Source organism: Phascolarctos cinereus, unplaced genomic scaffold (genome assembly GCF_003287225.1).
Source record: "Phascolarctos cinereus isolate Bilbo 61053 unplaced genomic scaffold, phaCin_HiC Scaffold_2;HRSCAF=192, whole genome shotgun sequence".
Classification (NCBI taxonomy): domain Eukaryota; kingdom Metazoa; phylum Chordata; class Mammalia; order Diprotodontia; family Phascolarctidae; genus Phascolarctos; species Phascolarctos cinereus.
This window is the reverse complement of record NW_027555625.1, coordinates 183,035,912-183,324,269: the sequence shown is the minus strand read 5'-3', so window position 1 is coordinate 183,324,269 and position 288,358 is coordinate 183,035,912. Positions and strand designations below refer to the sequence as shown.

General features: G+C 35.1%; 1 pseudogene; it reads left to right on the top strand.

Annotated features, from left to right (window-relative positions):
• Positions 1-173,277: 173,277 nt before the first annotated feature.
• On the top strand, positions 173,278-177,114 carry LOC144455687 (E3 SUMO-protein ligase KIAA1586 pseudogene; annotated as a pseudogene).
• The last annotated feature ends 111,244 nt before the right edge of the window (positions 177,115-288,358 follow it).

The following is a 288,358-nucleotide window of genomic DNA, read 5'->3' as shown; positions in this document are numbered from 1 at the left end:
TCTGACAGGCTGCCAGGTCCCCTTACCATCTATGATTTGAGAACTCTGGAACCTGCTGCTGCTTCTGGTACCTTTACATGGTGTCACTACTGGTGTTTCATCTACGTGGGCTTCATATTAGCCTTCACCCCTGTGTCACAGATCTCTGTTTCAGACCTCCTATGTTATATTGAACTGTAAGATTGTCTCACTGTAACCTTTTTTTTTTAATTTTTGGCTCTGACACTCCAGAATTTGATTTGAGGTATTATTTTAAAGTTTTTTTTGGAAAGAAATGTTGGGAGAGCTTAGCTGAGCTCTTCTTTATTCCACCATGCTGTCTATAGCCCCTATAAGTTATCTTGAAAAAATTTTAAATCTTCCCTTTCTTGAATCAGACATCATTTTTGTGCAACCAAACTAAGGTATTATGACTCTGGTGACCTTTTCAATTGTGGCTGTGTTTGCAGATCATCTGAACTGTTCATAGTCAACCTGTCCATGGTTTTTGTGTATATGAGGCCATAAAGAAACAAAATAACTTGTTTATTAAGCTATTTTGTATCTGCAAGAACCCCAGAGGTATAGTGAGATCATGGAATGATTTTCCACCTTTGTTGATTAAGACTAAACCCAGAAATATTGCTCAGAAAAATACAATGTGGCCATATTTGTGACAAAGAAAAAATATGAAAACTTTTTGTATATTCTTGCCATAAGTAAAAGAGAGCAAGAGAGGCCAAAATAAATAATAAAATATCGTATTTAACTTAATCTTATGAGAAGTTTAGAACAGATGGCCCATTTGAATATAAATTATATTTCTTATGAAAATAAATTTTACCCCAGGCAAACATTGGGCCACTTGATATTCACTTACCATTCTGATTAACATTACACTCTTTGCATGAGGCATGTTAAAACACAGAGTTTAAATACAATAGACTATTGTAGCATATTTTTAAACATGTATTTTGTCATTAAAAAAGGATAAAAAGGATTCTGGACTGTACAATTATTTTAATAGAAAAGGACTATTTGGGAGCGATTTTAAAGTTTTGGAGAACTGTTTCAAATGTAAATTAAGGTTCACTCAAAAAATGTTCTACCTTCTTTGATGAGTGTTGTTATGACATGCAATTTTTCCTAGTAACTTATATCCTTGTCTTTATTTCTTTCAATTACTAAAATACATAGACAAAATGGAATATTTACAATATGAATTTAACCGTAAGAGAGAAAGAGACTGACAGAGAGAAATAGAGAAACAGGAAGAGATGGGGTAGGGGAGAGAGAGGGAGAGAGAGATAGTGACACAGGGAGAGGCAGAGATAAAGAGAGACACACAGAGAAGAGTACCATATAGCAAAGGATAATAATTAGCAAACTGAACTAAATTTTTATTTGAATTAAATAAGATACCTTTCCTTTATTATAGCTATTGGTGACTGCCAACAGAGCTATAACTTGGAATTCTTATATTTAAGGAAAATTCACTAAGGGGGGGGAGGTGCAGTTGAGAGGACAGTACATTATTGGGGCAGCTAGGTGGTGCAGTGGATAGAGCACTGGCCCTTGAAGTGAGGAGAATCTATTGCCTCAGAACAAATACCTATCACTAGCTGTGTCACACCGGGCAAGTCACTTAACCCCAGTTGCCTAAAAAGGAAAAAAAAAAAGAACAGAGAGGACAGTGTATTATGGGTATAGTCATTCACAAATTTGTAGCATTGTCAACTTTTTCTCAACTTTTAGTAATCAGGAGGAAATGGAAGGGTAAGTCATGGAGGAAGACAACTCTTGGTGATGCCTCTGCTCTAGATAGGAGGAAGGGGTGATTGTGCCTCACAGTACTGGCAGGGTGAATGAGGGTCTACACAGTGCACGGGACTATATAACTGAGTAGAGGATGGTATCTTCCGTGACAAAGATATATATCATTTCTCCCAATGTCATGGTCTGAGTAAAAGTCCCAAATATTCCCCCCTAGTTTTTGCTCTGCCTGTTAATGAATGATAATTATTTAGAGCTTCACCACTGTGATAAAGCTCCTTATTTTACAGGAGAGAATCTCAGCAGAGGAAGCTGAAGATATAGAGGTTAAACAACCTATCCAAAGTCAATAGTTAGTAAAGAAAGGCACCAAAGTGGGAACAAAACTCAAGATTCTCTCCATTATATCATAATTCATCTCTTGATATTTTCTGTGCCCCTCCATAAAACCCGCCATGTCTGCTTCCTGAATTTTCATCATTCTATACCAATAATCCAGGATGATTCTGACCTCCCATAAAGGTCTCCTAGCATTTTTCTTAGAGGATGGGGAGTGCCTCATGCTTATGATCTTTTCTTTCTCTACCTTCATATCAAAACTTACATGTCTTGTAAACCATTTCTTCACAAGCTTACATAGCAATCTTATATAGAATTGATTTTCTCCTCTATTTTACAGACACGATTTTAAACTACATGAATTTTGTGGATTAAAGTTGTGCCATTTCTCATAAATTAAAGAAAAATGGAAAGGATTGAAGAAACCCAACTTGCTCAATGTAATGTATTTTAGGAGACATTTATTAAGTACCTATTATAAAATATATTATGTATTATTAAAAGCTTTTTTGAAGTTTAAAAGAAAACTGTACATATCTACACAATTATTGACTTATTTTGAAATTTGGAATTTTTGGCTAAGAAAAGGAAGACTTGATGTTCAAACATATCCTTTTTTTTCTCATTTAAAATAATTGATGGAAATAGATATCCATGGTACCTTCCATGCCTTACATTCTGGGATTTCATGATAATACTTTATTGGTTCGTGCTCTAAAAGGAAGTTTCCTTGAAATGTTAATATACAACTATATTAAAATGTAATACTTATTATGGCCTATGCTTAGATTTTATCCAAGGCAGATTTTTTGGGGAAAGTGAGACATACTCAGACCAATAATATATTATAGTGACCAAAAGGTTAGACTAGATAAAAGTAAGGGTGGACCTACTAAAGTAGGTAGACTTTAGGAAAAACTACGTAACTATTAGGATATAAAAATATAAGGACATACAGCATAAAATGCTAGTTTGGGATAATCTTTGAACTCTGCTGTCTTCTCCAGTCTTTGCTTGGTATAGATCATGAAAACATAACCAAAATTAATTACTAGTTGTCTGGAACCAGAATTGACTTGTCTATAGAAGAAATGACAGAGAAATGAGGAAAAAATTAATGATGAAAATAGTATTTTAAGGGCAAAATATGTGCATACACTCATACAGGCACTGAGGGCATACAGACAAACATGTGAAGAGCTCATAGTTAAAGGGCTAATAGGACAACACATATACAGCTAAGTATATATTATATATAATACATACATGTGTGGGAGGCTAGGTGGTGCAGTAGACAATACAGCATTGGGCCTGGAGTCAGGAAGACCTGAGTTCAAATCTTACTAGTTGTGATCCTGAGCAAATCAATTTTTGCTTCAGTTTCTTCATCTGGAAAATTAGTTGGAGAAGGAAAAGACACAACACTTTAGTATCTTTACCAAGAAAACTCCAAATGAGGTTACTAAGAGTCAGACATGACTGAAAATGAATGAAAGAGAATACATACTGGTATGCATGTGTGTATGTAATTTTGTGGAATTATGAGTGCATTGAAGAGTGTTGAGCATCAACCACTAAGAATTATTGAAACTGCTATGAGTTAAAATAAAATTTGAAATTCAGTGGAATTGGACTGACTGCCCAAGGTACTATAGTAAGCTTAAGACTTAATGTAGAAGTATAGGAATATAGGTTTATCTTCACATTGTGGCAGAGATTTGCTAGCATGGAAATGTCAGGGACAGACAAAAAGTGTGGCCTTGGGAAAGGCTGGATGGGTGATGTCTGCTTTTATTGCATCTGTGGAGGATAAAAGAGGTCCTGTGTGACTGCTGGGAAATTGTGTGGAATTATGAGCATATGGTACTCTCTAACTACCGTGGCTAAGTTGAGATATGTGGGAAATAAAGCTTCTTAGGTGCATATCAGGATTATAATAGGAAAAATCAGCTGATGTTGAAGCATTCTTAGAACAGAGCTGTCCACATTTCACGACTACATTAGCCCTATTTGCCAATGAAAATAATATTTTCTGTAATATTGAATCACGTTTTCATTTATCTTTACCATTTATCCACAGTGTGTTTGCCAGGTTTTAGGAGATTTATTTATCACTGACAACCATTAGCTTATATTCACCCTTATTCAATCACATAGACCCAATTCAGGAGCAATCCCCTTCTCATTTTAATCACCCATTTATATGAATAGGTTGAGGCTTTGGTAATTGTAAACACCATTGCCTGCATAGACTATATTCCCACGAAAATCAAAGGGGAGAGAGAGGAAAGAAAAGAACACCAAAAATCTCCGTTGTTCTGCCATGCTAGGCTCAACAATGAAGTAATCAGCAAACAGTTATTAAATGCCTGTCTTATATTACTACACACCATGAGGTACTGAGATGTGTCAGGTTCTCTGCTCAAAGGGAGCCTGAAGTCTATTTCACAGACAAGGAGGATACAAATTAAATGGCAGAGAAGAGTACAAAATGGAATACACTTAAACACTAAAATGTGTAGCACAGACAGTTAAGGGTTGTAGAAGCTCAGAGAAAAAGGCTAGAAAAACCTATGATGCCTTTATATTTAAAAAAAAACTCATTCATTTGTTTGAATAATACTTATTGAATACCTGCTAGGTGTGAGACTGTACTGTTTTGCATGGGATACAACCACAAATAAAAGTCTATTTCTGTCAATAGTTTAATAGAGAAAAAAAAGATGTATGTAAAAAATCATTAGACTTATTATGGAGCACTGGATTTGAGTTTATCAAGACCATCTCAGCTCTGCTACTTCCTTCCTTCCTGTGTTACCTTGGGCAAACTGCTCATTATCTCTGGGTCTCAGAGTCTTCATCTATCTCTAAGATGAGGAGTTTGGACTACAGGACCTCTATCATCCCTGGCCAGTAATATGAAAGCCCCTCAAAGAGGAGGGGTTATTTTGATTTTGTCCTTTCATTTCTTGTCTATCTCAGTACTTTGCATATGTTATTGTTGAGTTCAGTCATTTCAGTCATGTCATTCTCTCATGACCCCATTTTTGAGTTTTCTTGGCAAAGAGATTAGAGTGATTTGCCATTTTCTTCTTCAGCTCATTTTGCAGATGAGAAAACTGAGTCATACAGGTTAAGTGAGTTATCCAGGGTCACACAACTGTGTCTGAGGCTGAATTTGAACTCAGGAAGATGAGCCTTCTGGAACCCAAGCTTAATGCTTTATCCACTGTGCCATCTAGCTTTCCCTACCTTGCATATAGTGGGCACCTAATAAACATTTTAAAATGAATTAAATTGGGCAACTATGAAATGATATATACAATTCTACGTTATACATCACAGAACATATATAAACAAGTTGCCCAAGAAGTTCAGAGGAGGGAGGGATCACTTTAGGCTAGTATGTGCCTCAATTCCAACATTTGTGAAATGAGGGAGTTCTCTTCAAGTTCTTGATTTATGCTCAGGGAAAGCTTTGTACATGAGGAAACGATTGATGCTCTGAACTGTGGGTGGGATTTCAGTCAGTAGAGAGTAGGAGGGAACCATTCCAAGTGGTGGAAATAGCACGAGTAAACAAATAGATATGGGAAAGCATAATCTACAGGAATGGAATGACAAATTATCAAGGTTGTTTGGGAGGTGGGGAGACAATATTCAACAACTTACTGATGCTCCAACATTTTCCCTCCTTAATTGTATACCAACCTAATATCTAAACCTTTGGGAAAAAAAAATGCTCTTTGATTATTACTTAATACCAGATATGATTTTTGTCAGATTCATACATTATATTAGTATTTTGGTTAGAATTCTTTAATAATTGAGAATTATGCAGTGCTTTAAGTTTTACAAATTGCTTTCCTTCTAAGAAGCCTGTGTGATTTGGATCACAAATACATTTATCTCCATTTTACAGATGAAGAGGTTGAGGTTCGAGGAGACTTGTGCTCAAGTGTCCCATTTGAGTGTTTGAATATGTAGTTTGTCAATTAGTTAACTATTTGGGAGACATCATTTCACTCAGGAGGGACAATGCAGTACATTGGGAAATTGGCAAATCTGAGCTCAAATTCTGCCTCTGATATTTAGTACTTGTGTGATGCTCACCAAGTCACTTAACTGACTGAGGTCTCAGTTTCCTTGTCTGTGAAAATTTGGGATTGGACTAAATGAACTCAAATGTCCCTTTCTGTTCTGGAATTATGATTTTTGACAGCTAGTTTTTAATTAAAACCACCTTTCTCTTTCACAGTGAGTATGCCAGAGATTTTTCCTTGGTCCCCTAATGTTTTCCATTACTTCCTTGATAGAATATTCACCACTGTGCAATTCATGACTGGGACAGCTAGGTGCCAAAGTGTATAGAATACTGATCTTGGACTCAGGTGTTCAAATTTGGGCTCAGATACTTACTAGCCATGTGACCCTGGACAAGTCACTTAACCTAGTCTGCCTCAGTTTCCTCATCTGTAAAATGAGCTGGAGAAAGAAATGGTGAGCCACCCCATTATCTTTGCAAAGAAAACCCCAAATGGGGTCATAGAGAATCAGACATAACTGGAACAATTGAACAACAAAGCGATTTATGGCAATGATTGTTCTACCTCTCAACTTGTGATCTCTTTGATTCAATCCCTTATTCTTAACTCTCTATAATATCTGAAATCCAACATAGAAATTTGTCTTCTGACTCCAAGTTTTGTCCTCTTTCCACTGAACCACATTAGGTTAAAATCCCTGCAATAATATCTCTCTGACACCAAAGTAATCAAGGACAGATTTTGTGCCCTGGATTTCAGTATGCAATGCCAAATCTCCCTACACCGTCTATTAGACCCAAGCATACATATCACCCTCTCACACACCTCAGATCCTTGACACAAATATTTTGGTACTCCTAGAGTAGTTTTTCCTTTTTCACATTTACCTCCTCCAGGCAACTTTCTTTGATTAGCTCAAATTTATCTACTCCCAGCATATCTGTCTTATTGTCTTCTAGCTTGTAATCTTTTTTTTTTTTCTGGCCAGGCAATCAGGATTAAGTGACTTGCCCAGGGTCACATAGCTAGTAAGTGTCAAGTGTCTGAGGCCATATTTGAACTCAGGTCCTCCTGACTGCAAAGCCAGAGCTCTATCCACTGGGCTGCCTAGCTGCCTCAGCTTGTAACCTTCTTAAAGGCTAGGGAAATTTCTTTCAAAATTTTCAAACCTTCAAAACTTAATGAATCTTCAAAAACCAGTTAGTGACAAGCTACACAATATATTTAGTCATTGCTCAGATTTGATAACTGCCCCCCCCATACAAATATTCAGTCATTTCAGGGGGAAAAAGTACTGAGGAAGGAAAAGAAATGAAAATATTTGTTCCCACCAATTCCCAGGGCCACTACAAATGTTATTCAGAATTATTTTTGTTTCATTTCCAGGGACTGTTTCAATCAATCCTGACAGAATTACACTAAAAATGTAGCAAAAGTGATCCAGACCAATACTTTAACACATGTAATATCTCATTAAAAATGATTTGCTTCCTGGAAATTGATTTAAGGAAACAGAAAAATCATATTTTGCAAAAGTTATACCATTTAACTTCATTCTCACTGGCTACAATTATTGATACAAGCAGACTAACAGCTTTCTGAGAGCAAGTGGCCACCAGGCCTTGGAGGAAAAAAAATGACATTTATTTTTCTAGGTAGATTCAATCATTTCTATAATTTCATAAATTACCTGATGAGCAGTGAAAAGGCCAACAAATTTATTTGCCTTTGCATGGCTTTTTGAAGCCATGGATTCAAGGAAATGCAATATACTGCAGTAGGTAAGATTATCTGTTCACTTGGGGGGGAAAAGGCAAGAACATGAATAGGAGACATCCCTGAACGCTAATGCAAAACTGTCTCTGAACATCCTTGGAAAGCAATTTTCTCTCCAACTTCAATAAAATCGAGAACAGTGGAATGCTGTGCAACGTTTGCATTCATGGGAATTTCCTAAATTGCTAGATTATACTAAACTGTTTGGGTGATTGCATAATTAGACTCTTTCTTCCTTGCTAATAACCATGATTTCTTTAATTAAATACTATTGATGTTGAATAAATGTTGAAATGCTGTCTGTACTTGTGATATTTCACTTTAAATTACCTATATGACTTTTCTTTTTGGTGCACCAACTACTAATATACTTAGTCTTTGGATTTTTTCATTAACATGTTTGTTTTTTAACAAACATTATGAGGAAGAATAAATTATGCTCCTCAGAAAAGTTAATCAGAAGAACACAAGCATGCCTTAAAGTTCATGCAACCACATATATTATGAATTTATTTTTTGTTAAAAGGGTGATTGTGAACTTTATAAGTTTTCACTTTAATAAAATAGTTTCAGTGTTCCATCATATTATATTTATACTGCTTTACTGCCAGTTAATGCCATTATCACTTATTTAGCACATAAATTATATCCCATTCTTTCCTATAAAACTCAATCATGGTATTCATGCATACAGCAAATATAGCTACTTGTAAATATACTTACGTTCAAGTACACGCATACATACATACATACATGGTACATTGGAGGTAATCTCAAAGAAAAGAAACTAGGTTGAAGGTGGGAAGAGCAGGAACTTATTAGTGAAATTTCTACTTCTAATTGTGTGAATAAATTTATTACCTTTCTTGACAAATTTCATACTGTTTTCCAAAATGGTTGGAACAACTCATAATTACACCAGTGGCAAATTAATATCTTTTTCCTATGGCTTCAGCAGTTTGGATTTTTCCATCTTTTTCTATTTTCATCAGTTTTGTGGTTTTATGTTGCTTGAATTTGCATTTCTCTGTTTATCACTTTGAATAGGTTTAGATTATTTGAGTTTCTTCCTTTGAATACTTCCATTTTATATTTATTGACCAAAGTTCTCTTAGGGGCAATCTTGTAGTCAGTCTTGTAGATTTGTGCAAATTATGTATTGATTTTGGATGTCAGATACTTATGAGAGATGTTTAATGCAAATTTTTTTCCAATAAGTAATTCATTTTCTTCTTGTTCAGGTGGTTTTATTTTTATTTGTATAAAGTTTTTATATGATAGAAATATGATATTTTGTAAAAAAAAATCCTTATCTTTCAGTTGGTTTAGAATTCTTCTTTTTCTACAATTCTGAAAGATATAATCTCCCATCCTTTGTATTTTCATAATATGAATGTTTATATTTTGATACTTGTTATCATTATGAGAATCAATTTTCATTTCTGTGGGTCTGAAAATTAAGCATGCCCTTTAATATTTTATTTAATACTCTCCATAAAGTTATTCCATTTAGTTTTAGTTATTTTACTGCACTTTTACTTATTTTTTGAAGTCATGCAAAACACTTACCACATTAGTCATGTTGCAAAAAAAAAGCAAGAAAAATAAAATGAGTGAAAAAAGTATGCTTCATTCTGCACTCATATTTCATCAGTTCTCTTTCTAAATGTGGATAGAACTTTTCATGGTGACTCCTTTGGAATTGTCTTGGATCCCTGTATTAATTAGAGCAGCTAAGTCTTTAATAGTTGTTCATCATTACAATGTTGCTGTTATTATGCAAAATGTTTTCTTATTTATGATTACTTCACTTTTCATCAATCAGTTCATATGTCTTCCCAGGTTTTTCTGAAAACATTCTCTTTATCATTTCTTGAAGCACAATAGTATTTCATCATTATCATATGCCACAACTTGTTTGGCTATTTTCCAATTGTAGATGACCCCTCAATTTCCACTTTGTTGCCACCACAAAAAGAGTTGTTATAAATATTTTTGTGTATATGGATCAAATTTACCTTTTTCTTTGATCCCTTTGGGATATAGATCTAAAACTAATATTGCTGTGTCAAAGAACATTCATGGTTTTGTATCCAATTTAGTTTTATAGCATTTTCCTCAGTTCTATAAGTAATTACTTATTTGCTTTTCAAAAAGTCTTTAAGCATTAATATGTAATTATATGGGCTTTTTAAAAATTTCAGTTAGTTTTTTCTTTGACATACTTTGTTCCTGTACCATTCAGTGCATTTATAAGAAATATTGATAATGTTCCATTGTATTTAGTGCCTTTTAACACAATGTATTTTCCCTTGTCTCTTTTAATTGTATTCCTTTTTATTTTTTCCTTATTTTATAGGATTATTACAGTTTAAGTTCTTTTTTTTGCATTTAAGTGAGATATGCTATAATAAATTACAGCCTGGTAAATATACATTTTCTTTTTTGCCATCATGTTAAATCATTTCCTATAACCACTTCCTTTCTAGCTCTCAAATTATAGTCCCACTGAAAGGAAAGGAGAGACAATTCCATAGCAAAGTTGTTATACTTAGAAATAGTGTCACAGTGATTTATCTTTAAACAAATTTCTAGTTTTTTTCTATGAGTCTACCAATCAATAGACATTCAGTTTCATGTGCTTATTGCTGTAGAAATAATAATGCTGCTACTGCTCCTGTTGTTGCTGCTGCTGGCTAGAATTATTTAGCTGCTTTTATTTTTTATTATTTAAAGCACTTTAAATGCTTTAAGATTTGCAAAGCACTTTACAAATATTACCTCATCTGATCTTCAAAACAATCCTGTGAAGTAGATGTTATTATCTTTATTTTGCAGATGAGAAAACTGAGGCAAAGAGTAGTTAAGTGAGGCGGAGGTTAAGTGACTTGTCCAGGATCACACAGCTAATTAATATTTGAGGGAGTATTTGAATTCAGTCCTCTTGACTCCAGGTCCAATATTCTATCTATCCACTGCCTCCTGGCTGCCGCATAAATGCACATGCAGTCAATCAGTTAATCAATCACCATTAAATGCCTCCTGCATGCCCAGCATGGGGCACATATATGTATTTTACTGATAAAAGTGAAAACAGTCTTTGCTACCAAGGAGCTTACAGTTTTGTTCATCTGATTATAGCATAAATATTTACTAAAAAAAAACCCCTTCTATAAAAATAGTAATAATGCTAATAATAGCTAAAAATTATATAATGCTTACTATATAGTAGGCACTGTGCTAAGTGCATTCTAATTATTATCACGTCTGATCCTCACAACAATCCTAAGAGGTAGGTGCTATGATTATCCCCATCTTATAAATGAGGAGACTGAGCCAAACAGAGGTTAAGTAGTTTGCCCAGGGTCATAGAGTAACTGTGTATTTGAGACTAGATTTAAATTCAAGTAGATGAAAGTCTCTGCTAAAGATAAAGGCATCATATAGTGAGTTCAAAATCTGAGTGTGTGGTGATTAAGCATATGGATTCATTATCAAAAGGGAAAGTCAAGGCTATTTCCTTGTTCTAGAATTCAGCCATATAAGTTTTAAGATTTGCTCAAAATTGTTTTAGGCTAACATAAACTACACATTTCTACTCATTAAACTCTCGACCTAGCTTTGGTCAACATTTAAGCAATTGAGGATCATGGACTTTAGGCTCTGTACAAAGAAAACTCTTTTCCTTTTAAATGTGGCTAAGCAATCCTAGAGTGCTTTGGCCACAAGGACAGTCTAGTGGGTTGGTGATGGTAGTGGTGTTAACAGTGGATTGCAAGCTTAATATGACCTTGGACTTAGGTGAATAGTGTCCAGTAGAAAGGAAGTTCTAGGACCACTTTACTCTGCCCTATTCAGGCCAGAACTAGAATACTGTATTTAGATCTGAACACCATATTGCAGGAAACACATAGAATAGATGGAAAGTTTAGGAATGTAAATTGAGTCAAAGTCACGTCAGGTAGGGATTAGTTGAAGGAATAAGGGTTGTTTGGTCAAGAAAGAAGATGAGAGTTAGTAGAGTGGGGAAAGAAAGTGACAGACACAATTGCTATCTTCAAGTGAAACTTATGTAGAAGAGAAATTAATAATATTGCATTTGGCTCTAGTTAGTAATTTCAGAAGTAGAATGGACTACCATCCCTCAATGCATGAGAACATGTGCACAAGCACACGTGCGCGCGCACACACACACACACAAACACACACACACACACACACACACACACACACACACATTCCAGGCTAGAGTTCTTCAAGTTGAGATTGGATGACCACTTTGAGCTAAGTTGTTTAAGGGATTCTTATGCAAGTACATATTGGACTAAATGGTCTCCAAGATTCTGTCCAAGACTGAAATTTGAATGAATATAGTTATAGTATGGAAAGAATTCCTTCTTAATACACACATTTGGGCTCTATTACTTGACTATTAAATTACAATTATTTTAATATTTATTGTTTGTATAAGGCTTTAAAGTTTGAAAAGTGTTTTATTTATTTTTTCACACATAAACACGTGACATCTCTGTGAGCAGGTGCTATTATTCTACTTTTACAGATGAGGAAACTGAGAAAAAGCAATGGCACAGGGTGATGAGAGATAGTAACTGCCTTAGGCAGAATTTCAACTCAGGGCTTCATGACTTGAAGTACAACATGCTGTCCACTCTATCTTTCAATTATCTAACTGAAAAGGAGGCATTTGTAACTATTTTCTCATTTAAGAAGTAGTATGGAGCAGAAAAATGAACTTGAACTTGGAAACAGAAAAAGCCTGGAAATAATCTTGCCTCTGACCCAACCAATTCTGTGACCAGGAACAAGTCACTTAACCTGTTGGAGACCAAGTTTTCCTATTTGTAAAGGAGGGATCATAATATTGATAATACTTATTTCACAAGACAGTTATGAAGAGGTGAGATACTGTATACAATGTATTATATAAATGTAAGCTATTATTGTTATTGTTGTTTTTAAATAAGTCTGTCTAATGAGGTCCTTTAATTTTCAAAAGAAGACTATAAGACTGAAGAATAAATTTTGTGTCATGAAAAAATAGTTATTACTGATTTAAATGCAAACCAAACCCCACAGGCATGTATTAACTGCTTATTGTGTACTAGGCACTGTGCCAAATACTGGGGCTACAAAGAAAGGTAAAAACACAAAAGTTCAGATAAATACTTTCCACCAAAAAGTTGAAAAATAGCAAGTCAACATTTTTTCCTCTCTAGCTTTGTAAATTATATTCAATACTGCTAATCACATAATCTGTTGATATATTTAAGCCTTTCTGTGGAGATTTATAATTAGACTTGCCTCTGGTTAAAGGATGCACCATTTGCTATGTGCTATTGGGATTCCAAATCGAGAGATATGTAGTATAAGGAACTAATTGCTGATAATGTTGACGTGGATTTAAAAATAAATCAGAGCCAAAGGTTTGTTAGAGGAAGCATAATCAGTTGCAAAAGGAAAGAAAGATACAAAATATTAACATTTTCTTATTACTTAAAACTATATCATTTAACACTTAGTTACTTAAAACTAATACACAGTCACAATTATAAAATACAATACAGAAATAATATAAAAACTATAATTGGAATAAAATTCAGTAATGTCAAAGTTAAAATGTTTCCTTCTTTGCAAATACATATAAAAAAGGCACCAAGAGGCAGCTAGATGGTGCAGTACTGGTATGTAGAGTACTGGCCCTGAAGTCAGGAGGACCTGAGTTCAAATTCACTCTCAGAGCAGACACTTGACACTTACTAGCTATGTGACCATGGGTAAGTCACTTAACCCTAATTGCCTCAAAACAAACAAACAAACAAGAAAAAAAACAAAAGAAGGCACCAATCTGATATTGCAGGTTTCAGTCATTATTTTTTCTTTTATTTTGGTGGTGGTGGAAGAGGATATCCCTTTTTGATTTTAGGATAACTCTTAAACAAGACTATTTACATAAAGCTATTAATACACATGTGATAATCTTGAACAAGTGCTTTTTAAATGGAAAATGGAAAGGACAAAAAACTCACAGGAATTAGTAAGTAGAAAGAAGAAAATGAGAAAAGCAAAAGAATGAATCTTTCCTATTTACAACTTTGGAAAACAGTCTGACACTAGGTGGCAATCTTGTTCTATGTCTGTGGTACCTCCCCTTGAGCCGGACTGGAATACAAGAACTTTTCAGCTGAGAGGATTTTGGTGTTACCTAGTCTGACCTTATTTTACAGATAAAGAAAATGAGGCTGAGGTCGTAAGCAGTTTCCAACAATGTATTGAATCTATGATCCTATATAATGTATAGAGCGTATAGTTAGGAGTCACTTGGATTCAAATCTAGTATCTGACACTTGCTAGATGTATGACTGTGGGGAAATCTTTAAATCTCTATGATATTTCGTTTCCCAATATGTTAGAAAAAGGAAGTCATGTCTATAGCCTTTACCTCATGGGGTTGCTATGGGGGGGAAATGAGCTAATTCACTAGTAACTTTATAAACTTTGAAACTATTTGCCTAGGGTTAGAGAGGTAGTGATAATTGAGTAATTAGTGACATAGCCAACACCAAATGCTCACTTTTCCAGGCAAATTCTATTTACATTACTCTACTTGTCAAACGGAAAATTTACGTCTCCTCTTCTAGGCTTAGAGATTTCATGGCCATCAAATTTTATGCGCGAATTATGTATAAATAACAACTGACATATATATATATATATATATATATATATATATATATATATATATATGTATATATATCTTATTTGTTTGCAAAGTACTTAGCTCAGTCTTAGAACAACCTTACCTCATGAGGTAAGTATTTATATCATATTAAATTATATTACATATTTATACTATTTTACAGATGAGGAAACAGAGATTCAGGGAGGAACTGTCAGAAGTATTCAAATGAATTTCAAATTCAGCATAGTATTCACTATACCACCCTTACAATCCCATATCATAGCAAAGAAATGGAAACACTTTTTTTCAATGATCCTGTGAGGCAGTTAGTGCAAATTTTGTTATTCTCATTTTATATATGAGAGAAATAGGATCCAAAGAAGTTAAGTGACTTGGCAAAGGTCACTTAACAAGCAAGTGTCTAAGGCAGGTCATGTACCTATTTCTGCCAACTCCAAGTCAAGTGCTATGACATGATATGTTTTTATTAAGTAAACCAATACCCATGGGGATCAAGGAATTGATGTCTCATTACTTTGCTTTTTATTTATTTTGGAGGTGGCTCTGAAAAGTTAAAATTGTCATCAAATGAACTTTTATTAAAGAAACTCAAGGCTAGGGCATGGAATGCATTCACCTAATTTAAAAATGGTTAGGTAGAAAGGGAGACAATAATGAAACTAGCTTCTTTTCCACAAAAATATTCATTTCCAAAGTCCTTTTTTTTCTTTATTAGCCTCTAATAAAGACACAACTCCTGTTTTGAAGAACAAAAATTAACAGATAATTCCCCAACCCAAGCAGCATTATATTTATATTATATGATATTATCTATGGTATATTATGCTACATCATATTATATTACACACACAGATGTTTTGCACATACTTAATCATGCTATTGCCCTAAAATATTATTGCACGTTTCAAAGAGTATAGAAGACTATTGTTAGATGATATAATAACAGTTTTATTTTATCTTCTTTTTTGGATGGAAAGATTAAAACATTTAGCTACTCAGTACTTTCTATTTTTTCTGTATAATGCCTTATACAATAAAAAAATTGTGTGTGTATGGAGGACTCTGATATATAATAGTAGTTCTCATTTGGCTGCTATTAAATATCAAAATGGCATATATAGAAGATAAAAGAAAATGGTGGCTGTTACTTAGGACAGTGATTATTTATACATATTCTAAGATAAATCTTGAGAAAAAAAGCAACTCTCTCAAGATCATTCTATCTGCTAAAATAGAAAAAAAATAATCATTGATTAATTCCTTGGATAAATTTATAGATTTTAGTACTGCTTTGAACTCCAGTTGGTGTTCTTGACACTATATGAACTGGCTTTTCTTAGAAAAATCATATGACTGTTTTACCTCTCTTCAATAAATTTTCAAGAGTTTTAAGATACCTATTACTTTTGTCAGAATTAGAATTCATCCTCTTATGCAAATCTCAATGCCACTAATCCTCAGCAGCCTGTGGTCCCCTAAATAATCACCAGGTGACCAATAGTGCCTCTCTACTGCATTGTAGTGTTATGGAAAATATTCTTTGCCCTGTTACAGGTGAAAACAAGGTCTGGTAGGTCCTACCAAAAGAAAAAAAAAGATTTTAAGCAGTACATTGTCAAAAGTTCCATGAGTTATCTGATGATGGTCTGTGTTGCTAAGTATAGAGAGAGTATAAATTCACAGATTTAGAGCTGGAAGAGTCATTTGGATTTTCAAGGTCAATGCCTTCATTTTATACAAGAGGAAAATAGAAAAATAAAGCCCAGAGAGCATAATGTGATTTGTCCAACATTAAACAGGCAAAGTCAGAATTCTAATCTAGGTCCCTAGTGACAACTACAGAGAGTGATTCTACTTCATTGCTAGGCTCACCAACAGATGGTTAGTCGTCAAGTGATAATTGGGTTTGTGTGTATGTGTATGTGTGTGTATGTGTGTGTGTGTGTGTGTGTGTGTGTGTGTGTGTGTGTGTGTGTGTGTTTTGCTATAGAAAGATAAGGTATGGAGAGAAAATGGGAATACCACATGGGAGAAATCTCTTGATATATTGAAATATTGAATAACCTATATTTACATGACACAGCATCTAATGATCTCATTTAATCCTCTCAAAGACCTTATGAAACAGGATATCTAAATATTAGCACCCTTAATTTACAAATAAGGAAACGGAGACCAAATAAATTTTTAAAATTTTTTAATTAACTAATTTTTTTAGTTTTCAACATTGACTTCCACAAGATTTTGAGTTCCTAATTTTCTCCCCATCTCTCCCCTCCTCCCACCCTAAGACAGCATCGATTCTGAATACTCCTTCTTCCAATCTGCCTTCCCTCCTATCACCCCCCTCTTCTTTTCTTATCTCCTTCCCCTTCTACTTTCCTGTAGGGCAGGATAGATTTCTATACCCCACTGCCTACATATCTTTTTTCCCAATTGCATGTAAAAACAATTTTTAACAGTTGTTTTTAAAACTGTGAGTTCCAAATCCTCTCCTTTCCTCCCCCCCACCTTATTGAGAAGGCAAATAATTTGATATAGGTTATACATGTGTAGTCATGCAAAACAATTCCATAATAGTCATGTTGTGAAATACTAACTATAATTCCCTCCATCTTATCCTGCTCTCCTGTTTATTCTATTCTCTCCTTTTTCCCTGTCCTTTCTCTCCTTTGACCCTGTTCATCCACAAATGTGTTTGCTTCTGATTACCCCCTCCCCCAATCTGCCCTCACTTCTATCATCCCCCCATCTGCTATCCCCTTTCCCTCGATTCTCCTATAGGTTAAGATAGATTTCCATACCCAGTTGAGTGTGTATGCTATTCCCTCCTTAAGCCAAATCCAATAAGAGTAAGATTCATTCATCATCTTCCCATGTAGGAATGTAAACAGTTTAATAAGTCCCTTATTATTTCTCTTTCCTGTTTATCTTTTCATGCTTCTCTTGAGTCTTGCATTTGAAAATCAAAGTTTCTATTCAGCTCTAGTCTTTTCATCAAAAATGTTTGAAAATCTTCTATTTCATTGAATATCCATTTTTTTCCCCAGAAAGATTGTACTCAGTTTTGCTGGGTAGGTGATTCATGGTTTTAATCTTAGATCCTTTGAGCTAGGATTAATATTATATTCTAAGCTCTCTGATTCCTTAATATATAAGCTGCCAAATCTTGTGTTATCCTGATTGTTTCCACAACAATTATTTGTTTCTTTCTGGCTGATTGCAATATTTTCTCCTTGACCTGGAAACTCTGGAATTTGGCTATAATATTCCTAGGACTTTTTCCTTTGGGAGGTGATAGGTGGATTCTAGAATATCTAGAATATCAGGGCAGTTTTCCTTGATAATTTCTTGAAAGGTGATGTCCAGGCTCTTTTTTTGATCATGCCTTTCAGGTAGTCCAATAATTTTTAAATTCTCTCTCCTGGATCTGTTTTCCAGGTCAGCTGATTTCCAAAGAGATGTTTTACATTGTCTTCTATTTTTTTCATTCTTTTGGTTTTGATTTATAATTTCTTGATTTCTTAAAGAATTGTTAGCTTCCATTTGCTCCATTCTAATTTTTAAGGAATTATTTCCTTTGATGAGCTTTTGGACCTCCTTTTCCATTTGGCCAAATCTGCTTTTTAAGGCATTTTTCTCCTCATTGGCTTTTTTGGATTTCTTTTGCCATTTGAGTTAGTCTATTTTTAAGGTATTATTTTCTTCAGTATTTTGGGGGTCTCCTTTAGCAAGCTATTGATTAACTCCTTTTTCATGCTTTTCTTGCATCATTCTTATTTCTCTTCCCAATTTTTCCTCTATTTCTCTTACTTGTTTTTCAAAATCCTTTCTGAGCTCTTCCATGGCCTAGGACTAATTCATATTTTTCTTGGAGGCTTTGAATATGGGAGCTCTGATTTTTTTGTCTTCTTCTGGTTGTATGTTTTGATCTTCTTTATCACCAAACTAAGATCTTATAGTCTGAGTTTTTTTTTTAATGCTGTTTACTCATGTTCCCAGCCAATTACTTGACTTTTAAACTCTTTGTTAAGGGAGGGCTCTGCTTCCAGCATGCAGGGTGTACTGTCTGAATCTTCTGTTGTTTTGTGCAGCTGTTTTCAGAGGTACTTCTAGGGACCTGTAAATTTTCAGTTCTTCCAGGGTGGTATGATCAAATGAGAGGTTTTTACTTATTTCCTGGCCTATGTTATGGTCTAGGGGTAACCACAAGCACTCTTTTCTGCCTTGGAACTGTGAGGAAGATTCTCTCTGCACCACCACTACAAGCACCACCATGCCAGCACTGCTCCTCACCCCAGGACCACCACCCAGGACTGCAACCCAGGTTTAAGCATGGTCAAAGCCAAGAAAATCCTGCCTTAGTACCAGCAAAGAGATCCCTACAAGCCCCCTCTGATCAGCTGTTTGATTCCCACACTCTCTGTGGGCCGAGAGCTCCAGATGCAGCCCCTGCTGCTGTGGCTGCCACCCCTGGGCTGCTCTAGGGCCAGCACTTCTCTCACCCAGGTCTGAAAGACTTTTCCCACTAACCTTCTGAGCTGTCTTTGGTGTTTGTGGGTTGAGAAGTCTGGAAACCACCACAGCTCTCCTTGATTCAGTCTTCTTTGGCCTGTTCTGAATTTGCTGGGTCCCATCTTTGCCTGGGCTGCCCATGCTGAACTGTGCTCCTCTACCAGGCTGGAGCAACAGACCTTTCCTGTTGACCTTCCAGGTTGTCTTGGGCTGGAAATTTGTTTCACTCTGTCTTTTTGTGGGCTGTACTGCTCTAGAATTTGTTTACATTCATCTGCCATCTTGGCTCTGTACCCAAGCAAATCAAATGTATTTTTAAAAATGTATTTGTGCCTTGCATAAGATAAACATTTAATAAATGTTTTCAAAAATTCATTTGGCCTCATTTCACCTAACTTACATATCTATATCCATATATACACACAGGTATATATCTATGTCAAGCACACACACACACATGTTATAATAGGCATATATACATATATGTGTATACAGATATAGATACACAGACATAAACATATACATATACACACATATATACATATACATACACACATACATGTTTATGTACATATATACACACATACACATATACATATACTCACATACATATACACATACACATACACACATATACATATAGACACACACATATATACATATGTGTATATACACACACACATACACACACACACACACACACACGGTTGTTGTCCTTCATTCTTGAAGAGGATCAAAATGACATTATCCTGTTGAGGTCAAATGTATACATATGTACATAGATAATAGTTATAATGAGGTAGTTATGGTAACTACATAATAGAGGGGGCGTGTATTAGCCATTGAGAATTTAGGAAAAGTTTCATGTAGAATAATGCTTCTTAAACTGTTGATCATGACCCCATATAGGTTTGTGAAAAATTTAGCAACAGTAAAAAGTTTCTCAATGCACAATGACCAAAATTTAATTCAAAATTAAACATATAATGAATCCAAGGTTCTTCTGGAAGTGCTTGTCTGTTTGCATTCTAAAACTTCACTGCAGCCTTGGTTCTGAACACAAAGCATGTGCACTTTGTACTGCTCATGCCCTCAGGCCATGCAACACCAAAGAACATTGCCAAAATGAGAAAAGGAGTTGTGAGTGGAAAAGTTTAAGAAACCCTGATGTAGAAGATGGTGATTGAGCTATATTTTGAAGGAAAGGAATGATTCTACAAGATGAAGTTTAGGAAGCAGTTAATTTCAGACATGAGATGGAGATGGAGTGGTATGATTGAGGAACAGCAAAACAGTCAGTTTGGCTGAATTGCAGATTATTGATTTTCCAAAATCTCTAAGCTGGAAAAGAATATAACTTTTGAATCCAAGTTTTCTGATTCCAAGACCAATGCTTCTTTCCATTGTACCATCTTTCCATTGTATCATTGTACCTTTTTTGTAATCTACAACAGTCACACATTCAAGATTTCTGAAATAATAAGTTTCTCCTTTTGTTTCCTTACTTTGTCATATTTAAAAGTGATACACAATATGACTAACCATGCTGGGAGCAAAAAAAAAGTCAGTTCTGTTCATTAACAAAATATAAAGTCATGTATTATTATTATTATTATTTTATATTATTATTATTAGTAGTAGTAGTAGTAGTAGTAGTAGTAGTAGTAGTAGTAGTAGTAGTAATACAGTGCTTCCAAAATGGAAATTAATAGGCTAACATGGTAGAATTACAGCCTGGCAATATCTTGAAAGTTTTTTTTTCCTCTTTCATTTCTAGATGCTTTGCAAAGTTCCCGTTGACAAGCATTGTTGGTGTTCATGCAAATGGAGCTTCAGACTGTTCACCTCTTTCCAAGTTAATAAATAAGGGGGGAAAATGAACTGTTTCATTACTCATCACTTGTTACTTATTGATTTTATTCAATTAAATTAAACTGAAAATAATGAGTATTAGCTCCATTATAGCATGCAATTCTAGGTCCTTTCCTTGAATACAAAAGAACTTTTAGAACTGACTCATTTGCTCCTTATCTTTTGTAAAAAGTATCTAGAGCAAAAACCTGGACTAGAGGATCTCTAAAGTCTCTTCCTTTTCTTAACTTTCTGATTCTATTTGATTTATTCTAATTTCTATAGCATCTGTATTGCTCAAGTACTCTGATATTGACTTCTAGCAGATTTTTTCTAATAAAGTGACTAAAGTGAGTGAGTATCTGGAACTTTAGGTGAATCAATATTCCACACTTTTATAGCACTTTCGGGTTTTGAAGCATATCCTTATTATTTCAGGTTTGATTCTGCAACAGCCCTGTGAAGTTGCAAGCCTAAACGTTATTTTTCAATATTATGGAAGAGGAAGTTCCTCAGAAGGTTAAGGGACTTGCACAGGATCACATTGGCTACTAAGCAGAAAATCAAGGACTGAAATAAAGATCTTTTGACTCCAAATTTCACTTTGTTTGTATTGCATCTTCAATATATGTTGTGGTCATTATAATTTCTCCACTCCCTGCACCACCAAAACCAACAATTTTTAGATTCAAGACTGCTATGATTTAACAGACTTCTTTAAACATTTTTTTTTGTCTTCTACATATCCAGCCACTCTGATTTGAATGGCAGATGGAAATTAGGCTGGCTTTTATCAATGATCCCAAAGTGTACCCCATTGCTGGATCCCTTTTTATGTTAATACTTACATTCTTTTAGAGTGTAGACTCATGACAGAGTAATGCAGAACAAATGTATTTATTCTGTAGTCTGTATTTTAGGTAAAAGTCTGCCAGTAAGAATTTTATTTAATTTAACATTATTCCATATCTATACATTTATAGGAGAGAGAGAGAGAGAGAGAGAGAGAGAGAGAGAGAGAGAGAGAGAGAGAGAGAGAGAGAGAGAGAGAGAGAGAGAGAGAGAATGTCCAAAACATTATAGTCCCCAATAGAGACTTTGGATATGTCCCTCTACCCCAAAATGATTTGAGGTGACATTTATAGGAATCTTGAATGAATAAAAGTTTATAATATGTTAAAACACAGTTTGGGATTAACATTCTAGAAAATATTAGCTTAATCTATTAAAACTTCTGTATTTCTCCCTTGATTAATCTCCTTAAAGACTAAATGGATTTCCTCCATGCAACCAATATTTTAACTTTGATACAAAAGAGTACTCTGACCTTACATGGGTCATAGTAACAATCCCTTAAGAAGGACGGGGAGGCAAGAGCTAAGTTCAACTTTTATCCATAATCTATTTCCTGGGACCTTATTGATTGCTCTAGCAACTTTCCACATGGGGAAAGTCTGGGGCAATATTTAGACTAGAGAATATATTTTTCCTTGATATTTCAGCTGAAATACATTGGAAGGTTTTAAAACTTTTTTTAAAAATATGCTTCCACAGAAGTTAAGTATACAGAGGTGCACCTCTGTATGAGGTTGTCTTCTAAATGACATATAAGTAAATAACACATATAGCACTTTCAGGCTTGCAGAACACTTCACATACATTATTTATCTTGATGTTTATAACAACCTTATGAAGTAGATGCCATTATTACTCTCATTTTGTAAATGAGGACATGGGGGAGGAGAGGTTAGATGACTTGCCCAAGGTCACAGAGCATTTAAGAGTCTGAAGCAAGATCTGGATTCAATTTTTCTTTCATCTGTGGTCAGCATTTTATTATCCATTACACCACCTAGCTCTCTCTATACAAGGATAGAGACTAGACTCGTAGATATATTTGTGTAGGGAGATGCAGATGAGAAACTTCCTCTGTCAGTGCAGGTCAGTACCTTCTCATTAATTCATGATCCTAGAGATTTAACTTAAGCATTGAAAGATAGATACCTTTCCAGGGCTCATATAGTTAATGTGTCAAAGGAAGTCCTTGAAACCAGGTACCCCTGGTTCTGAAGCTATTCTCTACGCACTGCAACACTTTACCTTTCATAAAATTATATAACAGTAGTGGTTAAAAATTATATAGTGCTTTAAGGTTTGCAAAGCTTTTTGCATATATTACCTCATTTCAAACTCACAGCCGTCCTGAGAGGTAGATGCTATTATTATCCTATTTTACAGATGAGAAAACTGTGGCTCAGAGTGATTCACCCAGAATAATAAGCATGTGTCTGAGGAAGAATTTAAACTCAGATCTTCCTGACTCTGAGTACAATATTCTATGCAATATGCCACCTAGTACCTGGTCACATAAGTTTCTGCATATTTGTGCATATGCATATATTACATATGCGAGATATATATATACACATATGTCTGTTTATCTATCTATGCCATAGCAGCTCATGAAGACTATTTATTAAAGAGAATAGTTCACTTTTGTACCTTAAAGATGCATGATTTCATCAATGGATGTACTTAACTCCTCTAAACTCAATGTAGAAGCATTGAGGAATCCTGATGTCCATCCCTTTATCAACCTAGTGAGGGAATTACTCTTTGTCCATATGAATGATGATCTGAGTAGCCAAATGGACTGAGTGACTTTGCTCAGGTAGGTTTGGTCATAAAAAAGACCTGTTATTTGTCTAGAAGCCAGTTAGTCCTTTGTCACCACTCTTACCACACTGAGAAACATAACTAAAGAATTTCTTGACCTCATACTCATCAAAAGACAGCTGCCAGATAATAGTTTGGGCTCCTCAAACCTGAGAATTTCTTCATTGTTTACAATGAGATTTTGAGACTGAATGTTCAAAGACACAGTCTGCTTTTGTTTTCTGAAGTAATATTGTACCTCTGCTGAATTTCTGCATGTTTTAATAGAAAATCCTGTATTCAGTATAAGAGATTGACAAACCATTAAATTTCTCACAGCCCAAAAAAGGTTTTGAATCCTGGTAATTCTGCAATATTCCCCTTAGAGAAAAGTAAAAATCATTTATTAAATACTTAGTATGTGGCAAGAATTTAAAAAAAAATTAATGTGGCAACTGGTCACAGAAAACTAACAATAGCCAAAAGGGCCAAAATTGAGGAAGGAATTGAGGGAGGCAACAGTAACTACCTGAAATTAACCCTATTTGAATCCATAGAATTATATCACCATATTAAAAAAATGACTAATTAAAAATGAAGTCTTCTGTCTCTAAAGTCATAAACATTCATTAAAGATTTACTAAGTTGTAGGTATTGTGCTAAATAAACGCTGAGAGTACAAAGGAAAAAGTTAAACCAGACACTATCTTCAAGGTGCTTATACCCTAGTGAGGAGGGAGTTTATTCACCTTTCATCACATAAAAGATAAATCTAGATTTGACTGAAAGTACCATTAAGGGTGCAACTGCACTAGCAGTTGTGGGAAGCGGCAGGGAAAGTCTTCATACAAGAGGTGGTAATAGATCTAAATCTTAAGGACAAACAAAGATTCTAAGGGTCAGAGGTCAGAAGACAGAGTACCCTTTGCAAGGGGGGCAGCCAGAGCAAAGACACTGAGATGTGAAAAGGAGCTATGTGAGGCATAGCAAGTAGGACGATATGGCTGGACAGCAGAGTGTGTGAAGAGAAGTGATGTGTTAAAAGACTGGGAAGAAAGGAAGGGGCAGGGTTACAAAGTGCTTTAAATGCCAAACTACAGAGTTCGTATTTTATCTTGGAAGTGATAGGGATCCATCAGAATTTATTAAATAAGATGGGGATATGATCAGACCTGTACTTTGGGAAAATAATTTTGGTGTCTGAATCATCATGTCAACAAATGCTTATTTAGCACTTAAGTATGTGCAAGGAACATACAGAGAAAGAAAAAAGAGACAATATGGAGGAGACAACATGTGAACAACTGTATACATACCAGATTTATATATACATATGTATATATGTATATGTACATAGATACACACATACATACACACACATACATACATACATACATACATACATATATACATACACACACACATACATCAGAGTGAAAGCCATAACATGATACAAACTGAGAAAGGATCCTTGAAGAAGGTAGGATTTGTCCTAAGGCTTGAATGAAGCAGCTGAATGAAGAATGAATTGGAATGGGAAGATACTTGAGACACTGGTATACCAATTAGAAGGCCCTTGCAATGGCCCAGGTCAGCATTGATGAAAGTCTTAACTAGGGTGCAGGTCTTGTGACTGGGTACAAAGAGATGAATGCAAGAGATATCATAGAGACGAATTATTGTATGTGGTAATTAATTGAATATATCAGGTGAAGGAAAGAGCATGGTCAAAGGTGACTGATATTGTGTATGTCTAGAAGAATAATGGTATGCTTAATAGTAAAAAGGGAAGTAAGAAAGAAGAGTGAGTTTGGGGAGAAAGATACTAATTTAGTTTTGAACATTATGAGTTTGAAAATCCCATGGGGCATCTGATTTTAAATGTCCAATAGGCAGTTTGTGCTGTGGGGCTGACAATCATAGATGAGAATAGGGCTAGATAAATATATCTGGGAATCATCTTTACAGAGACAGCTAACTGAACCTATGTGGGATGATGAGATCATGAAATGAGATCATATGGAGAAATGAGAAGAGGACCTAGGACAGAGACCTGGGGATTACCCAGAGTTAGTGAGACTGACATGGAGAAAGGTGTTATAAAGGGGACTGAAAAAGAGTAGTTACAGGGATAAAAGGTGAATGGCAAGACAGCAGAGTTATGAAAACCAAGAGAGAAGTTGTTATTCAGTAGGAAAAACTAATCAGTAGGGTCAAAATGGTGCACAAAGTTATAGTGTTGAATAATTGGATAAAGGTTGAGAAAAAGGACTTCAGATAATTAGGGGGTTATTATTAACTTGGAGAGAACAGCTTTAGTTGAATGACAAGGTTGTCCAACCAAGCCAGATTTCAGAGGGCTGAGAGGAAAGTTCAGTCACTTAGTGGAGATGGCTTTTTCAAAAAATTTGGCGTAGAGGAGTAGGAGAGATGTAGAAATAAAGCTAGAAGCCATGGGAAAAATTAGTTTATTATCTAAACTATCTGAAGGATGGGGAGACCCTGGCTTGTTTATATGTAGCACGGAGAGATTGGAAGACTAGAAGGTTTGGGGATGATCATGGGGTAATCAGCTGGGGAAGAAGAGAGGGAATGGGATTAAGGGAATATGTAGAGGTGTTAGTCTTAGCAAGTGAAAGAGCCATCTCATCAACAGAACTGGATTTAAGAAGGATATAGTAGAGGTTAATTTCAGAAGAATGTGTGAGATGAGGAAGAAGGAAAAAAGCAGTTCTTGGCAAATGGCCTCTTTTTCATTGAAATATGAGGCAAGGACTTTAGCTGACAAGGTGGGGGAAGGGTGTGATATAATAGACTTGAAGAGAAGAGAGAAGACTGGAAGACTCATTGCAGTGAGTCAAATAGGAAAATAATTAGGAAGAAGTAGAAGGATTATCCTGATGCACTCAGGGCCCAGTTGGGATTAGCTAGCAGACACTTGTAGTAGAACCAGTCAGCAAGGTTGTATGATTTCCTCTGGTTCTCTTCAGTAGCCCATGGACAGCATATCGTTCTGGAATGTTATCCTGTATTCTCCTGCCTGTATAAATTCACGCAGGCAATTCATCATGCCTGCAAAGCACTTTTTTTCTTACCTGGAACCATGGGAATCCTTTTCTCTTTAAGATCTATATTATGTGCTGCCTCTTTCATGATATACCTAGATTAAGTGACTTATCTCTCCTAAAATGTTTTCATAACATTTTGTCTGTGTTTCTTTCCCCCCTCTTATCACATTTGAATCTTGCCTTTTTATTTGTACATATGTCATATTTCTCCACCTTTCTATAATTTGGTTGGAAAATCACCAAGGACAAAGCCTATTCAATTTTTCATCTCTTCATCCTTAGTATAGAGTGCAGTGGTTTATACAAAGAAGGTAGCTTAATAAATATTTACCTTTGAATTTTTTTGATATCTTGATGTATAGTTTGGGAGGAAAGCTGATTATACTTTATCTGGAGTTTGAGGTAGCTTTATTTAGTACTTGATTTGGAGTTTAACTGGATTCTGATTTTCATTTACCCGTTAATTCTAGGAAAGGCAGAATGTTGGAGTGAAGATGTAACTGACCTTCAACCCAGAACACCTGGGTTTAAGTCCCATTTCAGCTACATGATGGTTATGTGGCTCAGTTCTCTAAACAACTTACTAAGACTATAAGTTGTATAGAAGGTGTCAACCTGCATTGGTAGAGTCAGTTCCTTTCTTGTGAATTACCTATCCTGATGAAATCATGGGTCAGGTCTCATAAACTAAAGGAACACCAACAATAGAGGTTTATGATGGGCCTGGAAGTTTTTGTGTGTTTTAATGTTTCAGGTGGGGTTTGTTAGATGAATGATTTGAAGGGTTTTTCTAAATCTGAGAATCTATGACTCTACCGTATTTTTATATAGTATTTTTCCAATTGTATGTAAAAACAAGTTTAGCATTAATTTTTTACAAAATTTTGAGTTTCAAATTTTTTCTTTCTCCTTCCCTCCCTTCCCCTCTTCCTAAAATGGTAAGCAATTTGATATAGGTTATATATGTGCAATCATGTAAGACATTTTTCCATATTAGCATGACTCTGTCATCTTAAAACACTGTTCTAGATTCTAACCATTTTTTATATATTGCTATTATTTCTTCATTTGTATTCTTATTGTTAATGGGTCTCTGCTTCCAATTTGTTCAGAGCAATTTCATATTGCTTTCACTATCTACCTCAATTGTTCCAATAAATAGAGGTATAATTTAATATTTGTACTTTAATACTGGGATGGCTATTTTTGAATGTAACATTTAAGCTACTTCTTTTTATAATCTGTTAAGAGTATTTGTTCATTTACCTTTCTGTAGGATGCTTTGATTTCCTTTTATAAAACTATGTGTGGCCCTGACAAATTGTAGCATTGTTTGGGCAATCTTTATTCTGTAGCTTGTTTTGTGGAGGAGGGAAGAAAACCAGACTTTTCACCACCTCATATTTCACAAGTTTCTTAGAATAGCACCTTTAGATTTAATCTTACTATAGATAGATAGATAGATAGATAGATAGATAGATAGATAGGTAGATAGATATGTAGATAGATATAGATATAGATATAGATATAGATAGATAGATATAGATCTATCTATCTATATATAGATATAGATATAGATATATATAGATAGATAGATATAGATCTATCTATCTATCTATCTATCTATCTATCTATCTATCTATCTATCTATCTATATGCTTGTTTTTCTCCTCTTCTCTTCTTCTTTCCTTTGGTTCAAGGGCTTTAGTTTGATCTCTATCTCCAGTTCTGTGTGGAATAGTAATTTGGCCAGAAAGGTAATAGGCTATTCTTGCCAGATTTTCAGAATTGCTGTCATTGGTTTCTTTGGACTATGGGGCTTTGCATCATATTGATGGAACACTTTTGAACAAATGCCATGCCACCTCTATCATGCTGAACTAGCTATGGGGAAAATTTCTGTTTCTAGGATATCTGCCTGTACTAGACCAGCCTGTGCCCTTCAGCCATTTTGTTACCAGTAAGATTGCCCATAGATAGATAAGTTTATTTCCTCTCTAATATCCTTTTGAGTCAGTATCAATAAAAGTCAATCCTTCAATATGACTGAACTTTATTACTGCAGAATTATGAAGAAAATGGAGGGGTGGAGTTAAGATGGCAGAGTGAAAGCAGTGACTTGCTTGAGCTCTCCCCCAAACCCCTCCAAATACTCATAAAAATGGCTCTAAACAAATTCTGAAGCAGCAGAACCCACAAAAAGACAGAGTGAAACAAATTTCCAGCCCAAGACAACCTGGATGATTGATCAGAAAGGTGTATCCTGCCAGACTGGGAGCACAGTGCAGCACAGCGTGGGCACGCAGGCTGCAGCAAACCTGGCGCAGGCCTCAGAGGACTGAATCCCAGGCAGCTGTGGAGGTTTCCAGGCTCCTCAATCCACGAATGCCAAAGACAACTTAGAAGGTCAGTGGGAAAAGTCTGTTTCTGTTGGTGCTCAGAGAGGAAGGTGGGGTTTCAGCTCCATTACCCAAGAGCATGGCCCTGGGGGAGGCAGCTGCTTCCTGAGCTTCCAGCCCACAGACTGAGTGGGAATCCAGTTGCTGATCAGAGAGGGATTGCAGGGATCTCTTTGCCAGTGCTGAGGCAGGAATCTCTTGCTTTGCCCATGTGTGGATCTGGGTCACAGTTCTGGACGGTGGTGCTGGGGTGAGGAGGAGCACTGGCGTGGTGGAGCTTGCAGTAGCTGTGAAGAGGAACCTCTCCTCACAGTTACAGGACAGAAAGGAGTACTTGTGGTCACAGGCCAGGAAAGGAGTAAACACCTCGCCCCTTATCACACCACCTGGGAAGAACTGAAAATTTACAGGTCCCTACAATCTCTGAAAACAGCTATACAAACCCCTGAAGCTTGGGACAGTACACTCTCCACACTGGAAGCAGACTCTTACCTTAACAAAGACTTTAAAACTCAAGTAATTGGCTGGGATCATGAGCAAGCAGTGCAAAAAGCGTCAGACTATATTATCTTACTTTGGTGAAAAAGAATATCAAAATATACAACCAGAACAAGACAACAAAGTCAAAGCTCCTACATCCAAAGCCTCCAAGAAAAATATGAATCAGTCCCAGCCCTTGGAAGAGCTCAAAAGGGATTTTGAGAAGCAAGTAAGGGAAGTAGAAGAAAAACTGGGAAGAGAAATGAGAGTGATGCAAGAAAATCATGAAAAACAAGTCAATAGCTTGCTAAAGGAGATACAAAAAAATACTGAACAAAATAACACCTTAAACAATAGCCTAACCCAAATGGCAAAAGAGATCCAAAAAGCCAATGAGGAGAAAAATGCCCTAAAAAGAAAAATTGGCCAAATGGAAAAGGAAGTCCAAAAGCTTAATGAAGAAAATACTTCTTTAAAAATTAGAATAGAGCAATTGGAAGACAGTGACTTTATGAGAAATCAAGACGCTGTAAAACAAATCCAAAAGAATGAAAAATTAGAAAACAATGTGAAATATCTCATTGGAAAAACAACTGACCTGGAAAATAGATCCAGGAGAGAGAATTTAAAAATTATTGGACTATCTGAAAGCCATGATCAAAAAAAGAGCCTAGACATCATCTTTCAAGAAATTATCAAGGAAAACTCCCTGATATATTAGAACCAGAGGGCAAAATAGAAATTGAAAGAATCCACAGATCTCCTCCTGAAAGAGATCCCCAAAGGAAAACTCCTAGGAATATTGTAGCCAAATTCCAGAGTTCCCAGGTCAAGGAGAAAATCTTACAAGCTGCCAGAAGAAAACAATTCAAGTACTGTGGAAACACAATCAGGATAACACAAGATTTAGCAGCTTCTACATTAAAGGACCACAGAATGGAATATAATATTCCAGAGGGCAAAGGAGATAGGATTACAACCAAGAATCACCTACCCAGCAAAACTGAGTATAATCCTTCAGGGGAAAAAATGGTCATTCAGTGAAATAGAGGACTTTCAAGCATTCCTGATGAAAAGACCAGAGCTAAACAGAAAATTTGACTTTCAAATACAGGACTCAAGTGGAACATGAAGAGGTAAACAGGAAAGAGAAATCATAAGAGACTTATTAAGGTTGAACTGTTTACATTCCTGCATGGAAAGATGATATTTGTAACTCATGAGAACTTTGTCAGTATTAGGGTAGTTGAAGGGGAAAAAAATTATATGTATGTATATATGGATAGATAGATAGCTAGAGGGCACAGGGTGAGTTGAAGATTAAGGGGTCATATCTGGAGAATAAAATTAAGGGATGAGAGAGGATGATATTGGGAGAAGAAAGGGAGAGGTAGAATGGGGTAAATTATCTCATTAAAAAAACAGAAAGAAAAGCTCTCACAGTGGAGGGGAAACAGGGGAAGGTGAGAGGGAATGAGGGAATCTTATTCTCATGATTTGGCTTAAGGAGAGAATAACATACACATTCAATTGGGTATGGAAATCTGTCTTACCCTACAGGAAAATAGGGGAGAGGGGACAAGAGAGCAGGGGGATGATAGAGAGGAGGGCAGATTGGGAAAGAGGGTAATCAGAAGCAAATACTTCTGAGGAACAGGGTCAAAAGAAAGAATAGAATAAATTGGAGGGCAGGATAGGATCAAGGGAAATAGAGTTAGTTTTTCACAACATGTCTGCTATGGAAGTGTTTTGCATAACTGCACATTTACAACCTATGTTGAGTTGCTTGCCTTTTCAATGAGGGTGGGTGGGGAGGGAGGAAGGGAGAAAATTAGGAACTCAAAGTTTTAAAAACACATGTTTAAAAAAATGTTTTCACATGCAACTGGGAAATAAGAAATGCAGGAAATGGGGTACAGAAGTCTATCCTGCTCTACAGGAAAATAGAAAGGGAAGGGGATAAGAGAAGGGAGGAGGGAGAGATAGAAGAGAAGGCAGACTAGGGGAAGGGTTATTAAGAATGCATGCCATCTTGGGGTGGGGGGAGGGGTGAGAAATTTGGAACTCAGAAACTTGTGGAAGTGAATGTTGAAAACTAAAAATAAATAAATTCATAAAAAAAAGAATTATGAAGAAATTGCTACTGCATCAAAAATGTTGATTTGAAAAGCACAGCATGCCAAAGAGGTCAAATGGGGATAATATTACAACAGTGCAATGCATTGATCCCAGCTCTAATTCCCCAATTCCTTCTCCTCACCTCATACATATATGTATATTATGTATCCTTGTTTGAGAATATGGGCCATCAATGAAACTTTTTCATTCATAAACCTAAAGTAGTTGTAGTAGTAGTAGTAGTAGTAGTAGTACTAGTTGAGAGAGAGAGAGAGAGAGAGAGAGAGAGAGAGAGAGAGAGAGAGAGAGAGAGAACAACAACTGGAGAATAGGGGGAGAGGGCATAATTTCTAAAAATCAAAGGCTGAATTGAAGACATGTCAGGTGGAAGTCTTCAACTTGATCTTCCCATGTCCTTCTCTCCTTTTGTTCTTCATCCCAGTATTCCACATGCCTTTAAAGATTCAGAATGCCAAATATTTCAAATGAAATATCATTATATTGCATGATCCTAAGTCCACCTTTCCTTCTCACTGCCCCACCTACCCCTGAGCAAACAACATAATCTCTTCCCTTACCCTTTTTCATACTTTGGGTCCAGCATTCATCACTGGAGAAAATTCTATTACCGGTGGAATATTGGCCACTCTTGGCAAATCTGCCTCATCAAGCGTGTATGCCAACTCTGTAGTGGGGTTTGTATAATGATTTACTGACTTGTTAAGAACATAAGAATGATCCATATGTGTATTATAATAATTTTTGGTGTTGCGGGTGTTGAATATGTGCAGGTAATGATGTTAGGTCAGATACAGGAAGAATAAGATCAGTCCTTGCCATCAAGAGGCTTGTAATCTATTTGGGGCAGCAGAAGTAAGGTAATAATTATCGATTAAAAATGACCCAAGGTACTGCCAAAGGATGTAAAGAAGATAGTGAAAAGAGTGCTTCTGTGTCACTAACTAAATCTGAGATAATGGACAAGTCATTTTTCCTCTCTGAGTCTCAATTTTTTCACATGTAAAATGAGAGGTTGGGATTGGATTATCTTTAAGGTCTCTAAGGGGCAATTAGGTGGTGCCATGGAGAGAGTGTTGAACTTCAGATCAGGAACACCTGAGTACAAATCCAGCCTTAGAAACTCATTATCTGTGTGACCTAGGGCAAATCACTTCACTTCTGTTTGTCACAGTTCCCTCATCTATAAAATGGGGGTAATAATAGTGCCTATTTCTCAATATGTATAAAATGCTTTGTAAACCTTAAAGTTCTGTATAAATATTAGTTATTATTATTATTGTTTTTATTATTGTGATTTAGAAATTTAGAGAAGTAATTGATTAATGTGGCCTAGAAGAGTTAGAGGAGGCTTTAAAGAAGAAGTGAAACATGACATTATCCTTAAAAGCAGGGTATAATTTACCATAGCTAAATGGAAAGGAGAGGGTAGGATATTCAGAGTGGAGAGAGAAATGGTATGAGCAAAGATATGGCATGAAATTGTTTGTGAAGAATTGTAAGGATGATAATGAGTCCATTTGGCTATAATTAAAAGTTGAGGTAGGTTGGGAGCAGTGTTGGATAAACAAGTTACCCGTACTGTGGCCAGGTAACTTTAAGATGGGTTTTTCTCTGATTTGTTCTCCAGTCTTGAATAGAATAGAAATGATTTAAAGACTCAAAGAAACACAGTTTCCTTGGAAGTGGTAGACATAGCACAAAGTCACAAAGAATAATACCAACTACTATGTAGACAACCTGAAAAAAATCTGTCAATGGATGGCAACTTACTGGAACCTACTGTATGAAGAAGGAGCTGCCATCAGCTGAATAATGTCCTTTAGTGGGGAAAGGCTTGGTCTATGATGCCTGCTGAAAACTGTGATAAATGACTGTACCTGAAGCAAGCCAATATTTACTTGGTAAAGCAAACCGTAGCTGTATTGCCTAGTGCAAGTACTTAAAATGTAATGTATTACTTTCAGAAATCACATGAGGGGAATTGGCAGCTACCGCTTTCTTTTCATTTCTTTTCTCTTCACTTCTTTTTTCCTCCTGTCCTCTTCACTTCTCTTATTTTCTTTTCTCCCCTCCCCTCCTTTTCCTTCCTATCTCCTGTTCCCTCCCTTTTTTCCTCCCATCCCCTTTCTTTTTCCTCTCCCCTTTCTTCTATCCACCCTTTCTCTTCTGTTTTCTTTTCTTTCCTTTCCTCCTCTTCACTTCCCTTTTTTTTCTTCTTTTCAGTAATCAAACTCTGACAGTAGCAATTTGACCACAGCCACAATAAAAGGAAACTTCAAGCTTCTAAAATTCCCCATGCCTGTGCCTGTGACCATCATATGAGCCAACCCAAGAAGTTTTTTCTGTTTCTTTCTAGGATCATGGGCTCATGGGCACCTGACAACAGAGAACACTAGACCCTGTCACAAACCTGGCTGTTCTTTATAAACACACTGCCGAATTTGGTAATTATTTTTGATGCGAGGAAATTTATCAGAAAGTGCAAGCTGCTCAGGGTACACTGAGTACTCCAAAGCAGGCAGGCATGAGATAACAGCTTATTTCAGCTAAGGAAAACAAGCCTGCCAAGTATTGCTTCAGAGTCACAGCACAGATCTCAAATGATAGCAGTTATTCTAAGTAGGGATGACTAATAATGATTAAGACAATTTACTTTTTCAGATTTCTCCCACTTGGAGCTGTGCAAGTTTTGGCTAAGGTGGCTGATATCAGGTTATAGAAGATATCACTACATTACCTTTCTTATTGCAAAGGGAAAATTCATTTAACAGAGAGTGTAAGTGTGCTGGCAATGGATAGGCTTTTTATCTGCTTATGTTAAAAAAAGAACAGGGAAGCTATCTGTCTCCAAATAAACCTCATCTATTTTCCTTGGAAATGAAACAGAATTTTAACAATAGCCTTGAATGATGTTGATAAATAAACTCTTGATTGCCAAATATTTTTTTTCCATAATACAGAGAGTAATACAGGCACCAGAAGAGTTTATTTTAAGTATACCTTAGATTTATCATGTCATTAATAGAAATATCCAAGTGTCTCCCTCTGTGAGGATAATAACAATTAAATAATTATGTGTTAAAAATCTATTACATGCACAGTTTTATGTGCACTATAGAAGATATGAAAGAAATAGAAGACATGAACTCTGGCCTTAAGGAGTTTATTACATAGTTTGTGGATCAAATTTGTCTCTTTTATTTTTTCAATTACTATTAATAGCTTGCATTTATATGATATTTCACAATTTGCAAAGTGTTTATATATATATATATATATATATATATATATATGTATAGTATCTCTTTTGATTTTTATAACAACACTGTGAGGTAGGGGCTATTATTATTTCCATTTTACAAATGAGAAAAGTAGTTAAGTGACTTGCCTGGGGTCATGTGGCTAGTAAATGTCTGAGGTTGGATTTGAATTCAGGTCTTTGATTAAAAGTACAACATTTTTTATCCACTGAACCACTGGGTAGCCACTTCTTTCGTAGAAATTAGTGGGCAGTGGTTTTGGAGTTTATTAGTTTAACATAAAGAACAAGAATTTCTTTCACATTCTTTCTAAACACTGGTCATTCAGACTGTCCTTGATTACTTCTAATGATGAGGAGGTCACTATTATATGAAATAATTCTAAAAATGTTATTACTGAAATAATTTTTAATGGCTTAAAAATTCTTAGGTTGTATTGAAGAATAATCCTAGGGACTTCTAGTTACTGATGATTTTGCCTTTTTTTTTTTTTAAAGATTCATTAATTGATTTATTTTTAATTTTTAACATTCATTTCCACAAGATTTTGAGTTCCAAATTTTCTCCCCATCTCATCCCTCCCCCAACCCCAAAATAGTGTGCATTCTGCATACCCTTTGGGTTCCAAATTTTCTCCCTTCTTCCCTCCCCACTCACCCTCATTGAGAGGGCAAGCTTATACGTGTGTAGTTGCTCAAAACACTTCCATAGTAGTTATGCTGTGGAAAATTAACTATCTTTCCCTTCATCCTATCCCACCCCTCATTTATTCTATTCTCTCTTTTGACCTTGTCCCTCCACAGAAGTGTTTGCTTCTGATTATCCCCTCCCCAAATCCTGCCTTCCCTCTATCATCTCCCTGCTCTCTTGTCCCCTTCCCTCCCCCCATTTTCCTTTAGAGTAATATCGATTTCTATACCCAAGTGAGTGTGTATGTTATTCCCTCCTTAAGCCAAATCCAATAAGAATAAGATTCACTCATTCCCTTTCACCTTCCCCCCCATTCCCTTTCGCTGTAAAAGCCTTTTCTTGTCTGTTTAATGTGAGATAATTTACCCCATTCTACCTCTCCCTTTCTCTTTCTCCAAGTATCTCTCTCATCCCTTAATTTTATTCCCCAAATATTACCTATTCATCTTCAATCCACCCCGTGCCCTCTATCTATCTATCTATCTATCTATCTATCTATCTATCTATCTATCTATCTATCTATCTGTCTGTCTGTCTGTCTGTCTGTCTGTCTGTCTGTCTGTCTGTCTGTCTATCTATCTATCTATCTATCTATCTATCCATCCATACATACATATAATTTTTTTCCCTCCGACTACCCTAACACTGACAAATGTCTCATGAGTTACAAATATCATCTTTCCAAGTAGGAATGTAAACAGTTCAACCTTAATAAGTCCCTTATGATTTCTTTTTACTGTTTACCTCTTCATGTTTCTCTTCAGTCTTGTATTTGAAAGTCAAATTGTCTATTCAGCTCTGGTTTTTTCATCAAGAATGCTTAAAAGTCCTCTGTATCACTGAATGTCCATTTTCCCCTGAAGGATTCTACTCAGTTTTTCTGGGCAGGTGATTCTTGGTTGTAATCTGTCTCCTTTGACCTCTATAATATTATATTCTAATCCCTGAAGTCCCTTAATGTAGAAGCTGCCAAATCTTGTGCTATCCTGATTGTGTTTCCACAATACTTGAATTGTTTCCTTCTGGCTGCTTGCAATATTTTCTCCTTGACCTGGGAACTCTGGAATTTGGCTACAATATTCCTAGGAATTTTCCTTTGGGGATCTCTTTCAGCAGGTGATTGGTGGATTCTTTCAATTTCCATTTTGCCCTCTGGTTCTAAAATATCAGGGCAGTTTTTCTAGATAATTTCTTGAAAGATGCTGTCTAGGCTCTTTTTTTTTGATCATGGCTTTCAGATAGTCCAATAATTTTTAAATTATCTCTCCTGTATCTATTTTCCAGGTCATTTGTTTTTCCAATGAGATATTTCACATTCTTTTCTATTTTTTCATTCTTTTGGATTTGTTTTACTAGGTCTTGATTTCTCATGAAGTCACTGGGTTCCAATTGCTCTATCCTAATTTTTAAAGAAGTATGTTTTTTCAGTAGGCTTTTGATCTTCCTTTTCCATTTGGCCAATTTTTCTTTTTAGGGCATTCTTCTCCTCATTGGCTTTTTGGACCTCTTTTGCCATTTGGGTGAGGCAATTTTTTAAGGTGTTATTTTGTTCAGTATTTTTTTGAGTCTCCTTTAGCAAGCTGCTGACTAGTTTTTCATGATTTTCTTGTATCACTCTCATTTCTTTTCCTAGTTTTTCCTCTACTTCTCTTACTTCTCAAAATCCTTTTTGAGCTCTTCCATGGCCTGGGAGTGATTCCTATTTTTCTTGGAGGCTTTGGATGCAGGAGCTTCAACCTTGTTGTCTTCCTCTGGTTGAACTTTGCCACCAAAGAAACATTCTGTGGTCTGAATTTTTTTGTGCAGTTTGCTAATGATCCCAGATAATTAGTTGAGTTATAAACTCTTGTCAAGGTGCAGGCCTGCTTCCAGTGTGGAGAATGTGCTGTGCCAAGCTTTGGGGGTTTTGTGCAGCTGTTTTCAGAGTTACTTCTAGGGACCTGTAAATTTTCAGTTCTTCCAATGTGGTAGGGTCAAGGGCAAGGTGTTTACTCCTTTCCTAGCCTGTAGTCTGGTCTATGAGAGACCACAAGCACTCTTTCCTGCCTTGGAACTATGAGGAGGATTCTCTCTTCACCACTATTACAAGCTCCACCAAGCCAGCACTCATCCTTGCCCCAGGACTGCCACCCAGAACTGAGACCCATATCTAAGCACAGGAAAAGCAAGAGAATCCTGCCTCAGCACCATCAAAGAGATCCCTGCAATCCCCCTCTGATCAGTTGCTAGATCACCCCTCTGTGCACTGAGATTTCTAGAAGCAGCCACCACCCCAGGGCTGCACTGTAACTGGAGCCTGATTGAGCTACTGTCTCACTGTGGTCTGACAGACCTTTCTTACTGACCTTCTAAGTTGTCTTTGGTGTTTGTGGGTTGAGAAGTCTGGAAACTGCCACAGCTGTCTGTGATTCAGTCCCCTGAGGACTGCTCCAGGTTTGCTGGGGCCTGGTCTTTGCCTGTGTAGCCTACACTGAACTGCATTCACAGCCTGACACAATAGACCTTTCCAATCAACCATCCAGGTGGTCTTGGGCTAGAAATTTGTTTCACTCTCTTTTTGTGGGTTCTGCTGCTCTAGAATCTGTTTTGAGCCATTTTTTACAGGTATTTGAAAGGTTTTGGGGGACAGCTCAAGCAAGTTACTGCTTTTACTCTGCCATCTTGGCTCTGCCCTCTATTTTGCCTTCTAAAAAAACACACAAATTCACCTCCTCTTCTATAAATAGTCCCTATACTATTTTAAGATTACTATATGTCAGATCCATTAGTCTTTAATTCTGAAGGTTAAACATCTTCAGCTGCAGGTACCATTTGGTTTCCATTGTACTCACAATTCTCACAGTTGGAATGGCTTTCTTCTGGGCATGCTCTATTTCCCAACGCATATGGAGAATTTAATATTTAAAGTCGGTGTAGTATTCAAAGTGTATGGTGGAAATATCACCTCCTATAATTTGAATGTACTACGTCTACTAAAACAATCTTCAATTATGTTGAGAGGAAGCATAACATAGATAAAGAACTGGCCTTGAGACCAGGAACACATGAGTTCAAGTCCCACCTCTGACATATCTTTTCTTAATCATTTTTTTCTTAAATATTTCCCAATTACATATAAAATTAACAATGTTTCTTTTAATTTTTCATTCCAAATACTTACTGTTTATTGTGTACCTGATATATTCTACTGATCCACCACTCTATTTTTGGCCAGTATGCAATTGTTTTGATGAGTACCATTTTGTAATACAGTTTGAAATCTGGAACTGCTAGACCAAATTCCTTCATTTTTTTTTCATTGATTCCCTTGATGTTCTCAACCTTTTGTTCTTCCAGATGAATTTTGCTACTATTTTATTAGCTCTATAGAGCAATTCTTTATAAGCTTGATTGATATGGTGCTGAAAAAGTAAATTAATTTAGCTATAATTATCCTTTTGATTATATTGGCTCAGTCTTCCACAAGCAATCAACATTTCTCTAATTGTTTAGATCTGTCTTCATATGTGTGAAAAGTGTTTTGTAATTCTGTTCACCTATTCATTGGATTTTCTTGGTGGGTAGACTCTCAAATATTTTTGTTGTCTGCAGTTATTTTAAGTGGAATTTATTGTTCTAACTTGCTGCTAAATTATATTGGTAGTATATAGAAATACAAATGATTTCTGTGTATTTTATATTCCGATACTTTGCTAAAATTGTTAATTGCTCCAATTAGTTTTTCAGTTGGTTCTCTAGGGTTCTCTATACCATCATGTAATCTGGAAGGAATAGTAGTTTTATTTCCTCATTGCCTATTTTTACCTCTTTACTTTCTTTTTCTTGTCATATGGCTAAAGCTAGCATTTCTAATAGTTGTTCAGTCATTTCAGTCATGTCTGATTCATCCTGAACCCATTTGGAGTTTTCTTGGTAAAGATGTAAGAGTGCCTTGCCATTTCCTCCTCCAGCTAATTTTTTATTTCTGGTACAATGTTGAATAACAGTGGTGATAGTGGACATCCTTGTTTCACTCCTCATCTTATTCTGAAGGCTTCAAGTTTATCTACATTACACTTTATGCTTGCTCTTGGTATTAGAGAGATATTCCTTATTTTTTTAAGGAAGGCTCCATTAATTCATGTGATTTCCAGTCTTTTTTAATATGGAGGGGTGTTGTATTTCATCAAAAGCTTTCCTTGTATCTATTATTATAATCATATATTTTTTTTTGGTTATTGATATGGTCAATTATGCTGATAGTTTTCCTAATATTGAATCAGGCCCATATTCCTGGTATAAATCCCACCTGGTCATAGTACATGATTTTTTGTGATATATTGCTATAATCTCCTTTTTTATTTAAAAAATTCATTTATATATTTATTTAAAACTTTTGCATTGATATTCATTAAGGAAATTATTCTCTAGTTTTCTTCTCTGATTTTCTTTTTTCACTCCCTCTGTTAAGGTATTAAAACCATATTTGCAAAATAAATTTGGTAGGACTCTATCTTTAACCTTTTTTTGGGGGGAGGTGGGAAGAATTTATATAACATTGGGATTAATTGTTACTTAAATGTTTGGCAGAATTTACTTGTAAATTTATCTGGTCCTGGGGATTTTTTTACCAGGGAGCTTATTAGTTGCTTATGGGTATTTAAGCATTCTTTTTTCAGTTCTGTTAATCTAAATAGTTTATATTTTAATAAATATGCATGCATTTCACTTAGATTGTCAGTTTTACTGGCATGTAATTGGGTAAAATAACTCCTAACAATTGCATCTTAATTGGTGGTTTACGCACCTTTTTCATTCTTGATAATAGTAACTTGGTTTTCTACTTTCTTTTAAAAAATTAAGTTAACTAATAGTTTATATATTTATTTTATTTTGTAAAACCAGTTCCTAGTTTTATTTATTAGTTCAGTTTTTTTTTTACTTTCAATTTTGTTAATCTTTCCTTTGATTTTCAGGATTTTCAATCTGGTGTTTAATTGAGGATTTGTAATTTGTCCTATTTCTATTTTTTAATTGCATGCCCAATTAATTAATCTGCTCTTTCTATATTTTATTGATGCAAGAGTTGAAAGATAGAAATTTTCTCCTAAATATTCCTTTGGATGCATCCAAAAATTTTGGGATGTAGCCTGATTGTTGTTATTCTCTTTAAAGAAATTATTGACTATTTCTGTGATTTGTTCTTTGGTATACCTATTCTTTAGGATTAGATTGTTTAGTTTCCAATATACTTTTAATCTATGCTTTCATAATCCTTTGTTAAATAGAAATTTTATGCTTTATTGTTTGAAGGGATTTATTTAATGTACCTACTTTTCTGCTGTGAATTCCCCCGCCCCCCAATACATGGTCAATATTTGTGAAGGTGCCATTATACCTGAGAACAAGGTTTGCTCCTTTTTTTCACATTCAATTTTCTCCAGAAATCTATCATATCTAACTTTTCTAAGATTCAATTAATTTCATTGACCTCACTCTCATTTGCTTTATGGTTAGCATTATCTAGCTCTGAGAGGGGAAAGTTGAGGTCATTCACTAGTAAAGTCTTACTGTCCATTTTCCCCTGTAATTCACTAAAATTTTCCTTTAAGGATTTGGATGCCACACCATTTCATGCATACATATTTGGTATTAATGTTACTTTGTTGTCTAGGTTCCATTTATCAAAATGTAATTTCCTGGGGCAGCTAGGTGGCACAGTAGATAGAGCACCGGCCCTGAAGTCAGGAGGACCTGAGTTCAAATCCAGCCTCAGACCAAACACTTGACACTTACTAGCTGTATGACCCTGGGCAAGTCACTCAACCCCAATTGCCTTAAAAAAAAGATGTAATTTTCTTGGTTATCCTTTTTAATTAGGTCCATTTTTGCTTTTGCTTTATCTAAAGTCATGATTGCTAACCTTGCCTTTTTTATTTCAGGTGAAACATAATATATTCTGCTCCAGCTCCTTATTTTAACTTTTCTGTTTTAAGTGTACTTCTTGTAAACAACAAGTTGGATTCTGGTTTCTAATGCATCCTTCTATCAGCTTCCATTTTATGGGTGAATTTCTCCCATTCACAATCACAGTTATGACTACTAACTACATTTACCTCAATCCTACTTTTTTCTGTTTATGCTTTTCTCCATTTTTACCCTATCCCAGCTCTAAAGTTTGTTTTGCTTTTGACCACTGTCTTATTTCATCTGCCTCCTCCTTTATGAATCCCTTTCTTTTATCTTCTTTCCCTCTCATTTCCCTATTGGGTGAGATAGATTTATATTACTAATTGAGTATGTGTTTATATTTTCCTTCTTTGAACCTATTTTAGATGGCCACTCCCTCTTACCATTTACCCCTCCACTGTAAAAACTTTTCCTTGTGCTCCTCGTTTATGTGAAATAAATTCTCCCTATTCTTCCTATCCCTTCCCACTTATCCCAGGGTACACTCTTTCTTAATTAATCATATTTTATATCATCCCAAAGTGATGAATGCACTCCTGCACTCTCTTTTGCTGTAGAATACTTCTAACTGCCCTAATAATCATAAGTTATTTGAAAATAGATATCTCACTTTCCCTCATTGAAAGGTAAAAAGTTTGCCTTTATTGAGTACCTTATGCTTTTTCATGGCTCCTTTTTTATAATTCTCTTGAGTCTTGTATTTGAAAATCTTATTTTCTATTCAGCTTTGCTGTTTTCATCAGAAATGCTTGAAAGTTCTATATTTCCTTAAACATCCATTTGTTTTCCTTAAAAGGTTATAATCATTTTTTTGGCAGATAGGTAATTCTTGGTTGTGATTTCAGATCTTTTGCTTTCCAGAATACAATATTCCAAGCTTTCTGCCCCTTTAATTGGATAGCTGCTAAATCTTGTGTGATGGTGACTGTGGCTCCACAGTATTTCAATGATTTCCTTTTGGCTGCTTGCAATATTTTCTCTTTTATCTGGAAGTTTTACAATTTGGCTATAATATTCCAGGGAGTTTTATTTTTGGGATTTCTTTCAGACGGTGATTGGTGGAGTCATTCAAGGTCTATTTTATGCTCTGCTTTTAAGATATCAGAGATGTTTTTTCTTCACAATTCCTTGATATATGATGTCTAGGCTCTTTATTTGATCATTGTTTTATGTTAATCCAGTAATTCTTAAATGATCTCCTCAATCTATCCTGCTTAATCTGTTTTTTTTCCTATGAGATATTTCATGTCTTTTTTTTTTTATTCTTTTGACTCTATTTTATTGTTTCTTGATATTTCATGGAGTCATTGGTTTCTACTTGTCCATATCTAATTTTTATGGAATGATTTTCTTCAGTGATCTTTTGTACCTCTATTTCCATTTGGCCGAGTCTGATTTTTAAGTAGTTATTTTCATCAGTGAAGTTTTGTATCTCTTTTTTCAATTTGGAAAATTTTGTTTTTTAGTATGTTGTTTTCTTCAGGATTTTCTGTACTTCTTTTACCAAGGTGTTAATTGTCTTTTCACAATTTTCTTTCTTTGCTTTCATTTCTTTACCTATTTTTCCCTCTATCATTCTGATTTTGAAATTTTTTTCTTTCTTCTAAGAATTCTTGTTGGGCCTGTGTACAATTAACCTTTTTCTTTGAGGCTTTGCTTTAAGCTGTTTTGGTTTCATTGTCTTCTGCATTTCTTTCTTTGTCTTCCATGTCGCCATTATAGATCAACACATAGTAGATCCACCATAATAGGTCCAATACTGTCTCAAGCATTAGACTTTTTTTCAGTGCTGTTTATTTAGAGCTAGTTCAGAAATTTCAAGTTTTCAATGCTTTCAAGGAATGTAATCTGGCGAAAGGTGTGATCTCTGATTCTTACCTTGGCGCAGCCACTGATCCCTTGGGAATGGAAGTGATAATGCCCCTCGAGGCCTCTCTAGCCTTTGAACCAAAAGTGTTTCTCTTTGCCCTTGAACTCTGACTTAGAAGTCATTATAGGCAATGGAGTTGCCAAACAGTTTCCCCTCAGAACTCCTACTCCTTTTTAACCAAAAATGCTCCTCTTGCCCTTTAACCAAGGCCCAGAATTGGGTACAGGCAATGAAGCTGTCAAACAGCATTTAGTCCTCCATCTAGTGCTAGCATGGTGGTATTCTGAAACTTCTTTCTGATCGGTTGCAATTCCTTTTACTTTTTCTGGCTTGAGACCTCACAAAGTTGCTGCTGCTTCTGTTACCACCACCTAGACTGATGTTTCATCCATATGGGTTCTGGGTCACCTTCTGCCCCTATGTCCCAAATTTCTCTTTCTTATCTTCTAAGTTGTATTGGGAAAGAATATCTCACCTTGAGCTTTTGTTAGTGCTATCACTCCAGAAATTGATTTGAGGTGTTATTTTAAAGTTGTTTAGAAGGAAATGGTGAGAAAGCTCCATTGAAAAATTCACCATCTTGGCTTAGGCCCCAGAGTGGCATGAGGCTGGGAACCAGTGAATCAATGAATGAATGTGATTGAGGAAAGGTAGATACTAATAAATGAAAAAGGAGCATCAGAAATTAAGTCAGGGAGGAGCTAGAAAGCAAACTTCCCTAGCACACCATTTGTCCTCAGACTGGTCCCCATTACCTCTTTGCATGCATACATTTCCAGTAAATCCAAATATCTAGGACTGATTTGAAATGGTAAAAATCCACTGAACCTATTGAATGACAAAGCATAAGTCAGAGACTGAAATAAACGATGAAAAAAATTCTAGTAAACAATTTGTTCATGAATCACTAAACAGACTCAAGAAAGCTTTGGGGGTTTCTTCATGAATAGCATTTTGATAATTCAAAAATTTCTGTATGTACCTATGTACCTATGTATCTATGAAGTCTGTGTCAACAACAAATATATTGGAGTTACTGTATCAGCAGAGCCTGGTATCAAGATACTGTGATTTATTAGTGGATTAATTTAATTGCCAGTCGTGATGGCACGTATTTGTTTTCAATAAACTATTTTCTATCATAACATAAATTCTGTGTCAATATGCCTATATTCAAATCAACATTTAAAATTCTGATCCACATATGTTAGATTTAACCAGGACATTCTCTGAGTAGAGGTCACACAAATTGTGTTTCTACAACTTTATCACCATTTTCTAAAGAGTTTCTGCTTTAGCTAACTTTAGCATTCAGTTGAATTGGTATTACTCACATAAAATATGCCATTACTGAGCCTACAGCCTAATGTTAATGAATTTTCATTGCAAATGCTAGACAGACCTCCTGCATTTTGACATTCATTACATAGAAAATAATAGGATCATTAGAGGTGACCTATTTCGACCTTCTCATTTTAACAAATAAAGAAACCAAGGAATAGAAAGCTTTAGTGACCTGCATATGGCCACAAAACTAGTATCAAAGTTGGTTTCTGAACCCAGGTTTTCCTGACCATAGGTCCCATGGCCTACCAACAAGACCATGTTGACTTTTGTTATGTCATGGTTTGGCTTTTTTTATAAAATTTGATTTTATCAAACTATATGCTCTTAATCACATCAAGATTTCAAACACTCTGGGCACATGGGTAAAGGCAGTAAAACAAGAAAAATAGAGAAAAGGTAATCAGAATGACATTCAGGGTGAAAGGGTCTATGGGTATATAAGAAGAGGAAAGATGGGCATTTCACAAATATGGATAAAAGATGACAATGGGGAAAAATAGGAAGGAAACAAGGATTTATTAAGTGCCTACTATGTGTTATGTACTGTGCTAAACATTTAACAAAAATTATTTCATTTGATCTTCACACAACTTTGTGAAGTAGGTCCTACCATTATCTCCATTTTATATCTGAGAAAACTGAGGCAGACAGAGGTTAAGTGACCTTCCCAGGATCACATAGCCAGTAAGAGTCTGAGACCAAGTTTGAACTCATGCCCAGTGCTCTATCTACTGCACCACCTAACTGCCTAAGACTCTTATAGTCTAAATAGCTGAGGTTGACTTTGATACGCAATTCTTGTTTGATTACTTATATATTTGTTAAAATATATTCAACCAATCTCATCTGAACACTCTCAGATGAGTAATCTCGCTGCTGACCAAACACTGTACTAATAAGAGGCTAATGAGAAATATTGTGATATAGACAAACAGAAGACTAAACTTGGAATCAGAGAGATCTGGTTTGGCTTAATTCGTCTCTAACACTGTGTAGCTTTGTGTGAATTATTTAATTTCTTCTAATCTCAATTTCCTCAATTGTAAAATTAGGTGATTGCTAATGCACTGTTGGTAGAGTTGTGAATTGATTCAAACATTCTGGAGAGCAATTTGGAACTATGCCCAAAGGGCTGTAAAATTGTCCATACCCTTTGGTTAAGCAATGCCACTACTAAGTCCTTATCCTAAAGAGATCATAAAAAACAGGAAAGGACCCACATACACAAGATATTTATAGCAACTTTTTTGTGGTGACAAAGAATTGGAAATTGAGTGGATGCCCATCAGTTGAGGAATGGTTGATCAAGTTGTGGTATATGAATGTAATGAAATACTATTGTTCTATAAGAAATGATGATCAGGTAGATTTCAGAAAATCCTGGAAAGACATATATGAACTGATATTGAGTGAACTTGGCAGAACCAGGAGAAGATTGTATAGAGTAACAGCAACATTGTGTGATGATCAACTATGATAGACAGCTCTTCTGAGCAATATGATGGTCCAAGACAATTCCAAAAGACTCATGATAGAAAATGCTATCCACATCCAGAGAAAGAACTATAGAGTCTGAATGGGAATTGAAGCTTACTATTTTCTCTAAGATTAAATTCTATATTTAATATCTGTGTGACCCTGCTTTAAAATATGTAACTTCTTTGAATATTTTCTTTCTTCTCTGTTTAGCATAATGTCATATTAATTATGTTTTCTTAGAATGCTTGTAAGGGAAGCATCATTCAAATCACTAAACAATAACAAAATGTGAATAATTGAGACCTCTAAGTGGAAGACAAGACATTTTCATCCTCATGACCTCTCATCTCTGTAAAACTAGAATTATATGTTTAAGAGATAAAAGTAGTTTTAGCTGATTCCATGGCCTTAGAAACCAAGACCCTTAATAATATTTGAAAAATGAATTAACAGTAGAGGTTACTACCCAACTCCTAAAACACTCACTCATCACCAATTCCAAGTTGTTCCCTCAGAAGCTGCTTGGGGCAGAGACTTTGGGTGGTGAAATATATATGCTTGATATATACATCCATCTTGGGAGGGGACTGAGGTAGCTTTAATATCTTACCACAAGACAGCCACAAAGAGTAATGAATCAGAAAGTGAGCAATAGGGGAATGCGGGAAGGGAGGGAGACCAAAATTAGCAAAAATCTCGGGAGGAATTAAAAAGAAAAAACAATTAAAGACCTTGAGCTTAAGCAGATATTAATAACAGAAGAGGATATAGCCTCCACATCAGCTAAATGAATTTGGATACACACACACACACACACACATACATACATATATGTATGTATGTATGCATGTATATGAATTAACATTTAAGACAAAGGAAAATGAATCGATACCTGCTGAGGCAAAGGATCTTGTGGCTTCCCAAGAAAGTATGGAATTACATTAATATATTCCTAGATAGATTAAAAGAAAAAATATGAATTATCAAAGCTGAATTGATGACCTACATAGCAGAAATAACTGGTATAATAGGAAAAAAAAACTTGAGTCAATAGTAACAAACATTACTAAAGAAATAAAACATAATATATGTGATTTTTTTTATGTAAGTACACAGAAGTGAAGGGCAGTCTGGAAGAAGAGAAGTTAAAAACAATTATGTTAGAAGAAGGCAAAATCTTCATACAAGAAAACATATTAATCTTGAAGATAGAATGCAGACAGAAAACTAAAGGCTTATAGGTGTCACAGAAGACCATGATAAGTCAAAAAACCAAAACACATTGTTATTCAAGGAATAATACAAGAAAACTAATGAACTTCTGAACACAGAAAACAACCTGCTAATAAACACACACACACACACACACACACACACACACACACACACAGACATAATCTACAGGAAACAAACAACAAAACTATACTCCAAACTCCAACACACCTAGTGATTAAATGTAATAATTCCCCTGACAAACAACTAATTATGTAAAAGTTAAAAAGAAAAACCTTAAATACAAAAGAAAAGACATTTGTATAATCAAAAAGAGTTTCACACACACAAGAAGCCACAAGAGAGAATGTAATAAGGTGTTGTGAAGAGCAAAGAAGCTTAAGATATACCCAAAGGTAAACTAACCTGAAAACATTACCCTGTCACTAAAAAATTATGAATGTTCTATAAAAAAGGCATATTAAGTATTCCTACAAGCAAAACTAGACCTGAAAAAAATTCTTTGCTTTTCAAATACCTCAGAAAAAGGAAATACAAGAAAGGTAAATAAATATACCAGCAAAATACAACAAAAGCAAAATAGCAATACAGACACTGCTGAGATTTTTTTTTTCTCAAAGTATAGAAAGAGACAAGAGTGAAAGTGGAAGTCAAATAGAAGTGATGAAGAAACTGGACTGAAATATCATAATGCCCCACCTACAAGTGATTCAATTATTGTTGTGGGACTAAATTATAATATGCAAGAGTCTTCTACCTCTCCATAGGAGAGAGGAAAAAGAAGATCTATTGAAAATTTGATGCACTCTAATCAAGTACGAGGTTAAAAATGAAGGGAAAATAATTGTGTGTATTGAAATCAAGTGTGTTCATCACTCTTGTACCATAGGTCTCTTTAAGCATTTTCTATTCAGGCTGTACTGCATTAATCAATTCCTATTGTTATATTGTGTACTATATCAGAGGGAAAGGAGATGGTGAATGTTCTCATGATTCTCTGAGATGTTATGAATACCATGTTTTATTTTTATTTATTTATTTATTTATTTAGGGCAGTTGGGGTTAAGTGAATTGCCTGGGGTTACACAGCTAGTCAGTGTCAAGTGTTTGGTCTGAGGCCAGATTTGAATTCAGGTCCTCCTGATTTCAGGGCCAGTGCTTTTTCCACTGTGCCACCTAGCTGCCTCCGGATACCATGTTTTAGAAAGGCTATTGGCAAACTCTAGTAGGCACCTGGAGGAACCCTACCAGTATTGGAAGGGACCTTGTCTGCTTCCTTTGCATGGCAATTGAAGGAATTGGAGATATTTAGCTTGGAGAAAGGAAGACTTGGACATGATAACTCATTTTAGTTATATGAAAAACTGCCATGTGGAGGTAAAGGTTTTATTGATTCTTACTCCAGAGGGAGATCTAGGAATAATACATAGAAGGTGGAGATTTTAATTCAATATAAGGAAGAATAATCTAACACTAAGCAATATATAAAAAAAGTTCCATTGTGAAAAATTTTACTATTGCTGAGGTATTGAAGGAGAAAATGGAAGATGACTTGTTATAGAGGAGAATCAAGAACTGGGTAGGATTTTGGACTAGAGCATCTCTAATGTACTCTGCAAATCAGATTGTGAGATTCTATGGTAAGAGAGAAAGGACCATGCATTTTATTTCTTTCCATTTTCTTCTCCTATTGTGCTCAAACACTGTAAACCAATCTAGATAAGCTGAAACTTTGAATTTATTTTTGATGCAAAAATAGTGGATCTACTACATGAAGAATACATGCTAAAGTACTTGTTGCTTGATATCAACCACCAATAGCACAAAGGAGAAACAGGATGTAAACTCCTTGAAGATAGGGTCTGTTTTTCATTTTATCTTTGTATTTCTAGTTCCCCTCATGGTGGTTTACATAAAGCAGGCACTTGACAAATACTCATTATCTTGTATTGTATATATGTGTATAATTATACATATACATATGTGTATACATATTCCATAAAATTAATGTTCTTTGCCTTTTAAAATGTATTTGTTGAACAGGTTTCCTGTAAGGAAGAGTTCACTGTTGAGGAAGGCAAATCCAGGACAGTGGAAAGAAATGAGGTGCCTGGGAACCAGGTTTTGTGGTGCTCACCTAACATCTTTTTGACACTGAATTTCAATTATCCAGGAACTGGAATGTCCCCCTTTTGTGGGTTATTCAGGCCTCTGTTTTGTTGAGACTACCCACCTTTATTTTTGAGGTCTTCCCTGCTTCTTCTCAGATACCCTTCCCTCTCCCCGAAAAAGTCTAACCTCTTGGGAGATGCTGATTTTCATGAATTTAAATAATTTTATTTAAATACGTTTCAGTTTCTTCATCTGTAACACAAGGGGTCTCTGATGTCCTTTCCAGACCCAAAATTGTAGGAGCTTATGATCCTAAGCAGCTTTAAGAAGCCTTTAACCAACTTTGCCCCAGTTATGTTTATACCACAGCATAAAGAGTTTAATACACTTAAAATATAAGATACAAAAAGTTGTTGGAAGTACTGAGTGACTAATTTCTTTATGAGGACTTTAAGCCTGAAAGTGAACTTTCTCACTACATTTTGTCTGAATCTCACATTTATCCTGCCATAGTCTACTTGGACTATTTATAAGTGCTATACTTCCTGCTAAGCTGCAGGCTCTTTGAAGGCATGGACTTGAATATAATAGGAGCTTATTAAGTGGGTGCTAAATTAGTGATAATGATAATTATCATAAATAACCCCATACATTTGTGTAGCAATTCAAGATTTTAAAAAAGTAGCTCTAGGTAGGCTAAAGTGAAGGCTACCCTTTGGGGGCAAGAATTGAAAATTTAGACATGGCCACTTACCAAATGGGGATTTGAGTAGGCTGTGATGCATCACTGATGAAGAATTTCACAGGTGAAGCCTCTTCAAGGATGTCGCCAGAATATGTATGACAAGAGAAGAAGGTAGTCAAATCATGTGCCAAGAAGGAATATTTGATGTCCAGCCCAGTTTTTCCATTGCTATTCAGAGTAACATAAAGAGATCAGAGAAAGGTCCTCATCCTGGTTGGTGATGACCCTGCAGAGAATTTATGGAGCACATGGTTAGAAAGATAAGAAGTCATGGAATGAATCTTTGTAAGTGGAGAGAACATTTAGATCAATGAAATTACATAGCCATGGAGGCATTCAAATGAGATCCCTGCTAATGGAGGTCCAGGGAGAGCACTAACAAATAAGGAAGGGGGAGGACTAGAAGTCAGGCTTCACAGAGGAGTCAGTAACTGAGGATTTTTTTCATTGCAAAGATGTCCTCTTTTAATAAATATATCAAATCCATAATTGAACCTCTGGGCAAATTTAATCCTGAAACTGACAGTCATGAGCATGTTCTAGAAGAGATGTCTGCCATCTTACGGATGCTCAATATTGATAAGATGAAATCTTCATTTTGGAAGTTCTCTCTGGATGTGTTGAATATACGAAGTTACTGGAAGTGGTGGTCACTGAATTTTATGTACATGCCAGGGAGAAGTATCTGTGGTCTGATTATAATCTCTTTATAGTTATTTGTTATCTACTTTTTGCCTGGATAAAGTTGGTCTCCATCCCTTAAGTAACATTATCAAGTCTCTGGATAGTGCCAAAATGCATACATTTCTTCAGTTTTTCTTCAACTTTGTGAACATGACCACGTGGATAAAGGATGAATGGAGTTTAATCTATGAAGTCTCTTACGTAAAGGAAACCTAGATTGAGCTATGTTGAAATGGGAACCAGAAATACAAACACTGGTAAAATACCTGAGTAATGTAATGAAGAACAGGTCAGTAAAGGAAACCTAGATTGAGCTATGTTGAAATGGGAACCAGAAATACAAACACTGGTAAAATACCTGAGTAATGTAATGAAGAACAGGTCAGTACTGCACATAAAGTTCACAAAGTTAACTAGGCCAAAGGAGTTTAATTTGACCATCCCAAAGCCTGAGACATTCTAGTTTCTGATGTACTTCCTGATCTGAAGAAAACAGAACTAGTACCTCAGAGCTCATATAACCATACAAAAATACAGAAAGAACTGGGAGTAATCAAGCAAAAGAATCACCAAAAGGTAAAGGCATTACTTCTGGAAGCAAACATGGACACATATAGTTGTGCAATCATCAGACCAGAAAAAAAGAGAGGAATGAGAATTGAATCAGCTACTTGGTTGTAATTTCAAGGTATCCAACAACACCAAATCCAAATTTCCATCGGTCTTCCACAAGCCTGACAACCTACCTATGAAACTCAGTGCTGTAGCACTGTGCAGAGAGGAGGCCCTGTACCAAAAGGATGCAGAGAAGGAGCTTTGCAGAATTATGAGCAGGGTCCTCTCAGAAAAACAAACAAACAACAAACATGGAAAGACTTACATGAACTGATGCAAAATGAAATGAACAGAACTAGAACATTGTACACAGTAACAGCAACATAATGTATTGATCTACAATGAATACCTTAGCTATTCTCATCAATACAATGATCCAAGATAATTCTGTAGAACTTATGATGAAAGGTGCTGTCATTTCCAGAGAAAGAACTGGTAGAGCTTGAATACAGATCAAAGATACTTTTTCTTTACATACACACACACACACACACACACACACACACACACACACACACACATATACATACATAAACCTATGTCAAATTGATTGTTTTCTCAATGAGGGTGGGAGGGGAAGGACTGAGAAAGTTTGGAACTCAAAATTTGAAAAAAAAAGGAATGTTAAAATTGTTTTTATACGTAATTGGAAAAAAATAAAGTATTAAATGAAATTGGAAAAAATTTTTGTTCACAACTCTGAATTACAAATCGAGTGCTTACCTATGAACTAGGCTGTACTGTGGTTACTCTTTTGTTATGAGTTCTTAACTGGAAATTTATGGACAGTTTAATTAAACTTGAAGAAATCTGAAAAAAATTAAGCCTTTTTTTTTTTGGAGGTAACCAAGTCATTCCTACCCCAAATTGTCTGATTTTGTAATAATAAAACAAACATTGTTTTTACAAGGGATAGTGTCAGAATCCATTAAATACTAAATATTTTCACAAACATTAAAATATTTTCACTTTGACCTCATTTTCAGCCATTTTTTAGCTTGTTGAAGAGGTCTAGAGGGACTAATTCACTGACGTTTGTATAAAAATGCAGTTACTTTGAGGGTTAAACATTTTGGTGGATTTGTAGAATTATAATTTAAAGGATGAGTACAGTCTGTTTTTCCTCAAGTCATAGTAGAAATGCATGATGTTTGGATGATTTAGGCATTCTCTGAGTGTTGACTGACAAGAAAGACTATCACATCTGGGCTTATGGGAGGGAAGGGAGTTGAAAAGGAGAACTGTAATTTGTTTTTGAATGATAAGCCTTACCTCGTAATGGCCTAATACCTGATTATGTAACCTGGTTGCCAGAAAATTACAGGATATTGAATTAGAAATGCAAGGCAGGCAGCAAGACTCTTTAAAGGTACTTTGGAAAATAGATTGCTTGAGAGCTGTCCTTAAGCTGCAAAGAGGGACGGTGTCCCTTTGTTGATATCTTGGCTGGCTCTTTCCTTTTTCCCTGGAAGCAGGAGTTGGGGAATAGATCAGCAGTCCTCCCAGACCTCAAGGCAAAGGCTTTTGGAATCCTGCCCAGCTAGGGGATATCTGAGGGGAAGAAAAGGAAGGAGAAAAGGACTAACAACACTTTGAAAGCAAGGCCTGATGGCTGCAAGTGAAGAAGATTGGGCCATCTTTTCTGAAGAAACCTAGAGAACAGGGATGGAGAGGTGGGTTCTAAACAACGGGAAAGGGGCAGAAAGATCTAGGACAAACCTGAAATAATTGTGTAGTTCAGCCTGTACTCCCTTAAGGTGTTAGATATGAAAACATAGAAATATCCCAAGGTATTTTCACATATGCTGACACAAATAATGTTATTCTATTCTTGGCATCATAGGCATGAAACTGCAATGAGACTTGTAAATCATCAAACCCAAATCTCTCATTTTAAAGATGAAGGAACTGAGATCTGGAAAAACAAATAAATAAGGCCTCAAATCATGTACACAATAAGTGACAATTTGAATTTGAATCGTTCACTCTAACTCAAGATCAAAAGCTCTCAATTTCACCAAACTCCTTTCTCTAAGTTCATCTCATAAGCATCATCTAAGATCTTTCATTTAATGTTTTTTTTTAACTAGTATCTTCTTAAAACCCATTAAACTATAATTCTAAAAGCATGAGGTAATACAAACTTTTTTATATACCAGGCTCCTACTTGCAATTAGCTTCAAACTATCTTTTGAGCACACTGACCTTTTTACAACTTTAGTATTTATTACTAAGTGACAAGGATAACCTTTGAGTATATGGTAATTTGTTGCCAGATATTTCCTATTTTCTCTGTATATTTTTCTATTAAAATTGCTCCGCATTTTCAATTTTCTGTTAAAAATCATTAAGCAGAAATTCATTCTCACTTTTTTCTTTGTCCTATTTTATTTCAAATTAGCATCTCATTAAACTTATTGCGCAAAGATTGCTTATTGTTTTTATCCCCTTCCCTTTCATATTTCACCATATCTCTGAGGAGCTCCAAGTGATCCCCAAAATTCCTCTTGCATACTGACAATAATCCTATGAGGCAGGTAAATGTTAGACAAACTCCTTTTTGGACTCCTCATCAGTACCAAGAAGAAAATATGGCATGCAGCTACATTTGCCACTGTATGAGATTTTTAAAATATCATTATTTGTTCTTGTTTTGGGGGGAGGGGAAGATCAATCAGTTTCCAAATATTTCATATGTTTATTTTTGTTGTTTAATGAAATTAAAATCTTTATTTCTGTCTTTACTGTTTTCCTGATTATCTTATTAAAAGTGATCATGTATAGGAACCTATTTGGGAAAAGACAATATATAGAAGCAAACAATATCAGAATAATTTTAGTCCATTTCAGAATATTAGTATCAAATAGAAAACAAAAATATAACATATAACAAAAGAATTTTGCGGAAAGGAAAGAATGATCTTATTCTCTTTTCTTTCCATAACAATGAAGATTAATAGTCATTATTATCATGTAATCATCTTAGTGTTTTTATTTTTTTGTGACACTGAAAAGATTTTAGGGGTACACCACCAAGTTTTCTTTTTTGGTTCTTTTATTTGCTATTTTTCTTTCCTTCTTTTTATTTCTCTACTCCCACCAAAATGCATTATTTGGCCTGGGTACAGCAATATGCCCTTCCAGTTTTGCCTGGAATAGATTTGAAAGATAGGAGCATCAGTGCATCTCTCCTGAGATAGTCTATAGTTCTGCCCCTTACATCCCATTCCCAAATCTTTTTTAAGTTCCAATCTCATTTCCCATCAGTCACTTGTATTGAAATTGGACATATAACCTGAGAAAGTACTATGAAAATGATTTTTTTGATGAAGGAATTAGGCATTACTTGAATGTAGAAGTTCATCAGATTTTTTAAATTCATGCAAAATGTATTTCCATATTAGCCACTTTGAAAAAATATCAAGGAAAAGCAAGAAATATAAAGAAAGTGAAAAAGTATGCTTCGATCTAAACTCAGAGTTCATCACTTCTCTTTCTAGGGTTGGATAGCATTTCACATTATGGTTCATTTTTAATTGACTTGGATTATTGTCTTAATCAGAGTAGCTAAGTCTTTCACAGTTGATTATCTTTATAATATTTCTGTCATTGTCTATAATGTTCTTCTGGTTCTACTAACTTCTGAAAAACTATGGTTTTTCTGAAACCATCCTGCTCGTCATTTTATTTACCATAATAGTGTTCCAACATAATCATATACCATGACTTGTTCAACTGTTCCCCACTTGATGGCCATCTTCTTAATTTCCAGTTCTTTGTTAGCACAAAAAGAGCTGCAATAAATATTTTTGTACAAATAAGTTCTTTTACTTTTTCTTTTATCTCTTTGGTGTATATGCCTAGTAGCGGCATTGCTGTGTCAAAGGCTATGGAGAGTTTTATATCCCCTTGGGTACAGTTCCAAATTGTTCTCCAGAATTGTTGGAGTTCACACCTCTACCAATAGTGTGCTAATGACCTTAATTTCCACCTTACCTCTATTAGTGATCATTTTACTTTTCTCTCATGTTACAGAATTTTATAGGTTCCCCTCAATTTCAAATGCTTTGCCAACAAAAAAAGAGCTGCCATATATATTCATTTTTTATCATCTCTTTGGGATACAGATGTAGTAGTGGTGTTCTAAATCAAAGCATATGTACAATTTTATAGTCCTTTGGGTATAGTTCCAAATTGCTCTCCAAAATGGTTGGATCAGCTTACAACTCCATCAACAATGCATTAGCCTTCCAATTTTCCCACATCTCCAACATTTATCATTTTCCTTTTTTCATATTAACCAATCTGATAGTTGTGATGTAGTACCTCAGAGTTGTTTTAATTTACATTTCTCTAATCAATAGAGAATTTGAGCATTTTTTTCTCCTGGTTATAGATAGCTTTGATTTCTTCTTATGAAAACTACCTATTCATATAATTTGACCATTTATGCCAGAATTGTTTTAATTTGCATTTCTTTAAGCAATAGGGATTTAGAGCCTTTTTTCATCTGGCTATATAGATAGCTTTAATTTCTTCTTCTGAAAACTGCCTGTTCACATCCTTTGACCATTTATCAATTGGAAAATGACTCATTTTTTAAAAATAAATTTGACTCAGTTCCCTTTATCAGAGAAACATAGTAAATCCCCCCCTTTCCAGGTTCCCCCCCCCCTAATTTTGGCTGCATGGTTTTGTTTGTACAAAACCTTTTTAATTTTATGTGATCAAAATTATCTCTTTTAATTTTTAAGATCTTCTCTCTCTGTTTTGGTCATAGATTATTTCTTTATCCATAGATTGAAAAGCACAATTTCCCATGTTCCCTTTATTTACTTACGGTACTAACTTTCATGTCTAAATCTTTTGCCCATTTTGACCTAAACATGGTATATAAGTGTGAGGTGTTGGCCTATGCCTAGTTTCTGCCAAATTGTTTTCTAGTTTCTCAGCATTTTTTTTGTCAAATCGTGACATTTGACTGAGTCTTTCAGTTATTCAAATGCCAGATTACATAGGCATTTGATAGTACTTATTGTGTACCTAATCTATTCCATTGACCCACCACTGCATTCCTACTGGATTGTTTTGATGATTACCATTTTGTGATGTAGTGTGAAATCTGGTACTGGGAGGCTTCCTTCACATTTTTTTTTCCAATGATTCTTTTGATATTCTTGACCTTTTGTTATTCAGATGAATTTTGTTTTTATTTTTTCTAGCTCTAAAAGTGATTATTTGATAATATTGATATGGCACTGAATCAGTAAATTAACTTAGCATTAATTGTCATTTTGATTATATTGGCTTAATTCACCCATGACAAATTAATATATCTCTAATTGTTTAGATCTGTCTTTATATGAACAATGTTATGTACTTGTGTTCATATAGTCCCTGGTTTTGTCTTGGCAGGTATATTCCCAATATTTTGTATCTGTACTTATTTTAAATAGAATTTTTCTTTCTGCTATGTTTTTGGTAATGTACCGAAAGTCTGAATTATAGTTTTATTTTGTATCCTGCAACTTTGCTAAAGTTGTTAATTGTTTCAACTAATTATTTCATTCTCTAGGGTTCTCTAAGTAAACTATCATATTATCTGCAGAGTAATAGTTTTATTTCCTTATTGTCTATTTTTATTCCTTCATTTTCATTTTCTTGTCATGTTGCTATAAATATCATTTCTAGTACAATAGTGAAAATAGTGGTGATAATAGACACCCTTGCTTCACCCCTGATCTTACTGTGAAGCTTCTAGTTAGTACCCATTGCAAAAAATGCTTCCTGTTGTTTTTTTCATAGATAATACTCATCATTTTAAGAAAGGCTCTGTTGATTCCTTTGATTCCTAATATTTTTAACAATAATGGATGTAGTATTTGACCAATGGCTTTTTCTGAATTTATTGAGATAATCATATGATTTTTGCTGCTTTTCTTATGATATGGTCAATTATGCTGATAGTTTTTCTAATATTGAACCAACCCTGAATTATTGGAATATATGTTAGTTCGTTAGCTTTGTGATATGTTCCTGCAATCTCCTTGCTAGGATTTTATTTTTAAAAAATTTTCATTAAAATTCATTAGACAAATTGGTCTATAGTTTTCTTTCTTGGTTTTTGCTCCTCCTGGTTTAGGTATCAAAAGCATATTTATACCATAAAAGAAATTGAGTAGTATTCTTTTGACTTTTTTTTCCAGATAATTTATATAGAATTGAAATTAATTGTCCCTTAACTGTTTGGTAGAATTCACTTGTAAATCTATCTTCTCCAATTTTTCATAAAGAGCTCATTTATGTCTTATTCAATTTGTCTTTTTTTCAATGATAGAGTTATTTATTATATCTATTCTTTTATTAATCTGAGCAACTTATATATTTTGTAAGTAAACATCCATTTCACTTAGATTGTCATATTTATTCACATATAACTGGGTAAAATAGGTTTAATTTGCTTTAATTTCATCTTCATTCATAATGCATTTACCTTTTTCACTTTGGTACTCATAATTTTGTTTTCCTCTTCATTAAATTTGAAATTAACCAATAATTTGTCTATTTTATTGCTTTTTCATAAAACCAACTCCTTATATATTAGTTAAATTTTTTTAAACTTTTAATTTTATTACTCTCTCCTTTTATTTTCAAGATTTCCATTTTGGGATTAAATTTTTCTTAACCCCCTCCCCTCCTATTTCCCTGTTGGGTAAGAGAAATTTCTATATTTAATTTTATCTATATGTATGTATGTATGTACATATATATGCATATATGTATGTACATATATTCTTCCCTTTTTAACTAGTTCAGATTTGGCTCAATAATTGCTCTTTCCCCCCACCACTTTCTCTTCCTTGTATACCTCTTTTATGTGAGATACTTTTCCAAGTTCTGCCTCTCCCTTCTCTCTTCTCCCTATGCATCCTTCTTGCTCACCCATCAATTTTTTTTTGAGATCGTATGAACATAATGGACTTATTCCTGTACCCTCTGTCTATATAGAATCCTTCTAAATGCTCTAAAAATGATAAAGTTCTTAAGAGCTGCATATATCATATTCCCATTTACAAATACAAAAGTTTAACCTCGTGTTTTTATTTCATGTTTACTACTTTCATGCTTCTCTTCAGTCTTTTATTTGAAAGTCAATTTCATATTCATCTCTGGTCTTTTCATCAGGAATGCTTCTAAGTCCTTTATTTCCTTAAAAATCCCTTTTCCCCTCAGGGATTATACTCAGTTTTTCTTGGTTGGAATCCTACTTCCTTTGCCTTGAAGAATATCATATTCCAAGCCTTCCATTTCTTTACTTTGGTAGCAGTTAAATCTTCCATTTTCCTAACTTTTTGGAAGCATTTTCTCTTTGATCAGAGAGCAGTGGAATTTGGGCATAATATCCTTGACAGTTTTCATTTTGAGATCTCTCTCAGAAGGTGGTTGGTTTCAATTTCTGTTTCACCCTCTGGTTCTAGGTTACTGGTGAGATTTTTCTTTATTAATTTCTTGAAATATGATGGCTAGATTCTATTTCTGATTGTGGCTTTTGGCAGCCAGGGAATTCTTAAATTATCTCTCCTTGATGTATTTTCCAGGTCAGTTGTTTTCTGATGAAATATTTCACATTTTTTTCTACTTTTTATTCTTTTGACTTTTTAAAAATTGTTTCTTAATGTCTCATGGAGTCATTAATTATCATTTGTCCAATTTTGATTTTTAAGGAATAATTTTCTTCAGTGAGCTTTTTTGTACCTTTCCTTTTCCCATTTTGCCAAGTCTAATTTTTAAGGAGTTATCTTCATCTGTGAAGTTTTGTATCTCTTTTTACCATTTAGTCAATTCTGTTTTTTAAACTGGTTTTATTTTCTTCAATATTTTTGGGTTTATTTTATCAAGCTATGAATTATCTTTTTGTAATTTGCTTCCATTGCTCTCATATCTGTCTTCCAGTTTTTCCTATTTCATCTTGAAAATTATTTTTTAGCTCTTCCGAAATTCCTGCCAGGCTTGTGTAAAATTTACATGTTTTGAGGTTTTGCTTATAGTTGTTTTGACGTCATTTTCTCCCCTGAATTTGTGCCTTGATTTTCCTGTCACTGCAGCAATTTTTTTATGATCAGATTTTGTTGTTGTTTGCTCACTTTTCCAGTCTATTTCTTGAGTTTGAAACTTATTTTAAGTTGGGTTCTCTTTCTGAGTAGGAGTTTGGGGGTCAATGACCCAAGCTTCAGGCTTGGTGCAAAAAAGCACTATTGTTTGCAAAACTAGTTCTGCTGCTGGTCTGGAAGTTTTTATTGCTTCCAAGGTGGTGTATTGTGGTTGTTGCTTATTTGGTCTGAACTCTGGTCTTCATCCAGGAAGATCTCTTGATCCATTACAGCTGCAAGCCAAACTGCTCCTCAGGGGTACTGCTCCTTTAGGACAGGAAGAGACACTATTCTTCAAGGCCCCTGCTACTGATTGCAAAGAATAGTTCTCTTCAAGGCATATTCTCCTTTATGAGTGAAAGTACTATTGCTTCTCAAGCCCACTAGTTCCTTCGGACTGCAAGCTGCCCCTGCTCCCTCAGAACAGTAAGTGTGTAGCACATGGAAGTGTTGTGGAAATTATGACATACAAATGGGTATAGGCAATGGAGTTTCCAAGCTTTGCCTTCTTCTGCTCTTGTTGCTAGCATAGGGGTCCCCTGCAATATCTTTCTCACTAGTAGCCAGATCCTCTTACCATCTCTGGTTTGAGAATTCTCAAAGCAGTTGCTGTTGTTGCTGTCTCCAAGGTCCACAATTGGTGTTACTGCCATGTATGCTCCAGGCCAATTCTCACCCTAATGTCACAAAACTCTCCTTCTTACCTCCTAAACTGTCTTTGTCCGAAAAAATGTCTCACCTCAATCCTTTGCTGGCTTTGCCATTGCAGAATTCAATTTAAAGTGTTATTTTTAAGTTGTTTGGAGGGGAACAATGAGAGAGCTTAGCTGCTTTCTTTATTCTGATGTCTTTGCTCTTTCTCCAGATGTTCACAGATTCTTTATGAAATGGTCTTTAAGTTCTTTCTTGTTTATTTTATTTTACATTTTTCTAGTTCTCAAAGGAGTACTTTTATGTTTCTTGCTATCGTAGATTTAGTAACCAGACCTGTGCTGAATGTCATTGAATATAAATACTTATGGAAAAGCTAAACAAGTCACAGGGAGACATAGACAGTACATCCCTACCTTGGACATTCAAAAGCAGGCCTTAGAACAGGCTTAGGGTGGATTGTCTACTTACTTCCAAGATCAATGCCACTCAGCTGCTATTTTCTTTTTTGTTCCTTCTCTAGTAACATAGCTTCAGGCCTAATTTGAGTTAGATCCTCTGGATGGGCAACTACTCCATATCCTAGAACACTGTCCCAGGTCCTCTGCATCCCCTGGCCATCTTGACCAGTCATGTAACAAGTTTTTGAAAGGAAAAAAAAAGTATTAGTAATAATGAGGCACATATGGGGAAGGAGAAAGTAATTCTGAATAAAATGATTATTTTGTTATACTTTATAGCAATCCTAAAACAAATACTGGAAGAATATGAGTTATTTGAGGTCATAGACTGTTTTACTTGTTCTTTTTAATCCCAGTGTTAGTACATTATTTTGCACAAAAACAACAACAACAACAACATTTATAGCCAGTGTAAATATTTTGTCTTTTGGCTTCAGTAAGGTGGAAACCATTGCTTATTGACAAAGTAAAACATTCCTGACTTGGCATTAATAACCTTCCACAATCTAGTCTAAACATGCCTTTCTAAACTTGCTTTTGTTCTAGAGCTTTGATTGTCTAAATATATCACACACATTTCTGCCTTTATTGATTCTGTTCGTCATATCTGCTTAATGTCAAGAAAAGGATTTGAACCCATGTCTCCTGATTACACAGACAGTGCTCTTTCTACTCTACCATATCATAGTCCACAAAAGAACTGGAGTAGATGTTAGAGCCATTCAAATTAACCAGTCATTTGTATTTATCATTTTGGACCAACTATACTGATTTTGTGATAAGATAATTGAATTGCCTAGATAGCTCTTGCATAAAAATGCTTTCTTTCTAATCTTTTTTTTTAAGTTGCATGATTCATGAGTCTTTGCCTTACCTTGTCCAGTTTCCAATTGCTTTCCAATTAGAACCGGGAAGCTCCTTGAGAACAGGGATTGTTTTTGCTTGCTAATATCTATGTTCCAGTACTTAGCATAATGACTGGCATTTAGTAAGTACTTAATAAATTATTTTTAAATTATTCACTCATCTTCATTAGCAATTTTTATTATGTCATCAGTGTATTTTTCCTGAGATCATGCTAAATCTTTTTAGCTAACTAATTTTTAAAAAGTTATGTCATGGAGTCCTACTTAACTTACCTCTGAATTCTTCAAAATCTACTCTACTAACCATTAAATTAAATGGCAGACTATGTACTGCTTTCTTTTTCCTTCATCTTTGACAAACTTGGAGATGTAAAGGTTTCTATTTTTCAAGGTTTCTACAATTTCTAACTCACTAATTAGTTATGGTCATGATCAAGTTCAAGATGATAGCTTCCCTTGTTGTTTTTAAGAAACCTTCTGCTCATTCCAATAAACCATATTTCCTCTTTGGGCCCTTTTTCATTTCTAAAAGGGAGTTGCAATAGATGAACTCGAAGGTCCCAACCAATTTGAATTCTATTGACTATCTGAATGTCTTCTGGAGATCTTTTTATGGAAAAGAAGAGCAGGCAATAAATTATTGACATGTCTTGCTGACAACACTTTCATGCATTATCAGTGATGAAAACACTAATTTTTTCAAGTTCTTCATCCTCCTGAATATACTTCACCCTTTTTCTTTCTCCCCCAAATTTACATTAATCCCTCCTTTAAAAAAAAAAGTTAAAAAAGCCCAGCAAAATAGTGACTTCACTTGTCAGTGCATATAACATTCTGTATCCATAAGCTTCCCCCTCTCTACTGAAAGGAGGGAGATGTATTTCATCTGCTGTCATTACAGACCAAAGATAATCATCAAAGTTCCTCAAATTGTGACTTCTTTTGGTGTTCTTGTAATTTATATCATTATGGAATGCATACACACATACACAGATAATTTTCCTGTTTCTGCATTCTTCACTTTGCATCAGTTCATACAAATCTTTTCTGTTTCTCTGAATTTCTCTTACTCAATATCCATCATTGCAAAATATTATTCCATTTTAGTCATATACCATAATTATTTCTGCCATTCCCTAACTGATGGATATCTGCATTGTTTACTTTTTTCCTTACTGCATTTTTTTGCTGTATAAATGTGACTCTATGACAATTTTGATACGGGTGATCCTTTCTTCGTCTCTTTTGACTTGTGAGAGACATATGTTAATTAGAGATAATACTATTTAATTTAATCTTGTTTAAAAAGTAGGAGAGTTTTAAAAGAAAATGAGTTGAAGGGGAAATTCAAGTAAGATTTTTTCAAGAAGTTGGTAAGACATGAATATTTATTTATGTTCATATGTGTATATGTAGACATTTCCATATATGCTGCCCACACATATATTTCCATGGTCTCAGAGTACATATAAACACATGTATGTGTATATGTAAATATCTATACATATATATATATAAGTGTGTATATATGTAGTGCACACAAATATATGCACATATATACATATTAATATATGTGTATATACATATATATAGATATAGCATACCCATATATTTCATTGTATCAGAACATATGTATGATTATATATGTATGCATGTGTTTGTGTGTATATATGCATGTGAACATAATACACATGCACATGTGTAAATATGCATGTGCATATCAGAATACATGCATGCATGAATTTGTATACATATATGTTTGTTTCTTAGACATTTTCAGTCATGTCCAACTCTTTCTGACCCCATTTGGCATTTTCTTGGCAAAGATACTAGAACAGTAAACTATTTCCTTCTCCAGCTCATTTTACAGATGAAGAAACTGGGGCACATAGAGTTAAGTGACTTGTCCAGGGTCACACAGCTACTAAGTTTCTGAGGCTAGATTTGAACGCAGGTCTTTCTGACTCTAGGCCTAAATGTGCAATCCACCAAGCCATGTTGCTGCCCTATATACATATATACAAGCATATTATGCACAAGCATATGTGTATTTGTGCATATGTGCATGTATGTACATACATGTTATGTCTATATATGTATACCTATACACACATACACATTTACATGCGCATATACATTTACATACACACATATACACACATATCTACACACACACGTGTTGCCTGGATATATAAAAGTATGCGTGTATATATAACTCAAATACATATACACATATACATGTTTATGTACATCTCATATAGACAGATCATTGTCAGACTGAATGGTCTGCTTCCCCTCTCACTATCCTTGCTTCAGCTTTTATTTTCCCTTTCCTACTGATGTATTTTTTCAGATAACTGACCACAATTCCATATTTCATGTATTTCAAACAAGAATACCTTTACCAAGTAAAATTTGTTTTCATGTAAGAGTTAATGTCAAGCAAATTTGAGGTCAGATTTAATACAAGGCAATAAAACAACAGATTTATTAAATAATTACAATGTGCCCAGAACTGTGCTGAGGCCTGAGGCAGATGCACTAACTCCTGGCTCTACAACTGTTTGCCACTAGTGTCACTTTGAGTAAATCATTTAACTTCTGAAGAGCTCATCAGTGCAGGGGTATATACAAAATGACTTTGAAAGTCCTGTCAATGATACAATTCTTACCTTAATTAGGATCATATAATATATTAGGTGAAAGAACTATACAGATCTAGTGCATACATTTTATTTTATAGAGGGGTCAGAGAGGGTAAATGACATTTTTTTTAAATCAATTTATTTTGATTTATCAACACTCACTTCCATATGCTTTTGAGTTGAAAATTTTTCTCCCCCTTTCCCCTCAACCACCTCCCCAAGACAGCACACAATCTGATATAGGCTTTGCATTTACATTCCTATTAAATATTTTCACATTAGTGAAGTTGTAAGTAAAAATTAAAACCAATAGGAGGAACCATCAGGAAGATGAAGCAAAACTCAACAGAAGGTAAAAATAAGTGATAATAATTTGACTTCCATAGTTCTTTCTTTGGATGTGGACAGCATTTTCCATCCCGAGGCCTCTGGAGATGTCTTAGATCCTCGTAATGCTAAGAAGTGATCAGTTTAACAATATTAGTCATTGTATAATGTGTCTGTTATTACGTACAAAGTCCTCTTGGTTCTGCTCACTTCAATCAGCATCAGAACATATAAGTTTTCCCAGGTTTTTCTGAAGTCAGCCTGTTCATCATTTCTTACAGGACAATAGTATTCCATTACATTCATATACCACAACTTGCTCAGCCATTTGCCAATTGATGGACATCCCCTCAATTTCCAATTCTTTGCCACCACAAAAAGAGCTGCTATGAATATTTTTGTACATGTGGGTCCTTTTCCCATTTGTTTGATCTCTTCGGGATATAGCCCTAGAAGTGCTATTGCTTAATCAAAGAGTATGCACATTTTTGTAGCCCTTTGATAGTTCCAAATTGTTCTCCAAAATGGCTGGATCATTTCACAACTCCACCAACAATGTATTAGCTTTCCAATTTTCCCACATCCTCTCCAACATTTATCATTTTCCTGTTTTGTGATGTTGGCCAATCTGATAGGTGTGATGTGGTACCTCAGAGTTGTTTTCATTTGCATTTCTCTAATCAATAACAATTTAGAGCATTTTTTCATATAACTATAGATGGCTTTAATTTCTTCATCTGAGAACTGTCTGTTCATATCCTTTGACCATTTATCAATTGGGGAATGGCTTGTATTCTTACAAATTTGTCTTAATTCTCTATATATTTTAGAAATGAGGCCTTTATCATAGAGACTGGTTGTAAAAATTCTTTCCCAATTTTCTACCTTCCTTCTAATCTTAGTTGCATTGGCTTTGTTTGTACAAAAACTTTTTAATTTAATGTAATCAAAATTATCCATTTTGCTTTTCATAATGTTCTCTGTCTCCTGTTTGTTCATGAATTCTTCTGTTCTCCATAGATTTGATAGGTAAACTACTCCTTGTTCTCCCAGTTTATTTATTGCTTTACAATACAATTTAAGATGTGGAATTGCTAGGCCACCTTCCCCTGCATTTCTTTTCATTAGTTCCTTTGATATTCTGGACGTTTTGTTTTCCAAATGAATCTTGTTGTTATTTTTTCTAACTCTATAAAATAATTTTTTGGTAGCTTCATTGGTATGGCACTGAATATCTAAATTAGCTTAGGTAGGGTTGTCATTTTTATTACATTAGCTCGGCCTACCCATGGGCAACTGATGTTTTTCAAATTATGTAGATCTGATTTTCTTTGTGTGAAAAGTGTTTTGTAATTGTGTTCATAGAGTTCCTGGGTTTGTTTTGGGAGGTACACTCCTAAATATTTTATAATGTCTACAGTAAGTTTAAATGGAATTTCTCTTTCTATCTCTTGCTTTTGGGCTTTGTTGGTAATATATAGAAATGCTGATGATTTATGTGGGTTTATTTTATAACCTGCAACTTTGCTAAATTTGTTTATAATTTCCAGAAGTTTTTTACTTGATTCTCTAGGATTCTCTAAGTATATCATCATGTCATCTGCAAAGAGTGATAGCTTTGTTTCTTCTTTGCCTATTCTAATGCCTTCAATTTCTTTTTCTTCTCTTATAGCTAAAGCTAACGTTTCCAGTACAATATGAATAACAGTGTGATAATGGACATCCTTGTTTCACCCCGATCTTATTGGAAATGCTTCTAGCTGTCCCCATTACATATAATGCTTGCTGAAGGTTTTAGATAATGCTATTTATTATTTTAAGGAAGACTCCATTTATACCTATGCTTTCTAGTGTTTTTAATAGGAATGGGTGTTGTATTTTATCAAAAGCTTTTTCTGCATCTATTGAGATGATCATGTGGTTTCTTGTTGGTTTCTGTTGGTTTTGTTGTTGATATGCTCAATGATGCTGATAGTTTTCCTAATATTGAACCAACCCTGCATTCCTGGTATAAATCCTACCTGGTCATAGTGTATTATTCTTGTGATAAGTTGCTGCAATCTACTTGCTAGTATTTTGTTTAAAATTTTTGCATCTATATTCATTAGAGAAATTGGTCTATAATTTTCTTTCTCTATTTTGACTCTTCCTGGTTTAGGTATCAACACCATATTTGTATCATAAAAAGAATTTGGTAAGACTCCTTCTTCACCTATTTTCCCAAATAGTCTATATAGTATTGGAATTAATTGTTCTTTAAATGTTTGATAGAATTCACATGTAAATCCATCTGGCCCTGGAGATTTTTTCCTAGGGAGTTCATCAATGGCTTGTTCAATTTCTTTTTCTGAGATGGGGTTATTTAAGTATTTTACTTCCTCTTCGGTTAATCTGGGCAATTTATATTTTTGTAAATATGTATCCATTTCACTAAGATTGTCAAATTTGTTGGCATATAGTTGGGCAAAATAATTCCTAATTATTGTTTTAATTTCCTCTTCCTTGGTGGTAGCTTCCCCTTTTCATTCTTGATACTAGTAATTTGGTTTTCTTCTTTCTTTTTTTAATTAAATTAACCAAAGGCTTATCTATTTTATTGGTTTTTTCATAAAACCAGCTCTTAGTTTTATTTATTAGTTCAATAGTTTTCTTAATTTCAATTTTATTAATTTTTCCTTTGGTTTTCAATATTTCTAATTTGGTGTTTAGTTGAGGATTTTTAATTTGTTCTTTTTCTAGTTTTTTTAGTTGTATGCCCAATTCATTAATCTCCTCTTTTTCTATTTTATTTATGTAAGCATTTAGAGATATAAAACTTCCCCTAAGAACTGCTTTCGCTGCATCCCATAGGTTTTGGTATGTTGTCTCATTATTGTCATTCTCTTGAATGAAATTATTGATTGTTTCTATGATTTGTTGTTTGACCCAATCATTTTTTAGGATTAGATTATTTAGTTTCCAATTATTTTTTAGTCTATCTTTCCATGGCCCTTTATTACATATAATTTTTATTGCATCATGATCTGAAAAGGATGCATTTAATATTTCTGCCTTTCTGCATTGGATTGTGAGGTTTTTATGCCCTAGTACATGGTCAATTTTTGTGTATGTGCCATGTACTGCTGAGAAAAAAGTATATTCCTTTCTATCCCCATTCAGTTTTCTCCAGAGGTCTATCATACCTAACTTTTCTAATGTTCTATTCACCTCCTTAACTTCTTTCTTGTTTATTTTGTGGTTAGACTTATCTAGTGCAAGAGGGGAGGTTCAGGTCCCCACTAGTATAGTTTTGCTGTCTATTTCTTCCTGTAACTCCCTGAACTTCTCCTGTAAGAATTTGGATGCTATACCATTTGGTGCATATATGTTTAGTAATGATATTACTTCATTGTCTATGGTGCCTTTTAGCAGGATGTAGTTTCCTTCCTTATCTCTTTTGATTAGATCTATTTTTGCTTTTGCTTTGTCTGAGATCAGGATTGCTACCCCTGCTTTTTTCACTTCAGCTGATGCATAATATATTCTGCTCCAGCCTTTTACCTTTACCCTGTATGTGTCACTCTTTTTCAAATGTGTTTCCTGTAAACAACATATTGTAGGATTATGGTTTTTAATCCATTCTGCAATCCGTTTCCGTTTTATGGGAGAGTTCATCCCATTCACATTCACAGTTATGATTACTATCTGTGTCTTTTTCTCCATCCTTTCCCCCCATTTATGCTTTTCTTTCTCCTTTTTCCTTTCCCCTTCACTAGTGTTTTGCTTTTGACCACAGCCTCCTTCAGTCCCTTCCCCCTTTTATTATCCCTTTCCCTTTTCTTCCCCTTTAGTCTTACTGCTTCTTCCCTCCCTTCTTTCCCCCCCTCCCTTTTCTTTCCCCTTTTCCCTCCTACTGCCTATAGGGCAAGTTAGATTTCTATACCTAACTGATTATATTATGCCCTTCTTGAGCCAAATCTGATGAGAGTAAGGTTCAAACAATGCTCCCCCCCCTTCTTTCCCTCTGCTGTAATAGGATTTTGTGTCTTTTCCTGTAATGTAATTTACCCTTGTCTGCCTCCTCCTTTCTCAGTACATTTTCTAAGATCAGATTGATCCACTTATTTGGATCCATTTAACCCACTTGATTAGATTTTTTTTATCATTACATCAAAGTCAACTAATATCCACCCTCTTTATGTATACTCCTTTAACAAGGTGTAATAACAATACAGTTCTCAAGGGTTGCAAGTCTCATATTCCCTTGTAGGGGTTTAAACACCCCCCCCCATTAACAACATATTGTATCCTTCTGTCCCATTTACCTTTTTAAGTCCTTCTTGAGTCCTGTACTTGAAGATCAAATTTTTTGTTGAGCTCTGGTCTTTTTATCAGGAAAGTTTGGAAGTCTCCTATTTCATTGAATATCCGTCTCCTCTCTTGAAAAATGATGCTCATTTTTGCTGGGTAATTGATCCTTGGCTGCATTCCAAGCTCCTTTGCCTTACGGAATATCATGTTCCATGCCCTGCGGTCTTTTAATGTAGAAGCTGCAAGGTCCTGTGTAATCCTGACTGTGGTTCCATGATATTTAAATTCTTTCTTTCTGGCTGCTTGCAGCACCTTCTCTTTCATCTGGTAATTTTGGAATTTTGCTATTATATTCCTTGGCATTGGCAATTTGGGATCTCTTTTAGGTGGTGATCGGTGGATTCTTTCTATGGTTATTTTCCCTTCTGGTTCTAGGACTTCTGGGCAGTTTTCCTTTATGATTTCCTGAAAGATACTGTCCAGGCTCTTTTTTTCATTATGATTTTCAGGTAGTCCAATAATTTTTAAATTGTCTCTCCTGAGTCGATTTTCCAGGTCGGTTGTTTTACTGATGAGGTATTTTACATTTTCATGTATTTTTTCATTTTTTTGTTTCTGTTTGACTGCTTCTTGCTCTCATAGAGACATTAGTTTCCATTTGTCCAATTCTAGTTTTTAACAGATTGTTTTCTTCTGTTAGTTTTTGTACTTCTGTCTTCAACTGGCCAATTGTGTTTTTTAGGGACTTGTTTTCTTCCGTGTACTCTTCTGTTAGTTTTTCTCCTTCCTTCTTCAAATGGCCAATTATGTTTTTTAGGGACTTTATTTCTTCAGTGTATTTTTTTTTCCAACTGGCCAAGTGTATTTTTGAAGGACTCTTCTACCTCCCCCTCATTTGACTATTAAAATCCTTCTTGAGCTCTTCTAAGAAGTCTTTTTAGACTTCAGACCAGTTCATATTCCCTTTTGTTGTTGCAGATGTGGGTTTGTTGACAATGTTGTCCTCTTCAGTATTTCTGTCTTGATCTTCACTCTTCTCATAATATGAATCTATGGTACGTTTCTTTTTACTCATGGTGTTTCTTTATTCCCTGGCCTTTAAAGAGATTGAGTTCTCCTTCTGGGGAAGAGAAGGCACTGACCCAAGCTTCTTGTGTTGGGAGCCTAGGTCTTGGTCACTGGCTTTGTGTGCTGGGGCCTCTTATGTTGGCAATTGAAGACTGTAGGTTTCTGGCAGCTTACCTTGTGTTGGGCTGGAATCAACAAGGCTGGAACTTTCAGGCAATTCTGGGTTGCCTGCTTTTCCTTTCCTTTAGCTTTCTTCAGCTCATTTTAGATGGATGGTGCAGGTTGTTTATCTACCTGGGGCCCCATGCAGTGTTGTCTCCCTTGTTTCTTCAAATGCACAGGGAGATTCCTTTGAGGTGGAGTGTTGAGGCACCTGGTGGATTTCCGAGCTGGTTTCCACCGTTCACTCCCCCCCCCCCCCAGGCACTGGGAAATCCAGGTGTTGGTGTTTGCCTTCTCTACCACCTGGGCTTCAGGATTTCTTCATATTTGCAGGCTGCAGGGCTCTGATAGCTCACCTGTTGTTGGGTTGGAATCAGCAAGGCCTGGGCTTTAGGAAGCCTTTATCTTGTTTTCTTCACCTCCTTTCTGATGAATGCCACAGGGTACTTATCTGCCTGGGGCCCCTTGTAGTTCTGCCTCCCTTATTTTTGCTGAGGCACTGGGAGACCCGTTTGCTGGGCTGCTGTACTGCTGCTCCCCATCTTTCTTCTAGTTCTGGTGTTGCAGGGTTTTTTTTTTTTTTCTGGGGTGATATTTTCTGGGTTTTCAGGGGTTGATAGGGCAGAGTGAGAGCGACTACCTTTTCACTGGGCCATCTTGGCTCCCGGAAGTGGAAGTCCTAAATGACTTATTTTTTAAAATGTTATATTGATGAATTCTGGTTTTCCATCATTAATTTCCAAGCATCATTCTCTATAGATTAAATGCCTTCCTTTGTGACAAAGAAAAATAATTATATAAAACACAAATCTTATGAAGAAAATAGAGCTGTCTTTTCGACATGTTATCTGTGAGCGCCCTATGTCTTTGGGTGAGTCACTTATGAAACTATATCTAGTCACTATATTTAGATATGGTTTTGTAAGTGATATCTATATCTATATAAGGTTTTGTATGTATGTGTATATATATATATATATATTCACACACACATACATGTGTATATATATATGTATATATATATATATATATATACATATATATATATATACACACACACACATCTATATGTATACACGTATATATCCCAATGAAATAGTTAACTTTTTAAAACTATAAGTTTTTAAGACTGTAAGTTCTAGAGAACATGCCTGCCTACATTGGTAGAGAGTTTACTCATACCAATAGGCATTGCTTATCCCAATGAAATCAGAGGCCTTATTCCTATAAGCATCCTTAAATATTAAATATTCTGTCCTAATGATCCCTGAGAGTTCTGTCGTGATAGGTATTCCAGTGACTGTCAAAATAGAATGTAAGCACCTTGAGGGAATGGTTTTGTTCATTTTGTCTTTGTATCTCCATTGCATAGCACACTCCCTGGCAAAAAGTCAACAATGAATAAATTCTTTTTGATTGATTAATTGTTATCTAGGAGAGACTACTTAGAGAATACCTGATATTTGCTCACTAAAATTGTAGCAAAGGAGTCTTTCTCATGGTCTCTTCAATCAGTGTGGCCTAGCAGTGGGAGAGCTTGAGTGGGAGGCAGCTCTTAGTGCAAGTAACATTGAGTCTTCAGTGAGATTTTTTTTTCTGCAACATTTACCTCGTGGCAAGTTCTTTCACTTTATCTCGCTGTCATTACTGAGTTTTGTGCAGGTCTGTGCTCTCCTTGTAGTGTTTGGCATAGGGTGGGGTGGGAGTAGGGATGGACCTATCCCTAGGATACCTCTCATTTGGCTGTTTTCCAAACAGGATTATCCTCTTAAATGATTTTCAAGGTTATACAGCTTGTTAGAGACAGACCCCAGGTTAGTATTCATGTCTCCTTATTCAAGGTGCAATCATCTTTCCATTGCAACTGGCTGCCTCATTGAAAACAACCCAGTTTAGAATTCACAGATCATGTTATGGAAAGTGACAACACAGAGAACAGGTAACGTGTGCTGAGTGATGGAAATAGAACAGAAGCAGCCAGCAGATTTTTATGCTATTATAGGAATAGTGACATGGCTTATAAAATAGTCTATTTGTAAATAAAGTGCAAAATTGGGTAAGTGGGAATTAAACAGGGGCAATCCACAAACTACTTTGCACAGTTTTTAAAAAGGAGACAATCTGGTGTTAGTGGAAAACAATGTGTACTCAAAAGTCAGAAAACCTGAGTTCTCACATTAGCTCTGCTACTAATTGGCGGTGTGACTTTGAGGATGTCCCTGAACCTCTCTGGATTGCTTATGTCATCTATAAAATGAGGAGGTTGAGGTAGTGTTAATATTCTATAAATCGATAGCTAGTGTCACATGGCATGGCAGCAGGATATTAAAAATGCCATTTCAGAAATCTTCAAATCTGCAATGATTCACTTTGAATCATGGGACCCCCAAGAACAGGGATTCTTCAGGAAAAAATTCGCAGAAAAACTATATTCATCAAGCCCATTTGAAAATAGAAACCTCTCTTCAGAGCATACTCCACATAATTCCTAGTTGATTTCACAGTGGCAATGCAGGTTTTCTAATTCCTCTAATCTATAGCAGAGACTTTCACCTCAGGCTAGCTAACTCTTCTTACTTTTCTAATTTAAGATTTTCAATAAAGCTACTTGAAAAATTTCTTAATGATTTCATTGTCAATAATCCCCAAACACTGCATAAAGAGAATGCAAACTAAATCTAATCGTGTCTACTTCTGTTAAGGAAAATTAAGACAAAAATCACTCTTTTTTCTTTCCTTAATTTACATTCTTCTCTAAGAATGCAGAAAGTATTTTTTTTAGGACAGATAGGAAAATAGCCCACAGAAGACTCTGTAATCTTCAAAATAAAAATTAATTTCTTCTGCAATTAATGACTAAAAACAAGTTGTTTTAGTAGGGGAGCATAGAAAGAAGATAACAAACCTAAATTCTGGCCTTTTTTCACTAATTCCAGTATCCTCTCAACCATAAGCAGCTTTTCATGTATCGCTCACAAAATAACTTGAAAATTGTTACCGGTTAGCTTCTATGTCAAATTTAATTTCCTTTGCTTGGCTTTCCATTTAAAAACATTGATACTTTTTTGAAATCACCTGTTTCCCAATCTATTCCTTTCATTCTGAATTCTCTAGCTCTCCTAGAGAGCCATGCCTCACAATAAAGAATTAATAAATAATGAAGTGAATGACTGAAAAGTATTTATTAAGCACCTATAGTATGCCAAGCATTATGATAAATGATAGTGAAACATGATATGAGTGACATAGAAATTTTACAAAAGGAGATTACCTTCTAGTAGCTGTTGGCAATTGGGCATCACAGCAGGGAAAGATGTATGCACGTACGTATGTATGTATGCACACATACATGCAAACATATGGATATATGTGTATATTTACATATGTACGTATAACATCATTGTGAAGGTGGGCAAAAATGTTTTTCTGTTACTTCCAAGTAGCTTTGCCAGGTCAGTTAAAATATCTTCTGTTAGACATATAGAGACTGAGATAGATAGATAAATAGATAAGCAAAAAGGTACACAAGTTTTTATGTAATACAAGTTTACTGTGTATGAGTCATCAAATAGGGGTTGTTTGCCAGGTCAGTAACATGGACATATTTATTCAGCTCATGTTATAATGGAAAGAAAACTATTCTGGCAGTCTGGAGATTTGGATTCTAACACCAGGCTGTTTTTATGACCTTAGGCAAGTCACTTAAACTCCCTAATCCTCATTTTAATTATTTTTAAATTGGGGTCTAAATACAGAAAATTCAGAGATGCTTCTAGCAAAGACGGTGATATGAAAGGCTCAAGGCAAACTTGTCTTCTAGGATCCTAATTTCTTGGGTTTCTTCAGAACAAATAAAGCAGAGAAACAAACGATAAAGATGAACAAAGAACGCCAGCAAGGTAAGTCTCACTTTGCAAAAGAGAATCCAAAAATGTATCATTCTATAGGTTTCATATTTAAGTGTGTGTGTTCAGAAGAACTAGGGGGGGAAGGAGGTCCTATATTCTTTGTTCAGAACTGTGGGGGAGGGTAGGAGAGGCTAGTATCCCCAAAGTTTCTTTGACACATCAATAACTACTGAAAAGAGTAGGGTTGTGCCTGCTGCTCATTTTCCCAGTTCAACACATTGGTAGGGGGCAACACAGTCACAAGTCATTTCCCCTCACAAGGGAGGTGAAATGGAAATTGGAAATTCCCCTTTAAATTAATAAGATCACTCAAATAAATAGGTTCAGTTCAAATCTCGGTCATGACCGTTCCATATCTCCTGAGTGTTCTTGGCCTAGCATTCCAGGAACTAGCCATTCCTAGGTCACGTTGACATGGAGGGTTGGCTCCTCTCCTTGTGAGACGTGATGTTATTAAAAAACAAAATACCAAGCCTCAGGCGGATGGGAGCGTGGCTAAGGTCAGATGTGTATTGGACAAACCATGAATAGCGCATGCATCAAAAAGGGCTTCTTGGCCCCAAGCCTTCTTTGTTTAGAACAATATAAAAACACTGCGTCCTGTAAGCCCGCTGAGCCTCACCCGCGGGAAGGACGCTTCGCCCGGGAAAATCTTTACACAATTCAAGTTTGTACAGGCTGCAATGGGGCTCCCAGCCGTTGATTGACTTTGGAGGTTCCCTTGAATTGGTGATGTATTCTCTTCCATTACCGACTCTCTTGATCGGTGCTATGTTATTGATTGTTCTTATTGTTATATGCTTTCTATGCAAATTCAAACTATCTTTGCCTTGCTTCTTCTAAATAAACTATCTATTTCTTATTATTTTTTGGTGCATTGGAGAGTGTCATTTATAGGAGCGAATCCGAACCTCACTAAATCATTTTAATACAGGAGGGTTTGGAATTAGTGAATGGAATTCCTACCTCATAAATCAACTCCAGACTTGATGAGAGATGTGAATTTTCATGCCAACCATTTTACTAAGATAAGAGAAACTAAGGACACACATATAAGGTATTGTTGTTTTGTCATTTTCAGTCATGTCTAACTCTTTGTGACCCTATTTGGGGTTTTCTTGGCAAAGATACTGGAGTTGTTCACCATATCCTTCTCCAGCTCATTTTACAGATGAAGAACTGAGGTAAACAGGGTTAAGTGACTTGCCCAGGGAAACATAGCTAGTAAGTGTTTGAGGCCAGATTTGAACTCAGGAAGATAAGTCTTCCTGACTGTAGGCCCAGTTTCTATCCATTACGCCACCACCTGCCATATAAGGAATTAGTAACCAGTATGTTAACAAGTGGGGAGCTGGGGCCACTACATAAGAGTCTTTATTGGTGGGTTAATGTAAATCATGCTCACCAAATCACCGAAAATAGGAGGATCTCATAACATTTGATAACAGCTAGAAAGTCATTCAAAAGTTGGGGAAAGTAGTCACTGCTTTTTAACTTGTGGTTATCCCTTCACTTTCATTTTATTGACTTTTTTACATAGCTACAATTTCTAGCATTATGTCAATAAAAAAGGAGAGAGTAGATATACTACCTTTAACCCCTGATATTATTGGGCTTGGAAATAGTTTTCAATTTTGGATTTAGATAGATGCTTTTGAGCATATTAACAAAAGTACTTGTATTCTTATACTTTTAAAAATTATTTTAGCTCTTTATATTCCTATGAAAAATGTTCTAAATCACTATTGACTAGAGAAATGCAAATTAAGGCAACTCTATGAGGTTGGCTAATGTGATAGAAAAGAAAAATGAGAAATGTTGGAGGACACAAAGGAAAATGGAGACATTAACACACTGTTGGTGAAGTGATATTCTGATTCAACCATTCCGTAGAACAATTTGGAACTATGCCCAAAGGGCTACAAAACTATGCACAGCCTTTGATCAAGCAATACCACTAGTAGGTCTATATCCCAAAAAGACAAAAAACAAAAAGGAAAAGGACCTGTATTTATAAAAAGATTTACAGTAGCTCTTTTAGTAGTGGCAAAAAATTTGAAATTTAGAGGATGTCTATCATTTCAGGAATGGCTAAACAAGTTGTATATGATTGTGATTGAATACTATTATGTTGCAAGAAATGACAACCAGGATTCTTTCAGGAAAACCTGGAAAGACTTATATGAACTGATACAAAATGAAATGAAGAGAACCTGGAGAACATTGTCCATAGTAACAGCAATATTGTATATGATCAGCTGTGAATAATTTAGTTATTCTCAGCAATGCAATGATCCAAGATGGTTTTGAACATATGATAAAAAGTTCTATCCATCACCAGGGAATGAACTGAAGGAGTGAATGCAGATTGAAGCATACTTTTTCTTTACTTTTGTCTTTTTCTTTTGTTTTGTCCATATTTTCTCTCACAACATGACTACATGGAAATATAGTTTTCATGACTGAACATGTATAACCAATATAAAATTGCTTGCCTTCTCAATGGAGGAGAGGAAAAGAAAGAAGGAGGGAGAGAATTTGGAACTCAAAATTTTTTTTCTTCTTTTTTATTTTTAAAACTCTATTTTTATTTATTTCATTAAATATTTACATGTAAAATTACATCCCGTGTAAAAATTCTAAAATTCATTTTAATGAATTTGTATTTATTTTGTTCAGCATTTCCTAATTACATTTTAATCTACTTCTGATCCTCTCAGGGGTTTTGTAGGCCGCTTGAGGCTGCAGGGAGGTTGACACCTCTCCTCTAGACTAAGCTACAGTGCCTCAGTTGCCTTATGACTCCACTCCTGACAACCTCTACTCTCATAAGTACGTTATCCCTGGAACTTCCAGTATGGAGAAGGGCCTAAGACTCAGCCATCCCTGATTTTCCAGACTTAGGAATCATGCCCCCATGCAAGTACCTACTCCTACATGCTATTTGGCTCCCTATTTGTGTGTTGTCTCACCCTACTTGGGTTGTGTGAACTCATTTTAAATATATAATTTTTAAAACATATTTTGATGACTATATTTCAATATAATGGGTTTCTTCAAATTCTATATATATATATGTATATATATATATCTATATATATTCATTCATTTATTTATTTATTTATTCATTCATTCATTTATTTATTTATTTGTTTATTTTCTATACTTAACATTATTTTCAGGAGGGGTCCTGTGGTTTCACCAGACTACAAAAGGAGTCAATGACCCCCAAAAGGCAAAGTAAGAACCCCTACTTTTTGTCTTTTATGACTCTCGCATTCAAGTTGCATTTCTTTAGTTGAATTTTTTCAGGTCTCTTCATTCCTCTTCATGCTTCTCTTGAGTCTTATACTTGAAAGTTGAATTTTGTCTTCAGCTCTGGTCTTTTCATCAAGAATGCTTGAAAATGCTCTATTTCAATGAATATCCATCTTTCCCCTGAAGCATTATGCTCAGTTTTGCTGGGTAGGTTGGTTGTAATCCTATCTCCTTTGCTCTCCAGAATATCATATTCAAAGTACTGGGGTCCATTAATGTAGAAGCTGCTAAATCTTGTGCTATCCTGATAGTGTTTCTACAATACATGAATTGTTTCTTTCTGGCTGCTTGCAATATTTTCTCCTTGACCTGGGAACTCTGGAACTTGGCTACAATATTCCTAGGAATTTTCCCTTGGGGTTCTCTTTCAGGAGGTGATTGGTGGATTCTTTCAACTTCTGTTTTACCCTCTACTTCTAGAATATCAGGGAAGTTTTCCTTGATAATTTCTGGAAAGATGATATCTAGGCTCTATTTTTGATCAAGGCTTTCAGATAGTCCAATAATTTTTTAAATTCTCTCTCCTGGATCTATTTTCCAGGTCAGTCTTTTTTTTCCAATGAGATATTTCACATTTTCTTCTATTTTTTTTTCATTTTTTTGTGTTTTCTTTTACAATGTCTTGATTTTTCATAAAGTTGCTAGCTTCCATTTGCTCCATTCTAATTTTTAAGGATATATTTTCTTCAGTGAGCTTTTGGACTTCCTTTTCCATTTGGCCAATTTTGCTTTTTAGGGCATTCTTCTCCTCATTGGCATTTTGGACATCTTTTGCCATTTAGGTTAGGCTATTTTTTTAAGGTGTTATTTTCTTCAGTATTTTTTTGGGCCTCCTTTAGCAAGCTGTTGACTTATTTTTCATGATTTTCTTGCATCACTCTCATTTCTCTTCACAGTTTTTCCTCTATTTCACTTAGTTGCTTCTCAAAATCCTTTTTGAGCTCTTCCATGGCCTAGGACTGATTCCTATTTTTCTTGGAGGCTTTGGATGTAGGAACTTTGACTTTGTTTTCTTCTTCTGATTGGAGGTTTTGATCTTTGTCACCAAAGAAAGATTCTATGGTCTGACTTTTTTTTGTGCAGTTTGCTCACAATCCCAGACAATTAGTTGAGTTTTAAACTTTAAACTTTCTTAATGTAGGGATCTGATTCCAGTGTGGAGAATGTACTGTCTCAAGCTTTGGGAGTTTTGTGTAGCTGTGTTGAGAGATACTTCTAGAGACCTGTAAGTTTTCAATTCTTCCAAGGTGGTATGATAAGGGGTGAAATGTTTACTCCTTTCCTGGACTGTGCTCTGGTCTATGAGTGACCACAAGCATTCTTTTCTCTCTTGGAACTGTGAGGAGAAGTCCCTACTCTATTGCTACCACAAGCTCTACCATACAGCACTTCCATTTGCCCCAGGATCGCCACCCAGAACTGTGACCTCAATTCAAGCACAGGCAAAGCAAGTGAATCCTGCCTTATCATCAGCAAAGAGATGCCTGCAATCCCTCTCTGATCAGCCATTCAATAATTATTTTTATCAATACTCATTAGTGTTTTCAGTCTCTAATTTCCTTTCTGGTTTTCGTGTGTCTTTTGCTGAAATGTCAAAGTGAAAATATTGCAAGCATCAAGAAAGAAATTGTATGCTAAACCCTACAAAACAAAATCACTCAATGCTTATCACTGCCAATGAGAGTTAAAAAATAAGAATGTGATAAACTAAAAAACAAAGACCTTTCATGGAAGGATCATTTCCCTTTAAGGTCAAGCATTATTCTTTAAGTACATCACCACCACCACATTACTCCCATTGATAACATCAAGGAAACCCTGGACTTATAACTTTATGAAAGCCTTTAAAATATTTCTTTGTACAAAAAGTAGAATTGGGAAAATTCTTCAAAATGAAAATGTAGTAGATGATGTGAACTAGTTAAATGTACTTGGTAATAAAACAATAAAAACCAGTAAAATTTTATTCAATCTAGTGTGTATTTCTTTATGTTTTTTCTTTTTAATTTTATTTTTTTGTCTTCAATTGTCTTTATTTCATTTCTGCCACTAAAGAGTGCCTCCTCTTCCAAATTCTTTTTTTTCCCTTTTTAAAAAGTGTATTTATTTTTAGTTTTCAACATTTACTTCCACAAGGTTTAGAGTTCCAAATTTTCACCCCATCTCGCCCCTCCACCCACCCCAAGATGGCATGCATTCTGAATATCCCTTCCACTAGTCTGCCCTCCTGTCTCTCCCCCAACTTTTCTTATTCCCTTCCTCTTCTCCTTTCCTGTAGAGCAGGATAGATTTCTGTACTCCATCTCCTGTACTTCTTATTTCCCAGTTGTATATGAAGACATTTTTTTAAATGTGTTTTTAAAACTTTGAGTTCCAAATTTTCTCCTTCCCTCCCTCCCCACCCACCCTCATTGAAAAGGCAAGCAACTCAATATAGGTTATACATGTGCAGTTATGGAAAACACTTCCATAGTAGTCATGTTGTGAAAAATGAACTCTATTTCCCTTAATCCTATCCCACTCCCCCGTTTATTCTATTCTTTCTTTTGACCCTGTCCCTCCTCAGAAGTTTGCTTCTGATTACCCCCTTTCCCAATCTGCCCTCCTCTCTATCATCCCCCTGCTCTCTTGCCCCCTTCTTCCCCTATTTTCCTGTAGTGTAAGACAGATTTCCATACCCAATTGAGTCTGTATATTATTCCCTCCTTAAGCCAAATCCTGTAAGAATAAGATTCACTCATTCCATCTAACCTTCACCTGTTTCCCCTCCACTGTAAGAGCCTTTTCTTTTCTGTTTTTCATGGGAAAATTTACACCATTTTACCTTGCCCTTTCTCCTTCTCCCAGTATATTCCTCTCTCACCCCTTAATTTTATTCTCCAGATATGACCCCTTCATCTTCAACTCACCCTGTGACCTTTATCTATCTATCTATCTATCCATCTATCTATCTATCTATCCATCCATGTATACATACATACATACATATCATTTTTTCCCTCCAACTACCCTAATAGTGACAAAGGTCTCATGAGTTATAAATATCATCTTTCCATGCAGGAATGTAAACATTTCAACCTTAATAAGTCTCTTATGATTTCTCTTTCCTGTTTACCTCTTCATGTTCCACTTGAGTCTTGTATTTGAAAGTCAAATTTTCTATTCAGTTCTGTTCTTTTCATCAAGAATTCTTGAAAGTTCTCTATTTCACTGAATGACAATTTTTCCCCCTGAACAATTATACTCAGTTTTGTTGGATAGGTGATTCTTGGTTGTAATCCTATTTCTTTTGTCGTCTGGAATATTATATTCCATGTCCTTCAGGTCCCTTAATGTAGAAGCTGCTAAATCTTGTATCATCCTCATTGTGTTTCCACAATGCTTGAATTGTTTCTTTCTGGCTGGTTGTAATATTTTCTTCTTGACCTGGGAACTCTGGAATTTGGCTACAATATTCCTAGCAGTTTTCCTTTGGGGATCTCTTTCAGGAGGAGATTGGCAGGTTCTTTCAATGTCTATTTTGCCCTCTTGTTCTGGAATATTTAGGACATAGTCATTCCAGTTTGTATCTTCTAATGTAGTAACACACACACACAGACACACACACAAATTCCTGTTGATCTATGAAGCAAAATCCCCCCCCACCCACCCCCGAATTCAGTTTTTGGAAATGAAAAATTGTTTTGGAAGAACAGCTTCCATACTTCTATTTAATAATACTGAGAACTTCATAACCCAACACATCTCCATTCATGTGTTAACTGGGGATGAAGTGAGGTATGTATTGTGGAAAGAGTGCTTCATCTGAAGGCAGAGAATACAACTTTAAAACGTAGTCCTACTGCTTATTGTCTTTTCAATGGAATTGAAGTATTCAATTGAACAGATATTCATTAGATGCCCACATTGGAATAAAAAAATGGGTACATAATTTAAGGACCTTATATTTTAATTCAATTCAATGAAAAAATATTAAGTGCCTACTATGTTACATGCACAAAGCAAGGGATTTGTGAACTCTAAAATATGTACAGTAAAAAAGTAAGTTAAAAAGAAATGGGTCCATATTATCTTCTGATACTTATCTGTATGACCACAGACAAGTTTATTTACAGTCTCTCATCAGATTAGGGGTTTCATTTATGTAATTTCTAATTTCTCATCCATATTTAAATCCCACAAAGCCAAAGCTAAATGTCATGCTTAGCTGTAGTGTCTATCTCATTTCAGGTGCCTGGCAAAACCTACTCCTTGTTTACTTTTTTTTTTTCTTTTTAACAATCCCATTTTAATTTTGCATGTTAACTCAAATCCGTTCTCTCAAAATGACCTTTCATCTCTACTCAAGATATTTCTTAAAATAGAAGAAAACTTTAATAGCAACACTTAAATTGTTTAAGCAATAAATTCTCCACTTTGCATCTGCTGTTCTCCCTGATTTCAACCTTATGGAACAAGATGGACCTCATTATTTTTAAACTCACCACCATGCTGCTAACTCAAGCCTTGATTGACCTCTTCTCTCTTCTGGTAGAAGAGCCAGGAGATGGAGTACAAAACTCCTCCACATGCCTTCCTTTATAGAAGGTAGAAACTAAACTCTTAGATCATTCCATTTTGTATCTGTTACTCTTCCTGGTTTCAACTCCACAGAACAAGGTGTCCCAGCACTTTTCCCCTCTTTCTTGATGAAAGAGAATTTTAAGATGACACTTGTAATACACTGAAGATTACACTAAAGATGACATTCTGGGTGGTAGGAAAGATAGTGGTACCTGCAACAGAAAAAGGGAAGTTTAGAAGAGAGGTGGGTTGGAGGGAAGGAATAACACATCACAGTCTGTGAGCATATTGCAACCCCTCTAGACTTGCTCATTACTCTATGACTCATTTGGATTGATTCAAAATAAAAAAGGGGGGTAGAAGTGGAGATATTACTCATCAGTCATTGCCCTTAGGCTAGAGATTTCCTACCCTGAGTGTGACTGCTGCAGCCTGAACATATTATAGGGAATAGATATGGTGCAGGAGAGGGGGATTTTTCCATCAACAGTGACTGCTCTAGCCATCCAGGTTAGCTTGAAAATGCACCAAAGGGCCAGTTTCCAGTACAGAAGAGAAGTTTGGATCTTGTACAACAGAGAGAAGGAAGATGTTACAGTAAGGCTGAAAAATAAGGCTAGGCATGGTTATAATAGATGCAAATGTCATGATTGGCTGCACAAGGATGGTGAGAAATGACCAGCCTTCTCATTCTATTTGGTTGATCACATAAGCTTTAGGGCTAGATTACAAACAGTTACTAGACAGGTGGCATATGGAGCACTGGACTTAGAGACAGGAAGATTGGAGTTCATATCTTACCTTGGATACTTTTTAGCTATGTTACTTGACAAGATACTTAACCTCTCAACCTCAGTTTCCTTACCTACAAAATGTGGGAAATTGGGTTAAATGGGCTCTGTGGTCCCTGTGAATTTGAAATCAATGATCCTATGATGCACTTCAGGTGAGAATGTTGCCCGAAGCACACCAGACCCCATTCTGATGACCATTATCATAGAATACTGTAATTACCTATGATACTATCTAGTACTTACAAGAGAATGTCATAGATCAAGTTTCTTTTGCTTAATACTGTCTTTTTTCATCTAATATTAAAAAAAATCATTCTATCGAGTAAAAATTTACTGATGCAAGAAAAAAATCAACATTTTTGGATCCATTTGAATTCTGTAATACTTTGCAAATGTCACTGGTGTCTCTAAATAGAAAATTACTGTTTCTTTGAAAGTTGGTTTCAAAAATCTCAGGTGTCATTTAACTTTCTTTTGCAAAAACGCTGAAAACTAGTTTGCAAAAAGAAGAATCAGGTCTTTAATTAGGAACAGTGACTGAATATTACCATGATCAGAGGATTCAGAGCTGGGAGCAGAGCTGTAATTAACATTTTTCATAACTAGAAAAAGTGGCACAAAATGCATAAATGACAAGAACATGGTCCCTTAAAATAAATTTTAAGGCAAATTCACTTGAGGGGTGTGGGAGGACAGAGGTCCTGAAACACTAAACCTCTGGCATCCCAGTACTGTGCAACCTTTAATGGGTAGGCTACCTTGAGGGATAGGAGTGGGAAGGCAGCAAAGTAAAGTCAAAGACAGCTAGAGTTCAACTAGATTTTGTAGGTTCCTGTTTTAGTTAATCATTCTTACTAAAGTGATTCTAAACTCCAGCATTTCTATTCTGCTAAAAGATATAAAATACAAGTATTGTATATATTTTAGAAGTCTGTGACAAAGCTCTGATCATTCATCCTGGTTAAAACTCTGATATTAACATTATGATAGAAACCATCTTGTACAGGGGTGGGAAACCTGCGGCCTTGAGGCCACTTGTGGCCTTGTAGGTCCAAAAGTGCGGCTCTTTGACTGAATCCAAATTCATTGAAGTTAGATTTTGATTCAGTCAAAGGGCCACACTTAAGGACCTACAGGGCCACATGTGGCCCCGAGGCCGGAGGTTTCCTACGTGAGTAGAACTTTGTAATTTTACAGAGAGGGAAAAAAGAGATTGAGGAAGAGGGGAGAGAACACTATTTTTCAAGGTAATAGAGGCGGTAGGAAAGCTTTTGTTGTATACAGACTGCAAAATTCATTTAACTAGAACAACAAAGCACTGCTACTTTGGGTATCTCACTGAAATAAGAAAATAGCTCCACTTTTCCCTTCCTTCTACGAAATGAATTCAACTGATTATGGGTTCATGGGTAATTCGGCTGTTTGTGAGGAGACCTGGTACAGATTTTTTTTTAATTCCGTTATACCCTCCATAGGTTCTATCTTCATGGATACATCCTCCAAAATGGAGTAGTTACAGAGTCATCAATTAATTTTTCACTCAGTCTTCAAAGCTAATTGGTACAAAGATAGACTTATTTTTTTCAACAAAGGCACACAAAACAAGGTTTCACCCCATCATTTACATTATTTACCCCCAAGTAAGGAATGGGGAATATATTTGACAAAGTCAGATATAATTAGGTTAAAGGTGTTGGTCATTGTTTTGATTTAGTTTTTATTCTACCAACCTTTTTTCCTCAATATTCTTATTTGTACTCTGTGATTTATTCTCTATACTTTCCACATTTCCTGCCTTTCACTCTCTTTTGCACATTTGGTCACCATCCTAGAATTATTGTTATACTCTGTGTGTATTGTAAAGAGGCCAAGTGCTTCAGCTTGAGTGTTTTATTGTTGTCCAGGGGGAAGAATTAGTGAGATGGAAATTACAATATGTATAGCAAACACACGTACACATACACACAGTTCTGGGTAATATATTGGCATATTTCTTCTTTTCTCATATTAAGAACCAACATATTGTGATGAAAAGAGTATGGGCTTTGGTAGTTAAAGGTCCAGGTTTCAGTTCTCCATTTTGCTACAAATTAGCTCAGTAATTGTTTGCTTCTCAGGATCTCAGCAGATTCCTCCTTTGTTAAAGATTGGATTTGACTGGATGTTTTCTGACTTTTTCAAGACAAAAATCTTTTGATAATACCCACATGTCAGAGGTTCTTGACCATTTTTGGGTCATGAACCCATTTTGCCAGTTGGGTGAAACCTATGGATACCTTAGCATATTCTTTTAAATGCATAAAAATCCCACATATGTGCAACTTTGTGGAATCCAAATTAAGAACCCCTGACTAAGCCAGAGATGAATGCTTTGGAGTTTACAGGAATTGCTTCACAGTGAACATGAATTCAGTTGCAAAATCCAGATTTATGATGCTTTTTACTAAATTCTAAGAAAATTGATGCCACACGTCTAAATCAGTCTCTTGCAGTTATTATTAGCATCTGTAGAGAAAATCTTACAGCTCAGTTTTAAGTTTTTAGGAAACCAGACATACAGTGGCTACGTAGCAGACAATCCTACAGCTACATGACTCATTATTGTGTCCTCTTTTTGAAGCTGTGATCTTGTCGGTATCAGCATCAAATAATGGTTATTAACTCCCTTGTGGCCCTGAGCCTGTGTAGAGCAGCATTTCTATGCACAGTTATTGCATTATACTGGTTCCTAAACTGTACCTCAATAAATGCACCATGAAATCAATCCCTTTCTTGTTAATAAAGTGGTTTATTTTTATGCTAATTAAAATCACAACATAATTGGATTTGTTAGGAATTTCAATGAAAGTGGATCAAGAGCTATAAAAGGGTCCTGGTGCTAAGTGCCTTTGGAGCAGAGGATGACTGCTCTTTAAATATTCTCTTAGTCACCAGCATTTGTTCACTGTGGGAAATCATTCTCCATTTAGATGTTGGTACCAGATGACTCTCTCTATTACTTGCACATAAATGAGAACTATGAATATACACAATCTTTAGAAATGGGTCAACTTCTATAGACCATCTTCATCCTTTATAGTAATTTGACATCTTTGACAACTATCTTATATTCATTTTGTATTTGGAATACATTTAAGATATGCATATACACATTCTGTTTCCCCCATTAGAATATAAGCTCCTTGAGAGCAGGCATTATTTTACTTTTTCAAAGTAAAAGTAATGACTGGTGCAGAGTAAGCAGTTAATAAATGCTTTATAATTGATTGATTGTTTTTAAAGTTACAATGTTGTTTGTTCAAAGTCAGTCAACCAACTATTATTTATTAAGCATCTATTATGTAACAGGATTTGTAGTTAAGTGCTGGGGATATAAAGAAAGCAAATAAGTAAATAAATAAACAGTTCTCGCTGTCAAGCAGCTTACAATTTGATGGGGGAAACAACAGGCAAACGACTATGTACAATGACATATGCAGGATAAATTAAGAGTAGCCTCAGGGGGAAAGTACTAAGATTAAGTAGGACTGGAAAAGACTTTGTGCAGAGGGTGGGACTTTAGCTAGGGCTAGAAGGGAAACTTGGAGGTGGAGATGAGAAGGGAGAGAATTCCACTTTTCGGGGACAACCAGTGAAAATGCTTGGAGTAGCCCCAAATAGGAGAGTATGGTCAGGATTCAATCCTGGGTGTTCTGGTTCTATGCCCCGTGCTCTTTCCACCCTAACAACCAATCAGTCAACAAGCATTTATTAAGGACCTATACCATGCTAGGGGCTGGCAATATAAGGAAAAGACAATTCCTGCTCTCAAGGAACTTACATTATAATGGGGAGACAATATGCAAATATAGTGTGTGCCAAAAGTGCTAGTGTATTTTAAAAGTATAATTTCACTGTAACATTTGAGATACACTATATCTACACACACACACACACACACACACACACACACACACACGCACATTTCATGCAAAAAAAAAGATACAGATAACTTATTGGAGATGGAAGAGGGGAACAGGAAAAGCCTCATGGAGAAGGAACACAGAGTGTGCCCAGCATTTTACTAGGAGATATGGATGGAAAATAAAATATACCTACTATGAGGGAAAAAAGGATCAGAGAATTAGTGTTGGAAGAGCCAATGGACTCATTTAATCTAAACTCCTTAATGTATATATGAGTAACTAAATCCCAGAGCAGTTAAAGTCACTTGTCCACAGATATATGGGTGTGTCAGAAAAAGAATTCAAACCTCTGCCTCTGAACCTACCCTTTCATGGGAAATAATATGAAACCATACAAAGTTGCAAAGATGACCATAGCCTATGGTGCTGGATTACCTTCTATGATATAGGCAGCTTAATGCAGATTATGTAATTCTAGGACTCAGAATGTGAAGGTCCAGTACAAGGAAACACAAAGCACACAAGATTGTGTCACTATACAAGCCAGCTTAATTGAGAGCGTGTACTTACAATATAGAAGGACAGTCAGGGAGAATGCAAAGAGGTCAGGTCCATTGGGCCGTCTGTGGAATTTGTCACTCCAAACAAGTGAAATGTGTTGAGATTTTTATAGGATTCTTATTTGAGTCAAGCAGGGACAAGCACTGGGTAAGGGAACCAGTTGTATGGACCTAGGGACTTGAACTTATTCTTGATAATAAGGGGGTGAAGAAATTTCTGGAAAATTGGTGATTAGTTGATATTTAAACTCCCCACCAGCAGGACAGGAATTTTGGATCATTATTGGTGGTTTTACACTGATAGGATGACTCAGGTTTTGAGCTTTTCAGAGTTTTTTTTTAATTTATCAGGGTGGGGGGCAGGGTTATTGTGGTCTTTATACCAGGGAAGGAGAAGGCAAAATTTGCAGGAGTTGGTGGTAGATAGAATAGGGGATAGGAGGCACAGTGGATAGAGCACTTGATATCAAGAATACCTGAGTTGAAATCCAGTGTCAAACAATGACTAGCTATGTGACCCTGGGCAAATCCCTTAATTTCTGTCTGAGTTTTCTTGACTGTGAAGAGGGGGTAGTAATAATACCTACCTCCTAGGGTTGTTTTGTGGATTTCTCTAAGAACAGGATGGAGGGAGGGCACTGTCCTGGGAAGTATTTGTTTCTAACAGTTTTCTGCTGCTTTGTTAATGTTCTTTGACAATAGTCTGTGGTCTCTTGCAATCAATGTCTTTTATTGTTAAATAAAGCAGGTAAAATGCCTACGTGTCTTTAAAAGCAAAAAAAACCCTTCCTTGGCCATAATAGCCTTAAGAAAAAGAGCAGCTGCCAGGAAATTGGCCCCAGGAAGCCCAGGGAACTGCAGAACTCCCTGTTCTTCATAGCCCCTTTTCCCATATTAGGCACTTGGAAGTAGAGGCAATGTCTGATTCTTCCTGCAGTTTGGAGGCGACCCCTCATCTCCCCTGTTTTATTGTCCTGTATTATGTTAATGAGAACTCATAGAGCCACATTTAAATCACAAATGAATAGGTTATGGCAATATTTGCTTTGCCAGTTCAGTTTCAGTGTCTTCAGTTACTGCCTATAGTGGTTGCTTGTCAATTGTTTTGTTGTTTGATGGCTCTAATGTTATCCAATGTGGCATTGTTTCAGTCTTTATTACTTTTGGATCAATTCTTAACCCTACTTTTATTCTCCCTGCCCCCTGTCAAGACTACCTCATCTGAAACGATCTTATTAAAACTCTTGGCATCCTTCACAGAATACTTGATCAATATGCAACTTGGGCATCAGATTTCTCCTTTTCTTCCACAAGTATTAGTTCATAAGATCAGAGATTTAGAACTAGAAGTTAGCTCAATAGTCATCTAGTCTAACAGTTTATATTTTAGAGAAGAAAATGAAGTCTAGAAAGATAAAAGTGACTTCCAAGTCACTTAGGCAAAAAGCAGAGTCAGGATTTTAACTCAAGTTGTCTGGTACCAAATTCAACACTCTTTCCACTATGGCATACCATACTATTTCTGTAGTAATAGTATTACTATACTATTACTAAGTAGTGCAGTGGATAGAGTGCAAGGCCTGGAGTCAGGAAAATACAGGTTCAAATTTGCCATCAGACCCTTGCTAGCTAAGTGATTAACATGTCACTTAACCTGTTTGCCTCAGTTTCCTCATCTATAAAATGAGCTGTAGAAGGAAATGTGAAAACACTATAGTATCTTTGCTAAGAAAACCCCAAATGGGGTCATGAAGAGTAGGGCATGACTAAAAATAACTCAACAACAACAACAATTTTCTTTTCTTTAATGATACTTTTTTAAGTTAAGATTTTGAATTTAAGTATATTTCATTAAGTTATCTCTTTCAAAGCAGTGTTAAAGCAAAATCATTAGAAAGAAAGCTTCAGAGCCAGAAAGATCTGGTTTCAAGTCCTGTCTCTGAAACATTGACTGGATGGGCATGGTGTGTGTGTGTGTGTGTGTGTGTGTGTGTGTGTGTGTGTGTGTGTGTGTGCGTGCTGGGGGTGGGAGGGAAATATTGAAGTGAGATAGTAGAAAACAAAAAAGAGAAGAGGTCCTAGGACAGGGCTTTGGGCAACACCCTCAGTTTATGGGTGTTACATGAATGAATAATGAATGAGCAATGGAAACTAAGAAGGAGATGTTAGGAGGAAATGCAAGAAAGGACAATGCTACAAAAAAACAGAGAGTAGAGAGTATCCAGGAAGACATGGTTATCAAATGGAAAAAGCCATGTCTCTGACTCCAAATCTATTACTCTTTCAACTCTTTTTCCTCTCATGTAATTATTTGTTATAAATGATATATTTTCCCACATTAGTATCCCTAAACCTCAGATGTAAATACTCCTTACTCCCAAAAAAAGGAGAGCATTAGTTAACATGGGAAATTTTAAATAGCAGTTTGGGGATAGTGTAGCATCCATTTTTCCTCCTGTATAGCCTCTGGAGACTCATTATATTCTGAGACTACTACCATGGACCTTATGAGTCAACAGTGGAGAGGGAAAGGAAGAAGAATTCTCTACAAGTATAGTTATCTTGAAGCCTGGTCACTCTTTGATTAAGTTGTCAATCTGTATCATTCTGGCCTGTATGTGTAACCACATAAAGCCAGCAATGACAGGCTTGATGCTGACAGAAAACTCGGCTGGCCAGTGACATGTGTGGAAAGGAGAAAAATTGTTCTCTTCCCCCCTTCATTTTTATGAGCCTCATATATACTTCTGGAAGGACATTAGTTTAGAATTCCATCATATAAGCCTGATGAGATCCTGAAGATGGAGTATTCTGCAGTCATGATTCCCAAAGTGCACATAGGGAAAGCATAATTAGAATTGACTTTCAGTTACAAGTATATGAAGAAGACACATAATCAAATAAACTATCATTTATGCCATCTCCCCAATAGCTTTCCTTTCAATAATTTTGTTGGGTTTATTCATTCCATAGCTAAGTATATCTGTTTTAACCAAAGCACTTTATTCTTTCCTCAAAGAGCTCATTTTCCAGCTGTTAAATTATATTTATCATTTTTTCTATGGATTCTCATTTCACTGGTATTTTGTACTGTGGAGCTCAAAAGTGGGCAGCAGTCTCTGTGGACGTAAGCAGCAATTTGGTGTAATGGCAAGAGCACTAAGCTGGAGTCAGGAGGGCTGGACTCAATGCTAAACTCTGACTTTATTTCTCTCATCTTGTTGCTTCTTTGTCTGTAAAGTGATGAAGACAATGCCTGTAGCGCCTATATTACAGAAAGTGTTGTCAGACTCTAAGGAGACAATGAATTTACAAACATAAATTTTAAAGTGCTAAAAACCAACAACAATAATAATGATTTAATATCCTACATGTTACATTATATATGCTTGTTTATATATATGTATATGTGTATGTGTGAATAGATAAGTATAGTTGTATATCTACACCTCTGATGTCACTGATATTGGCATGTCCCAGATGGAGTAAGGAAACTCCATCTGTCAATATGAGTGGGTACATTTTCTGCAATTTGGAGTCTTCAAGGATTGTCTAGAATACTGAGAGTTTAAGTGAATGGTCAAGTGTCACACATCCAGCCTGTGCCTCAAAAAGGACTTGAAAACAGAACTTCTTGCTTCTCTATCCAGTATAATACATTATCTCATCCATTTCTTCTATATTTTTATCAATATCAAAGCCTAATCAGTCACAAAACATTCCAAGACAGAGGACCTGGGTTTCCTTCCCAATTCTGTCGCTAACTACCTGTGTGACAATGGGTAAGCCACTTACTCCTGGGCCTCAGGTCCTTTATTTATAACATGAGAGTTTGGACTATATGAAATCTAACTTTCCTTCTAGCTCTAAATCTGTCACTCGTGACTGTATTATCATGTCATGCTAACATTTGCAAAGCAAATCAAAATTGCATCTGTTCCTCATAGCAACTCAGTAAGGTGGTTTTCTTAAGTTTTATTCTCACTTTCCAGAGAAGAGAGCATAGGCTCAAATAAGTAAAGTGGCTTGTTCATGCTTATATAGTTGTAGAGCTTCAGAAGAGCATTTGAAGCAAGGTCAGCCAGTCTGCAAGCCCATAGTTCTTTTCATTATATGCTATGATATTCTAAACCTTTCATGCCTATAAATGTGACTTAATATACTAAGAAAAGGGTCTCATTTCAGTCCTTGTATTCTATACCTTACACGATAGATCTCATGATATAAGCATTTAGAATGGTTCTATCTAGTATAATAATTTTCAGACTTTTATCACATCAAACATTCACTTTGTAGGAATTTTCTAATATACAAACTTTAACACTGATGAGTAAATGTTATCATTCTTTGGTATTCTCTCTAGCTTTAATGCAAGCCCCTAACAATTGGCAGTGTTGCCTTTTTGTGGGGCTGAGGAGTGGGCATGAACAATATATCTGAATTAGCAGTAATTTCGGTAGTTTGAGAACAGCAAAAGCTGTAAATCAGGAAAACACTTTGACCTGGATAAATTTCTCTAGCCAGAATACTAATCATTGGGTTTATTTCAATGTCTGGCACTGAATCAAACTGACCTAACTATATCAATACTGTGGACAACTCTGCCTGCACTTGACCCTCCTCGCCTCAACCGATTGGCCTGACATCTCTTTGATTCTTTGGATGGACCTTCTGCTGACTGTGAAACCACTGCTTATTTTATCCTATTAATAACTTTGGCACTTGACCCATCTCCCTTCCGAGGGCCACAATGAATATGCAGGGCACATCCAGCTGTTAACCCTTATATTTTTTCCCTTTTTCCCAACCTGGGACCTGAGTATGATGCATTATTTTATGATGCACCAAATTCTGATGATGTACTTGTGATTTATCAATGAAATACTTGCTGTTCACTCATTTTTCAGTCATGTCTAACTCTTTGTGACCACATTTGGGATTTTCTTGACAGATACTTGAGTTGTTTGCCATTTTCTTCTTCAGCTCATTTTACAGATGAGAAAATTGAGGCAAACAAGGTTAAGTGACTTGCCCAGGGTAACAAAGCTAGTAAGTTTCTGAGGCCAGATTTGAATTCAGGAAGATGAGCCTTCCTGATTTCAGGCCCAGCACTGTATCCATTGTGCCACTTAGTTGCCCCTAATGAAATATTCATCATATAGTAACTCCTTCATAATTCACTACTTTAGGTTCGCATTATTTAGGAAGATGGGCTTCCCATAGCCATTCATTTTATTACCTCCTTTTGTTTGGGAATCCTGGAAGTCCTAAAAGAGTTGAAAGCAGTTCTCTGCCATTAGTACTCTAAATTGACTCACTGCACACCATTGGAATTTATTTAACTAATGAAAATCTATGTCCACTCACTTCCCATGTCTTCCCTTCTTCTCTATCAATCAGTTAAAAGCATTTATTGAGTGCCTACTGTGTGCTAAGGCCTAAACTAAACCAAGAAAACATAATCACCTTCCTGCAGGAAATAAGTTTGCAATCCCTTGAATAACAAGTGAATACGCAGGAGAAAGTATGCCTATTGACTTTCTCTGGAGAAAACCCTATCCTGTTTTTCTTCCTTTTTAAAATTTATTTTATTTTTAATGTAGGGAATAAAATAAGAATTTCCATAACATAGTATAATAAAAAAGATGACTGTTAGAAAGGTCACTAGGTTCCATTTGGGGACAAGCATTACTGATCTTATTTGCTTGCTCAATTTTATAATGTATTTTAATTTTTGTAGAATTTTTTTTCTTTTTTTAAAATTTTATTGATTTATTTTGATTTATCAACAATCATTTCCATATGCTTTTGAGTTGAAAATTTTTCTCCCCCTTTCCCCCCAACATCCTCCCCAAGACGGCACACAATCTGATATAGGCTTTATATTTACATTCCTATTAAACATTTTCACATTAGTGAAGTTGTAAGTGAAAATTAAAACCAATAGGAGGAACCAGCAGAAAGATGAAACAAAACTCAACAGAAGGTAAACATCAGTGATAATAATTTGACTTCCATAGTACTTTCTTTGGATATGGACAGGATTTTCCATCCCGAGGCCTCTGGAGATGTCTTAGATCCACGTAATGCTAAGAAGGGTTCAGTTTAACAATATTAGTCATTGCAAAACATGGCTGTTATTGTGTACAAAGTCCTCTTTGTTCTTCTCACGTTACTCATCATCAGACCATATAAGGCTTTCCAGGTTTTCTGAAGTCAGCCTGTTCATCATTTCTTACAGCACAATAGTATTCCATTATATTCATATACCACAACTTGCTCAGCCATTTGCCAATTGATGGACATCCCCTCAATTTCCAATTCTTTGCCACCACAAAAAGAGCTGCTATGAATATTTTTGTACATGTGGGTCCTTTTCCCATTTATTTGATCTCTTTGGGATATAGCCCTAGAAGTGCTATTGCTGGATCAAAGAGTATGCACATTTTTGTAGCCCTTTGGGCATAGTTCCAAATTGTTCTCCAAAATGGCTGGATCATTTCACAACTGCACCAACAATGTATTAGCTTTCCAATTTTCCCACATCCTCTTCAACATTTATCATTTTCCTGTTTTGTGATGTTGGCCAATCTGATAGGTGTGATGTGGTACCTCAGAGTTGTTTTGATTTGCATTTCTCTAATCAATAACAATTTAGAGCATTTTTTCATATAACCATAGATGGCTTTAATTTCTTCATCTGAGAACGTTCTGTTCATATCCTTTGACCATTTATCAATTGGGGAATGGCTTGTGTTCTTATAAATTTGTCTTAATTCTCTATATATTTTAGAAATGAGGCCTTTATCATAGAGACTGGTTGTAAAACTTCTTTCTCAATTTTCTACCTTACTTCTAATCTTAGTTGCATTGGCTTTGTTTGTGCAAAAACTTTTCAATTTATTGTAATCGAAATTATCCATTTTGATTTTCATAATGTTCTCTATCTCCAGTTTGTTCAAGAATTCTTCTGTTCTCCATAGATTTTATAGGTAAACTACTCCTTGTTCTCCCATTTTATTTATTGTATCAGCCTTTATATCTAAGTCATGCACCTATTTTGACTTTATTTTGGTACATGGTGTGAGATTTAGGTCTATGCCTAGTTTCTGCCATACTCTTTTCCAGTTTTCCCAGCAGTGTTTTTCAAAGAGTGAGTTCTTATCCCAGATGATTGCTGTTTTATAATACAATTTAAGACGTGGAATTGCTAGGCCACCTTCCCCTGCATTTCTTTTCATTAGTTCCTTTGATATTCTGGACCTTTTGTTTTTCCAAATGAATTTTGTTATTATTTTTTCTAACTCTATAAAATAATTTTTTGGTAGTTTGATTGGTATGGCACTGGATAAGTAAATTAGTGTAGGTAGGATTGTCATTTTTATTATATTAGCTTGGTCTACCCATGAGCAACTAATGTTTTTCCAATTATTTAGATCTGATTTTATTTATGTGAAAAGTGTTTTGTAATTGTGTTCATAGAGTTCCCGGGTTTGTTTGAGGAGGTAGAATCCTAAATATTTTATAATGTCTACAGTAAGTTTAAATGGGATTTCTCTTTCTATCTCTTGCTTTTGGGCTTTGTAGGTAATATATAGAAATGCTGATGATTTATGTGGGTTTATTTTATAACCTGCAACTTTGCTAAATTTGTTTATTATTTCAAGTTTTTTACTTGATTCTCTAGGATTCTCTAAGTATATCATCATGTCATCTGCAAAGAGTGATAGCTTTGTTTCTTCTTTGCCTATTCTAATGCCTTCAATTTCTTTGTCTTCTCTTATTGTTAAAGCTAAGTTTTCCAGTACAATATCAAATAACAGTGGTGATAATGGACATCCTTGTTTCACCCCCAATCTTATTGGAAATGCTTCTAGCCTGTCCCCATTACATATAATGCTTGCTGAAGGTTTTAGATAATGCTATTTATTATTTTAAGGAAGACTCCATTTATACCTATGCTTTCTAGTGTTTTTAATAGGAATGGGTGTTGTATTTTATCAAAAGCTTTTTCTGCATCTATTGAGATGATCATGTGGTTTCTGTTGGTTTTTGTTGATATGCTCAATGATGCTGATAGTTTTCCTAATATTGAACCAACCCTGCATTCCTGGTATAAATCCTACCTGGTCATAGTGTATTATTCTTGTGATAAGTTGCTGCAATCTACTTGCTAGTATTTTGTTTAAAATTTTTGCATCTATATTCATTAGAGAAATTGGTCTATAATTTTCTTTCTCTATTTTGACTCTTCCTGGTTTAGGTATCAACACCATATTTGTATCATAAAAAGAATTTGGTAAGACTCCTTCTTCACCTATTTTCCCAAATAGTCTATATAGTATTGGAATTAATTGTTCTTTAAATGTTTGATAGAATTCACATGTAAATCCATCTGGCCCTGGAGATTTTTTCCTAGGGAGTTCATCAATGGCTTGTTCAATTTCTTTTTCTGAGATGGGGTTATTTAAGTATTTTACTTCCTCTTCGGTTAATCTGGGCAATTTATATTTTTGTAAATATGTATCCATTTCACTAAGATTGTCAAATTTGTTGGCATATAGTTGGGCAAAATAATTCCTAATTATTGTTTTAATTTCCTCTTCCTTGGTGGTAGCTTCACCCTTTTCATTCTTGATACTAGTAATTTGGTTTTCTTCTTTCTTTTTTTAATTAAATTAACCAAAGGCTTATCTATTTTATTGGTTTTTTCATAAAACCAGCTCTTAGTTTTATTTATTAGTTCAATAGTTTTCTTAATTTCAATTTTATTAATTTTTCCTTTGGTTTTCAATATTTCTAATTTGGTGTTTAGTTGAGGATTTTTAATTTGTTCTTTTTCTAGTTTTTTTAGTTGTATGCCCAATTCATTAATCTCCTCTTTTTCTATTTTATTTATGTAAGCATTTAGAGATATAAAACTTCCCCTAAGAACTGCTTTGCTGCATCCCATAGGTTTTGGTATGTTGTCTCATTATTGTCATTCTCTTGAATGAAATTATTGATTGTTTCTATGATTTGTTGTTTGACCCAATCATTTTTTAGGATTAGATTATTTAGTTTCCAATTATTTTTTAGTCTATCTTTCCATGGCCCTTTATTACATATAATTTTTATTGCATCATGATCTGAAAAGGATGCATTTAATATTTCTGCCTTTCTGCATTGGATTGTGAGGTTTTTATGCCCTAGTACATGGTCAATTTTTGTGTATGTGCCATGTACTGCGAGAAAAAAGTATATTCCTTTCTATCCCCATTCAGTTTTCTCCAGAGGTCTATCATACCTAACTTTTCTAATGTTCTATTCACCTCCTTAACTTCTTTCTTGTTTATTTTGTGGTTAGACTTATCTAGTGCGAGAGGGGAGGTTCAGGTCCCCACTAGTATAGTTTTGCTGTCTATTTCTTCCTGTAACTCCCTGAACTTCTCCTGTAAGAATTTGGATGCTATACCATTTGGTGCATATATGTTTAGTAATGATATTACTTCATTGTCTATGGTGCCTTTTAGCAGGATGTAGTTTCCTTCCTTATCTCTTTTGATTAGATCTATTTTTGCTTTTGCTTTGTCTGAGATCAGGATTGCTACCCCTGCTTTTTTTACTTCAGCTGAGCATAATATATTCTGCTCCAGCCTTTTACCTTTACCCTGTATGTGTCACTCTTTTTCAAATGTGTTTCCTGTAAACAACATATTGTAGGATTATTTTTTAATCCATTCTGCAATCCTTTCCGTTTTATGGGAGAGTTCATCCCATTCACATTCACAGTTATGATTACTATCTGTGTCTTTTTCTCCATCCTTTCCCCCTATTTATGCTTTTCTTTCTCCTTTTTCCTTTCCCCCTTCACTAGTGTTTTGCTTTTGACCACCTCCTTCAGTCCCTCCCCTTTTATTATCCCTTTCCCTTTTCTTCCCCTTTAGTCTTACTGCTCTTCCCTCCCTTCTTCCCCCTCCCTTTTCTTTCCCCTCCTTTTCTTTCCCCTTTTCCCTCCTACTGCCTATAGGGCAAGTTAGATTTCTATACCTAACTGATTATATTATGCCCTTCTTGAGCCAAATCTGATGAGAGTAAGGTTCAAACAATGCTCCCCCCCACACACACTTCTTTCCCTCTGCTGTAATAGGATTTTGTGTCTTTTCCTGTAATGTAATTTACCCTTGTCTGCCTCCTCCTTTCTCAGTACATTTTCTAAGATCAGATTGATCCACTTATTTGGATCCATTTAACCCACTTGATTAGATTTTTTTTTATCATTACATCAAAGTCAACTAATATCCACCCTCTTTATGTATACTCCTTTAAGGTGTAATAACAATACAGTTCTCAAGGGTTGCAAGTCTCATATTCCCTTGTAGGGGTTTAAACAGCCCCCCCCTTATTAACAACATATTGTATCCTTCTGTCCCATTTACCTTTTTAAGTCCTTCTTGAGTCCTGTACTTGAAGATCAAATTTTTTGTTGAGCTCTGGTCTTTTTATCAGGAAAGTTTGGAAGTCTCCTATTTCATTGAATATCCCTCCTCCTTGAAAAATGATGCTCATTTTTGCTGGGTAATTGATCCTTGGCTGCATTCCAAGCTCCTTTGCCTTACGGAATATCATGTTCCATGCCCTGTGGTCTTTTAATGTAGAAGCTGCAAGGTCCTGTGTAATCCTGACTGTGGTTCCATGATATTTAAATTCTTTCTTTCTGGCTGCTTGCAGCACCTTCTCTTTCATCTGGTAATTTTGGAATTTTGCTATTATATTCCTTGGCATTGTCAATTTGGGATCTCTTTCAGGTGGTGATCAGTGGATTCTTTCTATGGTTATTTTCCCTTCTGGTTCTAGGACTTCTGGGCAGTTTTCCTTTATGATTTCCTGAAAGATACTGTCCAGGCTCTTTTTTTCATCATGATTTTCAGGTAGTCCAATAATTTTTAAATTGTCTCTCCTGAGTCGATTTTCCAGGTCGGTTGTTTTACTGATGAGGTATTTTACATTTTCATCTATTTTTTCATTTTTTTGTTTCTGTTTGACTGATTCTTGCTCTCTCATAGAGACATTAGTTTCCATTTGTCCAATTCTAGTTTTTAACAGATTGTTTTCTTCTGTTAGTTTTTGTACTTCCTTCTTCAACTGGCCAATTGTGTTTTTTAGGGACTTGTTTTCTTCAGTGTACTCTTCTGTTAGTTTTTGTCCTTCCTTCTTCAATTGGCCAATTGTGTTTTTAGGGACTTGTTTTCTTCAGTAGTTTTTTTTTCCAATTGGCCAATTGTATTTTTGAAGGACTCTTACCTCTCTCATTTGACTATTAAAATCCTTCTTGAGCTCTTCTAAGAAGGCTTTTTGGGCTTCAGACCAGTTCATATTCCCTTTTGTTGTTGCAGATGTGGGTTTGTTGACAATGTTGTCCTCTTCAGAATTTCTGTCTTGATCTTCACTCTTCTCATAATATGAATCTATGGTACGTTTCTTTTTACTCATGGTGTTTCTTTATTCCCTGGCCTTTAAAGAGATTGAGCTCTCCTGCTGGGGAACAGAGGGTACTGACCCAAGCTTCTTGTGTTGGGAGCCTAGGTCTTGGTCACTGGCTTTGTGTGCTGGGGCCTCTTATTGCAATTGGAGGCTGTAGGTTTCTGGCAGCTTACCTGTGTTGGGCTGGAATCAGCAAGGCTGGAACTTTCAGGCAATTCTAGGTTGCCTGCTTTTCCTTTCCTTTAGCTTTCTTCAGCTCCTTTTAGATGGGGGCTGCAGGGTGTTTATCTGCCTGGGGCCCCTGCACTGTTGTCTCCCTCATTTCTGCTAATGCACTAGGAGATTCCTTTGCAGTGGAGTGCTGAGGCACCTGGTGGTTTTCTGAGCTGGTTTCCACTGGTTCCCCCCCCCTCACTGAGGCACTCGGAGGTCCAGGTGTTGGTGTTTGCCTGCTCTACCACCTGGGCTTCAGGATTTCTTCAATTGGAGGCTGCAGGGCTCTGACAGCTCACCTGGTGTTGGGTTGGAATTAGCAAGGCCTGGGCTTTAGGAAGCCTTTATCTTGTTTTCTTCAACAGCTTTCAGATGAATGCTGCAGGGTACTTATTGCCTGGGGCCCCTTGTAGTTCTGCCTCCCTTATTTTTGCTGAGGCACTGGGAGACCTTTTGCAGGGCTGCTGCACTGCTGCTCCCCATCTTTCCTGTAGTTCAACTGTTGCAGGGTTTTTTTTCTGGGGTGATATTTTGTGGGTTTTCAGAGTTTGATAGGGGAGAGTGAGAGCGACTACCTTTTCACTCCACCATCTTGGCTCCCAGAAGTGGAAGCAATTTTTGTAGAATTTTAAAGAATACATCATTAAAAAAGTTTCTCTCTGGAATTTATATAGTTTGAAGAAGATATAATATGAAGATTTATTAAATGTAAATCAATCAATTAGGTCAGAAGTATCTACCATGTTCCAGGTGCTGTGCTAGACTCTGCAAATAAAAATACAAAAGCAAAACAAAGAGCCTACATTTTAATGTGTTTGTATATGTGTGTGTGTGTGTGTGTGTGTGTGTGTGTGTGTGTGTGTAGATAATACAGCATTCAGATAAGTAGATGAAAGGTAGATGGATAGATCACTTATTAAGTATGTACTGCAGACCATAGCATTAGAGATATAAATGGGAACAAGCAAGACAGTCCGTACTTTCAAAGAGCTTACAATCTAATGGGGCAGAGAGAGATAACCCATAAAGGGAATCTGGAAAGAGGGAGAAGGTTACATACAAGATATCATTGTGTGGAGCTATCCAGGTAGTTCTTGAAGACGTGCTCCTAGGAAAGGTAAATGGAAAGCAGACCTATCAAAGCAATGAGACCCATCGGCAGAGTCCAAGGTAATGTTGGGGTAGAGAAGGGGCTTGAAGATAATGGCCAGGGTGCATAAGTATTTGGTGTTAAAGTGTTATATTCATAAAACATAGTAAATAGATACAATGTGGCATTTGTGTGGAAGGCAGTACTAGCAGCTGGTTTGGGAGTCTTTTGCAGAAGGTGGCCCTTAAGCTAAATCTTAAAGGAACTAGAATTTCTAAGAGGTAGATTTGAGGTGGAAATATGTACCTATTATGGACAAGAGTCTATACTAGTCCCTGAAGATGCAGAAACAAAATGGTGGGGGAAGGGAGATACCTTCCCTCCAGATACTATTATTCTCCTAGGAAAAGGGATGTAGCATTTGAAAATAATTTTATCCTTGATAATTTTATGAGGGAGAGGGCATTCAAGACAAGTTTCATATAGGATATGGCCTGAAGAAACCTACCTGGAATTCTAAGTTGTGCAGGCTAAGGGAGACTGCATTTGAGGTTCAGGGGATAACCAATTTTAATGCATGAAAGTAGGAGAGAAAATGATGAGTTCTGGCAACATATAACTTTATATTTGGCTGGAAGAAAAAAGTGTGTGAAGGGGACTTTTGTGAAATAATTCCAGAAAGTTGGATCACATTTATATTGTGAAAGGCTTTGAAAGTCAAGTTAAGGAATCTGAATTAGATCCTAGAGGTATTAGAGAAATCAGAGGAGGCATATGGTCAGACTTGGTATTTTAGAAAGTTTATTTTGTCACCTCCATGGAAAATGAGTTGGACAAGGGTAACAGTAGAGGCAGAAAATCATTTTGAGTCTCTTACAGTTGTCCAGGTGAGAGGGAACAAAGGTCTAGACCAGCACTTCTTAAACTGTGGGTCTCTACCCCATGAGATGGTGTAAATGATGTGGGGGTTGTGAAAAATTTGGCAACATTAAAAGATTTCAGAATGTGCAATGACCAAAAATTAATTCAAAATCAAATTTGTATTGAATTCCAGGCTTAAGGATAGTCCAAAGTTTAGTTCGCAATTCAGTAAGATTAAACAACTTATATATATGTGTGTGTGTATATATATGTGTGTGTGTGTGTGTGTGTGCATACATATATTTAGATAGAGATATAGATAGATAGGTATAGTTAGATAGATAGATAGAGAGATAGAGAGATAGATTTTTTTTTTTGCAAGGCAATTGGGGCTAAATGACTTGCCCAGGGTCACACAGCTAGTGAGTATCACGTGTCTGAGGCCAGATTTGAACTCAAATCATCCCAACTCCAGAGTCAGTGCTCTATCCCCTGCACCACCTAGCTGTCCCTAACAACTGATATTTCTCACATGGCATAGTTGTTACTTTATGTATGAAGGACGCATACATGAAAAATTAATGTTTTGTTGCTCTTTGGAAGGGCACACAAGAGGGGAAGATATATATCTTAAAGTCAATGAAGTTTTAACGAATGAAAGTTTACAGTGGAAGTTTACAATGCATTGGAGTCTGTGTGGGCAATGCTGCAGCAATGATAGGAGAGAATGTTGGATTTGTAGCAAAAGTTAAAGCTGGTGACAATGAACCTATCATTTTTATTCACTGCATAATCCATTGGGAGGCAAAAAAAAATCACCAGAATTAGATATTGTGCTTCTTGATACTATCAAAATCATTAACTCATTAAAAGCTGTGCTCTTAACAGTCCTTTGTTTTCAAACCTTTGGAAAGACATGGACTCTGATTACAAAAGTTTACTACGACATGCAGAGGTAAGGTGGCTCTCAAGAGGGTGAAATTTAAATAGATTATTGAAACTGAAAGGTGAAGTTGTTATATTTTTGCCTGAGCAGAAATCTGACTTTTGTTAATTTTTTTCCATAATGACTTTTGGCTTTCACAACTCTGTTATTTGTTGGAGACACACACACATGCATACACACACACACACATACACACACACACACACACACACACACACACACATATATTTTGGTGACAGCAGTTGGGATTAAGTGACTTACCCAGAGTCACACAGCTAGTGAGTGTTTTGTGTCTGAAGCCATATTTGAACTTGGGTCCTCCTGACTCCAGGGCTGGTGTTCTATCCACTGTGTACCTAGCTGCCCCATTTGTCGGATATTAAAAAACAAAACAAAACAAAACACAAAACTTTAAATGATTTAAACATGTTGCTTCAAAGGAAAAAATTGTAACTTATTTATGTTAAAAAAAGATAAAATTGAAAGTTTTACTAAAAAAAGTTAACATGGAAGAACAGGTTGGAAAATAGTTCTTTAGAAACGTTGGCAGCTACACATCATTTATAATTGAAAATAACCTTCCCAAAGATTTAATTGTAATTATTCATAATTGATCATCTGAAGTTTATGGAGATATAGCTTCAGAAATACTGACCTTCAAATTTTGATTCTAAAACACTAAATTAGGTTCAGAAACCATACTCAATTAAAATTAAAAAAATGTCAGTCATCTGCCTTTAAAAGTCCAAGAAGAATTTGCTGAGTTATCAAGTGAGGCAAGTTTAAAACTTGAGTTTTGTAAAAAAATTGTTAAATAAATTTTGGCTTGGGATTAGGGCAGAATTTCCAACAATTTCTGAAATGATCCTAAACATACTTTTACCATGTTGTACTGCATATTTATATGAAGTGGCATTCTCAGCATTGGTAATTATATAATCAAAATATTGTTCAACTATAAAAATAATTGAAGATGCTCCTCTACATCATGTAGTATAAAATATTCTTACAGGATTTAATTATGTAAAAATAAGCACACATATCCATCTCATTAGTATGCAAATATGCTTTCATATTTAATAAAGGGTGAAATTATATGTATACCAAAGAATTGCTTAAAATGAATTTTTTTATGATTTATTATCAGTAAATGTTTGATTTGTATACCTATCTTATATACCAATATACCCAGGATCATGTAAAAATTTATTGGACAAAAAAGGGTTATCAGTGGAAAAAGTTTAAGAAGCTCTGGTCTAGAACAAGGTGGTGACCATGTGAGAAAGGAGACGTGTATGGATGCAGCGTATCATGTGTTTTTAGAATATAGGACTTGACAAAAGGATAGCTATAGTGGAAGGGAGAGAGTGAATTATTGAAAGTCATTATGAGATTGTGCACCAGGTTGATTGCAAGAATTGTGGTGCTCTCAATAGAAAAATAAATTTGAAGAAATGGTAGGCATAAAGGGAAGGATCATGAGTTAAATTTTGAGCATGGTGAGTTTGAGATGACTATGGAATATCAAGCCAGAGGTATCCAACATGAAGCTAGTCATATAGTATTGGAACTGAGGACAAAGTATGGTTGCATATATAAATTTGGGGAAGAGAACTGTGTGTTTGGTGCTTAGGGAGAAGAGATAATCCAGATGGAAGAAAAGATGCTCCAGGGAGGTCAAGAAGGATGAACACTGAAAAAATTATATCTAGTCTTGAAAATGTTCTGTTTTGTAACATATATTTTAATTTTGCTCTCTATGCTCTAACTCATAAATTATTTTCTTCTTTTTGGATAGATACTTGAAATTTTCTTTTTTTTTCCTCCCAAGCCAACAACACTTAATTTTTAAAATTTATTTAATATTTTATTTTTCCCAATTACATGTGAAAACAAATTTAACATTTTTTTCAAGTTTTGAAATCTAAATTCTGTCCCTCTCTCCTCTCCCTCCCCCCACATTGAGAAAGGTAATCATTTTGGCATAGGTTATACATGTATTGTCATGCAAAACACATTTCCATGTAAGTCATTCTGTGAAAGAAAACACAGACAAAAAAACCCAAGAAAATTAAAGTAAAGAAGAAGTATCTTTGATCTATACTCAGGCTCTACCAGTACTTATTCTGGAGAAAGATAGCATCTTTCATCATAAGTCCTCCAGAATTGTCTTGGATCATTGTATTGATGAGAATAGCTAAGTTATTCATAGTAGATCATCATACAATATTGCTGCTAATGTCTCCAATGTTTGCCTGGTTCTGCTCATTTTACGTTGCATCAGTTCATGTTAGTATTTCCATGGTTTTTTTTTTTCTGAGAGTATCCTTCTCATCATTTTTTTTAAAGCACAATAGTATTCCATCACAATCATATATAACAACTTGCTCAGCCATTCCTCAGTCAATGGGCATTCCCTCAATTTCTAATTGCCACCACAAGCTCTGCTGTGCAAGCTCCTCCTTTAACTGGGTCTAAGACCCAGACTGAGACCCAGATCTAAGTAAAGGCAATGCAACAGAGTTCTGCCCCTGGTGCCAGGAAAGGGATACCTATAAATCTCTTTCTGACCCATTGTCAGATCCTCTCACCATTTGTGGGCTGAAAGGTCTGGAAATTGGAAAGGCCTGCTTGTGGTTTGCTATGGTATGGTCTGTGCTACCACTGCCTGTGCTAGACTGTACTCCTTGCTCACCCTCATGGAACAGACCTTTCTTGCTGACTTTCCAGGTTGTTTTGGGCTAGAAAATTGTTTCACTCCATCTTTTTGTGGGTTCTGTTGCTGTAGAATTTGTTTAGAGTCATAATTTAAAGGTATTTGGAAGGGTTTGGAAGAGAGCTCAGGTGAGTCCCTGCCTTTACTCGACCATCTGATACTTGACATTTTCATACTGAATGGCTAACATTTTAACTACTAAGTTCTTTGATTTTAGAGGTGAGTCCTAACCTCAAGGAACTTTTGATATAATGGAGAAGGAGGACAAGGCAAACACATAAACTCATAAAGATGTAAATAACACTGCAAGGCAATCTATGATAATGTTTTATAAAAGTAATATGGATAAGTCTTATAGCTATTCAGAGACAGTAAAGATTACTGTGGCCTTAGTTAATCAGCCAATATAAGATAACAAAATTAGGACATAAACCTAAAAGATGGAGAGGACTATGGACATAGAATGAGAAGGTGAGAGGTAGGAATGAGGAAGAAAAATCCTTTGAGTCTGAATGGATGAATCTACATGGTACAGTGTTGGGAAATACTAGAAGAGATAGTGGTAGAAAATGAGCCAAGAAAGGCAAGGTTAGAATTTGAAAACTAGTAGGCATTTTAGGCATCATCAACGACCAATGCCTTAATTTGAAAAATGGAGAAATTGAAGCACCAAAAGAAGGAATGCCTATTCAAAGACATACAGACATTTATAAAACTAATCTTTTTTTGACCTTCAGTCTTTCCAATGCTAGTTCTAGGTTGAAGTTAGAATTTGGAAATCCCATAGTGCTCAAAATAAGGAGTTTGTCTAAGATATCTGCAATAGGTTTTTTTTTTTGAATCAGATAAATAATTAAAAATTATAAAAGGTAATAATTTTCTCTAAATACTTGAATAAGATAACAAATCAATATCAAGCTTTAATCAAATTGGGGAATTGTTAACCACTCTCCTGAATTCCCTAGTTATCATAGCTAGGGTTTTCTAAGACATAGGGCTTCCAATCATGAATATTTTATCTTATAGGTAGCATGTCGAGGTACAGTATTTGTTATTGCTGTTTGTTTTTAATTTGGATTTAAGCATCATTTCTAAGAGAGAGTGTTTGAATAACATTGACGAAAAAGAGCAGATGATATGTGTTGCCTAAGAAAGAAATGTTATTTTGAGTAAGAAGGCTCTTCATTAATCTACAGCAAAGAGTATGGAATTTGGAACCTAAGAGGTTAAGCCAAAGGATTAAAAGCCAAACTCTGGTATTGGCTACTGGTGTGGTTTTGGGAAAGTTATTTAATGTCTCTGGGACTTTGTTTCCTCATTCATTAAATAAGAATATTGGACTTGATGCGCATAAAGTCTTTTCTAGTCTTTAACCCTGATCCTAAGATTTTATGAGCTTAAATGGAAGTAGATTTTTATTCTAAAATTGTAAAATGAGTTGGGAGTTTGACTTTAGGGATGTTTTTTAAAAAGTAAAGGTGCATGCAATCAATTAATAAGACCTTTGCTAGGGCTTTGGAAAAGAAATGGGAATTTGAAGAGTGAAGTATAGTCTCTTAAGGGAACTGAGTCAGTTTGAGGATGGTCACTGGTTTTGAATTATAACTATACCAAAAAGTATCACGAAGCAATCCATTCTTTTTCTTCACTTCTCCAACTTAAAAATGGGCTGTATTTTTTCCACATTTGGTAGAAAAGAATGCTATGAGTCTTCAACCTGGTGTGCCAAGCTTCAGCCTGGAGCACATTTTTAGAACTGATTCATAAGGCCCTGAAGGAGACCTGAAAAAGATCTTTGTGGTTTCAGTGTCCTATTTTTTTTTCTCTTCTGAATTACTTTGTATTTGATTTTGACAGTTAAAATTTTCAGCTTGGGATTTTGCATATGGATTGCTCACTGCTTTGATACCTTTTCTACAATGCATATTTCATGACTTGTACTCTCCAAACCCCAAAATCACCTGGAAAAAAAATCTGAGACTCTGTGGTATGCTTTTCAAGCTAGAAGGAGCTGGACAAAAGGATAGTCCATTATTTGAGGGGAGGGAGAGAGGGAGAGAAAGGGAGAGAGAGAGAGAGAGAGAGAGAGAGAGAGAGAGAGAGAGAGAGAGAGAGAGAGAGAGAGAGAGAGAGAGAGTTGAGGAAGGGTGGAGGAAGGGAGGACAGGGAGGGGACTAGGAAAGATAGTAGAACTTAAGCATCTTCGAACTCCCCCATTCTGATAAGGTAGATAAGTTATTAAGAACAGGTTTTACTTTTTCTTCCTAGGATTTTTTAAATATGAGCATCTTGATAAAGTTTAGATAGATTTAAAAATTTTTAAATTCCTATTATTCTTTCAGTGGAATGGGACACAACTTTTCCTGTATTTATGGATCAGGGGACCTAAGGTCACACTGAGTTTAGGTACAACTGAGAACAAATGATGTATTATAAACTAATTCCTACTGCTGATAGCATTCATATAGTGAGGTTTAGTCATTACTCAGTGGAGATAGAATACAATCTCTTTGAGGGTAAGGACTGTTTTTCTTGAAAGCTAAATAGCGTAATAGATAGAGTGCAGGACTTGAAACCAGGAAGATTTAACCTCACATATTAAATAGCTGTGTGACCTAGGGCAAGTCGCATAACTCCTTTCTTCCTCAGGTCCTTCATCTGTAACAAAGTGCTGATAGAGACACCTAGCTCTCAGCATTGTTATGAGGATAAAATGAGAAAATATTTGTAAAGCATTATATAGATGCTACTTATAGTAATAATTATTAGTAATAGGAATAGTTATAGTATTTTTTTAAATCTGTGTATCTCCACCACAGTGATTTATCCATGACAGGCACTTAAAAAATGCTTGTTGGATTGACTTGAAGGTGAGGATCTAAGGGGTGAGAATGTTGAAACTTCGATGTTTTAGTTTTGGAAAACTGTTTTCAAAGTTCATTCAATATTTACTCAGTAACTTTGGCGTGAACTATAAGCAAATTCCAAAAATTCCTGCAAATACCATTCTCCACTGTCTCTGCTATTGATGTTAATTCTGTGCATAGCCAAAATCTGAGCAAGCAGAAGTAGTTCTAAGTGATAGGAAATAGGCTGTCTTAACTCTTCCCATTACAATTGGTGGGAAGTCATTTCACTTGTGCAAATCCCTTTGCCTTTTGAGCATCAGTTTCCCAAAATGAGTAATCAGAAGAGAAACTAGAAGCACTCTATTTAAATTCTAAAATCATGTGACTTGGTGAATCTAATAGACTTTCCTTCTGGGTTTTATCAAAGTGCCTAAATCCTGTATTAGTGAAACACAGAAAATGCCATTTTATTTTATATTTTAAAAAATATTACTTATATATTTTTAATATTCAATTAGATTTTTTTTGAATTCCAAATTCTTTCCTTTCTTGCAGCCCCTCCACCACACATTGAAATAGCAAGCAATAAGATATCAATCATACATATGGAATCCTGCAAGATATACTTCCATATTAGCCATATTGGTAAAAAACAGAAGGCAAGAAAAATAATGAAAGTGAAAAAAAAACTATACTTCAGTTTGCAATCAGATTTATCATTTTTCTCTCTGGAGGTGGAATATATTTTTCAAGGAATATATTTTCCTTTGAAGTTATTTTGGATCATTGTATTGCTCAGAGTTGCTAAGTTGTTTTTTTTTTTACACTTTATTATTGTTACAATGTTGCAGTTACTGTGCAAAATGCTCTCCTGATTCTACTCAATTCTTTTTGTATGAGTTCATATTTGTCTTCCCAGGTTTTCTCTGAAACCATCATGCTCACCATTTCTTATAGAGCAATAGTATTCCATCATAATCACATACTACAACTTGCTCAGCCATTCCCCAGTTTACAGGAATCCTCTCAATTTCCAATTCTTCACAACTTCAAAAAGAGTCACTATAAACATTTTTGTATAGATATGTCCTTTTCTTTCTTTCTCCTTTTCTTTGATAACTTTGGGATTTTTATATAACTTTTATATAACTATAGACAACTTTGATTTCTTCTTCTAAAAACTTCCTGTTCAGTGTCCCTTAAACATTTTTTAGAAATATGATTCAGTTCCCAATATATTTGAGAAATGAAACCTTATTAGAGAAATTGACTCTATATTTTTTCTCAGTTTCCTGCTTTCCTTCTTATTTTAATTGCATTGATTTTGTTTGTATAAAACAGTTTTAATTTCATGTAATCAAATTTATCCTTTTCAAATCTCATGATCCTCACTATCTCTTGTCTGGTCACAAACTTTTCCCTTATCCAAAAATCTGGAGAACTGGAAAGACTTTCCATGCTCCACTAATTTGTTTATTAGACCCTGTATGTCTAAATCATGTACCTAATTTGACCTTATCTCAGTATATAATATGAAATGTTGATCTTTGCCTAGTTTCAGTCAAAATTCTTTCTAGTTTTCCCAGAAATTTTGGTGAGATCTTGCCCCTAAAGCTTAGACCTTTGGTTTATCAAACACAAGATTACTATGGTCACTTACTACTGTGTATTTTGTACCTAATCTATTCCACTGATCCACCACTCCATTTCTTACCAGATTGCTTTGATGATTACCATTTCATGATGCAGTTTGAAATACGGTACTGAAAAGTTGCCTTCCTTCACATTATTTTTCATTGATTGCCTTGGTATTCTTGAACTTTTATCCTTCCAGATGAATTTATTATTATTTTTTCTAACTCTATAAAATAATTCTTTGTTAGCTTGATTGGTATGGCACTGAATAAGTATATTAACTTAGGTATGATTGTTATTTTCTTTATACTGTTTTCACTTTTGTCACCACTCCATTTTTTTATTCCCTTCCCCTCCTACTTCCCCATTTGGTAAGGTAGTTTCTGTTCCCAACAGAATGTGTAGATATCATTTTCCCTTTTTGACCCAATTCTGTTGAGAGTAAAGTTCAAGCACTGCCAACCTTCCATCTCCCATTCCTCTTTTATGTGAAACAATGTTCCACATTTTTCCTCTCTTGTCCCCCTTGTCTCAATGCCTCACTCTTTCTCACCACTTCATTTTTTTAGATCATCTCAACATAATTGCCTCAAACCCATTCCCTCTCTATACAGACTCAATCTAACTTCTCTAATAACGCTAAAGTTCTCAGGAATTACATGTATCATTTTCCCACATAGGGATGTAGACAGTTTAACCTTACTAAGTCCATTATGATTTCTCTATCATGTTTATCTTTTTTTTTGCTTCTCTTGAGTCTTGTGTTTGGATATCAAACTATTCAGCTCTAGTCTTTTTTTTCCCATCAGGGCTGTGTGAAAGTCCTGTATTTCATTAAATGTCCATTTTCCCCCAAAGGATTATACTCAGTTTTTCTGGGTGGATTATTCTTGATTCTAATCCTAGAACCTTTGCATTCCAGAATGTCGTATTCTAAGCCCTTCACTCTTTAATGTGGTTACTGCTAAATCTTATGTGATCTTGACTGTGATTCCATGGCATTTGAATGTTTCTTTTTCTGCCTGCTTTCAATATTTTCTCCTTAACCTGAGATCCCAGGATTTTGGCAATAATATTCCTGAAAGTTTTTGTTGTAGAATCTCTTTCAAAAGGTGATCAGTGGATTCTTTCAATTTCTGTTTTACCCTCAAGATCTAAGATATCAAACCAATTTTTCTTGATAATTTCTTGAAATAAAATGTGTAGGTTTTTTTTTAAATCATGAGTTTTAGGTAATCCAGTGGGTTAAATTATCATTCCTCAATCTATTTTCCAGGTCAGTTATTTTTCTGTTGCGATATCTCAAATTTTCTTTTATTATTTTAATCTTGTCCCTTTATTTTATTGTTTCTTGATGTCTCCTTAAGTTGTTAGCCTTCACTTGCTTAATTTTAAATCTTAAGTGATTATTTTCTTTGGTGAGCATTTGAACTTTTTTTTTCAATTTGTCCCATTCCATTTTTTTTAAAGTTCTTTTCTTCAGTGAATTTTTCTGCCTCTTTTACCAATTGGCCAATTTTATTTTTCAAGTTGTTTTCCTCAGTCTTTTCTTGTGCCTCTTTCCCCAAGCTGTTAATTTTTTTTATAACTGTCTTGCATCACTCTCACTTATTTACCCATTTTTTCCTCTATCACTCTTATCTCTTCCTTTAACTCTTCCAGGAATTCTTGTTGGGCTTGTGTTGAATTTGTATTTTTTTTTCTTTGAAGCTTTGTTTGTAGCTGTTTTTATTTTGTCTTCTTCTGAGGGTGCTTCTTGATTTTCCTGTCACCATAGTATCTTTTGATAGTCAAGTTCTTTTTTGTTGTTGTTTTCTCATTTTTCCAGACAATTTCTTGACATTGAACTTTATGCTAAAGTTGGACTCTGTTCTTGGCATGGGGGAGGAAAGGTAGTGTGCTCTAGTCTTGGGCTGTTCTCCATTGAATCTGCAAGCCCTAGTACTCCTCTCTGTCCTGGAGCTGCAAGAAAAGCCTTTGCTCTCTTGCTGCCAAAACTGCTCCTCCTTTTTCTGAAACTGCTACCCAGAACTGTATATGGGCAATGGAATTGCTAAAAAGATCTTTGTCCTGTGCACATGACAGCTCAGTGTTCCCTATAATTTTTTTTCTTTTCAGTTTTCCAATCCCCTTACTATCTCTGGGTTGATAGTCCCTGAAGCTTTTGCTACTGACATTGCAGCAGTCTCCAAGGCCCACAGCTAGTGTTACTTCCATGTATGCTCCGGGTTGGCCTCCAAATTGGTTGTCACAGAACTCCCCTTCTGACCTCATAAGTTTTTGGGGGCTAATAGAATATGTCACCATAATCTATGGTTGGCTATGCTGCTCCAGAATTCAATTCAAAACATTTTAAAGTTGTTTGGAGGGGAGTGTTAGGAGAATTCTGCTGGGTTGTTGTCTCTACTCCACCGTCTTAACTATGCCCTCCAAATATACTTTTAGAAAATGGTGGGAGGGTACATTAATACCCTGAGGCTGTAAAGACTTGTTGTAGATAAGATTGTGGAGGGATTTAAAAACTAAACGGAGGAGGTCATATTTTATTTTAGATGCAGTAGGAAGCCACGAGAGTGGCTTATTGATATGGGGAGTGACATGATATAAACTGTGCTTAAAGAAAATGATTTTGGCCCCAAATAAGGGGTGGATTGAAGGAGGAACATACTTGAGGCAGGAAGACCAATTAGGAGGTAACTACAATAATCTAGGTAAGAGGTAGTAAATGCCTGAACTAGCATATAAGTAGAGGGAAATGAAATTTGATAGATGTCATAGAAGTAATAATTGCAAATTTTAGAAACTGAGGTAAAGAAGAATAAGGAATTTAGGATAAGGCCAGTATAGCAGTGTGTATGTTTTCCCAATACTCTTCCCAAAATTGCTATTTTCCATTTTGTCATCTTTACTAATTTGTTAAGAGTGACAAGAAACCTCAAAGGTGTTTTCATGTACAGTTCTCTAATTAATTGTGATTTGGAACATTCTTTTTTTCACTTAGATGTTGATGGCTTGGATTTCTTCCATTAAAACCTGACTGTTAATATGTTTTATCAATTTTCTATTGATGAGAGATTCTTGTCAGTTTTCATTAAGAAAAAAAAAAACTCCTATATCTTGGATATCAGGCACTTATCAGAAGAATCTGATGAAATGAATTTTTCCCTTGAGATAACTATTTCCCTTAAAAATTTAACTACATTGATTTTGTTGGGAAAATCTCTTTTCATTTTTATATAATCAAACTTGTTCATTTTACCTTTTATTATCTTTTATACCTTTTGTTTGATCATGAAATCTTCCCCTATCCATATCTGAAATGATTTCCTTCTTTGATTATTTATTTCAAATGATGTGAACTTATAGTCATATTAGATATACATTATGATCTTATTTTGAAATATGATGCCATAGGAGATGTTTGTCTAGACTTAATTTGTGCCAGACTATCTTCCAGTTTGCCCAGGAGTTACTGTTGGAACATTTACTTCAATCATTAGACTCTTTGGGTTTCTTCAATACTATGCTTTTATGTCTATTTGCTTTTGGATAATGAGCACCTATTCTGTTCCACTGATTTACTCTCATATTTCTTAAAATTCATTACCAGTAATTTTTATTATTGTTTTGATGTAAAATTTGCTATCTTGTATTGCTATTCCTTCTTCTCCCTCCTCCTTCTATTTCTTTATTTCCCTTGAGATATTTGACCCTTTTGTTCTCTTAGATAATAAATTTTATTATTTTTCCTGCCTCTATAAAGTAAACCTTCTGTACTTTGTTATGACACTGAATAAGTAAAATAATTAAGGTAATTATTGTCAATTTTATTTTGTTGTTATGGCTGAACCATGAATACATAATATTTCTTTAATTGTACAGGTCTATTTTTATTTCTCTGAAGGATTTTTGGTTGTTATACTTCTACTATTCCTGTCTATATCTTATTACACAGAGTCTCAAGTATTTTATACAGTCCATAGATTTGAATGGAATTTCTCTTTCTGTCTCTTATTGCTGTGGTTATATACAGACATTCCAGTGATTTGTGTGGGTTTGTTTTTTATCTTCTAACTTTGCTGAAATTAATAATTGTTTTAAGTAAATTTGCATTGACTTTATGGTTCTATAAATAGACCATCATGTCATCTACAAACTGATAATTAATTTCTTTTTGACGCTGCTTATTCCCACCAATTCTTCTTAATGTCTTCTTCTACAGGTAGCATTTCAAGCAGTATAGTAAGTGATAACAGCAATTTTTGATGTACTTGATTTACCCATGATTTTATTGAAAAGGCAGCTAATTTTTTTCCAGTACATCAAATATTGATTCTTGATTTCAGATAGATACCATTCATCATATTAAGAAAAGGTGTATTTACTCCTCTTTTAATTAGAGGTTTTCTTCAAAACTGAAATTGGTGTTGTTTTGCCAAAAATATTTTCAGCATCTATTGCTATAATCATGTATTTAATTATCATATAATTAATAATATGATTCATTGTGCTTATAGTTTTCTTTATATAAACAAATCCTATAGTGTTGGTACAAACTGAACCTGGATATAGTGTATAAATTTTAACACGTTATTATGGTCTCTTTGCTAATATATTGTTAAATTTTTACCTTGATAGTCATTGATATTTTTGGTTTCTAGTTTGCTTTCTCTGCTTTGATTCTCCCTGGCTTAGGTATCAAGACTATATTTGTACCATGGAAGGAATTTAGGAGGATGTATTAGTATTATTGAAAGTAGCTAAGAAGTTAATTATTTCTTGAATGGTTGATAGAATTCACTTGTAAATCCATGTAGATTTTTTTTTCTCTTTGGGAGTTCATTTATGAACTCTTCCATGTACCCAATCAGAACTCTGTTGCTGTCTGTCCATGATCAGAGTACTGGCTTATAACCTTGATCAGTATTGTCTTTTCTGTGGCTTCTAGCACCTCCATGCTCAGGGCACTGACATGGCCATACTGTCCCTTCACATCCATTGTGATTTCTTTGTCCCATCATCCTGCTGGGCATCAGGTTCCCCTGGTGCTGCTGTGGTTTCCTGTTCCTCCCAACCTGAGTTAATTTTTTTTATTTTTATTTTTTCTACTCAGGGACTTTTGAGTGCCTGCTGGCTTATTTGCCTGCATTCATGTTGGCAAGAATCACATCTAAAGCTTCTAGTTATTTCTTTTTTCAGTCTTTGGCTGGATATAGGAGTTTATTAAGATTTATTTTGGGCTTCATTTTTGGTTATCACCTTATCTGATACTCTTTTCAGATCATTACCTGAATAAGAGTTGGGCTCCTCTTCACCTTTTATGGAGGTTATCTTATCCTAAAAGCCAACAGTGCTTAATTTGCATAGGAAAGTTAGACTAATTTAAGGCTTCTAGAGCAGAGAAGGCATATATAGGATTGGTTAAACAGTAAGAAGCTTTCATGTGGAGATCTTTAACTTCTTTTTATAGTTTTGCAACATTTACTTTCTTTTTTTTTGGGGGGGGTGTTGGGCAATGGGGGTTAAGTGACTTGCCCAGGGTCACACAGCTAGTCAGTGTTATGTGTCCGAGGCTGGATTTGAACTCAGGTCCTCCTGAATCCAGGGTCGGTGTTCTATCTACTTCGCCTTTTAGCTGCCCGCTGGAGATCTTAGTTTAAAGCAGGAAAAATCATAAAGTAAATGGATAAAGGGGAACTAAGTAGATCCCCAATGTTGTAGGCATTTTTGTCAAGGAGAAGAAATGAAAGCATAACCTTCAGGAGTAGTATTATATGTTGGACAGGGTTTCTGCAATGGGAGATTGTTTCTGGGCAGAGATTGACTATAATAAATGATAATGACCTCTCTGGAGAATAAAAGCAGGGTATGAACAGAAGTCCATGCTTTTGTTCTCTTGTCAGTATTAGCTTGTCTCTGTCTCTCCTTCCTTCATAGATTCTTCCTCAAATCTACTATCTTTTTCTCTTTCTCTTTCTATATAATCACTCTCTTTGTTTAATTATATTAGTATTTTTGGTTATTAGGTGACATCCTGCAATTCAAAATAAAACTTCTTTGGTGATCTTTCTTATGAGATTAGGTGAACGGAACAAGGGGATAGACTAGAGAATAACCAATTATATAATGCCTACTGTGTTCCAGGCACTGTGCTAGGTACTTTACAAATATTATCTCATTTGATCAAATGAGAGCTCACCAATGACTTCAGGCATAGAAATCTATGGTGTATTGTAAAGATAGAGGTCAAGAATATCCCCCCAAATACATAAATGGCCAGTTGGATATAGGCAAATGATGAGGTGACCACAAATGTGTCTCCTGGTGAATAAGAGGTCAGAAAGGAAATGGGGAATGGACATCCAGTGATTTGACACCAAATAAAACTCTGCTTTGAACTGTTCAGAGACAAATTAGGACCTCATAGATATCCCTTCTGGTGTGCAGGAGGACAAAGAGTAGATAGATGGCTAATGATTTGTCCCTAAATCAACAGAAAGCCAGAATGGTTGTCCAGAACATATTACTTTATCAATGCAAGGGACAGCACTATATTTCTAGTAGGTGTTTAAAGTCATTTTTCTTTTGGTCTGGAAAACCAGTATCTGCAAAAGTGAAGTTGGTCTGAGACGCTTACTAGCTGTACGACCTTGGGCAAGTCATTCAATCCCGTTTGTCTCAGTTTTTTCATCTATAAAATGACTGGAGAAGGAAATGGCAAACCACTCCAGTATCTTGGCCAAGATAACTGCAAATGGGGACATGAAGAGTCAGACTTAAATAGACAACAACAACATGGTTTCTAAAAGTGTCTGTGTTTGTGCAAACCTATATCTTATAAACAATCTTATATGTCCATCTTTATCTATAGTGAGATCTATATTTGATTTGTGTATAAAATACATAGGTGGACACAAAAAAAAATGCCACTGGAAGCCATGTTATAATATTATACATACTGTAGAGGTTTCTTTTTGGTGATAAGATCACCTTAAACCCTATCCAGTGTAATTTTATCTTACTAAAAACATCTGTGTTTCACATACATACATGCTTCTGTGTACATATGCATAGTTTTTTGCAGAGTATGTTTGGGATTAGAGAATTTGTGTGTTTCTGTATTCACAGATTTTGAATAACATGCATATATCATATACAACTATATACACATATTTGTAGGGTATATTTTGGGACTGGAGAATGTGTATGTGTGCTTGTATGTATATTGTGTGTATAAATTTCACATCTCTTAGAATCTCTGAGTTTGCTGTTGTGTGTATTCTTTCTGTCAGTGAAGCTTTATGACAAAAGGAGATGGTTTCTGGAAGCTGACTATGCCAAAAAATTCAATGCCTTCTAATGCATATTTAATAAAGCTGGCCCTTCCTTGGGCTGTCTGTTGATGGCTCATGCTCAAAGCTTTTTTCCCTTGGTGTAATCAGTCAAAAGATATTTCCTATGTCTGGTGAAGACCTCAACATTAGAGAATCTAGCCATTGTAGGATTTAGTAGAGGTATGTACATGCACATATACATATTTACAAAAATATAAGATCACCGGTATTTTGATGTATCATATTACATGAAACATTTACAAAAAGTATGTATATATTTGTTGGATCAAATTAGTTGAAAAAATGACTGCCTTTCCAACTTTATAAGGGTAGGGAGGTGGCATAGGACAGAACAAATGCCAATGGTTAGCATCAGAAGAATAGACTTCAAATATAAACTTTGATGTTTACTGCCTATGTGTAACCTTGGACAAGTTGCTGAACCTCCTTATGCCATAGGTTTTTTTATATATGTAAAATTGTAGGGTTGAATCAAATTACTTCTAAGATTCTAACTCTGTTTCAGTTATCTTATGTAAAAAGAAAAGTCCCAAAGTTTCAGAGATCTATGGCACCTAGAGCCAGCAGACCCACTGAAAGCCTTTTCTCATACATTCACATCTGTATTCTGCAAAGCTTTTCTGAGGGAGCCCCATGTCCAACACCAACTATGAATTCATTATTTCCCCCAACTTGACTTCAGAATTGTCCCTTTTTTCTTCCTGCTCACCTTGTCTTTCAATTCTGCGGTATGCATCACCCCTTCCACAATTCAAGTCCCTCTTCACCCTTCTTGTTTTAAGAGATAACATTGTTTAGCAATAAAAGTACTGGACTAAGACAGTCAGGAGAAAATCTAGGCTTAAATAACCATAATTACATCTGCGACATTGGACGAGTTCTTTGCTTTTCTCTGTTTCATTTTCTTTGTCTATAAAATAGGTCTTGGGACAAATGATCTCTAAGATACTTTGAATTTCTAAAATCATGCTGTTTCTGTTTCTTATGTCATTATTACTATAACATTTTTTCTTTTCTATTTTTTTTTTTTTTGGTGAGGCAATTGGGATTAAGTGATTTGTCCAGGGTCACACAGCTAGGTCTTTCCTAATTTTAAAAACTCAGTAAATACATGTTGAGTACCTTAGGTGCTAAGGTAATGGAAAGATGGTCTCATTTTAGGAAGCAGAAAGAATCCATATAAACAGCTACAATGGAAAGTAGCTATACAATAGACACGCCATATGTGATTTTATATTGTTCTTAGGCTTTTATAAATACCTTAGTTTTTTTCATGTAGTTGATTATTAGATTTCTAATATAAGTTGACTAATTAAATAAATCAGGCCAGAGCACACCTTCTGTTCAAGATTAAGGGAGGTTTTAGTGGTGGAAGTGAGTAGGCGGCAATGTAGCACCATGCAAATGACAAATTGTATAAGAGAAATGGAGAAATTAAGAATGCTATCAGAGAAATGCATAACCAAAAGAAAAAAAAAAGATGGCAAATCATATAATAAAGGTAAGGGATAGTATAAAAGCCCAGATTTCCCACAGGCCTCCAGTATCATGCCTGAAAGGCCACTGGAGTCATCCAGTCTAACTCACCAGTTTTTGATGTGACGGAAGGTGGAATCTGAAAAGCAACTTATTAATATGCCCTTTGTATAGTGCCTCACACATAGCAGGCACTTAGTAAATGCTTGTTGACTGACTGACCAATATCTATGTTGAAATTACCATTGAACTGATGGAGGTTTTATGCTTCAACCTTTCCTATTTCAACAGCTGTTCTACTACAAAAAAATATCAACCTTTGGTAACGCAGAAGAAGCCTTTTTTCATAATTAAAAATGCTAGATGAGATCATCTTACAATTATTCTCTAAATTTTTAGTTGATTTTAGAAAATTTAATAATGTAAGTATTATGGGTGGATAAAATGACTGGACCATCTCAAAATTTTGAGGAAATAGAATGCATGACCATTTAAAACCAAGGAGAAAGAGGAGATTTACTTAAAGGCATATACAGTGTTAATTGTCATTTTCCTCAAGTTCTTGTACTGTATGCTTCCTCTTAGGATGTAAAACCTGTTTCCCATAACCTACAATATCTGCAAGTCAGTCAGTCAATAAACATTTATTAAGTACTTGTCATATGAGAGGCTACGAAATAAGCACTAGGGTTTTAAAGAAAGAAAAAAAATAGTTTTTGCTTTCAGGAAGCTCACAGCATGTAGACTGTCCCTGTTCTCAAAGAGGTCATAGTTATGCAAGAAGAAATGCAAACAATTATGTATAAACAAGATATTCACTGGATAAATTAGAGATAATAGACAGAGGAAAGACATTAACATTAAGAGGCATCAACAAAGATTTTTTGTAGAAGATAAGTTTAGATTTGATAGAAGCCAGGGAAGCCAGTAGGCAGAGAGGAGGAGAGCAAGAATTCCAGCCACTGGGGACAGCCAATGACAATGCCCAAAGTTCTGATGAAATATTCAATCTGATAGATTTAAAATGATATCTCAAGGTTGCTTTAATTTGTTTTTCTCTAATTAATAATGGTTTAGAGTATTTATAATGTGACTATAAATTGTTTTGATTTCTTCTTTGGAAAATAGCCTGTTTGTGTCCTTTGATCATTTATCAGTTGTGGAATGACTCGTATTCTTATAGATTTGACAAAGTTCTTTATAATAATTTGAGACATAAGATCTCTACCTGAGAAATTGTCTAAACACCTCCTCTTAATTTTCTGTTTTCCTTCTGAGCTTGGCAACATATATTTTATTTGTACAAAACCGTTTAATGTAATCAAAATTATCCATTTTATATCTCACTCTACTCTCCATCTCTGATATATAATATATTCCATGTTCTTCGAATATACCTAAATTAACTATAAGCAATAAATGAAGGAAGACACCATCTGCATCCAAAGAAAGAACTGATAAATAGGAGCATGTATAGAATGATTTTATAGATATACATATTTGTGTCTAATGGTAGCCATCTCTAGGGAAGGGGGGAAGGGAGGGTAGAAAAAAATTTACATGATAACTTGATATATTTAGAAGGAATAGCAAGTTGCATAGAAAAGATTTGCATTTTTATGTGCAATCGTGCTTTTAAAAATTAAACTATGTTTTAGAAATGCTTATTTTATTCTATAAAATAAAATTTTAAAATGAGAAGTATCCTGTGTGAGGAAGAGCAGGGAGGTCTATGACACTGGATTGCAGAACACATGACAGGGATGGGGGTAGGAGGTAAAGTGTAAGAAGATTGGAAAAGTAGCAGGGGCCTAGTTTGTGAATATCCTATAGGTCATAGAGAGGCACTGGAGTTTATTGAAAAGGGAGATGACATGGACAAATCTATACTTTAGGAAGATTAATTTGATAGCTAAGTGGAAAATATCTTGGAGTTGGGAGAAATATGAGGCAGGACAACCAATCAAAAGTTATTTCAATACTCAAAGCATGAAGTAATGAAAGCCTACACCAGGGTAGTGGTAGTATCAGAGAAGACAGGGGGAAGTATGTGATAGATGTGAGATGCCCTGAAAAAGCATTTTGACTGTCATAAGAGGCATTAATCCTGTGAGAAGTGAAATAATGCAACATTTTCCAATATTACTATATTACTATAAACATAATGCCTTGTAACATTAAGATGGTAAACATTCCATAATGAGAAAAATTCAGTGCTTATAAAAAAAAGTTTGCTAGAAATGTATTTTGTTTCAAATGAAAATAATATGAAAATGGTATAAGATCTAATTATTTGTAATTGATGAGTAAAGGGCAAAGCTCAAAAGCCTATAGTTCAACTTTAGCAGGCTAATCTTAGAGAAAATCTTAATCTAAACTTTAAGTTTACATCCCATAAAACAATGCCTTCCTTGGAAGCTAGTAGAAACAGTACTGTGATATAGCTGAGGGATATGAAGACTCACTGATAGGGGTATTCTCTCCCATGAGGCGAATGGAATTTTATCCAAGTCTGTCCATCCTGTGTGACTGTCCTCGGTGTCCTCCAGTAAATTCACCATAAAGTATTCAGAAAACTTGTGCATTCACTTGATGTTAAGGAGATACTGATAGAGCGTAGAGGTCATTGGTTATCCCTTACCTTCATTATGTGATTTGCCATCTTTTTTTTTCTTCTTTTGGTTATGCATTTCTTTGATAGCATCTTTAATTTCTCCATTTCTCTTATACAATTTGTCATTTGCATGGTGCTACATTGCCACCTACTCACTTCCACCATGATCTTCTCCATTGTCTTTTGGGTGATCTTAAGCCTTAATTCCATGCAGAGAAGAATAATCTCTAACAAACTGATATCATTGGAATTGCATACATGACAAAAAATTATTAGTCATTGATTGCTCAGAATAAAAGAATTATGTTCAGCAGCTAAGAAACTGACAAAAAGGTGGTCTATTAGAATTCTCATTTGATTGGATCTGTTTATTTGCTATGGGTATGCAAAACTACTTGAATGAATAAAATACACCAAAACTTGACGTGTAATGAAGATAGAACATTTAGGAGTCATATTTGACCGTGAACAAAAATATTAATTACAAGTAGATACATGGTCAAGAAAATCTGTATTTTGCTACAGATATTAAACTAGCATGCTAAAATCTGTGTCAAGAAGATTATGTGGTGAGATGTTTATATTTAGTGAGGAATTCATTAAGAGAGGAAATTTCTAAGTGCTGAGAATAGGAAGAACTCCAGACAGAAGATTCACTATGTACACTTAGGTAATTAAGATCCATGTCAGCCTGATTGTATATGGTAGGTGAATGCACAATTTCCAACCTATATTCATTTAAAAATTTATTTTGATAGGTAGCTGGGTAGTTTAGTTGGTAAAACATTGGGCCTGGAGTGAGGAAGACATTAGTTCAAAACCAGCTTCAGATACATAATAGCTGTGTGACCCTGGTCAAATAATTAACCTTTCTGTGCCTTAGTGTTTTCAACTGCAAAATGGGAAAAATAATAGCATCAACTTCACAAGGTTGTTGTGAGGGTCAAATGAGATAATATTTGTAAAGTGTTTGATACATAGGAATTCAAAAATGCTTTTCCTTTCTCCTCTTAACATACATAGACAAATATATATATATATATATATATATATATATATATATATATATATATATAGAAAGAGAGTCAGAAATTTCTCATATTAAACTGATAATAATATATCGTGCTTAGTGGCTGCCAAACAGAAGCACTCAAAATCATATTTGAAGAATACAAAATTAACTCATTTTTTTTCTAAAGGAAATGTGGCAAACAATGAATTCTACAGAGTGTCATGGAAAGAAAATTAACATTCATCTACTATATTTTAAATTCTTAAGTGATATTAATACTATTGTTTCGTATTTGGGCTAATGATTTAGGCTAGTAATTCCTCCCGTAGACTAGGTCTGTTGATGATGCCATACACACATATGTATATATGTATGTATGTATGTATGTATGTGTATATTATATATGTATATGTGTATACATGTTTATACATACACACATATCCATATACATATATCTACATGCCTATATACCTATATACACACATATGTATGTTTATTTATATAGGTATATGTATATGTATACACACACACACACACATATACTCATTACTCTTCTCCAAATGACCATTGTGATCTATTTCAAATATTTTCAGTTTTCCAAAAAATACTAACCTAAGTTTGGAGCTAGATTGCCCAACATGTTGTCATTATTGCTTGTCAAATATCAGTATTGAGACAGCTTTTGAAACATTGGGCTCAAAGAAAATATTGTATTACTTCAGTGTTGTACCTTTTGGGTACAGTTTAAACGGGCTAAAAATCCTTAGAGCATTTCTAAAATCCAAGGTGGGAAAGGTAGACACTAGATAGTGAAAAAAAGTCTTGAAATCTTTCTGGCTATTTAAAAAGGATTTTAGCTTCTCCATTTAAATGCTGTTCAGTATTTCCTACAACGCCCCTCTTCCATTTACTAAATTGCTACATTTATGTGCTATTCAGCATCTTTGCCAGTGCATGACACTTGATAGATGTTTTCTAAATTAAAAATGTGTTTCATTTAATTGTTTTTTGACTAGATTAAGGTGTGAGCCATGTTTAAGTACCAAAGCCTCTGGCCAGTTCAGATCATGTAAGCTGACACTATAAAATGGTCATGATTTCAATTTGGTTCATTTCCTCTACTCAAAATTCTCCAGGAAATCTTTAAATTCAGCTTGCATTGTGCTCATGTCCCAGTTTCCCCCAATTTTTAAAAGGGCCCCAGTTCCTACACAGTTTTAAATTATTCATAAAATTGTTAATAAGGCCTTTTTTATCATAAGAAAAAGTAAAAGATTTACAGAAGCCCAGAAAGAGAAATACATAAAGTATTCAAATATGCCATAACCCCCTTACCCCTAACACAATTTAAGGTTAATATTATGGCAAACTTAGACATTCTGTTGAATCCTTGGCTCTCTTACAGAGAGTCCCATATAGTTTCTCCCCAAATCATGTATGGGATTCCACCGAGAAGGAAAACAGATTTGAGACTGTTGAATAAGAAAGTTCTTTCCCATCAAATGTGCACTGTCTTTGACGTTTCAAGTTTGAAAACCTTACTCTGTTTTATCTCTAAGTAGGTTGCTGTTCAAGAGCTTTGAGCTGTCTTCTTTCTAAAGGAAGCAGGCTGAATTAGAAAATCCTCTTTTCTCTCTAAAAAGCCTATCTTCCAAATCTTGAATTGGGAACTTCAAACTTGTGGTTTCCCAGCAGGTGACCTCTAACTAGAAAACTAGATCCTGAAATAACACTGCCTTAGGAATTCAAAACATCTCTTCCTTCACACCAAATTCTGGGTATCACAAATCCTGTCCACAAATTATTCTCTCAAACCTTATGGGAATATATAAGATTGTCTCTACCATGCACTTCTATAGGAAATCCATCAGTGTGCAGATTGCTACCATCTCTTTGGCTAGGAATCTCCACTCTCAGAATATTTCATCTCAGGCCACAGGCATGTACATGGAATTTATATGTGGCATGCCCCTCAAGAAACGCATCCAATTCTGAGGGATGAAGGGAGGGAAGGAAGCCTATGTTTATGAATAATCTCATTCCCAAAGGATCAGGTCTGTTCTGGTGAATGCTGGAGTAGTTTATTTTGAATAAAGTAAGAGGGAAAGTAAATATGAACTACTATGTCAGTTCTCATTTAAAGGGATTGTCTCCCACCCCGCTGAAAAAAATATGTCTTCCTGAATCCAAGTCAGTGTCCTTTCAGCAAGATGCCAGTGGGCATATCCACAGTGTCCATGGAAGGTTGCCCTCAAGTATCTCCAAACCATAGCTCATAGCCTATAATTTTATTAAGGCTTTTCGGAAATTCATCAAGTCATGTCCAGTCAACAGGTGTTTATTAAAAAACTTATAAACCAGGCAGTCTGCTAAGTTCTGGTAAGGCTTCAGTACACCTGCACTGAGCTAGGTTGATTCTTGGGAATCATGTTCACAATCTCTCCTTGGCCCTGCCTTTGAAGTTTGATAGGATTTGCCTGACAAGACTTGAATGCAAAATCTTTGAGAATCCACAATCATAATAAAACATTGAGGAAGAACTTTACCTGATCTTTAATGTAGTTTTGCTAGTTGTACTAAAAACAGTTTTGGAACATTTTCTAGGTGCTCCTGAGCAATGATAATAGCTAGTGCTTATGATTGCTTTAAGGTTTACAAAATATTGTGTGTATACATACATACATATATATATATATATACATATATATGTATATATGTATATATATATATACACACACACACATACATACATATATGTATGTGTGTGTGTGTGTATGTCATATAATTTGATTTTTACAACAACCCAGTGATATAGGTATTATTATTATCCCCACTTTACTGATGAGGAAATTGAGGCTGAGAGAGATTTAATGTCTTGCCCAGAGTCATATAACTTCTAAGAATCTGAGGCAGATTTTGAACTCTGATCTTCAGTATTCAAAGTCCAGCACTATATATGCTATGCTGACTAACTACCTCAGTATTTAACATTACTAGAATGCTTTTTGATAAATATTGTATAGTGCAGTGGTGTCACACTCAAAAAAAAAAAAACAGGACCACTAATCCATACATAAAGCTCTCTGCAGTTTCCATAATGACTTAGTTTTAAAATCTAATGTCATTTATGTTTTACTATATTTTATATTTTGTTAAATATTTACCAATTACATTTTAAGCTTGTTCACCTGTGCTTCAGAGTGTTAGGCTATATGTTGCTTCTGGCCATATGTGGATAGAGTGATGAATTGGTGTGAGAAACAACCATGGGTTTCATTCCACCTCTTACAATTGCCAGCTGTGTGACCTTGGGCAATTCATTTAATTGTTACCCTGTTGTCTCATCTACAAATTTGGGATAACAATACCTAGTATCCATTATGTATGCTGAAAATGTCAAGTATTTTTATAAATTTATTCAAGTTCATATAAACCCTCTTTGTGATTTAAAGTTCTAATAAAAAAAGACATATTGATGGATTTTCTCAAAATTAGTTATTGAAAAAACCCCCAGTGTCTCAAGGCAAAACAGTGCTTTTGAAATGCTAAATACATAAACTGTTGTTTAATTTGGGAACAATAAGAAGCATTCATGTTTTTAATTTTTTGTTTTAAAATTATGTTTCAATTTGGTACTTATTTTTATCATTCTTTTGTTTTCTTTCACTCCCTCCAACCTCCTCCACCCCCCAATAAGTTAAGCAATATGATCTCAATTATACATGTGAAATCATGCAAAAATATTTCTATATTAGCCATATTTTTATAAAGCAAGAAAAATTAAGAAAGTGAGAAAATTTCCTTCAGTTTGCAATCAGAGTTCATCAGTTCTTTCTCTGGAGGTGGATAGCATTTTTTTCATCATGACTCTTTTGGAATTGTCTTGGAACATTATATTGATCAGAGTAGCTAAGTCTTTCACATTTGATCATCATTATAACGTTGCTATTACTGTGTACAGTGATCTCCTCATTCTTTTCACTGCAGTTTACACCAGTTAGTATAGATCTTGCCATGTTTTTTTTTTTCTGAAACCACCCCACAACTCTTCATTTTCCATAGCACAACAGTATTCCATCACAATCATAAGTTACAACATATTCAGATATTCCCCAACTGATGAGCATTCCCTTGATTTCTAATTATTTGCCACAATGAAAAGAGCTGCTATAAATATTTTTGTACATATAGGTGGTTTCCCCCTTTTTTAATATATGAATTTATTTATTTTTAGTTTTCAACATTTACTTCCACAAGATTTTGAGTTCCAAATTTTCACCCCATATTGCCCCTTCCCCCACCCCAAGATGGAATGCATTCTGAATACCCCATTCCCCGTCTTCCCTCTCTTCTATCTCTCCCCCTCTTCTCTTATCCCCTTCCCCTTCTATTGTGCTGTAGGGCAGGATAGACTTCTGTACCCAATTTCCTGTATTTCTTATTTCCCAGTTGCAAATGAAAATATTTTTTAAAACATATGTTTTTAAAACTTTGGGTTCCAAATTTCCTCCCTTCCTCTCTCCCCACCCACCTTCATTGAAAAGGCAAACAACTCAATATAGGTTATACATGTGCTATTATGCAAAATACTTCCATAATAGACATGTAAAAAACTAACTCTATTTCCCTTAATCCTATCCTGCCCTCCTATTTTTTCTATTCTTTCTTTTGACCCTGTCCCTCCTCAGAAGTATTTGCTTCTGATTACCCCCTTTCCCAATCTGCCCTCCTGTCTATCATCCTCCTGCTCTCTGTCCCTTCTCCCCTATTTTCCTGTGGGGTAAGACAGATTTCCATACCCAATTGAATGTGTATGTTATTCCCTCGTAAAGCCAAATCCTATGAGAATAAGATTCACTCATTCCTTTTCACCTTCCCCTGTTTCCCCTCCACTGTAAGAGCCCCCTCTTTTTTGTTTTTTTTTGTGAGATAATTTACCATGTTCTACCTCTCCCTTTCTTCCTCTCCAGTATAATCCTCTCTCATCCCTTAATTTTATTCTCCAGATATGACCCCTTAATCTTCAACTCACCCTGTGCCTCTTCTATCTATCTCTATCTACTATCTATCTATACATACATATAATTTTTTTCCTCCAACTACCCTAATACTGACAAAGGTCTCATGAGTTATAAATATCATCTTTCCATGCAGGAATGTAAACAGTTCAACTTAATAAGTCTCTTATGATTTCTCTTTCCTGTTTACCTCTTCATGTTCCACTTGAGTCTGTATTTGAAAGTCAAATTTTCTATTCAGCTCTGGTCTTTTCATCAAGAATGCTTGAAAGTCCTCTATTTCACTGAATGACCATTTTTTCCCCTGAAGGATTATACTCAGTTTTGCTGGGTAGGTGATTCTTGGTTGTAATCCTATCTCCTTTGCCCTCAGAATATTATTTCCATGCCCTGCAGTCCTTTAATGTAGAAGCTGCTAAATCTTGTGTTATCCTGATTGTGTTTCCACAGTACTTGAATTGTTTCTTCTGGCAGCTTGTAATATTTTCTCCTTGACCTGGGAACTCTGGAATTTGGCTACAATATTCCTAGGAGTTTTCCTTTGGGGATCTCTTTCAGGAGGAGATCGTGGATTCTTTCAATTTCTATTTTGCCCTCTGGTTCTAAATATCAGGGCAGTTTTCCTTGATAATTTCTTGAAAGATGATGTCTAGGCTCTTTTTTTGATCATGGCTTTCAGATAGTCCAATAATTTTTAAATTCTCTCTCCTGGATCTATTTTCCAGGTCAGTTGTTTTTCCAATGAGATATTTCACATTGTTTCTATTTTTCATTCTTTTGGATTTTACAGTGTCTTGATTTCTCATAAAGTCACTAGCTTCCAATTGCTCTATTCTAATTTTTAAGGAAGTATTTTCTTCAGTAATCTTTTGGACTTCCTTTTCCATTTGGCCAATTTTCTTTTTAGGGCATTCTTCTCCTCATTGGCTTTTTGGACCTCTTTTGCCATTTGGGTTAGGCTATTTTTTAAGGTGTTATTTTCTTCAGTATTTTTTGGGTCTCCTTTAGCAAGCTTGACTTGTTTTTCATGATTTTCTTGCATCACTCTCATTTCTCTTCCCAGTTTTTCCTCTACTTCTCTTACTTGCTTCTCAAAATCCCTTTTGAGCTCTTCCAAGGCCTGGGACTGATTCATATTTTTCTTGGAGGCTTTGGATGTAGGAACTTTGACTTTGTCCTCTTCTGGTTATATGTTTTGATCTTCTTTGTCACCAAAGTAAGATAATATAGTCTGACTCTTTTTGCACTGCTTTCTCATGATCGCAGCGAATTACTTGAGTTTTAAACTGTTTATTAAGGTAAGAGTCTGCTTCTAATGTGGAGAATGTACTGTCCCAAGCTTTGGGGGTTTGTACAGTTGTTTTCAAAGATACTTTTAGGGACCTGTACATTTTCAGTTCTTCCAAGGTGATATGATAATGGGCGAGGTGTTTACTCCTTTCTGGGCCTGTGCTCTGGTCTATTAGCCACCATAAGCACTTCTTTCTGTCCTGGAACTGTGAGGAGGGTTTACTTTTCACAGCCACTACATGCTCCACCACACCAGCGCACCTCGTGGCCACCACCTTCCTGAACTGTGACCCTGATCGAAGGACTGGCAAAGCAAGAGATTCTTGTCTCAGCACTGGCAAAAAGATCTCTGCAATCCCCCTCTTATCAGCCACTGGATTCCCCCTCAGTATGTGGGCCAGAAGCTCAGTACGCAGCCTCTGCCCCGGGCTGTGCTTGACAAATGAAGCTGAGACCACCTCACTTCTCTCTCTGCACCACAGAAACAGACTTTTCCCACTGACCTTCTAAGTTGTCTTTGGTGTTTGTGGGTTGAGAAGTCTGGAAACCCCCACAGCTGCCCAAGACTCAGTCCTCTGAGCCCTGCTCCAGGTTTGCTGTGGCTTGTGCGCCCAAGCCAAATTGCGCTCCTCTAGCAGCCCAGAGTGATATACCTTTCAGATCAATCATCCAGGTTGTATTGGGCTGTAAATTTGCTTCACTCTGTCTTTTTGTGGGTTCTGCTGCTTTAGAATTTGTTTAAAGCATTTTTTTATAGGTATTTGGAGGGGTTTGAGGGAGAGCTCAAGAAAGTCACTGCTTTCACTCCACCATCTTGGTTCCACCCTGGGACACCTGCTTTTCCTTTTCCTTTGATTTATTTGTATTAGTAGGGGTATTGTTGAGTCAAAAGGTAAGCACAGTTTTATAGCCATTTGGATACAGTTGCAAGTTGTTTTTCAGAATGGTTAGATGAGTTAACTCTACCTACTCTACCAACAATTCATCAGTGTATCTATTTTCCCTTATCCCTCCAGTATTTGTCATTTCTGATAAGTGTGAGGTGGCATGTAAGAGGTGTTTTAATTTGCTTTTCTCTAATCAATAATGATTTAGATCATTTTTTTTTCACATGACTATGGATAGCTTTGATTTCTTCCTCTGAAAACTACCTGTTTATATTTTTTAACCTTTATCAGTTGGGGATGGCTCTTAGTTTTACACATTTGACTCAGTTTTATACTCAGTATATATTTGAGAAGTGAGGACTTTATCTGAATCTCTTGCTATAAAATTTTTGATATTTACTTGATTGTCTACAGTACCTTTTAGCAAAATGTGGTTTCCCTAATTATACTTTTTAATTGGGTCTATTTTTCATTTTTGCTTTTGCTTTGTCTGAGATCATGGTTACTAAGTCTGCCTTTTTAGTTCTGCGGAAGCATATTAGATTATACTATTTTAACTCTGTGTATGTCTTTATGTTTCATGTATATCTCTTGTAAACACCAAATTGTTGGATTCTTATTTCTAATCCATTGTGCTATCTGCTTCTGTTTTGTGGATGAGTTAATCACATTCATAGTTATAGTTACTGTGTATTTCACTCCATCCCATTTTCTTCTGTTTCTTTTTCTCTTTCACTTTTTATCCTTTCCTTCCTCAAAAGTTTATTTTGCTTCTAGACACTGCCTCACTTGATCTGCCTTCCCTTTTATCACTCCCAACCTCTGTTACTCTTATCCCCTTCCACTCCTATTTCTCTGTTGGGTAAGTTGCATTTCTATAAACAACTGTGTGAGTATATATATTCTCTCCTTGAACAAATTCTGATAAGATTGAGGTTAAAGCATTGCCTGCTCTGCATTTGGACCTATATTGAAAAGATTTTCTTTGTGTGCCTCATTTATGTGAGAAAATTTTCCTGTTATATACCCCTTCTCCCAATACATTCCTTTTTTTTTTTTTAAGTGAGGAAATTGAGTTGCCCAGAGTCACAGAGATAGTGAGTGTTATGTGTCTAAGGCTGGTGTTGAACTCAGGTCTTCCTGACTCCAGGGCCGGAGTGCTATCTGTTGTGCCACCTAACTGCCCCCCCAATGCATTCTTCTTTCTCACTATATATCTATATCTATATCTATATCTATCTATATCTATATCTATATCTATATCTATATCTATATCTATATCTATATCTATATCTATATCTATATCTATATCTATATCGTCTATGTCTATGTCTATGTCTATGTTTATGTCTATGTCTGTATCTATATCTATATCTATATATCTATATCTATATCTATCTATATATGTAAAATGTATGTTTTTTTTAGAGATCCTTCTAAAATAATCAACTCATATCCATGCCTTCTGTCTATGTAAACTCCTTTTAACTGCCCTAATAAGGATAAAGATCTTGGGAGTTACATATATTATCTTCCTTTATAGGAATGCTAACAGTTTAACCTTATTGAATCCCTTATGATCTTTCTTGTTTACCTTTTTACATTTTTGAGTCCTGTGTTTGAACTTTCTATTCAGCTCTGGTCTTTTCATCAAAAATGCTTGAATGTCCTTTATTTCATTAAATATTCATTTTTCCTCCAAAGCATTATTCTTGGTTTTGCTTTTGAAGTTATTTTTGGTTGTAATATTTGCTCATTTTACCTAATAGATATCACATCCCTACTCCTTGTCTCATTCTGACTGTGGCTCCATGATATTTGATTGGCTTCTTTTTGGATGCTTGAAGTATTTTCTCTTTGACCTGGGAGCTCTGGAATTTGGCTATGATATTCCTGGCAGTTTTCAATTTGGGATCTCTTTCAAGAGGTGATTGTTGGATTCTTTCAACTTCTATTTTACCATGTGGATTAAGATATCAAGGCAGCTTTTCTTGATAACTTCTTGAAAGATGCTATCTATGCTTTTGTTTGATCATGTATTTCAGGTAGTCCAAAAATTCTTTAATTATCTCTCCTATATTGACTTTCTGGTCAGTTGTTTTTTCTGATGAGATAGTTCACATTTTTAAAATTTTTTCATTCTTTTGAATAAACCTTTATTGGTTTATTTATTCATTTATTTATTTGTTTATTTATTCCTTTATTTATTTATTCATTCATTCATCTATTTATTTATTTATTAATTCATTTATTCATTCATTCATTCATTCATTTATTTATTTATTTGCTTACTTACTCATTCATCATTTATTTATTTATTTATTCATTCATTCATCCATCCATTCATTCATTCATTCATTCATTCATTCATTTATGTATTAATTTATTTATTTATTTATTTATTTATTTATTTATTTATTATTTATTTATTTATTTTTAGTATCAAGAAAATTTATTACAAAGAAAGTCCAGAGGATTTAAATGTTTCTGGCCAGAAGTTGGCTCCACCCTTCTTCAGGAGGGATGGGCCTGTTTTATTTGTTATATATAATACATATTTGTTATATGTAAAACATATATTATATGTTTTATTGTTTATTGATGTTTCATAAAGTCATTAGCTTACAGTTATCCAATTTGAATTTATAAGGAATTATTTTCTCCCATGAAATTTTGCACCTCTTCTATCCAGTCAATTATTTCTTTTTAAGAATTCTTTGCTTCAGTGAATTTTTAAAGATCTCTTTACTATTAAGCCAATTGTGTTTTCAACATGTTATTTCCTTCAGTATTTTTGTACTTGTGTTTTTAACCAAGCTGTTAATTTTCTTTACATACGTTCCTTGTATCATTCTCATTTCTTTCCCCAACTTTTCCTCTACCCCTGTGATCTCTTTCTTTAACTCTTACAGGAGTTTCTGTTGGCCTTTTGTTCAATTGGCATTTTTCTTTAAGGCTTTGTTTGTAATTGTTTTCACACTGTTACCTTTTTTTGTGTCTGTGTCTTGTCTTCTCTGCCACTGTAATTTTTAATGTTCAAATCTTTTTCCCCTTTATTTTCCCAGTGTATTCCTTGACTTTGTACTTTATGTCAAATTTGGGCTCTGCTCCCCTAGGGTTGGGGAGGCACTATCCCTAAGTTCAGTTTTTTTTTTTTTTGGTGTTGCTGTTTTCAGAGCTTGCTTTGGGTGTCTGCAAATTTTCAGTGCTTCTCAGTGGTATGATGTGGTGTATGGTCATTGCACTCCAGGTCTGCACTCTACTCTTTACTCAGGATGGTCACTGGTCTCCTACAGCTATAAGCACTAGTGCCATCATTACCTTGAAGCTGAGACCAAGGCCCCTGCTCCTTGTGACTGACCCTCGGAGCTCTTCTCCACCCTGGCTCTGTGATCTAGAACTGTATATGGACAATAGAGTTGCCAATCAGTGCCACCTATACTCAGTGCCAGAAAAGTGTCCCCAATAATCTTTCTTTTTGAGCAGTTGTCCAACCCCATTTGCCATCTCTAGTCTGAGAGCTCTTGAATCAGCTGCTCCTGGTGGCAAGCAGCCACTGCATGTGGGCTCTGGACAGGCTTGCCCCCCAGGATTGCCTCTAGTCTGCCAACTTGGCTCTGACCTGAAATGGAAGCATTCTTATGAATAATCAACTGCTATGTGATCTAAGTAAATTTCTAGGCTAAGTTATGACATTTATTTCTATAGTCCTACAAAACCTACTACAATATCTGAAAATGCATGTTTTGAACTCCAAGGCAACATTTTCCAGTTTTCTTTCACCTCATTTCCCCTTAGATATTCTGCAATCCAGTGACACTGTTCTCCTTCCATTTTGCTGGCGTAAGACACTCTATCTCCTGACTCTGGACATTTTCTTTGTCTGTCTCCCATGCCTGGAGTTCTCTCCCTTATCATCTCTGCCTCCTGGCTTCTCTGGTTTCCTTCAAGCCCAATTGAAATCCTACTTTCTATGAAAAGCCTTTCTGGACCTCCCTCAATGCCGCTCACTTCCCTCTGTTGATTACCTCTAATTTATCTTCTAAATATTTATTTCTACATCATTGTTTTCATGTTGTCTGTATTGTGAGTTCCTGGAGAGCAAGGACTATCTTTTGACTTACTTTGTATCTTGAGGACCTAGTATAGCGGTTGGCACATAGTAGGTGCTTAATAAATGGTTATTGACTAACTCAAATTTGTGTATATTTTCTTAAAATAAGTACATAAGAGTATAAATATGCATGTAATTCTAATTTTTTACATAATGAAATTCAGATGTTGCAAAATTAATTTTTCATTTAAAAAATGGGAAAAAGAACCCATGTCTTAAATGCTTAAAATCTGTAGGTAATAAAATGTGAATTGTGATAAAGGACTCTGAATTATCCCTTGTGTTATGCAACTCATTTTTTAAAAAGAAGGTAGACTGGAGAGATTGTCTTCTCTTCATTAAATATTTTTAAGCTTAAAACCTTAGATTTCACTAAACCTAACCTCTTCTTTTGAACAGATGATCAAAACTCATGCCAATTTACCCCACAACTTTATATATGACCATTTCAGGCTTGGTTTATTTATTTATTTCATGTTTCCATTAGATGGCACTGTGGGAATATTGATAGTTGCATACAAAGTAAGTGCAAATCATTTTAGCCAAAACTTAAACATTTTTGCTCAAACTGAATTTATTTCTCTAATTCCTAGAGCTTTATTATTTTAGGGCTTTCACTCATCATATGGCTTCTGGTAAAGAGATCACAGAAGTAGATGTCAGTTCATTGGTCTCAGGATCTAAAATTCAACCATCTGAATTTCAGTACAGAAACTCAGGAACACGGACATTACTAAATCAATTTACTTGTCTGCAAAATCTGGAGTATTAGAATGGATTCATGCCATTTTTTTAAAGGAGTCATATGAATATCATTCAACTCAAAAAAACACTTCTTTGTACAAGCCACTCTGCTAAGTATTGAGGATACAAAGATTAAGAGACATAATTTCTGCCCTGGAGAAACTTAGGGAGATAAGATATTGTGTACTGGATAGTAGGAAAGAAGGCTGCACTCCAAAGATGTAAGTTTGAGCCCTGTGTCTGATACTTGGTAGTTATACGCCCTTGGGTAGATTGCTTTATGACTCTGGACCTTATTTTCATTTTCTGTACAATAACGGTGTTAGACTAGAAAATGATCTCTAATTTACCTTCCAGTTCTAGAATTTGTTGATTCCAATATCTATAATAACTGGAATTTGAAAAAGCATAGAAGAAATACAAAGTATAAGGAGAAATTCAAATACCGACATAATAAAATATTTTCTCCTTCAAGAAGTACTTTCACATACATTAACATATGTGATCTTCTGATCTGATGTGGGCAGGCTAATTTTTAATCATTCCTAGTTTCCAGAAGATGAAATTGAATCTCAGAGTCATTAATTTCACATAGATTGCCCAGCTAGTAAGTGGCAGAGCTGGGATTTGAAACCACACTATCCAACTTTTCTTCTAAACTCCCTAGTCCTCATTATTAACAGCCAATTACACAGTTCCAACTGTGTATCTCATACTCAACATGTTCAAAACAGAACTCATTATCTTCCTCCCCAAAGCTACCCTTCTTCCTAGCTTCCCTTTTCCTGTCTAGGGTACCACCATGCTGTCACCTAAGGATTACAATTATATAATTATCCTGGACTGTTCATTCTCCCTCTCCTCCCATATGCAAACAGTTTCCTCTACTTGCATTTGTCTCCTTTATACTGCCACAACCATGATCCTAGGTTAAGCATTCACCCAGTCTGTTGGGATAGCCTCTTAATTTTTTTTTTCCTTTGCTTAAGTCTCTTTCATTTCCAGGCTATCTTTCATGTTCTTTCCAAAGTAATATTCCCAAAGCACAGGTCTGACCACCTCACCCCTTCTTCCAATTCATTAGTTTCCTATTGCCTTTAGGATAAACTACAAACTGCTCTTTCACAGTCTGACTCCAGGCTACCCTTACAAGTTTATTACATTCATTCTTCTCTCTGTCCACTATGTTTCAAGCAGCGGTCTACTTGTATTTTTTACATATAATATTTTGTCTCTTATCTGTGTCTTTTTGCAAGTTGTACCTACCCTATGAATAAATGTGCTTCTTCTTCACTGGTACCTGTAATAATCCTTAGATTCCTTCAAAGTTCAGCTCAAAAGGCCCATTACAGGGGCCCTGTTTTTCTCATCCCTAGATGCTAGTGACCCCTTCAATTTTAGCATTTACTTCATATATGTTTTAAGTTTATTTTTATGGATATATGTTATTTCCTTCAATAGAATATAAGTTCCTTGAGGGAAGGGACTGTTTCATTTTTTGTTTCCGTGTCTCCAGCATCTCTGGTGCTTAATAAATATTTGTTGATTAACTAATTGACCCTATGCTCCAGCGCTCTTTCTACTTCTTATCTAATGTGGAATGAAATCTTATTTCAAGCCATGCAGAGTAAATGAAGGAGAAAGTTGGTTCTTGCTTATCCATTGGTACTGATGCTGTATTGAAAATTTAAATTTGCTGGTCAGACATATGCAGATGACAAGAAACTGTGCAATAACCCAGCTAATTTTCCAGGGTGAGCAGATGTAGGGACAGTTGCCCACAAGGTAGGAGCATGCAGTGTGAAGGGCATAGAGAGGCAATCTGAATGAATGTAATTTGGCTCCTGACAGCTAGGAAGCTGTAGCCTCCGACCACCCTGATGTGCAGCAATCAGAGAAAGGGTGGCGGGTTTTGCCTAAGTGCACTCCCATAACACAGCCTTGGCAGTGCTGACAGCAGCAGATCTCAGAATATGAAGTATGGCTAAATATATATTCCCTGGCTCCATCTGAGGTATTTAATGTGAAGAGGAATAACAGAACACTTCAGAACCAAATGACTGGCATTATTATGAAAGTTAACATAGATTAGAGAAAAACACACTGTTGGAGTTTACATATTGATCATTTATCGTGCTGACATTACACATTAAAAAGGGATCATTGCATCCATGATGCTTTCTTTAGGGTTTTGTTTGTTTATAGGCTATTGTGTACCTGTGGAGCACATGAAATGTGCACCATGATCTTGAATTTTGAGTATAATAACACCCCCCAAAAAAAGAAACATTCTATTGCTGCAAAAAATCATATTTATAAAAATAACCAAATAAAAGAGAAAGAAGCACTTGGCTTCCAGATCATTACATAGCATTTAAATATGAAATCTTCAAATGGCTGAAGTGTTCTTATAATTCAAGCATGCCTTTTTTGCATATGAAATGTCTTTGATTAGATATTTCTCTTTGGTGTGGATTTACTTTTTCTACACTTTAGCTAAAAATAGATTCAATAAATAGGACACCTATTAGAATGGTTTCTTACTGTGATTAGGCCTGGTGAAAGACTGGGAAATAGTAGAATTCAAGTTCTTAGAGATGGTAGAAAAAATATGACTTTTTGCAAAATTCTTGTAAATTTGACTTTAATGTGGCAGTGTGATTAGGTGTCCTTTTGAGACTCCTCAGTCCCTGAGGGGATCAAACAATTTGCATGTATAGAAACACTGGAAGCAGAAAACATCATCTGTAATTACATTATATGCTTCCATTATGTCATGTTAGGTGGAAGATATCTAAAGAATATGTGTTTCAAACTTGGCATTCTTTGTGGTTTAACAGGTTGAACTGAAATAGGACAATACTGGTCTGTGTACTTCTAACCGAAAGGAAGATTCTTGAAGTAAAATATAGACAAGGTGTTGAGGCAAAAGCCTCTGGGAGGATACTATTTTTTTTTCCCTTTTATAGGCAATGGAAATAGGATATGCCTTTTGTGCTTAAGTCCAGAGTCACTGCACATGATCCTTAAAATGGGCAAAAAACTCCATATTATTGGCTTTCAATGTAGTTCAGGTTGGTCAAAGTTATTGTAATTTTAATAATTTAATCCATGATAAATGAACAGTGACTTAATGTTTATCCTGGATAAGGCTTGCAAAACAAATGTTTTGTTTATTAATTGTATTCTTCTTTTAATGCCTTCCAGGCATCCAACCTTTTCTCATGTTTCTACTTGTTAGCCCATAGAAAAGCAGAGAGGTAGTAATGATGCAGAACAAATTACAAACGTTGTAAAGAAGTAAGTTTTGTAACCATTTTTATAGGTGTTGAAAAAATGGATCGAATGCATTAGTTCTTAGATCTTTTAGTGATTTTTTTTTTATCAATATGACTTCTTTCTCACTGTAATGAATAGAATTAACTATAGAACTTCAAAGATTAGGAAGTCCACAATATTCTCTGTCTGTCCCTCTCTGTTTCTGTCTGTCTCTCTTATACACACACATACACATACACACATATCTGCCTTCTAGGTAAGAGAAGTTAGGTCACAGTAACATAGAATCCTAGAGTTGGAAGGGCTCTGAAGCCATCTAGTTCAGCCCATAACTGAAAAGAAGTAATCTCTAGAACACTAAGCTTTCTTTGAAAACCTGCACTGAGGCTCAACTCACCCAGAAGCAGTTAATTCCAATTTTGAACAACTGTAATTGCTAAGAAGCTTTTCCTTATAATGAGAGAAAAAAGTGTCTTTCTGCAATTTCCATCCATTCTTCCTAGTTTTGCCCTTTGTGGAAAAGCAAAAGAAGGATAATTATTTTTTTTTCCACATGGCAGCTCTTGAAATGCTTGGTTATCATATCCTCCTCAAATCTTTTCTCTAGGTAAAATATTCCTATTTCTTTCACTCAGTCTTGAAATGGTAAGCTATCTAGTCCTTTCACCTTGTTGATTGCCCTAGAAAGTCTCTATCTTATCATTGTCTTTCTGTTTTTAAACTCAATATTGCAGATATGGTCTAATCAGGTTAGAATGCAATGGGACTCCAACCTGCCACATTCTGGACACTGTTTCTTTTAATGAAGCCTAAATTCAACAACAACAAAAAGTGTTGACATCTTCAATGGCCTTAAGGAGTTAGCTCCTTCTGCTGAATGGACAATTTTCTCAACAACTTGAATATATCATTTCCAAAGATCATTTTAGAGTCAATAGAACACTTGTTAGCTATGTGGTGATAAAGTCATTTAACCTCTCGAAGAACTAGTTTTTCCATTTTGGTAATGGGAATAACAATACTACCTGCTTATATCACCTATAGTTGTTTTGAGGAAAGCATCTGCAAATTTTAAAACACTATATAAATATCTCCTGTTGTTTCACCAAGATTAGAGTATAGATCTTTTTGTGAAATTCTGTGAAACTATTGTGAAATAGTACAGTGACAGAACACTGGACTTGTTCCTAAGGATTCTGAGTGCTTCCTGGCATCACTATTTAATAGACATGATTTGCGCAAGTCACTTTAGTTATCTAGACCTCAGTTTCCTCATCGATAAAGGGGAAATAATTATCTTTGTACTACCTAGTCATAGAGCTGTCATGAGCACCCAGTGAGAGAATACAAATATACTGCTTTGTATACATTAGTGAAAGTTATTGTTCTGAATAATCATAACCTTTTACAACTGGGTAAAATAAACATTTTGAATATGGAGTTCATTGCACTCAGCCACTTGCTATGGGCCCAGGGAGGGAAGATGAGGAAAAGAGACAGGAACAAGAACTTATTAAGTGCAAGACACTGCTAATTGCTTGACAAATATAATTTCTTTTGATCTCCATAATAACCCAACGAGTTATTGTACAGTTGAAGAGACTATGGCAGATGGAGGTTAAGTGGGTTGCTCAGGGTCACACAACTAGTAAATGTCTGATACCAAATTTGAACTCAGATCTTTGTATCTTCAAGCTCAGCCCTTTATCTACTGCTTCACATAGCTCCCTCCTACAATAAAAGCTGTCATTTGTGTTGCTCTTTAACATTTGCTAAGTATTGTATATATAATAGCTTATTTGATCCACACAACAACCCCATGATGTTGATGCTATTATATCTCTATTTTATAGATGAAGAAATAGAGAATGAGAGAGATCAGTGACTTGCTCTGGGTCACATAAATACTAATTTAAGTATCTGAAGCAGGATTCGAACTCAGGTTTTTGTAACTCCAAGGCCAGTATTCTTATCCACTGTGCCGCCTAGCACTGAAATTTGTCTGAGATGCTTTATGTCTCTTAATTTTTTTTTTTATCTGTATAATTTTGAGATTGATGCTTGTACGTACTCTTTTTCCTGACAATCCTCCCACTGCTATTCTAACTAATAGAGTGATGAAGGGAAATAAGATGGTACTGCCTAAATTGTTCTGGCTAATAATAGAGGGCAAAGTGACCCCCTTCTCTTGCTCTGGTTTTAATACTTCACAGGCAGTTGAAATTTACCTCCCCATCCTTTCCACTCTGGACATCCTCAACCACTGACAATGTTAAAGAGATAAATTAGAACTAATTTGTTTTTGTCTAGACCTTTCAATAGACATCACAAGCACAGTCAAAACTTTCTGCTGTGCCTATGTTCAACAAATCGACTTGCTTCCAGCCAGCTACAATATTGAGAAATCACTCAGAGTGCAGCCATATATCTTTAGCACAAAGGGAAAAAATAGCCTTTTGTGATTTCTGCCCAGGCTTTGCAGATACCCATTTTATTTCCTCATGTCATTGCTATTAACAGTAACACAAAATAGGGGTCAACTCCTAAACCAAATACCACTAGCTTATCAATTTTATTATGCCATCTCTTTTGTGACATTAAAAAAGGTGCTATGTGTTTGTGTCTTTTTTTGCATTTAATAGTTTTATTTTTTTCTAATTTAGTATAAAGATAGTTTTCAACATTAATTTTTATAATATTTTGAATTCCAAATTTTTGTCCTTTCCCTTCCTTCTCCCCTCCCCAAGACAGCAAGCAATCTGATATAGGTTGTACATGTATAATCATGTTCAACACATTTCCACATTAGTCATATTATGAAAGAATAATCAGAATAGAAGGGGAAAACCCACAAGTGAGAAAAAAACAGCAAAAAATTGAAAATAGTATACATTGTATCTTATAAGAACATCATCTGGCTCTTCGTTCAGTCATAAAGAACACCTTTTTGCCACTGTTAATAATAGTAATTAACAGTAAAGTAGTGGTTGATATTGCCAAAATACTTTATAGTCACTAATTAGCTGTTTCAAACAACATTCCTATCAATAGAACTTCCTTTTGTGATAATATATAATGTCACATACATGTTAGCTGGTCTTTTAAAAATTTTTGCCTTACTTTATGTTTGTAGAAAATAGTACAGTACTTGGAAAACAGTAAGTGTTTAATAAATGTTTTTGACTTAATTTTATCTCAGCTATGAAGAAGGGTTGACTCTAGATGGTTTTCCAATTTTGTATTTTTTTCATTAATCAATGTGGCATTTATCTGTGCATCCTTATAAATTAAAAAACCACCCTAGAAGGATTTAAAAAAATCATGATGTGCCTTTAAAACATTTTTTTGTGGCTTAATATGAGCTTAATTTTTTTCTGTCCCCCTCCACAGTCCACTAAATTTCTGACAGCACCTCGATGCTAAGTGAGTAGAATTCTGTATTACGTCAGACCAGAGATCAAAATTGTCACGTGTTATGAATTTAGATGCCATTTGAAGGAAAGCAGGTTGTTGTGTGCTGAAAATACATAGTGAAATATTTTAACCATATTTTAACATATGGCTAAGGCATTGCTATCTACTCTGTAGCATCTAAATTTTTTTTTTTTGCATATGAAGAACAGGATGGCTTCTGTTTCTTTAAGAGATTTTTGATTTTAAAACAAAACCATCAAAAGGATTCACAAATATATCAGCATATATTTGCAACTTCTGGATAAATAGTGCCAAGAGCCTGGGACCCAAGGCACCACGGAGATCCAGAGGTAGCCTGTAGGGGAATAGAGTTGCTGGCTAGATGACAAATGTTATGTTCATAGGACACAGGGGAGGCCAGTGATAAGGTAGGGAACAGGAAAGTAGTCTGAAGGAGGGATGCTTCTGAGTCCTGATTGCAAATGTGGGATACTTAAGAGTTCTTACAACAAATCAAAACAATATTCCTAAAGTGAATATCTGGTGGTGGTGAAGTAGTTGCCTTGATGATAATTATTAATAGATTTGTTCATCTTGTCCAACTATTTCATTTCATTTTTGGGAAAATAAACTGAGAAGTCAAATAACTTGCCCAAAGTCAGAGACAAAATAACAGAATTGGGTTAAAACAAAGATATTCAGACTTCAAATGTAACATTTTTTTTCTTTTTCTATATGATAACTCAACCAATTTAATTCAATTTAGTAATTCAAATGTTGATTAGGCAATACTATGTACAAGACATCTGTACTAGGACTAAGGAAATAAGAGTTTGTCTGCAACATGGATCCCATTGTCAAAAAGCTTATTGTCTAATAATGGGATATTGCATACAGAAATAAAGATCATAAAACTAATGCATAAACATAGATATACCAAAAAAAAAGACTATTTGAAAATTGTTTTCTGATGCTGAATAGAGAAAACTTCCTGGATAAGATGGTCTGTGAGCTTGGATTTAAAGAATGGATAGGACTTAAAAAGAAAGGGTAGAGTAAGATATTCCCAGCTTAGGTGATGGGTGGCAATGTTGTAGTGGTTCCCTTTAAAATGTAATCCTATTAGACATTGACTTAAGATATATATACACATATGCATGTGTCTAAAAATTCAAATGTAAGATCAATAGTGATGTACATTTTATAGAGACAGCTGTAGTACTGTGGAAATAAAAATGAATCTGGTATCAAATGAACTAATGTTGATTTACAGTTTTGGTATAAGTAATTTTATAACCCTGAATAAGTCACCTGGTATCTCTGGGTCTTGGTTCCTTATTAGTAAAATACGTATAAAAATACCACCATTACCTAGAACTACAGTTGTTTGTTTTGATGAAAAGAGATATATGTACTTTGGTGAGTTACTTAAGTGTCAGGTATTATTATTGTTTTTATATAATTTACTGTGTTTTTAAAGGTTGACTAGAAAAGGGGTGCCCTCTGGAACCTAGTATCTCTCACAACAGATTTAAATCTAACAAAAATTTATTAAGTGCTTAATGTATTTAGGCACTCTATTTTAGGCACAAGACAAGGCTTAAAGTTTGCTGTTGGGGAAGATATTTCAAAGATCATACAGGTATTAGAAGATTCATTTTGTCCAGTCTTCTTTACATGCAAGAAAACTGAGGCATAAAGATGACAGCTAACTGTCCTGAGGGAAATAGCTGAACTAGGAGTCCATGTCTCTTGACATCTATCTAGCTTTTTTCCTTTTGCAAACATATTGTACCAATTTGCTTGGTTCTTTATCCCTTCTCTGTGTACTTTTCTTCTTGAAGTTGATAATTATTCCAGTGTAGCCCCACTCTCACCCCAGGCTGACTTGATATTTCCCTGAAGGACCCCTGCTGAGATGCTGAATATGTAAGAAGACATAATATTGAATTGGAGGAGGGTTAGGACTAAGACTAATGTGAGAGAGAGAGAGAGAGAGAGAGAGAGAGAGAGAGAGAGAGAGAGAGAGAGAGAGAGAGAGAGAGAGAGAGAAAGAGAGAGAGAGAGAGAGAGAGAGAGAGGTAGTTCAAGGGAGATGAGGGGAGATGAGGAGAGGATACATTGTGAACGGTGGATGAGAAACTTTCCAAAAGCTGTAGTTATGTGAGGAAAGCTGTCACTCAAATGTTCTTTGTTCTCAAGTGACTACAGCACACAGATTTCTTTGAATAGACTTTTTAGGTGAAATTATTCTCTGATTAGTTGAGCTGAGATTTCACCTCTCCTTAGTCACAGCCTCCTGACTCTTTTGTATTCTATTGTCTAATCTAATCTGCATAACGTCTCTGAATATGGCTTTTGCATTGATGAATATGTTTACTTGCTATCTTTGTTTGTCTTTTGCGTAATAAGCATTTCATGGGACAGAATATTTGTCCAAGAACAAATGAACTATTACTCTCTTAATATAGGAGAGTACTACTTCACACTTGGAGAAACCAGACAAAATTGCTGTTATCCTGAATCCCCTAAAGAAGATAATACCCCTGGACTCCAAATATGCCTTTGTTGGAGGTAGACAGACAGGTACCTAGCTAGCTAGCTAGCTAGATAGATAGAGACAGAGACAGATAGATAGATAAGTAGATACATGGATAGATAGATAGAAAATTAGATGGATAATCATTTTTAAAGTAATTACTATGTACCTGGCACTGCTATATGCTAAGGATGCTAATAAAACAGCAAGCAAAATATATAGTCCATACCCTCATAGTACTTACATTATAATAATGGAGGAAGACAACACATAAGGACATGGTGGAATGGGTCAGGGTGGGGATACCTACACAGGGGGAGGCTGTCAGTGAATTGATGAAGTTCAGAAAGTAAAGAATAGAGCCAGGAAGGAAGTCAATCCATCCTTTGTATTTCATAGAGTGATGTCCCAGGCCAAAGCAGCACCAAATATAAGAGAAGATCACAGAATTGAGGTATCTCCAGAATGAAAAGACTGCTTTTTAGAAGATGGAGAAGGAAAATGAGGAATGTGGATCAGACTGAATATAGGAGCGTAAAGCAGCAAACTTGTATAGTTGTTACTCTTCACAAAGAAAGAAATCATTGGCTTCCTTGGAGGCATGAAGTGAGTCATTACATACGAGATTTATCTGTAAGTCAATATTACATATCTACCTCTTCCTAGTGGTCAGATTTGAAATGTTATATATGACTCTCTAATTGAATATCTATTCCACTTCTACACCTTCTTGTCTCTTCTCAAGCCCTCCTAAGATTCCTCCTTCTGCTCTCTCAGCTGATGAACTTGCTTATTACTTTGGTGGAAAAAAATGAGGCACTACACTACTTCATTACTACCTCTTCTCTCTCATCTCACATCAGTTCTGCATCTCCTCACACTATTTCCTCTTTTAGCACTATTTTTTAAAAATATTTTATTTTGGGGCAGCTAGATGGTGCAGTGGATAGAGCACCAGCCCTGGATTCAGGAGGGCCTGAGTTCAAATCTGGCCTTAGACATATGACACTTACTAGCTGTGTGACCCTGGGCAAGTCACTTAACCCCATCGCCTAATCCCCCTCCAAAAAAATATTATATTTTATGTTTAATAGGAATATAAATGTAAAGCCTATATCAGATTGTGCACCTTCTTGGGGAGGGTGGGAGGCAGTAAGGGGGAGAAAAATTTTCAACTCAAAAGCATACGGAAGTGATTGTTGATAAATCAATAAATTAATAAAATTGAGAAAAAAAATTTTATTTTCCCCCAATTACATGTTAAAACAATTTTAACATTTTAATAAAATCTTTGACTTCTAAATTCTGTCCTTCCCTCCCTCCCCCTCCCTTTCTTCTCCCTGAGATGATAAGTAATCTGATATAGGTTATACATGTGTAATCATGTAAAGCACTTCCACATTAGTCATTTTGTACAAGAACACTTAAAAAAGGAATGAAAAAGAGAACAAAGAAAAATAGTATGCTTTAGTCTGTATTCAGGCAATATAAGTTCTTTCTTGGGAGGCAGATAGCATGTTTCATTGAGTCCTTTCAGATTGTCTTGAGTCATTGTGTTGATGAGAATAGCTGTCACTCAAAGTTCTTCATTGTACAATATTGTTATGTACAATGTTCTGGTTCTGTTCACTTTGCATCAGTTCATGTAAGTCTTCCCAGGTTTTTATGAAATCATCCTGATTGCCATTTCTTATAGCACAATAACAATCCATCACAATTGTATATCACAACTTGTTCAGCCATTCCCCAATTGATAGACATTCCCTTGATTTCCAATTCTTAGTCACCACAAAACAAAGGGCTATAAATATTTTTGAACAAGTAGTTCCTTTTCCCTTTTTTTTTTTTATCTTTTTGGGATATAGACCTAGTGGTAGTATTGCTAGATTGAATGGTATGCATAGTGTATAGTCCTTTGTGCATAATTCCAAATTGCTCTCCAGGATATTTGGATCAGTTCATAATTCTACCTACAGTGCATTGTTCACTACCATTTCTGATTAACTGTATCTTCTTTCCAAAGTCACTTCTCTACATGCACACTTGATCTTGCCCCCTTATATTTTCTGCAGCAGGTTGCCCCTGCTATTATCCACAATATCTTAGTAAACTTCAATCATTTCCCATCTGCTGTGTACTTCACTAATCCATAAAACATGGCTATTTGTTTCCCACCTTTAAAAAGACTCTAGATTAATCATTCCCACTGACTATCATTTTATATCTCTTCTTTCCTTATCACCTAACTTTAAGAAAGTCATCTACAGTAGGTGGCCCACTTTCTCACTTTTCACTCTCTTCTAAATTCTCTGAAACCTAATTACTGATCTCATTATTTAACTGAAGCTTCAGTTTCCAAAATTACCAAAGGTTTCCTTTTAAATAAAAATACATTTTTGTTTTATTTATGTCTTCTTTTTTTAATATAATATTACCAGTATCCTATACATTTATTTTAAAAGACCAAAAACATGTGCAATATATAACACATGTGGAACTCCCAACTTCATACAGTGGTGAGTTGGGGTGCTCTCTCATTTTTCTTCTTTTGAGTCATACTTGATCTTTATAATTTTACTATATTGACTTTTAATTCCTTGGTTTGTGGTTTTTCTTTCAATTTCCATTCTTTTAATTATTATGCACATTGTTGTCTTGGCTTTCCTTACTTCACCGCAGATCTGCTGAAATGTATCTTTCCATGCTTCTCTGTATCCATCACACAGTATTTCTTAAAGCACAGTAATATTCCACTGGATTTATTTACCACAATTTATTTAGCCATTCACCAATTGATAGCATCTACTTGGTTTCCAATTGTTTGGTATCACAAAAAGTACTGTTGTAAATATTTTTTGATGTATATGGAGACTGTCTTCTTATTGATGGCTTACTTGGGGTATAAGCCCAGTAATGGAGTCCCTGGTTCAAAGGTTATGGACATTTTAGTAAATTTATTTGTATAAATCCAAATTGCTTTCCAGAAAGATTATGCTATTTCAAAGATTCATCAATGGTATATTAGTGCACTAATCACTACACATCACCTCTCACACTGACTATTATGAGTTTCGGTTGTCTTTGCCAGTATGTGAGGTAAAGTCTCAGGGTTGTTTTGATTTGTATTGCTCTTATTATTAATGATTCAGAGTATTCTTACATTCTTTCATGTGGTTGTGATTTATTTTTTAATTTTAATTTCTTTTTGTTTATTTTTTCTTTCTTTCAAATGTCTTTTGAAAAGTTTTATTCATACCCATTGACCACTTATCAAGTGGACAACATACACATATGTGTGCATGAATATATAATCAAACCCTTATTAGAGAAATTTGGTACAGTTTTTTTCCTATTTGACCATTTCCCTTCTCACCCTAGGTGCATTAAGTGTTTCTGTGCAAAAGCCTTTCAGTTCCAAGTAACTGAAATTATCTATTTCATCTTTTGTAATTTTCTCTGTATCTTGCTTGGTCAAAAATACATTTCCTACCCATAGCAGTGAGAGACATATGATTTGAACCTATTATAAATTATATAAAAAGTATGACCTTTAATATTAAGATTGTATATCCATTTAGAATACATTGTGGAACATAGTATAGGGTGTTGATCTAAACCAAATTTCTGTGTAACTACTTTTTACTTTTCATAGAGGGTAAATAAGGAGCTTTCTTCCTCCTAGGTAATTTATGTTTTTCACTCTACCAAACTCTGGGTTATTGAGTTCTGTTGTTTCTGATTTTTTCCTATCCTTGTCTATCCCATTGATATCTCTCTCTATTTAAAATACAAACAATCTAATACCATATAGTTTTGATGAATGTTGATTTTTAATATAGTTTAAGTCTGGACATGCTATTCTCCCTTCATCTCTACTTTTTTCATCATTTCCTGGATGTTTTCAATCTTTTCTTTTTCTCAATGAATTTTTTTTATTATTTTATGAATTTCTATGAAGCATCCCTTTGATAATTTATTTGATTGGTGTAATACCAAAAATGGAAATTAACTTTGGAAATTCTGTCATTTTTATTACACTAACATAAGGTAGCAATGCACACTGAATATTCCTCTACCTTTTAATGTTTTTCTTTATTTCTTGAAGGAACATTTTGTATTTGAATCTATAGAAATCTTTTGTGTGATTGGGTGCATGATCCCCAGATATTTTATACATTTTGTAGTTCTTTAGAATGGAATTTTCCTTCCTATTATTTTTTGTTATTATTGTATAGAAATACTGTTGATTTTTAAGGGTTTATTTTGTATGCTACAACACACAAACTATTCATTTTTTCAACTATATCTTTGGTGATGCTGCAGGATTTTCCAGCTGTATCATGAGACAATCAGTAAATAGGGATAATGTCATCTCCAATTTACCTCCATTTATGTCTTTTTTTCTTTTTCTTTTTTAGTTGTTTTTTTTTTTTAAATTTGTTTATTTTTAGTTTTCAACATTTACTTCCACAGGATATTGAGTTACAAGTTTTCACTGTTTCGCCCCTCCCCCCACCCCAAGATGGTATGCATTCTGAATATACCTTCCCCTAGTCTGCCCTCCCTTCTCTCTCTCCCCCCCTTCTCTTGTCCCCATCCCCTTCTACCTTCCTGTAGGGCAGGATAGATTTCTCTACCCCATGTCCTGTATTTCTTATTTCCCAGTTGCATGTGAAAATATTTTTTTAAACATGTGCTTTTAAAACTTTGGGTTCCAATTTCTTTTCCCCTTCCTCCCTCCTTGCCCACCCTCATCAAAAAGGCAAGCAACTCAATATAGATTATACATGTGCAGTTATGCAAAATACTTCCATAGTAGTCATGTTATGAAAAACTAATTCTATTTCCCTTAACCCTATCCCACCCCCATTTATTTATCTATATCTATATCTATATCTATATCTATATCTATATCTATATCTATATCTGTATCTGTATCTGTGTCTGTATCTGTATCTGTATCTGTATCAGTATCTGTATCTGTATCTATATCTATATCTATATCTATATCTAATCTGTATCTATCTATCTATCTATCTATCTATCTATCTATCTATCTATCTATCTATCTATTTATCTACATATAATTTTTTCCCCTCCAACTACCCTAATACTAACAAAGGTCTCATTAGTTATAAATATCATCTTTCCATGTAGGAATGTGCACAGTTAAACCTTAATAAGTGTCTTATGATTTCTCTTTCCTGTTTACCCCTTCATGTTCCACTTGAGTCTTCTCCTGTCATTCTTGTCATTATTTTTGTTTTCTTCTGTAGCTCAGATAATGTTTCCTTTATCAATGTGGACCTTAGCTTAAAAGGGCCAGGGTCTCCCATTGCATCCTGGGCCATCTCTAGTCATCCTGATGAACTGGACCCAGATGGCTTTGGAGAAGAAAATGAGGCTGGTGACCTCACACAGCCCTTCTTCACTCAAATCATTTGAAAATCATATCATCTCTTTGATGTCATAGTTCTCTTTGGGAATGAAGGACAAAACACAATAAATGTGGATGCTAAGGCATTTGGAGAGTGGAATATTAGTTTATTACCGATATTGGTTTATTTTTTATATTTCATTTTGACATAATATAGATATCTTATTTATCCCTTATTTTTTTAATGTTTGCTTTTGCTTTGTCAGATAATATTATTTTTTTCAAATTCACTTGATGCATAGTAGATTTTTTCCCCATCCTCTCACTTTGTGTATGATCTTTTAATTTGCCAAATATAGTGACCTTTTCTATGTGCTTATTCTTCTTCTCTTTACTACATTTAACACTCTTAATAACTTCTTCCTCTTTGATACACTCTCCTCTTCAGATTTTCATGACATTCACATAAGTTGATCCCCCTCCTACTTATCTTACCACTCCCTCTTGGTCTGCTTTTCTATATCTTCATCCATGTCATGCCTACTAATCATGCATATCTCCTCTTGACTTGTCCTGGCATCTACTTTTTTGGTTCAATATTATCTCATTGGTGGTCTCATTAGCTTTCATGGGTTCACTGCTGTACAGAGAATTCCAAGGTCTATGTATCTAGCTCTAACCTCAGTCAGAAATTCCAATTCCACATTACCAATTGTCCTTTGGACATCTTGAACTGGATATTCCACAGGAACCTCAAACTCAGCATGTTAAAAATAGATAAAACTAATTTGTCCTCCTCTAGCCCTCTTCCCAAAACAAACAAACAAACAAACAAACATGTCCCATCTTCCAAACTTTCTTATTACTGTCAAGGGTAACTTCATCTTCTTAGTCAACAATATTTATAACTTTGTCATCACTTTAAAGTTCTCATTCTCACCCATCCCACAAATCTAATTTGTTGACACATTTTGTAATTTCTACCTTCTTGTATATACCCTGCTTTCTCTTGTCACACTTTCCACTATAGTTCAGGTTCTTATTCTTCTCTCCAGTATACAATTTTAATAGTTTTCTAATCTTCCCTCTCCCATCCATTTTCTGCTCAGTTGCCCAAGAAATTTTCCTGTAGATCAGGTCTGATCATGCTTTTCCTCATTCTCCTCTCCACCTTGATAAAATGATATAATGTTCCCTTATACCAGTAGTGCTCTCCCTCCTAATGTCCAGCTCTAAGTTTCCACAGCTTCCTTCACAACTCATATGAAGTCTCACCATTTTCTTAAGGAAGTTGTTTGCATCCTTTCAGCTGTTAGCGACATCTACTCTGAGATTTTCTTCCATATACTCTGAACATATCTTGTAAGAACCTAGTTATTTGCATATTATCTTCTGCACTAAAGCATGAAATCCTTCAGGCCAGGGCCTGTTTTTGACTGTCTCTGTGTTGCCAAGAATAAAATAAGTGTTTAATAAATAAGTAATAATTTATTGACTCCTGAAAGGGATAAAGTTGACATAGAGTATCGTGTTTTTCCTCCAGTTGAAAAAATATAGAGTTAGTTGGAAATATTAGAGTAACTGTAGGAGAGCTGTTTCAAGACAGACTATAATAAACATCAAATGAGGCAGTATTGCCCTGAGTTGGAGTTCAGAAATATGACTGGTTACTGGAGAAAATATGGACGTATTTTTTTTTTAAGTTAAGGTTTGATTTAGGCTGGAAACCACACACCAAATATTTTTTTCTTGTTATATATACCATATTTGGGCTAACCCAATCTTGAAAATTATTCATGCAAAGTTATATAAGAAAATGGAATATTCTACAGTCTGAAAATAAAGAGCATTTTCATTTAAAATTAGTTGGTTATAATACTTATTATTCTTTTTCTTTTTTGTTCAGAACCTGTGACTTCATCGGTCTAAGGAACTACTGGCATGGAAACTCTCTCTACCATTTCATATGGGCACCTCAGCTAGGCAGCTTAGGTGGCATATAGGATAAAGTGCTAGACTTGGCAGTCAGGAAGAGCTGAGTTCAAAACCTGCCTCAGAAACTCACTAGTTATGTGTCCCTGGGCAAACTCACTTGACCACTCTGTGCCTTGGTTTCCTTATCTGGGGATATTAATGGCAGCTACCTCACTGGGTTGTTGTGAGGAACAAATGAGTTAACATGTATTAAGGATTTTGCAAGCTTTCAATTTGTTGTTATTGTTGTTGTTATTATTATCTGTAATATAATCTAAGTGAATGCCTAGGACAATGAGAAGCTATGTGGCTTGCCAAATTTCATATAGATAATATGCATCAGAGATATAAGTTATAGCTATATTTTGCTAAACTCAAATTCATTTTGCTAAACAACACTGTCTCCCTGAGTACTTCTTACTTAGTAGTCAAGTGTATCTGTCATCTCATAAATTTGGGTGTTCCTTTTCACTATGCAGCTGGCAATTCATCCGTGCCTGCCCATCTTAGGTGACACCTATCCATTTTCCCCAAAAGTTTACCATGAGGAGTCCACTGGATGAGATGGAGGCCTTCTTTCCTTTCTCTCAACACCACAAGAGTGACAGTGGAACACATTGGGCATTCACCTGTCATAAATAACTTATTTTTGAAAGCATTTGTTATCTATTGTTTCCCGCTTGTCAGCCCCAAAAGAACAATAAACAATAGGGGCAGCAACAACAAAAACCCTTATAACAGGCAAGCAAAATAATTGATCAGATTGACCACGTCAAAAAATGTATGTTACATTTTGCATTTTAAATCCATCATCTCTGGCAGAAGGTGAAAGACATGATTCTTCTTTAGCTTTTGATCTTTGGTTTATCATTGCATTAATTAGTGTACTAAAGCCTTTCAAAGTTATTTTTCTCCATTATGTTGTTAAAATTGTATGCATTATTTCTTTAAGTGTATCCATTTCAGTTCACAGAGCTCTAATTTCCTCTGAAATTCCATTTTATAATTTCTTATGTCATAATATCTATTACATTTAAATATCATAATTTAACCATCCCTTCATAGCTGAGCACTCTGTTAGTTTATTTTACTACCACAAAAAAGACATCTTCTCTTTCAATCCCTCCATTTTTTAAACTTTATTAAAAATAAATGTTTTATAATTCTACTATTTTTATAATGGTGATTTCAAATAACGTTGTATTGATTTGCCTAGTTCTGCATAGATATAATCTTTGTTTTGTGATTCTAGTTAGCATTTATACTCCCTCTACCATTGCAGATGGTGATCTATCCATGCATTGTCCTCCAGTTTGATTCTTGTCCCTGTTTTTCCATTAATTCTCCACAGAAAAGCTATTCAGTATGCTGTAGGTCTTGTTCTGAGTCTTTAAATATTTCTGGCCACTCAGTGTGGGGTTCCGGCTATCTGTCTGTTACCCTTAACTCTTGTGTCATGACTGGACCATTTATTTTTTCCCATCAAACATATCCTTGATCAAGTCTTTTGTGTTACTTCTTGCACATTTAACCATTGATGATAACTTTCATTTTACCACTAAATAGAGGAATCCATTTATAAACTCCTGGAGAGATAGTCAGTCATCCTCCACTTAAACAATTCTAGTGACATAAAGGTCAAAACCAACACAGGGAGACCATACTGCATAGATAATTTTCCTTAATATTGAACCAAAATATAGCAATATGCAAATTCTACCTAAATAAGTTCTCTCTGGTTCTGCTTTCTGGAGCCACCATAAAATAAGTTTATTTCACTTCCCCATGATGACATTTCAGATAATTGAAGACAGTAGTCATGTTGCATGTATTCACCCTCATGCTCCACCCATTTTATTTTCTGAAATAGAATGTTAGGTTTATTAGAGTGGATTGCTTAGAACTATAGCCTAACTTATTTTTTTATAATCTCAGAAGTGGGAAAAGTTAAAGCTTGCATTTCTGTGCAGTCAAACTTGGATGGCTACCTATAGCCCATTTTGAGACAACTAAATTAGTATGTTTCTGGACTGTTTTGTACAGTGTGCTTTTGTGCAATGTGTCACAGATTCTGATTATGAGCTTTTCATCTGCAGAATAACCTCTGCAATCAAAAATCAACACTGGCACAATGGGGAAATCAGAATGTTCCTATCCTCAGCTACCTGTAACATTACGCAAGAAATAGCTGAAAATTTGTCTGGATTGCTAAGGATGAATATAATAAAGTAAATGTTTTATATTATGCTTTGAGAGAAAAGTTGTGAGTAAGGCCTAAAAAGAACTTGGCCAATTTGTTTCTGTTACTAAATGTCCATGACATTAATTTCTCATGGTATCATGCAATATGATAGGTACGAGTAGAAAAGAAGGCAGAGTGGTCATACAGTGGGAATGAGACACAGATTATGGACAGTTCAAGTGCTGCATTGTTAAAACTGAGTTATTTAAGACGAGAAGAAAGCCCGCAACCTACTTAGTGGATTCTCCACACAGCGTTTGTGGGAAAACACTGGCAAGAATAACATGTCATAGTAAAGTATAGAGGGGTTTTGATCTGCTAGGGATGGAGGGTACACCCAGATATATGTGCTTTTTAAAAGTATTGCAGTGTGTGATGTCTCTAAGCAGTCATGTATATTGAAGAATAAAAGTGTTAAAATTTCTTTATATTTCAATCCGTGGATTATGAAGTATTTATTAAATGCTAAATATGTGATAGACACTGTGTTAAGCAGTGGAGATACAAAGAAAAACAGTTTCTTTGCCTAAGTTTACTTTCTAACTGTCGAGACAACACACACATATCCCAGTATATGCAAGATATATACAAAACTGATGAGGTACCTTTGGGATGGAGGTCTCTAGCAACGCTGTTGTTTTAGTGGACTTCAGCAAGATAAATAACATTAAATATAGAAATTAGCCAGAGGCACATCTGGAATCTGGGACCATTTCCTAGATGCTATCTTCTATGTCCTAATTATTTGACATTAATTTGGAGAAATCCTTCAATAGATTTTATTGACATATGTGAATGTATTTCTATTAAACCACCTGCATGGAAAGGGTGTCTTTCAAAGACAGAGGACAGAATTAGAATTATATTGGTTCTTTTTACCTTTACCTATAATTCCTACATACACACACACACACACACACACATACACACTTGCATGTGTGCACGTGCACACACACACACACAAAGTTTCTATAGATCTCAAACTTTTACAGGAATATTTCAGGTAAAGAAAACTTTGAATCTCTTAATTTCAATTCAGGGCAGTATTCATTCAATAGGTAGTTATTAAATGCTTACTATGGGCCAAGTACTATCCTAAGCACTGAACAATGTATCTGTCTTTTAAGTTTAGACCTGAATCTATAAGACAGTCCTGATAACATGTGATATTGAATTTGAAGTTTGAAGATAAAAGCATTAGGGTAAAGGTGTTTCCTAATGAGGAAAAAGATACTCAACAAGGAGAGTTGATCATTTCAAGCTAAGAATACAAATCATTCATGGCATTATATAAGAATGAACTGTTGAGAAATTGATTGGAATAAAAATATAGACCCCAAAAGTCACACAGATTGCCAAAAAAAAAAAAGAAACATATTGGAAACTATTAAATGTAACATGAGAGAAAGCCAACAACTACAATTGAATGCTCCGGATGATATGGCTCCTTTGCATTGAAGATAGTCCAGAGAATTCTGAAATTGGAACCAAATTAAGAAACTGGAGTGAAGGGGCTAAAATAACAACTGGCACTTAGCTAAGACATGACATTTTGAAAATATTCCAGGAAGTGGAAAATTTTACAAGGGATAGTTTTCTTTGATGTGTTTTTTCCTAATGTTGATTAAGAATCTATTGAAATGAAAACATCACAAAATGATGAGTGTGAGAGGGGAGAAGACTAAGGGGCATCTCTTTAATGCTCTGAGTTTCCATCAGTTTCCAAATGAATTTGAAGACTCTGGATTTGGGGAAAAGTGCGTATATTGTCTTTTATCTGAATAGCAAATGATGAGTGCACAGTGTTTATGTTTGTATCAAACTTAGACCAAAAGAACATGTATTCATATATTAACAAGACATTACAAAGAAGATTATGAAATGTTGCATCTGTTGATTCAGATTCAACATAAAAGGATTTTATAGAATTTATTGTCTGGAATAAGCATGAAAAGCTCTTTGTAGATGTTCAATAGAAATTTGTGTGTGTATGTGTGTGTGTGTGTGTGTGTGTGTGTGTGTGTGTGCATGTGTGTGATACGTGTAGTTTAGACTCTAGACCATTGATGTTATTGGTGTAGGCAACTCCTGGCATATAAAGTTCCTCTACTAATTCATGTAAACAATTGTTCTGCAATTTTTATTCTTAGTTCCTGGTGGCACTAAGAGTTTAAATGGCTTTCCCAAGATCACATATTTAGATTTTGCTCAAGGAAATAGGCCATAAACCTACTTCTTTCTTACTCACTGCCTCTCTGTTCACTATGCCGTGTGTGCTACCTCTCTTATCATATTGCCTTTTTGCAGCAATTATTCTCCTTGGAAACAACTTTCAAATCTACATCTAGTACTTCCTACTTTTGATGAGCTTTTGACCTATAATAATTGCTTATTAAATTTATAAAAAAACCTAGATCAGAAAAATTTAAACATTTGAATAACACAAACTTCCCAGTCTTCATTCAGAAGATCTTGTAGAACCAGATCTTCAGATCTATCAGTCTTCCATTAAATTTTACAGGTAAGTTGGCTGTATAAGTTATCTAACAGCTAACTGACTGAATGGATTTTCTAGCTCATAAAATAAAATGTATAAAATCTCTGTCTAAGGAACATCTCCTTTTTACCCTTTCTTGCACCTTTACATTATAACTTTCTCCCATGAAAAGTGAATCATCCTGTTGATACTGTAAATTCTTAAATTGCACTTGGTACTAACTACAGTGACTTCATCTCAGGAAGCATTCAGTTGCTAATCACATTCAAATAAGTAGTGATACAAATTTTTAAAATCATCCAACTCTTTCTATTGATGAAAATGAAGAATTCACTATGATTATCTCCCTTTACATTCAAACTGCCTCTTAATAAGATTCTTCTGATGAATATTGCCTCACCAAAATATGAAAGGTTTGGAGAAAAATGTCCTTTTGCTGCTTTTTTTTTGCTTGGTAGTGTTGAATAGCACTAAATAAATGATTTTCAACTAACTACATTGAAAGAAATGTCACATTTGATCGCATATATCCATGAATATAGATTTGCTGAGGTAGAATCTACTAACCATAATGTATGCTCATGGTAATATAATTGGAATAGTGTGCCCCCTCAAAAGGAATTAGAAAAAAAAAATTCTGAGGAGACTGTAAAATAAGTCTAAGCTTTAACTTTTTCCATTTCCTTGCATAGTAAATGCATAAGAAAATGTAAATATATTGGCATTTTTACAGTTCCAATATCTCCACCTGGCACTTGTCAGTACAATTCTTACAATATCTTGTGTTTCCAGAGGGGAAAAAAATCTCATCCTGGCTTAATCATCATAATATCTTCCATTTTTGGACCCCTAAAATATACTCAACAAGAAAAATGGCAGTGATTGAATTGATAAACCCCCTTTAAGGCATTTGATGTGCTTTTTTCATTACAAATCTGTTGTGAAGACAACTTTTATGCTACGACTTCTTGTCCATATAAAAATGTATTGATTCTTAATAATATTTGTCCTGTATATTGTCTATGGAGGGAATATTAAGAGATTTTCCTACTTTTTTTTTTTTTACTTTTCCAAAAACAAAATAAAACATACAGATACTGCCTTAGTATCTTCTTGTGATCATCCTTTGAGGTAAACCCAATAAAATAACTTCAGCAAATATGGCTTGCGCTATGCTTTTTTTTTTTTTGTCTCAGCTACTTTTTGGTAAAGCAAGGAAAAGGGTCTTAGTTTAAGTTATAAAATCATAGGCTCATTGAATATTAAGGTTTAAAAGAAACTTAAAGATAGTATAGTAGTTGACACTCCCTTTGTTTATTTTAAAGATAAGGAAGCTAAGACCCAGAGACATGAAATGCCTTGCCCAAGAGTATATAAGTATTTCAAGATGTCCCTATTGTATTGTTATTATTTTGCTTAATTCCATTTGAGTTCCTGATTTTTTTTATTGTTGTTACTTTTAAGTTACTGTAGATGCAAATTTTAAGTTAATATAGATACTATAGGAATTGGAGTTCCTAAAATTGGGTTATACCATAGTAATTTTTGTATCAGAATTAGCTGATGTGGTTTGTTTGCTCCTTATCTGTTGACTTACAATAGATGCAGCATATTGCTGTTGACATGGAAGCAACTCTAAAAAGCTTCACACCATGCATTTTCACTCTCAATGTTGGAAATTTTTTAAAAAAGCAATTGAATAAGGCCTCTCCCCTGAAAGATGACTGCATCTTGGATTATCCACATGCAGACTAAAGACGTTTATGTCTACCTGCTTCCTGGGACTGTTATGAAGTGACTCTTTGTTTCTATCTTGAGACATACAATATAAGATGAACTGAAGAAATGTCTCCTGTATGCCTGATGTTCTTTTGGGTTCAAAGATATGTTTAAATCCTGTACTGCTTCTTACTTACCTAACAGTAAAATATTTAAACATAAGATTTTTGAAAGCATACTTTACACTGGCAATCAGCATTTAGGGAATCTATTTCATAGACAAAGTCAGTGGCCTAGTGAGAATATCACTACTTCTACTGCAGAACTGTACAACAGTTTCTTATGGGGTTCAAAGATGGAAGGATCCTTTTAGAGATTTGGTTGAGCCCCATTATTTTACAGTGTTAAGGCAAGGTGTGACTGTAGAGCAGAAGAGGATCTAGGTTCTTGTCACTTCTCCCACTCATCTTGAAAGGACTGGAATTAAATAATATTCCCCAACCCCTTGGATCTCTAAAGGCAGTGCTTTACCATCTATACTCTCCTGGTAAACCCCTCTTTTAGTTAAAAGATATAATGCTTAACTATTGATACTGGTGCTAATACCCAAGACAGCATCATTTCTTTAACTGACTCATTCTTCCTAGGGCAATTATAAATAAGCTCTGAGTATAAGTTTTAGGCTTCTGCTTTGGGGAGTTATACAATCTTTTTTTTTAATTATGGACATACAAATCCATGCTTAAGGCATGCTGTTGTTATTCTGAATTCAAATTCAAGGATGTAGAATTCAGATATTTTAGGAAGTGTCATCTTCAAAGAACAAATACAACAAAATTCAATTTCATGCACATTCACAAAGCACCTGAGATATACAGAACACCGTGCTTAAAACTTATAGAAATAAAAAGTGTAGAAGAGACAAAGTTCCTAATTCCATGGAAATTGTAACCTAATAAGGGATGATAAGTACATAGATCACAATAATATAGAATATCCCACAGTAAATGAATTAGAGTGGATATAAGGCTCCCTGGGCATTGAAGTAAATGATATGAGAACATTACCAGCAGAGGGGTCAAAGGATAAATAAAAGAGCTGATGACACTTAGACTTGATTTTAAAGGATGGGGAAATGAGTTAACAAAAGGAGATGTGGATAATATTTCAGTAATAAATAAATATAAACACAAAAAGATAGAAGATTACTGGCTACAAATACTAAAACATAGTGTATTCAGAGGGCAAAGGAGATAGGATTACAGCCAACAATCACCTACTCAGCAAAACTGAGTATAATCCTTGAGGGGAAAAAATAGATATTTAGTGAAATAGAGGACTTTCAAGCTTTGTTGATGAAAAGACCAGAGCTGAATAGAAAATCTTACTTCTGAATACAAGACTCAAGAGAAGCATGAAAAGGTAAACAGGAAAGAGAAATCATAAGGGATTTATTAAGGTTGAACTGTTTACATTCCTACATGGAATTTGTAACCCATGAAGCCTTTGCCAGTATCAGGGTAGTTAGAGGGATAAAAATTATATGTTTAGATAGATTGATTGATCGAGGGCACAGGGTGAGTTGAAGATAAATGGGTGATATCTCGAGAATAAAATTAAGGAGTGAGAGAGAATTATACTGGGAGGAGAAAGGGAGAGGTAGAATGGGGTAAATTATCTCACATAAAACAGACAACAAAAGGCTTTTATGGTGGAGGGGAAGTGGGGGAAGGTGAGAGGGCATGAGTGAATCTTATTCTCATTGGATTTGGATAAAGGAGGGAACAACATACACACTCATTTGGGTATGGGAATCTATCTTACCCTACCGGAAAATAGGGGGAAGGGAATAAGAGAGCAGGGGGATGGCTGAGGGGAAGGCAGATTGGGGGAGGTAGTAATAAGAAGCAAACACTTCTGAGGAAGGACAGGGTCCAAAGAGAGCATAAAATAAACAGATGGTAGAATAGAATAAAGGGGAATGTAGTTAGTTTTCCACAGTATGACTACTATGGAAGTGTTTTGCATGACTACACAAACATAACCTGTACCATAATGCTTGTCTTCTCAATGACAGTGGGTGGGGAGGGAGGAAGGGAGAAAATTTGGAACCTAAAGTTTTAAAAACATGTTAAAAATTGTTTTCACATGCAACTGGCAAATAAGATATGCAGGCAATGGGGTATAGAAGAGGAAGGGGATAAGAGAAGGGGGGGAGGTAGAAGGGAGGTCAGATTATGGGAAAGGGTATTTAGAATGCACAGTGTCTTGAGGTGGGGGGAGGGACAAGATGGGGAGAAAATTGGAACTCAAAATCTTGTGGAAGTGAATGTTGATAACTTAAAATAAGTAAATTAATGAATCTTTAAAAAAAGGGGAAAAAAAGCTTTTGACAAAATATAACACCCATTCCTATTAAAAACACTAGAGAGCATAGCAATGAGTGGAGTCTTCCTTAAAATAATAAGTACCATCTACCTAAAACCTTCAGCAAGCATCATATGTAATGGGGACAAGCAAGAAGCATTTCTAATAATAAGGGGGTGAAACAAGGATGTCCATTGTCACCACTGTTGTTCAATATTTTACTGGAAACATTAGCTTTAACACTAAGAGAAGAAAAATAAATTGAAGGTATTAGAATAGGCAAAGAAAAAAAAACAATGCTGTCACTTTTGCAGATGGTATGATGATGTACTTAGAGAAACCTAGAGAATCAAGTAAAAAACTACTTGAAATAATAAACAACTTTAGCAAAGTTGCAAGCTATAAAATAAACCCACATAAATCATCAGCATTTCTGTATATCACCAACAAAGCCTAACAGCAAAAGATAGAAAGAGAAATTCCTTTTAAAGTTACTGTAGACATTGTAAAATTTTTAGGAGTCTGCCTACTGAAACAAGGCCAAGAACTATATGACCACAATTACAAAACACTTTTCACACAAGTAAAGTCAGATGTAAATAATTGGAAAAACATCAGTTGCACATGGGTAGGCCAAGCTAATATAATAAAAATGACAATTCTACCTAAGCTAATTTACTTATTCAGTGCCATAGTATTATTTTACAGAGCTAGAAAAAATTATAACAAGATTCATCTGGAAGAACAAAAGGTCCAGAATATCAAGGGAAGTAATGAAAAGAAATGAAGGCGAAGTTTGCCTAGCTGTTCCAGATTTTAAATTGTATTATAAAGCAGCAATCTTTCTGAAATCAAAACTACTTGGTCCTGGCTCAGAAATAGAGTAGTGGACCAGTGGAATAGGTTAGGTATACCAGACACAGTAGTCAACGACTATAGTAATTTACTATTTGATAAAACCAAAGACCCCAGCTTCTGGGATAATAACTCATTATTTGACAAAAATGTGCTAGGAAAACTGAAAAAGAGAGTGGTCAAAACTAGGCACAGACCAAAATCTCACACTATATACCAAAATAAAGTCAAAACAAGTTCATGATTTAGGTACTATAAGGAAACTGGGAGAGCAAGGAATAGTTTACCTATCAGATCTATGGAGAACAGAAGAATTCATGACCAAACTGTAGATAGAGAACATTATGAAATGCAAAATGGATAATTTTGATTACATTAAATTGAGAAGTTTTTGCACAAACAAAGCCAATTCAACCAAGATTAGGAGGGAAGCAGAAAACTGGGAATTTTTACAACCAGTGTCCCTGATAAGGGCTTCATTTCTCAAATATGTAATTAAATCAAATTTATGAGAATATAAGTCATTCCACAATTGGTAAATGGTCAAAGGATATGAATAGGCAGTACTCAGATGGAGAAATTAATGCCATCTATAGTCATATGAAAAAATGCTATAAATCACTATTGATTAGAGAAATGAAAATCAACACAACTCTGAGTACTCCATCACATATATCAGATTGGCCAACATGACAAAACAGGAATATGATAAATGTTGGAGAAGATGTAGGAAAATTGGAACACTAACTCATTGTTGGTGGAACTGTGAACTGATCCAACCATTTTGGAGAGCAATTTGGAACTATGACCAAAGGGCTATGAAAATGTGCATACCCTTTGACCCAGCAATAGCACTTCTAAGGCTGTATCCCAAAGAGATCATAAAAATGGGAAAAGGACCCACATGTACAAAAATATTCATAGAAGCTCTTTTCATGGTGTGAAAGATTGGAAATTGAGGGGATTTCCATCAATTGGGGAATGGCTGAACAAGTCGTGGTATATAAATGTAATGGAATACTATTGTTTTATAAGAAATGATGAGCAGACAAATTTCAGAAAAACCTGCAAAGACTTGTATGGACTGATGCTGAGTGAAGTGAGCTGAACCAGGAGAATGTTGTACACAGTAACAAACACCTTGTGTGATGACTAACTTTCATGGACTTAGCCCTTCTCAGTAATGCAAAGATCTAAGACATCAGCAAAACTCTCATGATGTTAGATGCTATCCACAAAGAAGAAAGAACCATGGAGTTTGAATGCAGATCAAAGAATATTATTTCCTATTTTTTTTTGTTTGTTTTGTTTCTTCTTTCTTGAGGTTCTTCTAATTGGTTTTAATTCTTCCTTACAACTTAACTAATGCTCAAATATGTTTACTAGCAATATGTATGTATAGCCTATATCAGATTGTGTGCTCTCTTGGAGAGGGAAGTGGGGTAGAAGAGGGTAAAAAATTTAAAACTCAAAAGCTTGTGGAAGTGATTGTTGATAAATAAAAATAAATTAATAAAAAAATGAAAAAACCAACAGAATGAAACTTATAACTATCAGTGATTCATATCAAATGTTTTTTGATGATCTTTGTTTTTCACATGACACAACATCAAGTTGTATTATATTCATTGGGTTAATAGCAAGACACCTTAGGTTTAGACTATTTCAGTATTTTCAACAGTCTTCACGATTCGATTTAAAAATTACTAATTGCCTGCTATGGTAAAGAGACTGTGCAAGTCAATGGAGATCCTCAAAGGTGAAAATTACAGCCCCTAATCTGAAGAAGCTTATAGTCTACTAGTAAAGATATCCCATCTTAAGAAGTAAGTATAATACATCTGTGATAGAAAAAAAAGGAGAGTTCCAGAGAAAGGAAGTAGGACCTGAAGGGGGAGAGAACATTTTCAGCTAAAAATATTCAGGAAAGCCTTCATAGAAAAGGTGACAAATAGAACTAGGCCTTAAAGGGAGTAAATTATCTCTATAGGCAGAGATGATGAATGACAGCATTCTAAGGATGAAGAATGACTTGCACTAATCATTAATGTTGGGTTATAATCAGTAGCCTAATTAGGCATGAATGTCAAATTTTTGTAGGAAGTAATGTAAAATAAGTTTGGAGCAGTAGGTTATATAGTCAACTGGTAGCCAGCTCTATGTGTGAGGGCAAAGCATTTTTTTTTTCTAATAGGCAGTCGGGAGACTGATTAATTTTAAGCAGCAACTATAACATGGGAGTCAAATCAAATTGTGTGGTATTGATGATAGGATTTACATCTTCAAGGGATCTTAGAGATAATTTGGTACCAGCTGCAAATTTTACAGATGAGCAAACTGAAAAGTTAAATAATAAACCCAAGACATACAAGTTTAAATAGCAGATCCAGGATTTAAATCCTAGTTTTCTGACCCTGAATACAATGCTGTTGCCATTATTTTACATTTTTCACAAAGCCCAATGAAAATGTTGTTGAGGACAACATGTAGTCTTCCAGATTAAAACAATCCCTATTAAAGTTAGAGTGGAGGTCCATGGGCCCACAGCTTTTACTGATTTGTTAAGGCAAATGACAGAGAGAATGAAAATACAGCTTCAGTATCAAGGATTTAGCCAAAAGGAGCAGAAAAGTTTTCTGATCATATCATTGGGCAAGGTAAGAATCTGAAGCATGGGTACAGATCAGAAGTGCTCTGTGAGAAGAGCAAATTATTGGAGTTTTGGTTTATGAAGTCCAAAGTCTGTAAGCAAAATATCAGGACCAAGGAGACTGGAAGGTGACTACGGGAGAACTACAGGAATAGGAGTTTTTTTGACTATTCCATGCCTGTTGGCTTCTTTCTCTTTATTTCTTTAAGGGCTCATACTCTTTAATAAGGATCTTAGAGACAGAATGCATCAATAGTTGATTGAAGATATAGCAGGCATCAGATAACCTATACATTCTGAATTTCATTCAGATTTGATTTTTTTTTTCTCATGAAATCTTACAATGCTGTATTGTGACTCTGCTTTTCAAGAGAGTGTTTTTTTTTTCCAAAAGCATTTTCCAAGAGCATTTTCCAAGTGCGGTACATAATATTTTGATGTGGATCAAGAGAAGGTGAATTCAAAGAAAGATAGGATGTGAAATGCTCATCAATCAACAAGCATTCATTAAGTGTCTTCTGTATCCAGACACTGTACTAGACACTGAGAAACAAAAATAAAATCAGAGCAATAAGTTCAAGAAAGTTACATTCTACTGGGGGGTTGTATATAATTGTTCAAAGATAGGAAAATACATGGAATATTAAAAAAATAAATACACAGTGCTTTAAGAGTGGTACTAACAATTAAAGAAACTAAGAGATCTCCAGAAGGAGGTGGCAGCACAGGAAGTAAGCTGTAGAACCATGATTTGAACCTAGATTTTCTGATTTTATGCGTCTGTGGAGCACTGCTCTTTCCTTTTAATACATAGGATCTCAGATTAGCCCAAGTTCTGAAGTGCTGTTTTTTTTGGGGTGGTGTGTGGTGGGGGGTGAGGGTGGGGTTTGAATTGGAGAAGGGAAGTACAACCAAGAAACCCCCTGAGAATATGAAATCATCCTCAAGGTTACTAATGTGTTATTTTTTCACAAAGTCTTTCATGTGGAAGTGATCTTGTTTGTTTTTTTTTTTTTTTGCCAAAGGTCATCATCATGTCACCTTCATTACATTACATGAGGAAATTGAGTAATTACTCTCATGAAAGAATTGCCTAGAAATTATTATAGTTTCAAATTGATTTTTATATTGAAAAGACTCCAGAGAACTTCAATATATTTCAGGTTATTTGATATAGTCGTCTAAAGCTACCTATTTTTTCCAAAGAAATTGAAGGAAAAAAAAAAGACTTATTCAGTAATACATAGTCATTTTGTAGGACAATTGTAAAGAAAAATAACAGAGAAACACAGAATATCTAAGACAGCAGGGGTCTCAATGGTGGTTTATCCCAAAATAAACCAAAGAAGGAATACAGTTTTTAAGTGTTTGCTTGAAGAACTTATGTGGGGAGAACCTCACCATTGCCAGAGGCATACTATTACATTTTTAGAAAATTCTGTTTCATAAAGTTTTTTTTTTAATATCAAGCCAAAATTTGTCTCTGTCATATCAACATAAATCTTGCCCTTTGATGCCAAGCCAAAACAAACAAACAACACTTTTTGTCTTGGCATCCCTTTAAAATGTGAAGACAGTTTCTTTTCTGTTTGCTTATTTGTTCTGTTTTCTCTTGGTGTTAGTGGGATGAGATCTGGCCCTGTGATATTGTCAGCATAAGGAGCTCCTATGTGGATATTCCACCCGTATGAAACAATAATTTTCTGTTACGTGGAGAACTGAGAGATTAAATGCCTTGCCAATGATCATAGAGCCAGTTAATGAAACAAAATGATCCTTAAGACTGTTAATTTTATCACATTACATTATATCCAATGTTCTAATATGGATTCTGTCATACAATGATTTTGTTAACAATCCCTCCAAGGTTTGTGCCATACTCTAATATGATTTACATACCATCTACGACTTCATTCGTGTAGTTGCCAACAATATTAAACAGCACATGTTCAAGGAAAGATTCCTGGAGCACTCTGTGAAAAATTCCTTCCAACTTCAGGAACTTTTGATTATGTCAAGTTCTTTCTCAAAATGTCACCTTGTTTCTAAGTGTGTATATTTGCATATATATATACCCACACATATAATGCATATATTTCCGCATATACATGTACAGATACATATATTCATGCATATATATATATTTTCATATTTATGTGTGTGTATATATGTAAACTCATGCAGCAACAATTAAATCTGTCAATTATTTGCAATATGAAAATTGGGCCTGCCATGGAAAGAGGTGTATTCCTTGTGTGTTTGCTTATACCTAATGTTGTTGTTAGTAATGTTTCAGTCGTGTCCAGCTCTTTGTAATCCCATCTGTGGTTTCCTTGGCAAAAACACTGAGGTGGTTTGCCATTCCCTAGTCCAGCTCATTTTACAGATGAGGAAACTGGGGCAAACAGGGTTAAGTGAACTGCCCTGGGTCACACAGCTAGTAAGGATCTGAGGCCAAATCTGAACTCAGGAAGATGATTCTTCCTGACACCATGCCTGACACTCTAACCACTGTGCAAGTATACCCAATAGGACATGGGAATTTCTTATCTTGAGAATTAAAGATAATAATAGTAATAGCAGTAGTAGCAACAACTATAACATAAGAGTAGCTATCAGTTATACAATACCTTATACATTACTCAATAAATACTATTTCATTTTATTCTCACAACAATCCTGGGAGGTAGATGCTATTATGAAGAAATTAGACAGAGACTAAGAATCTCTGCCCAGAGTCACACAGCTAGTAAATTTCTGAGTCCAGTTTTGAACTTACATTTTCTTGACTCCATGGATATGGCACATTCAAACCTGCCAGTTGACTTCCTCTAATCTCCATGATTTAGCTCAGGAAATTAGCACATTCAAAGAAATTCAGTAGACTATAAAATTGAACAAAACAATGAATCTGGAGGAGTGAGACAAGAAACTAGATGGAATGAGAATGTAACACCTTGAGCAAACCACTTGCACGTGCTGTTCTTGAGCTGTATTTAGAAAAAGGCAAACAGGCTTGTTTCAGGGCACCAGTATTTAGAGAGCATACTTCCACCAATCATTGTCCGTATACCCTTGATGTGCATCTATACTTCTTTTCTTGCTTCTGGCCAGTACCCTGAGTCCTTTTTACTGCAGTTCAATCTTATAAATCAAATTAATCTGACATATACCTCTCCATTTTCCTGGGAGCTGGCATTTAGGGGTCAGTCATTGATTGTTCCAACTAAAGATTTAATACAGACTCTCTGAGGGATAGGCACTCCTGCCTTCTGGTATGACCAGAGTAGAATAGGGGTACCAAATGTTCAGAGTACCTATATCATGTTTTTGGGGTGGGACTACCTTGACATCTCTAAATGAAGTCTGGGGTTCTCTTAATTGCTGCAAGTCTTTGGTCTCAATATTTTGTGTACACCTTTTCTACTGAATTTGTTGCAGACACAAAAATTGTTAGTGAAAGCTTTGCTACCTCCCTCACTGTCTTCATTTGCAAGATGGCCAGATGGACCAGGTGATTTCTAAGGCCACTTTGAGGTTTAGCATTCTATGCTTCTACATCTATATAAACATGTAACCATAGTCATCTAAGGAGATACATTTTGGAAGAGATTCTGTAATATCTGATGTTTACCAAGATTGGTCAAGGAAAGAGTGAAGTATTTTAAAAGAATGGCCTCAAACTACTTAGGTTTTAAATGGGAAAGAGAACACACAGCATGGTTCCAAGTCCTGCTTTTATTACAAGTCAGAAAATCACAGAGATAGTGCATGCTAATAAAAATTTAATGATCAGAGACAGGGCATGTTTTTATTACAAGGCTCAATGTAAAAGTATATGTTCATAAGTCGTGTGATGAAATAATTTTTTTGTTATAAGATTATATAAATATTGTGCAATAATCTTTTTTTCTATCCTGGAGATATTTTTGGTACGTTGTGTTAAAAGAATTTAGCCATTCTTTCAGAGCTGCACATTTTGTAAGCTACCCAGGGCAAACTTTTTATTGTTACAAACACACTGGCACTTTTTAATAGCCCTCTTACTTTTCCTTCATAAGAAATTTAACTTCAACTTTCCAAAAGGAGAGATTTTTTGCAAAATCATATAAATTATCCATAAAGTAATGAGAAAAACATATATTTTTACAGCCCTGAACTTACATTAATAAATATCCAGATATCCTTTCAAAGGCATCATAAATGATATGAAGTATTAATGTGAAATTGAAATCTTAGACTATAAATACAACAACTTATGTTAATTTCCTGTGCTAGTAGAGAAGATTGAGAATATTGATTCTGTGGAATCAACCTAAAGCATAAGATGAAATATTGTTTTCACCCCAATTATTTCAAGACTCAAAACAATAACCTTTTAACAAACACTCAAAGTGTAACTAAATAGGCAATATATTAAAATGAACAAATGTGGGCTCATCTCTTTTTGAAAAAAATGCAAATATCTGTCTTCAAAGAAACTGAATCCATTTTGTCTGAGAGCATGGTTGGACAAGGAGTTTTTATGTGTTTTGGTGATAGGCAACATAAAACCAGCTTAAAATCTAATCCAATTGCTTTGGGTGAAACACCATAAAATTGGCTGCTTCATAACATGAAGATAATTGGGTCCTCCATACCATATGATCATCAATATATTTGGATGTGAATTTCCATTGGCACTTAAAATCTGATTGTTTATGTAACACCAGCAAACTTGAACAAGGCTATTTAAAATTGTTACATAGGCTTTTTGAAAAATACATTATTGTGAACTAGAGAGAAAAAATATTTCTATATTCAGGTAATCTGGGATGTGAATAGATTTTCTGGTAACTATGTATAAACCATGTTTAAAGAAGATCCTTGTCTAGGGATTAGTCTTTAGAATAGGGACTCCTTATTCTGTAGGAACCTCAGCGCCTATGTTTTTTTTTTTCTCTGAAGGATTTCTTCTTATTCCTTTGCTAAATGTGTAAAACAGAAAACAAGAATATAAATAATATTGATGAAAATTATTATAAGTGGTATAATAAATAGATAAATCTCACCTGAATGGAATAGAATATTGTTTTTCCAAGCATGGTCCATGTAAAAGACCTGTCCAATGCAGCCACATATATCAGATAAAATATAAGCATCTGGCACTACTACAGATGATGCTAGACACTGCATTTCTCAACAAGAGCTATGTCCAGACTCCAAAGTGATTGCATCTGATTTCACCTTTTATGTTAAAGATACTTAATCTGGGGTTTGTGGATTTGATTTTCTAAGTTATTTTAATAACTTTTTCAATATAATTGGTTTCCTTTGTAATCTGATGCATTTATTTGATACATTTAAAATTATTCTGAGAAAAGGTGCACAGATTTTTATCAGATTGTTAAAGGGGCCTATGAAACAAAAACATTTTTGAACCCCTTTTCTATGTAGAAAGGTTCCCTACATCATTACATCAAGGACCTTTGATTTCACCTTCACCATCACAGACCACAACACAACCTTTAAATTTCAAGTTTTAGGGAGGGTCAGAGAGGTTAAGTGATTTGCCCATCGTCATACAAAATAGTGTCAGAGTCAGGATTTGAACAGATACTTTCTTACTCTGTGTTTAGCACTGTAACCATTAAGCAACACTACGTCTTTAAGGAAGGAGATGCACCAGCATAAAATATGGAACTTACCTGGGTATTAGCCTGTAGATATCATCATATGTAGAGCAGACGTGAAACCACCTTGAGCTGTCAAAGCGTGCAGGAGAACTTTTCTCTTGCCCCCTTCTCTAGACTTTCTTCTGAGAACCTGTACCTTACCTCACCCCAATTCAAGGCTAGGTTGATAAAGCAGCTTCATTTAGCAAATGCTATGCATTTGCTTCTCTGAAACCTTCAAAGCTAGTATCAGTTCAGCTGTATTATTCTTGCTGCCTGTTAGGCTGTGTCCAATTTTCTTTTAGGCTGCAGTGTTCTCAAAAACGGACTGAGAAAATTGGACACAGCCTTAACGGCCCAAGAGAACAATGTCCCTATAATCATTTGCTGTTTGGGGGCTGATGCCACAGGTGTTGAACATTGCTAATTAAGCCAAACATGCTTAGTTTTTATACCATAGCATTATTGTTCATGTAAATAATATGGCCTAGACATTTTGCTGATGAGCTCATTTCCTTAGGCTTGGCACCTCAGAACAGAGCAGAATGGCATCATGTTTGTTTTTTGATGATAAAGGATGTTCCTCACAGCCTACTCCTCCCATTTTTCTATTTAGCTTCATCTTTCTTTTTTTTTCCCTTTGAGTTTTGATCCATTCCCCTCCAGACTGTTGTTAGGATGCTTTTGAGCAGTCCCTAGCCTGTTTGTTATGCTTTTCCTCATCCTTTATCCCTACTTACCAATTCAATCTGAAGCAGTCTGTCTCCTGAAGAGCTACAGAAGTGGTTTTTTTTTCCCCCAATATCCCTTGTAGCTATAGTTTCCTATGACAATTTCTCCTTTTTGTTCCATCCTCTTTGTAGGGCTGGATATGGCCCAGCTTCTATGTATCACTCCTTTATGCCAGGGATGAGAAAAAGAGTTGGTAAAAATAAATGTTTTCCTACTGTAAAATAAAAAATGGCATAATGGAAGAAATAGGAGAATAAAATGAGGTTGTCTGTATTTCCCTCTCATTTTTACCTTCTCCAAATTTGGCATGACTATGTCATTTTTCACTAAATTCAAACTTCACCTTGATTATCTCCTTTTTGTTTTGCTTTTCATTTCTTAAAGCAATGCCTTTATATAGAGATAATATAAAAATAAAAGGACCTCTAAGAAACTTTCATAACACCTTTTCACTTATAAAATGGCATCCTGTCAGAGCCAATTTAAAAGATGGACATTTGTAGGAGGGGACAGCTCACCTGACAGGCATGATGGATCTTCCTATCTTCCTATCTAACATTGAGACCTAGTGAAGTAAGGGAACAAAGAAGGTTATTGGATAAACCAAAGTGAGATCAAGAGAGTTAAGGAGAGTTGGAGGACATTTTTAAAGAGCTACTGAAGGACTGTGTTGCTAGTGACAGAAGGGGACAAGTGGGCTACCATTAACAGGGAACTGAATCGTGTGAATAGAAAGGAAGATAATTTTTAAGTATAATTCTCAGTAAATTGGAAAATAAAGAAGTAAATAATAGAAATGATTAGAATATTGCAATCATCACAGTAATGACTACATAATCATCAAATAAGACTTTAACTTAAGGATGAAAAATCAAAATGATTTGGCAGAAGACAGAGATTCATTGAGAAAATCTATGGGTTAGAGAAGAAAAAAAGAAAAAGAAAAAACACCAAGGGCCTTTTTTTCTCAAGTAAGGCAATATTTACCATGGATTAAAAATTTGAAAAGACAAAAGAGAATAGATGCAGAGATACATGATAATCTGTTTTATTTAAAGGACTTTTTTAAGACTGATGAAAAATCCATTTATAATATTGTTCTTACTATAAAACTTTGAATGTAATATAATGGTTATTTTTCAAATTGAATATGTCATGGATATGCGCATATAGACATGTGCAGACATATGCAATACACTATATTTTAAGTTTTAGTCACACTTTCGGGACACCTTGTATAAGTAACAATCTCTAATAATAACAATAGCTGGCATTCATATATAAGTACTTTGATAAGCACTTTACATAAGTTAACTCCTTTGTTCTCACTGAAATATTATAAGGTAGATGCTATTACTCTCATTTTACAAAGGAGGAAACTAAGGCACAGAATGGTTAATTTGTGTGTATGTGTGTTTGTATATGTGATTTTGTACTAATGTAACTGTTTCCATAATGTACGTAGTTCCATTAGGAAATAAGAACTGGCCTTATCTTTTGGTGACAGCCTTGCAAAGACCCTCTTTCTATTTCTTACAGAGAGATACTGACCTGGATCTGTGCTGCCTGCTCAGTGATAACAAGACCAGTTGTCTTCCATCCTTTATAGTACCTCACTCTCCCCAAGGACTAATACACTCTGGCAACACCCTCTTTTGGAGAGCAATTATAGCACACAGTATAGCTTACCCAGTGCTCTGAGGAGTCAGTGAACCATTTGAGATAGAGAAACCTCCTTTCACAAAGCAGTAGGTGGGAGAAGTTCATTAAGAGAAGGAACAAAATAAGAGTACTCAAAAATTGTGTTCCACATTTCCCACTTGAGTTTCTAATTTGAAATCCAATTGAAATCCCAAAATTGGAGGCCTTTGAGGATAACTCAGAAATGTTGTTGCTAAGCAGTCAAGTGGAAAATTTCTTGAATTAGAGGTAGTTGATATTAGGCACATGTCTACTAATCTTTATAAACATAGAAGCCAAATCTAATTTGAAATAGTTGATACATTAGGCCTTAAAAAGACAGTCAATACATACTGGGGTCCTGGGATATAACTAGTAGAGTAGCTTTACATGGAGACAGAGTCCACCATTACCACAGGAGCAAAGACATATTAGACTAAGGTATGGATTTCAGGGCCTTTTTGGTTACTAAACCAAAGCTAATATGACTGCTCCCTCCTCCCCACCTTCTTACCTCCTGACTTTGGAAAAACCTATATCAGCAGCAAGTATGGATGCAGAAACAAGAGCCAAAATAGGAGCCTTTAGAAAATCAGAGACAAAGATCATTATATTTCTCTCTTACTGCTTTTCTTAGATGCACAAAGGTATCACCCTATTACTTTTATGATCCATAAAGTTGGGGAAAACTCATCTCCCTTCCTCCTTCCACACATGCACATTCAGCCTTAACATTACCAAGTATAATTTGTGCTTATTCCTATACCCCAGGTTTCTAACTTATATGATTCTAATTTGCCCTACATATCTTAGGTGAAGCTAAAATTTTCCTTTTTTTATGCTTTCTTAGGTATAGAGACCACCTTATTCTGAAATAACCAGTAATGAATTTATGAATTCCTAGAATTTGCTATATTTTCTATCAATCAAGGCTTATGGAAGGCATGAAAAAGTAAATATTACCCCTTCCCTTAAGACATATATATGTAAGCATAATATATATGTGTACACATACACATGTATATGCCTATATGTATATGTACATATACATATATGTATATGTGCATATATTGTTCTTTCTCAGGCTTACTTCACTTACCCTATAAATTCAACCAGTTTAACCTCTTGGTCACCATAATAGTGGCCTGCTTAGACTATGATTTAAAGAGTAGGAAGGGGCCTTTTGTCCAAGCCTGATGACTTTGAAGTAAATATTGCTTTCCCTAGAGTTTCCTATATTAAAATTAGCACATTATGATACTATTAAATAATTTGCTGTTGTGAATTAGGTTATCAAATTTCTTTCACAGGATGTTAGAATCTTAGAGTTGGAACCTACTTCAGAGACTATATTAATGAAAACTATGCATCACATTGGATAGGTCACTGGACTTGAAGTGAAGACCTGGATTTGAATCCTTGTATAGAAACCATATGATTCTGAACAAGTAATTTAACCTGTCTTAGCCTCAAAGTCCTTATCTGTAAAATAAGTAGTTTTAACTGCATGTCCTCTAAGATCCCTTTCAATTCTAAATCTATGGTCCTGTAAGTATTAATATACATTCTGCTAGTTATTTTTATTGAACAAATAATCCTTCCCACAATGCATCTAAAAAGTTATCCAGCCTTACCTGAAGACATCCAGTAAGGGGGAATCTAGTTCCTCTCAAGGCTACCCATTCCACTTTCGAATAGCTTTAACTATTAGTTAGGTTTTCTTTGCACTACAATTCAAAGTCTAGAAAGAGGCTTGTTGGGAGCCACATACGTATAAAAAAGGAAGGGATTTGCAATATGGAATTGAAGAAGAAGGTGACACAGAATCAGTTTCACCCGATGTGTTTCCTTCCCTTACTTTTCTGTTTTCCAGCAATTTGGGGAAGAACAAAAGGAATTTCAAGTTTGAGAAATCCAGAGGATCTTAGATGCAAACTTATCTTGGCTGTTTGTTGAAATGAAAGCCTATTATTATTATTTAGTATAGAGGTAATGTTTGACAATCAATCATTTGATGAGAATTACAAAGACGTAATTCTTCATTAGGTAAAAAATTAAGGCAAATATGCTGTCCTTGATAAGCAGAACACAGAGGTCAAAAACATAGCCTTAGTGCCTACTATTGCCACTTAATTGGTTGACTTGTATATATTTCAACAGAGTCCATTGCTTGGCACAGTGCCTTCAGTGCTTATCATAATGTGTGGCACTTAGTAGGCAGTCAATGAATGTCTATTGATTGATTGATAATGGCCTTTTGCAGAAAGGACTGTCTTTTTGTAAAACAAATGTATATATTACAATGTAAGCTTAGAAAGTAGAGGCTTTCTTAAATGACAACACTCCCTTATGGAGCACAGAGAACAATGAAGTGTTTTTTTTACCTTTGTCTGATGATGGCATGAATGTATGTGTAAAGGTCTTGAATTTCTTAAATAGTGAATACTTGTTAAGCCTCTGGCATTAAGCTAAAGGAGAAATAGCTGAGACTGTTATGTATCTTGTAGGACAGAGGCAGTATCTCAGCTGATGACTCCAGATGAAGCCAGAAAGTGGAATCAGTGAAACACTTTATGACCTCATGCCCTGTGGAGCCAAGCCTAGCATTGAGCAGCAGTAGCCATGACACCATCTGGAGAACTACCAAGCACAAATTGCATGAGACCAAGAAGGAACAATGGCAGATGGAGACTACAATCCAGGAACACACACCTGGAAGTAACTAGATACTTGGCAAAGACAGCATGCTATACAAGGCCAGCAGGGACAACCTACTGATAGTCATATTACCCAGAAGGTCAAAAACATAGTTTCATATTCACCAAAATATTAAGAGTGGTATTCCTTATAGTAGAAGCAACTACATGATACAGCTGATAGAGTATCTGGCCTGGTGTCAGGAAGATTCATCTTCCTGAGTTCAAATCTCATTTTAGACACTTACTAGCTGTGTGATCCTGGGCAAGTCATTTAACTCTGCCTCAGTTCCTCATCTTTAAAATGAGCTGGAAAAAGAATTGGCAAACCACTCCAGTATATTTGCCAAGCAAACCCCATACATAGAGGCAGACATGACAGAAATGACTGAACAACAGAAACTTTTTATAGTGGCAAAGAGTTCAGCATTAAAAATGTAATCATTGATTGGGTATTATTAAGCAAATAATGGTACAAGATTTTAATATATTACTGCATCACTATTAATATGATGTGTAGAATAAGGAGATTTATATGAACTGGTGTAAAATGAAGTAAGCAGGACCTGTACAACAATAAGCACATGGACTGCAACAATGTGAATTGAAATAACAACATCCAATTAAAATACAATGAATTCTGAAAAAAAAATAATATTAGAAATAGTTCATCTGGGCCTGGTTACATGAACTCATCAAAGCAGTGAGTGATTTTATTTATTATTTCTGTAATGAATTTGTGTTTTGGCTTTCTGCTAACCATTTTTCATCCCTCCTTCCATCCCAAAATTAATTCACCCTGACTGCAAAAACAGAAGCCAACTGAGATTGAGAAGTTCTACCTTACCTATTTTTAATCCACTCATCAACTCTAAATAACATTTTTCCCTTCTTTGATTTTATATTTGCCTTAATATGACTTAACATCCTTCTTTTTCGTGCTTAGCTCATCTTGCAAGTCTTAGTTCATTCTGAGTTCAAGCAATTCCAACATTATAACATTATTCTTAAAAGTGAGGTCCTTGCTTTTGCATCCATCTTCTGTTACTTGACTATGCTTCTGTCATCTGCATGCCTGTTTGACATCTGAAATAGTTGATGAGAGCTACAAAAGCTGCTTAAGTATCTCCAGCAGGGAGTCATCAAACTTACTTCTAATCCTTTTGTCATTACTGTAAAATCTTTCAACTGTCGTTATGTGGGCAGCCATATATCAGAAGCACTAGCTTCTGCCTATCTTGGGAACTCTCATGACTATTACTTAATTTGAAGTATTTGGTAATCGTTCTACTCTTCCTCCATTTTGTCACACCTGTCCACTCCTCAAGTAATTCCCTTAACTAATGTCTGGATTCCCCTCCTTTATGAATCCTAGCTCTTCCTTACAGAATCTTGCTTTGTTTTTTAAAGAAACAATTCATCTGATAACCTGGAAAATGCCACAACATATCTTGAATCCTTTTATTTTCTTTGTAGGTAGGAAGATCAGCCTGCATTTTGCTCAGTGATGAAGCCAGAAACAGACACATTGCCCTCTTTTGATCACTACAATATTCTCTCTACTCTCATTACTTGCTGAGAATAAGATCTATCTTTCGTATTTCTTGCTAATTTTTGCATTGTATAACTGTTACAGCAAACTGTCTGTTGGCATTCTCTACTCTGGAGTTGTCAGTCTTCATTAGGATTTCCTCAAAATGCACCATTTCATTGTCTTCCTATGATTTTATCTTGTTTTTTTTTTAAATTCTCTCTTCTAGTCCGTAGATGAGAGAGACAGAATTATAAGGGGCTCCAGAGGTCATCTAGCCCAACTCCTTATTCTACAGATGAGGAAACTGAAGCCAAGGAATTAAATTATCTTAATTGACTCGATTAAGCAAATTGTCTAAAGTCAGACATAGTGAACATGAAAAGTAAGATTTAAGCATAGATCATTCATCTGCAGAGACAACATTATTTCCATTTTACCACTTCTAATAATTAAAGTCTCAACTTCTTTACAAGTTCCCTGAAATTCTATCTCTAGTCTTCTTCACAATTCACAAAACTTCCTAATCCTTTCTCTTTTAACTTATTTGGATCAATTCTTTCTCTTTGCTCCCTTGACCACAAAACATCTCCCCAAAGCTAGGAATAGAGTTTTTCTCTGTTACAAAAGGAAGCATAAAATCACTGAACATCTGGGGCAATAAAGATTATGAAAGGGAAAGAATGGAGAGAAAAGGGGAAGCAAAGAATGCAAGAGGCAGAATTCCCACAGGGCATTGTGGTGCCTAGAACCATGCTAGGCACTATGTAGCATAAAACATAAGGGGGCCTGCATTCAATCTGACACTTCTCCAGTTCCACATTCACTCTGTACATTGCTTGCTGCCTCAAAGATGAGCTGGCCCAGCACTACAGACAAAGTGGTGCTCAGGATCAGGCTTGGACCCACTCACAAGAGCCAGTGGTTAAATGTTAAGGTAGCTGGCTAGTAGGTTAGTGTCAACCATAGCAGAGAGTAATTGTCTACTTAAATGGTTGTGGCTTTAATAATAAATATTTAAAAGTGAACTTAATTGCTTTTTTTCTCTAATGGTGCTAGTACAATGCTGAGAAAAAGGTCTGGCATAGCTACAAAGTTATTAGAAAATTTTCCTAAAATCACCATTTATCACTATATGAAGTATTTATTATAATTATCACTTTAGGATTCATTGTCTGAAATAAAACAAGTTAATTATTTAAAGATATTTCTGGATAAAATTTATTAACACTTTAATAAGAATTGAACTGAGCTAGAAATTATGGCTAACGAATTTGAAATTGAAAGTATTAAAATTGCTCAAGTACTGGGACCAAGATTAGTGGCATGTAGTTTATGAGTAACTACTGTGGGGTGGAGTATATATTTTGTATTATATATGCATCTTTCTCTTTCTTGTTATGGCTTGGCAAAGAGATTAGCTAACATTAATATCTCACAAAACCTCACTATAATGATTGATATTCTTAAATAATTTTCATTACTTTCAACTGCATTACAATCAAGATCAACTAACATTCACAAAGTATGAAAATTAATCAAAAAAATCATAAGAGCTTTGGAAAATTAAAAGATTTCTACTGGAAAGCATGAATCTCAAGTTGAAGATTAGATGAAATTGGATAATATTCAAGACATTCCATTTAAAAATGTAAATTTAATGCTCTTCCTAGGAATATGTTACTAGAAAATATAATTCAACACATGAGCTTACATCTTTTATCAGACAGAAATAATTATGAAAACACTGTTAATTATTTTGATGTATTAGAATCATCTATATTTCCTTATAAAGAATTAATTTATCATGAATAGCTGGACATATACATATGTGTGTATGGGTATGTTTAGATACACACACACATATGTCCTTATCTAGCATGATTTTTATTTTTGGATTTTGTAGATAATAACATAGAATCAATGTCCCAATCCCTGAAACTATATAAAAAAGCTCAAAAGATAGACCGCACAATTGTTATCCCTAAGGTTGAAGAAGAAAGAGGTTTCAGTTTAATGAAGATCATTTTTACGAGGGCAAGAAATAGTTTAACAGTAGATCACATATCAGGTTTAATGGCATTTTTTAAAAAAGAGCTAGTAGACTTAGATCCAAATCTATTTGTCAAATCATGGTTGAATTGTAACCATAGTCTGTCTATAAACAGAAGAGTTTGGCAAATATCTACAAAAGTATTATGTGATAATCATTTGGCTATATGGAATTTATAAGAAAGAGTATTGAATATTTTATTATTTGTATTAAATTGCTACATGTTCTTTATATTAATAAGACTTATAATAAACTTGTTTACATATCCATGTATGTGTATGTTTATATACAAATAAATACGTTGTACATACATATATACATAATAAATGCATGTGCACTTTTTTCTAGATCTGATCATTAAACATTTAACATCACACTAGAGCTTCTAAGTGATTTATGCCCAACTACAGCTTCAGAACCTGACCTACAACCTGATTGCCACATTTTGCCTCCTAAACTAGACTTCTAGACTCCCCATGTTCTCCCCAGACTCCAATCTCTTCTTCCCATATAATCACAACAAAACATTCCCTCAGGAGACAACCTTAAACAGTTTTCTTTCACTCACCTTCAATGAGACTTTTGTTGAACCATTGATACTCTGCTGGGACTCATCCTCCAAAGGTTAGCATTCTCCCACCCTTTTTTACTCTCCCTTTCCAAATAGTATTGCAATCCCAGCTGCCAAAAAACAAACACCTTCCCAATCCCAATTATTAACTCTAGTCCCATGTATTTCTCCTTAACTCACCCAGTGCCCTGCTCTAGAACTGCCTACCCATTTTATTGTGACTTCTGGAATTCCTGCTCCAAAATTAAGAAATTTCCTTCAATGTAAAAACTTTTTTCTTTCTTATTCTTCCCATCTTTTGTTCATCACAGAGACTTGGCTCCCTCCTAACCATACCACTTCTCTGGCTAATCTTCTCAGAACTAGATATACTCATTCTCATAAGGCTGATTTGCTAATCATAATGAGGGATTAAGATACTTCTTTCTGCACATTGGCACTTTCATCACCACTCAACAAATTCTTCTCCTTTGAGGTTCACAGCAATCATATTTGCTATCTAATGTGGATTCTGGTGTCCTTTATTTCTTGACCCCCTCAGAATGGGCGTACAGCAGAAATATCTATCTTACATAATTATAAAATTTTGAGAGTGAACATTTATACCTCAGAAATTAGCAGCCTCCAAATCAGGACTTGATTTATTGTTTTGTTTGTCTGGACTTGAAAAAGTGTTAACAATGTAGATTAAAGTCAAAAATATGTGTGTGTATTCTCTCCTCCTTTCCCAATGTTGCCGTCTTGATCATTGTATATTTTACTCTCAAATCCCTCGACCTATTGCTGATTATACCTTGCCAAACCCTAAGCCTAGATTCCACTCACTATTTACTCCCTTCTCTTCTATTTATATGCTGCTAAACAGAGTTGGGAAGAATCATAAAATCATACTGATTGTGCCCAACATAAATTTATGTTTTCCAATATCATCTAAGTCACTACTTCGTCGAGGAAATCATTCTATTTTCCCGTAATTGATTTGCTTTCTCTGTTAAATTTGCTTTCCCCTCAGTGTTGGAATATTTCTAAGCTCTCATCCAGCCCCTTTCCCCAGCCCTGCAACTGACAACTTTGCCTCATATATTATTAAAAAATTTGTAGGAATGAAGAGAATTCCTTCTCCTCTTCTCATTTCACACCCTTCTAACATCATATTTCATTATTTCCTCTTTCACTTCTGTCTCCAAAGAAGAGATGTCCTTTCTTCTTGCCAAGTCCAATTCTTTTATTTGTACCCTCGATCTCATACCCTCCTGTCTCCTTCAGAAAATTGTTCCCAGTGTCAATCCCAATCTCGTTCTAATCTTTAATGCCCCCACCCACCTAATGATTCCATCACGGTTCCCTACCCTTGTGACAGTGTCACCACCATTCTCAAAAATCACTTAAGTTAACCTTCTCTGCTAGCTACCATTCTATTCTCTGCTTTGGCTTTCAGCAAGCCATTCTTTGGTGAATTTGGCTATTTATGCCACTTAGAGAATACATATTTAAAATGTATATTTTTCATTTTCTATTATATCTTTAATCATAAAGTAGTATACCTCTGTGTTTCTTGATTGCATTATTGTTTATGATTACTTTATCTGTAATGATTATTAATTTTTTTAAGTTTTTGAATTCAGCTAATGCATAATAGATTTTATTTCACTCCCTCACATGAAATCTATGCTAGTAGTTATTCTTCTAGAGCATTTCTCATAAGCAATACCTTGGTGTTTAGTTTTCTGATCTACTCAGTAAATATCTTAAATGCTACTTAATTACTTCAGACCCCTGATACTGAAAGTTATGATTATATTTTTTATCCACTTAGTATTGTTATAGATAATGTGCTGTAAACATGTATAAGCATGAATATATGTGTGTATACATAGAAATGTATTTACATACACATATGTATACACATAAACATACACATACATACATAAAGGCCATGATGAGATGCAGTAGATAGAGAGATCTAGATCTGAAGTCAGAAAGCCACGAGTTCACATCATTCCTTAGATACTTTTAGCTCCATGATCTTGGGCAAGATAATTAACTTTTGTTTGCCTCATATTCCTCATATTTAAGATGAGGATAATAATAACACCTCACTCGCAGAGTGCTTATGAGGATAAAATGAGTAATATTTGATAAGTATTTTGCAAACTTTAAATGCTAGCATTTATTATTATTATTATTTATACACACACACACACACACACACACACACACACACACACACACATATATACACAGATGCATATACCAGCAGTTTTTCAGTATGTTGACCAGAGACTGCTGAGGGTCCTTGGAAGCTTTGCCAGGTGTTTACGAGATCAAAACTATTTTCGTAATACTATTAAGATATTTTAATTTGTAAGAAATAAAAGAGTTTCAGAATTGCTGATATTTACACACACATGTACACGTACACATTCAGACATATAAGCATATGCATATATATGTCATACATATTTATTATCATTACAAGCAACTCTACAGATATATCAATGAGGGGGTTGACTAAATGAGTTTTTAGGTATCTTCTAGTAATAAAATTACAATTTTGTTATTCAGTGAAAAATCCAGGTTTTTGTTTTGTCTTGTTTTTCTTGTTTTGCTTTTATTTTTATTTTTAATTTTTTTTTTACCTCTCATTCCTCTCCAGACTGAATGCTGGACTTCCTCTACCAATCACCAGGTCTCCGTTCTGTACCCTCACTCCAGGACTGTAATTTATAGATTCAAAGTACTCTTTGCCCCTCTGTTCTCTACCTCGGATTGTATGCCTTCTTCTAGAGCCTCCATTTTAGGATGGCCCTCAGGCCAGTCATAGCTCATTCAGGGTTAATATATACTATGTTCTCTGTTTGCAATATTTCTAGGTAATTTTCTTTTGTATTTTTCTTGGAACAATGTATTAAAAGTATTTACATCACGCTTGATGTTGTGCTTAATATTGTGCATGTTGCACAGCAGGTTCTCAATAAATGCTTATTGACGTGACTTAGTATTAGAGTCCCATGACTCTTGAATTGTCTCACCAAACCCTGATCTTTAGTTGTGTTACATTAGTTTGTAACAATCTAAAGGTATTTTTTTTAGACTTATGCCTTTAAGGGTACCTAGGTGGCCCAGTGGATAGAGCACTTGCCCTGAATTCAGGAGGACCTGAGTCCAAATCTGGCCTCAGACCAAACACTAAACACTAGCTGTGTGACCCTGGGCAAGTCACTTAACCCCATTGCCTACCCCCCCCCCAAAAAAAGACTTTAGACTTATGCCTTTAAAAGTTATTCTGCTGTCTGTTTTTCATCCTTAAATTTTTATGTCCTCAAATAATTCTCTGGTTTATTTAGATTTTCATCATCTTTTCAAAGCTGACAATTCCGATATTCATCTGACATTTTTAAATGACCTTATTTTCATACTAATAGAGGCTAGATCTTCTTTGATATGACATGTTAAGTTTCCAAATTGTACTGAAAATTATTTTTGTAGGTCTATTTTTTATTCAGAGATTCTTTTAGTACAACAAGCTTGATATTTACTTCTGACAATTTCTTACCACTTTAGTGTACAAGTGGCATATATTAATTGAGGCAACCTGGCATAGAGGATCAACAGCTGACATATTTACCTTGAGTAACAGGGATATAAGTGCCCCCACTCTAATTTTTAAGGTAGTGTTTTCTTCAGTTAGTTTTTGTGCCTCCTTTTTTCATTTAGCCAATTCCACTTATTAAGGAGTTTTCGTCAGTCAATTTTTGACTTCCTTTTCCAAGCTGTTGACTCTCTTTTGCATACCTCTCATTTCTTTTCCCAAGTTTTCTTCTACCTCTTTTATTTGACTTTTAAAATCCTTCTTGAGCTCTTCCAAGGTTTTTTGGGCTTGAGAGCAATTTAAATTCCCCTTTAATGATTCAGATGCAGATGTATTGACTATATTGTCCTCTTCTGCGTTTGTGTTTTGATCTTACCTGTCCCCATAATAAGAGTCTATTGTCTGTATACATTTTTTTTCCTATTTCCTGGCTTTTAAAGTTGAGCTCTGCTTCTGGGGCTTGGGTGGGGGTTGCTGTCCCAATCTTCTTGTACTAGTGTCCAGGCTTTGTGTGCTGCAGCCTCAGGTACTGGCAGCTGGAGGCTGTAGGGGTCTGGCTGCTTACCTGGTGCTAAGCTGGGATCCTAGTGGTGATGTCTGGAATATGCTGAAGTCAGGTGGTATTTTTCTGTGTTTCCCTGGGGATACACTGAAACAGGTGGAAGTCCAGCCACTGGGGGATGCCCGCCTGCTCTCAGCTGGGCTGGAACACATGGAGGAACAACCACTGGAAGATACCTGCTCACCCTGAGCTGTGCTGGAGCATGGGGAGGTCCATTGTTGGGGGACTTCTGCCTACCTAGGGCTGCTTTGAAACATAGGGGTGTCTGGCTGCTAGAAGATGCCTGCAACCAAGGGCTGCACTGAAGCACAAGGAAAAGTTTGGCTCTTTGGCAATGCCTACCACCCCAGGGATGTACCAGCACATATGGTGCTTCTCTGAGCTAGAGATAGCTGTTTCTCCAGCTATGCCAAGGCACGTTGGGATTGGGGGGTGTTCTGGTGTTGTTGGTGTTTGCCTGCTCCACCACCCTGGGGCTCAGGATCTCCCACCGGTTTGCTGAGGTGGGGCTTGTTGAGATACTTTCTGTCCTGGAATGTGCTTTCCTTTTACCTGAATGGGACCAACTTTTCTTATTAATTTTCCAAGTTTCCCAGGTTAAAAGACTGTTTCACCTCATTTTTCCACTGGCTCAGCTGTTCCAGGATTTTTTCACAGGGTGATATTTTCTGTTTTTTTTTTTCCTTTTCATTTTATTTTCCCTCAGAGGTCAATAATGGAGAGTGATAGTGACTTATTGCTTACTCCACCATCTTGTCTCCCAGTACTTTTCTTTTTCCTTAATACATTCTATCTTGTATTATAATTAAATATATATGTACCATATCCTCTAGCATATTGTAAGATCCTTGAAGACAGGAGTATTTTATCTTTATATCACATTCATCAAGTTCCTCTCCATCATCATCTGGGAGATGTTAATTTTTAAATCTTCAGTGACTGTTACATTCAATATCTCACCCTACCATACATCAGAATCATTACAATATTGGTTTTTAAAGGGTCCTTTATATCCTTAATAAGCTTAGGGTCCCTAAAGCTACTTTATAATTTCCAGAAGATATCCCAGACTAAATCTTTTTCTGTGTTTGAGAATCATTGTTGGTGTGACCAATAACATTCCAAACTCTCTAAGAACCAAGACAATTGTATATGTATGCTTCAGTATACTATGAAAATAGATTTACTTCAACTGCACAATAGGTCTGGTGCTTTTCCTATAAATATTCTACTAATCAATTTCACAATAAGTTTTTATTGAACAAGCCACCTGAGCAGCATAAGAGAAATGCTAAATGTGGTCTTTACCTTCAAAGACCTTTAGTTTTGGAGAGACAAAGCTATACTCATTTAATAGGATTTTTAAAAACATATAATAAAGTTGAAAATTGTATGCTGAATATTCCAATTACTAATGGATACAAATGGAGGGAATTGTGTAATAATATTGACCAGAGTAAGGAGGAAAGGATTTGGGAGAGAGGGAGGAACTTAAGCATGGGATGAATAGCTAGGATCTGAGTAAGTAGAAAGGAGAGGGCAGGTTGGGGTCTCCTATTGCCAGCAAAGCTTCTGGAACAGAGGAGTGACAGAGAATTTTCCACTATGCAAAAAGGAAAAAAAAAATAGAATCAGCAATGGGTGTTACATTTTAACAATACATTATGCTTTTTATTTTTAAAATGGAGCTGCTGTCTCTATATTAGGTTCTAAAACTAATAAGACTGGATCATTTCCCCTTTGATAAATTCTACCCCTTATTGGTTTGCTGTACAATATAACCTTTTTGTTGAGCTAAATTTAAAACAATCCATCAAACACCAAAAAAAAAAAGTTTTTTGACTTACCAAGAGGTAGTCAGGCATCATGTTCTAATTTATTCAGCATTCATTGATTAAGGACCTACTGTGCAAAGAAGAATTCTAAAGACTGTGAGACACCTGTCAGATTGGCCAACATGACAAAACAGGAAAATGATAAATGTTGGAGAAGATATGGAAAAATTGGAGCACTAATGCATTGTTGATGGAGTTGTGAAATGATTGAACCACTTTGGAGAACAATTTGGAACTATGACCAAAGGGCTATAAAAATGTGCATACCCTTTGACTCAGCAATAGCACTTCTAGGGCTATATCCCAAAGAGATTACACAAATGGGAAAAGGACCCAAGTGTACAAAAATATTAATAGCAGCTATTTTTGTGGTGGCAAAGAATTGGAAATTGAGAGGATGCCTATCAATTGGGGAATGGCTGAGAAAGTTGTGGCATATGAATGTAATTAAATACTATTGTGCTATAAGAAATGATGAACAGGCTGATTTCAGAAAAACCTGGAAAGACTTGTATGGTCTGATGCTGAGTGAAATGAGTAGAACCAAGAGAACATTGTACACAATAACAGCCATGTTGTGTGATGAATAATATTGATAAACTTAACCCTTCTCAGCAATACAAGGATCTAAGACATCTCCAGAGGCTTCGTGATTGAAAATACTATCCACTTCCGAAGAAAGAACTATGAAAAGTTGAATTGCTTTAATTTTTCTTTGGTTGAGTTTTGTTCCCTCTTTCTGATGGTTCCTCCTTTTGGTTTAAATTTCTACTTATAACACAGCTAATGTGAAAATATGTTTAATAGGAATGTAAATGTATCACCTATATCAGATTGTGTGCTGTCTTGGAGAGGGTGGTGGGGAGGAAGGGGGAGAAAAATTTTAAACTCAAAAGCATATAGAAATGATTATTGATAAAACAAAATAAATTAATAAAATTTTAAAAAATTTTTAAAAGACTGTGAGATATAAAAAAATGAATGCCTCAAGGCAATTACAGTATAGTAACTTTAATGAAAAAAGATATATAGGCTAATTATATACCTGTATACATACATACATATATGTGTGTGTGTGTGTGTGTGTGTGTGTGTGTGTGTGTGTGTGTGTATATATATATATATATATACATATATATACATATATTTTTATTTATTTATACACAGAAAGATATCATGTAATCTAGTTATTTATCTATATATCATATCAATTAATTTTTATTATACATCCATATGCAATACATACACATGCATATATTCATACATATATACATATACATTCATATTTATATATATGTATATATGTGTGTGTATATATACACACACATATGCATGTAATAATACATGCATATATATATATGTGTGTGTGTGTGTATACACACACACATATGCATGTAATTAACAATCTACAACATTTTACAGATCAGCCTGAATCAGTACAGTATCACATAAACTAACAGTGATTTTGGATTCCAACTTTAGATATATACCGTCTAATTATAGAGACAGCTTGTGGTAGTGCATAGAGCACCAGCTTTAGTTCAAGTTTTACCTGTGATACATAGTCAGGCACTATGTGCATCAGAAAATTGTTTCTAATTCTACGTTTCACAATAGTTGAAAACTAGCATTGGTAGAGGTAGTTTCCTTAAAATCAGTTTCCTACAATGATGAAATAAAAGGTCTCTTTAAAAAGTTATACAAATTACAGAGACAATATGAAGGGGCATATAGAGTACAGAGTTTGGAATCATGAAGACCTGCATTCCGATTTTGCCTCTGAAACTTATTAGTTTTGTTACAAAGGGCACTTAACCTGTGCCTCAGGTAATTGATTCCCTATTATTTATATGTTAAAACATTGATGTATTATGTTCTATAGCAGTAAGGAATTTCAATATGTTGACAAAATAATAACTCCTTCTTGCAGTCTATAAATGAAAACAAATAAATAATCAATTTGTTCTTATTACAGAAGTGACACAGTGAGTAGAAAGGTTAAGAGTCAGGAACATTTGGGTTCAAGTTTTTTTTGTTTAACATGTAATGACTGTGAGACAATGGACAAATCATTTAATCTCTCAGTGTCAAGCAACTGTTCAACTTAGTCAAGTTTGTCATTTGTATACAAAGAAGGAATTTACATACGAGGAGTACCTCAGTACATCTGTACTGTACTATGGACCTATACCTGTATGTAGGTAACACAGTTTCGATATGGGTAAGTGTGCACAACCTTTTAGTTTTGGCCTTTAGCCTAGTGAGCAAAATCTATTATAATGTCCCACACGTACTGCAGAAAACAAACTCTTCCATTAAAGGTCACAGTGTAGCTTTCCTTATTCTAGTCCACTGGATAACCTACTATTTTCTTTGATCTAAAGATAGATACAGGAATAATTACATATGTACCATTACATTTTGGGCAAGAAGTGATTATTGATAAATCAAAACAAACTAATAAAATTTTAAAAAAAACTTAAAAAGACTGTGAGATATACAAAAATTAATGCCTCAAGGCAATTACAGTATAGTAACTTTAATGAAAAAAGATATATAGGCTAATTATATACCTGTATACATACATATATCTATATGTGTATGTATGTGTGTGTGTATATATATATATATACAGAAAGATACCACGTGATCTAGTTATTTATCTATATATCATATCAATCAATTTTATTACATATCCATATGCAATATATACACATGTATATATTCACACATATAAACATATACATTCATATTTATATATTACCTATTGTATATGTATATATGTACACATATGCATGTAATTAACAATCTACAACAGTAAAATCACAAATCTGAGTCCCCACAAAATAGTTTCAGTATTTTGAAATATATATTAAATATTAATCTAAATATTATTTTGTGGCCTCTCTGAACTTAGCTTATTTAGTCATCATATGGAAGACACACAATACATCATGAGCTCATTGAAATCATTGCATGTGGACTCAGAATATGGGGCTGTGAACCCCACAGGTAATCTTTGAAAAGCCAGGCTCATTTCTATGTAATTGTGAAGCATCAGAGGAATTTTTGAATTGAAGACTATAAGAAGAATTATTTTTTCTTGTCTTTTTAGCAGAAGTAGTTATAATCTATTACTTTAAAATATGCAACACATTATTATTATTATTTAAATTGGGATCTTTGTGATGAAAGCAATGAAAGATTTTTACCCAAATTCATTAAATATGATCTAGTATTATGTAGTAAATGACAGTTTTGTTAGATAGATTTCCCCCAGGCAATCACCATTGTAATTCTTGATGTTTATAGCACAGACTGTTTCAAACACATATTCAATTGCTATCTTTTAAAGTATTCAATTAAGGCAACTAGTTTCAGTTCTAAAACTGGTGTTAGTACACTGATTCCTACTAAAGACATAGTTTACTGACTTAGTAAACCAGTGTTCTAACTTTTAAAACAGGCTAAAAAAATTAAATTATTCATTTGAAGAGACTTGCTGTTTTCCTCAGCTAGAAGCATAATATAGGAGGCCTGGGTTACGGTTTCAACCCTACCATTAAGTAACATGGAGTGAATGACTTGAAAGTTATTGACACTCTCTTGGTTTCCATTTCTTCCTTCCTAAAATTAATATTTTACACTAGATAACCTATAAGGTACCTTCTTGCCCAAAATGTAATGGTACATATGTAATTATTCCTATATCTATCTTTAGATCAAAGAAAATAGTAGATTATCCAATGGACTAGAATAAGGAAAGCTACATTGTGACCTTTAATGGAAGAGTTTGTTTTCTGCAGTACATGTGGGACATTATAATAGATTTTTCTCACTAGGCTAAAGGCCAAAACTAAAAGATTGTGCACACTTATCCATATCTAAACTGTGTTACCTACATACAGGTATAGGTCCATAGTACAGAAAATATTTGTTATAGAATTTTCATGGTTTTTAATCAGGTACTTTGTATTACCTGTTATATTCTTATTATTTCTGTTGCTGTTGTTATATTGAAGAGAATGATGATGATGTTGATGACAATGACAGATGATGAACATTTCTTCCTTTAAATCCTCATCAAGATATGGTGATAATTCATGATTATAGTAAAGTATTATAGCAGAAAACAAGCCCTGGAAAGTCCTACCAAGATAGAAAGACTGTGGGTCCAGCAATTTGCCACATGATGATCATCCCAAGCCCAGAATTGTTAAATGAGGAGAGGCACAAAACACCAGTGGTTTAGCCACCAAGTGAGGAAGGTTTCACCTATAAGAGTTTAATAAATGATCTATTAAGTGGTGCAGGAATTGCGTTCTCTTTTGGGGGCCACATAAAATGTGGAATTCCCATATTGTTGAAATCACATTAATTTTGAAATAATAAAGTCTATCTCTTATTAGTGGTTCAGAGAGAAAAGTGAATAAGAAAAAGTGGAATCTATTAGTTGAGAGATGAGAGAGATTATGTAAATCAGTATAGAATAATCTGATATAGTGTGGGGAAAGGGAGTTATATGGGAGGAAGGGATCAGGGTAACAATAGCTTTCTTGGCTCAAGAAGCCATTTTTGAAAGTTATGTAGAATTTAAATTCTACAACCTGGAGCAGTACTGACCTTCTAGAGCTACCAAATCAGAGTGATTGTTTTGTGAAGGGTGATAAGTTTTCTCTTAATTTCAATTTTTTGGTAGGGAAACCCATCTAACTTTCAGGTTTTAATATATGGAGATGACAATAGCACCTACCTTATAGGATTGTTGTAAGTATCAAATGAGATAATACAGGTAAAACATTTTGAAAACCTTAAAATCTCTCTCTCTCTCTCTCTCTCTCTCTCTCTCTCTCTCTCTCTCTCTCTCTCTCTCTCTCTCTTTCTCTCTCTGTTTTTCTCTATCCTTTCTTTATATGTATATGTATATGTATATGTATATGTATATGTATATGTATATGTATATGTATATGCATATGTGTATATATATATATATTCACACATAGAGACACATAAATGCATATATATATATGTATTGGATGTGTCTATATATACATAAACACATATACACACACGTATATAAGCACATACATATGGTGTGTATATATGTAGTGTGTGTGCGTGTGTGTGTGTGTGTGTGTATGTGGAAGAGAGAGACATTAAAGAACAACATCACTCAAGAACTTTTCTACTTTATCTTTGTATCCCTAGTACCTAGCAGAGTGCCTAGTATGTGGTAGACACTTAATAATTGCTTATTTAAATACTCCTCACATTTCATCTTAGAACAAGCTCTGCACATCATACTGGTGTTCAGTCATTTTCAGTCATGAGCAACTCTTCATGAGCTCATTTGGGGTTTGGCATTTTCTTGGCAAAGATACTGGAGTGGTTTGCCATTTCCTTCTCTAGATCATTTTATTGATAAGGAAACTAGGGCAAAAAAATCTAAGTAACTTGCCCAGGGTCACACAGATAGTAAGTGTCTGAAGGCGGATTTGAACTCATGAAGATTAATCTTCTTGACTCCAGACGTAGCACTCTACTCAATGCAACAACTAGCTGCCACTTGTACATCGTATCATCCTTTAAAATTCGGCTTATGTGCAACTTCCTACACAAGGCCTTTACTGATCTTCCCCAGGTGCTAGTACCCCCTTTGAAATATTTTATTTTTGTGTGTATGTGTATTTTGTATATGTTTTAAACATATGTTAATATATGTGATATAAATTAATATATAAATCATACATATGAATAACATTTATTTAGTAATATAAGTAATGTATAAATTTAAAATAAATATATGTTATGTGTATGTATATATATGTATAATATTATATTATATATTTACCTTATATTTCCCACAAAAGAAAGTAAGCTACCTAGGGCTTCTATATTCCTAAAAATTAGCACAGTACCTAAAGGAGTTGTTTAATAAATATTTGTTTAATGATTGGATGAATGAATGAGAAGATGAATGAATGAATGAAATATTGTAAAAAGAAAAATTGGAAGAATATCCTTTTATGTTATTGGTGCTTAGTTGCTCTGTGTAATCTAAGCTAAGAACATGATTAATTCTGTGTCATTCAAAGGATAATATCTACTGATTTCTATCTCTTTTAAGAAAAGTAGTTGCGAATTCTTTCTAGGAAGAAAGGGGATTTGTAGTGAAGTATCTTAACAGAGAAATTATTCCTTCCTGTAAGATTAATTAGGACTTATTATCAAGCTGATTCATCTTTTGTCATCAGGCTCTAGTTGAACCAAACTTTGTTGGCTATAAATTTTTGGCTACTTAGCAAAAATATTTGGGTATGTGAGAAAAGATCCTTCTTTATTTTGCAAGTAAGCAAGAAAAACAAACATATACAAATGTGTGTATCTGCATATATGGATCATATATTAACCTTCAAAACTAACATAGATTAATTTTCAGTTTTTAAGGTTTAGTTTTGGACATTTTAACTGTGTTCTTGTTCTTATTTCTTACACAGAGACTAGATCATTTGAATAAAGCATGGCAACTGAGACAAAAACTAAGGTGGCATGATCTATAGTTCCATTGGTTCTGCAAATTTCAGTGGAAATCAGTTGCTGATTTGAGGTTTGTAATTATGAAGTAACAGAGGTGCAGAGAGGATTTTAGAAAATAAGCCATTTTCCCAAGCTACTTTTTTTCTGACATCACAATGTAAAATGATAAGATCACTCAATTGTGTTCCTCTGTGTTCTTTGCCCATTGATTCTAAGTTGTTAATTGCATGATTTCATAATGCTTCCTTAATTCTGTTGTTACAATAAGTTATGACAATGCATACTGATGAGAATACCATTTATTCAAACTCTAGACAAATCAACATAATTTTAAATACATAAATGAAACAGGCCCAACATGTTTAAGATATTCCTTAAATTTACATGGATGGGCCACATCATCTGCATGAAAGGTTAATGATGGAGCACTGGATTATTTAATAAGTGTTAAATTGGCCTGTTATGTTTTAAATTGACTATAAATAATGAATAGACAAATGGAGTTGTTTAAGCCAGAAATTATTTATGGGCTAGCTGAGCAATCAATCTTGTAAATGTTTATATAAATGACTCATCATACTATTCAAAGTTGAAAGAAAGATTTAATCATGACTCTCTGTAGCACAAAATAAACATAGTTTGATTGGAATGAATTTTAAATTTCAGAAGGAATGGAATTAAGTTTAGAAATGTACTTTCCTGACTATTTAAATAGGACAATTTGGTGATATATTCCTTCCTATTAGGTATATGTTAGGAATAATTTCATATCTTTCTCAAATAAATGTCTATAAACTCATTCCCTTGTGATATTATGTGGTTGCAAATCATGAAATATGGAAGTGTTTGATGAATCAAAATTGTGGATAAGACAAAGGACAATGGAGAGATATATGGAAGCCTCATAGGCTGAAATATATTACCAGTGAAGTCTTGCTTGCAAGAAGTGGCCTCAAAGACACCATGAGCATAACATATAACTAGAAAGATTGGTGGACCAGTCATAATGAGTAAAAAATAATAGATGGACATCCCTGGCATTACACTGTTTTGCAAGACATATTAAAATACATGAAGAACAGTAAATAAATGGTCAAGATATATGCATTATTTTCAAATAAAAAACACATAAACTTGCTCAAATACCTCACAGTAGGAATTGATTTTAATAAATAAAAGCTACTTTGAAGTTTTACCTCATATCATACAAAATGACAAACAAGAAGAAAAATTGGAATGGTCAATATTAGAGCATCTATGGAAAGAAAGACACAGTAATAAATTTTTGGTGCAACTTTAAAATCATCCAACAATTTTGTCTATCCATTTTCAATTGTATAATAAAATTTTACTTAAATAGCTATACAGTTTGAGCCAGTGATTCCAACATTAGGCAAATAATTTAAGAATGTTCAAGTCATATTAAACAAAAGTTTAATATACATATCAAAATTTTCAGTTTTTTACTTCAAAGAGCTAGAAACAAAATAGATAGGTGCCCAGAGAGTACGTGATAAAATACTATATGAGTAAAATGGATATAACATTCTAAGACATGATGAATATGATGAAATCAGAAAAATAAGCAAAGATTTTTGTGAATGGATTGAGTGCAAAATTTTAATAGAGAACACTGTACAAAACGACTCCAACTATTTAAATGAAAAGAACACAGGGGGGATGTTGAATACCATGTAAATGATAAAAGATAACAGTACTGGAGGTCGGAAAATAATACCTCCTACCTAATGATAGAGAAACTTAGGGCTAAGAGAACAAAATGCAGACATTGACAAATGATATCACCATAAGGTTTTTCCCCCTTAATTATTCTTCATTATCACTAGAAATGTTTCAGTCTGGTTGTGAGTGTTGAAAGTATTGTGATGTAAAGATAAAAAACATCAATGAACATGTATAGACATACACACACAGCCTAAATGAATATATCTAGCACATTTGATAGGTCCTCTGTAAAGGACTTTTGGAGAATATAGACAAGAATCTCATGAGATGAGAAGGTTTGGTTGGTATTGATATTGATAGATGGCTTGCCCATCATGAGAATCAATCATATCATTTAACCACTGAAATATAAAAGGATATATAGTTATAGATTCCTTACCAGGAACAAATTAATAATGGCCTTTTAAAATTTTCCCATAGCAAGTTTTTTTTTAATTTTGATTTGTTTTGTAAATGAGATCCAAACTTGAAGAGGAGTCCTCATATATAGTGGGTTCATTCACATGCTGCTTTTTGTGGATGACATACTAATTGCATCAAGCATAGGAACATTACACATTAATATCATTACTACTACTAATAATGATAACTAACATTTATATAACATCTTTTATCTGCTAGGCACACTGTTAAGTGCTTTACAAATATTATCTCATTTAATCCTCACCACAACCATAGTAAGTGCTATTATTATTTCCATTTTACAGATGAGGAAACAAACAGAGAATAAGTGAATTGCCCAGGGTCAGACAGTTAGCAAGTGTCTGAGGTCAGATTTAAATTTAAATCTTCCTGACTCAGGCCCAGTGCTCAGTTCATTGTGCCACCTAGCTAGCTAACAATCAATTATGGATATATCCATAACCATTAAAAAAATGGCTTAATTACATATACATGAAAAACCAACCGAGTAAAGAGTGAAGTATACAACCTTTAATTTCCATCTATATACATGCAAGTATATATATTTATGCATATGTGTATATAAGTGGACAATGAAGTACATCTATCTATGTACACATATATATGTCTATATACATATATATATATATATCATTTTTTGTTGTTCAGTTGATTGAGTTCTGTCTGACTCTTCCTGACCCCTTTTTGAGGTTTTCTTAGCAAAGATGCTGAAGAAGAAACTGAGGCCCACAAAGTGGAAGTGACTCATGTAAACTTATACAGGTGAGATGGAACTCAATCCCATATTTTCACATTCCAAATCCATTGCTCTTGGCATTATGCAAGACTGGACTGGTGAAGCATTATTGTCATTAACCAGCCCTAGTTTTATTTTTTTTCCCAAGGAGAAAGACTTTTACTTTAAAAAATATAGAACATAGGACCACCAAGTGAGGACATTGTCAGGCAGCATCCAGCTGAATTGATCTAAATTAGTTTTGAACACTTATATAAGATCCATGTCCATGACATTTGCCCTCAGTCAGATAAGGAAACTGAGGCTCAGAGAGTGGGCCCATTAAGGAAAACATTGTGTGAACCCAAATCTTCCTGACTGAGTCTGGTGTCCTATCTGTTAAATCATGATATCTTTCTAAAAGACCATCATTGGAACTTTCCAGCTTGGTAGATGCTGAATTCCACTGACAATACCTTAAATATCCTTGGTGTTCATGTTAAAATGAGACATCAGATTAAATTTTTTTTTAAATGAGGGAATATCATTAAAACACAATTTGGTGTTCCATATGGTTTCTAGTTTATAGAAATTAAAAGGTTGAAAACTCAAAATCTTATTACTATTTCTCATCTACACTTTCTTCAGTTTCTTAAAATTTTCATGAACTTTTATTTAAGGGATTTTCTTGTTTCTTTTGAAAATCGCTGTTATGTTATTTTTTTTTAAATAGGAGGTATCAATGAAATATGAGTAATAGTTTGGCTGCCATGGAGTGCTATAGTCTTAAAATAGTTGAAGTTAAGGGTCACCCAAAGGGTCCTAAAGAAGTGACTGGTGGTCATGAGCAGCTATGATACATTACAAATTATTGATTGCATCTGAGAAGTGACATAAGACATATCTGAGAGATATACAGCTAAAAAGAAAAAAGAAATCAATGGGCAGGTCACTTAATGAGAGACAGGCCTAATTAACAAGTAGCCCATGTATGCCACAAATAGCTCATCTAAGTAGAAAAAGATCCCTGGCATGTAGGGGTTCTTCTGTGGAGTATTTACAGGAAATAGTTAAGAATAATGTAAGACCAACCATAGGTAGAGTATGATCTGTGTCCTTAGACATATGTCCATATTAAGAAAGCATAGATCCACCATAGTTACTAAATACAGAGTTGATAAGTATTAGATAAGAAGTGAAATGCTATATACCTCAGGCAAAACAACACAAAAAAGTTCTGTGGCAATAAAAATTCATACTGCTTTATTTTCTTCTTATTTGTTCTTTCACTTAACACATGTATTGAAATCTCTTTTATAAGAGGCACTGAGCTAAACTGTGAAGGGGATTAACAGATAAAGAAAAAAAATCTTATTACCCCTGATATTCAGAAACTGTTTATTTGAAGTGGAAGTAATGGAAACCACATAGTACAGTGGCAAGAATACTGGCTTTGGAGTCAGAAGATGCAGGTTCAAAGCCTGCCTCTGATACTAACTCCTTGTTTTTTCTTGGGCAATTCCCTTAACAACCCTGAGTCTTAGTTTATTCATCTGTATAATGAGGGAGTTGGAATAAATAATCTTTGGGATCCATCTATAATCCTAAGTATTATATAGAATTAAAGTACAAGGGAGAATGTGAAACTACTGTGAGAGAGAAAATGCATTAGCTACTAATTATCTATTCTACTTTGGACATAAAGGATAGCACTATTGTGCATATGGGAAATTTGACAAACTGAAATTTGATTGACCAAATGGAAAATGAAGTACAAAAATCAACTAAAGAAAATAACTCCTTAAAAATTAGAATCAGACAAGAGGAAGCTAATGACCCCATGAGACATCAAGAAATAATAAAACAAAATCAAAAGAATGAAAAAATAGAAGAAAATATGAAATAACTCATTGAAAAAAACAGCTGAACTGGAAAATAGATCGAGGAGAGGTAATTTAAGAGTTATTGGACTACCTGAAAGCCATGATAAAAAAAAAAAGCCTAGATAACATCTTTTCAGAAATTTTCAAGGAAAGCTGCTTGACATTCTGCAACCAAAGGGTAAAAATATAAATTGAAAGAATCCACTGATTACCTCCTGAAACAAATCCAAAAATAAAAACTCCCAGGAACACTACAGCCAAATGCCAGATCTCCCTGATCAAGGAGAAAATACTGCAAGCAGCTAGAAGGAAACAATTTAAATATCACAGAGTCACAGTCACATATGATTTAGCAGCTTCTACATCAAACATTTGGAGAGTTTCGAGTATGATATACCAGAGGGCAAAGGAGCTAAGGTTACAACTAAGAAACACCTGCTTATCAAAACTGAGTGTATTCCTTCAGGGAGAAAAATAGACATTCAATGAAGTAGAAGACTTTCAATCATTTCTGATGAAAAGATTAGAGCTAAATAGAAATGCACAGTCTCCATAAATGTTAAAAAAATTACCACAAGTTTCTCTGCTAAAGGCCTCATTTATCAAATACATGGAGAAGTGAGTCAAATTTCTAAGAATACAAATAATTCCCCAACTGATACATGGTCAAAGGCTATGAACAAACAATTTTCAGATTAAATAACTGAAGTTATCTATAGTCAAATTAAGACAACTCTATAAGATTGGCTAATATGACAGAAAAGGAAAATGACTAATGCTGCAGGAGATGTGGGAAAATTGAGACACTAATGCATTGTTGATGGAGTTGTAAACTGACTCAACCATTCTGGAGAATAATTTGGAACTATGTCCAATAGGCTAAAGGACTGTACATACCTTTTGACCTAGCAATACCACTACTAGGTCTATAATCCAGAGTGATGAAAAACAAAAAGGAAAAGGACCTCTATGTACAAAAATATTTATAGCACTTATTTTTGTGGTGGCAAAGAATTGGAAATTGAGGGGATCTTCATCAATTGGGGAATGCCTGAAAACTTGTGGTATATAATTGTGATTGAATACTATTGTACTATAGTAAATGATGAGCAGGATGCTCTTAGAAAAACTTGGAAAGACATACATGACCTGATGCAAAATGAGTTGAGCAGAACCGGGAGAACATTGCACATAGTAACAGCAATATTGTATGATAAAGAACTCTGAATGACTTAGTTATTCTCAACAACACAATGATCTAAGACAATTACAAAGGACTTAGGATGAAAAGTGTTTTCTACCTCCAAAGAAAGAATTGATGGAGTATGAATGTAGATTGAAGTGTGCTTTTAAAAACTTTCTTTATTCTTCTCATTTGTTTTGTTTTGGTTTTGATATGTGTTTTGTTTTACAACATGACTAATATGAAAATATCTTTTGCATTACTGAATGTATATAATCTATATCAAATTGCTTGCCATCTCAGGAAGGTTTGGGGGACGGAAGCAGGGAAAAAATTTGGAAATCAGAATTTTAAAAAATGAATGTTAAAATTATTTGGCATGTAATTGGGAAAAACAAAAAAAATATATAAAAGAAAGCAGAAAGTAGTTCAGAAGAAGACTCAGTTTTTCAGGACAGTTTTGTTACTACTTTGAAATCTTAGTATGAACTTTAAGAAAAACTAAACTATATGTAAAATTATCATTATATTTAATTCATGTGGTTTATATAGACATGAGAATATTTTAGTATATTTTGATATATTGTGTTAATGTTTCATACACATGATCATATATGCTATATATTTCATACATAATACTATTTTCTATTCTTTATATATGAAATGTTCATGTTTGCTAGGTCCAAAGTAGAAAAAAAAAGCATTCAAAAGGAAAAAAAAAGAAAAACTAAAAAAAACTCATCAAAGAAGTTTGTAGGAAGCCATTAGATTTGATTGAGCAGGATGAGTCATGTGGACTTTAAAAAAATACATTAGTACCAGTATGTAGAGTGGACTGAAGTTTTGGGAAAGCCTTGAGACAAGGAGATGAATTTGAGACTACTGAAATAATCTAAGAGGTTATGAGAATTTGACCCAAGGTGATATCAAGTCCATATACTATCCTTTTTGCAATTCTCCAGATACTTCCTGACTCTGAAACCCTGGTTGATCTGTTGGTTAGTATTACTTTTAAAATCTACCTTGGATTCTTTCTGGTCTATTTAAACTTTATTCTTTACATACATCTAGGGTTTGTTCCTTTTTTGTGTGTTTTATTTTGTTTTATGCTATTCAAGGAGCTAAGGAGTTAAGGATGGGGAACTTAGTTTTGTTTTCTTTTTTTATAGGTCTCCTAGATCAAACTGTCTCCAACTTCTATGAATGATACCACTTCTTTTACTTAGAGTATTCTGCAATTTTGGCTCCAGTTTACTTTTGGTATTTGTTTTCCTTGGGCTCCTGCATGATTTGCTACATATTTTTATGCATGAGACTTTGGACTTGTAAAATCTGTGTTCTCAAATCACTCTGGATTGGTGTTCATCTCCATAACTCCTAGCTTTGATTTCTATTTTGTGTGATAGTATCCATTTCCCCTGCTCTGTTCCCAATTTTAATTGTCTATCTCCTCTACATAACAAGTTATGTCCTGAATCTTCCCAGAAAGGTGACTGGCATTAACCACTAAATTCTCTATCAACTAGTTATGAAATGTGATATTGGAAATTTTAGGGAATAGATAATGCCTTGGCTATACAGATTTTGGCACCTGTCATTTCTCATTCTCTGGACAGGTGCCTACTTCAATAATTAGGTACAACCCTACTTACCAACTGAAGATAAGATTCAAAAATAAAAGGCAGCAATTTTATCTTTACAAAAGACTTCCTGGTAGCAATTATGATGGATTTCATGATTTTTAAAAATTCTGATAATTTAATTGAGCAGCTCCAATAAAACCACTTGACATGACACTCTGGATCACAGCAATCTGCAGTTATTTGGCAAAGACAAAATATATTCCTAGCATAAACTGATTAAACATGGTGGAAGTTGAAAATTTCACTATTATGAATTTGGAAAACAAGTTGTTTTATAACGTATTGATTATGGTCTCAGGACTAGACCAGGTATTCAATGTTACAAAGAAAAATTAGGCAAATCTAGATTCCAAGTCTTCATGTTAGAGGACCCTTATTGATTTTCATTGTAGCACTTCTGGTTGTGCTGGATTAATTACTACTTATCCTCAAAGACAAGTCTGTTGCCTAAAATAACTAATTTTCTTTTCCTTTGAAAAATTGATATCCTACAAGTACAAGCTTTGGGAAATGTCAAAAATAGCACTGTAATATGAACGCATTATCATTGCACTAATATAAAGCTCAGTGTTCTAAGACTCAGGGAAGTAAAAGTTTGCTTAGCTTGTTAAATATAGAATATAACATTTCTAGGATCTTTTGTTTGCTATTTGTACAGTCTGGGTGCTTTGGGGGTTCTTCAAATATTGTGAATTTTTGGCACCCTAAACGTGATGCATTATTAGGGATTAAGAAATCTGAATACATCATCTTGGATATGAATTTGTTTCCTTCAAGAAAACTGAATCCATATACTACGTTTCAATTGTTTAGACAATTTACCACCTTAGACATGGTTATAAATGTTATGAATGGTTTAAATACAATTTTCAGTGTCAGTTATGATGGAGGTATTGATCGAAACCATAAGCAGGAGCTTACCATGGAACACTGATGATTTCCTCTTATCCTTAGCCCTCTGTGTCCTAGTCACAGACCTTTATGGTGATGCAAAATGTTCATAACACAATTTATAAATCAGACTGTGGCTAGTTAATGTGAGTAAAAATCTGTGTCCCACCATGGTGGAATTTATGTGCACCGATTTAGGGGAAAGTAGGACACTCACTTCACCAAGAAACATTTGGGGATATATTCTCTGTTATAAATCTGGAGAAACTTTTCATCTATTGGGTTTTATTTGGAATGGTGCCCATATTTGAAAGGGTGAAAATAGGAAATGTCAAAAGAACACAAATTTCACAAATGAAATGAAAGACAAATATTCAAAGCATAGCATTGCTGCCATTTTTAGATTTCAAAACAAACCAGTTTGCCAAATAGACTGCCACTGAGGAGAGAGAACAAGACAGGGAAGGACAGACTAGGAAGGAGCTCATGTGGAGAGTGAGAAGGTCTAGTGATCTTACCTTGGCTGGATAGTGTTGGCAGTTTCAAGAGTTCCTGATGCCTTGATTGATTGGGTGGGTAATGAGTGTCACTAATGAAAATCATCCCCCCAAGTCTATAAGTCTGCCATGGTCAGGTTCAGTCTCACTAAAGGAAGGGGAGCTTATTGTTTAGAAAATTTATTCTATATGTCCCCAACACAGTCACAACCCTCAACTCCCACCAATGGGTGGAATAGGTGAAGGCAGAAGGGAGAATTACAGTCAGTGGAGGAAAGTGGGTGCTAAGAGGGACACAGCAGGAAGAAGAAAAGGAAAACAAAACAAAGAAACAAAAAACCTTGATGCATAACAACCTATGTTGACAAAAAGGAACAATAGTTTTACTCTCAATATGGGGGGTTATAAGTTTTGGACCATTGGCACAGTGACAGAAGAACCTGTAAGAGGAAGCAAGCTCCCTAAATTTGAGTTCCCCACCTAGCTTCTCCTTTTCCAAATCTCTTCATCCAAAGTCTTGCCAGTGATATGACAAAGTCCTTGTAGCATTGCCCTAGTTGCAACACCTGTTAAAATTGTTACCTGGTTGCAGAAAATTGTTCATTCCGTGCTAGGATGCATTCTTAAAATAAAAGAGGTATTCTACACTACATTGTTCATTGTAAAGATGATATATTCCAGTTCAAATATCATATGATCAGGGGCAACTAAGTGGTGAAGTGGATAGAGCACTGGCCCTGGATTCAGAAGGACCTGAGTTCAAATCTGGCCTCAGACACATAATATTTACTAGCTGTGTGACCTTGGGCAAGTCACTTAACCCCATTGCCTAGCCAAAAACAAAACAAAACAAAACAAAAAATCATATGATCATAGTGAAAGTATACCATAAGCAGCCCAGATAGGTTCTTTAAATATCAAATAATCAGTGATTACATTAGGATAGGGACTGGATCAGAAACTGCCAGGTGAGGAACCTTCCTCTACTAATATATGTCAGCATCTTCTGTATACTTTACAGTGTCTGAGAGTTCCCTAGAGCACTGGAAGTTTAAATGATTCAGTACGTGTCTTAAGTGAGTTTTAAGCCTAGGTTTTCCTAGATTTTAGGCTTCCATTCATGCACTATGCTACATTGTCCCTGAATTGCATTGATTTTTCATTGAATCCTATCAATCATTCATTAATTATATTTTGACTATCCATCTTCATCTTTCTATCTCCACTCCTAACACTTCAGTTAGGATCTTGTTAACTTCCATTTGAACTATTGCAACTATATTGTAACTGATCTTTTGTCATTAGATTCTTTACCTTTCAATTCATTCAGCAAATAATTTTTTCTGGTAACATCTGTTCTTCCTATGATGTGGTCATTGGCCCACATATTCTTTAGGATTATGTTATTAATTTTCTGTTTTGATCAATCATTCAACAATTATTTGTTAAGCCTCTATTGTGTGTTAAGCAATGTACCAATCACTAAGGATAACAGTCCCTGTCCTCAAGGAGACTACAATCAAAAGGGGAACAAAAACAAGCACATAAATAGGTATAAGCATTCTATATAGAGGATAAATGGGGTGGAGGAACTAGAAGATGGAAGGTACTCGAATGAAGAGGGGATGGGGAAGGCTTGTTGTAGAAGATGTGATCTTAATTGGAACTTGAAATAAGCCAGGCAATTGGAGATTTGATATTGGAGATTAGCAAAGAGATTAGGGTAGGATAGGTAGATTTCAGGATATCAGACTGGAGATGATAATGAAATCCTTGGGAACTGGTGAGATTACCAGCTAAAGTTTCACACACACACACACGGTGGGGGTAAAAGGGAAGAGAAATAAGAGAAGAGGCCCCAGGGCATAACCTTGGGGGACACCTATAGTTAGAAGACCTGGTTGAGATCTGGATGAGAATATGAGGATACAAGACAGGAGACTGAGAAAAAGTGATAGGATAAGTAGGAGTAGCACCAAGAGACAGTGGTGTCCAGAAAACCTAGATAGAAGAGAGTATCAGGGATAAGAGGGTGATCAACAATATAAAAGGCTGCAGACAGACCAAAGAGAAGAAATACTAAGAAAAGGTCGAAATACTTGACAATTAAGAGGTCATTGGGGGGGTGGAGCCAAGATGGCAGAGTAAAGGCAGTGATTTGCTTGAGCTCTCCCCCAAACCCTTCCAAATACCTATAAAAATGGCTGTAAAGAAATTCTAAAGCAGCAGAACTCACAAAAAGACAGAGTGAAACACATTTCCAGCCCTAGACAACCTGATGAGAAAGGTATATCATGTCAGACTGGTAGAGAAGTGCAGTTCAGTGTGGACACACAGAAAAAACAGGCCATAGCAAAACTGGAGCAGGTCTCAAAGGACTGAATCGTGGGCAGCTGTGGCAATTTCCAGATTTCTCAATCCACTAACACCAAAGACCATTTAGAAATTCAATGGGAAAAGTCTGTGTCTGCAGTAAGAGAGAGAAGTGCAGAGCTAGCCCCAGTCCTCAAGCTTGACCCTGGGGTAGGAGCAGCTTCCAGAGCTTCTGGCCCACAGACTGAAGGGGAATTGAGTGGCTGATCAGAAGGGGATTGCAGGGATATCTCTGCTGGTGCAGGATTCTCTTGCTTTGCCCCTGCTTGGATCTGGTCACAGTTCTGAGTGGCAGTCCTGGGGAAAGGAGAAGCACTGGCATGGTGGAGCTTGTAGTGGCAATGGAGAGGAAATCCTCCTTACAGTTCCAAGACAGAAAAGAGACTCATAGACCAGAGCATAGCCCTTTGTGCACAGTTCCAAACTGGTCCTTAGAATGTTTGGATCAGTTCACAGCTCCACCAACAATGCATTAGTATTCCAATTTTTCCACATCTTCCCTAGCATTTATCATTTTCCTGTTTTGTTAGCCAATCTGATAATTGTGATGTGGTACCTCAGAGTAGTTTTGATTTGCATTTCTCTAATCAATAGTGATTTAGAACATTTTTTCATATGAGTATAGATAGCTTTAATTTCTTCTTCTGAAAACTGCCTGTTCATATCCTTTGAGCATTTATCAATCAGGGAATGTTTTGTATTATTATAAATTTCACAGTTCTCTCTATAATTCCTAAATGAGGCCCTTATCAGAGACACTGGTTATAAAAATTCTTTCCCCAGCATTCTGCTTACCTCCTAATCTTGGTTGCATTGGCTTTATGTATGCAAAACCTTTTCAATTTAATGTAATCAAAATTATCCATTTTGCATTTCCTGTTCTCTTATCTCTTGCTTGAGCATAAATTCTTCCATTCTCCATAAAAATGAAAGGAAAACTATTCCTTGCTTTCTCAGCTTGCTTATATTGCCAGCCTTTATATCTAAATCATCTATCCATTTTGACTTTATTTTGGTATACAGTGTGAGGAGTTTGGTCTATGCCTAGTTTCTGCCATACACTTTTCTAGCTTTCCCAGCCTTTTTTTTTCAAATAGTGAGTTCTTATCCAAGAAGCTGGAGTCTTTGAGTTTATCAAACAGTAGAGTACTATAATCATTGACTGTTATGTCTTGTGTACCTAACCTATTCCACTGATCTAGCACTCTATTTCTTAGCCAGTACCAAGTAGTTTTAATGATTGCTTCTTTATAATACAATTCAAAATCTGGTATGGCTAGACCACCTTCTCTTGAATTTTTTTTTATCAAATCCCTTCATATTCTGGACCTTTTGTTCTTCCAGATTAATTATTTGTGGTCACGTTTGTAGGCAAGAAGGAAGGAGTCAATAGACCAGGAGAGATTAAAAATACATGAGAGAGTGATTGTGGCAGAGGGAGTGGTATGTTGGAGGAGGTGGACTGGAATGGGCTTGCTTGTGCAGGTATAAGAGTTAACCTTGGTAAGGAGTAAAGCTACATTTTTATGTGATATAGCTATGAAGGGGGAGATAGCATCAGAAGGGACATGAGTGATACGCAATGAAGAAGAAGGAAGAAGAGGGAGCTCACAGTGAATGGCCTCAACTGTTTTTTTTATGTAAAATATAACCCAAGGTTCTCAGTTAAGAGAGTGGTATATAGGGAACCTTGGGAGTTTTAAGGAGGGATGAAAAGGTTTGAAAGAGCCACTGTGTGGAGATGGTTTATGATATGATAAAGAAGAATTCCTGTCAGTAGCAAGGGCCCAATTGAGGTTGTGAAAAACAAATTTTTAGCGTACCCAATCAGAATAGTTGTGTGATTTTCTCTACTTTGATTCAGCAGCATGTGTGCTCAGCAGAGAAGAAAGGAGATGACTTGAAACAATACACATAAAATGGAAGTCACATGGTCAGATCATGAGATGAGAGGCCCTGTTTCACCACTACTCTTCCTTCTCAGGGCTGAAGATTAGGAAGGAAATGGTAAAGTAGGAAACCTGCTATAAGTCAAATATGCAGAATGGGAGATGAAGTTCAACTCTTCACTGATTTTCCACAAGGGACAGACAGCTGGAGGTAGAAGGCCTCTCAGGTCAAAGGGGATGTTGCTTCTCTTTGCACTAGAGCAGGAGTGGGGAACCTGCAGCCTGGAGGTTTTATTAAGGGGATTTGTTCTGTGGTGTTCAGATCCAAAGGGTCACTTGAGGTCCTACTCCCTGTGACCTTCAGGCCACAGGTTCCCCACCCTTGCATTAAAGGTTTTTTCCACATTTCAGTAAGAAGATCAGACTAGCAGTAGCTGATGTCTTATGCTGGTGCAGATTTAATGTATTTGACAGGCTTCTAGCAGTTTTCCTTCAGGGGACACATGAAGTTGGAGACATAGGATGAATAACAAGAGTATCAAGGAACACACATCTATATGGACACACACACACACACACACACAACTTATTGCACTGAATATCCCATAGATAACTTATATTCCACTTTCTCAAAACTGAACTCACTATCCTGCCCCAACCCCCCAAAAAACTTACCTTTTTCTTTTTTTTTAATCTCTCAATTGTTGTCAATGGCATCAAAATCCTCTAAGTTATCTGGGCTCACGTTCCGGATGTTACTCTAGAGTCCTCACTCACTCTCACCTCACAGAACCAATGTATTATGCTATGGCTTGTTGTTTCCTACAGTTCCTTACACATGACACTCCATCTCTATGGGAAAGCTATCGAAAAACATCATCTGTCTTTCTTCTTTTCTCAGTGTAAATGAGAGGTAATCCCAAAGAGAAAAAAGGAGTGGAAAAGGTTTGAGCTGAATATTGAGGAAGTTAAGGAAAGTAGAAGCCAGAGATGAGGAGGAATAATATTCCAGACACAGGAGTTTTGCAGTGAAAAGGTACAGATTGGTGCTTTTAGATAGCATTCTCATGGAATTTAGACACAAAAGGGAGGAGAGACATAGGATAATAAAAGAGATAGATCAAATGAGAGGGGTTTGGTTGATGCTATTGTTGTCCTTGTATTATTTTGTTTTCATATGGAGGAAACATGATTGTGTTTGATAGCAGCAGGTAAGTAACCATTATACAGGAAGTGACTGAAGATTAATGAGAGAGGGAGGTGATATTGGGGACAATCTGCTAAAGAAGATATGATAGCATGGGGAAAAGGGTACACATAAAAGGGGTTTGACTTGGTAAGAAGATATATTATATATGGATATAACATGGTATTTGGATCATATAAGCTTAATATGGATATTAGCATGCTGTCCATGGTTCCTTTAAGCGTAATGTGATTTCTTTATCTTTGTTTATAGTATACACACACTGTTTGTGTATAATATATAATTTTTACTTTATTTGATAGTCTGATTGCAAGTTCTGCATTTTTTGACTCATTGATGTATATTAAATATTGTTCTCTAATCTCTCATTTTGATAATTTTTGTTAAAGATATCTTCCTTGTAAGCATTATATTGTGATATTTTGTTTTGGCCACTCTTGTTCATTTTATTGGATTGTCTAATCCATTTGTATTTAAGTTGATAGTCAAGTTTATATTTTCTTCTTTTTGTATATCAATTATTATTTGTTTTATAAATTAGGATTTGTTGTTCTGCTCCCTAAAAAACAAACAAACAAACAAACAAAAAACCCAACCCACAATGCTTTATCCCTACAATTAGTTTTATTTGTTTGCTTGTTTCTTTTTTGCTTTTTGATGAGGCAATTGGGGTTAAGTGACTTACCCAGGTCACACAGCTAGTAAGTGTTAAGTGTCTGAAGTAGGATTTGAACTCAGGTCCTCCTGACTCCAAGGCTGGAACTCTATCTACTGCGCCACTTATCTGCTTCCCTACAATTAGTTTTGAATAAACACTTTAGATGTACTGCTCTTCTCGTAGGCTCTCTTTCCTCTTCATTCTCTCATATTTGTCACTTTTTCCTTAGTAGAGAGATTTTATTTATGCAAATTTATTTTTCTTCTTTTATTTTAGTAATTTTTTTCCTCCCTTCTCTTCATTAACTGTTTATTTCAGAATAACCATTTCTCTCCTTCCCCTCAACTTTTCTTTTTTGAGGATATTTATACCTTTCCATAAGGAATTCTTTACATTGTTCTTTTCATGAATTATTTTTGTATTTCTTTATATTCCAAATTTTCTTTCTGATTCATGGTATATGTCTTTTTTCATTTCTTCTTTAATTCCTTTTCTTTCCTCTGAGAGTTAAAGATTCTGAAATGCCAAGTTTGAGCTCCCTCTTTTAATAAATTTCTGTTATTGACTTTATAGAGCTGGTCAAACTGTCTCTTTGTATCTTTTCCCCTAAGACTTAAAAGTAACTATCTATAAGAGGAATGATGGTAATGCAAATAGTGCCCAATGGTAGAAATCACTCCATGTCTCAACTTGTGTGGTCTAATTCTATACACTTATCTATGGCCATTCCTCTTATCATTTAACATATCATATCTAGATTCATGTCCTTCTACCATTTTAGATGCCAGGAGTTCTGATTTCCCTTGTCTTCAAAAAGGACATTTTTTCCCCCCAGAGGTACAACTCTTTCTCAGAGGAAGTGATATTGCAACACACCAACTCCCTCAAAATTAGACACACGGTAAAATTTTCTTTTCCATCACAGACATGTACTTATTTCCTCATGGACTTTTTCCCAATTTGGTTTGATACCTCCCCATCTCATTTACCCACTTTCTAACCCTTCATTTTCCATGTCTTCCTTTCTGCACCCTATGTTCTTGCTAAGAAACTATAGGAGATGTCTTCCTATCATTGTTCACCCATGGACTTGATAATGAAACATCACATATTCCTTTCTATTCTCCTTGTTTCCTCTTCCTATTTATGCACCAACTCACTCTGCCATTTTGTAACAAATAATACCTTGATTCAATTCTAGAGAGCTGTGGGCCTTAGTCCATGATGCTTCAGTTCTGTTCCACCTTTCCTCCTATTTTAAGTTCTACTTACATTCTTATTACCTTGGTATTAACAGAAGAAAAAAGACTCCTTTAAAAAATCCTGATGATCCTTTTCTGACTACATAGTTCAGTCCTTTTTCTTTTAAAAATATTGTTACTGAGACAATTTTTTCATTGCTTATTCTTTGCTTGACAATTGCAATTATTTACTATTCTTGTTTTTCTGATTTTTTGTGTGAGAATTATGTTACAAGTTATTCTGTTCATATATGCTTTATTAAAAATATTTTGCAAGAGTACTTCAAATGCATTTCTTGTTAAAATGTCTCTTTTCCCTTCAATGATTAGGACCATCTTTGTAGGGGAAGTCATTTAGGGTAGCAATTGCAGGTTTGTTTGTTTTTTCTTTTCAAAATATATTATTCCATTTCCCCTTGCAGTTTCTAGTAGCACAAAATAGCCTTGTGTTATTCAAATTTCTTTTACTTCATATTTGAAAGTCTTTATCTGGGATGCTTTCAAAATGTATTGTCACTGGAATTATTAAATATAATTACTATTTTTATAGAGTTTAAAATGTGAGATTTTTTTCCCCTAAAGGTGACCTTTGGACTTTTTTTTTAAACTAAGGCTTTGTTTTCCATATTCAGAACTTCTTGGCAATTTTTTTTTATTATTTCATGTCTTATAGTGTTCAGATTTTTCATTTTGTCACATTATTCTTGGAGACCTAAAATCATTAAATTGTCTCTGTACCTTTTATGTTTGAAGTCAATGGCTTTCAGATTTTCCTTCATTTTATTTTTAATATTTCCAAACTGTTTATTCTATATTTTACTTCTTTACAGAAACTTGCCACCATTGATATATTTTTTCTATAACCTGAATTATTTCTGCTATTTATAAGAATAAAGTCTGAAAGTTGTTCCTTCCTACCTTCTTTCAGCCTTGTTATTTATCTTTTGAACCATTCTGGAACATCTTCTTGCTGTTTCATAGTCTCTTGGAATTCAGTAGGATTCTGTTTTTCATGAGGCATTAGTTCAATTCCCTTTTAAAAAATAATATTTGTTAAGCAAACTTTATAATCTATTTAAAGATTTATTATTAAAATTTCCTTTTAATTTGAATACATTTTGTTTATTTGTTTGTTCTCTATATTTTAATGGGATTTTCTTTCTCTTGAAACATTTGATGTTTAAGCCTTTCTCCCCCTTATATTCTTTTTTTTTTTACACTCACTCACTTTTATTGTGGGTACATTATGCCATGGGTCAGGACAGCAAAGCTGCCTTAACATCATTTTGTGCAGAAAAATTTACTCTTGATCAGCCTCAGATCCTGCCCAAGTAGCTTCTGGGAGCAGGACAAACCTTAATTATATTTCATTCCCCTACTTTTTAGGCTTAGGGCAGCCAGACACAATGATCTCTTCCCTAGTTCCTTTCCTGTCTCTTTTATTTTTTCATTCTCTGGCTTGGTTGCATCAGCTTCTGTTGCTTTTTGCAGGTTTGGTTAATGGATGGGATAGTGGACATATGGGGAGGGGAAGAGTTTCTGAGCAAGTTTTGAGTTCCCTAACTTAGAAGCCATCATAGAAAGAAGGGATCTAACAATTCTAAGCCACTAACTTGTTTGGGCAGAATCGATGCCTGCTTCTTGTTGCAATGAGGTGGGGGATGGACAAAGGGATGTACTGATCATGTCTTTGTAGCATTAAGGGAGTTCCAATCACGTTTCAGGCTCAAGATCATGGGTTCAGTTATTCATGCTTGCTTGATTGTGGAAGTGGTCAGGGAGGGGTTCTGAATGAATATATTAACAACCTCGAGTGTTAATGTATGAGTCTTTTACCTTATTAGGAATCTTGGTACCCTTTTTCTTGTTGATTCAATGATAATCACCCTATCTATGGTGCATAATTCTTTTTAATATTTTTTTCAGAGTTAGTGGGGACCAGAGAAAATATTCCATCTTGTGGGCACATGATCTGGATATCTTTCCACCATCTTTTTTTTTCTCTTTTAAATACCTCTTTTCCATTTCCTTGTCCCCACCTAGTTCTCTGCTGATTTCATTATATTTCAGCACAAAACTTATTGTGTGACTAAATGAGTTCAACCTTCTTTTACCTCGTTCAGGGAAGACTGAAGTTCATGAAATTCCTGTTCCTCCCATAGCTATTTCTATCTGTGCATACTTTCCTTCTGATGCATCCCACTTATTAAAATTGTAATATTGCTCCATCTCCTTCATTTCCCCCTAATTTATTCCTTTATCTGTCCCTTTTCTTTCCTATCTTATATAACAAAGAAAAAAGAAAACAACAAAAAGCAAACAAAAAAATCCCCAAAACTCTATCTACTCTTTTTACATGGGGTGGTTTGACAAGACCATAGTAGATTTTAAGCAAATGAGAATTATTTTTAAATAGTACATTATTTTTTCAATTATGTGTAAACACAGTTTTTAACATTCATCTTTTATAAAATTTTGAGATCCCAATTTTCTCTCTGTCACCCTTCCCTCTATCTTCCCTAAAACGGTAAGCAATTTGATATAGGTTATACACGTGTAATCATGTAAAACATATCCATGTTAGTCATGTTGTTAAAGAAGAAACAGTTTGGAAAAAGAAAAAAAAAACAAAAAATAAAATGGAAGTAGTGTGCTTCTATCTGCATTCAGGCTCGTTCAATTGTTTTTCTGGAGATGGATAACATCATTGGTCCCTTATTGTTGTGAAGAAGGCATTGTATTGCTGAGAATTGCTAGATTATTCACAATTCATCATCAAACAATATTACCGTTACTATGTACGCTATCCTCTTGGTTCTGCTCACTTCACTTTGCATCTGGTCACGTAAATCTTTCCAGGTTTTTTTTTTTTCTGCTGCTCATTTCCTATAGCATAATAGTGTTCCCTTACAATCAGATACTACAACTTATTCAGCCATTTCCCACTTGATGGGCATCCCTTCAATTTACAATTCTTTGCCACCACAAAAAAAGCTGCTACAAATATTTTGGTACATTTAGGTCCTTTTCTCTTTTATATGATCTCTTTGGGATACAGACCTCATAGTGGTATTGCTGGATCAAAGGGCATGCACAGTTTGATTATCCTTTGGGCTAAAATCCTAGATGATTCTGATGGTGACTCCACAATAATTGAACTGTTTCTTTCTGATTCTTGATATCTCATAGAGTCATTAGCTTCCACTGCTGAGGGCTTTCCCCCCTTCATTTCCCAGCCCATTTCATGACTTTTAAAGTTGCTTTCTATTTCTGGAGTATGGGGTACTATCCAAAATTTCTTGTGTAGCGGCTAGGAAGTTGGTCACTGGCTTTCTGTGCCCAGGCCTCTGGGACTGGCAACTAACCTGCCATGCTGGTGTTACCAGGCTGAGGCTAGCCAGCTGTGCCAGGGCCTGACCACTAGCCTGTGGCATTTGGGGCTGAAGGCCTTGCAGTTGGCCTCCTCTGCTGCTGGCCTATTGAGGTGGGCTTGTGGGCCTTCACTGCTGATCTGTACTGGGGTGAGGAGCCTCTCACTGGCTTACCTGGACACTGCTTGCTCTGGGCTACACTCCCCTTTTATCCAGGTGAGACAGACCTTTTCTGCAGTTCTTTTAAGTTATCTTGGGATAGAAAATTATTTCACCCCATCCTTTTTGGGGTTTTGTCACTCCAGAGTTTGTTTTGAGGTATCATTTATTTTAAGGGAGATTGGACAGAGCAATTTCCTGGCTTATCTATGCCATCTTGACTTTGTCTCCTATGTGATAATTTAGCTCCTTCTATACTTACTTATGTTTCATTTGAATCTTTCATTTCCATTTTAAAGTTTTTATGTAGCTATGTTTTCTCAACAGGAATACTTAAAAGTTATTCATTCAATTCTGGGCCCATTTTTATTTTGGAAAACAGTTCATTTCACTTGTATTTAAGTTGTATCAGCTGCTATTCTTGATTGTATGCTTTTTCTTTGGCCTTTTGATAGACTATATTCTAAGATTTTATGCTATTGAGAGAAGTTGCTGTTAAATCTTTTGTGATCTTGACTAGAGTTCCATGGTACTTCATCTCTTAGTTCTGGTATGTTTATGGAATTATTTTTTTTAACTGAAAACTGCAGGTTTTGGCTGTAGTATTTTGGGGTTTCTTCAATATGAAGTTTCTTTTGGGAAGAAATGGGGAAATTATTTTTAAGCTTTATTTTGCTCTCTGGATCTAATTATTTTGGAGAGTTTTTCTTCATGATTTTGAAATACAATATTTGGGTTTTGTTTAATCATGGTTTTCAGGATATCCAATGATCATTCAATTATCTTTTCCAGTCTTTTTCTGGGGTCAATTTCTTTTGGTAGTAGACACTTTGCTTCTATTTTTCAAGCTTTGTTTTAAATATTTTTTATCATTTTTTTGAACTCTAGAGCAGCCCCATAACAAATGGTGCTGCTTCAGGCCTGTCATGTAGGTGTGGGGAAGAAGGAAGAGATTCATGATCCTAGATTCCTATTGCCCAGTTTTCTTCTGACCTTTTCCAGCAGAAGGTCTTGACCTTTGGAATATACTCTTTTTGGTATAGAGCTGCTCAGTGGTGTTTTTTTTTTTGTGGTTCTGTTCAGATGACTCTATTCTTCATTTTTAATTAGGTGTCCCTCAGGGAAGTGTGCTTGCTTAAAACTTTTCATATAAGTATCTTAATTGGAAGTACTTGTGCAATTTTTGCAGTTTAATCTTTCTAAAACACTGCTTTCATCATATGCATTCCCTAAAACAAATTCCTGATCTCCCACAGAACAAAATCTGAACTCCTTAACTTGATGTTCAAAGCCTTATATACTCAAAGTCTGTTTAGAGGAACACAATGCATTGTTCTAGGACCACAGAATCTTTCTTTGGTAACAAAGAAGATCAAAACAAACAACCAGAAAAAGACAACAAAGTCAAAGCTCCTACATTCAAAGCCTCCAAGAAAAATAGGAATCAGTCCCAGGCCATGGGAGAGCTCAAAAAGCAGTTTGAGAAACAAGTAAGAGAAGAAGATGATAAACTGAAAAGAGAAATGAGAGTGATGCAAGAAAATCATGAAAAACAAGTCAACAGCTTGCTAAAGAAGACCAAAAAAATACAGAAGAAAATAACACTTTAAAAAACAGGTTAACCCAAATGGCAAAAGAGGTCCAAAAAGCCAATGAGGAGAAGAATGCCTTAAAAATAAAAATTGGCCAAATGGAAAAGAAAGTCCAGAAGCTTACTGAAGAAAATACTTACTTAAAAAGTAGAATGGAGCAATTGGAAACTAGTGACTTTATGAGAAATCAAGACACTATAAAACAAATCCAAAAGAAAAATAGAAAATAGTGTGAAATATCTCATTGGAAAAACAACTGACCTGGAAAATAGATCCAGGAGAGACAACTTAAAATTTATTGGACTATCCAAAAGCCATGATAAAAGTAAGTGCATAGACGTAATATTTAAAGAAATTATCAAGGAAAACTGCCCTGATATTTTAGAACCAGAGGGCAAAATAGAAATTGAAAGAATCCACTGATCTCCTTCTGAAAGAGATCCCCAAAGGAAAACTCCTAGAAATATTGAAACCAAATTCCATAATTCCTAGGTCAAGGAGAAAATATTGCAGGCAGCCGAAAGAAACAATTCAAATACTGTGGAAACATAATCAGGATAACACAAGATTTAACAGATTCTACATTAAGGGACCAGAGGGCATGGAATATAATATTCCAAAGGGCAAAGGATATAGGATTACAACCAAGAATCACCTACCCAGCAAAACCGAGTATAATCTTTCAGGGGAAAAAATAGATATTCAATGAGATAGAAAACTTTCAATTATTCTTGATGAAAAGACAAGAGCTGAATAGAAAATTTGAATTTCAAATACAGGACTCAAGAGAAGCATGAAGACGTAAACAGGAAAGAGAAAACATAAGAGATTTATTAAAGTTGAACTGATTACATTCCTGTATGGAAAGATGATATTTCTAACTCATGAGACATTTGTAAGAGGGTACTTGGAGGGAAAAATTATATGTAGCTAGCTAGCTAGCTAGCTAGCTAGATAGATGGCACAAGCTGAGTTGAAGATGAAGGGGTGATATCTGGAGAATAAAATTAAGAGGTGAGAGAGTATTGTACTGGGAGAAGAAGAAAGGAAGAAGTAGAATGAGGTAAATTATCTCACATAAAATAGACAAGAAAAGGCTTTTAACATGGAAGGGAAGGGAGGGGGGAAGGTGAGAGGGAATGAGTGAATCTTATTCTCATAGGATTTAGCTTAAGGAGGGAATAACATGCACACTCAATTGGGTATGGAAATCTATTTTACCCTAAAGGAAAATAGGGTGGAAGGGGACAAGAGAGCAGGGGGTTGATAGAGGGGAGGGCAGATTAGGAGAGGAGGTAATGAGAAACAATCACTTCTGAGGAGAGACAGAGTCAAAAAAGAAAATATAATAATAAATGGGAGGCAGGATAGGATGAAAGGAAATATACTTAGTTTTTCACAACACGACTGCTATGAAAGTGTTTTGCATGACCACTCATGCCTAACCTGTATTGAGTTGCTTGCCTTTTCAGTGAGGGTGGGTTGGGAGGGAAGAAGGGAGAAAATTTGGAACCTATAGTTTTAAAAAACACATGTAAAAAAATTGTTTTCACATGCAACTGGGAAATAAGAAATATGGGAAATAGAGTATAGAAACGTATCCTGCCCTACAGGAAAATAGAAGGGGAAGGGGTTAAGAGAAGGGTGGGAGAGACAGAAGGGAGGGCAGATTAGGGGAAGGGGTATTGAGAATGCATGCCATCTTGGTGTGGGGGGAGGGATGAGATGGGGAGAAAATTTGGAATTCAAAATCTTGTGGAAGTGAATGTTCAAAACTAAAAATAAATAGGTTTTTAAAAAACCACAAAATAATTTTTTTAAATTATGGTTCTTAATGATAGACACAGAATTCATTAAAAGGCCCATATTCAAATTCGTACTAGTTTGTTAGAACCTGAAAGTGCCTGTTTTCTGAAGAAACCTAGAAAGTCTAGTCATGTCCATGTCATGATGAGGTGCCAAAGCAGGATGTTAGTAGAAACTTTATGTCAATAACCAGTTAATGATTGGTTATTGAGTACTTTCTATTTGTTCAGCACTCTTCTAGGTTTTATAAGAGATTTAGAAAATTGTAAGACCCACAGCATGCTACAAAAAGCTCATAGTTTTATTGTGGTGAAAGGTACAACATAGATAGATAGATAGATAGATAGATAGATAGATAGATAGATAGATAGGTAGGTAGATAAGTACATAGACAGATTGAGTGAGCAAATGAGCAAACTTTTAAGTGTTTACTATATGCCAGGCACCATGCTAAGCACTGGGAATACACATTTCAAAAGAAGAAATCCAGCTCATTAGCCATATAAGAAATGATCTAAATGAACAATAATTAGAGTAATTAAAATTAAAACAATTCTCTTGTTCTACCTCATAAATCAGGTTGGACAAATGAGAAAAAAAAGGAAAATGAAAAATTTGGAAGGGCTAGAAGAAACAAGCATATTAATGCATTGTTGCTGGAATTGTGAATTGGTATAAGTAATTTTAGAAAGCAATTTGAAACTATGTTAAAAAAGTTTTTAAACTATATCTACCCTTTTGCTACCAATAACACCATTATGCTTATATCTCAAAGAAACTTGAAAAAAGGAAAAGACAGCCATATTTATAATACTTATAGCAACTCTCTTTCAAGTGACAAAGAAATGGAAACCAAAGAGGGTACAATCAGCTAGGGACTAGATGAAGAAATTATAGCATATGCATTTAATGGAACCCTATTGTCACCTAAAAAATGATGAAACCATTTTAGAAAAACCTGGAAATACTTCTATGAACTGATGCAAATTGTAGCATAAGAAATGATGAATTCATTTCAGAAAAAAATGACGAATACTTCTGTGAATTGATGCAGAGTGAAGAAAGCAGAAACAGGAAAAAAAAAACCAGCAACATTTTTAAGACAAATAACTTTGAAATACTAAAAAACTCTGATCAATGCAATGATTAACCATGATTCTATAACATTAATGTTAAGGACTGCTATCTATCTCCTAACAGAAAGGTGAGGGATTCAAGATCAAAAATAAAAATTACTTTTTTGAACATTGTTGATATAAGAATTTGTTTTGTTTTACTGTGAAAAAAAAAGTCTTCTAAACATCTTAGAGACATGAGAAAAATAGGGGACAGGGTTGGGGGAGGGACTTTTAGAGAAGTGTGTAGATTGGGATTTGGGAGGGTGGGGAGAGATGAAGGGGAAAGGACTTTTGGAGGGGTGTGTGGATTGGGATTGGAGATCTGTAAATTTCACCAGACTGCCCATGGTGTCCATTACGTAAAAACAATTAAGAATCTCTGTACTAGTAGATTACAACATGCTATGTTGGGGCAGATTTAAAATGCCTCAAATTATTTAGTAATTCAGTCCTTAGAAGTATAGATATGCAATATCTGAATAGCTAGTGCTGATGAGACTAGAGAAAAAATATTATCTAACGGTAAGCTGGGGTTGAGATCTCAGCTCTGCTTTAGGAAAGGTCACTCTTAAGGAATCTGAACATTAGTAAGCCATTGACTAGATTATAAGAATCTGAGCACCTTAATGGAGACAAGATGGACCTTATATATAGAAAGATTGTGGGAGGGATCTATGAGTAGCCAAGTAGCTTGGGGTGACTGGAGGAGGGGTCTAAGGAGGATCTGGATGGGAGTAGCCAGTAACCTGTGGTGAACAGAACCCCTGGGACCGGGACTCCATGGTCAAGGGAGAATGGAGCCTAGCTAGGATTAAGGGTGGGAAATGGCTGGGGGGCCATAGGGAGGTAAAACAATGGAGAGCTAGGCTAGATTAAAGGTTAGAGAAAATTGGGAGATTGGGTGTAGCCACAATGGAAGGCCAATTGATTGGATTATAGCCTAAGGTGAATGCCAGAGATTTGGCCAGGCGGGAAAGTCCAGGGTTTTTCCTTTCTGGGGTCCAGTTCCCAACCCCATCATTCCCCCTTCAAACAAATGAGACCCAAATTCTTTTGGGATAAGAGGTGGAAGGTCTTGGCTTCTGAAACTGCTTCCTGCTGGCAAGGGGCATAGAACTGTGTCTGCCTCAAGGGGGTCCCAAAGAGTAGGTTGACTGGAACCAAGCACAGGCTGCATCCAGGGAATGATGGGGGGGGGGGCATCATCTGGTATCCACTGTTTGCTGTCATCTGTAGGTGAATGGCTATAGTTTGGAAGACACAAATCTGACAGAAAAAAAAAAACTGCAGGGCCCAGATATGACAGGATAATACATCATTAGCTTAGTTTAGATTCAGATAATTCAGTTTTCCAACCATGCAGTATCAAATCTACCTCATAACCAGACTGAGGAATAGCCAGGTAGGTAACATTCTTTTTCAAAGGAACATAATGGGGAAACTGAGCCAGGAGGATCCCATCTTAGACTGAGGCTAAAATTGTCCTCTCAGCTTTTCCCAATGCTGACTTCCCACTAGTATCACATTCTTTCTGAGTAGCTTGTATCATGTCTCAAATGGTGGATTATTGATTTATCAATGGATTATTATGATCCATTAGACAACTCAAAACAAAATCATGAGCTTTTTTACCTCAAACAACAAGTTTCACTAATCACAGCTTAGGAAAAACTTTTCCAGGATTTACATCTCAAATTTAAATTTGTGCTGGTTTAAAAATCCAATCATTAGAGGTTATTTCTATATTCTCAGCAAGATATAACCCAAACAAGCTTTTTGGAAAGTTTACACATTAAAACAATAATAAACAATAGCCAAGTATTTTAGAGGTAACCAAATTATGAAAAGTTGCTTGACATAACTGATACAAAAAGTTCACCAATTTGGAACTTAAAACAAACCCATTACTAATCAGGTGACTTTCAGTTTTATTAAATGTATTTCCAAATTATTTTACACAGAGAATCAACATCTCATCATTAACAGTTAAAACTACAAATTTAAAAGAGTGTTCTTACCCAAGTTAGGGGGCTAGCTTCTTTACCTTGAGCAGGATGTGCTGAACCTGGGTGATACTTCCAGGCAAAGTTTGCCCCAGGGCCCAAGGCCATTGCCAATGAGGCCCATGCTGTAGCTGCTGCTCCTCCTACCTCCTTCTTTTCCCCAGATAGGAGAGGAGGAAATCAAAGGTAATGGGGAAAGGGTGAAACTGTTTTCTCCTATGAGAGGCGTTAATAGACACCCTCTTGACTCAAGGGAAGTTAGTGGGAGAAAGGAGTGACCAGGGTTGTAAGGTGGTATTTCAAAACTCCTTAATGATCAATCACAAAGCCCCCAGAATCTGCCAAGATATTTTCAGCTGTTCTAACTTTTCTTCCAGTGAAGGAGGATTCAGGGGTGTAGAAGAAGAAGAGTAAGTAAGCCTCAGGGAACCAAAAAGCAGCTGCAATTTCCCCCAATTCCCTAGCACCAAGAGAATTGACAGAATTGGGCATATGCTTCCAGATAGGGAGTCTATCCTTGTCCTGTATTCTGTGGAAGGTGTACCTAGGTCCATGACCTTGAACTGAACCAATGGACCAAGAGTCTGAGTGCATCAGGCCAAGTATGAGACAGCTGCATAACTGCCTGTAAAGAACTTCCAAGCCTTGGTGCTTGGAGAGTGACTCCAACTGCAGAGCAAGAAAGGAGGGGAGGGAGGCTTACATACCTTCCAGTCTTGGCTGAAAAAGAACTTGGGGTTAGGCAGTTTCCCTATATGGGCCCCCAAAATGTTGAGGTTTAGAGGTTTAAGGATGTTGGGACCCTAAAATCACAACACACAAGTCCTGTCTGAAAGAATTTGACCCAAGGCTTCTTTCAGCCAAAGACAAGGTTTATTAGAACATCTGTCACATTGGGCAGACTCTTAAGGAGTCTGAACATTAGTAAGCGATTGACTAGATTATAAGAATCTGAGCCAAGATCAGGTATTTTAAATGTAGTCTTTAATAATTAAAAAACAAACAAACTTAGAAATGGAAAGATACCAAGAAACAGGTGGCATTTGCATCCATTTTATATCAATATAGTAAGGGATTGTCAGTTTCTGCATTTTAAAAAAAAGTGTTTTTTGTGGTTTTTGTCTTTTTTCCCTCAACACTCCAGTTTACTGAGATAGCTAGGAATTTAAACATATACATATATAGATGCACATACACACACACACACACACATTCATACACTTTTCCACTTTAGCTTTTGCCCCTATATTTGCCAGGGACTAGACATGTTGCTGAAGCTGCAGATGTGCTACTCCTTGAGTCAGGGAAGGCCCAGGACCTCTCTCCTCTCTGCTCTCACTTCAGATCTTTTATTTTTGGTTAGGCAATGGGGTTAAGTGACTTGCCCAGGGTCACACAGCTAGTGTTATGTTTCTGAGGCTGAATTGAACTCAGGTCCTCCTGCATTCATGGCCGGTGCTCTATTCTCTGCACCACCTAGCTGCCCCTTCATTTCAGATCTTTGAAGGCACCATTTTAGGGAGGAAAACTTTACTTTCTAGTGCTGATATTACATTAGCTTCTACTCTTTCCATATTGGAAAGAATTACAGTTCCCATAGTCTTCAGCAACTTAGCTCCCCTGGCAAGGCAGGCAGTTTAAGCTTTGTCAGAGGAATGTTACAGAGAGAAGGCAGTTAAGGAAAATGAGAACAGGGAAAACAAAGAACATTTGTAAGGAGGTCATTTAATGTATTCATCCCACTAGAGCAGACACCTAATTAAATGGAACTGGATGTTCCAGTTGTCTGTATGGCTCTCTCAGAGGATTCAGAAATGTTTGTAAGGAAAACTAAGTATGCATATGTCTATATCGATATTCTGTATCAGTAGCTATTTGTATATATTATATCCCTTTCTAGGGCTAAGGGTAGCAAAAAGACTAAAGATGGAAGAAATGGGCATTAAAATGCAAAATGCTGTATTAGATTATACTGAAAAAAATTAACTTAGAAATTAAAGGGGAGTGGACAATACCAGACTTAAAGCTAGCTCTGGCATCATTCAAAGGTTATGAGGCCTTTGTGCACGAACATAGGTGTTAATACTCTCTCACCTTCAAAATAACATTGTATTTCTTTCTAAATACTTTAAAGAAATCTTTTACATAAGCATCTGCTCAGTGAAAGTGAATGAGTAAACTTCTTGAGGGAATGAACTACAATGCTTCACATATAGGACACATTTAATAAACGGGTGCTGAATTTAACTGAATTCCCATTTTCCACATTTTTCTTCAACTTACTTGCTCCTTATTTATAAACAATACTGGGTTCACTTCATCTTTCTGAACAGTTTCTTGGCTGGGATTAATTTTTATTTTTATTTGAAACAAATTTGTCTGTCCTTCACACAAATGGCATGGTTATTATTATATTGGTTGGTTTTGTCTCATTATGCATTTTATGCTATGTGTGTGCCAGGAGACTAAGTGATGGATGTATTTTCATAAACTTTATACAAACATAATATCTGTAATAAAAATCTTTATTGTGATTTTAATTGATAATCATGGAAGAGGGTGCACTCATGGATACTCTGCATGTATACTATTCTATAATCACAGGCAATAGAATTATCAAAACAGAAAAACAAGAACTGTGAGTGAAAGCTATAAATCTTTCCTTAGGAGTTGGCCAGTATACAGTGATATGATTTCAAAGACATCAAGTTTATGGTTTTATGTGAGTGATAGAGGAGAAATTACATCTTTTAAGATTCTTCAAGAATTATACCATGACATAACTCCAGAGCTTTCTGATTCTGATTTTTTTCTACAATGTCTATCCTAGTCCCAAAGGTAGATTGGGTCATTTTAAACATTTTAGATTTCTTTTAATCATCTTTTTCTTCATCATCCTCCCACTACCCCTTTTTTGAGATCTAGCCAAATTTCATTTCCCTTTGTTTGCCTTTTTATTCTCAGCATCTAGATTTTCTGGATAAGTACTTCCTAAAACACCATCTTTAATGTTATCACATTGTCATCATCCTTACTAACATCATTATAGAGGCTCAAGTGCAGGGGGCTGATTAGCTCCTTTCATAATACCCAGCATGTGACCAGGGTTCACATGCATGAATCTGATTAACCAATCTTCACAGTGCCTTGTGACAGAAATTCAGTATTATTTTCTTTACCATATAGAGGAGCAAGCTAAAATCACATTGGCCTCTTTCATTGAAATAATACATATTTATGCATTTTAAAAAGTGCATTACTGAACATAATGTTAGACTTTTTTGATATATTGGCTAGCTTTCCTGTTCCCCCCCCCCCTTTTATATTCTCTGTTGTAAGGGATGACTTGGGGGAAGGCAGGAATACACTGATGTAAAAGTGAAAGCTATCAACAAGACAAGAATTTGAAGGCTGGATAAGGACAGTGTATTACTAAAAGGGCACTGTATAGCATAGCATGGGATAGGCACTAGAATGAGAATATATATACATATATATATATATACACACACACATACATATATATGTAGTGTATATGTATACATATACATATGCATATATAGATACATACACACAGACATATATCAAACTAGAAGTAGAACTAAAAAAATTAAAAATCCACAGACTTATAATAGAGTAATGGTTCATAGTTTAGAGCTAGAAGGGATCTTCAAAGCAACATAGTACAACTCACATTTTTACCAATAAACTGGAGCCTAGAGAAGTAAATGATTTGCCCAAAATTAAACAAGCAGTAAATATCAGAGACAAGAACTACACCTAGGTCCTCTGATTTCAGAAACAAATATTCTGGACTTTTGCATAAGATAAATTATTACTTTATTTTGGAGATGTGTCAGTAAATAAACAAAAAAAATTCATTATTTCTATTTCACTAATCCTTAGAACTCAAATCATTAAAGAAGTAGTAGAGTCACAATATCATGCATTTTTTTTAAATCAACACACTGAATTTTGATAACTATATTAAGATTTGGTCTTCTGTATTTTAATGTTGTATTGGGTAGAGTTTCCCACATAGGAATGAAATTGATACATGACTTCTGAGAAATAGGTCAGCACAACACAGGCTGCCTAGCAATAGAATGGAGGTAGGGCTAGCAATATTTGAATGCAAATTGCTAAAACCTTTTTCTTACAGAAGATCAAGAAAATTGAGAAGCTATTCTTTGAGAGTTGACAGGGAAAATGTTGAAACCACACTCATATGCAACAATTTGGAGACTGTGATTCTGACATAGTAGAATTTAAGTTGTTAAGGAAGTAAAGGACCTCAAAATTCTGTCTTGATAACGGGTAACCTGATATGTCTTTCCCAACTGAATCTTAAGTGGATACAATTCCTCATGATCATTGCAGTTTCTGAGCAGGTCTCAAATGTGTCTGATTACTCTGTCTTTAGAGAATTACAGAATCGGAGTGCAACAAGACCTTAGCAGCTATCTAGTACAAATCACAAACCAAAGGACTTTCTGCAATACAGTTCTGAACAACTGGACATATAGCCTTTGAATAAAGACTTCAAAGAAAGGAGTACTTACCACTTCTGTAGGCCAGCCCATCCTCTAATGGTTAGAAAATTTTTCAGCAGCATGGTACATTTGAATGAACCTTGGCTTAAGAGTTCTAGGACCTGGTTTCCTCATTGACACTTGCCACCTGTGTGGCCTTGGCCAACTCACTTAACTTACCTGAGCCTCACTTTCTCCATCTGTAAAATGAAGGGATTGGGCTATATGGCCTTGGCGACTACCTCTGTTTTAGATAAATGAACCTATGATCTCGTGTGATCTCTCAATTTTCTTCCTTAGGAAGATTATATTAGCAACTGACTGGATGGTGGAGTGGTATATAGAGAGAGTTGAGGCATGAAGTTCAACCAGAAGGCTATTACAATAGTACCAGAGTGAGATTGCACACTAAAGTGGCATATACCAGTGTAGTGGGTATGTAAGTGTAGAGAAAAGGTCTTATAGGAGAGACATAATGAAGGTAGAAATGACAATATATGGCAACAGATTGGAGATGTGGGCTCAGTGCCAGCAAGGAGTCAAGAATGACACCATGATTCTGAGCATAAAGCACTGGGAGAATGGTATTGCCCTTGGCAAAGAGAGGGAAGACTGTAAGAGAGAGTCTAGGGAAAATATAATTAGTTCTGTTTTGTACATGCTGAATTTGAGATCTCTACAGGATATACAGTTCAAGACATTTAATAGGCAATTGGTAGTGTAAGAATCACCATAATTGAGTAGTTACCATTGTCTGAGATCAAACCAGAAGGGATAGTTTTGGGTCAAGAAGGAAATTCTGAAGGTTCCATTTTATCTCACAATAATATGTCCCAGAAAAACTATAGACTTTTCTATTGTTGTTGTAAGATTGACAAATAGTAGCATCAGTATACCTGAGTAGGGAATCACCAACTAACAGTACTCCTCTTCTTGTGCTGCCTTTATGTATATGATCTCTCATGTAATAGATTCTATCCCTCTCATACAATTTTTATAAGAACAAGAAGCTTCTCCCTCCTTAAACCATCTAGTTCTCTTCTTTTAAGGAAAAGTCTCTGATACACACACACACACACACACACACATATATATGTATATATATATATATATATATATATATATATATGTATATATGTATATATATATGCATACATATATGTGTGTGTGTGTGTGTGTATAGAATTGTATTTTTTTTGGTGAGGCAATTGGGGTTAAGTGACTTGCCCAGAGTCACACAGCTAGTGAATGTTGTGTGTTTGAGGCCAGATTTGAACTCAGGTCCTCCTGATTCCAGGGCCAGTCTTCTATTCACTGCACCACCCAGCTGCCCCCTGACATTTTTTTAAAGTTCTAATTCTACAAATGCTCCTTTACTTCCTCTTCCATTCTCTTTCTTCTTGACAAATGTGAAATCTACCCTCTTCTACCTCACATCTCTCTCTCTCTTTTTTATCCAATCAAGCTTTCCTTTCCTTTCCTTTATGAATCTTTATTCTACCTACCAATCTAGAAAGTGAAGAAGGTGTTCTGTAATTTCCTTCACTTTTTCCTCCAGGAGGGAAATTATCCTAAAACATAAGTAACTTTCATTTCACTATGGAAGAAATGCAAATGTCCTACCATCTGGGCAAATCATGGATCAATTTCCATTACAATCCATAAAATTTGAACTTTTTCTGCCTCATTTATTGAAATTACTTGTGGGTGTTAGTACATGATTAAAAAAAAATCTTATAGCCAATTACCTCTACAATAAACAACTTTCCTTTATCTCAACAACTACCTATCCTTTAGCTATGTAGCAATCTCTTCTTTTGTTCTTAAATTTGGTAGATATCCTAATTTGCTGTATCAATTTGCTTAAATCTCTAATTGTTTCACTTATCTTCTCTTACTTAATTTACCTGGTATTATCAACTACTTGTTCTGTGTACTTCTTGAATCTTCCTCTAGGCTCTACTCCTTAGAATTCATTAGTCAATCCTTTTTTACTCCTTCATAATCTGCTGTATATCCTCCAAAATGGTCCATGATCCTATATCTCTTAAACCTGGAAGTACAATTTGACAAGTTTATGGACTTAGAAATTTTCCTTCAAATTTTCCTCAATTTATTTCAAAGTTTACCAAATTTATTTTTCTTCCAATTATGCTTTGAACAAGTTTCACTCATCCAAAGCCCTCCAAGTCAATTGTTCAGTCTGTTATAATTTAACTCAATTCCTTCTCTCTCTTTTTCTACTCTTACATACCCAGAAAATTGGATGTAAGGTTTTCTTTTGATATTTTCTAATTGAATAATGTAGTTCATCCTACTACAGTGTTCTCACTGTATAAATGTATGTGCATATTTATAATTGCGCATTTATGAGATTCCAACTAGGAAGCTGGAAATTATTTAGGCCTATGGTTCTTTACATTTTTTTGTACCATGGACAATTTTGGCAGTGATGTGAAACCTGTGGACCCCTTCTCAGACTAAAGTTTTTAAATTAATAAAATATAATACATAGAATAATGAAGGGAATTGTGTTTAAAAAGATTCATTGAAATGTAAATATATTAAATGTCATAGGGTCTAGGTTAAAAGCTCTTTATCTAGTCAAACATTTTAAATTTTACATGTGAAGACACTTATACCCAGAGTGGAAGTGATTTGCCTAAAATCATATAATTTTAAAATAGCTGAGCCAGAGCCAGTATTAAAAAAAACAGATTTCCCCAAAATCACTCTTTCCGTTTTGTCACATTGCAATACATATACATCATCTATTGCTGTGTGAATATACATTAGACATATATGTGTATAAGCATACATATGCATATGTATATGTGTAACATATCAATGCTTATATACATGAATATATTTCTACATATGAATGTAATAGGACAGAATGTATGATTTCATTTGTGTGTGGAAGACATGAGGTAACTCCCTTTTCCAATGCAGATTCTATGGAGCGTTAACATAGATCCACATATATACACATGTTAGTATGACATTGTAGCTAGGGCCTCCGATAAGGAAGATCTAGATTCAAATTCTCTCTCTCCCCATATACTAGCTGTGCGGTCATGGGCAAATCACTTAACCTTTCATTACTGCTGGCAACTATCTCTTTCATATTATAAATTGCAGTTGAGTTGATGATCTATAGCAGCTAAATAAGTTTCTGCATAGGGATTTCCCTTCCCTATACTAATGAAATCATAATAAAAACAAAATCTAAATAGTAGTCATGCTTCAGATATAGTCATTAAATTCTACTTATTCTCTTGAGACAAAATCATCAATTCTAATAATTCCTTCTTCTTTAGAGCCAGCTAAAAGACACAGTGGATATAATGCTACCTCTATACTTAGTAGTTGTGTGACTCTCAGCAAGCCTCCTAATATCTCTCAGCCTGTTTTTGTATCTGTAAAATGAAGATAATTAAAGTCATTCCCTTGCAAGGCTTTTGCGCATATCAAATGAAATAATATAGATAAAGTGCTTTGAAACCCTAAAGCTCTTTTTAAATGTAAACTATTATTGAATTGGAGATAATTTGGAGGTAGGTAGAATTATTGTCTTTTGTTTCTCTCCTTCAAATGCTCAGAACCATTTCTACTGCTCTCAAGGCTTTACAGAAATCCAAATCTCCTAGATCACCCCAATAGACATCTCTTATGAATGTCCTTTGTCTATGATAATAATCACAGCTACAGAAGACCTCACTAAGTGAAACCATTGTTCCCTTAAGGTCTGTAATGTTTTTCTAAATGAGGAGGATACTGAGTTTAAATTTAAAAAAAAAAGCTATTGACACTGGGCTTTTTCATACATTTCCCCCCTTTATTAATATGTTTAATTAATAAGGTTTATCTGCTTCCAATACAGGTGGGTAAACATATGCTAGACATTTCCTGAAAGAATGGCTTAATGTGACTGGTCCATTTACTACAAGAAAGGACTAAATGAAATTACTTCATGGTCTTCCATAGCCTAGTTTTCTTGCAATTTTATTACATAAAATTTAATATTTTAAGAAAAGGGTACTTTGATATTCATATAGAGGAAATACATTTCCACAGGAAGGGGAAAATTCCAATCTATTCCAGAGCTCTTTTGGTAATATTGCACTTTTTCAGTCAATATTTACTAAGATTCCTTCTCTTTATGCATTACCCTTTACACCCTCCTCCATACCCCTCCCCACTCTCATCTACTTCATAAATTGCTTCCCTTTGAATCAGCTACCTATATTCAGAAATCTGCACTAAAATTTGTTGGACATTAAGACAATGACCTGGTTATCTCTTTTACAAATAGTGTAAATCTTCATGACACTTATGACACTTAACAAGTAACAATAAAAATATTATGAAATAAGGCTAAGATAAAGCCACTTCTTGTTGAGTATTTAAGTCAGAGTGCAATATTAATTTCCTGCTTAGAGCTGAATGAACACTCATATTGCATAGCCTCTTTGGCAGATCTCAAAATATTAGTGACATTGACCATGCAAATCAGAGATAAGTCATCATCAATCTCATTTCCTTGTCTAGAAATAACACTTCTTTTTCCTTGATGCAACCTCATTATTCTATTTTATGTCAGAGAGACACTATAAAATATACTACTGGTCATTCTTCACAAAGCTAGTATCATGTAGAGGGATAGACTGACCTGTCTTAGGAAGGAAAGGGGACAAATATTTATCAAGTTCTTGCTAAGTGCCATATACTGTGCTAAGCACTTCACAAATGTTATTAAGTTTAATTCCCATAACAACCTTGTGATGGAAGGAACATTGATGAAACCAAATAATTCTGAATTCCAGCTTTTTGCTACTTAATGGCCATTAACATATACACTTAAAAATAAAAGTTAATCTAGGTAAGTCTTTTGAAATAGTTTTTTTCCCCTTTTCTTTCTTTAGGAAAAAATATGAGGAAAGATTTTGACAAATTATTTAATTGAATCTTTGTTTTTCTTTTGTTTGAGGTGACAAGATTTAATTTGAGGTGTATTCCAATACATTCTACTATATAAACATTAAGTTAGTCCCTTCTATGTGTCAGGCACTGAAGATTAGGGGATCATATATTTAGTTAGATGCCATCAAATTGATTCCCCTCATTTTATCAAAGAAGAAACTGAGGCCCAGAGAAATTAAGTGGCTCACCCTAAGTCACCCCGGTAGTAATTGACACAACTGGGGACAGAAATTAGGTCCTATTTGTCAAGCTGAAAAGAAACTCAGACCAACTAGAAGATCAATAAATAAAGTGAGGCATTTATTCAGGGTGAAGGAATCATAATTTGGGGTAAGGATGCCCTGAGAGTGGAGTTACAACGGGGTTTATATACACTCAGGAGAGGTGGCTAAGTAGGTGGATGGAGCAGAAAGTCACAGGCTGTTTACTATTTTAACTGTGGAGTCATTGAAATGCTGAGTTTGGGGAGGGGGGTAAATAGTCTATATGATAGAACACCATGGGAAGTGATGGTCTCTGGAGGCAAGTTCAACCCAGTTCTGTTAAGTTTGAACAGTCTTTGATAAGACAAACTAGACTGGGTTACAGAAGTCACAATAGCCTTGATACAGCTTTTTTCTTTTTTAGCATTATTAGGTCCTCTGCCCTAACAAGGCAATTTAAACTCCATAAAAAAGATTTTCCAATTCAGTTTCAAATTCCCCCATTTTGGTCAAATTGGCATCCCAAAAGCAGATGAAGACTAATCAGGAGACATGAAAGGATCAACCTGTTATTGAACTAATTGATTCAAAAATACAGATCCAAATACTAGAAAAGACTTGTAGGTAACATTTAATCTCCAACAAGAGGAACAAGGAATAAGGAATAAGGAGAATGAGGTGTCCTTGAAAAAAGGGATGGATAACATCTTTAATGTCAAAGGAGCCACTAAGGGTGAGAGTTATTAACTCAACCTTGCCATGGAATGAAGCCTCTGAGCCAGAATGCCAAAAATCATATCTGTTCACTAAGGAGTCATGGGTTAGAAGTGACCAGCTCACAAAATCTATTTAATCAACACATTTCATCTCAGATGTCCTTCGTAGCTGTCTGATCTCTGGAAACATCTTCCCTCAAGATATCTTCCCTCAGGACAGCTCTTGAGCAGACTCCTCTTTAGTACGTTTAACTCTCTAGCTCCATATAACTTGGATGTTCTTGCTAAAATCTTTTACAAAACAGACTTCAACAAAATTTTGTACAACTTCTTAAACATTACTTCTCCAATGACTAGGTCATGAGGTAATAACTAGTATAAACCTTATGATTTTGATCTTATTAAAAATACAGCCATAAGAAAAATATGAAATTAAGAACCCATAGTTTATTTGAAGTTACAGATAATTTCAGTTCTTAAATGTCTTGCTATTCGTATCATTTTTCTAAAGACTGTACCCGGTATAAACACCTCCAACAGCAGACTGAAGAATCTTAAAAATCTATGATAATCTGAGTCACTTAACCCTAATTGCCTAAAAAATGAAACAAAACAAAATCTATCATAATCTGACTTGAAAATGAGTCCTTCTGATTAAAGATTTAAATTTTTACCAAAGTAGACTTATGAGCTAGGGCTCAGTATTTTTCTAAATTAGTATTGGTTAAGTTTCTATGATATAAGTTAGCAAACTATTACTTTGACATATTTAAGAATTTCAAATACGAATTGAGAAATCAAAAGCTAAATAATTCAAAATTCCACAGAAAGAATAATTCCTAAAACCTTTTAAGTCATATATATATATACACACACACACACACACACACACACACACACACATATGTGTGTGTATGTGTTCTTGTTTTCTCAAAAATTTCACTCAATTTCTTTGCAATTATTTAGAACTCTAATCCAATTACAATTACATTAAATTAATTCTGATTAATTATTCTATTATGAGGAGTATGTAGTGATAAGGCTCTAATCCTCACATTAGAGCATAAGTCAAGAACCATAAACCATAGATGAAATACACTTTTTATAATAAGATACTCTATTTCTCTAATACTATGATACACAAATGGATTTACTTCTAAGTTGACACCAATGGTAACAAAAAACACAGGTGAATATACCAAGGAAATTGTGTACAAAGAATAGCGTACATCAGTTGAATTAGCCTATAGTAAAACATGCCTGTACTTCAGGACATGCTCCAGGAACAGGTGTTAGTCCCACATTAAATAATGCCTAAATAAAGTTGGATTTCCTGTCACAGTAACACAAGATAGTCCACAAGCTACCCTCTAAGACTAATGATTGAATTGAATTTTTTTTCTTTAATACAGAACAAAAATATTTCTGATTAACTTTACTAAGTAGTAGATGTATATCCTGGTTTCATAAATTCTTATATCATTGTGTAATTATTCCCATACCATTTTGAGATATTTCAAGGACTTTATCTTATACAGGAATACAGAATGACCACTGGACTGATGACAAGCCCAGTGATCATCTACTTAGTTGTTTAGGTAATTTCAAGTTTAATAGCTAAGACCATATGTATTTGCATCTTATTAAAGTAAATCAGTTATTAATCTTGAGATAAAGATTTCTTATCTTTTACTGACCACCTGCCATGATTATAGAAATTTGCCTTAAAAGAGAAACTGTCATATAAGTAACCAATTGTATTGACAGGATGTCAGAGCCAGGCTTAGAATCAGCCAAGTGGGAAAATTTTTCATTCAAATGTCATACTGGGAATTTGTATCTAAAATTAAAGGCAATAGGGAGCCATTGAAGCTTCTTAAAGAAGCAAGTCACATGCTTAGATAAGTGACTTTAAGAATGTCAATTAGTTGTGTGAAGGATTGGTTAGGGAAGGAATTAATTGGAGTCAAGGTAAACACTTAAATTCTATGTATTTCCAGGACTTAGTGCAATATCTTGTAAAGAAAGGAAAATGTAATGTGGTAGGAAGAAGAAAAGAACTAAACAAACTCAACATGAAGTTTAAAACCTGGGTTGGTTTCCTTATACTGATGCTAACTAATAGTGGTTATATTGTGCAAGTCATATCAATGATTTGTGCCTCAGTTTGCTTAATTGTGAAAAATAAAATAACAGTACAGGCACAATAAATAAGTTTATGGTGTTCTGAAGGTTTAATGATATCTTTGTGTCATTATTTGTATAAAGGTTTTGTAATAATAAATTTCATTTTTCTGATAGATGTATAGTTTTATCAATGTGGCAGTAATCTCCAGGAGTTCTTACAACCCACGTAAAACTTTTCATTCTATAATATCTTTGTTGGACTTTTTTGTACATCCTTCATAGAGGATCTGTCCAGTGTATATAGTTGTATTTCTTTGGCTATTTTCCAATTTCCTGGAAGAAAATGCTATGCCTAGATATTCTTTCCTCAGCCCCACTGCTTTTGGAATATTGAATAGTGGATGGAGGGTTGGATTTTGAGCCAGGAACATCTGAATTCACGTCACCTTTAACACTTGTCTGACCTTGGACAAGTCACCTAATTGTTCTAAACTTCTGCGTTTTCATCTGCAAATGGGAAAATGATGCTCATAGTGATGAACTACTAAAGGGCATGTCGTTATGTTCAAAAGATAATTAATTCTTCAAAGTCCCATTGTATCAGTAAGCTTAGTTCTCCAAAAAGATTATCAGATTACTACTTCTCCTTTCAGAATTCTGGAGGTAATCCTGAGGGCCAATGGCACTGCATTTTCCCTACACATGTGCCTCAGTAGTATCATACTTTAAATTGAACTCAGTCATTCTAGGAACTTTGTATGTGTTAAGGGAAGTGTTTACAATCTTTGGTGTGTAATCAAGGATTTTTAATTTGATCTTTTTCTAGTTTTTGTAGTTGCCTACACAATTCATTGATCTGCTCTTTCTATATTTGAAATACACATTTAGAGATATAATTTTTCCTCTAATTTCTGTTTTGGCTACATACCACAAATTTTGACATTGTCTCATTGTTATTCTATTTAATGGAATTATTTGTTTCTTTCCATTTTTTAATCAAGTCATTCTTTAGGATTAGATTATTTAGTTTCCAATTAAATTTTAATCTATGCTTTCACAGCTCTTCATTGAATATAAATTCAAGGTATGAAAAAGATGCACTTAATATTTCTGCTTTTCTGCATTTTTTGTGAGGTTTTTATTCACTAATTAATGGACAATTTTTGTGAGGATGCCATATACAGGTGACAAAAAGATACACTCCTTTCTATTCCCATTAAGTTTTCCCCAGAGGTCCATCATATATAACTTTTTAGATTCTGTTCATCTCCTTAACTTCTTGTTCATGTTGTGTTTATCTTGTTCTGAGAGGGGAAAGTCAAGATACCCTATTGTATTGTTTTATTGTCTATTTTCTCCTGTAATTCATTTATATTTTCCTTTTAGGATTCAGATGCTATGCCATGTAATACATATTGTTTATCATTGATACTATATTATTGTCTATTGTGCTTTTTATCAAAGTGTAGTTTCCCTATTTAACACTTTTCATTAGGTCTGTTTTTCTCTTGAATTGTTTATTACCCCTGTTTTTTTTGTGTCAGCTGAAGCATAATAGATTCAGTTCCAGTCCTTTATCTTATCTTTTTGTCTTTTTTTTTTTTAAAGCATGTCTCTTATAAATAACATATTATTGAATTCTGGTTGCAAATCCTTTCATCCACCCACTTCCTTTTTATGGGTGATATCATCTCATTCACATTCACATTCACAGTTTCAATTACTAACTGTGCATTTCCTTCCATCCTATTTTCTTCTGTTCATTTTTGCTATCTTTCTATCTCATCCCTCCTCTAAAGTCTGTTTTGCTTTTGACCACGGTGTTAATTTATTTACCCTCCCTTTTATGTCTTACCTTTCCCTTTTCCCCTTCCTATGTAAAGTAACCATTCTCCCTTTCCCTTCCTCCCTTTTACAAGGATCACTCTTTCTAATCTATCCTTTACAAAAATATCATCCCTAACATAATCAATTCACCCTTGTGCCTTCTTTCTATATAGCATCCTTCCAACTAACCTAACAATGATAAAGTTCTTAGTAATAATGAGTATTATTTCCCCATATATGAAAGTAAACAGTTTATCCTTATTGAATCCTTCTTAATTTCTCTTTAATGTATACTTTTTAAAAAAAAATTCTTTTCTTGAGTCTTGTATTTCAAAGTCAAGTTTTTATTTGGCTCTGATTTCTTTTCATTAGGAATGCATGAAAGTCCTCTATTTCATTAAATATGCATATTTCCCCTCAATGGATTACACTCCATTATTCTGGGCAGGTTGTTCTTGGTTGTAATTCTAGTTATTTTGCCTTCCAGAACATCATATACCAACCCCTACACTTCTTTAATGTAGTAGCTGCTATGTCTTGTGTGACCCTGACTATGGCTCCACAGTATTTAAATAGTGTCTTTTTAGCTTCCCTGTAATTTGGCTATAATATTTTACTGAGTTTTCAATTTCATTTCCCATTACAGATAATGCTTTCTCTTGGTTTTAGATAAACACTACTTATCATTTTAAGAAAGGCTTCATTACATCAATATATATGAGCTTTCTAGGGCTTTTTAAAAAAAATAGGAATAGATTTTGTACTTTGTTGAAAGCTTTTTCTGCATCTGTTGATATTATCATAGAATTTTTATAGATATAGTGAATTTAGTCATTATTTTCCTAATATTGAATCAGCCCTCATTACTGGTATGAATCCCACCTGCTTATAGTGTATGATCCTTGTGATATATTACTGTAATCTCCTGCTTAATATTTTATTTAAAATTTTTGCATCAATACTCGTTAGGGAAATTAGTCTATAATTTTCTTTCTCTGTTGTTGCCCTCCCTGGTTGTATTAAAGCCATATTATGTGTTAACTGATTCAACTATTCTGGAGAGCAATTTGGAACTATGCCTAGAAGAGAACTATGCCTACAACTGTGCATACCCTTTGATCCAGCAATACCACTGCTAAGTCTGCATCCCAAAGAGATCATAAAAAGGCAAAAGAATCTATGTGTATGAAAATATTTCATAGCAGCTCTTTTTATGCTGGCAAAGAATTGGAAATTGAGGGAATGCCTATCAATTGTGGAATGGTTGAACAAATTGTGGTATACAAGTATAATGAAATGTTATTGTGCTTTCAGAAATGATGATCAGGCAGATTTCAGAAAAATCCTAGAAAGACTTATATGAACTGATGCCAAGTTACATGAGCAGAACCAGGTAAACATTATACACAGAAATAGCAAATTGTGTGATGATCAACTATGATAGACTTAGCTCTTCTCAGCACTACAGTGTTCTAAGATATTCTAAAGATTCATGATTGCTATCCATATCCAGAGAAAGAATAATTTAGTCTGAATGCAGATTGAAACATGCTATTTTCACGTTTTTGTTTTTGATTTTTCTTTCTTATTTTTTTTTCTAGTTTATCCAGATTCTTCTTTTACAACATGACTAATATGGAACTATGTCTAACATGATTGAACATGTACAACCTATATCAGATTGCTTGCTTCTTGGGGAGGAAGGAGGGGAGGGAGGGAGGGAGAAAAGTTTGGAATTCAAAATCTTTAAAAAAATGTTGAAAACTCTCTATATGTAATTGAAAAAATACTATTCACAAAAAGAAAAAAATGTGTCTTAAAGAGAATATGGTAGTACTCCTACTTTAACTACTTTTTTCAAACAATTTATATAGTATTGGGATTAATTGTTCCTTAGGTGTTTGGTAGAATTTACTTATAAATCCGTCTGAGTTTGTGTCTTGATCTTGCCTGTCACCAGAGTAGCTTTTTATGCTCAGGCTCTTTGTTGTTGTTGTTGTTATTGTTGTTGTTTGCTCATATGTCCACCTTATTTTTTGGCCTGGGAGTTGATGTGAATTCTGGGTTTTGTTCCTGGGATAGGTAGGTAAGAGGTAGTGGGAGGGACACTCTCATCTTTCAGGCTTTTTCACTTCTTTTTTTTTTGGATCAATTTTTGGGGATTTGGAAGTTTTTGGTACTTCCAAGATAGTGTGATATGAGGAGAGGTGTGGCCACTGGTTTCCTCATCCGCACTCTCAAGAATCCCTGATGCTTTGGAATTTCTATCAATACTGCTTCTAAGGTTCCCTTCTTCCTGGGGAGTTTAAATAATATTGTTACCCATGGTCCCCAATTCCTTGGACTTAAAGTATTATAGTTCTTCAAGGTCCTTGATCCCTTATTTTCAAAAACAATACTGCTTCTCAAAGTTCTCTCTCCCTCTTGACCAAAAGTCTTTGCTCTTGAATTATGTCCCACAAGTGAATATAGGCAAAGGAGTTACCAAACAACATCTGGTCCTGCTTCTAATGCTACTATAATGGTCTCCTGTAATCTCTCTCTGACCAGTTGTCAGATCTCCTTACCCTCCGTGGATGGAGAGCTCCTGAAGCTGCTTTTGCTTTTGTTTCTGCCACCTACTCCCATCCCTGGTGTATCATCTATGTAGGCTCCAGGCCAGTCTCCACACCATAATCACAGATGTCTCTTTCTGATCTCTTAAGTTGTCTTGGACTATAAGATTGTCTCACTCTAATCTTTTGTTGGCTCTGTCACTCCAGAATTCTATTTGTGAAATTATTTTGAAGTTGTTTGGAGGAAAATATTTGGAGAGCTCAACTCTGCTCAGCTTCCTTTACTCCCAAATCTTTGCTCCACTCAGATTTCTGAGGCAATAAACACCGTTTGTTCTGTCAACTTTCCCAACATGCCTCAGGTGCTTCTGCTCTCTATCCCTATAACTTTATTCTCCCATTGGTGAGTTATCTCTTGAAACTCCGTTCTGAGGAATAGCCCAGATTAGACATCATTCATTCTCCAAAATTTGCCATGATGTCATTTCAGATCCCTTTTTTAAAAAAAAAAAATTCTTATTCCCACCTCCCATTACTATGTAAGCTCCTTGAGGGTAGAAATTTTATTTTGTTCATACTGGTATCTTCAGTGCTTTGCACAGTACTTGTCATATTCTAAGTTCTTAATAAATACTTATTTTATGCATTGACCTTGAAGTCCCAATTTTCTAACAACAAGGCAAACAATCTCCTTTTGTTAAAAAGCAAAAGAATGAAAATGAACATATTGTATTGCAGATGAATTGCTGGGCACTGGTGATCTTGAAATAATCGTTAGAATAGTGCAACAGATATGAGTACATGAGAATGTAAACAAAAGTTATCTCAAAGGAAATGGTATAGCTCATAAAGGAAATGTAGGAAAATAAACTGCCTATTTTCAGTCTAAAATAGAAGAGGAAATTGTTAATTTTTCTCCACAGGATCCCTGAAACTAGAATACTTAATAAAGAGAGTCCCAGGTAATAATTTCTCCAGGGGTTTCTGCCTATGTGAAAATCTCCCAAATTATTCCAGAGGAACCTGTATACATTGATTTGGAATTAGGCAGGGGATATTGTGGATGCTCAATATAATCTACAAAGAAAAGCAAATCCAAACATGATATAAGAACCAAACCTCCATTGCTAGTTCCTCCATTACACATGTGAAACACTTCATAAAATTTTAAAATTCTATATATATTTTAGTTATTATTATTGTGCCACCACTTCTTGTAGATAAGTCATCATAGGTAATATTCAAGAATAACCATATATCTCAACATTGATTTTTGGGTTACCTTTTGTAGCTAACTATAAAGGACTATATGGATGTAAGCTATGATATGCTTTAAAATATTTTCAGATTAAAGAATCTTCCAAAAACAAGGAAATGATGATTTATAACTTTAACATGTCAGCAAAACAATACAAATATCTTATTTCTTCTACAAATAATTCCTCTCACCTCCATTTCCTTATTTCTCTGGTAAGCTACTGGGGATCTGGAAATGCTGTGGCACTAAAATTAATTGTTTTGTAATATGAAACTTTAATATATGCATCAGGGTTAAGCCACAGGTCAATATTAATCTTGGTTTTAGCTGGGATAGCAATGGTATGGTTAATATAAATACTTTATTTCTTCTTTGATTTACTTTATAAAACTTTTATTTTTCATGGGTCAAAAAGAGCCATATTTGAGTCATGTATTACTCAGGAAGACCCAGAAGCTTTGTTGTACATTAGTTGTCAATATCATACTTAGTAGATTCATAGAAACATAGAATTGTTATCCAACACTATAATTGATCCAAGAATTGTCTTTCCAACTCTCACATGAGTGGAAAGACAATTCAAGTGCTGATCAGAGAGAGGAGACTCAGTTGTAATTTCAGAATTCATAAAAAAAACTGATAAAGGTTTCATTTTGATATTAAATCAAAGTCTTCAAATTACATAACTTCTTTTTATTATTTCTTTTTTAAATTTTTATTAAAAATTACTTCCACAAGATTTTGAGTTCCAAATTTTCCCCCATCTCATTCCTCCCCCAACCCCAAGACAGCATGCATGCTGAAAAGCCTTTCACGTAATCTGGCCTCCCTTCTATCTCCACCCCATGGCCCTTCTCTTATCCCTTTCCTCTTCTATTTTCCTGTAGGGCAGGATAGATTTCTATAGCCCATTTCCTGTGTATCTTAATTCCCAGTTGCATGCGAAAACAATTTTTTAACATTTGTTTTTAAAACATTGGGTTCCAAATTTTTTCCCTTCCCCCTCTCCACCCACCCTTATTGAGAAGACAAGCAGCTCAATACAGGTTATACTTGTGTAGTCATGCAAAACACTTCCATAGTAGTCATGCTGAGAAAACTAAGTATATTTCCCTTCATTCTATCCCTCCCCCTTTTATTCTATTCTCTCTTTTGACCCTGTCCCTCCTCAGAAGTGTTTGCTTCTGATTACCCCCTCCCCCAACCTGCCCTCCCCTCTATCATCCCCCCCGCTCTCTCATCCCCTTCCCCCCTATTTTCCCAATTGAGTGTGTATGTTATTCCATCCTTAAGCCAAATCTAATGAAAATAAGATTCACTTATTCCCTCTCACCTTCCCCCACTTCCTTTCCACTGTAAAAGACTTTTCTTGTTTGTTTTATGTGAGATAATTTACTCCATTCTATATCTCCCTTTCTCCTTCTCCCAGTATAATCCTCTTTCATCCCTTAATTTTATTCTCCAGATATCACCATTCATCTTCAACTTACCCTATGCCCTCTATTAATCTATCTATACATATAATTCTTTTCCCCTCCAACTACCCTAATACTGACAAAGGTCTCATGAGTTACAACCATTGTGTTCCCATGTAAGAATGTAAGCAGTTCAATCTTAATAAGTCCCTTATGATTTATCTTTCCTGTTTACCTCTTCATGCTTCTCTTGAGTCTTGTACTTGAAAGTCAAATTTTCTATTCAGCTCTGGTCTTTTCATCAAGAATGCTTGAAATTCCTCTATTTTGCTGAATGTCCATTTTTCCCCCAAAGGGTTATACTCAGTTTTGCTGGGTAGGTGATTCTTGGCTGTAATCCTATCTCCTTTGCCCTCCAGAATATCATATTCCAAGCCCTCCAGTCCCTTGACATGTGTTTCCACAGTACTTGAATTGTTTCTTTCTGGCTGCTTGAAATATTTTCTCCTTGACCAGGGAACTGTGGAATTTGCCTACAATATTCCTATGAGTTTTCCTTTGGGGATCTCTTTCAGGAGGTGATTGGTGGATCCTTTCAATTTCTATTTTTGTCTTCTGTTTCTAGAATATCAGGGCCGTTTTCTTTGATAATTTCTTGAAAGATGATGTTTAAGCTCTTTTTATTATCATGGCTTTCAGATAGTCCCATAATTTTTAAATTATCTCTCCTGGATCCATTTTCCAGGTCAGTTTTTTTTTCCCAATGAGATATTTCACATTCTTTTCTATTTCTTCATTCTTTTAGCTTTGTTTTACAAGTCTTGATTTCTTATAAAGTCACTAGCTTCCAATTGCTCCATTCTAATTTTTAAAGAAGTATTTTGTTCAGTGAGCTTTTGGACTTCCTTTTTCCATTTGGTCAATTTTGGTTTTTAAGACATTCTTCTCCTCATTGGCTTTTTGTAACTCTTTTGCCGTTTGGTTTAGGCTATTTTTTAAGGTGTTATTTTCTTCAGCTCTTTTTTTTTGGTCTCCTTCAGCAAGCTGTTAACTTGTTTTTCATGATTTTCTTGTATCACTCTCATTTCTCTTCCCAGTTTTTCCTCTACTTCTCTTACTTGCTTCTCAAAATCCCTCTTGAGATCTTCTATGGCCTGGGACTGATTTATATTTTTCTTGGAGGCTTTGGATGTAGAAACTTTGACTTTGTTGTCTTCTTCTGGTTGTATGTTTTGATCTTCTTTGTTACCAAAAGGAGATTCTATGGTCTGCTTTTTTTTTTTGTGAGGTTTGCTCATGATTCCAGCTTACTACTTGAGTTATAAACTCTTTGTTAAGGTAGAGGTCTGCTACTAGTGTGGAGAATGTGCTTTCCCAAGCTTCAGGGGTTTTGTGCAGCTGTTTTCAGAGATACTTCTAGGGACCTGTAAATTTTTAGTTCTTCCAAGGTGGCATGATAAGGGGTGAGGTGTTTACTCCTTTCCTGGTCTGTGCTCTGGTCTATGAATGATCACAAGCACTCTTTTCTGTCTTGGAACTGTGAGGAGGATTCTCTCTTTACCACCACTACAAGCTCCACCACACCAGCACACTTCCTTGACCCAGGACCACCAGCCAGAACTATGACCCAGATCCAAGCAGGACAAAGCAAGAGAATCCTGCCTCCGCACCAGCAAAGAGATCCTTGCAGTCCCCTTCTGACCAGTTACTCGAATCAACCTCAATCTGAGGGCCAGAAGCTCTGGAAGTAGCCTCTGCCCCAGACCTGAAGCTGGGACAGGGGCTGGGACCGAGGCTGTCTCTCACCATGGTCACAGACTTTTCTTACTGACCTAAGTTGTCTTTGGCATTTGTGGGTTGAGAAGTATGGAAACTGCCACAGCTGCCCATGATTCAGTCTTCTGAGGACTGCTCCAGGTTTGCTGAGGCCTGGTCTTTGTGTGCACGGCCACACTGAACTGTTTTTGTCTCCCAGTCAGGCATGATAGACCTTTCCAATCAACCATCCAGTTTGCCTTGGGCTGGAAATTTGTTTCACTCTGTCTTTTTGTGGGTTCTGCTTCTGTAGAATTTCTTTAGAGCCATTTTTACAGGTATTTGAGGTATTTGGGAGAGAGCTCAAGTAAGTCACTGCTTTTTCTCTGCCATCTTGGCTCTGCCTCCAAATTATATAACTTCTAAAATGTTTTCCTCATACAGTATTTATAAAAGGGGTTTTGTCTGTTTCCACTAAGGGAACCTGTTTTGTTTGGGGGACACATTAATTAAATATCAAGAATTTATATTCTTTATATTGTGTCTTAATGTTCAACTTCATTTTCCTAGTTGTGCCCTCTGACACAGAGGAAATCTCAATCTTCTTCAGGATTTGATGTTAGACAAATGAAGACAGTGATCATCTGTTCTCTAAGTTTTTCCTATCCAAATCATCTTAATTTTTTTTTTTTTGGCTAGGTAATGGGGTTAGGTGACTTGCCCAGGGTCACACAGCTAGTAAGTGTTATGTGTCTGAGGACGGATTTGAACTCAGGTCCTTCTGAATCCAGGGCCAGTGCTCTATCCACTCTGCCACCTAGCTTCCCCTTCATTTTTTTTTAACTGAGCCTAACACAATCCAGTTTTCTGTTTCATCCTAAAAAAAAAAAAGACATAAATTTTGGAGTTACATTGAGAAGAGTTATTGAATAGTTATTGAGAACTGATTAACCAGTCCTACATAGAATAACTACTCTATAGAAATGTTTGAAAAACATCTTTCAAGACATTTAAGGACATCAATTATCTATCATGGAAGCTGAAGAATAAAATTCATACACATATCTACACAAATATGTATAGGAATGTGTTTATAAACTTAAGAACAGATGTCTAAAAATGTATAAAATAAAAGCTATGCACCATTTGAAAAAGAAAATTATTGCAAATGTTATCGACTTGATATTAAAAATGATTACTTGTTTAAAATTTAACATATTCATATGCTTTTTTATTTATTTTTAAAGAAGACTTGTCATATTTACTTGAGTAAGGTATAAAAATGAAAGATTTTTTTAGAAATGTAAGATAAAAATTTGCATTTCTAATTAAAATCACTAGCTCAATTTTAAATATCTATAAAATGTTATTTGAACAAATTAAACTTGGAATATATCATCTTCTACTCATAATATCTAATTAAGGATATTATCATGGACTATCACATTTTATTCTCAGAAATAATAATTTCTCCATGCATGGTTCTGATAAAATATATACAATATAAATTTAAAATAAATTTGCAAAAAAGATCTATGCTATATCATTTACAGGCCCTTATTTTCATATCTTTCTACCTCTGAGTTCTCTTTAAGCTTCAACTAAATGTCTTTCTTGATCCTCACCTTTTTATTTCACTCTTTTCCCAACATGCAATACATTTTATATTATTGTGAATTCATTTTGCATAGTGTGGTGAACAGAGAATTAGATTTGGAACCAAGAAGACTTAAATGTAAGTTCTGCCTCAGATACTTATTGACTGTGTCATCTTGGGCAAGTCACCTAATTCACTCTGGCCTTAGTTTCCTCCATTGTACAGTAAAGAATTGGACTCAGTGATCTCTAAGGTTTTCTCCAGCACTTAACTATGGTCTTTTTTTGCCTTCTTTTCTGTATGAGTTGGCACATGAGCTGAATATTGAAGGAAGTAAGGGATCAGAGGAGGCAAAGAAGACAGAATATATTTCTATAATAGCGGATGCAAAAGTGCCAAGGCATAAAGTCAGGAGATGGAATGCTCAGTAGGGGGAATAATAAGCAAGCAATTTGTCTAGAAAGAGAAGAAAGTATTGTGTAAGAAGCTAGAAAGGGTAGCATGGAGATAAATTTTGAAGGGTTTTAAAAAACCAAAGGAATTCATTTGAGTTACATTAGAGTTCCATTCAATCCCTAGCTGACAAAAATTATAATGTAAACATTAAATGCCTCTGCTATTGTAAAGTTAATATTAATATAGTTCTTTTAGAGTTTAAGTTTGTAAGTTTGCTTATAATGGCTCACCTTCCAAATTATCATTTAAAAGTTGATCTTTCACAAAAAGCTATTACAACAGAGGGAAAAAAGGGAGGGAGATGAGCATTGTTTAAACCTTACTCTCATCAGATTTGGCTCAAGAAGGGAATAGCAATCAGTTAGGTATTTAGAAATCTAACTTGCCCTATAAGCTGTGGGACCGAAAAGGGAGGGGGGATAGAAGGGAGGGAAGAAGCAGTAAGGGTAAAGGGGAAGAAAAGGGAAAGGGATAATAGAAGGAAGGAGGGACTGAAGGAGGCAGTAGTCAAAAGCAAAAAACTAGTGAGGAAGGAAAAGGAGAAAGAAGAAAGAAAAGCATAGATGGGGGAGAGAAGGATGGGGAGACAGCTATTTTTTTTCTCTTCTGTTGAGTTTTGTTTCCTCTTTCTGGTGGCTCCTCCTATTGGTTCTAATTCTTACTTACAACATTGTTAATGTGAAAATACATTTAATAGGAATGTATAAATGTAGCCTATATCAGATTGTGTGCCATCTTGGGGAGGGTGGTGGGGAGGAAGGGTGAAAAAAATTTAAACTCAAAAGCATATGGAAGTGATTGTTGATAAATCAAAATAAATTAATAAATAAAGTTGATCTTTAGGAACAAATTATTTGATAATATGATGTTTAATTTTATTATGGGACAACTGGAGGTCATTTTCTCCTCCATGACATTGCTGTTGTTATAAGTGAATCTATTTCCTTATTTTAAATTATTGTTGTTGTTGTCATTATTCAGTCTTTTCAGTCATGTTTGACTTTTTAAAAAACCTATTTGGGGTTTTTTTGGAAAAGATACTGGAGTGGTTTGCTATTTTCTTTTTCAGTTCTTTTTACAGATGAGAGAACTAAGGCAAACAGGATTAAATGAGTTGCCCAGGGTCATACAGCTAGGAAATTTCTGAGGCCAGATTTGAACTCTGGAAGATGAGTGTTCATGACCTAATCCCAGCATTCTATCTTCTGCATCACCAGGCTTCCTCTGATAGTAGTGGTAGAAAATACCTTTTATAATAAAACTTGAAATACATACACATACATACATATGTGCATATAAATTATATAGCATCATAAACTTATAATGCTATATAAATGCCAGTTATTATGAATGATTTACAGGTCTTTACCTTAACTCTTTCCATAGAGTTTCTGCTAAGTCAACTAAGGGGAATTTTCAGTCAAATTTTATGTTTAAGCTCACTGAATGACCAAATGAACTTTATGTACTTATATTTGTTTACCAACTCAATAAACTGAAATATTTGAAAAAATGTCAGAAGATGATAATGAACATAAGTTTTAGTTTTATCATAAAAAGAAATACATTCTTGTATTTGTAAAACATTCTTGTGTTGGTCAATATATAAATATGTCATGGGAAATGTTTTGATCAATGATTACATCAATTGATCAATAATCATTTATTATGTTCTGGCTATAAGCCAGGTACTGAGCTAAGCATTAGTGATACAAAGAAAGTCAGAAACAGTTTCTGAGACCAGGGAGCTCACAATCTAATGGAGAATATGACATGTAAATAAGTAGGTCCACAAAAATAATAAATACAGATTTGATGAAGCTAATCTCCAAAATATGAAAGTCGCAACAGGGAGAATCAGGGAATGTCTGCAGCAAAAGAATGAATTAGAATTGAATCTTGATGGAAGCCAGAAAAAAAATTAAGATGTGGAAGGGAGAAAAGAGAGCATTATAATTTGGGGGGATGGTGTCAGGCAGAGTGAAACACAGATTTAGGAAATGAAGTGTTATTTGGGAGCAATGGTAGGAAAAACTAGTATAACTGTATTATGGAGTGAATGGTAGAGAAAAAAATGTAGGAAGACGTGAAAGTTATGAAGAAGTGGTGTTGGGAAAGGCTTTAAACACCAATCCTACCCTTTCATATTTGATTCTGTAGCATGAAAGGGATAAGGAAAATTATTGATTAGATGGGTGAAATGATCAAATCTGCTCTTCATGAAAATCATTTTGGCAGCTAAATGAAGGATGGATTAGACTGAGGAGAGACTTGAGACAAGGAGACTGACTAGCAAGGTTTTTCAATAGATCAAAACAGGTAATGAAGACCTGCATCCGAGTTGTGGTTGTGTGATTGGGGCATATAGAAGAGATTTTGCAAAGGTAAAATGAAAATATTTAACAGCAGATTGGATATGTAGGCTAAGTAACAGTGAGTGGTCAAAACATAGAGGTTGTAACCCTAGGTGACTGGAACATGGTGATCTCCTCTAAATATTAGGAAAGTTGGAGAAAGAGAAGGATTTGAGGAGAACTAGTGATTTTTCTTTGGATATAAAAAAAGTTTAAGATGCCTACAAGACCTCCAGCTCAAGCTGTCCAGGTGATGTGAGGTCAGAAGAGAAGTTGGTGCTGGATATGTAGATCTGGCTATCATCTCATATTTATCCATAACAACTGTTGAGATTACAAAGCAAAATGGAGTAGAGGGAGAAGAGAAGATCGCCAGTGCCTAGACTATTACAATAGCCTATTTATTCATCTTCTTGCCACAAGTCTCTCACTACAATTGCTTCTCCATTTAGCCATAGTGATATAGAGATTTTACTAAAGCACTGGTCTGACCACGTCACTGTCCTACTCGATAAACTCCAGTGGCTCCCTATTGCCTCCAGGATCAAATAAAAGTCCTGTTCGAATTGCATAGCCCTTTTTAACCTACATTTCCCCCCTAGCACCAGCCTTCCTATTCTTTTTATACCTTACACTCTCTACTCCATGTAGTTTTTGAACCAATAACACTGGTCACTTTGCTGTTCTATGAATAACATACACCATATCCTTGACTCCAGATTTTTGGGGGGCTGCCATCTGTCACCCCCTGGCTTCCTTCAAGCCCCAGCTAAAACTTCTGTACTCTGCACCAGAGTAACTTTTTTTTTCCATAGACTCCTGCTACCTCATTTACTGCTTCTCCTTTTTTCATGTTGTCTTCCCCCATTAGATTATAAGCTTATTGAGGTTAGGGACTAGCTTTTGTTTTATTTGTATTCCCAGTACTTAGAACAATGTCTGACAGATAGAGGGTGCTTATTAAATGTTTATGGACTGACTAGTAAAATTAAAAAAAAAGTGGAAAGGAAGAGAAAGAAAGAGACTAAAGCAAAAGTTAAAAGGCTTAGGTTTCTAAATATCTACTTATCTAAGAAGGGAAAGAGAGGGCAAAATAAAAGGAAAAATAATGAAATTATAAAATGGAAATAAGAAAAATATAAGTTAAATCCAAGAGCTAGCATAGGTAAATAGAAATGGGGAAGAAGATAGGCCTGTTGGAATAAATTATACTCAAGGTAGTTTAAGCAAAAGTAATCTCTGTAATATAATATTGATTTAAGAAAACAAACAATATTAAAGAAAAAAAATATATTAGATAATCTGTACTGTTTTCCAGTCACCATGCTAAGTACTTTTCCAAATGTTATGTCATTTGATCTTCACAACAACTTTGTAAGGTAGATTAACCCCATTTTACAGTTGAGGAAACTGGGTCAAAAAAAGCTTGAGTGACTTGCTTATGGTCACATAGTTAGCACGTGTGAAGATCAATTTTAACTCAGGTCTTCCTAATTCCAGGTTTAGTGCTTTTTCTGCTGTGCCACTAGCTACCTAACATGGAATGTAGAAAACAGCACATAAATATACATATACAAAAATTATATATAAGGCGGTTTGGGAATTGAGGGATCTCTAACACCTGAAAGGACCTGGAAAATTTTCATATGGGAGGTGTTTTTGAATTGTGCTTGGAAGCAAGTTGAAAATTCTAAGAAACAGAGGTCAGAAAAGAACAGATTATTATAATGTGTGAAAGGTTGTGCAAAGGTGAGGAGAAAGGAGATGGAATGTCAGGTGAAAGGGACCAAATGTAGGCCTGTTTATCTTGTAGAAGGTATAAAGGAAGAATCTTAAATTGATCCAAACCTCAGCCTCTCATACATAAATGTTTCTCTAACTCACTTTCACCCTCTAACCCCATCTTCTAACCTGTTCTTTTTTTCCCTTCCTCACCCCAATCACTCATACAAACAAAAACACAAACATACTGGACTAGTTAGTAGTACTTTAAGAGACTTTTCAGATTCCCACAAAATTATGAAAAGTTTATTGTAGAGAATAAGGAAATGAAAATTAGGTAGATTCTTTGTCTACCATTGTGAGTGTTGTGAAGGGTCTGCTCTCTTCTTAGCCATACTTCATGGACTCTTAGGAGCTTCTTTCCTGTTACTTTGACTAAAAGTTTCTGGGATCTGAGATGAGGAAGAAGAAAAGGTCAAGGAAGGAGGTGCTGCTCTGCTTTCCTTTAGATGAGCACCCATTAAATGGAAAAGTCTCCACTCAAGGAGTGAAACAAGCTACTTTTAGTTCAGCTGGCCTTGAGAGCCCCCTAAGTATATATTCACTGTATTAATAGAATAATCCTACTGGAGATAAGGAATAGATAGAAGGAAGAAAATGGAAAGTAGTTTCTAAAAACTCCTAAAAATGATCATTTTGGAGGTGATGGTAATACCTTGCCTAGGGGGATGAAGGAAGGAGATGGAGGAGTGATAAGAATTCAGTTTAGTATATGTATATAATAATAGTAATAATTATTATTATTATTATTTTTGCTTAGGCGATTGGAGTTAAGTGACTTGCCTGTGGTCACACAGCTGGTAAGTGCCAAGTGTTTGAGGTGGGATTTGAACCGAGGTCCTCCTGACTCCAAGGCCAGAGCTCTATCCACTGCACCACCTAGTTGCCCCAAGGTAAGTATATCTTATCTGCATTGGTTGTACTCCTGTTGTTTGCATTGGACCTTTGGAAAGAAACTGCTAATTTCTATGCAAAGGCAGTTGAGCAATCAAGCTTGATCTTCTAAGAAAATATGGGCAGACTGTTACAAACAAACAAATCCTCACAGGAGAACCTAGCTTGATGTACGGGTGTGACCAACAGGCAGTTTATATTAAAAATTACCTCATCAGCTATTAATAGGTATGACGTGATTGGAAATTGAAGATTATCCTTCCCACAAGAATAGAGTAGGAAAATTTTTCAATGGCCTTCTTGGAGAACACAATTGTTTTATCTGACAGGGCCAAGTAACAACTTTTGTTGTTGTTATTCATTTGCTCAGTTGTGTCTGATACTTTGTGACCCCGTGGACACTAGAATACCAGGCCCTTCTATCCTTCTATCTCCTGAAGTCTTTCCAAGCTCATGCTCATTGCTTCTATGACAATAAACAAATATCCATTTCATCCTCTGCAGTCCCCTTTACCTTTTACCTTCAATTTTTCCCAACATCAGGATCATCTCATTATGTGACCAAAGTATATAAGTTTCAATTTCACTATTTGTTCTTCCAGTGAGTGGTGTAAATTAATTTCTCTAAGTATTGACTGATTTGATCCCCTTGCTGTCCAAGGTACTCTCAAAAGTCTTCTCTAGCAATACTACTTGAAAGTGTCAGTTCTTCAGTGCTCAGCTTTCCTTAACAATCCAATTCTCACTACCACACATTATTATTGGAAAAACCATAGCTTTCTTTAACTATATGGAACTTTGTTAGCAAGGTGATGTCTGTGATTTTTAGTATGCTGTCCAGATTTGTAATAGCTTTCATTCCAAGGAACAAGTATCTTTTAATTTCATGGTTTCAGTCACCATCTGCATGTGCATCAAGAAGCAACAGCTAAAACCAAACATTGAACAATTGATTGCTTTAAGTTTTGAGAAAGGATTATAAGTCTTTATGTTGTTCATTTAACTTATATACAGAGTAAATTACATGAAATGCCAAGGCAGAAGAAGCAAAAGCTGCATTTAAGGTTGCTGGGAGAAATATCAACAATCAGGAGACAAGTAAGATGAACTGGTATTCCCTTGTCATATTTTGTTGTGATTCATGCAGTGAAATACTTTAATGTACTTAATGAAACAAAAGCATATTTTTCTTCTGGAGCTCCCTTGCTTTTTCCATAATCCAGTGAATGTTGGCAATTTGGTCTCCAGTTTTTCTTCCTCTTCAAAAATCAGCCTACACTTCTGGTAATTTTCAGTTCACATCTTTCTGAAGCCTAGCTTACAGAATCTCAAGCATAACCTTGTTGGAGTGTGAAATGAGCAGAGTTGTTTGGTAATATGAACATTCTTTGGCATTGACCTTCTTCAGTATTGGTACTTAAACTGATCTTTTCTAATCCAGTGGTAACAGTTCAGGTTTCCAGATTTGCTGGCATAGTGAATTTCACACTTTAACAGCATAATCTTTTAGGATTTGAAATACCTCAGCTAGAATTGTGTTACTTTCCTTAGCCAATATGCTTCCTAAGGCCCACTAGACTTCATTATGCAGGATGTCTGGTTCTACATCAGTAAACACACATCATGGCTATTGGTGATGTTAAGATCATTCTTGTATAATACTTTTGCATATTCTTGCCACTTCTTCTTGATCTTTACTACTTCTTTTAAATCCTTTTCATTTTTGTCTTTTATCATGCCTATTTTGCATGAAATATTCCCTTACAGCTCTGATTTTCTTGAAGAGATACCTTGTCTTTCCAATTCTATTGTTTTCTTTATTATTTTCTTTTTTGCCATTGCTCATTTAAGAAAGCCTTCTTATTTTTTCTTGGTATTCAGTTGGGTATATCTTTCCCTTTCCCTTTTACCTTTTACTTTCTTTCTTTCTTTCCTCAGCTATTTGTAAAGCTTCACCAGATAGTCATTTTGCTTTCTTGCTCTTCTTTTAATTTGGAAATTTTTTTTTGTTCCTGCCTCCTATGCAATATTACAAACCTCTGCCCATAGTTTTTCAGGCACTCTATCTACCAGAACTAATTCATTAAACCTATTCATCGCTTCCACTTCCATCTTTAAGGGATGATATTTCGATCATATTTATATGTTCTAATGATTTTACCCACTTTATTCTATTTAAATCTGAATTTAAAGCTCATGATCTGAGCAACAATCAGCTCCAGGTCTTGTTTTAATTGACTGTATAGAACTTTTCCACCTTTGGCTACAAAGTAGATAATCAATCTGATTTTGATATGGATCGTCTGGTGATGTCCATGTGCAGAGTCACTTTGAGGCTGTTAAAAGAGTGTTTGCTATGACCAGCAAGTTATCTTGACATAATTCTATTAGTCTCTTTCCTTCATTTTGTATTTCAAGGTCAAACTTGCCTTTTTTCCAATTATCTGTTTATTGCTTATTTTAGAATTCCAATCCACTATAATGAATGTGACATCTTTTTTATGTTATTTCTAGAAGATGTTGTAGGTCTTCATAGAAGTGAGCAACTTTGGCCACTTCAGCATTAGTAGCTGAGACTCGTATTACTGTGATGCTGAAATATCATAAAAATAAGCTGGGCAAACTGAATAAATAACAGTGATAATAACAATAACAACAAGAGAATATGACCATAAAAGGCTACTATGTTGACAGGGAAGCTCAAGACAATAACAGAAAAAGTCAACTATGTCAAAACACTTACTAGTAAACCTCAACAAAATTGCAGATCAGAGATAAACTCAACACAATTTCATGAAAGAGATAAAGAAAAAGATCTTAAAAACAGCAAATAATTATTTTAAAAATAATTAAGGTTAATAGAGGAAAGAGTGGGAAAACAAATGAGAATAATACAAGGAAATTATGAAAAGAGGATTAACAGCTTGATAAAAGAGGCACAAAAATACTGAAGTAAATAACTCATTAAAAAGCCAGTTTTGGCTACATGAGAAAGAAATATAAAACCTCACTGAATAGAATCCTTAAAAATCTGAATTAGTTAAGTGGAAGCTATTTACCCTACAAATAAATCCAGAAATCTCAGGTCAAGTAGAAAATAATGCAAGTTCCATGATGAAACAATGAAGCCACAGCCAAAATCACGTAAGATTTAGCAGCTACCTTATTAAAGGAGCAGAGGCTTTGGAATAGGATATTTCCCACAGTAAAGGAACTAGGATTATAACCAAAAATATCTCACCCAGCAATACTGAGTATTAATCAACAGAGGAATAGATAGATATTTAATCAAATAAAAAACTTCTGGGTTTCCTGATGAAAAGATGAAGTAGAAGTGAATAGAAAATATTACATTGAAAGACAAGATTCAAAGCAGGCATAAAAGATGAGGAATAATGAAAAATCAAATATATTTTAACTATTAATATTCCAAATGGGGAGCTTAAATAGTGGGAATGGGTATATTATGTTGGCATGATGTCAAAAATAATGGAAGGTTGAGAAAGAGGATGTGCTAGGAGAAGGGAGAAGGAAGGAGAATGTAGAAAATTTTATCATATAAAGGAGATATACAAGGAACATTTTTAATAATGGAGGTGGAAATGGGAGGGGTATGCTGGCAAATATTGAGCCTCACTATCATTTGAATTGGTTTAAAGAGGAAAGAATTTATATACATAGACACTCAGTTGGAAACAGAGATACATCTTACCCAACAGAGAAGTCAGAGGGGAAGGAGCTAAGAGAAGACATAGCATTGATTAGATGAAGGGCAGATTATCAGAAGCAGTGGTCAGAAGCAAAGGAAACTTTTGAAGAAGGAGAAGTTAAAAAAAGAGAGAGAAAGAATCATAAAAAGAGGAGAATATGTTGGAGTGAAATACAACTATATCAATCATCACTGTGATGTGAATGGGTTACATCACATTCACATGTGATAAAGCAAAATGGATTAGAAAGCAGAATCCAATGACAAATCAAAAATACATTGAAATAGAAAGATGCGCTAGAGTTAAAATCAGGAACTGTAGCAGAATGTATTGTGCTTTAGCTGAAGTAAAAAAAAAAAGACAGGAGTAGGAATAATGATTTCAGACAAAGCAAAAGTAAAAATACACCTAATTAATAGAGATAATAAAGGAAACTACGTATTGCTAAAAAGATATCATGGATAATGAAGAGATACCAATATAAAAATGCACACAATAAAAGGCATAACTTCCAAATTCTTAAAGGAAAAGTTAAACTAATTCTAGGAGGAAATAGTGAAACTATACTGGGTGGAGGGAACCTCAATTTATCCCTCTTCTACTTAGGTAAACTTATCCAAAAAAATAAGAAAAATATCAAGGAGATGAATACAACGTTGGAAACGTTAGATAAGATAGGCCTCTGGAGAAAATTTAAAAATAAAGGGAGCAGCATGCATTTTTTTTGAGCTGTACATGGCACCTTTATAAAAATTGACATGAGCATAAACACCTCAGAAAAATGCAGAAAAGCAGAAATATTAAATGTACCCTTTCCAGACAATAATTCAAAAAAATTAGATGTACTAAAGGACCCTTGATGCTTGGACTAAATTAATTGAAAATTATGTTATGTAATCCTCAAGAATAAAAGAGTCAAAGAACAAATCATTAAAAAATAAAAAAAAATCATTAAATAGAATTACAACAATGATACAACATATCAAAATTTATGGTATACAGCCAAAGCAGTACTTTGTGGAAAATTTATATCTCTAAATTCTTGTGTCAATAAAAGAGGCAAAAGACACATCAATGAGTTGAGTATGCAACTATAAAAAAGCTAGAAAAAGAATGAATTAAAAATCTCTAAATAAATGCTAAAATAGCTCTCCTGAAAAATGAAAGGAGATATTAATAAAATAAAAATGGAAATATTAAATTAAACTGAGCCAATATTTTTGAAAAATAACAATAATAAATGAATCATTTATTAATGATTTTACAAAAAGAAGAAATCCATATTACCACGAAGAAAATGTTGGATGTGTCACAAATGGACATAAAATTAAAATCGTTCTCTAAAGATATTTTGTCAAATAATATGTCAATAAAACCTATAATCTGAATGAAATGGATGAATATTTACAAAATTATAAACTGCCTAGGTTAGCAGAAGAGGAAATAAAATACTTGAATAACCCTATGACAAAAAGAAAGTGAACAAACTATCAATGAACTCCCTAAGGAAAAAAAAAAAAAAGAAAACATGACTAGATGGATTTGAGAGTTCTACATTTGAAGAATAATGAATTTCAATACTACATAAACTATTTGAAAAAAATTGATAAAGGAATGACATAAAATTCCTTTTTATGAAACAAGTTGATCTTTTCTCCAATTTTTCCAATTACATGTAAATTATTTTGATTTTTTTTAAAAAAAATTGAATTTCAAATTCTCTCCCTTTTTCCCTCACCTCCTTCCACATAGACAAAGCAAGCAATTTGATTTCGGTTACACATGTGCAGTCATGCACAACATATTTCCATATTAGTCATGTTGTTAAAGAAAACACAGACAAAAAAATACCTAAGAAAAATGAAGTTTTTAAAAACTATGCTTTGATCTGCATTCAGACTCCAGCACTTCTTTCTCTGGAAGTAGATAGCACTTTTCATCATAAGTCTTTCAGAACTGTCTTGGATCATTGTATTGCTGAGAATAGCTAAGTCATTCACAATTGATCATAGTACAATATTGTTATTACTGTTTATACTCTTCTGGTTCAGCTCACTTCACTTTGCATCAGTTCATGTAAGTCTGTCCACATTTTTCTGAAAACATTGTACGCATCATATTTTATAGCACAATAATATTCTATCACAATCACATTCCACTTGTTCAACCATTCCCTAATTGATGAGCAGTCTCTAAATTTCTAATTCTTTGCAACCAGAAAAAGAGCTGCTATTATTACATACAGATCTAATATTGGTATTGCTGGATCAAAGGGTATGCTGTTTTATGGCTCTTTGGACATAATTCCAAATTGCTTTGCAGAATGATTAGAACAATTCACAATTCCACCAACAGTGCAATAATGTCACAATTCTCCCACATCCTGTCCAAAACTTGTAATTTCCCTATTCTGTCATATTAGCCAATCCATGTCCCAGTTTGAATTTTTGTGAAATTATTTGCTTCAGTGAGATTTTGCACTTCTTCCATCTAGTCAATTATGTTTTTTAGGACTTTTTTCTTCAATGAATTTTTTAAAATTTCTTTACCATTAAGCCAATTATATCGTTCTTACCCCAATTTTATTTTAAATTCCATTCCATCATAACCATCCCTCTTTCTTATCCCTTAATTTTATTACTTCAGCTCTTATCTCCTCATAGTCAGTTCACACCCATGACCTTTTTCTAGGTAGTCTTCTTCTAACTACCCTAAAAATGGTAAACTTTTTAGAAGTTACATGTATCATCTTCCTATATAAGAATGTAACAGTTTAACCATGTTGAATCTCCTATGATTTCTCTTTCCTGTTTGTCTCCTTATACTTCTTTTGAGTGTTGCATTTGAAAATCAATCATTTTATTATGCCCTAGTGTTTTCAACAAAAATAATTGCAAGTCCTCCATTTAATTAAATATCCATTTTTTCCCTAAAGGATTATACTCAGTTTTGCTGGATAGGTTATTCTTTTTTGTAATCCCAGCTCCTTTGCCATCCAGAATATCATATTGCAAGACTTCCAGTGCTTTAATGTTGAAGCTGCTAAATATTGTGTAATCTTGACTATAGCTCCATAATATTTGTTTCGCTTCTTTCTGTCTGGTTGCAACATTTTCTTCTTCACCTGAGAGCTCTGAATTTGGTTGTAGTACCCTTGGGAGTTTTCATTTTGGGATCTTTTTCAAGAGTTGATCAGGATCTTTTTCAAGAGTTTTCCATTTCCATTTAACCTCTGATTCCAGGACACAAGGACAGTTTTTCTTGATAATTTCTTGAAATTATGATGTCTAATCTCTTTTCTGGATCATGACTCTCAGGAAGTCAAATAATTCTTAAATTACCTCTCTTTGATCTATTTTCCTTGGTCAGTTGTTTTTCCAATGAGGTATTTCACATTTTCTTCCATTTTTAAATTTTTTTTGTTTTGCTTTATTGGGGTTTTTTATTTTAGTTTTTTAGTTCTTCCCCTAATCTGCCTTCCCTTTTATCACCCCATTCTCTTCTCTTATCTCTTCCCTCTTCTATTTTCCTCTAGGGTAGGATAGATTTCTATACCCCATTGCCTGTAAATACTATTTCCCAGTTGCATGTGAAAACAATTTTTAACCTTTGTTGTTAAAACTTTGGGTTCAAAATTTTCTCCCTTCCTCCCTCCATCCCTACCGTCATTGAGAAGGTAAGCAACTAAATACAGGTTATACTTGCATAGTCATGCAAAACACTTCCATAGTAGTCATGTTTGGAAGACCAACAATATTTCCTTTCATCCTATTTCCCCCCCATTTATTCTACTCTATCTTTTGACCCTGTCCCTCCTTAGAAGTGCTTGCTTCTGATTAACCCCTCTCCCAATCTGCTCTCCCCTCTAGCATCTCCCCACTCTCTTACCCCCTTCCCCCTATATGCCTGTAGGGTAAGATAGCTTTCCATACCCAATTGAGTGTGCATTTATTATTTATTTATTAGTATTTTCTTGTCTTAAACCCTTTCCTGATGAAAGTAGGTTTCCAGAACCAATAGCTCCACCTCCTCCATCAAATTCCTCTGTATTAGTTCTTCCTTTTGCACCTCATTTGTATAATATAATTAGTCTTTTAGCTGTTCTTTAATGGTTTTACTTTTTGAAATCATATCATACTCAGGTCTGCTCCAATCTTTCTTATAAGTTACCTAATTACTGGCAATAATCTTAGACATAGGTCTTATGTTTTCCATATATAAAAAGTAAAGTCTATTCTTATTGAGCCCCTTGGTATGTGCCTTATATTTATTTCTCTTGGTTCTTGTATGTCAAATCTTCTATTGAGTTCAGGGTTGTTTTTTTTGTTTGTTTGTTTTGTTTTGTTTTTAAACAGAGTCCTGAAAATCTGACAGTTTATGCAATGTCCTTTTTTTTCCATTCAGAATTATGCTTACCTTTGCTGAGTATGATGTTTTCTGCTGAAAGCCCAGTTCTTTTGTTCTTCAGTATATATTGTTCCAAGACCTGTGATCTTTTGTTGTTACCACTGCTAGGTCTTCTATGATTCTACACCACAGTAATTATTTTGTTGTTGTGTGCTCATTTTCTCCTCCTATTTTTGACTTTTAAGTTGATGTTAAAGTTGGGCTCTGCTCCTGGGGTGGAGGGGACACTGTCCTAAGCATCAGATTTTCTTGTGCTGCTATTTTCAGAGCTAATCTTGACTGTTTGTAAATCTTCCAAATGTTATGGTATAAGAAGAAGTGTGGTCCCTGGTCTTCTATTCAGTGCTCTTGTCTGTGATTGACCACAAGAACTCTTTTCTGTCTTACAACTGTGATCCATGCACCTGCTCCCTTATGGTCCCACACTGTAGTGTGCTAGTGTTCCTCTTCACTGTGGTACTGTGACCTTGCACTGTATATGGGCAATTCAAGAGAGTCATGCATCTAATGCTAGAAAAGGGTGCCCTGTAATATCCTTCTAACCATTTATATGACCTCCATATTATCCATGGGATGAGAGCTCTGAAAGTTATGCTGCTGATTAAGCTGACCCCAAGGCTGATGGCTTACCAGTGTATGACCTGCACTGGACCATACTCTACTCTCACCCCAAGGAGACAAACATTTCCTGACAGCCTGTCTTTGGCTAGAAAATTATGTAATTGCAAAATTGTGTTGGTTCTTCTACTTCAGAATTCATTTTAGGTATTTTTTTAATGTTGTTTGGAAGAGAGTTTGGGAGAATTCAGTTGAGTCTCTGCCTTTACTCCATCATCTTGATTCCCCCCCCCCCCATATTGTTTTAATTCCTAAACCAGGCAGAATTCAAACATAGGAAGAAAATTGTATGCTAATTTCCCTAATGGATATTGATGAAAACTTTTATATGAAATACTATAAAAGAGAGTACAGCAATATAACACAAAGATCATAAACATCACAATAAGGTGGGATTTATAGCCAGAATGCAGATCTGTTTCAGAATTAGGAAAACCACGAGCATGGCTTACCATGTCAGTAACAAAAAGAACAAACATCATATGATTATATAAATAGACACAGAAAAAAAGATTTTGATAAAATACAACACCTATTCATATTGAAAAAAAATATGAGAAAGTATACCAGTTAATGGAGCCTTTCTTAAAATGACAAGTAGTATCTTTCTAAAACCAAGAGCAAGCAGTATATGTAATGACAATAAATTAGACTCCTTCCTAATATAATCACCAGTGGAGTAAGGATGCTCGTTATCACCATTATTAATTAATATTGCAACTGGAAATGCTAACTACATCAATAAGACAAGAAAAAATGAAGGAATAACAATAATCATTGAGAAAAAAATTATGACTCTTTGCAGATAATATAATGATATAATTATAGAACCCTGGAGAATTAAGTAAAATATAGTCCAAACGATTAACAACTTTAGCAAAGTTGTAGGATATACATTGTATCCACAGAGTAAGCCGTGAATTGCTATAACTCTCCCACATTCACCTCTAAACAACCATAAAAAAGCACCCTAGAACAAATCCTGGGACAGCAGAGCCAGTGTAAAGATGGGGTAGAGCAGTCTTTTATCCTGGGAGACTTGAAGCATTGATAAGAAAGGTTGATCTCACTTGGGTAAAAGGAGAGTGTCTTCCTGTACAGGAAACATCCCAGCAAGACAGTAGCAAATGTCACCTCAACAAATCAGTGGGAGATCCTGAGCCTTAGTGTAGTGGAGCATGTAAACACCAACACCAGGAACCCCACAGGCCTTAGCATAGCCAGGGGAACTTGCAGATGACAGCTCTGAGAACCACCATGTATTTCAGTATGACCTTAGGTGGCAAGGGGTATTGCAGCCACAGGACCTCCACATGCTTTGGCATAGCCCAGAGCAAACAGTTAACTTTCAAGGGCCAGACCTCCACATGCTCCAGTGTAGCCCTGGAGAAACACATAACCACAGCTGGCCTCAGCACATGCCAGGTTCACCACTGGGACCACAGCTAAGCACCAGGTAAGCTGTCAGACAGCTACAGCCCACAGAAGTGCCTGTCAACCCCTACAACATCCCTACAATACACAGTACCATACATGAGCCCTGGGCCTCAGGACAACATCAGTTCAGCACTGGATAAATAGCCAGGGCCTGCAGTCACTGGCACAAAAAGCCTGAGACAGAGTCCCTTCAACCCTGGGAGCAGAGATCAAATTTAAAAGAAAGGGAAAAATGGGCAGCTAGGTTGCACAGCAGATACAGCACAGGCCCTGGAGTCAGGAGGACCTGAGTTCAAATCTGGCCTCAGGCACATAACATTTAATAGCTGTGTGACCCTGGGCAAGTCACTAAACCCAATTGCCTACCCAAAAAGAAAAAAAAAATGAAAAAGCCAAAAAATAAACAAAAAACAACAAAACAAGAATCTGACCATAAAAAGTTATTATGATGACAGGGAGAAGACCAAGACACAAACTCAGAAGAGGACGATAATGTCAACACACCTACCAGCAAAACCCCAAAGAAAAATGGAAAATAGTCTCAAGCCCAGAAAGAATTCATGGGAGAGCTCAAAAAAAGCTTAAGAATCACATAAGAGAGGTAGAAGAAAAATTGGGAAAATAAATGAGAGTGATGCAAGAGAATTGTGAAAAGTCAGTAGTCTGGAAAACTGCTTAAAAAGTAGAATTGGCCAAATGGAAAAGGAGATACAAAAATCCACTGAAGAAAACAACCCTTTAAAGAATAAAATTGGCCAAATGGAAAAGAAAGTACAAAAGCTTATTAAGGAAAACAATACTTTAAAAGTTAGAATTGAGCAAATGAAAGCTAATGACTCTGTGGGATATCATGAATCAATCAAACAAATTCAAAGGAATGAAAAATGGAAGAAAATTTAAAACACCTCATGAGAAAAACAAGTGACCTGGAAAATAGATCCAGAAGAGAAAATGTCAGAATCATTGGACTACCTGAAAGCCATAATCAAATAGATTCTAGATAGCTTCTTCCAAGAAATGATCAAGGAAAACAGCCTTGATGTCCTGGAACCAAAGGGCAAAATAAGCATTGAAAGAATTCACCAATCACTTCAGGAAGGAGATTCCCAAATAAAAACCCCAAGGAACATGAAATCAAATTTCAGAACCATCAGGTCAAGGAAAAAACACTACAAGTAGCCAGAAAGAAAATATTCAAATATTGGGAAGTCACAACCAGGATCACCCAGCACTTGGCAGCTGCAACATCAAAGGATCAGAAGTCATGGAACATAATATTCTGGAAGGCAGAGGAGCTAGGACTAACACCAATAATCACTTCCCTGTCAAAATTAAGCATAGTACACCAAGGGGAAAATGGTCATTCAATGAAATAGAAGGATCTCAAGCTTTCATAAGAAGAATAGAAATAAACCAAAAAAAAAATGACTTCCAATATCAAAACACAAAAGAAGCATAAAACATAAGGGATTCAAAAGAACTAAAATAATTACATCTGTACATGGGAAGATACTACTTATAACTCTCAAAAATTACATTACTAATAGTACAGATAGAAAGAATACATAGAGGGTATGTCATAAGGCAAATTTGAGGTAATGACATAAAAATTAAGGGATAAGAAAGAACAACTGGTGCAAAAGGAAGAGAGAGGTAGAATGGGGTAAATTATCTCACATGAAGAAGCAAGAAAGATGGTGATGGGAAGGTATATGGGGAAATGGGCATTGCTTGAACCTTACTCTTATCAGTATTGAGTCAAAAGGGAATAATGTGCACAGTCAGTTGAATATAGAAATCTATCTTACCTGACAGGAAAGTAGGAGGGGAGGAAATTAAGTAAAAGCTGGGGTGGGGACTGACAGAAGGGAAGGCAGATCAGGGGAGGTGGGAGACAGAAGCAAAACATAGGTGATGTGAGAAAAGGTGAAAGGAGAAAGGGGAGAAGTGAGAGGAAGAATGGGATGGAGGGAAATACACAGGTATTAAGTATAACTGTGAATGTGAATGGGATGAACTCTCCCACAAATTGGAAGCAGATAGAAGAGTGGATTAAAAACCAGAATCCTACAATATGTTGCTTACAAGAAATGTGCTTGAAGCAGAGAGATACAAACAGAATAAATATAAGGGGCTGGAGCAAAATCTATTATGCTTAAGCTGAAGTTTAAAAAAAAAAGCGGGGATAGCAATCCTGATCTTATACAAAGTAAAATAAAAATAGACCTAATGAAAAGAGATAAGAAGAGAAACTACATCTTGCTAAAAGGTATCATAGACAATAAAGCAATCCAATCAGATGAGCAAGAAATAGTCTTCCTAACAGATCTTTGGAGAAATGAGGAATTCATTACCGAACACGAGATAGAGAGCATAACAAAATGTAGAATATGTCATTTTGATCATAGCAAACTGAAAAGCTTTTGTACAAGCAAAACCAGTGCAACCAACATTGGAAGGAAAGCAGAAAGCTGGGAAGCAATCTTTACAGCAAGTGTTTCTTATTAAGGCCTAATTTCTCAAATATATAGAGAACTAAGCTAAATTTATTGGAATACAAGGCATTTCCCAATTGACAAATGGTCAAAAGATATGAACAGGTAGTTTTCATATGAAGAAATCTAAGATAACTATAGACACATGAAGAAGTGCTTTAAATCACTTTTGATTACAGAAATGCAAATGAAAACAACTCTAACATACCACGTCACACCAATCAGATTGGATAATATGAGAAAAAAAGGAAAATTCTGAATATTGGAGAGTATTTTGGAAAATTTGTTCCCTAATGCCCTATTGGTGGAGTTGGGAACTCATCCAACCATTGTGGAGAACAATTTGGAAGCATACCCAAAGGGCAAACAATCTGTGCATACCCTTTGATCCACCAATAACACCAATAGGTCTATATCCCAAAGATCATAAAAAAGGGAAAAGGACCTACATGTGCAAAAATATTTATAGGAGCCCTTTTCATGGAGGAAAAGAAAAATTAGAAATTTAGGCGATGGCCATCAATAAGAGAGTGGCTGAAGAACCTACGGTATATGAATGTAATGGAATTCTATGGTGCAATGAGAAATGATGAATAGGCACATTTGAGAAAAACCTGGGAAGATTTATATGAACTGATGCAAAGCAAAATGAGCAGAAACAGGAAAACACTACACAGTATCAGCAACACCATGTGAGGATCAACCATGAATGACTCAGCTTTTCTGAGCAACACAGTAATCCAAGATAAGTACAAAGGATTCATGAAGAAAAATCTTGTCCATATCCAGATAAAGAACTGATGGACTATGAATGTAGATTGAAGTATAGCTTTTCTTTTTTTTCCATCTGTTTCTTCTTTCTCAACTATAACAAATATGGGGATATGTTTTACATGATAGCATATGTATAAACTATATCAAGCTGCCTATCATTTTCAGAAGAGGGAAAGATAGAGGGAGAAAAATTTGGAACCCAAAATCTAGTAAAAATGAATGCTAAAATACAAATCAAAACAACTCTGAGGTATCACATCACAACTATCAGACTGAGTAACATCACAAAACAGGAAAATGATAAATGTTGGAGAAGATGTGGGAAAATTGGAAAACTAATGCATTGTTGGTGGAATTTTAAACTGATCCAAACATTTTGGAGAGCAATTAGGAAATATGCCCAAAGGGCTATAAAAATGTGCATGCCCTTTGACTCAGCAATACCATTTCTAGGTCTGTATCCCAACGAGATCATAAAAATGGGAAAATGACCCACATGTACAAAAAAATATTTATAGCAGTTCTTTCTGGGGTGGCAAAGAATTGGAAATTGAAGGGATGCCCATTGATTGGGGAATGCTGGACAAGTTGTGGTATATGAATGTAATTGAACACTATTGTGCTATAAAAAATGATGAGCAAACTAACTTCAGAAAAACCTGGAAAGACTTGTATGAACTCATGATAAGTGAAGTGAGCAGAACAAGGAGACGGTTGTACACAGTAACAGTCACATTGTGTGATGACTAACTTTGACAGATAGTTCTTCTCAGCAATGCAAGGATCTAAGACATCTCCAAAAGTCTTATGATAGAAAATGCTACCCACATCCAGGGAAAAGAACTATGGAGTTAGAATGCAGATTGAAGCATACTATTTGCTCTTTTTTTTCCCTTCTGTTTTGTTTTGTTTGTTTTTCTTTCTTGTAGTTCCTTTTATGGGTTTTAGGTCTTCTTTACAATATGTCTAATGTGAAAATATTTTTTAATAGGAATGTACATGTAGAGCTTATATCAGATTTCACACCATCTTGGTGAGAGAGGTGGGAAGGAAGGATCAGAAAATTTAAAACTCAAAAGCTTTTGGAAGTGATTGTTGAAAACTAAAAATAAATAAATTAATTTAAAAAATGAATGCTAAAATTTTTTTTTGATATGTAATTTTGGGAAAAATGCTTCTTAAGGAAAAAAATTTTTAAAAACTGCAAATATGTTATGTATTTGGGATTCTATGTTCAAATACACACAGGAGCTTTATGAGCACAGTTATAAAACACTTTTCACTTAAGACAATTCTCAACAATTGGACAAATCTTGACTGGTCATTGGTAGTCTCACTGCTGTAATAAATATGACAATAACACCTAAATTAATTTATTTATTCAGTGCCAAACCAATCAAACTGCAAAATAATTAGTTAAAAGAGCTAGATAAAATATTAACAAAATTCATCTGGAACAACTAAAGGTTAAGAATATAAAGAAAACCATTTCAGAAGAAAAACTAAAAGAACCCTAGCCTAGCAGAGTGAGATCTCAAACTCTAACACACAGTGGTAATCAACAAAATAATATGGTACCATATAAGAAATGAGTAGCTGATCAATGGACTATTTAGGTACTTAATATCCAGAAGAAAATGACCTCAATACTCTTGTATTTGATAAACCCAAAGATCCAAACTTTTGGGCTAAGAACTTAACATTTGACAAAAATTTCTGGGAAAACTGGAAAGTAGTTCAACAGAAATGAGGCATAAACCAACATCTCACACTGTATACCAAAGTCAGGTCAAAATGGATAAATGATTTAGACATAAATAGTGATATCATTAGGAAATAAGGGATGCATAGAAAAAGGTTATCTGTCAGATCTATGGATAACGAAAAATTTCATGGCCAAGCAAGAGGCAGAATCAATGAAGATAATATGAATAATTTTGATATTAACTGAAAATTTTTCTTCAAATAAAAATAATGTAACCAAAGTTAAAAGGAAAGCAGGAAATAGGGGAAAATTATATCAACTTTCAATGCTAATCACCTCATTTCACAAATATATAAGCAGTGAACCAAATTTATAAAATTAAGAATCCATTCCCCAGTTGAGAAATGGTCAAAGGATATGAAAAGGAAATTTTCAGAAGAAGAAATCAAAGCTATCAAGAATTATATGAAAAATGCTTTAAAACACTAATAATAAGAGAAATGCAAGTCAAAATAACTATGATACACCAACTAGGGGTAATGGTAGGATAGAACTCCTACAAAGTTGAGAGAAAGCCATGGGTGGGGATGGTTGGTGATGACTTGCTGAGTGGAAACTGTATCAACTACTAGTCAATCTGCCACTGAAAAGAGAGGTCTGCTGTCACCACAACACATATATGATCTTGAAATTTTTCTAATGCGAATTAATGAGCACTCCTTATTTTTGGTTATTCTAGCAGAAACAAATGATGCATTATTCAATGGAATGTAACCAAAATTTTGGAAGAGGAAGAACATAGTGACATCTAGTAAATTCACAAGATAGGAAATCCAAGAAAATTGAAAATAAAACAGAGTTTAAGATGTCTATAAAGAAATGCATAAAGCATAGCTATCAAGTGATCCAAAGTATAATGTAAAAAATATCAATTTGACATCAATGGTATTATTGGTACTTAGTGAGATATTGATGATTGACAATAATATTAATTTCTATAGCTAGTATGAAGATTAATCAGGGTCTATTAATCAATCCTTAAAGAGGCATTTTAAAGTTCCTACTAGTGTCAAGGGAAAACAACACAAAACTCACATTGTCCCTGCCATCAATGATCTTGTATTTTACTGAGGGAATAGACAGAACTGGGTCATAGGATTATAGTTTTAGAGCTCAAACAAAGGTTAGAAGATACCCTGTAATTTGGCTTCTATGGGAAAAGTTTTGGGAAGAGTAGGAAAAAGAAAGTGTTTTAAAGCGAAATAAATTAAAGGAGAAGAAATAATATAAGTAATTGCAGGAGGATGATTATTGGAATACAATAGAGGCTTAAGGGTAAATTGCAGAAAAGGGGAAATTGGACAAAATTTGGAATAAATTGAGACAAGTTTAAAAAATAAACACCAGGACTAGATATTTGTCCAGATACTACCTTAAGGTATAACAGAAACAGGACAAAGAAAAATTAAAAATTATATGAATGCATTAAGAAAGATTAAAGAAGCCCAAGTACTATGAAATTCCAAACAAAGTTACAGACTCTGAAAGATAAGAATATAGCAATAACACCCTGAGATAAGTTAAGGTGAACACTAATGAATTCAGCAAATTCATATATTAGGTTTATGGGCAGGGCAAGTTCATGATATGGATTATTATTTATCATTCATTGCTAGATTATTGTAAGAAATGCTTCGATCCCACCCAATATTTGTTTTTGTTCCCCTCAAATCCAGTTTTAGCTCCAGTCAAAGTTTGTGTTTTGCAACCCTAAAATTAGATTGATTTACCTACTGATATGGACAGCTACATGGTACAGTGGATAGTGTGCTGGCCCTGAAGTCAGGAATACTCATCTTCCTGAGATCAAATCTTGCTTCAGACATGTACTAGCTGTATGACCTTTGGTAAGTCATTTACTTCTGTTTCCCTCAATTTCCTCATGTGTAAAATGAGTTGTAGAAGGAATTGACAAACCATTTCAGTATCTTTGCCAAGAAACCTCAAATGGGGTCACGAAGACTCAGACAAAACTGGAAAACAAGTGGACAACAATTGTATGTGTCAGGTACTGTGCTAAGTGCTTTGCAAGTATTATTTCATTTGATTCTCACAACAACCCTGGGTATTTTTAGAAAATTTTATCATCAAGGAGAATAGAGGAAATTGTCAAATAACTTGTTTAAGATATGTGATGTATACAGGGTCACCTCAGAATAGTAACATATGCCTCCCAGGGTTGTGAAGATACATTACACTGTTTGCACAGTGCTATATAAATACTATCTGTTAAAGGACTTGAAGATATTCCTCCATTTTTTAGGTTATTCTGCAGAATAAAGTCCTTCAAAAGAAATCATATTCAAAGGTTTAAATGATCAAAATGCATCTGGAATGGAGGAGGGGAAACTTGATCCTTATTAGAATGATAAAGAATGAAAAAGTCATACACAGAGGACATAAATCTAACTTGCACAATTAGAAGTAAAAAAATAAATTTGGGGTAAGTCCTGATGAGTGAAGAGCTAGATGTTCTGAGGGAAAATAATCTGTTTTTTCTTTCAGAAATTTAATGAAATCCACAGAAGATATCAGATGATAGATCATTCATATGATTAGTGATTCTCTACTCAGGGCTACTAAAGCAGCTATTTGGTTATCTGATAACAACAACAGAGACAATTTTCAATTTTGATATTTATTAAAATATATTCTTTAATTCCTATGTCTTCTTGTGGCATGGATCCAAGGCATAGAACCTTCCATGTTTTATCAAAATAAGCATAGTGAAACAAAATAAATCCAAAAAGTAAAAAGAATAATTTTAAAAGACATCAAATTGATGACAACTACCAATTTCTATTGATTCACATGGGCACAAATGCCACTGCAAAAGTGGTTCTAAAAAGTATTGACAATGATTATGGAATGATAATGGAAAGAAACTGAGTATCATGGGTGTACATATTATAATTTCCTTATTGTTGCCTAGTGAAAACAGTGAATGAACAGTTAAAAGAAAAAAATAAATAACTTGGGAAATAAACAGCTAGCTAAGAAGTTATTGTCAGAGAAGAGGATTTGGATTTCTGGATGGAACACACTTGTACTATAAGGTTGCCAGATTACTTATTAGAGATGGAGTATGACCAATAAAGTTAGACAAGATTGTTTATTTTCATTTGTCTCAAGTCTCATCAAAAAGGCTTTAAACTAAAAAAAAAAATGAGGAAATAAGAAGATTGCCTATTTATAATCCCAAAGTTAGATACCTTAATGAGTGGCCTGAAATATGGAAGAATAGTTGATCCCCCCGAAATTCACAGGAGACATAAACAACCATCCAATAGAAAAAAAAAGCTTCAAATGACTCTGTGTGTGTATGTGTGTGTATGTGTGTACACATGTATACAGAAAAAGAAGGATGGAGACAGGGAGAAGAAGAGAAAAAGAGAGAGAGATGTAGGAATAATTTTATTTACAGAGGCATCCCTGAAACCTGGTGGAATGAAACCCAGGATAGGTAGAAAAAGAAGGGATAATGGAGAGGGAGAACATTGTAAAGAGACACTCGTGAAAAAATTCAAAAGCCGGATAGTAGAGGCACAACAGAAAGTATTTCAGTGACATTAAAAGGAAAGAAGAAAAGAAAGGATTTTGTAATTGTAGTATATTGCATATCACCTACAAAGTAAATAGTAATAGATGAATTTAGGAACAAATAACAAAGCTGGGATAGCTATATATAGTAATGATGACAGACACCAATATTGTATCTCTCTCTCTTTCTCTCTCTCTCTCTTCTCTCTCTCTCTCTCTCTCTCTCTCTCTCTCTCTCTCTCTCCCTCTCTCTCTCTCTCTCTCTCTCTCTCTCCCTCCCTCCCTCCTTCCCTTCTTCTTTTCTTCCCTCCTCCCTCACCCTCTGTCAAAAGCTCAGCAGAAGCTAATAACTTCTTGACTTACCTTAGTAATAACTTCATTCTTAAAAACCTGTAGGAAGTAACTAGATAAATTAGTTTATAGAATGGTTTCTTTTTTTCTAAAAAGAAGGAACTGATCACTGGAGTGGAAATGATGGGAACTTTGGGGAAAGCGATCACTGTCTCCTAGCATTTGTGATACAAGATAGGAAAATTAAATGCAGTCTAACATGCATCATAGATTTTAGGAGAGCAAATTTTAATTAGTTCATATCAGGTTCCAATGGAATAAATTGTTTCAGGGAAAGTCAGTCCAGGAGGGATGGAAGATGTTGTGAATGAAAATTTGAATATGCAAAAGGAAACAACTTCAATTGGGAGGAAAAATGAGATTTGTCAAAAGAGAAACATAAGAGTACACAAGAGAGTCACTAACCAACTCAGATTTTTCAAAAGAAATATAAAGAAGATAAAAGCAAATCTGGTTAACAAAAATGAGTATAAATGTGCCATGGTCTAATAAAAGGAGTATCAGAAATGCTAAAGCTTAAAATTTCCAGAAGTTGGTGGGAGAAGAGTTAAGAACAACAAAATGTACATTTTACTTTATATCAGGAGAAAAAATGAGCATCAAAGAGTAGATCAGACCTTTTCATGGTATAGAAGAATGGACAATATAGGGTAGATAGAGGTATTTAATCCTTATTTTAGTTCTGTTTTCCTGCAAAGAAAGTGACCTTTACACTAGACAAAAAAAAAAACACTGATAAAGTGTTGATAATGAAGATAAGTAGAGATAATATGGTGGCACTTAGCTCCCCATAATCAATCCAACTCACTTGGTCCAGATGAATTACATGCTTCCATTTCCATGAGTCCTGAAAGAACTGTCAGAAATGATTCAACACCAAGTCAATGATATTTGAAACATCATGGAAAGTAGTAGCAGAACCACAGGGATAGAGAAGGACAAATATTGCCATGATTTTCAATAAATGAAAGAGAACATTCCTGCTTCCATTAGAACAGAGAAGCTGACTTTAATTGCTAGGAAAATTCTGGAAAAGTTTATAGAGATGGTTGCCAAAGGTACAGAAAAGAAAGGGGTGATTACAACCTAGCTGCATCAAGAACAACTCATTTCTACCCCCCATTCCAGTCTTTTAAAGAGATATGCATGTGAAGGACCACACATACATGGAGGATTTAATTTATTTAAAGAATTTTTCAATGTGCTGATCAATTTTGCTGATTTTTTTTTCTTTTTAAAAATATTCTTTCTTATATGTAATGGCTCACTTGGTGGGGGAGAGGTAGAATTTTTCATAAAATAAAAGATATCAGTATTTTTTAAATTATTTTTAGTTTTCAACAATCACTTCCATAAGATTTTGAGTTTTAAATGTTCTTCCCCTCCCTCACCACTTCCTTGCCCAAGATGGTGTGAAGTCTGATATAGGCTCTACATATACATTCCTATTAAACATATTTTCACATTAGTCATGTTGTAAAGAAGAATTAGAACCAATAGCAGGAACCACAAGAAAGAAGAAACAAAACAAAACAGAAGAAAGAAAAAGAACAAATATTATGTTTTGATCTGCATTCAGACTCCATAGCTCTTCTTCTGGATGTGGATAACATTTTCCATTGTGAGGCTTTTGGAGATTTCTTAGATTCTTGCATTGCTGAGAAGAGCCAAGTCTATCAAAGTTAGTCATCACACAATGTGGCTGTGACTGTGTACAATGTTTTCCTGGTTCTGTTCATTTCACTCAGCATCAGTCCATACAAGTCTTCCCAGTTTTTTCTGAAGTCTGCTTGCTTATCATTTCTTATAGCACAATAGTATTCCATTACAGTCATACACCACAACTTGTTCAGCCATTCTCCAATTGATGGGCTTTCCCTCAATTTCCAATTCTTTGCCACCACAGAGAGAGCTGCTATAAATATTTCTGTACATGTGAGTCCTTTCCTAATTTTTATGATTTCTGTGGGATACAGACCCAGAAGCAGTATTGCTTAGTCAAAGGGCATGCATATTTTTATAGCCCTTTGGGCATAGATCCAAATTATTCTTAAAATGTTTGGATCAGTTCTAAATTCCACCAACAATGCATTAGTGTTCTAATTTTCCCATATCTTCTCCAAAATTTATCTTTCTCCTGTTTTGTCAGATACCGATATTTTTTTTAAAAAGAAATTATACCATACTAACCTCATCTCTTCTTTCCTTTTCCCCCACAAGTCAACAAGCATTTATTAAGCACTATGCTAGAGATAGACACCGTGCCAGGCACTGGGAATACACTTATAAATAGAAAGATAGTCTCTGTCTTCAAAGTATTTACAATCTGATGAAAGAAGACAACACACAAAAGGAAGCAGAAAAAGTGGGGCAGGAGAGAGACATGATGGAGAAAAAATCTACAGGCTTAGAGCCAGAGCTTGGAGAGGAACAGAATAAATGTAACTGGAAGGTGGGGGCTTGTGGGGTAAAGTCATCATTCTTTAAAATGGAGGTTCTGGGTGGAAATCACCAATCAAAGAAAGAAGCTACTGAGGTGGAAGGATGATAAGGTTGTTAAATCAGGGCAGTGGAGGGACCCTTTAGAGTGAAAGAATTACCAAATTAATAAATATAGGGAAAGCTATGGATATTGTTTATCTATATTTTAGCAAAGCTTTCAGTATAGATGTACAGATGATAAAGAGATTTAGATTACATGATAATGAAATTGTGTAGATTCAAAAATGTTTGGATGTCCAAACACAAAGAGTAGCTGTTAATGGTTTAATGTCATTAAGTGGCAGGAGGTCTCTAGTAGAGCATTTTAGGCATTTGTGTTTGACCTTCTGCAGTTCAATATTCTTATCATTGACTTATGTAAGGAAGAGATGACAAGCTCATCAGACATTCAGATACAGTGAAGCTGAGAGGAATGGCTAACACATTAGATGACAGTCAGTATCCAAAAAGCTTTGGAAAGGATAAAGCATCAGGCTAAATCTAATACAATGAAATTCAATAGAGATTAATGTGGAATTCTGCACTTAGGTATAAGAAAATCAATTTCATAAATAAAAGGAAATTATTGGATAAATAGCTGTTCTGAAAAAAAGATCTGTGAGCTTTAGTGGACAGAGGGATCAATATGAGTCAGCAGCATAATATGGAATGCCAAAAATTTAACACAATGCTGTGCTACATTAGGAACGGCATAGCTTCCATAAATAGGAATGTGATAACCTCACTGCCCTTATCAAACCTCAGCTAGGGAATTGTATTAAGTTCTAGGGAACACTGTTGAAGAAGTATGTTGATAAACTGGAGAGTACCCAGAGGACAGCAACTAAGGCCCTTCAGTTCATGACTGGTGAAGACTGATTGAACGAACTGGACATGTTTAGCCTGGAGAAAAAAAAAAACTGAGGGGGACATAAGTACTTTATTCAAGTATTAGAGGACTCGTCATGGTAGGGGGAACTTAGTTTTTATAGGGGTCACAAGAGTGCAAAACCAGGAGGAACTCAGGGAGGAGACACATTAACACTTGCTCTCAGGAAAATCTTTCTAACAGCTTGAGGTATACAAAATTGACATAGCTTTCTACAATAGGTGATAGGCTTACACCTACCCTTGCTTATCTGCAAGGCTGAATAACTACTTTTAACATAGGTTATGCTGGGGGTTGTTTTGTGTGGGAGTTGGACTATCAAGAGTTCTTAATCTGGGGTCAGTGAAGTTGTTTAATTTTTCCCATAACTTTATTTTAATATAACTTATTTTATTTGTAGTTCTACATATCTTACTTTATGCATTTAAAAATGTTATTCTGAGAAGTGGTTCATAGTCTTCATTAGTTGGCAGGACAGGTTCATGACACAGTAATGATGAATAATTCCAAAACTAGATTGTTGCTGTCAACTTTCAAATTCTGTCATTCTTCAAGGTTATCTTGTCTGAAAGCCTCATTTTACAGATAAGGATATGAAGGAACAGAAGGTTTAAGTGACTTGTCCAAGTTCAAAAAGTAATGGATAGAACTAAGAATCCAGCAAAGTTTCTCTGATTTCAAATTATTTGCTCTTTCAATGCACTCTCCTATTGACTTCTAAAAGAAAAAAAAAAGTCCTAGGGGTACAGAAAGAGCTGAGACCCATATAGGGTTAGAGCAATTTGGTACTAAGATAGTCATCAAAGTGCCAAGCTTGATAAAATGTTCTCTCATTCTGGGCTGTTTTCCAGGTACTATTTAAAAAATCATTTCATTGTACATGGTCAGCCCTACCTTACAACTTCATTGAATTTTATTTAACTGAAGAATTTGCGTATCTTTCCATGTTTCCCATGGCAACAACTAAATGGAAATGACAATAGAAAGAACTAAGATAAAAGTGTAAGTAACAAAGTAGTTTTCAATTGTTTTCAACCATGTTTAGTGACCAAACTTTAACAAGAGAGATGAATTCAGCACCATGTAGATATGATAATTTACATGCATAGAAGTAAAAAACATACAAGTATATTATTTTTGTTATAGTTTCATGTATACAAAAATGAAAGCATTTTTAAAAATTAATTATTATAAATCAACTACAAAATTTTATGCACATGAATACTTTTTGAGGAGAGAAAAAAGCAGATGATATGCTTTAATGAGCATTATATCCAGAATCAGAAGTCATAGGTTCAAATCCTATCATTGATTCTTCCTTAGCTATAAGACTATGGGCAGGTCACTTAAACTCCCTCCTCTTCCTTCATTTCTTCTTCGGTAAAAGGAGAGTCTTTGAGAGGTCTTCTGAGATATACCTATATCTATATCCATCATATACCTTCTAAACATATCTACATCATTATGCAAACAAAAAGAGTTGAATGGATAGACAGCTATTCTGAAAAAAAGATCTGTAGATTTTGGTGGACAAAAGGATCAGTATGAATCAGCAACATGATATGGAGGTTCAACAATTTAACACAATGCTGAGCTATATTAGGAAGGGCATAGCTTCCAGAAATGTCTATATCTATCATAGACATGTCTATATCTATCTAGACCCTCTAAATATATTCTTTCACTTTATTAGAATCTAAGAGCTAGAAAGGATATTTGAGTCTAATATTCTGCTTTTACTTCCACAAAGGTGAAATAATTTGCCCAAAGTCACAAACCCAGGTAGCAAAAAATTCAAACATTTACTTATATTTTGAGAGATAGATTAAGGTATATTTTACTTGGCAATATAAAGCTATGATGAATAACAGAACAATCAGAATTCTTTTTTAATCATCTAGCTCAACTCCTAACCTGCTCCCAATTTATACATGGCAAAATTAGGGCCTAGAGGGTGTGAGAGACTCTAGAAGTCATTAAAATAACTTATTTTTAAACTTACTCTTTTCCATTGTGTCAAATTCAATGGCTAGAAAGCCTTTCTTTACTTGAGCTACTTTCTATATATCTCTTTATTAGTTAATAAAGAAAGAAGTGGTTAAGCTTTTTCCTAGATCAATAAATGCCTGCCATGATTGGCCTCATCCCATGAAAGCTATCATGATTATTTTACAAAAGGAAGCAAATTAAGTAGTGTGTCAACGTTACAAAAATAAGATATTGTTCCAGCTATTACAAGGCTAAACTACTGTGGTGTCAAAAGTAATTCATGAATATTTCCCCCCTTTTATTGTGCAAATGTTAAACAAATGACTAATTTCTTGAATTAATGTGGAAACACAAATATAACTTTGATTACAGCAGAGGTTTCCAAGTCTTGCTTTTTTTTAACTTCTTGAAAGCCTATGGTGTAGCACATGCATGTTGTGCAATAAATATGAATCTCTAAGTGTAAATAACCCAGATGTAAGGAATAAAGACAATTCATGTAACTCCTTAATGAATTCTTATAAGCCTTTAATTAAGCACATAAATCATGCTGAACCATTTGAATCTAATTGCCTTTTGAATCTGTTGCAGCTCCTGAGCTACATTCTTATTGATCTAAAAATTAAAGAGGGTGTCGGTGACTTTCATACCTCTTAATTGATGCCATTTATTTTCTTTTCTCTGATCCATAGGTCACAGAATTTCCTATTTGACAATGTGCACACACAAAAATAGGAATGATGGCTAAGACAAAATGAAAACAAGCAAAGTAGAGTTTGCTTCAATTTAACAAACATTTATTAAGTGCTTACTATGTGCCAAGTTCTGTGGTAGGTACTAGAGATACAAAGTGAAAAGAGAATCAGCATCTGTTTTCAGAGAACTGAAATCCTATAGATTTACTTACTTTAGGAAATCAGTGAATTAAGGCAATCATGGAGTACCCATCATGTGTACAGTCACGTTGGTAAATGTGGGGGATATATGGGGACTTCTGTGAATTCATAGACAGGGTGGTGTAGGATATAGAGTGCTAAACTTTGCATCAGAAAGACTTGGACTGGGATCCCTCTCTTCATTAATATTTATTGGATGACCTGATAGAATTTACATTACTTCTCTTAGTCTCAGGTTACTTCTCGGTAAAATGGGAATGATATTTGCAATACCTCATTCACCAGGTTAATGTGATGATCAAATAAGTTAAAATATGTGAACTGTTTTGTTACCATTAAAACACTAAACAAATTTAAGCTTTTGTTATATTAAGAGACAGTGTTTCACTATGGATAACAGGCTTCAGAGTCAGGAATACTTGACTTCATGTTCTGCTCCTGAGAAAAATTGGCAGTGTGACTCCAGAGAATTCACTGAACCTTTTATTACTACAAAAATATCAGCTTGCATTGGTTTAGTCAGTTTCTTCATAGGAAGTTCCATTCATAAGCAGTTCTTAAAGTGTGCCCTTGGGACCCCTGAGGTTCCTGAGGCAATTTCATGGGGTCTATAAGGTCAAAACCATTTTCATCTTAATTGTACGATGTTACTTGACTTTTTTGCTCTCATTCTCTCACAAATGTACAGTAGAATTTTCCAGAGGTTTTGGACCTGTGAATTTTCTGCAGAATCATAGTTTTGCCTTACAAATGGATAAATCTACAGACATCCCAGCACTTACTGTTTCACTTGTAATCAATTCATCATTGAAGATCTTTTATATGAATTCTTAACAAACATAACTGGTACTAAAATATTTAAGTGTTGAATAATTTTGTGAACCTTATGCTTCACCCTAGAGTAACTGTGTTTACAGTTGCACTGATGGTACAAAGAAATGACCAATCAAACTATTGACACTTTAGTATGAATCAAGGCACTGGCACCAAACTGTACGTAAAATTATATTGTAAACCACTGAACTGTTGCAATTAAAAAAAACAGTTGAACTGAATAATGTTTTCAGGAAATAATAGAAATGGTCAATTTTATTAAATATTAAGCTTTGAGTAGACATATTCTTAATATTCTGTGTGATGAAATTAGAAGTATGTATAAAGCACTTCAATTGTATATTGAAGTGTAATGGTTGTCTTGAGAAAAAGTCCTTGTATGATTGTTTGAGTTGTGAGCTGAACTAGCCACTATTTTTAGGACAACCATTTTTACTTAAAAGAACAAGTGACAGACAAATTATGGTTATTTTAACTTGGGTATTGGGCAAACATTTCTTTTTTCAAAAATGAATGGAGTGAGCCTGTCTCTTCAAGGAAAACAACAGATGGTGTCTGTTTTCAGTAACAAAATTCAATCTTTCAAGCAAAATATAGAATTTTGGAAAATTTGTATCCATCACTATTAGCTTGACAGTTTCCTAAAACTTAAAGACTTTTCCAATGAAATCAGAGGTGATATTAATGAATGTGATTTTTCATGTTGAATAATGAAATGTGCCAACATTTGGAAGATGTGCATAACTCAGTGATTGATATTTTCCAAATGACCACTGCATGATGTTACAAAAGCATGTCTGGATAAAAGATCCATTCAGACTATGGAATAGATTAATGAGTTTTAATATAAGAAAGAACATAATGTTAATTGATGTGATTTCAGGTTCCCCATTGTACCTAACATTTAAGAAAATACCACTTTTTGAGTTATTCATTGAAGAATATCCAAAATTATCTGAAAAGTTAAGTAAATAGTCCTCTCTTTTCCATCTGTATATCTGCATAAGACTAGATTTGTTTCATATAATTCAACCAAAACAACTTATAGCAAAAAAAAAAAAGAATTCAGAAACAGATATGAGGATTCAGGAAATATTTTTAATGCCAGCTTTAATTATTAATACTAAGAATATTGATATATAGCAATCAATTAAACAGATTCTTTGGTATCCATCATTTTTAAGAGCAAAAAGTGGTCCTGTGTCCCAAAAGATTGATAATCATTGCCCTATAAATGAAAACACAGATCCAGTCTATTTTCCTTTGTATTATTATAATTACACCTGACCCCGAGAACAATACTTGGATAAACAGTGGCCCCAGTCTATTTCTTGATATTGAACTTTATGTTAAAGTTAAGCTCTATCCATGGGGTTAGGGAGTAGGAGGGGCTGCACTACCCCAAAGCTTTAGACTTTTATTTTGCTTCTCTTTTCAGAGCTAGTTCTAGGGGTTTAGAATATTTGGATGATACTTGGAGATAGAGTTTGGAGGTTAGCAAAGATTGGGGTAGGAATGCTAAAACTGACATTCATCAGCATAGATGTTGTAATTACATCCATGAGAAATGGTGAGATCCACCAAGTAGTATGGAGGAAGAAGAAAAAAGAGCCCAAGACAAAACTTATAAGGGATGCCTTCAGTTAGAGGGTGTGATCTGGAGGAGGATTTATCAAAGCAGACAGAAGAGGAGTGGTCAAATGGGTAGCAAAAACAAAACAAAACAAAACAAGTGAGAATGGTGTCCAGAAAATCTAGAGCAAAGAGAGTGTAAAGAAGAGAGTAATCAACACTGTCAAAAGCTGCAAAGAGGTTAAGTACAATGAGGTTTGAGAAAAAGCCATTGGATTTGGCAATGAAGAGATCATTAGCAATTTTGCAGAGAGCAGTTTTGGTGTCACAATAAGCTCAGAAGTCAGAATATAAGTAAGAGGAGAGAAAGTGGAGGCACTTATAAATAGCATTTTCAAGGAGCTTAGCTATGAAGAGCAGAAGAGATATAGATTGATAGTTATCATGAATAAGAGGATCAAGTGAGAATTTCTTGAGAATAGGAGTGAGATGGGCATTTTTGTAGGCAGTAGGAAATGAGCTAATAGAGAAGAAATTGAACTTAAGTGGAAGGGTAAGGATAAGAGAGAAGGAAATACGATGGAGGAAATGGGAAGGAATGGAATTGCTTGAACAAGTGGAGGGGTTGGCCATGGCAAGGAATAAGGCCTCTTTGTCATGTGAGACAGAGGTTAAGGAGAAGTTGGTGGAAGTAGGCACCAGAGTGATAGTAGATGAGGAAGAGGGAATAAGTGACTTCTCCTGGCAAATGGCCTCAATTTTTTTTTCTGTAACATATGAGGCAAGGTTCTCAGTTGAGAAGATGGTGGAAAGGGAGCCATGAGAGGTTTGAAGAAGAATAAAAAGGTTTGGAAGAACTGTTGTGGAAAGTTGGATAGTGAATTGATAAGGAGGTAGAGCAGCATTGTCTAGGAGCAGTTGATGGGGTGCTTCGGTGCTTCTGTTTGTGTGCTTGTGCTTGGACCCCAATTTCTCCCTGGCCTCAGAAACACTATCCCTGACAGTTCCTCCCCAGCCCAAGGACACTGTGCTTAGCAATTACTCATGAATGGGCCCCAGCAAGCCCCTTATCTCTTTCCCTGGTGCAGTTCCAAATAGCACCTGAAGGAATTATTAGTTTGAACTGGCTTTGCATTGGGTCATAAAGACATTCTGACCCACTGGACTATCTCCTACCACCCTACCTCATTATCTACATCCTGGACTCCTTATTAACTGTATTCTAGACTTAAGACATATGGATACTCCCTACATCTATCTTGTTAAACAAGACATTGATTGGTGGCAGATTGAACAACTCTCAGTTACCACTGAACTCTAGTTAACTTAGTGACATAGCAGGCCTAAAACCACACCTCCATGTGGCCCCCCCTTGTGGGCTTTTCCTAGTGAACTCTGGGTAAAACACTTTCTCAGTAGGTACAAGAAGTGCATGTTCTTTTAAGAGCTGACCACGCCTTAACCACTCCCTAATCCCACCCTGAATCACCTAGTTAGCATATTTGGCACATGTTTTATTGTATTTTATCCTATATAACTTTAACTGTACTTCTTTAAGTTTGCAAAATCCTTAATAATCCTTGCCCACTGAAAAGCATAACATAAATCTTTGCCACCTTGACTTAAAGAATGCTTGAGTCTGTGAATTCATTCCAGACGACCCATCCTATACTCTGGTCTTTGAGGTGTCTCAACCTCTCAACCTCTCACACCAAAACACATTGAGAGGCCAGTTGAAGTTATATAACATAAATTGGCAATGAACCCAGTCAATAAAACTGCATTATTTTCTCTACTTCATTCATTAACACATGTGTAGGAAATAAAGCAATGAATGATGCAAGTGATCCAAGGCTGAGTCTTGACTAGATATAATTGGTTATGTGATACTAAGGCTAGAGATTCCAAAGAGGAGGACAGTGTAGAGTTGGATTGGTTCACCAAGGAGTCAGGGTGGGGGGGGAGAATGAATGACTAGTGCTGGGGAGATGGCCTGGCAGAGAATTGAGGGGTTCAACAGATTGGAGGTGATATTGCAGATGAAGAGTGTCGTTAGTAAGGGAAAGAAGAGGGGAGCTGTTAAGCCGATAGATTATGGTTGGATGAAGGAGTTTCAGAATTCTTGAACATACCAATGGTACATATGGGTACTTAATGGTACAAGGGTATAAACTTCTTTGTGTGTGGCTGAGATATGGTATAGAGGAGGAGCTCATAAGAGGTGAATAGGTTAAAGAACTGGGTGAATAGGGTGTTTGAAGGAGAATCAAAACGTATGTTGAAATCTTATAGTATGAAGGCAGGATGAGCAAAGGAGAGAAAAAAAATATAAGCAGGGTATAAAACTCATCGAAGAAGGAAGGGGAATTAGTTAAAAACAGTTACTGGGATTTTGATTGGGTAATATACATGAACAGCATAAATCTCAAAGGGAGAGAATTTATTGAGTGATGCAGGAAGGGGGAGATCCTAGCAATAAGGAACAAGAAATATTCCAACATCTCCACTTCAACCAAGGTGGGCTGACTGAACTTTGGAGAATGAATGAAGCTGCAGAGGATTCTGGACAGATGGTAGAGTAGGTCAGAAAATTCCAAGCTCTTTAGATTTTCCCCCACAAAAGAAATAAAATAGTGATAAAAGTGTAGGTAAAAATAAATAAGAATAGGGGTACAACAGGGGGCCTCCTGGGGCAATCCCAGAAGATCAGAAGAAAAATCTCAAGACAAGGGTTGATCCCAGTGAAGAGTAAACACCTCCAGGCTAGGGTCCAGGTTAACAAGCAGCAAGCCCCTTAAAGCAAGCTGCTTAAACAAGCAGCAAGCTCTGAGGTTAGCTGGTTTGAGAGGCTGCCTGCCTCACCAGCCACGAAAACTTTTATCCCTGGGAGGGCTGGTGAGAGGAATTGGACATCTGAGCCAGGAAAGATCAAAGGAACCTCTGCTGACCAGGAAAGCTAGACCCAATTGTGCTGTGGGTAACAGTGTGGGCAAGAAGGAAACAGCACATGACTGCTGAGTGCAGAAGCAGTGGGGGAAAATGCCCTTGCCTGTGGGCATTTACAGGATGTGGAGGTTTGGCTTTGGTTCCAGGTTAGAGGGAAGAACTGAAGATCTGGGTAAAAGGCATCATCTCTTATATCCCAGGACTAGAGGTAATTGCAAAAATTATGCTATTATTACAAGAAAATGCATGGCAAAAGACCAGGGTTCATCTTCAGAAGAGAATATTGAAGTAAAGAAACCTGCTTCTACCCCAAAAAGTAATGTCAAATGCTTACCTGCCTAGAAAGAATTTATAGAAGAACTTTAAAAATACTTTAAAAATCAAACGAGAGAGATTGAGGAAAAAACTTTAAAAAAAGAACAATCCAAGAAAAACAAGAAGATTATGAAAAAAAAATCAACAAATTAGAAAAAGAGATCCAGAATCTTAATGAATAAAATGACACCTTGAGTGAAGTTGCAGCCAGTACTGCAAAGGGTAGCCAGGAAGACTGTGCTATCAGGGGGGAAGCCAGGTTTCAGTAAGAACTAGTAGATGTAGCAGAAGGAATAGAAAAAGAACAGATTTAAGATGAAAGTCATTTCATTGCCTATTGAATAGGCATTCCAGAGGGGCTAATAGAAGAACTGAGTGGAGTAAGGATAAAACTTGGAGGTGTGAGGGTTGAGGAGGAGGACAGGAGAGAGGAACCAGATGGTAGGGAGTGTGTAATGTGGTTTGGATGACGATATATAGGAGTTCAGAATCACTGGGTTGTGAAGGGTATGACCACAGATAAGAATGCTCATCATTGAGAGGATGGTACCACTCTTCTGCCTTCAAAGAACAGGTAACCCTCCTAAGGGAGGGTTAATCTTCGCACTTGAGATTCTCCACCTCCCAGTTGAGACATTGGGCTGGCAGAAGTAGATAGAAGATGTCTTTTGTTGATACAAATGCAAGTTTTTGCTTTTGGGTAGATGAATGAAACCCTGTCTGGCCCCTAGTAGCCTTTTCCTCAGGGGACACTCTAAGCTCAGCAGGGGATAGAAGGCTTAGGTGCTAGTGCACACAAAATCTAAGGCCTTCTCATCTGAGACAGCATCAGGAAGTGGCAGATAGTTTCCACAAAGGGAAGAAGCCAGGCCTGACTCCTAGGAGCCTTTCTTCCAGGGATATGCTGTTCCCAGAATGAGATGGAAGCATCAGAGTCTTCTCACCTTAGGAGACTGACAATGAGTTGCCAATCTTGAGGAAAGGTAGAGTTCCTTTGAGGTATTTGAGATGTATTTTTGCAATACATTCTAGAGATATTTGTAAATCCTTGTTACATCTTGAGCATCATTACTATTCCCACTCCATCCTTAGCAAGTCAGAATTTAATCAGTTGGATGCTTTTACATAAAGATCAGAGATGAAGCAAGTATTTCCATTTTCACTATTATTAATCAATATTACACTAGAAATACTACCTATATAGTTATTATTTTGTGGTGACAAAGAATTGGAAATTGAGGGATGCCTGTCAGTTGAAGCATGTCTGAGTAAATTATGGTAAAAGATTGCTATACAATACTATTGTGCTATAAGAAATGATGAGTAGTATAGTTTCAGAAAAAAAAATACAGAGAAGACATATGAACTCATGGAAAGTAAAGTGAGCAGAAGCAGGAGAATATTGTACACAGTAACAGCAATGTGGTAAGGATGATCATTTGTGAAAGACAGCTCCTCTGATCAAGACAATGATCCACGACAATTTCAAAGAACCCATGATTAAAATGCTATCTACCTTCAGAGAGATAACTGATGAACTCTGAGCATATATTGAAACATACCTTATTTTGATTAATTTTTTTATTCATTTTTTTGTGTTCTTTTTTGCAACTTGGCCAAAATGGAAATATGTTTTACATAAGCTCGTACGTATAATAGAAATCAAATTGCTTGCTGTCTCAAGCAGGTATGATGTTTGAGAGAGAAAGAGAGAATTTGTAATTCAAATTTAAAAAAAAATGATTATTTTATTGTTTTAACATTTATTTATTTATTTATTTTACATCTAGGTAATTGGGAAAGATTCAACAAAGGAAATGAAAATAACTAAGATGCTAGTACTAAATATAAGTACTAAGAAATAGTAATATAGTGCTATAGCACTAAGTAATACTATAGTACTAAGCTATAATACTAAGGAATTAAAAATAAATTGAAATTGAAAAAATAATTTTGGGTAACAAGTAAACAGAACTGTCACTGTTTGTAGATGCTACTATGGCATACTAAGAGATCCCTAGAGAATCAATTGAAAATAATAAAAACAATTTTAAAATTTAGCAAAGTTGGAGGATCTAAAATAAACCCACAAAATTATCAACATTTCTATATATTACCAACAAAACCAAGTAGGAAGAGATTAAAATATATTTTTATTTAAAATAACTGCAGTCAGCATAAAATGATTGGGAGTTTACCTGCCAAGACACAGGATTTATATAAACAAAATCACAAAACACTTCACACGAATAAAGATAGGGCTAAATAACTCAAGAAATAGTAATTTCTTGTAGATAGGCCAAAACAACATAATAAAAATGACAATACTATCTGAATTAATTTATTTATTCACAAGACTGTGCCTCTTGCCCAGATTTTCATAATCATAGCAATCAAACTTCCAAAAAAGTACTTTATGAAGCATGAAAAAAATAATAAGAAAATTATCAGGAAGCACAAATTTCAGGAGTATTAAGGAAATAAATGAAAAAAAATGTTAAGGAAGATTGGCTAGCAGTAGTAGATCTCAAACTATGCTGCAAAGTGGCAATCACCAAAACAAGGTGTTATTGATAATTAAAATTGATGATCAATTAAATAAATTAGGTATCCAATATACAGAAGCAAATAAATAAAATAACCTAGTCTCTGATAAACCAGAAGATCAAAGCTACTGGGACAAAAGCTCACTATTTTACAAAACCTACTGGAAAAAAAATGCAAAGTAATTTGGCAGCAACTATGCAAAAACCACCATTCACACCATAAACCAAGATAAGGTCATAATGCCTACATGGTTTAGATATAAAAATTGATAGCATAAGCAAATTATCTGCCAGATCTATGGATGGGGAAGACTTTGTGACCAAACAAGAGATAGAGAGATTCACAGGAACTAAAATGGATAATTTCAATTATATTACTTTAAAAAGCTTTTGCACATATAAAACCAATGCAGCCAAAATTAGAAGGAAAGCAGGAAACTGGGAGGAAAATTTTAGCAAAGTTTTCTGATGCAGGTTTCATTTCTCAAATACATATAGAACTGAGCCAATTTTATAAAAAATTAGAGCTATTCCTCAAATTATATATGATCGAAGTATAGCAGGTGAGTTTTTAGAAGAAATCATAAAGAAAAATAGTCAATTAAAAATATTCCAAATCTCTGATAATTAGAAAAATGCATTTTACAATACCTCTGAGAAATCATTTAACATCTATCATATTGACTAAAATGACAGAAACAGAAAAAAAATACAAATGCTGGAGGGGATGTGGGAAAATAGTTGTAATCCTCTGGTAGTGGAGATGTGAACTAGTCCAACCATCCTAAAGAACTATTTGGAACTATGCACCAAAGGCAGTAAATTGTGCACATATAGTATCTAGGTCTATACCCCAAATAGATAAATGGAAAGGTAACCATGTGTGCAAACAATATTTATAGTACCTTTTTTTAGTGGCAAGGAAGAATTAAAAATTGAGGGGATGACTATCAACTGGTTACTGGAAAACATATTTTGGTACATGATTGTGATGGAATACTACTGTGTTGCAAGAAATAATGAAGAGGGGGTGAGGTGGTGCAGTGGATAGAACACTGGCTCTGAAGTCAGGAGGACCTGAGTTCAAATCTGGCCTCAGACCAAACACTTGACACTGGCTGTGTGACTCTGAGCAAGGCACTTAACCCCAATTACCTAAGAAAAAGAATAATGAAGAGAATGGGTTCAGAAAATAAAAATTAGAAAGACTTATATGACTAATGCAAAGTGAAGTGAGCAGAATGAGAACAATTTACACAAAACTGCAATATTGTAATGACAATAACCTGTGAAAGATTTTGTAATTCTGATCAATACAATGATCCACAATGTTTCAAAGGGATTCATGATTAAAAAAAAATGCTATCCACATTCAGATAGAGACTGATGGATTCTGTTTGAAACTTGAAGAACAATTTTTGGCTATAATTTTCTTGCTTCTTTTTCTTTTTCAAATATTTTATTTTTTGAAAATACATATAAACACATTTTTACATACATTTTAAAATATTGTAAGTTCTAAATTAACTCCTTCCCTCTCTCCCTTCCCTCCCTTGTTTTTAAGCAAGCAATTTGATATAGGTTATGTGCATATTATGTAAAACATATTTCCATATTAGTCAAGTTGTAAAAGAATGAACATACTAAAAAGAAAAAAAAAAGAAAAGTAAACTTTAAAAATGTATACTTCTATAGGAATTCAGACTTTATCAGTTCTTCCTTTGGAGTAGCTTTGGATAGCATTTTTCATCATAAGTTCTTCTGAATTGTTTTAGATCATTGTATTGCTTAGAATAGCTAAGTCATTCACAAATGATCATCATACGATATTGTTTTTACTGTGTACAATGTTCTGCCGATTCTGCTCATCTCATTTACATCAGTTCAACTCTTTTAAAAATAATTTTAAATAATTTTTTATTAATTTATTTATTTTTAGTTTTCAACATTCACTTCTACAAGATTTTGAGTTGCAAATTTTCTCCCCATCTCACTCCTTCCCTCGCCCCAAGAAGCATGCATTCTGAATACTCCTTCCTCTAATCTGCTCTCCCATCTATCACCCCCCCCCTTACCCCCTTGCCCTTCTATTTTCCTCTAGGGCAGGATAGATTTCTACACACCATTGCCTGTATACATTATTTCCCAGTTGAATGTGAAAATAATTTTTAACATTTGTTTCTAAAACTTCTGGTTCCAAATTCTCTCTCTTCCTCCCTCCTCACCCACCCTCATTGAGAAGGCAAGCAACCCACTACAAGTTATGCATGTATAGTCATACAAAACACTTCCGTAATAGTCATGTTGTGAAAAACTACCTATATTTCCCTTCATTCTATCCCACCCCTGTTTATTCTATTCTCTCCTTTGACCCTGTCCCTCCTCAAAAGTGTCTGCTTTTGATTACCCACTGCCCCAATCTCCCCTCCCCTCTATCATCCCCTTGTTTTCTTATGTTCTTTCCCCCTGTTTTCCTATGGGGTAAGATAGATTTCCATACCCAATTGAGTGTGTATGTTATTCCCTCCTTAAGCCAAAACCAATGAGAGTAAGATTCACTCATTCCCTGTCACCTTCCCCTGCTTCCCCTCCACTATTAAAAGTTTTCCTTGTCTATTTTATGTGAGATAATTTACACCATTCTACCTCTCCCTTTCTCCTTCTACCAGTATAATCATCTCTCACCCCTTAATTTGATTCCCCAGATATCACCCTTTCATCTTGAACTCACCTTGTGCCATCTATCTATCTATCTATCTATCTATCTATCTATCTATCTATCTATCTATCTACCATATAATTTTTCCCGCCAACTATGCTAATACTGACAAAGTCTCACGAGTTACAAATATCATCCTTCCATGTAAACAGTTGAACTTTAATATGTCCTTTATGATTTCTCTTCCCTGTTTACCTTTTCATGCTTCTCTTGAGTCTTGTATTTGAAAGTCAAATTTTCCATTCCACTCTAGCTTTTTCATCAAGAATGCTTGAAAATGGGGCAGCTAGGTGATGCAGTGGATAAAGTTCTGGCCTTGAAGTCCAGAGGACCTGAGTTCAAATCTAATCTCAGACACACAACACACAACATGTAGTAGCTGTGTGACCCTGGGACAGTCATTAACTCCAATTGCCTAGCAAAAAGCAAAATAAAAAAATGCTTGAAAGTCCTCTATTTCACTGAAAATCCGTTTTTTTCCCCTGAAAGTTTATACCCAGTTTTGCTGGGTAGATGATTCTTGGTTTTAATCCTACCTCCTTTGACCTCCAGAATATCATACTCTAGGCCCTCCCATCCCTTAATGTAGAAGCTGCTAAATCTTGTGTTATCTTGATTGTGTTTCCATAGTACTTGAATTGTTTCTTTCTGGCTGCTTGCAATATTTTCTCCTTGACCTGGGAACTCTGGAATTTGGCTATATTATGCCTAGGAGTTTTCCTTTGGGGATCTCTTTCAGGAGGTGATCACTGGATTCCTTCTATTCCTATCTTACCCTCTGGTTCTTGAATATCAGGGCAGTTTTCTTTGACAATTTCTTAAAAGATGATGTCTAAACTCTTTTTTGAATATGGCTTTGAGGTAGTCCAATAATTTTTAAAGTATCTCTCTGGAATTTATTTTCCAGGTCAGTTGTTTTTCCAATGAGATATTTCACATTGTCTTCTAATTTTTTCATTCGTCTGGTTTTGTTTTACAATGCCTTGATTTCTCACAAAGTCACTAGTTTCCATTTGTTCCATTCTAATTTTTAAGGAAGTATTTTCTTTTTTTTTAATATAAATTTATTTTCAGTTTTCAATATTTACTTCCACAAGGTTTTGAGTTCCAACTATTCACCCCATTTCACCCCTCCCCCACCCCAAGATGGCATGCATTCTGAATATCCCTTCCCCTAGTCTGTCCTCTCTTCTATCTCTTCCCCCCTTCTCTTATCCCCTTCCCTTCTATTTTCCTGTAGGGCAGGACAGACTTCTGTACCCCGTTTCCTGTATTTCTCATTTCCCAGTAGCATGTGAAAACATTTTTTTTAAACATATGTCTTTAAAACTTTGGATTTCTATTCTTCTCCCTTCCTCCCTCCCCACCCACCCTCATTGAAAAGGCAAGCAACTCAATGTAGGTTATACATGTGCAGCTATGCAAAACACTTCCATAGTAGACATGTTGTGAAAAATTAACTCTATTTCCCTTAATCCTATCTTTCCCTCCCATGTATTCTATTCTTTCTTTTGACCCTGTTCCTCCTCAGAAGTATTTGTTTCTGATTATGCCCATTTCCCAATCTGCCCTCCTTTCTCTCATCCCCTGCTCTCTTGTCCCCTTCTCCCCCTATTTTCCATAGGGTAAGACAGATTTCCTTACCCAATTGAATGTGTATGTTATTCCCTCCTTAAGACAAATCCTATGAGAATAAGACTCACTCATTCCCTCTCACCTTCCCCTGTTTCCCCTCCACTGTAAGAGCATTTTCTTTTCTGTTTTTTTTTGTGAGATAATTTACCCCATTCTACCTCTCCCTTTCTTCTTCTCTGAATATAATCCTCTCTCATCCCTTAATTTTATTCTCCAGATATGACCCCTTAATCTTCAACACACGCTATGCCCTCTATCTATCTATCTATCTATCTATCTATCTATCTATCTATCTATACACACATGCATACAATTTTTTCCCTCCAACTACCCTAATACTGACAAAGGTCTCATGAGTTATAAATATCACCTTTCAATGCAGGAATGTAAACAGTTCAACCTTAATAAGTCTCTTATGATTTCTCTTTCCTGTTTACCTCTTCATGTTCCACTTGAGCTTTGTATTTGAAAGTCAAATTTTCTATTCAGCTCTGGTCTTTTCATCAAGAATGCTTGAAAGTCCTCTATTTCACTGAATGACCATTTTTTTCCCCTGAAGAATTATACTCAGTTTTGTTGGGTAGGTGATTCCTGGTTGTAATCCTATCTCCTTTGCCCTCTGGAATATTATATTCCATGTCCTGAGGTCTTTTAATGTAGAAGCTGCTAAATCTTCTGTTAGCCTGATTGTGTTTCCACAGTACTTGAATTGTTTCTTCTGGCAGCTTGTAATATTTTCTCCTTGACCTGGGAACTCTGGAATTTGGCTACAATATTCCTAGGAGTTTTCCTTTGGGGATCTCTTTCAGGAGGAGATCTGTGGATTCTTTCAATTTCTATTTTGCCCTCTGTTCTAAATATCAGGGCAGTTTTCCTTGATAATTTCTTGAAAGATGATGTCTAGGCTCTCTTTTTGATCCATTTTTAAATTCTCTCTCTGGATCTATTTTCCAGGTCAGTTGTTTTTCCAATGAGATATTTCACATTTTTCTATTTTTCATTCTTTTGGATTTGTTTTACAGTGTCTTGATTTCTCATAAAGTCACTCTTCCAATTGCTCTATTCTAATTTTTAAGGAAGTATTTTCTTCAGTAATCTTTTGGACTTCCTTTTCCATTTGGCCAATTTTTTTTTAGGGCATTCTTCTCCTCATTGGCTTTTTGGACCTCTTTTGCCATTTGGGTTAGGCTATTTTTTAAGGTGTTATTTTCTTCAGTATTTTTTGGGTCTCCTTTAGCAAGCTGTTGACTTGTTTTTCATGATTTTCTTGCATCACTCTCATTTCTCTTCCCAGTTTTTCCTCTACTTCCTTACTTGCTTCTCAAAATCCCTTTTGAGCTCTTCCAAGACCTGGAACTGATTCATATTTTTCTTGGAGGCTTTGGATGTAGGAGCTTTGACTTTGTTGTCTTCTTCTGGTTGTGTATTTTGATCTTCTTTGTCACCAAAGCAAAATAATATAGTCCCTTTTTGTACTGCTTGCTCATGATCCCGGCCAATTACTTGAGTTTTAAACTGTTTGTTAAGGTAAAGTCTGCTTCCAATGTGGAAAATGTACTGTCTCTGGCTTCGGGGCTTTATATAGCTGTTTTCAGAGATACTTGTAGGGATCCATAAATTTTTAGTTCTTGCAAGGTGCTATGATGAGGGGCAAGGTGTTTACTCCTTTCCTGGCCTGTGCTCTCGTCTATTAGTGACCACAAGCATTCCTTTCTGTCCTGGAACTGTGAGGAAGGTTTCCTGTCCACAGCCACTACAAGCTCCACCATGTCAGTGCTCCTCCTCACCCCAGGACTCCTGTCCAGAATTCTGACCCAGATCCAAGCACGGGCAAAGCAAGAGATTCCTGCCTCAGCACCAGCAGAGAGATCCCTGAAATCCCCCTCTGATCAGCCACTCTATTCCCCCTCAGTCTGTGGGCTGGAAGCTCGGGAACAGCTGCCCACCCCAGGGCTATGTTCTTTGGGAACTGTAGTTGAGACCCTGCCTTCATCTCTCAGCAACGCAGAAACAGACTTTTCCCACTGACCTTCTAAATTGTCTTTGCATTCCTGGATTGAGGAGTCTGGAAACCACCACAGCTGCCCGTGATTCAGTCCTCTTAGCCTTGCTCCTGGTTCGCTGCGGCCTGTGTACCCATGCTGTGCTGCACTGTACTTCTAGCCCTCATGATATAACTTTCTGATCAATCATCCAGGCTGTCTTGGGCTGGAAATTTGTTTCACTCTGTCTTTTTGTGGGTTCTGCTGCATTAGAATTTGTTTAGAGCCATTTTTATAGGTATTTGGAGGGGTTTGGGGGAGAGCTCAAGCAAGTTGCTGCTTTCACTCCACAGGCTTGGCTCTGCCCCCCCCCCCAGAAGTATTTTCTACAGTGAGCTTTTGGACTTCCTTTTCCATTTGGCCAATTCTGCTTTTTAAGGCATTATTAACTTAATGGACCTCGAAATCCAACTCCCCTCATTTTACAGTTCAGGCTATTTTTCACACTGAAATTAAACAACAGAACCAAGACTCAAATTAGAGGTCTTCTGACTAAAAATCCAGTGCTTATTTCACTCTATGACTTTATCTATTGCTTGGTACCTGACTGAAAAATCATACCATCAGGAACCTCAGCTGTGTCTAAATCCTGTCAAATAGCCAGAAAAAATATGAAGAAAGTGTTTTCTGGATATTTTTGAGGGTTTTTTGTGTGGTTTTCTTTGGATGACCATGCTTTGGAGCATAATGACAGGTTCAGTTTTTTTAATCTTGATACAATAACCTGAGAAAGAGTTTTATCATAATGATTGAAATCAAAGCTAATCTTACCTTAGTTTAAATTCATCAACCATGTTCCTTTCAGAGGTAGAAAATTATTTCTTTTCCTTTTTGTATAGTTTTGTGTAATTTGATGATGTTTTACTTGTTCTTTTGGGAGAGGTGTGTTCTTTTAAACAGTTTCCACTGTCATTAAACAATTAGAAAAAGATATTTGCTTACAAAATTCATTTACTGAGGATTCTAATATCTCTGCCTCTAGCTGTCATTGGGCTAGCTAGCTTAAGCCTATATGTGTTTCTTTTCATTTTTTTTTTTTTATAAGTTAGAGCTTAAATTTTTTTTAAAAATATACTTTTAATTACTTGTAGGAAAGATGTGCATGCATATTCTTTCACACCAAACTAAGCAACTCTTCCACTACAACCTTACTCTGTGTAGGTTCAGAGAGATGGATAGTTCAGAGAAAATTGTTATTTGAGGAGGGAAAAAAGTACATACATACTTTTTAAAACTATTTTAAGTCTAGAAAATTATTGTTTACCAGAGCAGGTTTTTTTTGTCTAGAATATGAAACCTTCTGAACCTTCATTGTGTCAAGATTCCTTTGGCAGTCTGGTTAAGCCTATGTCTACCTTCTTAAAATAATTCTCTTTAAGTAATTAAAGAAAATGCTAAATTTCATTTAGAGCTTACTGAATACACATGCATACATACATGCATGTATGCATACATAAATACACACACAAACATGCATACCATGACTGATTTAACTTATTGAAGTTCTTATATGCAAATTCATGGGTGTGATTACAATGTGGGGTGGTATTTAACCCCATATTTAGTTCAATTTGTGTTGAAGACTTTAGTGTTAACTCTTATTATTAATCATTTTTAGTAACACGTCATTAATTCAGAATTCAGCTCCCCAGCAACACTATGAAGAGCAAAGAGGGAGGAAAAAAATAAAAAAGACACTCTGAAGCAGTCAAATCAATGTCACAAAGCCTTAGGAATTTTTTTATGCTTTCATTGCATCATAGATTAAGAACTAGAGAGAACTTTATAGGTCTTCTACTTGCTCCCCATCTAATTTACAGTTCAGGAAAATGAGGCCCTAAGCAGTTAAATAACTTACAAGAAGTCATGCGGATTACAAAAGGCATACTGTGTGAACCCACACCTTTGAATTTAAATTCAGGACGCCATTTAATGCATAGGATCATGTCTCCCCTTCTAGAAAGAGAATCAGGACCTGAGATTTAACCTAATCTCGGTCACTCTATTTTAGGAAAAAATAATTAGTTGCTTTGTTAACTAGTTTCCAAACCCACAGAAAAATAAGAAATGGAGAGGGAGCAGATATAGTGACAGCTATAGAAGTTAAAAGTTGATAACCTGACAGTCAAGAAGGTGAAAAAATAATTGAAAAGTTGTGAAAGAGCTACAAAAGCCTAACAATCTCAGTATATTTCTGGTAATAAAAAGCCCTATTGTACATACTTCAAAAATTCCAGAGAACATCACTCTACTAGAGAACAGAACAATGACTAATATTGGTAACGATAATTCAGTCATTGAAACATGTCAAATTATGATAAAGATTGTATATTTAATACAGAATGTAAACATACAGTGCACTTGAGAAAGACTTCTTTTCAAATAGTCAATTTTTTAAAAGTATAACTTTAGTGAGCAAGAATGCTTTGCTTTCCAATATCAGCTGATGTCCTGAGAGTTTGGCATTGTTGTGATTTTGTTGTATAACTTCTTTCAAATTAATAAAGCCATATTCTGAAAAAATTCTCAGGAAAAATATGCAGGAGTGAAGTTAAGATATTGAAGTTTTGGTCTAGTGATATGTGAAGGGGAAAATCGAATTCAGTATATTTGTGAGATTAGTCAGGGTGCTGAGTCAGAGGATTACTAATACATTACAAGTAGTGGTGGATCATTAGAAGAGATGAAATTTTGGAAATTATATGAATGGTGGGAGAAAAATAGAATAGGGGAGCCTCTTTGACAGATGAAAAAAGGTTTGGGAGTGAGCTGAAAGTTGGCTGGAGCTGTTTATATGGAGAGCAATTGCATGTAGATGCCAGCAATTAATCAGCAAATACCAGGCAGCCAAGGGAAGAAGAAATTGTTCCCTTCTGCTTAGAAAGAAGACCATAAGCAGAATTCATGGCTGTAATCTCTCTGTTTTTCTCTCTTTTTATTTCTGCCAAGCTGTGTGGAGAAAAATGCCAGTTTTTTCTCCCTCCTGCAAAGATATAAAAAAAGAGACTTAGTATTTAGATAGCAAGAATGAAGCGCTAGCTAGCAGTGCTAGAAAGCCCATGCCAATCAAGGATGCCTGCAGCAAAAGACAGATTTTAGGTGGAAAATTACAAAGTATTCTGAAGTCATAGACAAATTATGAATAAATCAAAGAGATACAAGATCAGTTGTCCTACTCAAATGCAGGGATTGAATTAGGGTCAAATGTAAAGAGTGAATCATAGTCAATGGCTACTAAGAAAGGTACCAAACTGTACCTCTATTTCTTTATTTATTCATTTTCCTAGCTATTTATTGATTTTTGAGAGGGATTTTGATTATCCTGTTGTGTCTCTAGAGCAATATATATTAGTAATATTCATGATTTGTGATTTCATAAAGGATTATATATTTAGGCAAAAGGTATAACTTAGAGGAAATTGATATCCTACAAATAACATTAAAATGAGAGGCCTCAAACTTGGTTTTTAGGCCTAGTTCTTTCAACAAGATCTGATTAACCAAATGATATCT